Source organism: Homarus americanus, unplaced genomic scaffold (genome assembly GCF_018991925.1).
Source record: "Homarus americanus isolate GMGI-L3 unplaced genomic scaffold, GMGI_Hamer_2.0 scaffold16022, whole genome shotgun sequence".
NCBI lineage: Eukaryota > Metazoa > Arthropoda > Malacostraca > Decapoda > Nephropidae > Homarus > Homarus americanus.
The window spans coordinates 342,501-597,500 of NW_024752245.1; the positions used below are offsets into that span (position 1 = coordinate 342,501).

At 40.6% G+C, this 255,000-nt stretch overlaps 10 protein-coding genes and 1 non-coding gene across 20 annotated transcripts; 6 read left to right on the top strand and 5 right to left on the bottom strand.

Annotated features, from left to right (window-relative positions):
• Positions 1-6,322: 6,322 nt before the first annotated feature.
• On the top strand, positions 6,323-11,411 carry LOC121855006 (gastrula zinc finger protein XlCGF57.1-like). Of its 2 annotated transcripts, none has more exons than XM_042349837.1 (2): positions 6,323-6,501; positions 7,961-11,411. In XM_042349837.1, exon 2 carries the CDS (start codon positions 8,392-8,394, stop codon positions 9,334-9,336), a length of 945 nt encoding a protein of 314 aa, XP_042205771.1. In that variant the 5' UTR covers positions 6,323-6,501; positions 7,961-8,391; the 3' UTR covers positions 9,337-11,411. The 2 variants fall into 2 exon arrangements, with proteins under 2 accessions (XP_042205771.1, XP_042205770.1); XM_042349836.1 differs by having other exon boundaries at positions 6,323-6,439.
• Positions 11,412-19,472: 8,061 nt separating this feature from the next.
• LOC121855015 (RIB43A-like with coiled-coils protein 2) lies at positions 19,473-35,208 on the bottom strand. Its single transcript, XM_042349851.1, has 10 exons — positions 35,170-35,208; positions 32,444-32,608; positions 28,475-28,615; positions 25,957-26,078; positions 23,618-23,743; positions 22,314-22,428; positions 21,859-22,013; positions 21,224-21,296; positions 20,155-20,261; positions 19,473-19,775 (listed from the first exon to the last, which is right to left on the bottom strand). The coding sequence occupies exons 2-10, from the start codon at positions 32,600-32,602 to the stop codon at positions 19,634-19,636; spliced, it is 1,140 nt and encodes a 379-aa protein (XP_042205785.1). The 5' UTR covers positions 32,603-32,608; positions 35,170-35,208; the 3' UTR covers positions 19,473-19,633.
• A 9,317-nt stretch (positions 35,209-44,525) lies between these two features.
• Positions 44,526-76,761, top strand: LOC121855014 (melanopsin-like). The gene is made up of 9 exons (XM_042349850.1): positions 44,526-45,108; positions 53,411-53,643; positions 57,329-57,511; positions 60,713-60,820; positions 62,019-62,177; positions 63,524-63,699; positions 66,752-66,933; positions 71,965-72,074; positions 75,116-76,761. The coding sequence occupies exons 2-9, from the start codon at positions 53,418-53,420 to the stop codon at positions 76,321-76,323; spliced, it is 2,352 nt and encodes a 783-aa protein (XP_042205784.1). The 5' UTR covers positions 44,526-45,108; positions 53,411-53,417; the 3' UTR covers positions 76,324-76,761.
• An 8,908-nt stretch (positions 76,762-85,669) lies between these two features.
• On the bottom strand, positions 85,670-98,898 carry LOC121855004. The gene is made up of 16 exons (XM_042349830.1): positions 98,697-98,898; positions 97,010-97,205; positions 96,671-96,831; positions 96,168-96,387; positions 95,778-95,873; positions 95,374-95,597; positions 94,825-95,050; positions 94,444-94,559; positions 93,127-93,231; positions 92,341-92,514; positions 91,504-91,679; positions 90,084-90,300; positions 89,272-89,433; positions 88,743-88,931; positions 88,461-88,570; positions 85,670-87,808 (listed from the first exon to the last, which is right to left on the bottom strand). The coding sequence occupies exons 2-16, from the start codon at positions 97,125-97,127 to the stop codon at positions 86,629-86,631; spliced, it is 3,474 nt and encodes a 1,157-aa protein (XP_042205764.1). The 5' UTR covers positions 97,128-97,205; positions 98,697-98,898; the 3' UTR covers positions 85,670-86,628.
• Positions 98,899-100,914: 2,016 nt separating this feature from the next.
• LOC121855005 (solute carrier family 46 member 3-like) lies at positions 100,915-122,250 on the top strand. 5 transcript variants are annotated; one of them, XM_042349833.1, is made up of 5 exons: positions 100,915-101,067; positions 118,798-118,944; positions 119,319-119,489; positions 119,911-120,987; positions 121,331-122,250. In XM_042349833.1, the coding sequence occupies exons 2-5, from the start codon at positions 118,843-118,845 to the stop codon at positions 121,544-121,546; spliced, it is 1,566 nt and encodes a 521-aa protein (XP_042205767.1). In that variant the 5' UTR covers positions 100,915-101,067; positions 118,798-118,842; the 3' UTR covers positions 121,547-122,250. The 5 variants fall into 5 exon arrangements, with proteins under 5 accessions (XP_042205767.1, XP_042205766.1, XP_042205768.1 ...); XM_042349832.1 differs by lacking the exon at positions 100,915-101,067 and adding an exon at positions 104,562-104,744; XM_042349834.1 differs by lacking the exon at positions 100,915-101,067 and adding an exon at positions 115,567-115,599.
• A 7,056-nt stretch (positions 122,251-129,306) lies between these two features.
• On the top strand, positions 129,307-134,123 carry LOC121854999 (putative glutamine-dependent NAD(+) synthetase). Of its 2 annotated transcripts, XR_006086677.1 has the most exons (5): positions 129,307-129,724; positions 130,270-130,453; positions 131,336-131,504; positions 131,890-131,970; positions 133,245-134,123. XR_006086677.1 is itself a non-coding variant. In XM_042349822.1 (4 exons), the coding sequence occupies exons 1-3, from the start codon at positions 129,552-129,554 to the stop codon at positions 131,441-131,443; spliced, it is 465 nt and encodes a 154-aa protein (XP_042205756.1). In that variant the 5' UTR covers positions 129,307-129,551; the 3' UTR covers positions 131,444-131,970; positions 133,245-134,123. The 2 variants fall into 2 exon arrangements, 1 of the variants encoding a protein (XP_042205756.1); XM_042349822.1 differs by having other exon boundaries at positions 131,336-131,970.
• LOC121854998 lies at positions 134,120-154,480 on the bottom strand. The gene is made up of 14 exons (XM_042349821.1): positions 154,396-154,480; positions 153,017-153,175; positions 152,213-152,297; positions 149,547-150,751; positions 148,220-148,752; positions 145,772-145,889; positions 145,060-145,180; positions 143,882-144,010; positions 143,295-143,420; positions 142,056-142,233; positions 139,588-139,719; positions 138,889-139,013; positions 136,727-136,900; positions 134,120-135,520 (listed from the first exon to the last, which is right to left on the bottom strand). The coding sequence occupies exons 2-14, from the start codon at positions 153,172-153,174 to the stop codon at positions 135,410-135,412; spliced, it is 3,195 nt and encodes a 1,064-aa protein (XP_042205755.1). The 5' UTR covers position 153,175; positions 154,396-154,480; the 3' UTR covers positions 134,120-135,409.
• A 4,150-nt stretch (positions 154,481-158,630) lies between these two features.
• Positions 158,631-158,712, bottom strand: Trnas-gcu. The gene has a single exon. It is a non-coding gene; the product is annotated as a tRNA-Ser (tRNA).
• A 2,870-nt stretch (positions 158,713-161,582) lies between these two features.
• On the top strand, positions 161,583-167,893 carry LOC121855000 (UTP--glucose-1-phosphate uridylyltransferase-like). Its single transcript, XM_042349823.1, has 12 exons — positions 161,583-161,924; positions 162,669-162,899; positions 163,747-163,929; positions 164,121-164,225; positions 164,428-164,528; positions 164,835-164,910; positions 165,066-165,212; positions 165,461-165,599; positions 166,009-166,146; positions 166,486-166,658; positions 166,860-166,958; positions 167,454-167,893. The coding sequence occupies exons 1-12, from the start codon at positions 161,871-161,873 to the stop codon at positions 167,559-167,561; spliced, it is 1,554 nt and encodes a 517-aa protein (XP_042205757.1). The 5' UTR covers positions 161,583-161,870; the 3' UTR covers positions 167,562-167,893.
• A 1,584-nt stretch (positions 167,894-169,477) lies between these two features.
• On the top strand, positions 169,478-197,045 carry LOC121855008 (kinesin-like protein KIF3B). 3 transcript variants are annotated; one of them, XM_042349840.1, is made up of 18 exons: positions 169,478-169,603; positions 171,015-171,133; positions 172,422-172,529; positions 173,984-174,108; positions 175,030-175,165; positions 175,893-176,045; positions 176,480-176,642; positions 177,054-177,186; positions 178,146-178,336; positions 181,855-181,860; positions 185,816-185,998; positions 186,178-186,375; positions 186,647-186,870; positions 187,250-187,355; positions 187,996-188,118; positions 188,256-188,461; positions 189,202-189,280; positions 191,840-197,045. In XM_042349840.1, the coding sequence occupies exons 2-18, from the start codon at positions 171,024-171,026 to the stop codon at positions 192,938-192,940; spliced, it is 3,345 nt and encodes a 1,114-aa protein (XP_042205774.1). In that variant the 5' UTR covers positions 169,478-169,603; positions 171,015-171,023; the 3' UTR covers positions 192,941-197,045. The 3 variants fall into 3 exon arrangements, with proteins under 3 accessions (XP_042205774.1, XP_042205775.1, XP_042205776.1); XM_042349841.1 differs by lacking the exon at positions 181,855-181,860; XM_042349842.1 differs by lacking the exon at positions 189,202-189,280 and having other exon boundaries at positions 191,840-192,055.
• Positions 197,046-204,056: 7,011 nt separating this feature from the next.
• Positions 204,057-207,529, bottom strand: LOC121855010 (m-AAA protease-interacting protein 1, mitochondrial-like). 2 transcript variants are annotated; one of them, XM_042349843.1, is made up of 5 exons: positions 207,215-207,529; positions 206,520-206,724; positions 205,705-205,903; positions 205,081-205,237; positions 204,057-204,292 (listed from the first exon to the last, which is right to left on the bottom strand). In XM_042349843.1, exons 1-5 carry the CDS (start codon positions 207,484-207,486, stop codon positions 204,199-204,201), a joined length of 927 nt encoding a protein of 308 aa, XP_042205777.1. In that variant the 5' UTR covers positions 207,487-207,529; the 3' UTR covers positions 204,057-204,198. The 2 variants fall into 2 exon arrangements, with proteins under 2 accessions (XP_042205777.1, XP_042205778.1); XM_042349844.1 differs by having other exon boundaries at positions 207,475-207,524.
• Positions 207,530-255,000: the final 47,471 nt, after the last annotated feature.

The following is a 255,000-nucleotide window of genomic DNA, read 5'->3' on the forward strand; positions in this document are numbered from 1 at the left end:
GGGAGGAACTTTGTCAGGTATTACGGTAGGGAGGGAGAGCGGAGAGAGAGGGAGGGACGGTAGGGAGGGAGGGAGGGATGGCTACGAAGGGGGAAGGGACCCAGGCCACCTCCCTACCCTCAGGCCACGCCACCAAAGGGTTTCACCTGCCCGGGTTTATGAAGGTGAGTTGAGCCGAGACACCGAGGTTCCTTGCCCCTTCAGGTCACATTGTTGACAAATTATTATTAGTAAGTTGTTATATAAACGTTGAGGCCTGGGTGTAGCTCCTGCCTGCACCTGGGGGTAATACTGAATGGATGGATGGATGGATGGATGGATGAGTGGATGGATGGATGAGTGGATGGATGGATGAGTGGATGGATGGATGGATGGATGGATGGATGAGTGGATGGATGGATGGATGACGAGAAAGAAATCTCCATTAGAGTTTGTCAAGATACACATCAACTAAGATACACTGAACCCTGACGTACTCAAGAAGTTAAGTCATCGTACTCAGGGGGTTAAGTCATCGTACTCAAGGGCTTAAGTCATCGTACTCAAGGGCTTACGTCATCGTACTCAAGGGCTTACGTCATCATACTCAAGGGGTTAAGTCATCGTACTCAAGGGCTTGCCATCTTACTCAAGGGGTTAAGAGAAATTGCAAATACCATTGTTGAACAGTATACCAGATCTGAGCGAGCGGGTGGGGTCTCGGGGCCGTGGTTCAGTGTTTACATTCCCGCAACACCAGTGAGCTACCCTCCCCACCCGAGCCCTTCTTCCTTGTTTAGTTTGAGTCGAAGCAATGGGCACCCAGGCAGTCGTGTCATTGGACTACTAAAGCGTGTGGGGAGAGGAGGGGCGTAGTACTGTATGATCTACGTCCATCTCCTCAGTTGGTGCAGAAATGTCGTGAGTTTGTGTTGTGTTACCTCCGACCTTACTAACTCCTTTCTATACTGTACTGGGTGGTGCAGTACATCACCTGCCTCGCTCACCTGCCAGAGACACTCATTAACCTTCTCATTAAGGCCTCAGTGTTGGGTATCTATGTGTCATACCTGTGGTTTAAGGTAATGTTCACCACACTCACTTTAGGAACAGGTGGACTTATCACTACTATATATGTCAACTTTCCCACACACGGTCACACACACACACACACACACACGGTCACACACACACACACACACACACACACACACACACCCTTTAACTTAACTTAACTTAACAATACATTTAACTTACGGATGCTGTATAGATTGTCAATTATTACTGTTATCATCACTACCACAGCCACACACACCAGTTTGTCTACAACTCTTACTCATTTCGTATCAGTGTAAGTTAAAGAAAATATCCTTAAACATAATTATTCATTTATTATCAATACATATTTTCATTCAGAATTAATTTAAGTATTTTTAATTGGATTATTAATACATTTATCTCCTTATAATTCAAATAGTTTTTCATATATTAAGTATTTTTATTTGTAGTTTTTTCTTTAAATTGATGTTGTTTTGTTTGTTTGTGTCACTATTTACATCCTCCGCCTCTACACACACACTCGTCTGGTCGGCCCGGACAAGAAGGATGAGCCTCCTTAGTGTAGTGGATTACACTCACCTCTGGGGATTACCCTGCCAGGCGGAGCTGCACCTGGTAATGTTGACAGATAACACCTGTTGGTACACCTGTCATCTAGTTCACTGTCCTTGACCCTCACACACACACACACACACACACACACACACACACACGAGTACACTTGCCAACATTATTTAGCTTTGCTTTTGTTTTTGCTCCATTAGGTTAGGTTAGGTTAGCTTAGGTTAGGTTAGGTTAGCTTAGGTTAGGTTAGGTTAGCTTAGGTTAGGTTAGGTTAGGTTAGGTTAGGATTAGGTTAGGTTAGGATTAGGTTAGGTTAGGTTGTTTAATCATCAGGTATAATAAGCTGGGGTGGTTAATCTTCATGTGATATAACAATACCTCTATCTAACCACGACTGTGTGAATGTTTGGGTGTGGCTGAAGGTGAGATAAAGTAGAGATCCTTGAGAGATATTACCTCCCATTAACACCCTCTCAGGGAGATAAGGGAGATACCTGAGAGACAACCAGTTTGACGCTCCCTTCCTCCCCCCTCCCTTTCCTCTCACCTTCCTCTTGAGAGACAATGAATACCACCTGAGAGATAAAATTCCTCACAGAGATACTCCAAACCTCCAAACTCCTACCGGCGAGAGATAGACAGGAGAGAGATAGACAGGAGAGAGATAGACAGGAGAGATAGACAGGAGAGTGATAGACAGGAGAGATAGACAGGAGAGAGATAGACAGGAGAGAGATAGACAGGAGAGAGATAGACAGAGTGACAGAGTGACAGATAGTTCAGCATCACAACACTCCCCAGACCACCAATCCCCCTCCACCCCTCAGATCACCCCAGCCACCACCCTCTACCCCATCCCTCAGACCCAAACCCCTCCCTCCCTCCCTCCTCCCTCCCTCACCCCCCCATCACCTCGAGGAAGACAGGACTGAAAGAAACAATGTTGGTGTGGATGGCGACAGATTAAATTTGCATAAGTGATCCATCTTGAGGAAGGCGTCTTGGATGGAGTCATTTCCCCACCGCTGGGTTCCCTCGCCTCTTGAATTGTCTGTAGTAACTCTGGCGCAACTTTCACCCCCCCCCCCCACACACACACCCTCCCCACCACAACAACCTTTACTCTATGTCTGTGTGTGTGTGGGGGAGGGGGGAGGTGGGGAGGCATAACAGTTACAGTTAATATCAATACACAGTTATGTTAATCATTTTACTCGTCATTCAGTTCATCTTCCATTTTCCAGTAAGCTAACTAAACACTGGATGAATTAAACATCACTGGAGAGGATATAAACATTGCCCCGCGAACTATTACCATGGCGGGGGGGGGGAAGCCTTGAAATATTGACATTGTGAGAATACTTGCCGTCACACACACACACACTAGCCTAGAGATATAGTCAGGGTAATATGCACCAAAATAAAGTGTATCTGACTGAACCATAAAAAATCGTATCTCTACTATTTTAGATATTACAAGAATCCCCATGTTTTATTATTTATATTTTTTCATTATTAACGTCCATGACAGAGGTGTACCAAGTCCCTCTTATCATTTATATGTTCTTAAGCAGTTATTGCTGAGAAGTATAGAGGCAATGATGATCAGAGAAAACATTACTAACACAATGGTCGCTTCTCTTACCATGAATTTTAACTATTTCTCTCAGCTGACATGTTATTAGTGTCACTCAAACCTGTCAACACACTGCTGGTACCTGTCATCAACCTTGGCTCCCGTGTATACTGTAAGAAGTTGAATGACGGTGGGTTTTGTGATATAAACTAAATGACTCGATATTTTACAAAGATGAGTACCCCACATCACGGATCCTCTTCAGAAACATCTTACAGGAGTTCCAAGGTTATACACACACACACACACACACAGACAGACAGACACACACACACACACACACACACACACGGTTGGGTTAAAGAATGGAATCTGAATATAGTTTTTATGTTGTGGTGGGTGTCAGATGTCGCCTTCAGTGCCATCACCTTCTCCCACATACGCTAGTCGTCGACCCCCCACCCACCACCCCTCACCCCCCACCCCCCCCCTAACCGCCCCTCCTGGAAAAAAATGGAAAAAGAAATCTTGCCAACCTTCCTTTTACCTCACAGTGTAACTTGGTTCACTAGGTCCAATTTATTTCTTCTTGCCCTTATGAAGTCAGCGGTTTCATTTTCCCCGCTGTCAAGAATTTCTTTAGCCGGGGTTTCAACTTGGCATTGTGAGGACAGGTGAGCGCCGCGGGCAGACCCAACTAAGAGACCCACAACTTTTTCCTCTCGTCTATTGCTATCACATTCTTTTTCCTCCCGTCCTTTTCCTCTAAAAATGAAACCTGTGAATAGTCACTTTTCGTAAGATTCATGTGTGTGTGTTTGTGTGTGTGTGTGTGTGTGTGTGTGTGTGTGTGTGTGTGTGTGTGTGTGTGTGTGTGTGTGTGTGTGTGTGTGTGTGTCTGTCTCTGTCTGTCTGTGTGAAGAGTAGCGAACTTGCCCTCCAATATATATAGACATTTGGGCCCTGTAAAGCATCATACTTGAGACAGACCAAAACACCTGTGTCTATATATGAAGTGCTAACAGAGGTGACGTGGTAGTGTTAGTAGAGTACCCAGAGACTCACTGTGACATAGGTGGATCTTGTCTTTATACTCCTCTCTACCAACTTTTGAAACGCCATTGGAGTCACCTCAAAGTGGGTAACACACACACACACACACACACACACACACACACACACACACACACACTCAGAGTAAAGGTGTAAACATAACCCCCATGTATTTAATAAGTATATATTAAGTATACATTATGCAGAAACCTCATTTATACATAGAAATTAAATAAATTTTAACACTTAAATAACAACAACAACAAGACAACCTTTACAAACTATTTACTTAAAAGTTTTATTCTCTGAGAGAGGAGGAAGAAATACTCCAGATTCTCCACCAACGTAAATTACAAATGAATGACCTCAAGCAAAGCTGTGTGTGTGTGTGTGTGTGTGTGTGTGTGTGTGTGTGTGTGTGTGTGTTTGTGTGTGTATGTGTGTGTGTTATTGGGTGAATCACTGTGTTTGTAAATTGACGGCAGTGTATTTTTGAAATGTATTTATGTATGTATATGTAAACATGTTAATTATCTCATCCAAGGTATATGCTAATTAGTTAATGGGACAGTTTAATCGTTGGCATCAGTGATACAAAGCAGCTCTCACTTAACGAGTACCCAAGAGTCGATACCCGCTGTTGAGTGGAGGACTGGGAGTAGTCTTTACTGTAGTATTTCCTCCGTTGATCATACAGGGTGATATAAAAGTCCCCAAGTACCTGTTCGGAGACTTTTTTCATCACCCTCTATAAGATTATAACAACATAGAGTTAACCAACCAATCACAGTCATTCTGAGGTATAACGTCACGATGGCTGGCTCCGACCTGTGAATAACGTATTGGACGATAGTGGTAATATGGTTGAGTAAGAGGACAAGGAGGGATTAAGAGGAGGAAGAGGGAGGAGGAAGAGGGTGTAAATCGAAAGAGGGAAGAGGGGGAGGAGGATTGTAGCATTAACAGTAAGAGGGAAGAGGAGGAGGAGGAGGAGGGCATTATTAGAGAGAGGAAGAAGAAGAGAGACTGAGAAGGGAAGGAAGGAGTACGGGGAGAAAAATGGGAGGAGGAAGAAAGTGGAAAGGTGAAATTAATATGGAAGCAGAAGTATGGAAGGAGATGAGAGAGCAAAGAGGAGGAGAGAGAGAGAGAGAGGGGAAAGAAATCATTTAATACACTAGTGTGCCATAGATTAACAATGGATTCATTTTCTGTCAGGTATCATAAAAAAAGGAAGTTATTATGATGGGAAACTATTATACTCAACATCACAAATTTTACTCGAACTCTGTCTGCCTTTTAATATTTGGTAATTTTTTCATATCAATACTGTTCCTTGTTATATATGAATAAATTTTATGTATAAATAAGAATTATATGCAATTCTAATAGCAAGGGACTTGTGGGGTATGAGATTGTTTGGTTCACACTCAGGATGGGATGGAGAAAGGAAACTCACAATGTGCTCTCTGTATACATGTTGTATTGAATGTACAATGCAGCTTGGTGCTGGGAAGACAGCATGGTTACAAGCGTGATGTAGAGAGAGCTGGTTGGTGAGGACGCTCAGAGAAGGACAGCTTGTGGGTCGCCATGCTCGCCGGCGGGAGCGAGGGCCGCCAGGCAGGCGGAGGAGGAGGTGTTGCTGGCTGCGGCTGTAGGTAGAGAGACAGATCACCACGAGGTCAGGTCTTAAATAGCGGGGGTAGGCGTGGCTTAGCAGTTGACCCCCGCTCCGTGGTGTCTGGCGGCGCTGGTTGACCTAGACCACGAGGCATACACTGGGGAATTGGTGGGGTCGGCTAGGCAGCGACAAACAGCGTTTGTAGGGGAGAATTCCACTACAGACTGACAGGGGAACGTGCTAAACTGATCTAGATACGTTGTTAACCAACTAACTCACTTAAAATAGAACCACTTATATAATATGACAAATATATAGACATACAGCAGTAAAACCTTTGTAAAAAAATAGATATCATAATTAATTTGCAAAAGGAATGTTTATTTTTTAGATAATCCGGATCTGCCTCTTATCCCGGATACGCTCACGAACGCCACTCCACGAACGCCTCCCTGAGTTTGTTTTGATCTTGGGGGAAAACAAATGGCGTCATGGGAGGAATATAAACAACTCACATATTCCTTTTATTTATCAACAACAACCCATGATATAAAACAGAGAGCCTTAACGATGTTGGTTAAAAGGTAATTGATAGTTGTTGGTGTCCTCAGTGGCGTAGAGAGCTGGTGATCACATGGTATTTGACGTAAGTAATTGATAGTTAGGTGTAATGGTCATTAGAATAGTCTTATAAGTTCATGTAATTGATTTTATAACTAAGATATTGTAGGTATTAAAGTTATGGTAATTTTCTAAAGTAAGGTGATTGAGGTAACTACTAGATCGAGATAGTTAATGGTGGTTTATCCTTACGTCGTTTACACCAGTGATTTTTGTTTAATTTTTTCCCTTTATTTTTATTCAGAAAATGTCACTTGTTCCTGGGAGATTACTAGACCAATTACTATTAGTTAATGATAATTGAGTTATGAGCTGATGATATACGAGTGATTCCCATAAGCTAACCTAACCTAACAATATACTTAAGGTAATATTTAACAACAAGAGTCTTAAGTTATCAAGCTACAGAACGAAAAAAAAAAATATACAGAAAAAAAAAAACTTATTTCATATATTAAGACTAAAATAAATCTGGTGGAGGAATAACAATTTTAATGAAGACGCTGCCACCCGCCCATTTGACGATGTATAAATAATAATACTAACTGTAATATACTTCCATCTTAGTATAGGTATAGCAAAGTATCTCTAAGTGGGGTCAGTCTAAGCGAGGTATTACTGTAATCTGAGTTACCACGGTGGGTTCTCATTGGAAGTATTATGTTATGCCAGTCCTTCTTTTATTTATTTTTTAACAGTTACACAGAATAGATTTATTTCCTCCCTACAGACAGTGCAGGGGTTCTGTCTATAGAGGGATGCCCTTATGCTCATAATCTAAATTTGTTCATCCTTCTTAGACATTTCATCTATTTCCTGTGGTGTTGACAGAGGGAGATGATACAAGGCAAGGGGCTTCTCTTGAGGGATGTCAGGGAGTTGGATGCTGTTATTACATATTTAATACAATTTTTATATTTTTTACCAAGTTTAAAATCTATCTTACACACAGAAATTGGCTCTAGAGAGAATATAAATACTTAAAAAAAATTTAGTTTGTTTGATACATTATTAAGGAGAATACTACTTACTTACTATTTGTTAACAAAGTAGAGGGGTCCCCGGGTCACGAATGGGTTCCGTTCCTGAGAATGTTCTTAAGTCAGATTTGTACAAAAATCGGAACACTTGCTGTGTGCATACCGTACTTACAGAACAATGTTTAAAATCCCACTATATCATAGTCTAAATCCTTATATTCATCTAAAATCATTTAATTTAAGATAAAAGAAGAAATAGAATGACAAAATACAGTAATCTCGAGAAATTACTCTCACTATATACAGTAATATAAATGTGGATCAGTACAGTACAGGGTATTAGCAATACTGTAAAATCAACATAATGAGGACCCAGTACAGTACCATACAACAGTGAGTCAGAAATTTTACCAGCTTCTGCTAGTGTTGTCTTTATTTTGTAATAAATAATAAAAAAGAAAACCTTTACAACTATTTCATTAACAATGGTGTTTCTTTTCACAGATATAAAATGAGATACAGTACCATCAACATACATAGTGATATAGAAGAAGATGGCCACAACATTGGGTAGAAGTATACAGTACAGTACAGTACTGTTTTGCATATGAAAATTTTTAAGGAAACCCTGTGAATATTTATAAACATACAAGTTCAGTGAATGAAGACTTTCTCCTGAATTTAAAGTCAATTTATTTAAGTTAACCAGTTATTATTTATTGCCACATGCAACAGTAACATTAAGTACAGTTACAATACCCTCCATCAGCACCATGTGTAGTGTCTACCTCGTGTTCATCATTGATATTAAATAATCTTGTCTCTCCATTTCACTTCTAATAGATTAGTGTGAATAGTAAATAATTTCCTGTGTCTCTTAAGAACAGTTGGAGAGGATCATCTTGTTCCACATCACATACGCCTCTGCACACAGAATGGAAGGTGACTCTGAGGAGCAGTCTCTTCATTGTTCAGTCTGTCCTAAAAAGTTTTCTGAAAAATCTGATCTAGAAAAACATATTAAAATTCATACAGGAGAAAAACAGTCACAGTGTTTAGAATGTGTTAAAGGCTTCGAACACCATTATCAACTTGTAGCACATATGAAGGTCCATACAGGAGAGAAACCGTATCATTGTTCGGAATGTCCTAAAAAATTTACACAAAATTCCTCGCTAGTATTACACATGAGATCTCATGCACCAAAGAAATTATTTCAGTGCTCAGAATGTCTTAAAAACTTTACACGAAAAACATCTTTAACATTACACATGAGAATTCATACAGGAGAAACACCATTTCAGTGTTCAGTGTGCCAAAGAGACTTTAAACAAAAACATTATCTCGTAGAACATATGAAAGTTCACACCGGGGAGAAACCATTTCAGTGTCCGGTTTGTCTTAAAAACTTTTCACAAAGATCTTATCTAATAACACATAAGAGGGTTCATACGGGGGAGAAACCATATCAATGTTTGGTGTGTCATAAAAACTTTTCACTGAAATCTTCTCTAGTAAAACACACAAGACTTCATACAGGAGAGAAACCATTTCAGTGCCCAGAGTGTCTGAAAACCTTTACACAGAAATCTTGTTTGGATGACCACATGAGGGGTCATACGGGAGAGAAGCCGTTTCACTGTACGGTTTGTTTTAAAGACTTTTCACGAAAATCTAATCTAACAGAACACATGAGAGTTCACACGGGGGAGAAACCATTTCAGTGTTCCGAGTGTCATAAATCGTTTCGATATAAATCTCATCTGGTAGAACATAAGAGAGTCCATACAGGAGAGAAACCATTTCAATGTTCAGTGTGTCTTAAAAACTTTTCACGAAAATTTATTCTAGTCAAACATATGGAAGGGCATACAGGTTAGAAGCCATTTTTATATATAGAGCACTTTTTCATACAAATCTTAACCATTAACACATAAAGGCTCCTATAGCTGAGAAACTGCCAGTGTACAGTTGGTATAAAAACCTTTCATGAAACAAAGTCTAGTAGAACTCATGAGGGTTTATACAGAGGGTAATCATGACAGTGTTTGGAGTGTCTTAAGGATTATTTTACAATCTGGTTTTGTAAAACATGAAAGTTCGTACTAATCCTGTCAGTTTTCAGTGTCTTAAAATCTGGGAAGCTATGATTTCTCTTTCTAAACAAAAGGTTGTAATGAGTGCCATGTATGTGTGTGTATTTTTTTCTGAAGTCTTAAATCTCATTCTACCTGTTAAATAACCTTGTTTGTTTAGCAGACAAATTCAGTGGCATCATATCAGGTGAAGCAGCTGGTGGGCCAGTCACACAGTACAACTAATGGCTTATGATATACGGTACTGTACTGTATTCAGTTCCGAAAATTATTTAGATTGTGAAGCTTTCAGTGATGTTTGGTGGTGGTTTTGACAGCAAAAGTAGAGAAATACTACACCAGTCATGGGCAGAACTAGTATACTGTATAATTCCCTTTCTGTATTGGTTTAAGGAACATTATTTATCATCTCAAAGAACAAGCTGTGGTAAAGCTGAAAAAAAAAATAAATGGAATTGCCGTGACTGTCCAAATATTTCTAAAAAATTTTTTTTAATTAACGTATGATTACTGTACACAGAAAGATAAAGGTCACCCACAAGAGAAAAGAAGATAGGAGACAGTAGTTTATGTTTTAAAATATTTTGTCATTAGTTTTGAGCTGATGTAGTATAATAAGGGATTCAGATAAGTGTTTTGTATGTGTGAGTCTGTTGTTGGGTGAAAAAATATGTTTTCATATCTTTTGTAAATGTGTACAATGTATTGATGAGGTGATGTGACTGTCTAGTAGCTGTGGGTATGCATGAAGTTTGTTACCTACAGGACAGAAGCTCTTAGAAATACTGGATAAATTGAAATATCCAAACTGTGGACTGGATTTATCAGATGAGGAAACACTGAAGGACTTTTATCAAATATAATAATAATACATTTTACACGTTGACAGCTTATGCAGATGTAATGGTGGAAATTATGATCAGATAAATCATGAAAACAATAGAAAACTCACTATTCTCTTGAGAGGTTGATTTAAGAATAAAATAGGCTGTCCTTAATGGAGCACCTATGCCATGGATATTTATCACTTGGTTCCATAAGATCCAAAATTAGAACTGGATGGTTACAAACAGTACTAATTAATTTGACCATTTTGAAGTGGCTAGGTACAGTTCACATGTTAGAATACCTGGTAAGTTGGTATTTTGCCATTACAACACAGCTCCACCCCACTCCCAAGTGTACAGTGCATTTATTGATACCTTCTCATCCAGCCCTGCAAGGTCTCTGTTCTCATGGTGGCATATTGGCTTGAAATGAACTTTGTTTAGCCTCGGTCATTGAGTGATGCGGTGGCTCTCGTGTTGTTAATGCCATCTAAGAGTTATGAAGAATTACTGTTTTACTATCTTGTTGAATTAGCATTTATTATATGTAATAGTTTGTGTGATATAAACATGATTGGTGTATATTTGTATATCAAGGAGGTTTTATGAGTTCTGACGTATGACAAACTGTATTTTTCAGAGACATAGTATTTGAGTAGACAACAATAGAGTCAGGTTAATTTTAGCTAAGGAAAATAAACATCAGAATACTGTACGGGTTTTGTGATGTTTTATTTAGAATATAATACAAAGATATGTGTAATTTATTTAGATAATGCAAGTGTCTAATAAATCACAGTACAGTAGCTAGTAATAAGATATACATTTTATATAGCGTGTATTGAGAGGTCCTTTTTGAATAAGGACTTTTTAACTTTCCAGGTTTTTCATGGCATTAATAGTGAATACTGTATGTTAGATAATGAACACCATTATTGTTTACTACATATTGACTTGTATCACCATTCATAATATGTGGGTCTGTATTGTAATGTGAGTATTTGTATCAAGAAATAGATTTTATGAAGAAAGTTTCTCCCTATAATTCTTTTCCTCTATATTCTGGATAGATTGAGTGTATAAGGTTAATTAAACCTCTCATCAACATACAGAGAGTGTAACAGTTAGAGGTCTTTATTAATGAGATGTTATATATGTCCTTCCTCCACCTACCTGCCTAACAAGGTGTATCTTTTATATATTTCCAAATTCCTACAGAAGCCCATCGGAAAATTAATTTTTTTTTTGTTTTCATCTTGAGCCTCTCAGCACCTAAAATGTGAGGATGTAACTGTACTGGACTATATTCCATTGTACAAGTTATGTATACATAAAGTAATTTTGAGATTTAAGACCCAGTTGATAGTATCTACAGTAGTTTTGTCACAGTATCACACAAGAACTGGGTTGGGTTGCTAGCCAATGTCTCACTTAATTTAAACTTTCACAATTGACTCAGACTTTCTTACCAGTAAATCATAAAGGTATCTGCAATAAATAAGATCATTGTTATTAAGTTATAACACACATGTACAGTCAAGACACAAGATCTAAAAAAATATATATATTTTTTAACTCTTTCCCTTAATGAAAAACTGCCATTTAATGCTAATTATTTAATTTGTCTTTGAAATGACGACAGTACAGTGAAACCTCCATCTAACGGACTTCTCTCTCCACCTACAGTGATATAATTGGAACAGAGCCCCTCTGGGGATGAGAGATTTCTGGGTAACTAGACGGCTCTTTCAAACCCACATTCCCGTAATTTTTCCGGGTGTTGTGAAAACTTTCAGAATTTTCCCGAAATTATGCATTATTTCATCCTCGGGTTTTCCTTCCAAACCCAGAAAAAGGGAGTGTGTTTCCAGAATTTTCTCAGGGTTTCCAGGATTATGCATTATTTCGTTCTCGGGGTTGTTCGTAGAGTTGGAAAAAAAATTGGGAGAGTTTCTGGAGGTTTTCTCGGAAAATGCACCTTCGTCGCCCATTAATGATATTGTTGTCATTTCTGTGGCACTCTGTCTTTCACACAACAAATATATCATTCTCGTATCTGTCTGTCTACATTAAAGATGTATTTTGTCGTTCCTGGAGCTCTCTTTCATAACAAGTAGTCATCGTCGCGGTCGTTCCTGTGGACCTGGGTGTTTGTTGTATCATCGAGGAACACAGCCAGCTCGGGTGTCAACGGCAGCTCTATGAACTCGAAGATACGACGAATTCAGTGGCCAAGTCCTCGAACCTTACCACCAGGAACCTGTGAGGGAGCTTCTTGCTGGAGGAGGAGAGGAAGAGGGTGTAGAACTGGAGGAGGAATGACAGAGTGTATGGAGGGGTAGGTGAAGGAAAAGCTGTTGAGGTGGACAGATTGAAGAGGGAAAATATAGAAGAAATTATTAAAATACGAGAATAGAAACTCAGTCTGTTTCCTAACTATCCAACTACAGTAATATGTCTATCCTTATTATATACAGTACAGTATATATAATTAGTAATCTAATACAGTTTAGTATGTGACTATCTTTCTAATAGTTTTAATAAGCCTTCTGGTATATAATTGTCCTTCTAATGTAATATGACTTTATAAGCCTCATGATTGGCTGATTACCTGTACTCCTGGGCCTTATATGCTTCATGATTGGCTGATTACCTGTACTCCTGGGCCTTATATGCTTCATGATTGGCTTGATTACCTGTACTCCTAAGCCTTATAAGCTGCATGGTTGGCTGATTACCTATACTCCTAGGCCTAATAAGCTTTATGATTGGCTAATTACATGTACTCTTGGACTTAGTAGGCGCCTGATTTGCTAAGTGGCAGACCATGACAAGAGTGGCACCTAACCAAGGTCAAGCTCTGAGTCCTGTGGGAGATGAGAGATGGCAGGAAATGACGCTGAAATAATGAATTATGGAAAAAATGATTCGAGATGACGAGAGATGGCAGAAATAGATGGAAATAACGGCAGAGATGACTATAAAATTCAAGGTCGTAGATGTTGGTGGTAGAATTAGATAGGAAGACAGCCTCATAAGAGGTTGTCTTCCTAACAACTTGCTGTAGGCTGGTTTGATCAGGTGACCTCCACCAGTACATGACAACTTGAAGATGTAGCAGCCTGGGTGTTCCTTAACTGTTACACTCAGCACTCCTATCGTACTTCTGGTTGTAGACAGTGGTGCCTGGAGGTCGACAACAGTACCTGGTTGAGGGCCGCTAGCCTTAACACTGACAGTTTTGTCCAGGTTCAGAGGGTGGAGTGGTCACTATCCCGGGGCCCAGACATATGCCCTTCCCGTTCTTGCAGAGAGGCACCAGACGGGTGTTCTTCTGCAGCAGGAACCTGTACCTGCAGGAGAGAACGAGGATCAGTCTTGATAAGGCTAAGATAGTTCAGATTAACCTTTCAGGTCTAGTTGCATCACATAGCCTACTGTAGGAATGCCAGGTTGAAATTTTGTTTTATACCTATATTGTCTATATATACTTGCGGGATAAATGTATGAAGGTTTAATTAAATGTCTATCTCTCTAGCAAACTAACTACATTTGATCACTCATAGTTGAACACCTTATATCGTAAATTAATATGAAGTGCGTATTCCTCATAAACTCTCTAGCATTCGCATAATGTAAGAAAGCAGTTATCTTCTAAAGTGCATTATCGTATTCCAGTATAATAAAAAAAAATTGTATCCAATATAATCGTCATACAAGTGAATTTATTTTGGCACAATTCAGCTATTAAAAAGTAAATAAGTAAATAAAAATACATTTATTAGTACCCCGTATATTTAAGTTTTCTTTAGTGTACAGAAAAGGTTTTTATGGGAAACTAAATTAAATTAGATTTCTTACAACTAGAATGTATTTATTTTAATTTTTTTGAGAAATTACAAATTTCTTACTTTTGTTTTTCAGATATTTTCGTGGTGAAGACGTGAACCAGCCACCTCAATGTGTTGGAACTCAGTGATGTTTACAAACGAACTTCTGAGGTAAGGTTGAGTTTGATCTTTGTACTCCATTTCTCCTTCCTCTCTCTACCTTTCCCCCCTTCCCTCCCACAGCAGAAAAAGTTAACCTACCTATCGACTGAATATGATCTTTATACACTTCCAGTATCCTCTTTCCTTCCTCCCTCACTTTCCCCTTTTCTCTTCTTTTCATATTTCTCCTTCTCTTTCACCCTTCTTCACTTACCTGTCGGAGGTGATGTACTGCAGGTAGGGTTGGGTCCGTTCCTCGTAGCGACAAGTCAGTAGCGTCTTCAGGAGTCCAGTGACTAAATGCTCCACCTTCTTCGGGATAGCTTCGTGTCCTCTGAGAGATCGATATTGGTGAATCATCAGCGTTAGAATCATAAATAGTCATCTTCATCATCATCCTCATCATCAGTCATCAGGTCGTATGTACGTGAGGTGGTGGCCAGGTGTTGAGGTGGTCACCTAGGAAAGTTGATCCCGACATTCAGGTGAAGGCTTAACGACCCGACTCACCTGAAGAGGCTCCAATACCGACCCTATCTTGAGATGTGTGGGAGGATTAGAACATAAGAATGGAGGAAACTGCAGCGGGCCTATTGGCCCATACTGGGCAGTCCCGTTTACACCCAACCCCTATTGCTCATACAAGCATCCAATCTATGTTTGAAGCTATTCAACGTATTCGAGTTAATGATGATATTTAGTAACTTGTTCCATTCAGCCACTACTCTGTTTCCAAACCAGTGTTTACCTATTTCGCGCCTAAATCTAAATTTGTCTACGAGTTACGAGTTCGCTCCTGGTTGGATAGTTTGAGTGCCTTTGTAATGTCCCCTTTGTTTAGCCCTGACTTCCATTTATACACCTCTATCAGGTCGCCCCTCGCTCTACGTCTCTCGAGGGAGTGCAAATTAAGATGCTTTAACCTATCTCTATACTCAAGGTTCCTAATGCCCGGGATTAATTGTCTTTACTTTTACTTTTATCCTCTTTTCGCCACTGATCGGCTTGTTAGCCGCTTGGGCGATCGGTCAGACTCTTTTCCTTATATTCTTCACCAAAGGTCGGCTTCATAGCTGCCCAAGGATTGGCTGGGCTGCCCTTCTTGGTTGCCGCACTGTTGGCAAATACTGGGGCATGCACCGGCTCCTGAATGTACCTGAAACCTGCCCAGTGTTTAGCCCAAGTCTTCTTGAAAGTACCACACCTGGTGCCGTCACAACACTTTCTGGTAGATTGTTCCAAGAGTTTACAACCTCACCTGAAAAAGTTTGCCCTCACGGTTTTCCGGACTTGCGGCTTCTTCAATCTTGAGCTGTGACCCCTTGTGGGGCGAGCGTCCGCCAGCTCCAAGTAAGGACACTCAACTGAGTAGTGCCCCCTGAGATGCTTATAAACCTCAACTAGGTCCCCCTTGCCCGTCTGTAGTATAAGCTAGGCAAGTTCAGGCGCTCCAATCTCGCAGGGTAGCTGAGATGCCGAAGTGCAGGCACCAGCTTGGTGGCCCTCCTTTGAACATTTTCAACCAACTGACAGTCCCCAGCATATCTCGGGGACCAGATGGGGTGACAGTACTCCAGATGGGGAAGCACTTCACTCCTGAAGATCGTCACGAGGGACGGACCGTCTAGATATCTGAACGACCTTCTTATAAGACCCAATAATTTATTTGCCTGATTTACCTTCTTCTCACAATGGCCTGAGAACTTTAGCCAGCTGTCAACATAACACCTAGGTCCTTCTCACACACAGCCTCAACTAGCACATTTTCTTCATCTCCTCTGGAATTCTTCCAAGGATTCTATATCCATTCTGTAATACGGTGACCAGAACTGAACTGTGTAATCCAGGTGTGGTCTCACAAGAGCAAGATACAGTTTTAGGATGACCTCGCTAGTCTTGTAACTAACACTCCTTTGTATGAACCCAAGTACTTTATTAGCCTTGTTACGAGCAAAAACACATTGTTTACTTGGCTTAAGGTTCCAACTTATCATTACTCCTAAATCTCTCTCGCAGTCGGATTTCTCTATGGCATCGTTGTTCATCTGGTATCTGGTTTCCCTGTTTACATCTCCTATTCTGAGTACTTTACATTTGTCCACGTTGAATTTCATCTGCCATTTTTCAGACCATTCGAAAAATTTGTTTAGATCTTCCTGTAGTTTTGCGGAGTCCTCGTCAGATTTAATAACACGTCCTATTTTAGTGTCATCAGCAAATTTACTTATGTTGCTGTCTATGCCTATATCTATGTCGTTTATGTATATAATAAATAATAATGGTCCAAGTACTGAGCCTTGGGGAACTCCACTAGTGACGTTGCTCCAATGGGACTTAGTGCCGTTAATGCTCACTCGCTGTTTCCTGTCCTGTAACCACGCCCTAATCCATTTAAGGATATTACCTTTGATGCCATGTGCTTCTACCTTTCCAATTTGTCTTTCGTGGGGGACTCTGTCGAAGGCTTTGCTAAAGTCGAGATATACCACATCATAATTGTGCCCCTCGCCCACCGATTCGAAAACTGATGAAAAGAATGTTAATAGATTAGTTAGACATGAGCGTCCGCTTGTGAAGCCATGTTGGGAATCATTGATCAACTTGTGCTTCTCCAGGTGGTTTCGAATAGAGTTTGAAATGATTGATTCTAGTAATTTGCCTACTATTGATGTTAGGCTGATTGGGCGGTAGTTAGAGGATTGTGATCTATCCCCCTTCTTGAAAATCGGTATTACATTCGCTATCCTCCAGGATTCTGGTACTACACCTGTTTTTAAGGACATGTTAAACAACTTTTCTAAGGGCATACTAAGCTCCTCCTTACATTCCTTTAATACTCTGGCAAATATCTCATCGGGACCAGGTGACTTATTAGGCTTTAGTTTGTCTATTTGCTTACTAACATCGCTACTAGTCACTACTATCTCACTTAATTTGCTTTCTTCACTATCCCTGAATAGAGTCGGTGCCTCGGGAGGGGGAATAGAATAGAGGGTGAGAGAAAAGTAAAGGAGACGAAGTGAGAGTTGGATAAAGGTAGAAAAGATAGCCAGCACACACACACACACACACCTGACTAATCAAGCTACTATGATAAACACACCTGACATATATACCTGTATTTCCTGCCACCATGTTTCCCTCTTGTCCCTCACCTGGATATCGAACACCTGGCTTTGTGACTTCCCCTATAACGTCACTGTAACTTCCTCTGAAGACTCTCATTTAATTATGGAATTACCAGATATTTAAAAAAAAACGTCTGGTTTAGTTCACTTCTCTGAGATGGGTGGACGGATACAAGCAGTTATATGTACAGATATATATTTATACTTGTAGCTACAGAGAGGCTGGCCACTTGATCTGGGACTGAGGACTGTGAGCTTGAGAACAGTGTTAGAGATACTATTTAGATCTGCTAGGACTGAAGGGGTCTCTCAGGCTACTGTTCAGTGATAGATCAGTAATGTGTGGTGTCCAGCTAAAGACTGACTAGCTATACCAGGGCGGACCTACCACGGCTAACTGACAATGACGTCACGAGGGATGATGCATGGGTCCAAGCAACTAGAAGCGTTACTGAAACAGCTGTCTGGAAATGATCTCGTTAGAGCCGTGAATCATCCTTAATTGACGTTGCAAATATCTAACTAATCTGACTAATAATTTATATTAAATGCTTGGAAGTCTATTAGTGATAATCAAAGTACCTAGTTATCAAGTAAGAGCCACTAATTGAATAAGTAATGAGCTTCAAAGGGGATATCGTCATATTGAGACATCTCTGGTGGACACACTGTCGCCAGACCGTGTACGTGACTAAAGCAGCTGCGTCTGGCCAGGTCAATGTAAAATGCATGATGAAAACTTATTCATCCATCGTGTATAATACTCTGGTTGCTGTACTGGTTACAGACTAAACAAGGCTAAACTGCTTACAGCTTCACACCTGTAAAATTCTCTCCCTCTAACACATGGGTACAGGTGTGTGTGTGTGACAGGTGTCCAGCTCAGCTAATTAACGTTGTGTGGTGAATAATTGAAGCTACTGATTGGTAGAGTTACGACAAGGGTGTGTGTGTGTACCATCAAGTGTGGTCAGCTGGTCTGGTCTTGGGTGTACACGTTAACGTCAGCAGCAGCCAGCCTCAACACCTACTACACTATACCGCCTTGCTGAACCTGACGAAGTACTCAAGCAAATGGACGGACAGTAACAAGCCTCTCTCTCTCTCTCTCTCTCTCTCTCTCTCTCTCTCTCTCTCTCTCTCTCTCTTGCATTCACTACACATCTCTACCGATTTTTCTGTTAACATAATAAAGATGTAAATGATTATCACTATCGATTTAATCCGCATTAATATATCGATCAGGTCAGAGGTCATTATCAACACCTATCAACCTGGAACTGGGAAAATGACTTCCCTTTCCCCCTGTATAATGTTCATACGACAGGTGCACCATTCATTATGTTCCTCGTAAGGGTTATTTTTATACATTCCCTAATTTTGTGGCTCTACTGGTGAATACACACACACACACACTCTAGACAGGTAGAGAACAATGTGAGGTGTTTATATGCGGTGAGTTTAATTAATTGTTTTTGTTTCTGTGGTCTCAAACACACCTGTTGGCCTCGCTGTGTATAGGTATAAAAGTTCCTTCCAGACTTCACCTCAGTTGACGCTCCTAAACCCACCAGTTCTCTTTACTTGTTAATGACCCTCTGGACGCGTGTATTAATGATTCATCCTATTATCGGCCTCTCGAGCCACCTAACAGCTCGTCAACGAAGGTGAAATAAATGAATATTCATATCATTCTGTTACCGCTGGATGATTGTCAGGTGATGTTTATATCATGGCAGCTCCCTCTGTGGTGCGTGTTATGAACAATGCCTCCCCCTGCCCCCTGCTGAGTACACACACACACACACAGGAGTCGGCTATGCCATACACAATAATATACCAAAAGGAAAACATTTAACGAATCACTTTGAACCTTTGCTTATCAAATGTTCATTATTTTTTTAAAGAAATGAAAGTAATTGTAAAACGAAATAACTATTTTATATAATATTTATTGAGTAATTTGTCTTATATGATAGTGTATGACAAAAAACCAAGAGAATGTACTTTTGGTTAGGTTAGGTTAGGTTAGTTCTTCGGTGTGCTGTATCCATACCGCCCCTATATCATGATGAGAATTGACCAATCAGTGCTGGTCATTCCTGCATTAGTGTGGTTTTTGCCGGGTGGGTCACTAGCGAGGGTAGACACCGAACTGGCTGTAGTATTCCTGAGTGGGGACGTTGGTGGTCATCAGAGTGTCGAGTCGTAGACGCTCCTGCCGCTGTTCCTCCGCCAGGCGGGTGTTGGTCGCCGTCAGCGTCGCCTCCCGGTTCCTGTGTAACGTTAGAGGACCTCAGTGAATATTTGTAATTGCTTTTCCACCCAACATCCACCTTACCTGACCTAACTGATAGATGAATATGTTTTATGTATTCTTATTATTACTGTAGGCTTCCGGGGAGGTCAAGGTCACACATACAGGTTGTTGACAATACTGGGTCGTCCTGCAGCACTGAAATTGATTGTTACTGAGCTCAGAGGGAGGTCACATATACTCGGGTTGGCCTCTCTCTCTCTCTCTCTCTCTCTCTCTCTCTCCTTTATATTTTAGTCACGACAACTAATACAAACCTGGAGTAGCATCGTGGGTTAGGTTAGGTTATCTATCACCATGAGTCTTATCACTGAAGGGTCACCATGGCCTTATCTTACCTAGTATGAAGGTCTTCGTGGTGGGCCAGCAGAAGGGCAGCTCGATCTGCCCGAGTTGCCAAGTCTTCCCACGACCGAGCCTCCCGCTGCTCCTTCTCCTCCCGACGCTGTCAACACAAGGGCGCTTCACTTTAATAATAATAATAATAATAATCAACTTAGACCATAGTCAACTTATACACCTTAACTACCTACCACCTCACCTCTTGTAGTTCACTGTGTAAACAAATGAGAAATGATAAACAAATGCAAAATCAGGGCGGTGGGGAGGTGATGGGATATTAACATGATAAAATATAAAGTAACAATTAATAGAATGAGTCAGGTTAAAAAAAACACTCCTTGGAAAACGATAATCAGTTTGTCAGTAAGGGGTGGTAGAAGTGTTACCTACTCGTGATAACAAGAAAAACAAAATTGCCTCCAGGTAAAATATTAAATTTTAATGAACTCTGTAAAAACTAGGAATAACGGCTATATGTATTTGTGCTTTCAAGTGTAAATGAAGGTGAAAGGATTTTTTAATTAATGCTACGCGTGTCAGGTAAGTCCTTATTAACCTGACGAATTCAACCCCTTGTACATGATGACTTAATCTTTTGAGTATGATAACTTTACACCAGGAGTATGATGACTTAATCTCTTGAGTATAATAACTTAACACCTGGGGTATAATGACCTATCCCCTTGAGTATGATGACATAACCTCTTGAACCTGTCATATATATTAGTCAGGCAAATATTTCATCGTATTCAAAGAGTTCATTCATCATACTCCAGGTGTTAACTTATCATACTCCAGGTGTTAACTTATCATCCTCCAGGTGTTAAGTTATCATACTCCAGGTGTTAAGTTATCATACTCCAGGTGTTAAGTTATCATACTCCAGGTGTTAAGTTATCATACTCCAGGTGTTAAGTTATCATACTCAAGGGGTTAAGTCATCATACATCCATATATTATACTCAAGAGATTACGTATAATATACCTGTACCTGTATTTTTACCTGTAATATTCTTAATCAATGACAGAAATAAAACTAATAATAATAACAACAATAATTCTAACCTTCCTCTCAGCTACTTGTTGAACACGCGTCTCCTCTATCTCTCGCCTTTGCTCCGGGGTCATACCTTTCCACCTGTAATAAAAATCCATACGAATCATCCAAACCAATTTAAGTCTTTTTCTTACGTTGTGAAGTCAATTTAGATATCTCATAATCAACTAAACTTTGGCTGTATGTAAATTTAATAAACTTTTATATTATATTTTTTTGACAAGTTGATGACTCAGTCTAATTCGTCAAATTATTCAAATCGGTGTTAAATTCTTTATAAAACTCTTGTTACATTAGGCAGTTGAGTTAGAGAGAGAAGCAAAAAGATAGACAGACAGACGGACAGACAGACAGGGAGAGGAGACGGACAGACAGACAGGGAGAGGAGACGGACAGACAGACAGGGAGAGGAGAGAGATGTTGGTAGATTGCAGGAAAGCTTATCCAGAATTTGGGCGGTGGGTGATCTAGGGGTGGCGTGGGGTGGGGTGGGGTTTGAGAGGTGGGGGTGGCTTGGCAGATGAGGGGGGTGGCTTGGCAGATGAGAGGGTGGCTTGGGAGAGGGGTGGCCTAGGGAGAGGTAGATCTGAAGGAGACGTGACCTACCTGTGGGGGAGGCAGAAGGTGTGTGGGGTGATCCTACCTGTCGGTGATCACTCGGTGGGGGCCGAGGGCGCTGCGGGCCATCCTTGGGTCCTCCGTCAGGAAGGTGCCAAGGATGGCATTCCTCAGCTCCTGCTCCTCGGCCTTCAGGTCCGCCTGGCGTTCGGCAGCCTTGGCACTTTCACGCTCTCGAGTCTGTTCCCACGCAGGCGGTAGAAGATTAACGTGACACTGTACTGTACTGGTGAGTTTATTGAAGACTGCAGAGACAAGTTTTAATATGTCCCAGTACTAATGTTTACGTTAGGTTAGGTTAGACTAGGTTAGTTTAGCTTCGGTTGGACTAAGTTTAGGTGAGACAGGTTAGGATAGGTTAGGTTAATTTGAGATAGACGCTGTTAAATTCGGCTAGACTTAGTCAGGATAGGTTAGTTTAGGTTAGGTTAGGTTAGGTTAGGTTAGGTTAGGTTATGACAGAGAGCCGAGAGTACCTACCAGAGTCTGGTTGTATTGGTCGATGGCCAGCTGCTCGGCCCGTCGGCACAGCTCTTCGGCCTCGGTCAGTTTCCTCGCCCTCTCGTCCACCTCCGCCACCTCCAGCTGCTCCATCCTGGCCGACCAAGGGGGGGGGGGGGCATTCATTAACAGGAAGAACCAATAAGTAATGGGAAGAACCACTAACCTAACCTATTGTGTTTTAACCTAATCTAACCTAACCTGACCTAAGCTAACCCCTTCTCCATTCCCCAGGTAACGGAAGGATGTTTAATTAGTTTAATTACGAGATGAACTAATCAACACCTGGAGGAGTTAATCTCCAGGTAAAACTAAATAAGGGTCCGGGAGATTGAGATTGGTGATAACAGTGTTCCTCTCCTTCTCCAGGTAGGTCCTCGCCATCTTCAGGTAGGTCCTCTCCTTCTTCAGGTAGGTCCTCTCCTTCTCCAGGTAGGTCCTCTCCTTCTTCAGGTAGATACTATCTTAAGGCTTCTGTTTCTCTGGCAGGTCAAGTACTACTTCACTTATACATCAGCTCAAGTCTGTCTGCCTGTCTCAAGAGTAAAGATGGTTCGTTTAGTCACGCTACAGTACCGTCTATACATGGAGAGAGAGAGAGAGAGAGAGAGAGAGAGAGAGATATGAATAACTGACTGGTTGTTCTATAGATGATAAAACTCGACATTATTAACTGGTATGTACATATATAAATAACTGGTTCTAACACTCCCTATATGACCTTTGACCTCATTATAGGAAGATACGTATCGATCAATGACTCAATTCCCACTATATCAGCTGACGACTATAGGTGGATTATATAACAACTCCCAATGATGTGACAAGCCCAATCTTTCCTGAGCCAGGTGCTTGGATTGGATCTGGCTCGCTGAGGGGGGGAGATTGCATGATACTTGAGAGAGAAAGTTGTTATTATGGAGAAGAAGATTACCCTCGATAATAATATCTTGGTCCTTCTGGGGTGAGCTTTTATATCCATCACCGACGAGGGTTTACGACACACACACACACACACACACACCAGACATACACCAGACACACACACACACACACACCAGACATACATACATACACGCCGCCTATACACCTGTGGATGATGGTGGTTATGGTATGATAGGTTAACAGGTGTCTTTACAGTTCTGTCATATAATAAAGGCACTTCTCGCTCTCTCTCTCTCTCTCTCTCTCTCTCTCAAATCTTGGCCAGGTAGTACCTCTGTCTGACTGTCTATCTCTCTGTCTCTCACACACACACCTTGGCCAGTAACACAAACACCTACCTCTCCCTCTCTTTCTCCTGCAGAAGACGTTGGCGTTGGTCCTCCTGCTGCTGCCAGAGCCACGCCTTCGTCTGTTCCTGCTGCTGTTTCACACGTTCACCAAAACCCAAGTCCTCCCCGTCAAACCTGCCGGAGGTCATTTGGGCTAGGTTAGAGTTTGGTTAGGTTAGGTTAGGTTAGGTAAGGTTAGGTAAGGTTAGTTTAGGTTAGCTTAGGTTAGGGCGTTAAACGTTTCTACCTTGGAAAAATTTAATATACAGTGAAACTTCTTAACGGACTTTGATTCACCGGACTAATCTCTTACATATAGTCCGTCAGATTTCATATTTAACGGACTTCAATCTAACGGACTAACTTCTCGTATATTGTCCGGTACAGAGAGGGTTTACTGTAGAGACAAATTTTATATCGATTGGGTTAAAAATATAAATCGGTGACACAACTAAAATCGGCCAAAAAATCTGCTATTAGGGGTAAATGATTTATATATGTAAATTACTATTAAACCAACACCAATATATCAAATGTATTATATTTATACATGGGATTTATACAAGCTGAATTAATTTGTTAAAGCGAATGTAAAAAAAAATTATGCCTCATCCAATAATTTGTTTATATTAACTAAAATAAAAGGCATTTACTTATGGTGATTTTTGTCGTAATTTTAAAAACAAACAAATTTTTCTTGTATTTTTTAGTCACACGATCTACATAGGTTTTTTTTTTGCAATTTTTACTTTTAATTTTTCTCACTGAACCTAACCTAACCTAGCCTGTAACATGAGTTCATTTTCTGGTCGTCTAGCTGGTTACAATTAACAGGATACACTCACCTCAGCTGGTACAATTAACAGGATACACTCACCTCAGCTGGTACAATTAACAGGATACACTCACCTCAGCTGGTACAATTAACAGGATACACTCACCTCAGCTGGTACACCACAGGATACACCTACCCCAGCTGGTACAATTAACAGGATACACACTCATCTCAGCTAAGTACACCAACAGGATACACTCCACCTCAGCTGGTTACAATTAACAGGATACACCTCACTCCCAGCTGGTACACCAATATGTGACACACTCCATCTCAGCTGGGTACACCACAGGACACCACCTCAGCTGGTTACAATTAACAGGATACACTCACCTCAGCTGGTACACCACAGGATACACACTCACCTCAGCTGGCAAGCAATTAACAGGATACACTCACCTTCAGCTGGCACAATTAACAGGATACACTCACCTCAGCTGGCAGCAATTAACATGACACACCCCACCCCAGCTGGTTACAATTAACAGGACACACTCACCCCAGCTGGCACAATTAACAGGATACACTCACCTCAGCTAAGTACAATTAACAGGATACACTCACCTCAGCTGGCAGCTTTCAATTAAACAGGATACACTCACTCAGCTGGTACACTAATAGATACACTCACCTCAGCTGGTACAATTAACAGGATACACTCACCTCAGCTGGTACAATTAACAGGATACACTCACCTCAGCTGGTTACAATTAACAGGATACACTCACCTCAGCTGGTACAATTAACAGGACACACTCATCTCAGCTGGTACAATTAACAGGATATACTCACCTCAGCTGGGTTACACTAGTCAGGACACACCCACCAGCTGGTACAATTAACAGGACACTCACCTCAGTTGGTGCTAATTTACATGATACACTCACTCAGCTGTTGCTACAATTAACAGGATACACTCTACCTCAGCTGGCACAATTAACAGGATACACTCACCTCAGCTGGTACACTAACAGGATACACTCACCCCAGCTGGTACACTAACAGGATACACTCACCTCAGGCTGGTACACTACAGGATACACTTCACTCAGCTGGCAATTAATGAGATACACTATCTCAGCTGGCACAATTAACAGGATACACTCTACCTCAGCTGGTTGCACTAACAGGATACACTCACCAGCTGGCACAATTGGCTCAGGATACACTCACTCTCAGCTGGTTACACTAACAGGATACACTCACTGAAGGTACACACAGGATACACTCACACTTTGGGGCTGGTTACAATTACCACATACACTCACCTCAGCTGTCATAATTAATGTGACACACTTCCACCTCAGCTGCTAAGTTAATTAACAGGATACAATTAACAGGATACACTCACCTCAGCTGGTTACAATTAACAGGATACACTCACCTCAGCTGGCACAATTAACAGGATACACTCACCTCAGCTGGTTACAATTAACAGGATACACTCACCTCAGCTGGTACAATTAACAGGATACACTCACCTCAGCTGGCACAATTAACAGGATACACTCACCTCAGCTGGTACAGGGTGGAGGTGAGGTGGTCGTGAGAGTTAAGGTCGTACTCCCTGCGTCTCTCTGGTCGTTGCTCTTCACGCCAGTACTGCACTAGCTCTTGCCGACGACCCTCACGAGCCTGGCGAACACAAATTCTTCGTCTGGCGTTAAACTGGATATCAGACTCATATCGTTATTAAGTGGTTGATGTTCACGTTCGTCTGGCGATAACTAAGTCTGGGTGGTCCTTTACACCTCACCCCTTTACACCTCACCTTTACACCTCACCCTTACACTTCACCCTTACACCTCGCCCCTTACACCTCATCCTTACACCTCACCCTTACACCTCGCCCCTTACACCTCCTCACCCTTACACCTCGCCCCTTTACACCTCCACACCCCACACCCCACCCCACCTCACCCCACACCTCACCCCACACCCTCACCCACACCCCACCCCACACCTCACCCCACACCTCACCCTTCACACCTCACCCCACACCCCACCCTTACACCCCCACCTTACACCTCCCACCCCACACCTCACCCCACACCCCATCCCACACCCCACCCCACACCTCACCCTTACACCTCACCCTTGCCTCACCCCACACCTCACCCTTACACCTCACCCCACACCTCACCCTTACACCTCACCCATACACCTCACCACACCTCACCCCACACCTCACCCTCACACTTCCATCCCACACCCTCACCCCACACCTCACCCATACACCCACCCTGCACCTCACCCCACACCTCGCCCCTTACACCTCACCCCACACCTCACCCCACACCTCACCCCACACCACCCACACCCCACCCCACACCTCACCCCACACCCCGCCCCACACCCCACCCCACCTCACCCCACACCCCACCCCACACCCCACCCTACACCTCACCCCTTCACACTTCATCCCACCTCATCACCCTTACACCTCACCCTTCACACCTCACCCTTACACTTCACCCTTACACTTCATCCTTACACCTCACCCTTACACTTCACCCTTACACCTCACCCTTACACTTCACCCTTACACCTCACCCTTACACCTCACCCTTACACCTCACCCTTCACACCTCACCCTTACACCTCACCCTTACACCTCACCCTTCACACCTTACACTCAAACATAAAAAAAATAACGATGTCGACATTTTTTTATTATTAATTCCTTGTAAAGTAAATTATATATCAATGTAAATCAAGCTAGTTCTCTCTCTCTCAATAACAAAGTGTGCGGCCAGACATATTGCCTCACACTGCTGTACGCCACGTAGTTACGAATAAGCTACCTTCTATGTAAAGAACTAAACTATGAATGTATATGAAAGTCTTTGTAACATTCAATGCCATAACATCCTGACCACTGGGGTTAGTTATACTGACCCTTTGTGAACTCTACTCTGTAATCCTTTTGCGCTACCGCTCACAGGATGAGTATGGGGTGCACAATAAACTACCCACTGTAAATGGCAGCATTAAAATTAATTAATAATCCATTACGCTGCCTTCCCTCCATCATCCTCACTTCCCTCCATCATCCTCCCTTCCCTCCATCACCCTCCCTTCCCTCCATCACCCTCCCTTCCCTCCATCACCCTCCCTTCCCTCCCTTCCTCCATCATCCTCCCTTCCTCCTCCATCATCCTCCTTTTCCCTCCATCATCCTCCCTTCCCTCCATCACCCTCCCTTCCCTCCATCACCCTCCCTTCCCTCCATCACCCTCCCTTCCCTCCATCACCCTCCCTTCCCTCCATCATCACCCTCCCTTCCCTCCATCACCCTCCCTTCCCTCCCTTCCCTAGATGGAGGTACTAGGTGGGAGGTACTAGGTGGGAGTCTTTTATGTAGGGAGTGGATTAGAGCAGTTACCATGACAACCTGCATCCTGGGAGATAAGGGAGAGTAGGGGGAGAAGATTAGGGGGAGTGGGAACGAAAAAGAATAAGGGGGTGGAAAGGAGAGAAGTTGGGGGAGTGAGAGGAAGAAGAATAGAGGGATGAGTGAAAGAGTTGATGAAGAGGGTTGGAACGTCAGTAGCTGGTAGAGCTCTGAGACGCTGATAGTCATTGGGATAGTAGAGCCGGAAAGGTTGTTGTCCTGGCTTGGCTATCTCTTGTTTGACTTTGTGTACTAATATGGCACCAGACACTAGAAGACTTCACCAGCAGCTAAGTCGTGGCACAGGATGTTACTGGTGGATTTGACTGTTTTTTTGACACTGGTTGTCTTGAGAAACTGTAAGCGATGTTATTCCATGATGAAGCTGTTATACGTTTTGGTGACTGTTTTAAGGGTTGGGACCTAACTCATACAACCTGGAGCGTGGAGCAAATTTACACAATTATATAGACACTGAGGAAATAAAGTCTGTTGACTACCTGAAGTTTGTAGCTTTGATGACCACAACAACACTCCTGTGCCGGGCGTTATTGTGTCCTGAGATACAATAACAGACAGAAAGAAAGGAACCAGTAGAGTGTAGACAGCGCTAATTAAACAAAAAAAAACTACCAACCTTGTTTTCCTGGTGCTGTAGGAGAAGTGCGGCTCTGTCCTGCGTGGCTGCCAGACGTTCAAACTCTTGCTGGGTGCGCCTGGCGTCCTCCTCCTGACGCCGGCGTTCTTCCACCTGTTGCGACAATGATGCCACGTCCACCTGCAACACAACTCATTGTTTACATCTGCCACGGTGTTGCTACGTCACCCTGCAACACACACACACACAATGTAGAGGTGTGAATGATGCACTTCTCTGATCATGTCACACCTGGTAAGCCAATCAGCATATATCACGTATCGATGCGTAACACTAATTCACTCAAGTTACGACGCAATGGTGAATTCTGAAATGTTCGTATCTTGAATATCTCACTCAAGACACAAACTACGATTCATGGTATTTCTTGTCACCAAACTTTCCACATAATCTTGAAGATGTAAGACGAGACACAACCTGATGTACTGTTTGTTGAAGCAAGAGAGAAAAATCCTTAACCTGATGTCGTCAATATTAGAGAAAGATTCGAACTTACTTCGTTAACGTCCCTGTAATCCACCAGCGAGGGGGAAGAACCTTACCATATAATATTTAGTAGGGAGGGGAGAGCAGAAGGAGGTCAAGAGGGAGAGGAAAGGAAGGGGAACAAGAGAGAGAGAACAGGGGATTGGGCAAGAGGAAGAGGAAAGGAGGGGGCAAGAGAGAGAGAACAGGGTATTGATAAAAGGGAGAGAAGAGAAAAAGAACAGGAAAAAGGGCAAGATGAAGAGAACAGGAGATAGGAGTTAGACCATAGACAAACATAACCAATGACACTGTCTTAGAATATCATCTGAAGGACCTAACCTAACCTAACCTAACCTATGTACATATGTATTTAACCCAAAGATCAGAATCCTTCCTCCCACCTCTGAAATTGCGTGTGTGTATGTGTGTGTGTGTGTGTGTGTGTGTTATGGTGGCAGATCTGTAGCATTAATAGTATCTAGTCCTACATTAGGCCTCTACCAACACTTATATACCTTCCCTCCTCTTATAAACATTTTGGAATCCCTCTCCCTCCCTATCCCCTCTACCTCTCCCCTCTCTCCCCTCTCACGTTACTTCGTCTTACACAACAAACAATAATAAAAATAATACAAACAAACTCATAATTAAACTTAATATCACGTCAGGATATATTTCTTATACCTCGCCTCTCCCTTGAGTAGAGGTTGATATTGTCTGTCTTTGTCTTAATGGTATACTAGACGCCTCAGTGAATTATTTATTTTACCCAGGCCCTGTGAGTGGTTGTCGTTGTTTTGTTGTTGTTGTTGTTGTTTTGTTGTTGTTGTGATGTTGTTTTCGTCATAATTGGCTTAGCTGTTGTTGTTTTTGTTGTTTTCTTGTTGTTGTTGTTTTGGTCTCCTATGCTTTGTTTTGATTCGATTTCTCTCTCTCTCTCTCTCTCTTACGTTTTAGAACCTCGAATAAATGAACCAATGAACCAGTCTCTTACCTAGAACCAATGAACCAGTCTCTTACCTAGAACCAATGAACCAGTCTCTTACCTAGAACCAATGAACCAGTCTCTTACCTAGAACCAATGAACCAGTCTCCTACCTAGAACCAATGAACCAGCCTCCTACCTAGAACCAATGAACCAGTCTCTTATCTAGAACCAATGAACCAGTCTCTTACCTAGAACCAATGAACCAGTCTCTTACCTAGAACCAATGAACCAGTCTCTTACCTAGAACCAATGAACCAGTCTCTTACCTAGAACCAATGAACCAGTCTCTTACCTAGAACCAATGAACCAGTCTCTTACCTAGAACCAATGAACCAGTCTCTTACCTAGAACCAATGAACCAGTCTCTTACCTAGAACCAATGAATCAGTCTCCTACCTAGAACCAATGAACCAGTCTCTTACCTAGAACCAATGAACCAGTCTCTTACCTAGAACCAATGAACCAGTCTCTTACCTAGAACCTACTCACCAGTCTCTCCAGAAACAGACAACCACTCGTATCCTGAAGCATGTATTTTTTTTTAATATCACTCGACTTATAATATGAGTTCTGTTATGTAATATTATACCCCCTTCCCACCCCCTTCCCACCCTTCCCCCTTACACTCCCCCCCCTCCCCCTCCACCCTTCCCCTCTATATAAAACGTCTAATGAGATACTTGAGCCATAATTATTTTTCTTCGAGTCTCGTTTTTTTCTATTCAATATAACTAAAGAGTATTATTGTAATTCTTGTGTTCCTTTCTTTTCTTATGGTGCCTCGTAATAAAGTCAGGTTGGTTGGTGCAGAGATACACTTGTAGGGTGGAGTATTAACTTGTGGTTGAGTATGGTTGTCGAGTGTTCTTGGTGGTGAAGTTCTTCCAGTGTTGATAGTAATGTGGCAGTGAGTGTGTGTGTGTGTGTTAAAGGAGTGTAACTAGTTAAAACCCCAAAGGTGATTTTTTGCCTCCTGACTGCTATTAAAGGAGCCGTGTACTTTGTTAACTCAGATAGATAGATAGATAGTGATTATATTGTACATCCTAGGAAAAAACCAGACTCCCCCCCCTCCCCCCACTCATTAAAACTTCAGAAGGAACATCGCGAGGGTTTTGTCTCTCCTGGGAAAAGAACAACCTGACTGGATCTACGAAAATAATAACCACTCGTTCAGATCTCCTACAGGTGTAAAGGAAGGAAGTAATTATACTATATCCCATACATCATAACATTGGGACTTTGCTGTGTACATATATAAGATTTGTTGTTGTCTTTTAGAGAAAATTACATAGAAGAATGTTCACCAAAAGCTACTGAATTATTATTTTTTAATTTGTTTTTTGTTGATATGATATATAGAGTGAATTATTTTTCTCTGTGGTTTTTGATGGTTTAATCCACTAAGTATGGTGACTTAACCCTTGAAGACGATGTTTTAATCCTCTCATCCTCAAAGAGTTTAAATAACTGGTTTAAATCTTACAAAACCAGACCAACGTACCAGTGCTTACAAATATTCCTGAGAGTAAATATTATTAAAAAAATAAAAATAAAAATATAAATAATAAACGACAACAACAACAGCAACAACAACAACAACAACAACAGGTATGCACGGTGAAAATAATCGAGCGTGAATTACCAGGTTAATTAGGTCTGATATTAACACAAATGAGCCTTGACGGGAGGGAAGCAATATACGTTGATTGATCCTTACCTGGCAACCTTCCGAGGAGAGATACGAGGTCGTGTTTATTATCCGCCTTTGGTATGTAATAAATCCGACAGCTGAGGCTATTGTGTTTATAGATTATCTTAGTGCTTGTTTATACGGGGTCCCTTGCTTATACGAGTTCCTTTGTTTACACGGGGTCCCTTGATGTTTGTGTTTACAGAGTCCTTGTGTTTAAATTCCCAGAATATTTATATCAGCACGAACTTCAAAACTCAATCAAGGGTTATTGTAAACACGAACATCAAGGGGCTCTGTATAACACACACACACACACACACACACACACACAAAGTGATATTACAAACACAAACAGCGTACATTGTAAACACACACCGAGGGAAACTGTAAACATAAACGTTCTAGGACATTGTATAAACATTTTCTACAGTCAAGTAACATTTACTGACCTAGTACTGTTATGATTACTGTTGATGTGACTTGAAGGAAGATGATCATATGAAGCATTCAAGTTAGGTCAGGTCAGGTCGGGTCAGATCAGGTCAGGTCAGGTCGGGTCAGGTCAGGACAGGTCGTGTTCGTAATTCGGTACTTTACAATCCTTCAGACTTTTTCACCCTTAATACATGAGTCATAAAGGGAAGCATGAACTCCGCATGCTTCCCAGATGGGCGCTGTAAACGCTTCTGCGCTACACCTTACACAGGATGTAAGGGGGTGCCCAATAAACTAGCCCCCTCGTGGGCAATCTAAAATAAAAATCTAAAAATCTACCAACACCGAACAGCTGACTCACCGCTATGGAGGTGATCCTGGGCTGGTGAATCCTGACGGCCCTTTCCTCTAGCAGGCGGCGACGGTGGGCGATCCTGGCGGCCTCCTTCTCCTCCAACACCCAGGAGGGCAGGGCAGGACCAGCTGCTGAGATGGTGAGGCTGCTGGTGGTGGCCGACATCTTGATCTGATGTTGATATTAAAAGTTAGTATTGGTGATAGTTATCTCTATCCATCTATCTACCTATCTTTCTATCTATCTATCCAGTTATCTCTCCATAGCTCGCTTCTCTGCCGAATGAATCCGTGCGTCAGAACTAATACAATCATGGGTTTGGAAAGTTAACAGAGACGGCGTTTGATCCCCCCCATCTCCCGGTTGCTACAGCGATGTGCCCTATCAGGATGTTGTTGGAATATCATGTGAAGTCCAAATCATTCTGTGGGGCCATTGTCGAACCGTGGCCTCATTCTCGTCTCACACACATACACATTGACGTAGCCCAGAGCGAGGAAGTTGTCAAAGGCCCTTGTTAGCTCACCAGATATCCTTTCATCCTCATTTAATAGAGACAAACAGACAGACATAGAGAAAGATGTATAGACAGACAATAAGCCAAACAGATAGGGAGATAGACAGACCCCATCCAGAATAAAAGACATATCCTGAAAATAAGACTAAATCGGGACAAGTTACCCCTGGATAATACTGGACAAAATTTCCCTGGACAAAAAATAAGTGTATTTAAAGTAGGTTGGATAGATTAGGTTAGGCTAGGCTAAACAAGGTTAGGTTAGGTTAGGTTTTCTAGGCAATTATCCTTATTTATTATCCAGCTAACTCTAATACATAACTAAAACTGTTCTGAATTTCATTACATCGGATTTGGCTAGGATAAGTTTGGCTCCTCAATAAACTAAATAAATAAATATAATAAATAAATAAATAAATAGCTCTCCCAAAATCCTGTCCGTGGTATTTCTCCAACACTGGCTGTCTCAGAAGGTAAACAAAGTGTGGCTGAGGCGTTCTTGAGCCCCCCTTGTTAAGTAAGCCGCATTATATCCTCACGTTCCTGGGATTAGGAAACGAAATCCTTTAGGGCGGGCGGTCATCCCTCCTCCCCTACCCCCTACCGACCTCCAGATGACTGAGTGAACGTAAGTCTGTAGTTGTTTCATATCTGTGAACCGAATACCGTGTGTGTGTGTGTGGCGACCTGCGGTGTAATGGTCAGCATGCTCGCCTCGCAATCGAGCGGACCCGGGTTCGATCCCCGGGCAAGATGAAACTATGAGCAAGTTTCTTGACGCCATTTGCCTCTGTCTACCCAGCAGTAATTGGGGACCTGGAAGTTAATCGATTTGCGGATCGTATTCCAGGGTAATGGGTAGCCACTGCAGTTGGAGAGTTGTCCGGTCTTCTCGGACTATTCCTTGACATTGGGTCATGCACCTTGTTAACTCAGGGTGTGGTTGTTGTGTTGGCGACAGCTTCTACACCTCAAACAAATTCACGCCTAGGTGGCCCTTGGGCCGGCCATCCTCGTTATACGAGGGTCAACCGCTATCGTTATTATATGGGGGGGGGGTGACTGTACTGGGAAAAAACAATTCCTATAAACGCCACAAGAACCACACAGTGCGTCACAGAACCACACAGTCCGTCACAGAACCACACAGTCCGTCACAGAACCACACAGTCCGTCACAGAACCACACAGTCCGTCACTGAACCACACAGTCCGTCACTGAACCACACAGTGCGTCACAGAACCACACAGTGCGTCACAGAACCACACAGTCCGTCACAGAACCACACAGTGCGTCACAGAACCACACAGTCCGTCACAGAACCACACAGTGCGTCACAGAACCACACAGTCCGTCACAGAACCACACAGTCCGTCACAGAACCACACAGTCCGTCACTGAACCACACAGTGCGTCACACTCGCCAGGGGAGGAGGCTGCTGGTGACCCACTGATGAATTTCTCAATATTTCATTAAGCTAATTAACGAGTGAAGCATTAAAGGTGCCGCGGCGGTAACAAACAGTGAAGGCTTTTGTTACAGCTCAGGACTTTATCTATCTACTACAGTCACCAAGATACAGCAGCCATAACACTACAGTCACCACACACGTTGTAACAGTACAGAAATACATTATCATTATGTGAGAATAATTTTCAAAAACTACATTACAAAAATTACTGTAATAATCTCACTCACTGTAATGGTAGTAATTACATATTTTCTTTGTAATAACGTCACGTCTGTCTGAATGTGACATAAAACGTAGTAATTAATGGAGTATCTGATTGATAATTACGATGTGAATGGCTTATTAGTGAGAACTATTGCAATAAGACCACCAACTAACACTTATTAATAACACATAGGTTGTAATAATGCCACTCTTAATTACGTACATAACACAGACGTACAGACACATAAACACACACACACACACACACACACACACACACACACATATATACACACACACACACACACACTGCTGCAATATCTTATACCTATTCTGGTAATATCACTTAAGTAGTATTTGTATTAACACAGTAACACAGTATGGTCGTAACACAGTATTAACACGGTATGGTCGTAACACAGTATTAACACGGTATGGTCGTAACACAGTATTAACACGGTATGGTCGTAACACAGTACAAGTATTAACACGGTATGGTCGTAACACAGTACGATAGTAACACAGCACGGTCGTAACACCTGGGCTGGTCTTCACTGCCTCCCTGGACACACATCTACTTACTACTGCCGGCATTGACCGTCCCCCAGGCTACCTCCCCCCCTCATTTACCCCCATCTCCCCCCTTTCTTCTCTCCCTTTCCTCCCTCCCCCTTCCCTTTACCCTCCGGAGCTTCCCCCTCCCCCTTTGCTTCCAGCCCTTCCATCTCTCTCTCTCTCTCTCTCTCTCTCTCTCTCTCTCTCTCTCTCTCTCTCTCTCTCTCTCCTGTTGTCATGTTTCAGGAAGATTAGCGTTGAAGGGAGCAGTTTGACAGGGTATTTTAAGGCGTGTTTTCAAGAGGTGTGTGTGTGTGTGTGTGGAGACCCTATGAACCCACAACCAATTTTATTGTCTCATTATAAGTCAACACAAACCAATCGTGTTCTGGGTATAGTACATTCCTGTGTTCCCTTATCGAACATGTCAGGCTGTCTTCCTCACTGTCTCCCTCACTGTCTCCTTCACTGTCTTTCTTATTGTCTCCCTCACTGTCTCCTTCACTGTCTCCTTCACTGTCTTTCTTATTGTCTCCCTCACTGTCTCCTTCACTGTCTACCTCACTCCCCTGTCCTCCGGGGGATTGCCTCATTGAACGTGTATAGAGACATGATAGTCCTAAATAATAGAACGATTCTCCTGCCTCACTCTGCCCAACCTCACCACACTCGTCTCCTGCTCCACCTCATCACACTCGTCTCCTGCTTCACCTCATCACACTCGTCTCCTGCTCCACCTCATCACACTCGTCTCCTGCTTCACCTCATCACACTCGTCTCCTGCTCCACCTCATCCCACCCTACCCCACTCTGCCCCACCTCACCTCGCCTGTCTGCCATTATCATAAAAGCGTTTAAGTGAAAAGCCAACAGCAGCAGCAAGAGTCAGTGTGTTGGTCATATCGAGCGACCAGACGATGAGTGAGTCAACCAGAACACCCCTCCCTCCTTCCCTCCCTCTCCCCCCCCCCTTCCTTCCTTCCTCCATCCCTCACCTACCCCCACCTACCTCCATCCCTCACCTACCTCCATCCCTCACCTCACCTCCTTCCTCCACGCAAAGGTACCGAATACCGAGCAACAATCACGAGGACGTCACGCGAGCTGCCCTGCCTCTACCTACCTGGGGGACCTCACCTGGGGGGGGGGCGGAGGTAATCCTGGGTGTGAGTTTTAACCAAGCCAGACACATGTGAGCATACGGACAGACGTACATGGGGGGAAGGGGGAGTCATGCTCACTGTTATATAGTACAAGGGAGCATTTTGGATTACCTTGAAAGCCACTGTTGGAAAGACCTGTAATCCGTACTTAACATCTTGAGTACATTGACAGCTTGAGTACATTAATAACTTGAGTACATTAACATCTTGAGTGCATTTACATTTTAAGTACATTGACGTCTTGAGTACATTATCATCTTGAGTACATTGTCATCTTGAGTACGATATTTCAACTTCCTGTGTACGATGAGAGCAAGCAGAAAGTTTCAGTCTCTCATAATTCTTATATATTGTTGGAATAATATAATTACGAACCTTATTACACGCTTGATGACCTTACTTGTTGGAGCGCATTAATAACATTATAACACCATTAGCGACTTAGCATCTTGAGTATAATTACTTAACTCGTTTACTAAAATGACATCGTACCCTAAGAAATGTCATCGTATGAAAAGGTTGTAGACAAGGAATTTAAAAGATTACGTCATCGTACTCAGGGTTTAAGCTGTACTCAAGGGGTTACGTTTGTTATCCTGAAAATCAATTCGTGGGGGTCGATCCTTGCCACGGCCAGACCCTCACACACACACACACACACACTAATAATAATAATAATAATAATAATAATAATAATAATAATAATAATAATAATAATAATAATAATAATAATAATAATAATAATAATAATAATAATAATAATAATGGTTGCGCATCGTGTAACGAGGATGGCCGGCCCAAGGGCCACCTAGGCGTGAATTTGTTTAAGGTGTAGAAGCTGTCGCCAACACAACAACCACACCCTACGTTAACGAGCTATATGACCCAGTGTCAAGGAATAGTCCAAGAATACCGGACAACTCGCCAACTCCACTTGCTAACGATTAACATCCAGGTCCTCAGTTATTGCTGGGTAGACAGGGAAATGGCGTAAAGAAACTTACCCATAGTTTCACCCTCCCCGGGGATCGAACCCGGGTCCGCTCGATTGCAAGGCGAGCATGCTGACCATTACACAGGTCGCCTTCACACACAGAGTCTAGATAGAATGGCGTGGCGTGTGTGTGTGTGTGTGTGTGTGTGGTCTAGGCGTGGCAAGGATCGACTCCCACGAATTGATTTTCAGGACAATAAAAACGTTAGTAACTCTTCCTCGTATAGTGACGTAATGATGTTTGTCAGCACCAGTCCACCCTCCAGCATTATAGGAAGTGGGTCCTAACTGAGGGTTCCTAAGACCAATCCCCCGCCCCCAGAAAAAAATGGTTTCCCAGGAGTTACATCACTGGCTACGTATGGTGGGAAGAAGATTCAATTCCCTCTTTTTCTCTCTTTGGTAATATTACAACGAAAAGTACCTCAGTTAATATAGTTCACTTTCCATTTTTATTAATACAAATCTGACTTTGAATATTTTGTGTGTGTGTGTGTGTGTGTGTGTGTGTGTGTGTGTGTGTGTGTGTGTGTGTGTGTTTGTGTGTGTGTGTGTGTGTTTTAGGGACCTCTTGTATAAGTTCAATGAGAAAAATACATCAAAAATATTAAACTACAAAAGACACACAAGACTTTATTGAGATTTTGGAAGAGAATTACAAACGGTGATTGAAAAATGATGAGACATTCCAGTTGTTGTTGTTGTTGTTGTTGTTGTTGTTGTTGTTCAGTGATGGTGGACAGTGTCGTGTTAGTCCTCAGGTTGATAAATAAAACATAAGGGCCTGTCCTAATGAGAACACTCAGCTAGTAAAGACACTGTCCTCAGCTAGTAAAGACACTGTCCTTCTCAGCTAGTAAAGACACTGTCCTCAACTGGCAAAGACACTGTCCACATTCCAGACCAATATCTAAGTAATACAATGATTCGTTCCATTAGTTAAGCCACGAGACCCAACACCACACCTCCTCACCTCGGTACACACGCGTTAATGTTAGTCTTACGAGAGAGGCAGCTGTGGGCGGTAAGCTTCTTGCTGTTGGCACTCTGAGCACTATAGTAACAGTAGATTAAACGCCGAATTAATTTAAGTTTCATAACCAACAAGCTGTCTTTAAGCTTCTCAACCAACAAGCTGTCTTTAAGCTTCTCAACCAACAAGCTGTCTTTAAGCTTCTCAACCAACAAGCTGTCTTTAAGCTTCTCAACCAACAAGCTGTCTTTAAGCTTCTCAACCAACAAGCTGTCTTTGAACTTCACCAACAAACTCTGTAACAAAACTCTGATCTAGGCTTGAATTAATCGTGAGTATAAGGTGAGTCTTACCTTTCACCTGCTTAATTAATATTTTTAAAAATGAAATACCATAATGAGTTTTAGTTTTAGAATTCTTGTGAAATTCTATTAAGTGAAATATGACTAAACCTGTAATCCAGAAAACTTTTTAGGGACTGACGTATATAAACTAATTAGTACACCTGGTTCACCTGAGTTTTAGAATACATCATCGAATTAAGTTACATTTGAATAAAGGCATAATCCCTCTTATCTGGCTATCTTGAATAAATTACCACATCTAACGAACTATATATATAAAAGTCCATTATATCGAGGGTTCTATAAGATATGAAATTCCCCTATTTAACGGATTATATGGAAACAGAAGTCCGCTATATGGAGGTTTCGCTGTGTGTGTGTGTGTGTGTGTGTGTGTGTGTGTGTGTGTGTGTGTGTGTGTGTGTGTGTGTGTGTGTGTGTGTGTGTGTGTGTGTGTGTGTGTGTGTGTGTGTGTATTGGTCCTACAGAAGCTATTATTAAGATCTTGTAAATTATATAATGTTAAGAGTTAGGTTTTTCATGTGCAGGTGAATTGTTCATATTTTGTTTAAGAAGAGAGAGTTAATACACCAGGCTTTCATCTGTCCGGGTTAGAATGGGACTGTGCAGTAAGGATGAGGCTGACTTTTATGTATCCGTGGACATCAAAATGCTCTCTCTCTCTCTCTCTCTCTCTCTCTCTCTCTCTCTCTCTCTCTCTCTCTCTCTCTCTAACACCATCTCGTGTCCTTTAAACAATAGATCAATAGATGAGAAGAGAGATAACTAAATAGAGACTAAACTAATGAATAAATAGAATATATAAATAAATCGATAAATCCAACTACGATGTTAGAGAAAATAAGAATAATCTACCTTTACCTTTTTTTTTTAATAAGCTTTTGTTATCTTGGTTACCTGTGAGGCGATAAGCACTTACCTGTCGTAATTTCTATCTGCCTAGTAATTATCGTTTTACCTGTGATATGACAAGGATGTACCTCTTATAAGCTGGTTATATTTAATTAATTAAGGATTTAATTGTAGTAAGCTGTTTGTGTTTAGTTAATTAAATATTTACCTGTAATTAACTGATTATATTTAGTTAATTATGATTTTTTGGTGAATGAACAGGTGTTTTGAGAGCCTAAGTGTAGGTTACAACACGAGAGAGAATTAATTGGTGCAATACTAGCCTAACCTAACCTAACCTAACCTAACCTAACCTAACCTAACATAACATAACATAACATAATTTTCTTTTAATACGAACATAACAAATTTCTTTACTCATAAAATATTAATCGTAGGTGTTTAAGCTTTATGCAAATCCCGTTAACAAAGGTATGCCTCCCCCCCCACCTTTACACACAACTGAACTACCTAATTAACATATACAACGAGAATGTTAGTTTGTAAATATTAACATTATTGAAAGATATACTCGGTCCTTACAACGTCGACAACATACTGTATATATAGTAAATTGTATAAGCATGTGGAGGAAAGTATTATGTATTTTGTATGTAACTTATAAAATACAGTATGTAACCCTAGTTTGACCTGAGCTTAAGAGGGATGTGGTTTGTTTACAAGGTATGAACGAGAGACAGAGTGGGCAGAGAAAGTGAGAGGAAGTAGAAGAGATAAAATGAGAGATGGTTAGAGAGACAGAGTGGGGAGAGATAGTGAGAGGAAGTAGAGGAGATAAAATGAGAGATGGTTAGAGAGACAGAGTGGGGAGAGATAGTGAGAGGGAGTAGAGGAGATAAAATGAGAGATGTTTAGAGAGACAGAGTGGGGAGAGATAGTGAGAGGAAGTAGAGGAGATAAAATGAGAGATGGTTAGAGAGACAGAGTGGGGAGAGAAAGTGAGAGGAAGTAGAGGAGATAAAATGAGAGATAGTTAGAGAGACAGAGTGGGGAGAGATAGTGAGAGGAAGTAGATGAGATAAAATGAGAGATGGTTAGAGAGACAGAGTGGGGAGAGATAGTGAGAGGAAGTAGAGGAGATAAAATGAGAGATAGTTAGAGAGACAGAGTGGGGAGAGATAGTGAGAGGAAGTAGAGGAGAGACTGACAGACAAACAGACAGAGAGAGAGAGAGAGAAGGAGGGTCATCCAGCCCTTTAAGAATGCGTAACATCCAGGTGTATTGGGTCACTAATTACTAGGTATGGTGGGGAGATCACTCAGGTAGCTGGAGGAAGCTGATTCAGATTCCAGACTGATTGCCGAAGGTCCTCAGGGATTAGGGTGAGGTTAGGTTAGGTTAGGTCAGGTCAGGTCACTGTCTGTGTTGATTTAGGTACTATTGTGATGCATTAAAGTAGTACATAACAGATGGCACTTTCTTATTGTATGAAGAAAGTGACGAAGTAAAATCAAATTAATCTGGGTTCCATTGGCTTGACTGCTTGAAGGGGGTAGTGAGGGTGAACAGTATACATTAGACACCATTCCACAAGCTGGCTGGGCTTGCGGTATATGGGAAGTATTTGCGTGAGGCGGGAAGTACCGAGAAAGTAACCTATGGGAGGAGGGAAGAATCTTTACAAGACTTAAAGTTCTTGAAAATGGTCGCTAGCAGAACAGAAGTGCCTGGAAAATACTTGTGAGGATACGGGAAGTGTCTTGAAACTACTCATGGGAACGGGAAGTGTCTTGAAACTACTCATGGGAACGGGAAGTGTCTTGAAACTACTCATGGGAACGGGAAGTGTCTTGAAACTACTCATGGGAACGGGAAGTGTCTTGAAACTACTCATGGGAACGGGAAGTGTCTTGAAACTACTCATGGGAACGGGAAGTGTCTTGAAAGTACTTGTTGGTGATGTAAAGTACCTATAAAACAAGGGTCTTAATTGGACAGGTAGGCCAGAGCACCATCACAGGTAATTAGCGCTGACACTTGATCTTTGATGTTGTTAGAAGTGCCCTCAGCGGTAGTCTCATTAGTGGTGTCAGCCTCTGTTAGGATAATACTGCGTTCACCATCATTAATAAAAGTGTTGTCATCAGAAGTGGTATAAGTTGTCAGCATCATATAGTGTCAGTATATTTCTGCTGTTAAGACCCGTAAGTAGCTTTTGGCGTCAGCAGCTTAGGGTGTCAGCATCATTGCGGCACCTTTAACTTCAGTACCCGGTATCATTCACTTCAGTACCCGGTATCATTCACTTCAGTACCCGGTATCATTCACTTCAGTACCCGGTATCATTCACTTCAGTACCCGGTATCATTCACTTCAGTACCCGGTATCATTCACTTCAGTACCCGGTATCATTCACTTCAGTACCCGGTATCATTCACTTCAGTACCCGGTATATTTGTTAGGTTTTCAGGTCGTTTCAGCAGTTTTAACCTAACTTGATCAACTTAACCTAACCTTTCAACCTAACTTAGTCTAACGTAACCTTACTTAACCTAAATTAACCTTACTCAACCAAATCTATTTTAACTTAACCTACCTCTCTCTATTTAACCTAAAAATACTTTACCTTATTTAACATTAATCTAACCCTTTAACTAAACATGAAAACTTCTTTAATTTAACCTAACACTTGATGTCTTCACTCCTCCCTTTCCTTTACCATGTAGGAGTTCAAAGGTGTTTTAGATTCGGCGACACATCACTTGGTCCAGACGATCTTCCATAGGTGATGATCCACCATATTTCTGATGATACTCAAGAGCTCGTTTCCTTAATCAGTGAACTAATCTCTGAGGAGCTGAATTATTGTTCCATAGGTTTAACTTCATCCTGTGTAAGCTGCTCGATAATAGAGGTCACGGTAGGGGTGGTTTAGTGCATGGAGCTTGTGGGATGCATTCAAACACTGGTACACTAGAGTCGTCGAGTTGTTCGGACTTTGCCTCCAAACGGCACAATGTAACCAGGTTTTTTTCCGAGTTTAAGAAGGCGTATGATACCGTGAGGAGGCGAGGCATCCTAAGATTCTCCACGAGTCTGCGTTACGTGGCAGGATGACTCATTCAATAAAAATTGGTTTTTGGTGAGCGCGATTTTCACTGTAGGATGGGGAACATTTTATCTGGTCTGAAATGTTAGGCTGGGGTGCCACAGGGTAGTATGCGCATCGTTACCTTAGTTGACATTGTGAAGTTGGCAGAGGCATGTTTCCGTTTTACTCCCATTTACTCGGTTTTCATCCAGACTCTGATTTATTTCTATACAGATAAATGATCCCGTGTGTGGACGATACACAATAACCTGGGTTGATCTATGAAAAGAAACTACCTTGAGATTCTCACTTTGGTCTCTCAAGCCTCTATATACCCTTAAGTCTCCTCTGCGTTAGGTGAGTCAAAGATCTATTACCCCAAAACGACTGAGACAAAATCTGACGACCAGGAATAAGTGCCGCGTCTGGTGGTTTTAGAGTCTGCACCTAGTATGTGGACTCACTTCTTATCTGTACCAATGACTCCAAGACTGACTCTGGTGATGGACTGGTGTAGATCTTTACCCAGAGCGGCTGCCTTACATACTGCTTTATCAATTCTCCTGGACTTGAAGGTAATTATAACCTCCAATAAAATGATTTGACCATTTCTAGAGACCGAAGAAGCGTCCGTTAATTCTACAGTCTTATGCCACTCCACCCTCTGGCTCCTGAGATAGTGGAACTGCTCAACTCTACCAGCTGATGTGGCCGTCAGATCTGTTACTTCTGGGTACCAACACACGTAGTTATGTCAGGCAATGAGAAAACAGACAAGGTGACTATAGTAATGTTTTGTCCTATCCAGCGTCTGTACTTCAACCATTCGATTTTCCGAGATACACAATACGTCCTGAGGTTAGGTTAGGTTAGGTGTTTGTGGTAGAAGCGGGGGAATGATTCACATGGGTGGACTTGGCCTGTCTATCGGAACCAGCAGAGAGAAAGTGACAGTCGCCTGGGAGAACACGAGTAAAGGTAATTTATTGTTGATCTCTCTCTCTCTCTCTCTCTCTCTCTCTCTCTCTCTCTCTCTCTCTCTCTCTCTCTCTCTCTCTCTCTCTCTCCCGTTCACCTGTCACCTGCACCAGGGGGCATCTCACATCGGCCTGATAACCACTTTACACTCGCTGAGGTGTTCCCATAGTGTGGAATATTGGTCCAGTATTATAACCTTGTGTTGTGGCTGACGGACCTCCCCTCTCTCTCTCCCTCTCTCTCTCTCCCTCTCTCTCTCTCTCCCTCTCTCTCTCTCTCTCTCTCTGGTTGAGTGTGTTTTTGTTATATATTAGATTATTGTATTTGTATCTCCCATAATGATGATAATAATAGTGATGATCTTAATGGTTAATTATACTAATGTTAGACTACAACTACTAATTATAATAACGAGCATAATAACAGTAACATCATCGTTGACCTTAATGATAATATAAGAGATGAGAAAAATAGTAGACACCAATAATAATAATAATAATAATAATAATAATAATAATAATAATAATAATAATTCCTCTTATAATTCCCACATTGGAAGCTCATAGTTGATAACATTCTTGCTGTTTAAACTTGGAAAATATGACCTTAGAGTTTATTATTATTATTATTATTATTATTATTATTATTATTATTATTATTATTATTATTAATAAATATTTTGTTCTCAGTTTATTTTATTTAATTCATACATATAACATATGGAAGGAGAGAGAGAGAGGAGGAAGAAGGCTAGGTAAGAGGTAGCCTGTGTGAGAGAGAGAAAAAGAGAGAGAGGAAGTGGGAGGCTAGGTAAGAGGTGGCCTGTGTGTCTGAGAGAGAGAGAGTTGGGTGGTCGAGCGCGCGTGTGAGTGAGGGAAGCAGCCAGCCTAGACCCTCTCTTACCTACAGTCGAAGCTTGTCTCCCCTCGTAACAACACTGACGGTGGAAACAGCTATAACACAACCCCCACATCAACTAACCCACTACACACACACTCACACACACACACACCTCACCCCCCACAGGTACACTCACTCGCTACTTACCTCCCTTGTAAATAATAATAATAATAATAGAAAAAAATACCAATAAATTAAATTCAAAGTGATATTTTAAATGAGGAAAAGTAATTTAGTTAATATATTTTTTGGGGGGATAATGTTGATGGTTATTTATAAGGAGTGTAAAATTGTTTGGTTAGGGTAGGTATATCCCCGTCTCTCCCTCCCGTCTCTCCCTCCCGTCTCTCCCTCCCGTCTCTCCCTCCCGTGTGTTGTTTGTGTATTGATGTTCTCGTGAAGTTTATGTAGAAAGACACCACTCACCGCTCCAACATCTGACGGAGTGGGTGAAGGAGGGAAGAATAACAGCTGCGTCCCATACCTTCTCACCACCACCACAGGCGCCCTCCTATAAGCTGTACCAACTACCCCACGGCCACAAACTTAACACTTTAGTGAAGAAAGATTGACTTACGTACATCTCACCTGCCAAACTTCAAACAGGTAAGAGAATTCACCTTTTATACTAATCACGGTCATCACCAGTAGGTAAACACAGGTATGATATAAATGTATTCTATATGTTCATTGATTCCTTGTGATGTTACCCTAATGAGCTCACCTGAGAGGATGCTGGTGAAGGTCACAACTTGATTTTTAGTGGTTAGGTTAGGTTAGGTTAGGTTAGGTTAGGTTAGGTTAGGTTAGGTTAGGTTAGGTATATATTATTATCATTTAGTGCATGTTTCATATCCTAAATAGTAATGCAAATAGTGAAATAGAATTGGTGTATGTATGTATGTATGTATGTATGTATGTATGTATGTACAGTATGTATGTGTGACTGTGTGTGTGTATATGTAGTTGCAAAAAGACAAACAAACACTTACTTAAAATAACATAAATTCTCACATATTTTTTTTTTCCAGGTCACGAAGCTAAAATAAATAATTAAATAGTGTAAATAAACATCGACTCAGAAGATAATACCACTGACTTATGCTGTAAAAATAAAACTCAAAGTTATCGTCTTCAATTACCAGTTTCTTCCCTATTGTTTTTTTTTTCGTTTTAACCTACGCGATACAGTGGAACCTCAATATAGTGGATTTCTCTCTTCATATAATCCGTTTGAGAGGAGGTTTGTATATAACTGACGCCTAGATATGATGGACTTTCAATTCTATTCAGAGAGAGAGAGAGAGAGAGAGAGAGAGAGAGAGAGAGAGAGAGAGAGTGAGCAGAAACCCAGATTAATAATGCCATTACGAGAGACAGACACATGACCCCTTGTAAATGGTAAAGCTCTATACTGTGACAAATGAGGAGAGGATAATCTCTCTCTCTCTCTCTCTCTCTCGCACTCTTGACACTCACTCGGTACACACCACGGATGTATGTGTGTGTGTGTGTGTGTGTGTGTGTGTGTGTGTGTGTGTGTGTGTGTGTGTGTGTGTGTGTGTGTGTGTGTGTGTGTGTGTGTATGTGTGTGTGTGTGTGTGTGTGTGTGTGTGTGTGTGTAAGGACATGTTAACAGTATGCATTAGTGTGTATAGATGACGCTAACAGTGTGTATATATTACAATACACCTGTAACAGTAAATAATACACACACACACAATACAATTATTTATGTATAAACACAAATCCTCCCAAACATACACAAATACACAGAAATATACACACATTCATACACCATGTTTAACTCACAAAATACACATGGGTACACGACCATCACCATCCTCACACACACACACACACACACACACACACACACACACACACACACACACACACACACACACACACACACACACACACACACACACACACACACACACACACTACAAGCTTCTGTACCAAAACTTTGTAATATAAGCGTAAAACCAAAGTGGATTCTGTAGTTTTTATGATACGCTTGGAGCAGTGTAGATAACAACCCAGATTATACAGTAGAGTAACTAAGCCTTCAGTATACAAGGAGGGTGTGTGTGTGGCTTGAACCATACCTGGTGGCTTGAACTACATCTGTGTGAAAGCAGACCATACCTGATTAAGCTTGAACTACATCTGGGTGGCAGACCATTTCCTGATTGGCAGACTACATCTTGGGTGGCTTGAACCATATGATTGGCTTGAACTACATCTGGGTGAAAGCGGAACCATACCTGATTGGCTTGAACTACATCTGGGTGGCAGACCATACCTGATTGGCTTGAACTACATCTGGGTGGCTTGAACCATACCTGATTGGCTTGAACTACATCTGTGTGGCTTGAACCATACCTGATTGGCTTGAACTACATCTGGGTGGCTTGAACCATACCTGATTGGCTTGAACTACATCTGGGTGGCTTGAACCATACCTGATTGGCTTGAACTACATCTGGGTGGCTTGAACCATTCCTGATTGGCTTGAACTACATCTGGGTGGCTTGAACCATACCTGATTGGCTTGAACTACATCTGGGTGGCTTGAACCATACCTGATTGCTCCATTTCAAGGCTGGGTTGTGTAAGAGGCCTCAGGGATCGAACACAGATAACTTAAAAGCAGGAAATAAACCTGTGTCCACTTCCTAATGTGGAGGTTAACATATTACAAATGTAATGTATTTTGTACTCCAGATGTACTTACTACATTACAAGATGGGATGTACACCAGGGTTCCAGAGAGACAGAGAAGAGGGGATAAACAGTCAGACAGGCAGACAGGCAGACAGGCAGATAAACAGACAGGAATAAAAAGGAGAGTTATATATATGAATCATAAAATTAAATTATTTATAAGACAGATTATTATTATTATTATTATTATTAGTAGTAGTAGTAGTAGTAGTAGTTCAAATTGATTTAGTCTTTTATATAAGATGATTATTTATATTGTTTTGACATTTTCTATTTTTTAGTTGATAATAATTTTTAACATTAGAAATTATTAACTTTTCGAACACACACACACACACACACACACACACACACACACACACACACACACACACACACACACACACACACACACACACACACTGGGTGAACACTTTCTACTCTCTCTCTCTACACAGGAAAAAAATAATCTTGAAACACAAAAAAGATAAAACCGCAAGACTAAACCTTTTACTCTCGAGAGCAAGGGAGGAAAAAAATGGTCTTACGTTCCCTTAAGTATCGGAACCCAGGGAGAGTAGCTTAAAGGAAGACGACACAAGGGAGAGACACAGTGCTCCCTTTGATGTGAGGTGAGGCGGGGGGAAGGGGGTGACAAATGTGAAAGGGGTAACAGCACCGTGACTGAAGAGGGTGGAGGGGGGGTGACGGAGAAATGGTAGTCGTCGTGAGGGGGGAGGGAGGTAGGAAAGGGAGTAGTTGAGGAAGGGTGGAGTTGAGGGAGAGGGGTGAGGTGAGGGAAGGGAGGATCAGGTAGAGAAAGAGGAGAGAGAGGGGTTTTGGGGGAAGGAGAGATATATAAGGAAAGGGGAAAGAGGGAGGGGAGTAAGTGAGGTGAAGGAAGCGGAAGTTGGGGGAAGAAATAAGGATCAGGGAAGAGGGACAGAGGTAAGGAGGAAGGGTTGAGAGGGAGAGGGAGGAGAGGGAGGGAGGGAAAAGAGGAGATGATCTGTTATATCAGAGTCACGTAACTGAAGCAACAGGTGGTAGGCAGCTTCTCCTCCCTCCTCTCCCTCTTAACCCCACTCCTCCCTCCTCCTCCCTCTCTCCCTCTTAACCCTCCTCCTCCCTCCCTCCCTCCCCTCCCTCTCCCTTAGCTTCCCTCCACCCTCCCCTCCCTCCGTCTCCCTCCCTCCCAACCTAACCTAACTTAACCTAACCACCCGTCACGGCTCATATACAAGAGATCCTACTGACCGCCACGGATTCACTAGGACTCACAAACTTCTTTATCGCGACCACAACTTCTGGCAGAGGACCTTTTCATCATCAGTGGGCCCAGGCTATGGTGCTGCCGTGCTGTGCTGTGGTGGTGTGGTGTGGTGTGGTGTGGTGCCTTTAGTGTGGTGATAAGATAGTGTGGTAGTATAGTGCTGTGGTTGTATAGTGCCATGGTAGTGTGGTGCTGTGACTCAAGAATAACAGTGAATTTAAACTCCACAACCAAAACGAAAAAAAAAATACCGGCAGAACAGAAAAGTGGAGTTGGAAAAAGTGGAGTTTGGGGGTCAGCTGGTCTCTATTTCACTTAATCCCATATGTTATGTTGTTCACTTTACTTTACGCGGGCCTCCGTGGGTTCAATTGACCGTGTAAAGTGAGGGTTCACTATATATTTATATACTCCTTCAAAGTCAAATCTCATTAAGGAATTAAAAGAAAACAGGAATTAATTTTATGGAACTCGGAACAAGGATAATAATAAGACTTACAGCTATTTAAAAACAAAAACCCATGTTGTTTTTTTTCCCCCTGAGGTTCGACGTCCCCCACGGGCTCTTGTTATTTCCCATCCACTAAGAAGGCTTTGTTGTCATTGTGGCGACGAAGGATGGCCTGGCTGGCTTAATATAGTTCCTTCATTATAAATTGCGATTAAAAAAAATACATTGTGGTCGTCTTTCCGATATTGTAACGTTATTGTTCTTATTATGGTTAAAAACTAAATTAAATGTGAAGTAGACGGCAAACACCAGAAGCCGTTGTTCGATATTTTTTTAACTGTTCGACTGAGATCTTAAAAAGTAATTGATATATTTGTTTTTGTTTGTATTTATCTTGTTTATAACCTTGCTGGATATTTTATATTTTTTTTTTCCTTAATCGGTTTACTATTAGACTATGACTAACCATTATTTACATTAAGTTAGGTTAGGTTAGGTTAAGTTTGTTTATGTTAATAGTAATTTAAGGTTAGGTTAAATTAGGTTAGGTTAAGATTAGGTTAAAGTTAGGTTAAAGCAAGAGGAAGTTAACCCTTTAGCCTGAGAGTGAACATACCTTAAATTTCATCCTCATCCGAATTATATAAAAAAAATCCAATATTCTCTTCACTTGAATCTCTAATTAAGGGTAATTATATCATCCCTTGAAGGCCTTACCTCCCCCTGAGCCTCCTTACCTCCCCTGAACTCCCTTCCTTCCTCCTGAACCCCTTTCCCTTCCCCTGATTCCCCCTTATCATCACAGCCTCAAACTAAACCCTTCCTTAATGGCATTTAATAACGCTGTCTGCTCTTGTCTGCTTTTGTTCCGAAGGTTTTACTTGATAGCTCCAAAATTAATATATCGGGTAATGAAACCTCACAGCGATGCCTCTGGTTTATGTATCATTCAAGGTTTATGTATCAGTCAAGGTTTATGTATCAGTCAAGGTTTTAAGCATTACTAATGGGGTCAGGGCCGTGGGTGTCAGGGGCCGTGGGTGTCAGGGGCCGTGGGTGTCAGGGCGTGTGTGGGTGTCTTCCTCTCCACCTCTCTCATAGGATCCCCCCCCCTATCCCCCATGAGACCATCCCCCCTCTTTTTCCCCCCTCCTCCCCCTAGTGAGACAATTCTGGACAATAGAGCACCTCCCCTTTAGCTTCCCTCTGGTTGCTGACTGTTCCTCTTTCCTTTATCAAGAAATAAGAAGAGGAGCTAAGTGTCTCTATATATCTCATCATTTTTAATTGTTTGGTGGATCAGGGTAGTTATTGGTCATATCTAGTTTCACAGATAAATGACCTCAGTTGTTGAAGTGAAGTAATTTACTAGATTTCGCCATAGTTAGCGAGCTCTTAGTTGAAGATACTATAACGAGGTTAATTATTACGGCTATGGTACATCTCTCTCTCTCTCTCTCTCTCTCTCTCTCTCTCTCTCTCTCTCTCTCTCTCTCTCTTTCTCTCCTCTCTTCTCTCTCTCTCTCTCTCTCTCTCTCTCTCTCTCTCTCTCTCTCTCTCTCTCTCTCTCTCTCTCTCTCATCCTCCATCCTCCCTACCCCCCCTCCTCCCCGCTCCGCCCCCCCCCTTATAAAATTTTCCTGAAAGACCTATCATATTACATAATTCCTGTAACCCGGATGCTGAGAAATTAACTTAACTCCAGGTTAGATTAGGTTAGGTTAATTAAGTTAAGATTCGACTAATTTACAATCCTGGGATCCTATTAACACGAATTGGCTGTGACGTATAGAATGATGACGAAACCCTTTAGACGATAAAGATCAGAGAGAGAGAGGGGGAGAGATCGAAAAGCAGAAATAGAGAGAAGTAGAGATAGAAAGGGAGAGGGAGAGAGGAAGGAAAAAGAGGAAGATAAAGACAAATAGAAAGAAGGGGAGGGAGAAAGGGAGAGAGGGGGGAGGACTTTGATCTTAATTTCGAGAGAATGGATGGGAGAGAAAGGAGGAGGGGAAGAAGGGGAAAGATAAAGGGAAGAGAAAGAGGGGAAAAGGAGGGGAACGATTATCATGGATTAGAATGAGTGAAAGAGTTAAGTAATGGAGAAAAGAGGGTTTGAAGGAAGGGAGAGAAGGAAGGAGGTGAACAGAGAGAGAGATAAAAAAAAGGGAATTAGGATAGAGAGAGGGAAAGAAGAAGGGTTGTTTAGTGATCTTTGACTTTGATGAAACTAAAATGAATAGAAAGAACACACTTCACTTTAATGACTACGCTATACTTTCATGTTAGCACTCTTCTGGCGGAGAGTGAGGGGTAGAGTGGAAAAGAGAGAGAGAGACTAGGTGAAAATCTACCAAATCCAAGTTGGTCGACACTTTGTCATAGAACTTACTTACAAACAAGAACGCAATGTCACTATTAATATCACATGGTATTATTAACACTCGACTCATGATACTTGAAGATGGAAATATACCTCAGTCGGGTCATGGAAATTAATGTATGTGTTTGTTTTTTCTTCAGACCTTATGGTAAATATTAATCTCGTCTGGCTCACACACACAGACACACACACACACACACACACACACACACACACACACACACACACACACCTCACAGTAAACAACCCACAACAAACAGAATGTATTTATAAGCTCAGTGTTTGTAACTTTCAGCCACCCCCCCCCCCTCCCCCACCTCAACGTGCTAGCCAGTCAGGGGTAGGAGACGTCACAGGGGAAGGCGTGGGGGGCGTCACAGGGGAAGGTGTGGGAGTAGTCACAAGGCCAGGCGTGGGAGGCGTCACAAGGCCAGGCGTAGGAAGACGTTGCGCTAAGACTCTCCACTTTCTGACCAACAGGCAAACAGCGCTGAGACTTTACCACGAATAAAAAAAATCTTGTCAACCGCACCGAGAGAGAGGGAATTAGAGTCAATATTGTATGAGTATAAAAAAAAAATCCTAAGGACAAGACGATGATGCTTAAAATGGCGGCGGAAGGACGTTGAGACTACACAAACGAATCCCATTTTCTTGTATCATCTTTATCAATTTAAGGTCCTCAACCGTGTGAGTATATGAGTGAGCTGTAAGGTTTAAAATAGTGTCAAATATTATACTGAGACTCAACTATGTTTACCTACACTGTATCATAATAAAGGTATCAGCAGTATAGCGCTATACACTGCCTCGAGCATCACCTACCTCTTACCACCTTATTATCTGCCCACGTATACAGGTAGGTCACAGGTTCAAAGGCTAATTAATCCTCTTATTACCTGTCCAAGTATACAGGTAGGTCACAGGTTCAAAGGCTAATTAATCCTCTTATTACCTGTCCACGTATACAGGTAGGTCACAGGTCTAAAGGCTAATTATCCCTCTTCTTACCTGTCCAAGTATACAGGTAGGTCACAGGTCTAAAGGCTAATTATCCCTCTTCTTACCTGTCCAAGTATACAGGTAGGTCACAGGTTTAAAGGCTAATTATCCCTCTTGTTACCTGTCCACGTATACAGGTAGGTCACAGGTCTAAAGGCTAATTATCCCTCCACCTACAAGAATAACACAACACACTCATCGGTTTTATTTATCTTTCCCGTTAAGATCTGGTTGTCTCTTTAACTTCGTCTCCAAGTATCCTAACCTAACCTAACCTAACCTACCAACCCAACCTAGTGTAACTTAACTCGAATTAGTGCTGACCCAAACTAATGCTAACCCAAACTAACCTAACCTAACCTAACCTAACCTAACCTAACCTAACCTATCCTAACCTAACCTTACGCTAACCTAACCTACCCATAACGCCCCTAGGTAACGTTATGGTGGTTAATGTTCAGGTGAAAAAATCTGGGGTGTGTCTAATCTTCAGATAATTTCATATTTATACAGATATATCAAAATATTATCACCTTTTACACCCACAGCTTTTAGTTGTATAAATAAAATGGGAAAATAATATACAAACTTCCAGGAATAACTGCAAAGCCCGGCAGCGCTACTTGGCCGAGAATGAAACCCACTAACATAAGCTGGTATTATAACTCAGGATGGTGGATGAAAATTATGAGCCTTTTAGTACAATTAATTTGACTTTATAATACTCAAAGGTCATTTATTTATTTATTTATTTTTATTATACTTCATATCGTATTTGTATTTAAAGTAGAGATTAAGAGAATTTGTAGATTTAAGTAAAGTAAGATTAGTTAATTTAGCTAATGGCAACAAACACTGACTTCCTCATACACACTATTCCACTGTTATAATTTCCTCTCTCCTTTCCCTCCTCCTGTTCAACAATTATTTCCTCATCATAACACAGTCTGGCTCTATGTTCATATTCTATTGTGTACTTTATTTGGTTTGGTTAGGTTAGGTTAGGTTAGGTTAGGTTAGATTAGGTCAGGTCAGGTCAGGTCAAGTAAAAACGCCACAGCTACACTTAACCATCTTCTTACCTTTACAGAGACCCAATGGTGGTGGTCAGTGGTATCGCCTCTTTCAACAGTAAGATGGGGGGTCAGAGTGTGGCAGCTGCTGTACACACCAGCCTCACACCTACCACCAACCCTCCACTGCCTGCTTTCGTATCTGCCGCCGCCAACGTGACCGCCACTGCAACAGCCTACGTCGACAAATTTGATTCTCGCCTTGAGTGGTATGAGGACGTCATTGTGGGAATCTTCCTTATACTAGTTGGTGAGTGGAGGGAAGGAGAGGAGGGAGGGAGGGTAATGGGGAGGGAAGGAGAGGAGGGAGGGTAATAGGGAGGGAAGGGATGGGAGTGCAGCGAGTGTTTGGGGTGGGGGGTGTTGGTAAGGGGAGGGAAGGAGAGGAGGGAGGGAGTGAAGACGGGGGAGGGGGGAGAGGTAGGTGAGTGAGGGAAAGAGGGAGGAAGAGAGTCAATAAGCGATTGTTCCTATGTTATGTGCAGTTCTCTCTCTCTCTCTCTCTCTCTGTCACTTAAGGGTTCCCAGCACTCCCCTGTATGTAGGTGTGACGAAGTGGTGTTCCCAAAAGCTCTTGTGGGGTCCTTACCTGTTGTCAAGCGTTGTAAGGTAAATTAGTTTCGGTGTGACAGGAAGAGTGGAGTGGAGGATGAAGGAGACCACGAGTGAGTCTAGGACGAAGAGTAAAAATAGAAAAGATGATTAAAGGTTATAACATAAGACGAGAGAGTAACATAGCATTTACTTAACGTTGGTACTTTGTTGTGAGAGTAATACAGGGAGATACATAAGTAATAATAATAATAATAATAATAATAATAATAATAATAATAATAATAATAATGAGGAGACCTATAAGACTAACGTAAGAAGAGAGAGAGAGAGAGAGAGAGAGGGGGGGGGAGGAAGTCACATTTATGTAACTCTGGGTTTAATCACATAGAGCTCCCTCATTTTCGTAAGTGTGTGTGTGTGTGTGTGTGTGTGTGTGTGTGTGTGTGTGTGTGTGTGTGTGTGTGTGTGTGTGTGTGTGTGTGTGTGTGTGTGCGTGCGCGTGTGTGTGTGTTGTCATACATTAGAATTTGACGAACAAGTGAAGATTTGTGTGAATAAATATGAAGTCAGTAATACTTGATTGGCGCTTGAGCTGATTATTCTAACTTTGAGTGGCAGATCAAAGACCCCTGGCAGAGATCCACCCTTCCACTCCCTGTCGTAAATACAAAACTCTTGGCATAGTCCAGCCATTAAGGTGAGGTAGTCAGATATAGCCACACTCCACACTATGGCTGAACAGGTGAGCCAAGCAGGAGGGGGGAAATGAACGCTGATTGGTTACATTTTGGTGTAATGAGAAGAAGAGGAAGAGGGAGAGGAGATAAATCAAGCATAAGGTAGATAAGGCTAAAGGGGGAAGAGAAATATATGAAAAGAGAATGAGATAGAAGAGAATAGCATGTGAAAGAGAATTGCAATAAGAGTGTGGCTTAGGGCAGTGTATGTGAGCTATAGGGCAGGTCACAGGAGGGTAAGAAAGAGGCGAAGAACAATAACAAGAACAAGAAGAGAAAATTGAAAGTTTCCAATAAATCGGAGAGTAGAGTGAGGTGTGTGTGTGTGTGTGTGTGTGTGTGTGTGTGTGTGTGTGTGTGTGTGTGTGTGTGTGTGTGTGTGTGTGTGCGTGTGTGTGTGTGTGTGTGTGTGTGTGTGTGTGTGTGTGTGTGTGTGTGTGTGTGTGTGTGTGTGTGTGTGTGTGTGTGTGTGTGTGTGTGTGTGTGGAATGACAAGCGAGGGTAAATGAAAGAGAAGAAGAGGAAGGAAAGAGAAAAGGGATGATGATGAAAGGGGAGATAGAAGCATAAAAGAAAGAAAATAATGAAAGGAAACAGAAGAAGAAGAAAATAATTGCCTGGCTCTCAAAGGTTCAACCAATCAGAGCAACCATCCTCACTCTAAAATGTTCTCGGGCTGTTTTTACCAGTTTACCAGTTTTTAATTTAATTCATCTAACTCAGTCTCTGTGTTCCCCTTGACCCTCCTACCCTTAACTTTGACCATTAATAGTTCTCTTATTACCCCTCATCCCTAATTATATGACCACAGTATTTTTTTTTTTTTTTTACATTTCAAGTATTATTATTTTTTTGCTAATTTTAGTCTCTCTTCATTTGTTTTCCCGTCAGTGTAGTTTATTCTTAACATTCACCTATAGCACCACAAGTCAAAGGCCTCCACAACCTCTTTCTAGTGTCCATGTTTCTGGCCCCTACATCAGTCCTTGCCATATAAGGTCTTTCAGCAGCCTTTTTCTCAGGTTGAAATTAATGTAGCTTTTCATTAGAGGCGATAATAGCGTCCAAACAGCACCGAGATATCAATTGTGACTGTCATTCTTACGGTGTGGATAAAATAAGCAATATACAGTTAAACCTCCATATAACGAACTATAAAGATGAAAGTCCGTTATATCAAGGGTCCGTTAGAAATGAAACCCTCCACCTCACGGATTATATATAGAGAGAAGTCCGTTATATGGAGGTTTAACTGTATATACCTTCACACTTCACCCATAACACGATAATGTAAACAAGAACATTCGAGAAGCTATTCCTCTGACGTAGCGAAAGTTAGAGTGAATTCCCTATACACACTTACACATGAGTTGTATTTGACTTGACGAATTTTAAGAATCGATCTCTCTAACCTGAGGTTGTGTCTTGGGGCGCCGCCGCACTTGGGAGGGCCCCTGGAGGCGCCGCTGCACTTGGAAGGGCTCCCGGGGGTGTCACCCCCCCCCACCGGCAGGGCCCATGGGGACACCGTCATCCCTAAGAAAAGTCCTGGGAGGCGCCACCGATTTTGTGAGGGCCCCTAGTGGTGCCTCCGTATCTGGGAGGCCCCCTGGGAGCGCAACCGCCCCTTGAAGGGCCCCTGGGGGGCCGCCACCTCTATGGAGGGCCCCTTGGGGGCGCCGCCGGCCTTATGAAGGCCCTCTTGGGACGCCGCCTTCCCTATGAGGGCTCATGGGGCGCGACGCCCTTGAGAGCGCCGCTGGGGGAGCCCCTGCGGCCCCGCCACCGCCCCTAATCTACCCCCCAATCGAATCGTGGGCCATATATTCGAAGTCACCATGCTCATGAGTACCTATAATGTGATTTTCAACAAAATCTAATTTTGTGCCCAAACTATCGAAAATGTAAGTCTTACACCTTAGTAATTTTTCGACCCAAATATACTTTTCTCTCAGAATTAAAATTTAAGGGGTTTAACTAATTAAGTACTTAAAGAATAACACATTAACACCAAAATCGCACTTACGAAACCCATAATTGGCGAGAAATTAGCATTGAAAACGGTCATTAAATTTTTCCAACGTCATTACAACCACTAATTACCCCGCAGTCGAATCGAGGACCTTATATTAAAAGCCAAGGGCCCGTGGGGGCGCCGCTGACCCTAGAAAGGCCCCTGGGAAATAAGTCTTTGAGGATTAATACCAGAACACGATATTGATTTCTCTCAGTTTCCTCCAGTCAGTAGGGACGGTCTCTACCTCCTGGCTGAAGTGTATTATTGTTAGCTATTAATTGTTTTTAAGTGGCCCTCACACACAGGTGGCCAGGAAGGACATGGCCAAGTAGAAGATGGCCAGAAAGGTGAAGAAGTATGTTTTTAGTATCCCTCAAGTGAATATGGCCAGGAAGGTTATGGCCAAGTAAAAGATGGCCAGAAAGGAGAAAACAAAGAAAATATATAGTGATGAGTTTCTACCATAGACAAAAGGGGGAGGAGTGGTCGTCTAGTGGCTCTTTTTCCACCAATGCACTCGCCAATGTTCTCCATCAATCTTCTCCATCATTCTTCTCCACCAATGTTCTCCATCATTCTTCTCCACCATTGTTCTACCTCTCTCCTCTCCCTCTCTCCTCCTACAGGTATCATGTCGCTGCTGGGTAATGGGTCAAGTATTATTATGTTCCACCGGCGCCTCCGTCACCTGACCCCAGCAGAAGTGTTACTCATGAATCTGGCTGTGATGCATTTGTTCATAGCACTCTTTAGCTATCCGGCCCCAATGATCTCTAGTTTCTCCCATCGTTGGATCTTCGGGGATATAGGTGAGTGTGTTGGGGGGGGGTGTGAGTGTGTTGGGGGGGTGTTGGAGGGGGGGATGACTTGTGTATCTGGGGGAGGGTGGGAGTTGTGTGTGTGTGTGTGTGTGTGTGTGTGTGTGTGTGTGTGTGTGTGTGTGTGAGGGTAATAACAGCTGGATGTAATAAAATGTGGAAGCTGGAAAGACAACATCTATTAATTTTCTCTTCTTCATTAATTTGTTTGTTTGTCAGGCCTCCGGTGACAAGAATTTAAAAGAGTGAATTTCTCGTCCTATTTTTGCTAGATTTTATGCATTATTATTATTTATTTTTTCCAAAGAGATATAAAACTTGACCTGAGGGTGAAACTGTATATTGTAAAGATATTCCTAGTGAGGAATTTTACAGGCAATGTGTATAGATGGTGACAGTCAATGTTGAATGGATCTTTCTTTCCTCTATCTGTTATTCCTCTCTTTCTCTGTCACTCTCTCTTTTTCTCATCCCTGCTCACTACCAGTACAAGCCCAACTCTCCACACACCATATTAGATTATTCACGGGGTTAAACAATTACTGTAGTGCTCACGGAACCGAATTTCACATTGTCCTCCGTTTAGATAATCTGCCGCCCAATGTTGTTCCAGTCTAGGTGATAAATTGTTTGTTTCGACGATAAGTTGACTGTTTAAGTGACTCTCTTTTCTTCTGTAGTAACACATTCTGATTAATTTGATTTGGGAGATGACATTGAGTGATCGTAAATAAATGAGCGAGAGAGAGAGAGAGAGAGAGAGAGAGAGAGAGAGAGAGAGAGAGAGAGAGAGAGACATCAGTATCCCGTTTGCTCGTTGTTTTACGGACGCAAACACTCCAGTACTTAATGAATCCTGTGTTTCTGGTCCGTGAAAATACGAAAGACCTTGTGTAATGGTGATTGTTAATGGTGACGCTTACTGGTACGGGTGAATACTAAGGACGTGTGTTATAACGAACCGTCAACCACCACCACAGCTGCGTCATCTCCGTCCTGCTCAAGGTGAAAACGTGATGTTTAGTGGCAGCAAGAGTGAGAATCAGTTCCATCATAAAATAGCTATTTATATTTAAATTCACTAGCATCAATGGCCTATGGTCATGATAAAAAAAACGAAGCTAGGAAGACGCCGCGGCCTCACGCCCCCAAAGGTGTTCCCCTTCTGCAGCAGCAACACCATCGCGGATTATCACAGTAACACCCGCATGTCACTCACCGTCACCACACCTTGACTGCCAGGTTACTACACCTTTCCTATACCTCCCTCGGTACTATACACACCGTCACCAGGTCAGCTACACCCTCCCTACCTCCCTCGGTACTACACACACCGTCACTAGGTCAGCTACACCCTCCCTACCTCCCTCGGTACTACACCCACCGTCACCAGGTCAGCTACACCCTCCCTACCTCCCTCAGTACTACACCCACCGTCACCAGGTCAGCTACACCTCCTACCTCCCTCGGTACTACACACACCGTCACTAGGTCAGCTACACCCTACCTCCCTCGGTACTACACACACCGTCACTAGGTCAGCTACACCCTACCTCCCTCGGTACTACACACACCGTCACTAGGACAGCTACACCGTACCTCCCTCGGTACTACACACACCGTCACTAGGTCAGCTACACCCTACCTCCCTCGGTACTACACACACCGTCACTAGGTCAGCTACACCCTACCTCCCTCGGTCACCACAAATAACCCGTCATTGTCATAAACTAAAAATATCCCCCCGGATATCCACTCTATAATGTACTTACCGGGAAGGATGACGCCTCAGTTTCTCACCCGGATAATTTATGTACCAAGAGCCGATGTAGTGTGTCTAGACCGGAGTGTTATGTACTTCTCTTTCTGTAGAAATGAACATTAAAGATTGAACACGAACGAACATACGTCTGGCGTAGCATAGGTCCCTCTTTCTCGATAGTTACGAACACTAATGGCGACTCGCGAATGAAATTAGGTTGGTGTAGTGTGTTAAGAACCATAACATGATACTATACTGTAATGGAGGTCAGGTAAAGATTCTACCTGTAAATGGCCCTTAGAATACGACCCCTGGACCCTAAACCCTGCAGCCCTGGAACTAACAAAGAATTTGAGGAATTTTCAAAGTAGACAAGTGCAAAATTATCAAAAGAACAGTAGAGTCAACGCACCAACACTCCATGAGGCAGTGGGAGTTCTACAGGTGCAGCCAACACAACTAGTGGAATTGGACCTTGTGAAGATCAACGTGTCTCCTTTACATTCAGTGACACACAGGCATGTTATTTCTGTACCTCAAGGCGGAGGCTACCTTGAGATTACCTGATTAATACCTAGCTTTTATCCTCTCTCTCTCTCTCTCTCAGACAAGGAACTTTGAGTGAAGTAGCGTAATTATGTAACACATCTATGAGTGCAGTAACGTAACTCAGCGAGGTAACACAATCTGGGAAAGGAAAGTAATTTCGAATCTTTACAAGTAACGTAATTATATTCAAAGCAACGATACGAAAAGCGAAGTAGCGTTTGTTTTCCGGCTTATCTGGGGGATATTTCGAAAACCTTTTGAGTTAAGAAGGTGAAATTTGAAGTCAGTAGTAACCAAGTGTTTTTGTTTTTGTTTTTTTATTCATGATATGGATGGAGGCGGTAAACATTGAATAAACCAATACTTATTTGTCTTATTTTTCGTCGTACGTTTGACAGCATAGTTGATGTAAAGTCGGGATAGCCGCCCTATGCCTGTCAGTCACCCAGCAGAGGCACACAGACCCAGGGAGGTTATCTAAAGGATAATAGCTAAGACTCCCTTCAGTTGCCACACACAATTCCCTGGAGTCTCTCTGAGGCTGTTCACTCCCGCATGGCTGATATTAAATTATGCTAATATAACTTCAGTCAACTTTCTTTTCTTGTGGTGGAGTGTAGCGAGGTTGTCCCCTTCTCCTTCGCCGCTCTGAATGACGCTGTCTGGTACTCGTGTTATAACCCTGATGAAGGTCACTTGTTGTCATCACAGCGACTATCTTTTCTTAGGCCGCTTTTACATCAGCTCATCTTTTTCCTTACCCGACCTGACTGATGGAAGGAGCTTAGCACAGATGATGCATGTGTGTGTCAGGTTAGGTTTGGTTAGGTTAGGTTAGTTCAGGCACTTGTACATACTAACGCCAGGCATGTCTTCGCCAGGGTGTAAGCTGTACGGATGCGTGTGTTACCTGCTGGGAGTGGCCACCATCACCTCCATGATGGCTCTGGCAGTGGTGCGTTACCTCAAGACCTGCAGCCACACCTACAGTAAGTGAGAGTGTGGGAGAGGGAGCGAGAGGGAGGGAGAGGGAGCGAGAGTGTGGGAGAGGGAGGAAGACTGTGGGAGAAGGAAAGAGAGTGTGGGAGAGAAGGAGGAAGAGTATGGGAGAGTGTGGGAGAAGGAGTGACAGACCTTCACCTACACCAACAGTTAGTGAGTGTGGTAGACTGAGAAAGAGTGAATGACGAGTAAGAAAATGAGAATGAGAGAGAGAGAGAGAGAGAGAGAGAGGGAGAGAGAGAGAGAGAGAGAGAGAGAGAGAGAGAGAGAGAGAGAGAGAGAGAGAGAGAGAGAGAGAGAGAGAGAGAGAGAGTAAAAAAAAATGTCAAAGTGGAACCAATAAGCCATAAGACTATATGAGCAGTTTGGATTCAGGACATCGAATACTAAACAGTGTGGCGGACATTGAACTCGATCATTTTTACTTCCCCATCGGTACAGTCAGGTTTATTTGGTAAGCTTCTTGGGTGATCTAGCGATGTAATTATGATAACAAAAAAGATCTCACTAATATATAATGTATATTGTTGTTGGTATTCATGTACTACTGAGGGTGTACTACTGATGGTGTACTACTGGTGGTGTACTACTGATGGTGTACTACTGATGGTGTACTACTGATGGTGTACTACTGATGGTGTACGACTGAGGTGTACTACTGATGGTGTACTACTGATGGTGTACTACTGGTGGTGTACTACTGATGGTGTACTACTGGTGGTGTACTACTGATGGTGTACTACTGATGGTGTACTACTGATGGTGTACTACTGATGGTGTACTACTGATGGTGTACTACTGATGGTGTACTACTGATGGTGTACTACTGATGGTGTACTACTGATGGTGTACTACTGATGGTGTACTACTGATGGTGTACTACTGATGGTGTACTACTGATGGTGTACTACTGATGGTGTACTACTGGTGGTGTACTACTGATGGTGTACTACTGATGGTGTACTACTGGTGGTGTACTACTGGTGGTGTACTACTGGTGGTGTACTACTGATGGTGTACTACTGGTGGTGTACTACTGATGGTGTACTACTGATGGTGTACTACTGGTGGTGTACTACTGATGGTGTACTACTGATGGTGTACTACTGGTGGTGTACTACTGATGGTGTACTACTGATGGTGTACTACTGATGGTGTACGTGTAGAGATGTTGTTCTCCTACAGGCAGGACGCTAACAGTACAGCACATGAAGGTGGTGCTGGTTGGTGTGTACATGTACTCACTGTTCTGGGCGGTGCTGCCACTCTTTACCTTCATCAGTGACTACGAAGTGGAGCCGTTTGGTACATCCTGCACTCTCAACTGGTCAAACCCCGCTAACAGTGAGTCTCTCTCTATATTCAATTATTTCTAATAGGGGAAATTATTTATTATTATCAAAATAAAGAAATCTGCAGGACCTTCTCATTGTATATTATTTGTATACACGAGATGTGAGGGACACTTGAGTCTGAATGACACACACACACACACACACACACGTACACACACACACACACACACACACACACGTACAATAATAATAATAATATCAATAATAATAATAATATTGGCAGAACCAGTTAATCTTCCATTGTATGATTGACAGTATAGAAAGTTAATCTTCCATTGTATGATTGACAGTATAGAAAGAGCTCGACGACTCTCAAATACGTACACAGTAATGAAAGTTTAAAGAGCATACGTACACAAGATAAGCCACTGTCACAAGATCTAGAACCCGTCTGTACATATTGACACAAGAGCCGGTACACACAGGGGTAGTGGCAGCAGTAAAAGAAAATGGGTCTAGTTGATCCTGGATGAGGGAGACTTTACTAGTCTGACTTGGAAATGGATCTGTCAGTTTGGCTCGACATCCTCTTGAGTTATTGAAGGGTCCAAATGGGACTATTTGGAGTTATTGAAGGTTCTAAATTCCTTAAACAAAACTTGACAGTGAATTGGTTATCAAGAGAGGTCAAGAAGTCACTGTCAAATTAGATCACCTCTGACTATGTAATATAAATCCCTCTCCCTCCCTCCCCTCTCTATACACATTCAGTTTACAACCAAGACCTATGTGGGACTAAACAAACATTTGTCCTTCCTGAGGCTTACTGTTTACCCCACCCCTCCCCATGACCACCCCCCCATGACCAACCCCCCCATGACCACCCCCCATGACCACCCCCTGACCCCCCATGACCACCTCCCCATGACCAACCCCCCATGACCACCCCCATGACCACCCCATGACCCCCCCCATGACCCCTCACTGACCACCCCCCAACAGCTTCGTTAATTAGATTCAGTCTTCTTCCTTCTCTTCTTCTTCCTTCTTTGTCTCCTCCTCCTCCCCCTTTCTCCAACTCCTTCTTTCCCTCTCACTTCTCCTCCCAGATTTCCTTATACCTGCCCCATATTTATTCACCTTGCCTGTATTCACTCATCCTCTTCGTATTTACTCACCCCTCCCATATTTAATAATAATAAATAATAATAATAAACGGTTTATTGAAAGAGCATAGCAGCCAAAAGGTTAAAAATATACAGTTACATAATTGGTGAATGAGTCTCTTGATTGACAAATAATATACAAGTAACATAAGTGATACAAATGTGATATATTATAACGAGGTGGGGAGAAGGTCATACTACAGGGCATTTCAACATAGTTTACTCATAGCCGCCCGTGTGTACGTGATGATGGCGGTGGCGTTGGTGGTGGTAGTACCGTCAATCGTCATGTTCTGGTGTTACGCCAGGATCCTGCTGCTCGTCCGTCGTAATCATCGCAAGAAATTCCTGATGACCAAGAGGAATTCTGCCTCCCAGGGCCGGTCAGAGCTCCAGATTACGTTGGTGAGTAACCCATATACCTGCTGTGTATGTGTGTGTGTGTGTGTGTGTGTGTGTGTGTGTGTGTGTGTGTGTGTGTGTGTGTGTGTGTGTGTGTGTGTGTGTGTGTGTGTGTGTGTGTGTGTGTGTGTGTGTGTGTGTGTGTGTTGTGAGGAGTTTGTGTACGCTACGTCAGAGACCGACAGAGAGAGAGAGAGAGAGAGAGAGTAAGGAAAAGTAATTAAAGTAATCAAAAGTTTCGAGTTAGTTTTATCAGCAGATGGTCTGCAGTAATTGCTTGTGAGGGAAATTCCTGAAACGTTCCTACACGTCTCATGAATATAATAACAAACTGAAGATTCTCAAAGATCCTTAAAATAAAAGATATTCCTCATTAGTGAAACAAAAGACAAGACCAAGATGATATTGAAATTATTAAACGGACACTTTACCTGATCTATGTCCTTCAGCTGTGTGTGAACGAGATGCGGGAAACATGTACCGAGAGAGAGAGAGAGAGAGAGAGAGAGAGAGAGAGAGAGAGAGAGAGAGAGAGAGAGAGAGAGAGAGAGAGCGCGCGAGAGAATAACCAATAATAAACTTAAATTAATAAATACATATAATACCAAGTACTTATATAATTTTCAATGCATAATCATACACCATAGAACAGTAGGGGGAAGAACTTACTTTACTGAAGTGATAATTCGCACTATATGGCGTCAACAAGCAAGCGGTGTGTAGCCTGGATGATTATAGGAGCGTTTCGTTAGCCTCAATCACACACCTGACAGCGGGGATCGGGACTCTGACTTTCATGCACGAGAATATTGACGTTGTTAAATGACATCTAGATATTTTTCCTCAATAAGTAGTTTCCAAAATCTTCCCTCTGAGATCCTGGATTTGATTTGAATGGAGATAATAAAAATCGTTTCTTTCTGTAATAAAAGACTGGTCATGCGCTTGGCAGTAGTGTCGTGTTGTGCCTTCTGTAGGACCTTTATTGATGGACGACTCCGCTACAATACCCATCCCTCGATCTACCAGAAATTGATAAAATAGTATTACTGTGTGTTGGAGTTGTGAGTATAGGGCGTCACCAAGATACGATTGTGTCCTTATCAAAGATTTCTAAGAGATGCTCCTCGTTACTTATCAATCCATCAATCTGAGGGTTGGCGACCACAGTCCTCCACTCAAAACGTAACATTAGGAACATAAACACAGGCAAAAGTCAATGATTGATTTGAAACTTTTGGTAAGGAAACCGGGATTCTGTGTGTGTGTGTGTGTGTGTGTGTGTGTGTGTGTGTGAGTGTGTGTGTGTGTGTGTGTGTGTGTGTGTGTGTGTGTGTGTGTGTGTGTGTGTATGTGTGTGTGTGTGTGTGTGTGTGTGTGTGTGTGTGTGTGTGGAGGGAACAGTGAGTTGATTTGAATGTGAGGTAAGATTTTTTAACAAAGAACTGTGTCTCCCTCCTGCTCACTCTCCTCCCCCACTCTCCTCCTTCCCTCCTCCCTCCCTCACTCCCTCCCTTTACTCTCCTCACCCCTCCCCTTTACTCTCACTCGCCCTCCTCCCTTTTACAACACATTGATGCATAATTTACACCTGGCCTCTACACCTGTCAATTTGCATTAAGGTGTATCTGTTTGGCTGGTGTGTGTGTGTGTGTGTGTGTGTGTGTGTGTGTGCGCTCTGATTACATAAAGTACATTCGATCATTATAGTCAACATTTCTGAAGAACTACAAACATTCGCAGGAAAATAAACGAACCAACAGAATAATGGAACACTGAAAAATCATTACATCATAAACCTGAATTAAAAAAAGGGGGCGAAAAGGCTCCCCTAAACAGTTAATCACGACGGCCTATTCACAGCGGGAACCTCAAAGTGAAGCAGAATGAAATAAAAATTAATTACGAATCCTTCTGTATAATAAATCAGTCTTGATTCACTAAACGTCGTACGATAACTATTTCTCACTGATTAAAGTACTTACCTACCCCCCCCAAGTACATTAGAAATATACACTTTACACTTAACCATCTCTAGATACACTTAACACCATACAAAACTAATGAACAATAAGTGAAAATAATAAAATATCAGGGAGGGAGGGGATGGGGGGGATTTTCTCGTAATTTTATACCACTAGGAACTTGATTACGTCTTTTCGCTACGAGTTTTATTTATTGTACGAAAGTTTGTGAATTCTGAGTGAAGATTACTACATACGAGACGTTGGAGGAGGCGGTGAAGTAGGGGAAGGAGGAGGAGAGGTGGTTGAATAAGACTAGGTTTAGGTTTTGTCTCCACACACAGTTATATATGAGAGGAACTACCTGACGAAGGGGGGTTTAATCTTAGTCTTGTTTTGTTTTTTATTATGATTTTATCCTATTTCTCAATGAGGTGTTTTTTTTTTACATTGAGGGTTACTATTACTATCATTAATATATCAGTTTAAGTAACACAACAGTTCAAGCAACACAACAACACAGTAACACAACACCTCAGTAACACAGCAGCTCAGTAACACAGCAGCTCAGTAACACAGCAGCTCAGTAACACAACACCTCAGTAACACAACACCTCAGTAACACAACACCTCAGTAACACAACACCTCGGTAACACAGGTGGTCAAAGTAGTAAGCGATAATATTTTCTCCAAAGCCAGAGACAGTAAGATCCGTCAACTAAGAGAGAGAGACGGAGGGGGGGGGGGACACAGAGAAAGATAACGAGATTTAGAGGATAAAGACAATAAAAGAAAAGCATAAAAATAAGAGAAGAAAGAGAGAGAGAAATAAATAATATTACAAATTCAGGAAGAGAAAGAACGACAAAGAAAAACTCGAAAACAAAAGATCAGAGACTGAAAAAAAAAACAAAGCAACGAGAATTCAGAACAGATCAAAGAAAACGAATTTAGTTGGCTGCCGGCGTAACTATTTTATACTTTAATGTGCCCCTTCCCCCTCCTCCCCCCCCCTAGGAATTATGCTAATTAAACCGGATTTAACGTGATAGTTGCATGATCTTTACTTATAATAGAGTATCCCATACAGATATCATGGCTGGTGTGTGTCGGCTTCCTGGTTGCATGGTTACCTTACTCAATCGTGTCAGTTATGTACGGGTTGACTGGACGAGAGGCACCCGTTTACGCAAGTCTGGCTCCCGTTCTCCTGGCGAAATCCTCTTGTGCTTATAACCCAGTCATCTATATCTTCATCAACGCCAGATACAGGTGAGTCAACGCTGAATATAGGTGACAGATAAACCTCTCCAATTAAGAAACAATCTCTTTGGGATTTTATATACAGAATTTTGTTTTGCAACTAAAACTCAATTTTCTCCCCTAACTAGCTCCAAATGAAGGTCACTAGTTAAGATAGAGTCCCAGTGTAGATTTAAGACAATTTTGTGACTATTTTTACACTATTTTTAGACGTGTTCTTATGTATCACTCTCCACTACACAATTCTTCGACATCACAAGTCAATAGTATGTTAAAGAACTCCTTAATCCTTACATTCCAAGAAAAGAATGTTCCAAAAGTCTGCACCAACCATGGGAATTCCTCAAAAGTCGAAGAGAAGAACCGAAAATTGGAGCTTTGTGAAGAATATCCCGTCAACAGAAGGTCTCTCGTTTCATCTCAGACGCACGGGAGTCTTCAAAGGGAGTGGGACCCTTCTAAGACCTGATATATGGGACCCTCTCAATATAGACCTGAAGTAAAGGACTCTCTCAATATAGACCTGAAGTAAAGGACTCTCTCAATATAGACCTGAAGTAAAGGACTCTCTCAATATAGACCTGAAGTAAAGGGCCCTCTATAGACCTGAAGTAAAGGACCCTCTATAGACCTGAAGTAAAGGACCCTCTATAGACCTGAAGTAAAGGGCCCTCTATAGACCTGAAGTAAAGGACCCTCTATAGACCTGAAGTAAAGGACCCTCTATAGACCTGAAGTAAAGGACCCTCTCAATATAGACCTGAAGTAAGGGACCCTCTGTAGACCTGAAGTAAAGGACCCTCTATAGACCTGAAGTAAAGGGCCCTCTATAGACCTGAAGTAAAGGACCCCTCTATAGACCTGAAGTAAAGGAATCTCTCAATATAGACCTGAAGTAAAGGGCCCTCTATAGACCCTGAAGTAAAGGACCTCTATAGACCTGAAGTAAGGACCATAGACCTGAAGTAAAGGACCCTCTATAGACCTGAAGTAAAGGACCCTCTATAGACCTGAAGTAAAGGACCCTCTCAATATAGACCTGAAGTAAGGGACTCTCTATAGACTTGAAGTAAGGGACCCTTCTAAGACCTGAAATATGGGACCCTCTCACGTTAGACCTGAAGTAAGGGACTCTATAGACCTGAAGTAAGGGACCCTCTATAGACCTGAAGTAAAGAACGCTCTCACTATAGACCTGAAGTAAGGGACCCTCTATAGACTTCAAGTAAGGGACCCTTCTAAGACATGAAATATGGGACCCTCTCACGATAGACCTGAAGTAAGGGACCCTCTGTAGACCTCAAGTAAGGGACCCTCTCACTATAGACCTGAAGTAAGGAACCATCTCTAGACCTGAAGTAAGGGACCCTCACTATAGACCTGAAGTAAGGGACCATCTCTAGACCTGAAGTAAGGGACCCTCACTATAGACCTGAAGTAAGGGACGCCTCTCTAGACCTGAGTCTGGGAAGCTCCTTGGGACTGCGCCACAACAAGACGAAAATTATGGGAAAACGATGACAACTTTCTCTTTGTGCTCCAAAAAAGGAAAATTCTTCAGCTAAAATGGTACTTGTTCCACCTGGCCCTCTGAGAGTTAATGTGCTCCACCTGGCACTCTGAGAGTTTATGTGTTCCACCTGGCCACCTGAGAGTTTATGTGTTCCACCTGGCCACCTGAGAGTGCACATGTTCCACCTGGCCACCTGAGAGTGCACATGTTCCACCTGGCCACCTCATAGTGTACGTGTTCCACCTGGCCACCTGAGAGTGTACGTGTTCCACCTGGCCACCTGAGAGTGCACATGTTCCACCTGGCCACCTCATAGTGTACGTGTTCCACCTGGCCACCTGAGAGTGTACGTGTTCCACATGGCCACCTGAGAGTGCACATGTTCCACCTGGCCACCTCATAGTGTACGTGTGGGGGGAAGAGCAGGTAAACGTGATACTTTTCTCTTAGTACTTGTTAACTGTGTCAACTCACCTGGGCCTTGAATGCCTCTCCTAACTCAATATTGACATGTGTGTTATCTCTCCCCGTGTCACCTCACCTGGGCTTTAAATGCCTCTCCTAACTCAATATTGACATGTGTGTTATCTCTCCCCGTGTCAACTCACCTGGGCCTTGAATGCCTCTCCTAACTCAATATTGACATGTGTGTTATCTCTCCCCGTGTCACCTCACCTGGGCCTCCACAACACCCGCCATTTTTAAAAGGCAAAAAAGAATAACAATTGATGCCAGATATTCCTTGAAAACTCAATTCAGTTCTCTAATTATATTTCTGCCTCACTTTAATAATGTTGTATACAAACCCTGCAGACTCGAGAGGGCTTTTTCTTAAGTAAGTTAATTAGAAATATAAATAAATAAGAGGAATACATTGTGTGTGTGTGTGTGTGTGTGTGTGTGTGGTGTGTGTGTGTGTGTGTCACGACCTCACCGGCTGTCTGACAGTAATAAAGGAGGATTAAAACAGGAATAATCTACCTGCTCCTCCTCCGTGGCTGAACACCTGAGGACACACACACACACACACACACACACACACACACACACACACACACACACACACACACCAAAGGTAACTCGATCGTTAAGTCAATATCATAAAGTAAGTCTATTGTCACTAAGTCAATATTATAAGTCAGGACAGTGACGTAGTAATGGTGGCCAAAGGCTTGAGGGGAGAGTTGCCGTTAATCACAGGTGAAACACACACACACACACACACACACACACACACACACACACACACACACACACACACGCACGCACACACAGCATAGAGAATACGTTTAATGAGAGACAGACTGATAGACAGGCAGACAACGACAGGGAATTCGGATATACTGACGGACAGATATACACACACAGCGAAACGGTAAAATACTATACCTTACAAAACACACATCTTTAATCGCCAGTCTTTCAAACATCTTTATTCGCCAGTCTCCAAACATCTTTTACTCGCCAGTCTCCAAACATCATTTACTCGCCAGTCTCCAAACATCTTTTACTCGCCAGTCTCCAAACATCATTTACTCGCCAGTCTCCAAACATCTTTTACTCGCCAGTCTCCAAACATCTTTTACTCGCCAGTCTCCAAACATCTTTTACTCGCCAGTCTCCAAACATCATTTACTCGCCAGTCTTTCAAACATCTTTATTCGCCAGTCTCCAAACATCTTTTACTCGCCAGTCTCCAAACATCTTTTACTCCAGTCTCCAAACATCATTTACTCGCCAGTCTCCAAACATCTTTTACTCGCCAGTCGCCAGTCTCCAAACATCTTTACTCGCCAGTCTCCAAACATCTTACCGCCAGTCTCCAAACATCATTTACTCGCCAGTCTCCAAACATCTTTTACTCGCCAGTCTCCAAACATCATTTTACTCTGCCAGTCTTTCAAACATCTTTACTCGCCAGTCTCCAAACATCTTTTACTCGCCAGTCTCCAAACATCTTTACTCGCCCGGTTTTAGAAAAACGACAAATGCCACTAAAAACAAAAAAAGCTAAGAGCCTTTGATCTTGTTTTTCGTGTTATCGACTGAGAGGAGAGACCACGGGAACTATTAGGGCTCAAAGCAGCCCACAGTTCCATTAGTCCCCAGTTCCATTAGTCCCCAGTTCCAGTAGTCCCCAGTTCTAGTAGTCCCCAGTTCCAGTAGTCCCCAGTTCCAGTAGTCCCCAGTTCCAGTAGTCCCCAGTTCTAGTTTTTCGTCCCCGCAGTTCCAGCAGTCCCCAGTTCCCAGTAGTCCCCAGTTCCAGTAGTCCCAGTCCAGTCCCCAGTTCCAGCAGTCCCTCAGTTCTAGTTGTCCTCAATCCAGTAGTCCCTGTTCCAGTGAACCCCAGTCTCCAATAGTCCCTCATAGTTCAGTAGTCCCCAGTTCCAGTGCATCCCCAGTTCCAGTAGTCCCCAGTTCCACACAGTCCCCAGTTCTAGTAAGTAGTCCCCAGTTCCAATAGTCCCCAGTTCTATAGTCCCCAGCCCAGTAGTCCCCAGTTCCACAGGGGTCCCCAGTTCCCAGTAGTCCCAGTCCCAGTAATCCCAGTTCCAGTCCCCAGTTCCACAGTCCCCAGTTCTAGTAGTCCCCAGTCCAGTATCCCCAGTTCCAATAGTCCCCAGCTCCCAGTAGTCCCCAGTTCCAGTAATCCCAGTTCCAGTAGTCCCTGTGTTCCAATAGTCCCAGTTCCAGTAGTCCCCAGTTCCAGTAGTCCCCAGTTCCAGTAGTCCTCAGTTCTAGTAGTCCCCAGTTCCAGTAGTCCCCAGTTCCAGTAGTCCCCAGTTCCAGTAGTCCCCAGTTCTAGTAGTCCCAGTTCCAGTAGTCCCCAGTTCTGTAGTCCCCAGTTCCAGTAGTCCCCATTTCTAGTAATCAACACACCCATTAAAGGGAGATAAATAGGGTTAAATTGGGTCAGGCTAAAACACACACACACACAGGTACTGGATAATCCCACCTGCTCTCCAACTTATCTCACCCACTCCTGTTCAACCCTTCCCTCTCTCCTCCCTCTCTACTCCCTTCCTTATCTACTCCTTACACCCTCCCATCCCTCCACCCTTCTCATACTCCCTCCCATTTCTCTCTCTCTCAAACACCATTTGGCTATACAAACACACATCATTTACCTATATAATTACCAATTAACCTTACACACACACACACACCTTATATAATTCCCGCTTCCCTATACACCTAAGCCCTTAACACCTACTATAAACGTGTGTACGGCGCCTAAGACACAAACCCTATTCGACTAAATTCACTGTCATGTTTTTCTTATATCTTCCCGGCAGGAGTGAGATGTTGCGTATCCTGCAGGGGTACACCATTTGGCTATACAAACACACATCATTTACCTATATAATTACCAATTAACCTTACACACACACACACACCTTATATAATTCCCGCTTCCCTATACACCTAAGCCCTTAACACCTACTATAAACGTGTGTACGGCGCCTAAGACACAAACCCTATTCGACTAAATTCACTGTCATGTTTTTCTTATATCTTCCCGGCAGGAGTGAGATGTTGCGTATCCTGCAGGGGTATCTGAGGCCCCTCGTGTGTTTTCCTGGAGGTGAGGAAGAACGCCACCACAAAGACGGCGACTTAGACGACGCTGCAGAAGGTGAGAAGTCTTACTGGCTGGCTGGGTGGGTGGCTCTCATCTCCAGTCCTCTTATGCTGTACATTAGTAAGGTTACCTGTACAGTATCTACCTTACGTGGTCCAACATACCATGGTACTCTTACCTACCGTCTGTAACATTCAACATTCTCAACCAACACACACTACCATTCTTAACATTGTTTGTAATGAAAAGAACCAGTTGTGTTGTAGTGGTAGAGTTGTTTGTATGTTGTAATGGAGATGTAGGAATTGTTTATCTGTATGGTGTAAGGGTTGTTTGTGTGTAGTAGTAGTAGTAGTTGTAGTAGTAGTAGTAGTAGTTGTAGTAGTTGTATTAGTAGTAGAGTAATAGGACATAGGACTTCAAACACATCTAACGAAGCTCGAGGATTCTGGACGCGGGGACAGGGAGCCTTCTTCGACATCAGGATTTTTGATCCCATGGCCGCATGTCACCGTAACTTAGCTCTCGATGCTGCACACAGGAGGAACGAGAACGACAAGATAAGGGCATATGGGGAGAGAATTAAAAACGTTGATCATGGCAGCTTCACTCCTCTAGTGTTCACAACCTCTGGTGGGATGGGACCAAGTGCAAGATCTCAGAGGGAGGCTGTTAAAAAAAAAGTAGTAGTAGTAGTTTTTTTTTTAACGTGGCCTCCAGCCTCCCCCAATAGCCACACCTTCGCCACCATTTAATTACCTTAATATTAAATATCCTAATACATATGTTGCTATCCTATCTGTGTTGAGTTAGTTGGGCCGCAGATCTATGCGGCATTCAGTGACAGTAGCCTCATAGTCAATATCTGCAGCAGTTGTCGGAATTGGGGCAGAAGCTCTCGTTCCCCTGAGGCAGAGCAAAGCCGACCGAAGGAGAGAGAAAGACAGTCGACATCTCATCCAGGCTGTAACATAACTTCTGGGCTGCTGCTTCTGTTCGGAGATCACCTCCGCGAGTCTGGCGTAGAAGTAGTAGTAGTAGTAGTAGTAGTAGTAGTAGTAGTAGTCGAGAAGTCAGTAATGGGATACACACCTGTTCTCCTGTGTTGTCGGTCACAGGCGGAAGTTTCCAGGTATAACTTGATCAAAGGATATTGTCTCTCTCTCTCTCTCTCAGCTTGGATGGTTGAGTAGGCTGCTGCTGCTGCTGCTAACGAATGCAGAGATCAAACGCCGTAAACTTAAAGAACAATCTCACACTAACACGTCCAGGGGAAATGTGTAGCTTATTATAATTTACTTCAAAGTCTGTGTGAATCTACTATGTTTCATCTCTGTTTATGAAGCCTAAGAGTTCCTGATAGATGTCGTTTGTGGTCGTGTCCTAACTTAACCTAACCTAACCCGACTTAACTCCCCTCACAGCTCTCCTCAATACTACCCCCTCACAGCCTCCTGATCCTCCCTCACAGCTCCCCTTTAGCAGCTGGGTTTCATAAGCGTTACTTTCAACCTCTTTAAATTCCTTTTCACATTTCCCTCCAGTTTTTGCCTCACAGTTTCTTTTTAATAAATCGTAAATCGTTCCCAGAATTCTATATCAATATTACTGTAATAAATACTTACTTCTTCCTCTCAGTATCCCTTTAAGCTGAGCCATCTTCCTCCAGCCACATCGAATCTTTTCCTCCGACGAGCCTAAAACTTTTATACTCGATCGAAATCTTCTTGATCGTTACTTTCAAGATTGTTATTTTTTCATTTGGCGAATATTTTTTTATCTTTTAGACTCAATAACATCCAGACCACAGTGTAAAAATATACCAGTATTTTCCCCCAATTTCTCTCGGGTGTGTGAAGGTATACCGGTTTTCTCCCAATATCTAAGGGATCCCATAACTTCCTCCCTAGCAGTTCCATAACCTTCCTATAACTACAGAATTTTCCTCACCGGCTCCTCAAATTTATCTTCAACATCCCCGCCAGGTAACCTCAAAGTTTCCCTGCCAGACAACCTCAAAATTTCCCACCATCAGTTTCCCTCTGACCGCAATACTTAACATTTTCTCTTTCGCCTTCAAAGTCTTTTACCAATAACGTCACGAATTGTCAAGTGGATTGTCAATTGCTCATCCAACAACCTCTTGGATTAACATCTTATTGACCCTTTGGTAACGAGTCGCGCTATTTGTTGGTGGTGTTTACGGGACTCTGGAAACTAAATATACACAATACATTATTTTTATTATTCAGTTCGTTATTATGGTCATTTTCTACAGTTAGGCATTGGAAATAGACTGTTGATTTTATCTTTAATATTAGAAATAGATAAAATTTAATTCATCTATAGAATATGAAGATGAAAATGAGGTTAATGATTCTTCTGTTAAAAGGTGAGGCGAAACATGACCTGACGTATTGAGTAACTCATCTCCATGTAATCTTGAGATGAAAGGAAGTGACCAGACCAGCTGTATCAGTTATTACCTCGTGAGATTGGCTGCATCATCACCCTCACGTCTGTTGCTCTGGTAATATCATGTCAAGACAAAACTCGTCATAAGTTCAAAGATGTTTTCTCATTGGTTGTTTTGTTTTGTATGTATTTATAGGTTTCAATAACCGAGAGCCTTTGATTATGTATAGACGGCAGCACCACTTCCAGCCTACCTGGCCCAGACTCGATTTACTGAACATTAAGTGGAAGTTGAACAATTGGCACTGATAATCTCACTGATCACAACGACCTCGACGGAACTTGGGTACATAATAGTGCGTCGCTATACAGTGTACTAGAGTTAGGGAGTGTAGCTGGTCTACAGTTCTGGATTACATGCACTGTCGACCACTTGAGTAATCTGGAAGTGCTTTTTTTTGGTGAGTTAGTTATTGTTTCACCATCACCGAGCTTATACATGTATCCAGATCTTAAACAGTTGCGTCATCATCATCATCATCATCATTGGGCATTCCTTATCGTTACACTTAATGAGGGGGTTGTGCCTCATTGTGACTTCAGTTATTTGGTAATAATTTTGCTACTCGGGTACTGGTGTGATTCGCGCCCACACTCCTCACTCCCTTTTTTCTTCTCAGGGTCGTCAATGGACATGGAGATGAAGTCCTCGAGTATGATCAGAATCAACAAGGAATCAATAGTTTTGGAAAATTACCTTCCCATCTCGACGACTGAAAGCACCAACCTGAAACCAGACCTTCATCCTGCCAGCGACAAGCAAATACTCTCGAACTCACTCCGTAACAGCGCACAAGGTGTTTATGATGTCCAGCAATCCATCAGCGACAATGGACAAATTAGTGAACACATTTCCAACGGGGAGCCTAGTGGACCGTGTGATGGACAGCCACCTGCACACTCTACTGGGTCATACTACAGCATTCAGAAGCCGTCTTCAGCTACTTCTTCAGCTAAACATTCTGTTGTGGAACAAAGTCCTGTCCAACATCACCCGGCTGAGGAATATGCTCTCAAGCAATCTTCTGATAGTCAAGCAAATACTTGTTCTACTGGCAATTTCCACCCCTTGTATCACTTTCCAGGCCAGAAGGTTTCACTGCAACTCTCCTGCTCTGATAGTCACGGTCATAAGGCTGCCAAACCCTCCAGTGAAGATGTCAATTGTTATGAGGAAGTTACAGAGAGCACAATAATGAGTAAGACTTCTGTTATTCACCATGAGAAGGAAAGCACCAATTTCTCCTCTCTTAGCGAAAGCAGTAACATGTTAGGTCAACTTCCTTCGTCCCAAAGCAAAACTCACAAAGCTGAGACATCAACAACAGTAGTTTCTAGATCACTTGAGGGTGACGCCGTCATCATAACAGAAGAACATGAAGGACCAAATGTTGAAACTTCCTCTGCAGATTTAAGAACACGTGACCCCTCCCCTGACCAGTTACATAACTCCAGAAAGCATAATACCAAAGATGACCCTCAAGTGGACTCAGACGCCTCCATAGGGGAACCAACAACTCTTTCATCATCAGGCGACCTTTCCCCAACAGACTCCTCAGAGGAGCAGCCCGCGCCAGCAGAGAACACCTCCACGGAAAACCTGGTGCCATCCATAACTGTAGCGACTGAAAAACTTGTCGGGGCGAGACCAAAGAGGGGATCAGTGACGGAGAACTCGACAGCATCCCTCCTACAACATTCACATCACCGGAGTTCATCCTTTACTTCCACACCTCCAGGGGCCACCAAAGACACTTGCTCTCCTACAGAATCCTCAACAGGGAGTTCAGTGGTTCGGCCGACGAGACCAACAGTCCTCCAGCTGTAGTTGTGGCTTCGAGTAGTCCTCTCAGCGCTCACATGGTCCTCTCAGCACTCACATGGTCCTCTCAGCGCTCACATGGTCCTCTCAGCGCACACGTGACAGCACCGGAGTTTGAGAGTTCTCCTGCGTGAGTGAATGTTGACAACCGTTGTGTGAGTTACAAAATTTGCACCTCACTGTTTCCGTATTCCTACACTGACTCGCCGTTTTCATAGGATTCATTAGTGATCCACCACTGACTCATCTGATCCACCACTGACTCATCTGATCCACCACTGACTCAACTGATCCACCACTGACTCATCTGATCCACCACTGACTCATCTGATCCACCACTGACTCATAGGACCAGTGTGTAGCAGCCTAAGTTATTCAATATTACTTGGGGATATTTTTCAGCTAAAGATAATCTCATATTTATGTTAACAAATAATAGGTCTCTCTCTCCATAAAAGGTATTTGCCACTCTTGCCTTTATAAATGTTATGTGTCACGCGGACTACATTTTTGATGGGTGACATTGTAAATAACTTATTGTGACAGAAAAGAAAATGAATTTACTGAGGTGAAAATGTAACTAAAATTATTGTGGCGAATTTGTAAATTTAGGTGATATTGTAAATTATTTTTTTAAAGAATGGTAAATAATTTCAGTGTAGTGAGTTTGTAAATGGTTTACTGTAAAAGAATTTAGTGCGGTTTATTGTGGTAGAACTGTAAAAGATTTTATTGTAACGAAAGTGATAACGAATTCATTGTGGATAAATTGTAAAAGAAATTACTGTTGGAAAAACTGTAAATGACTTTGTGTTGAAAATGTCACTGAATATCAATGTGATAAAGTATATATATATATATATATATATATATATATATATATATATATATATATATATATATATATATATATATATATATATATATATATATATATATATATATATATATATATATATATTTCATGTAAATCCACAATGAAAACGTGGATAAGATAAATCTTGATAAAATCATACACACGTTGTTTCCATTTTCCCGTGTGATTTTATCAAGATATATATATATATATATATATGAACTTATTAGTAGTGAAAGTAATTATTTTTGGAAGGCGAAGTTAACGTTGAGATGTCAATAAGATTTCTGCAGACACAAGGAGAAGGATGATAAGATAGCCTTTTTACCGGTATATTAAGTTAATCATCCTCTATGGAGTGTAAAAGCGTCTCATCGTTGGTCCTTTGGTTACTGGGTAGGAGAGAGACTAAAGCTACGGTCACACTTGAGTTTATCATGCAATTAATTCGCGATAGCATTTCACCCACAGGCAATAAGTCAACGGTACGTTCCGCACACTGGTCTCACTGGCGAAAGGAACTGTTGGCCAGGCGCCCAGCTCTCGCGGCTAGTTTGAGCTCAGTTGGAGAGCAGGATGGCTTTATTGTGTTTTTCTATGGCACCATTAACCGCTTCAGTGAGATGTGTGGTCCTGTTAAAGAAGACTAAGACGAAAAAGAAAAGTAGTAATAAAAAATAAGAACGGTGTAAATTTTATAGCAAATTTCAACCCTTCGTACCATGGATTTTCAAACGCTCCGTATCATCCCACTTCCGACAACAAATAACTTGTAGCTGTAGATAACTTGAAGAGTTCGTTGAAAAATCAACGCTACGGGGGTTTTATTCTGGGTAGAAACTCTAGTGTGACAGCAGCTTTAATGAACCAAACACTATCTTGGAGGGACCTATGGCCTTGGTGGGGTGGCGGAGGGAGGCGTAGGAGTAGGGAAGGGGAAGGGAAAAAGGGTTGTGGGGGGGGGGGCGTTCGTATGATAACTCTCCACACGTCATATCAATCACTGCGAGCTACCAGTCACAAGTCAGTTCACTAACTGCTATACATTCAGAAATCCCAGTCTACTTAACATTAATATTTAATTTTCACAATGTTTATCATCTTTGATTCGGAAATATTTCAAACTTCTCATATCTCAGGAATATTCTAAGGAATATTTCAGTTATTCCTAGAATAATTTCAGTGTTTTACGATAATATTCCTGGCAAATAATGTCTTTCTTTGTACGTTCCAGTAACTGTAAAGCTGCTGTGATATTTCAGTACTATTCTAATACTTTACTTAGCGTGTTTAGTATATTTAGTTATATTTTATTGTATTATTCTCGTAATTGAAGAGAAGGAGAAAGAAAGGATTGAAAGAAAACGTTTGGAAGTGAAAGTAAGAAAAGGGGATGAGGACAAAGGAAGAAAAGGAGAAGATTGAGGTGGAAGGGAGAAGAAGAGGAAGGGCGTGACGCGGGAGGAAAAAAAGGAGATATGAGCTGAAGGAAAAAAGGAAGAAGGCAGCGATAGAAGAGAGAATATTAAATTCCCTGACACCCACACACTCTACCACCATCCACACACTCTACCACTACCCACACACTCTACCACCACCCACACACTCTACCACCACCCACACACTCTACCACCACCCACACATTCTACCACCATCCACACACTCTACCACCACCCACACATTCTACCACCACCCACACACTTTACCACCATCCACACACTCTACCACCACCCACACATTCTACCACCACCCACACACTCTCCACACACCACCACCACCCACACATTCTACCACCACCCACACACTCTACCACCACCCACACATACCACCACCCACACACTCTACCACCACCCACACACTCTACCACCATCCACACACACTCTACCACCACCCACACACACTATCAACACCCACACACTCTACCAACACCCACATACTCTACCACCACCCACACACTCTACCACCATCCACACACACTCTACCACCACCCACACACACCACCAACACCCACACACTCTACCAACACCCACACACTCTACCACCATCCACACACACACCCCACCACCACCCACACACCAACACCCACACACTCTCTACCACCATCCACACACACACCACCCACACACTCTACCAACACCACACACTCTACCACTACACACACTCTACCAACACCCACACACTCTACCACCATCCACACACACACTCTACCACCACCCACACACTCTACCAACACCCACACACCTACCAACACCCACACACCACCACCCACACACTCTACCAACACCCACACACTCTACCAACACCCACACACTCTGTCACCACCCACACAGTCTACCAACACCCACACACTCTACCACTACCTACACACTCTACCAACACCCACACACTCTACCAACACCCACACACTCTACCAACACCCACACACTCTACCACCATCCACACACACCCTAACACCACCCACACACTCTACCAACACCCACACACTCTATCACCACCCACACAGTCTACCAACACCCACACACTCTACCACTACCTACACACTCTACCAACACCCACACTCTGACAGCAATCGACGCGCCGTGATATTTTTCATAGGCCTCTCATATTAATTCAGATGTCTAAACTTGTCAGCCTAAGTGTGTGTGTGTGACTTACCTATCAGTATTTAAAACAGTGAAGTTCTATTTACATAAAACATGAAACCTCTGAATCATATTAGAACGAAAAGATATAGAACCAGAAAATATGTCACCAAAGTAAAATATATTTCACCTGAATTCCTACAAAAATATCTTCCTTTTTTTTTACTCCCGATGGGAACTGGAGGTTGAAAGCCATCACGAGGAGGATTAGCTACAAGGAGAAAAGTTGGTCTATTGTGTTGTGGTGGGCCAGGTGTTCTCCGTCATATCCAACTGACGTCAGCTAAAAGCCCGCCCACTTTTCCTGTAATCTTAGCAATCGTGGTATCTATTAGAAGGTGATTCCAGTTGTTATGGACGCTAACAGGAGGAGAATTTAAGTCTCCGGGCTAAAATCCTAAAATACAGGCCACAAAAATAATAAAGCTTGTGTATGTATGTATGTCCTTCAGAGCTGACAATGATTATAGCGGCAACGTTCGTCTCGCTCGTACTGTACTGTTGGAGGTAACCATGCGTTGGGAAATCATCAGGAAGTATGGTAACAAGCCTACCCTTGTGTCGGTGTGGGAGGTGTGATGGTCAGGTAAGATGAGACGAGTCCCTCACACCTGTCTGTTGTTGTTGGTGTGTGAACTCGTAACCTGAGCTATGAGGTGTAAAGATTATCTAGGAACATTAGGAATGAAGAAGTACTGGAGATAACTAGAGGGTGGTGTGTGTGTGCCTCACTAGATAGGGATACGCGTTAGTTAAGCTTCAAAATACTAATTACGTGTGTGTCAAACAGGGATCATGTTTTTTTTATTACTACAACTTAATGGAAATTCATTTCTATATATTGTATATGACAAATTTGATCTATTTCACTCAAGACCTTGTATACTATCATAAGACACCCAGAAAATACCTAAAGTATTTTATTTTAGGTTCAATTTTCTTTTATAAACTATTCCTTTCGATATATTATGAACATCTGTTTAATCGTCCTTGGCCAGGCAGAGGTTTAATAAAAAAAATATAGAATTCGTCGTTAATAGGCAATTATCTCTACTTAGTACAGGTATAATACAGGTATTTATGTTTGGGAATTCAAAGTTAGATTGATAATGATTTTTCAGCACACACTCCAAAAAATAGTTATGTACCAAATATGAATTCACAAACCGAATCCTCAAAGAGATTTATAAACATATATTGATAGATATAAGGAAAATCTGTTGTGTTAATGCATATTCTATTGTTGGAAAATACATAGACGTGTGTATGTACATATTGAAATATATAACCTGTGGTGTAATGGTCAGCATGCTCACCTCGCAAACGAGCGGACACAGGTTCGGTCCCCGGGCAGAGTGAAACTATGGGCAAGTTTCTTTATGCCATTTGCCTCTGTATACCCAGCAGTAATTGGGAACCTGGATGTTAATCGATTTGCGGATCGTATTCCGGGGTAATGGTTAGCCAGTGCAGTTGGCGAGTTGTCCGGTCTTCTCGGACTATTCTTTGACATTGTGTCATGCAGCTCGTTAACTCAGGGTGTGGTTGTTGTGTTAGCGACAGCGTATACACCTTAAACAAATTCACGCCTAGGTGGCCCTTGGGCCGGCCATCCTCGTTACACGAGGGGCAACCATTATATATATATATATATATATATATATATATATATATATATATATATATATATATATATATATATATATATATATATATATATATATATATATATATATATATGAACAATAAACTGATTTCTGGAGAGTTTAGCTCTTTTAGTAACACCTAAGTTATCGCGTCCGTGCACACAGCCGAGTACAAAATAAGTTAACCTCACCAAGTTGTATGAGTGTATTGTACTGTAATGAGTGTGATGGGTAACAGTAATGGTCCTAGCACATCCTGTCCTCACTAATATAACAATAAGGTGTTATATTGACAATATATTCATTTCATTCCCTCTTGGCCAACACTCACAACATCCATACTGTCACAAGTCACTGTTCACTGGCTCAAAACGTGTCGTTCGTTCAGTGTTTCATAAGAACAGTGGTATATTCTTCAAGAGATGAGAGGGAGAGAGAAAGAAGGTCCTGGTCTGTTTTAATTATTATTAAAGTATAATTTAGTACAATGTAGCAGACACTAAGAGCCCCCCACACACACACACTTCTGAGAACTTTTTCTTAGTGCTGTGCAAAACAGCCTTACCTCAAAACTAGCTCTATTATTTGCACCCAGTCTCCTGCAAATCGACATCTGTGTTAGGTTAGGATTCAGAAACATTCACCCCGTATCCTCCAAGACGACAAGAAAAAACCACTGTTGATAAGGGTTGTAGTTGCTAACTCTCCCTATGCTCTGCCTACTCGCACCACCCTCGCTCGCTGATTGGCCAACTGCCGTCCTCCCCATCAGCCAATCAGCGCCGCCTCTCATACCGCAGCCTGTGTCCTTGAGTAGGGAGGGTTTTTTTTTTTTTTTTTTTTTTTATTGGGCACTCCCCTACATCCTTGTGTAAGGTGAAGTGCAGAAGCGTTTACAGCGCCCAACAGGGAAGCATGCTAAGTTCATGCTTGCCTTTATGTCTCATGAGTTAAGGGCGTAGAAGCCTGAAGAGTCAAGGGCGTAGAAGCTTGAAGAGTCAGTGGTTTATGTCATCAAGTTATTGGAAGCTCCAACAACTTGTCCCTGAATACGAATTCGCAACTTTCGATTTACACCAGGTACCTACTTTATTGCTAGGTGAACAGGGACTAATGGGGGCTGGGAAGTATGTCCAAACAACTTCCACCGGCCCGGGAATCGAACCCGCGACGTCTCGCTTGCAGGCAAGAACGGTACCGCTTCTACCACCGGTCCCCGTAGGGAAGTTGTTTAAATAACCCCCCTGCCTCGGGCTCCTGTACAATAAGTATAGGGCCCGCAGTGGTCTTCAACTGGTCCTCAATACTATAATACAGTCCTCAATACTATAATACAGTCCTCAATACTATAATACGGTCCTCAATACTATAATACAATCCTCAATACTATAATACAATCCTCAATACTATAATACAGTCCTCAATACTATAATACAGTCTTCAATACTATAATACAGTCCTGAATACTGTAAAAGGATCCTGAATACAATAATACAGTCGTGAATAGTATAATACAGTCCTGAACACTATAATACAGTCTTGAACACTATATTACAGTCCTGAATAGTATAATACAGTCCTGAACACTATAATACAGACTTGAACACTATAATACAGTCCTCAATACTATAATACAGTCCTCAATACTATATTACAGTCCTCAATACTATAATAGAGTCATAAATAGTGTAATACAGTCCTCAATACTATAATACAGTCCTCAATACAATAATGCAGTCCTGAATACTGTAAAAGGATCCTGAATACAATAATACAGTCGTGAATAGTATAATACAGTCCTGAACACTATAATACAGTCTTGAACACTATATTACAGTCCTGAATAGTATAATACAGTCCTGAATAGTATAATACAGTCCTGAACACTATAATACAGTCTTGAACACTATAATACAGTCCTCAATACTGTAATACAGTCCTCAATAATATAATACAGTCTTTGCATAGTATATTATTATAGTCCTAAATACCCCTGTATTGTAATACAGTCTTGAATAGAAGAATACAGTCTTGAATACTGTAATACAGTCCTGGATACAAGAATACAGTTCTGAATAGTGTAATACAGTACTGAATACTGTAAAAGGATCCTGAATACAAGAATACAGTCCTGAATAGTGTAATACAGTCTTGAATACTATAATACAGTCCTGAATAGTATAATATAGTCCTGAATACTGTAATACAGTGCTGAATAGTGTAATAGGATCCTCAATACAATATTACAGTCATTAATACAATAATACAGTCCCAAATAGTATAATATAGTCCTGAATACTATAATACAGTCCCAAATACTATAATACAGTCCTCAATACTATAATACAGTCCTCAATATTATATTACAGTCCTGCATAGTATATTACAGTCCTGCATCGTATATTACAGTCCTGCATCGTATATTAAAGTCCTAAATACTGTAATACAGTCTTGAATACAAGAATACAGTCCTGAATAGTATAATACGTTCTTGAATCATTTATTACAGTTAACAAGACACTAATATGCATTTTAGTACAATAGTATAGTTTTTATTCAAGAATATAGTTCATTTGAGACACAGTTTACGAGCTACAGTACTGTACTATTATTTTAAACAGTTTAGTACAGTCAAACAGTTTAGTAGTGTCATGGTCACGTTAACTGCTAGTCTGTTTTAACTACTGATTCTTATTATACCCCACGAACGCAAAACATGAGTGGGTTAGTTATTCCGAAGAAGAGACGTGTTTTTCCCCATCGACGTTTATACTCATGATCCCTCCCAGTAAGTCCCGCCTTCGAACACAGTTGTCAATACGTTTTTTATACTTCTGCTGGCAAGCTCAATCTTGAATTAGTCTGTGTAAATCAACTTTAGTAATTCGCCAGACCTTTGTCAACTGAGGGTCATCTTTGAATGAGTAACAGTCGAGTTGTTTGTAATTTCTGGCATTGCGTGAGTAGCGATCGCTGGCAACTCAGGGGTATATATACCATGGGTGGGCAGAGATAGCGTCCCGTGACGCCTTCTCTCCCGTTTGTTCCCAGGTATGTAGCAGTGTTTTATAGCCATTCAGTTTGATTCAGTCAATTGTAGTGAATATCAGTGTTCATGCTTTAACAGTGGAATTGTCATTCACCCAGTGTAAGAAGTAATATAAAGTAAATGTCGTCTGACGTTGCCAGACGAGAGATTTGTTATGATGGTGTTGTCATCATGCCTCCCAGTGCCGTGACATCTTCTCTCCCGTTTGTTCCCAGATTCCAGGGTGGGCATATTTGAACACCCCATCGGCTGCTGAGCCGGTGGGTAACCAGCAGGGATCAATATATGCATTAATGTCGGTAATTCAACATGATTGAGACGGCAGGCCCGCCTCGTGAGCTAGACCCCAGACTCGCCATGTGTCTGGCTACCACCGATCACAGCACACAGCAACGGTCGTGAGCCCCAGTGTCCTACCCTGGGCTGCTCCCTGGAAGTTATGGCCCACAGTGTTTGATGTATATGCTTGGGGATAATTAATTAGAGATAATTATCCCATGTTGGGTAGTGGACCCATGTATTTGCTGGTTTCAGTATTAACATGCATGTTGTGAGTGCATCTCATATGCATTACCAACAGTCTGTGAAGTATCATATGCCAGTTGTCTTATAACTGGATGTAATGGGAAGCACCTAGTAATGTGTGAGAAGTAAGGTTGTCCACTTGGGACTTTGAGTAAAGCCTTGTAATTATACTGTAATGCCACGTACCACCAGTAGGTGTGAGAAGTAAAGAAATCTGCAAGGAGTTGTCATGTAACTATGTGTAGTGAGTAGGGCCAAGGAACTGGTCCTGCTATGTAATGTAATGTAACACCAGTAAGGTTGTGTGCAGTAAGAGTAATATCTGAGTAAATTGCTGTTGAGTAAAAATAAGAAAATACTGAGTTTGCAGTTGTGTAAGTGAGGAGTTGCACCTTGAAGTTATATGTTAATAATATCTCTTTTTCCCTTTGATTTCATATTAATAAACCTGTTCTTAGAGTATTTTAGGAGTATTCATTTTCCCCACAGTATTTCACCGTTATTTCCGTCCAAGTGACCCTGATATCAGAATTACAATACCCATGTGCCTTAGACCCTCGACATGCTACCAGAAAGAACTAAGGTTATGCAGTAACCATTGAAGTAAGTAGAAAGAACAATTGAATTAAAGAACTAAGACAAGAGAAGTAAGAGTAAAAGATAAGGCAGAGTATGAGTAGAGAGAGAAACAGCCCGCCGTTACAGTAGAATCAATAAACAGTTTAGTAAAGTTGATTTCATATGTAGTTGAATAGAACTAATACAGTTTACCAAATTCAATAAGCAGTTTATTACAGTTACTTCAGTAGATAGTTTAGTCAATTAAATTTTGTAAACAGTCAAGTACACTTAGTTAATAACCAGTTTAGTGAAGTTAAAGTTAACTGGTAAATATTTTAACTGTAATATCATAAACAATTTTGTACGGTTAACAAGGTAAACAGCTTTGTACACATAATAAAAAGCTCAATGGTCAGCACAACAATCAGTTTAGCATATAATATATATTCAAACACTTTAATACAATTAATTACAGTTAACTAAACGATTTGGACAGAAAATTACACCATAATTAGTGATTACATACTTCAGGCAGTATTGTTAAATGATTCAAACATTTAGGTTACAGCTATCATTCTGTTTCAGTGCTTCAGTCCCTATGTGATCTAATATGATGCTTCACTCACTATCTGATCCAGTGCTTCAGTTACTAATTGATCCAGTGCTTCAGTCACTAGTTATATAGAATTCACTGCCTTGTCTATTTGCTATGTGATTCAAAGCTTCAAGTAATCCTTATGTAATTCAATGTTTCAATCCCTGTGTGAGTCAGTGTTTCGGTGAGAAAATTAGGAGAAAATGAGAGAGGAAGAAGAACAATTGGACAAGAACAGGGAGAGACATAATTAGACAAGGAGAAAAGGAGAGGGATAAGGAGAGAATGGAGACATATAGAGTGAAACACTAAGAGAGTGAAGTAGAAGAAGATACAGTGAGATGAGAGAAAGAGGGACATAACATCAATAAGAGTAAGGCATAACTACAAGGAGACATTACAGGAATTTTGAGTGACAATTTCCTCTTAATCACTCACTACTTTATGTCCCCGTCTTCATTGTCCCAGGGCAAGATGCTGTTCATGTTGCCCACATTCTCAGTCGCACGTTTTTTCATTTTCTGACTTGCTACCGAGGTCTTTGGTCGTTCTTTATCCTTTGCCTTCACTTCCTCACGGGTAGAATCTGTTCCCGAATGAAGACCGATGCTCATGTCGTCTTGTGTTTGAGCCTCGACGCCAATCACACACTCCTCTGAGCTATTCGAAGGTCCTACTTTATTCTTATGGCGTCTGGGCTTCTTCTCGGCCCATTTGTCCCCGCTGTCACCATCTTCCTCCTGGACGTCCATTGTGGAGGTTGTGGCTTCTTCCTCACTCTTCTTTCCTTTCTTCTTGTCGTCTTTTTTCTTGGTCTCTTCTTCAGCTCTCTCAGTGACGCTGACAGCGCCTGCCGTGTCTTCAGGTTTGACTACCTTTTTCTGGACCTCTTTCCCCACTGGGTCATACTTCTCTGTGAAGGTCATGGCAAAACGTGCTGGAGTCTTCCGAGCAGAACCGATGCGTCTCATCTTGGCGGATGGCAAGCGTTGCCTGGGGATGATGACAGGGACGTTAGTGGCGGCAGTCTGGACTGCTGCCTTTGGATCCTTTGCAGCGACAGCAGTTCCCGGGGTTTTTCCAGCTGTGGTTGCTGTGGGTTTCGTTGACGTGGTGGTAGTGGTGCTGACAGTGGCCACTTCTGTCTCAGCCCGGATAATGATCCTTGGTTTTGCAAGACGGCGGGACTCCAGCATGTCTGTGTCAGAGCCATCTGACTCTCCGCCATCTAGGGCAGAAGCCAGCAACAGCTCCTCATCGTCTATGAATGCCGGGTTGTCGTAGCCATCACTGGAGTTGCGCCGCTTCTTTTTCTTCTTCTTCGGCTCAGCGGGGACCTGGAGAGTGGTCGAATATACTGGAGGTTTCTGGTCATGTCCCAAGTTTGGCTTCAAGGGATCATCGTCGATGCCATCGCCAGAGAAGTCGAGGTCATTGGTGAAGGCAAGTTGGTCTATAGCGCCGGTGAGGGCCCCGAAACCGTCCATCTCATCGTTGGGGTCAATGATTTCCCCACCAGCGAAAATGGACTGGTTGAGAGCGTCACCCATAATGTCGCTAGTAGCAGGTCCCGTCTCGATACCAAGTAAACCACCATAGCCTTTCTTCTTGGCCGGCCTGTAATACAGTGGTCTTGTTAATGCAAGAATTAGGCTGTAAATAACATGCTGTGAACTGGTAAGCCAATTCAGACAGAGTATTTTGTCGCTATGTTCTTTAATTACAAAGTGAACCAACCAAACCTTAAGTAACCAACCCATGATAATCTAACCTAAACAAACCAACCTCATCAAACTTAACCGAATGATCTTCGAATATATTTCAGCCCAGTTACTTTAGACAGATTATGTTTGGCTGGTTTGTTTTGCTTAAAAAGATAAATTTGCAGGAAAACAATGCTTGTGTATTGGTAATCGTCATACAGAATGATCCATGACAAAAACTACTGGTTCATGCTGCTACATCCGTCATAACTTTAAACAAAACACACACACACAAAACTCATCCCATTTCCCTCAATACAAAGTTAAAATAATACCTGGAGGCATAAATGTTATGGTACGGATGTGGAGATAAAGTACAGGTGTTGGTGACAGGTGTAGATAGAGGTATGATGCTACAGGTGTACAGGCACAAATGTGAAGGTAGTTTATAGGTTGTGGAGATACAATTATGACGGTACAGGTGTTAAAAACTGGTGTGTTGGTAAAAATGTGGAGGACGCCTACAGGTACTATGGTGAGAGAACAGGTAAGGAGGCTTATCATACCCTTTGACAGGTGTGGAAGCAGCTGTCTGGAGGCCCCACATCTCCCGACGAAGGAACTCTCCCGACACACCCCGACGCTGTAGGGCGTCGATGGTGACTCGTCCAACACGCTGTAGAAGGTGAATACGTCGAGAGAGAGAGAGGATGGAATGGGGTATGACATCAGTTTTATTACACATTTACACTACAGAATTCGATCTACTATAGTCACAAGGACAAGTACAATTCCAAACATTAAATCACTACCAACAGAGCTTTAAGTAAGAGGCGCAAGGACCCCACCTTCCAGTTACTAAGGGCGCCCTTCCTCTGCTTGGCCTTCGTCTTGTCCTTACTCTTAATGACCATGACACCAAGGCTCTCCTCTACTCCGTCACCGCCTCCTCCGAGTGGTAAGCTGTACATGTAGAGGTAGTCCTTGGCCTTTTCCTGCGATATGGCTCGTTCGAGGGCGATGACGATTTTGGCCCACTGTTTCAAGGATGAGGTAGTTAATATGAGTATAGATCAGTATAAAATCTTATCTCTAATGTGGCATCAACAGCACACTCCCTCATCAACACACGGAGTCATCAATACCAATCCTTCACCAAAGTCACCACCACAACACATCACCATTATATTACACTCTCACCACCATTACTGCACCACAACCCTCACCATGTCATACCATTACCACACAACCATACCCTTACCATTACCACACAACCACACCCTCTCACACCATTCATTACCACACAACCACACCCCTACATAACCACACCCTAACCATCACAACACACATACACCATAACATCAATACAGTACTCACAGCTTTAACCCACTCCTTCTCCGACATAGAGATGACAGTGCTATAGGTGTTACCCATCATGGCGATCAACATGTTCAGCAACATGATAGGTAACATGATGGTGAATACGAGGAACACAAACTTGCTCATTGAACTGTAGATGTTCTGGTTCATCCCTGCATACTGTCGAGAGAAGAACAGTTTAGTACAGCACAATAAAAACCTCCATTAAACGGTCTACACCCTATATGGAGAGGAAAGTTCGGTATATTGAGGGTCCGTTAGATGTGAAACCCCCTTATAATGGACTATATAGAAATAAAAATCCGTTATATCAAGGGTCCACTAGATGTAAAACCCTCCATATAGCGGGTTAAAGGGAGATAAAAGTCCATTATATAGAGGTTTCACTGTAAAGGTGTTCCACTACTGTAGTGTTATATTGTCGTTAAGTAATGTTATTGTGTTAGTAATTATGGTATAGTTGAATTGGCGTTATTAATTATGTTATTTTGGGCATTTATTTACTGAGGTTATTAACAACATTTACTTACTGTAGTGATTTAAACTAAAGTTATATAAAAGGGTAAAAAAAAAAAAAAACACACACACACACACACACACACACACACACACACACACACACACACACACACACACACACACAGTAAGACAAAAACAGACAGAGACAAACACACAGAGACAACACACAAACACATAGACAGATACCCAGATAGACAGAAAAACAGACCCAGAAACAGAGAGAGACAGAAGCAGGCTCAGAGACAGAACGACACACACACACACACTGACAAACAAACATCAAGACTCACATCATAATCTCCCAGAGTCATATGAAACAGCGCCATCCAGGTGGTCCCATAGGTCGCGTACTTGCTGTCCTTGTCGTGTTTGGGACTCTTGTAGAGGAAGAAAAACGCCTCAGAGAACCCCAGCAACATGATGAAATAGATGATACTGAAGGTGAACATATCCCCAGTTATCATCTTGTAGATCATCACCACGAACGGTCCTGTTAGCTTTAGGGCGCTGTGAGGGAGAGGAGAGGTTAGTGAGGGAGAAGAGGAGAGGAGAGGTTAATGAGGGAGATGAGGAGAGGATGAGGGAGAGGAGAGGTTAGTGAGGGAGATGAGGAGAGGAGAGGTTAATGAGGGAGATGAGGAGAGGGAGAGGAGAGGTTAGTGAGGGAGATGAGGAGAGAAGAGGTTAATGAGGGAGATGAGGAGAGGATGAGGGAGAGGAGAGGTTAGTGAGGGAGATGAGGGAGAGGAGAGGTTAATGAGGGAGATGAGGGAGGATGAGGGAGAGGAGAGGTTAGTGAGGAGAAGAGGGAGAGGAGAGGTTAATGAGATGAGGGAGAGGAGAGGAGAGGAGAGGGAGAGGTTAATGAGGGAGATGAGGAGAGGAGAGGGAGAGGTTAGTGAGGGAGATGAGGAGAGAAGAGGTTAATGAGGGAGATGAGGAGAGGATGAGGGAGATAAGGGGAGTGGGGGAGAAGGAGGGGAGAGGTGAGGGACAGGTTAGAGAGAGAGAAACAGAGAGTGTGTGCCTATTAGAACTGGATCCCATTACAACTAGAGTCTATTAGAACTGGTGCCTACTAGAACTGAAATTTTATATTCTTAGTTAAACTGTCAGGCACATCACCACATTAGCACATAACAATCGTCTAACATCCATTTATTAGCAAAACTCAAGCACTACATTCTTCTACCTCACGACACTTAAACCCATCTCACTACTGAATGAAAACACATACACAAAAACATAAAAGATAAAGCGATGCATGAGATAAATGACGATAAAAATGAGAATTACTAAATGTGAGGAGTAGGGAATCGTGAGAGACTGATAGCCAATGGGATAGAGGTATTTCACGTTCCCTAATGCTCGTGTCTCACTTGCCATCACGGTACACTGTGTTGATGTATATAGTGAGGGATTACAAGGATGAATATGATGACTCAATATAATGGCGTAGTGAGAGAGGCAGATTCGGTGAAGGAAAAACCAAGATTAATGGATGGAATAGCGACAGATGGAGGGAGGTGGGTGGGTGGGTGGGTGGGTGGGTGGGTGTGATCATTACCTCAACGAGTATTGGATCCGACACGAGAAGAGGAAAAGGCAATGAATACAATTAATCCACAATAATGAGGAAGAGAAACAGTGATGGAGAGAGAGAAAGAGAGAGAACATAACTGACTCACCCACCGTAGAACATTGACTCACCCGGCAAAGAACATAAGCATAAACCAGGAGCCAGCCACAGCATATGCCATCAGTTCGTCTTCAATATCACGCAGGAAATACATCTTTGGCTTGAAGAAGTAAACCACTCGACACGGGACACACAGCATGATGAGGAGGTTTGACAACAAGAAGATGGCCTTGGGAGCATTGCCAGACTGAAAGAGAACCAAAAACATTATTTCTCTATTGCAGACCAGAGAACACGATGCAGTCCAGACAGAAAATTTAACGTGAGTTCTCTAATGAATCCAGAGAACGTGTGATGCAACCAGATAATGCCTCTGGACCATCCTACGAGCCTCTGAACTATTCTACTAGCCTCTGGACTATTCTACTAGCCTCTGGACTATTCTACTAACCCCTGGACCGCCCTACGAGCCTCTGGACTGTTCTACTAGGCCCTGGACGTTCCTACTAGCCCTTGGACTATCCTTCTAGCCCTGGACTGCCCTACTCGTCTCTGGACTATCACACTAGCCCCTGAAGTATCCTAACAGGGCCTGGACTATCCTACTACCCCCTGGACTGCCCTACTAGCCTCTGGACTGCCCTACTAGCCTCTGGACTATTCTACTAGCTCCTGGACTGTCCTACTAGCCCCTGGACTATCCTATTAGCCCCTGGACTAACCTACTAGCTTCTGGACTATCCCAATAGCCCCAGGTCTATATTACTAGCCTCTAGACTATCTTACTAGCCCCTAGATTATCCTACTAGCCCCTGGACTGTCCTACTAGCCTCTGGATTACCCCCATTAACCCCATGACTGTCCTAATAGCCCCATGGACTAGCCTACTAGCCCCCTAGACTACTCACCAAGCCCCGCATGAAGGAGGAGAGGCCCTGGTTCATAATCTCCTCACCCTGTTGGAACACCACATAGGAGATCACGCCGGCCAACGTCCCCGTCTCGAAGCAGTACCGCGCAATGCTCATGAAGTCTGCGTCGTAGAAGTTGTCATATAGCAACACACTGTACTCCGTCGAGTTCTGTGGGTGGACGGAAGACCTGTTTTTAGTCCTTCTGTGTTGTCTGGAGGTAACGTGGAAGGTTAATGAGTCCTTGGCATCTGTCTATATCATAATTAACATTTCACAGTTTAAAGGTAATTACTTCTGAAGGTTTTCATATCAGGAGTTAATTACTGTCATCATAATTAAACGTTACCTATAAGATAAAAAGTCATGATACCTTTGTAAAAAAATTAAGAGTCATTAACATATCATCACAGGAATGTATGTCTCCTCGATATTACCATTAACATTGATATTAACTTTTATATTGATTTTTTTTTCTCAACTTTATTTATTTTGAAAAATATTCCCGGGAGAAAGAATCCATCAGAAAGTCAGTCAGGAAAGATAGTAAATGAAATAGAATAAAAAGAAAGATAGAGGTAGATAGAGAAAGACAGGTAGAAAGACAGAGGTAGACAGGTAAAGAGACAGAGGTAGACAGGCAGAAAGACAGAGGTAGACAGGCAAAGAGACAGAAGTAGACTGGTGTAGTGACAGAAGCAAACAGGTATAGAAACATAAGTAAACAGGTAAATAGACAGAAGTAGAGACAGAGAGGCAGGTAGAGAGACAGGTAACACTCGCCTTCCACATATTCTTGGGGCAGCAGTAACAAGGGCGGAGATACACTGCCCCGCTCAGAAGCACGAGTTGAAGCAACATGATAGCTAACCGCTTCAAGAATTGGTTCTGTGGGAGAGAAGAAGAGTGGTTTAAGGGTTCTGTGGGAGAGAAGAAGAGTGGTTTAAGGGTTCTGTGGGAGAAGAAGAGTGGTTTAAGGGTTCTGTGGGAGAGAAGAACAGTGGTTTAAGGGTTCTGTGGGAGAGAAGAACAGTGGTTTAAGGGTTCTGTGGGAGAAGAAGAGTGGTTTAAGGGTTCTGTGGGAGAGAAGAACAGTGGTTTAAGGGTTCTGTGGGAGAGAAGAAGAGTGGTTTAAGGGTTCTGTGGGAGAAGAAGAGTGGTTAAGGGTTCTGTGGGAGAGAAGAACAGTGGTTTAAGGGTTCTGTGGGAGAAGAAGAGTGGTTTAAGGGTTCTGTGGGAGAGAAGAACAGTGGTTTAAGGGTTCTGTGGGAGAGAAGAAGAGTGGTTTAAGGGTTCTGTGGGAGAAGAAGAGTGGTTTAAGGGTTCTGTGGGAGAGAAGAACAGTGGTTTAAGGGTTATGTGGGAGAAGAAGAGTGGTTTAAGGGTTCTGTGGGAGAGAAGAACAGTGGTTTAAGGGTTATGTGGGAGAGAAGAAGAGTGGTTTAAGGGTTCTGTGGGAGAAGAAGAGTGGTTTAAGGGTTCTGTGGGAGAGAAGAACAGTGGTTTAAGGGTTCTGTGGGAGAAGAAGAGTGGTTTAAGGGTTCTGTGGGAGAGAAGAACAGTGGTTTAAGGGTTCTGTGGGAGAGAAGAACAGTGGTTTAAGGGTTCTGTGGGAGAGAAGAACAGTGGTTTAAGGGTTCTGTGGTTTAGGTTAGGTTAATGTTAGGTTAGGTTTGGCTTGGTTAGGTGGGAAAACTTTAACCAGCAATTTCACTTTAATTATTATCAAGCAATTTAATTCTATAGCAATTAACTTGCCTAAATTAAGTGTTCTTTCCCTAATTATCTCAGGTCCTCTATATAATCAGTGTGTGAGTGTGTGGGTAAGTGTATGGGTGAGTGGGTGCGTGAGTGTGTGGTAAATGTATGGGTAAGTGAGTGTGTGAGTTTGTGGGTGGATAAGTGCATGGGTGAGTGTGTGAGTAGATTAGTGTGTGGGTAAGTGTATGGGTGAGTGTGTGGGTGGAGAAGTGCATGGCTGAGTGTGTAAGTAGATAAGTGTGTGGATAAGTGTGTGGGTGAGTGTATATTTTGTGTGACTTTGTAGGTGTAACAATTTAAGACTTAACAGAGAGGCAGCAATCTCTCTCTCTCTCTCACCCTGGCGAATGTCTTCCATTTCTCCTCCAGAAGGCGTTGAATGATGCCGCCCTCCAACATGTCAAGGTGTTCACTCTTGGTCCCGTTGAGAATGATCATCAAAGCCGAGTTCCAATCTGACGGAGATAAGGCGCCATTTTAATCACAAATCTCATACCTAATCTCACTAATTCTTCAACGTCACTTATCTCATTTCAAAAATCATTAGTCTTGTCACTAAAGATATTCATCTCATCTACAACGTCCTTAATCTCACTAATATCATACCTAAACTCAGTAATTGCATCTAAAAGGTCACTGAACTCATCCCTAAACTCAATAATCTCGTCTCTAAGTCACTCATCTCACTCTTAAACTCACTCATCTCATCCCCTAACTCACTTGTCTCGCCGCTGGGCCTGATAGTATCCAGTGCATTAAGAGGGTAGGCACTACAGGTGATGTTTGAGTATCTCCAAAACTCAATGCAAGTCAGTTCCAACATTTCCTTGAAGATGGTCGAGCGAGCCAGTTTACACGCCAGGGTGAGGGGAGTCAGTCCAGCCAGGTTCATGATGCCGTCTTGAGCAGGCAGTCGGGGATGTCGTAAGGCATAGGAGAACATACCCTGTGGGAGACCATGGAGAAATGGTTATGGTAGTCTGAGATGGTGGGAGGACATAGGGAGAGAGTATGGTAGTGTGTGATGGTAGAAAATGGAGAGAGGGTCATGGTAGTGTGAGACAGGTAAGGTTAGGTCAAGTTAGGTAAGAATATGTCCAGGTAGGTAAAGTTAATTAGATTAGTTTAGCAGAGGTAATACTTGGTTATGGGAGCCTTCGTCAGTCTATGGTATATTATGTAAGGGTAGGGTAGGGTAGGGTAGAGTAGGGTAGGGTAGGGTAAATACAAGTTAATGTGACAGGGGGGGGGGGAGCGTGCATCACTCACCAGCTGGTTGCACACGACTACCATGTGCAGGATCATGTTGCCGAAGGAATCCTGTAGGTTAGGGTCTGCGCCAAGGTCTAGTAACTTGTTGTAGACAGTCTCGTTGCCCAGACAGGCTGACCAGGCGAGCGGGTATTCCCCTAGATAAGCCAATCCTTCGTAGTCCGTGTACTCAGGGCCAGGAGGCTGCGTCACCTGCTGGTCCCTCGGCAGGAAGAAACTCCCTGCAAGCATGAAGAAACCGTTCAGTGCCTGCGGCTGGGTAGTACAGGATACAGTGGTTACAGGTACAAATATTACAGGCGGGAGGTGAGAACAAGTGCAGGACAAGATAGAAACCATGGTCGACTGAGTCAGTTCAGTCAGCCAGTCAATGAACGAAGGAAAGAAGGACTAAGACACACCTATGGCCCGCTGGGTGAAGGAGACGCCACAGGCCATGAGGATGGTGACCAACTCGTTGTTGGAGTACGCGATAGCCAGGTGAAGAGCCCCCGCACCTGTAACACACCAATTAAGGTATATACACTAAAGTAAAGTAACTATTCCACACTCGAGCATATACTCACAGGTACTAACAAAGGTACTAACCCAGGTACAACCCACACACAGGTACTAACCCAGGTACAACCCACACACAGGTACTAACCCAGGTACAACCCACACACAGGTACTAACCCAGGTACAACCCACACACAGGTACTAACCCAGGTACAACCCACACACAGGTACTAACCCAGGTACAACCCACACACAGGTACTAACCCAGGTACAACCCACACACAGGTACTAACCCAGGTACTCCTCTCCCTCCACAACATCAATGCCCAGCTTGGGGAAACACCTGAGCAGAATCTTAGCGACGCGAGTGTGGGCCTTTGTGTCACACATTATGAGGACATGTAGCAGTGTCTCCCCTAAGGAACCTCGGAACTGCATCTGCCAGCAAGCTTCATGGTCGCTCCACTTATGTAGAGGGTCGAAAGGGCTCTTCGTCTCCATTTGTACGACCATCTGTAGGAGAAAACGCAGATGGTGAACTTTTAATACCATCTGTTGACACACACACACACACACACACACACACACACACACACACACACACACACACACACACACACACACACACACACACACACACACACACACACACACACACACACACACACACACACACACACACACACACACACACTTTTTAGAGACAATATTTTCAACTGGTTCCTTAAGACACTTTCCTACCTAGTGGACCATGAGGCACTTTCCTACCTGGAGGACCTTATAGACACTTTCCTACCTGATCCTTGGGCACTTTCCGGTACTTCCACTTGAGGTACTCGGTGCGGGTGATCTCCTTGCCCCGCCCGTGGTTATACATGAAGATGCCAAACTCCTCCAGGATCAGCCTCTCCACCTCCTTCCCTCCGCCTCTGTTGTACTCCTCGATCAGCCGACCACCTGAGGGAGAGACAACACCTGGGTCACTCCTTCACCTGAGGGAGGGAGGACATGACCTGAGTTCAGAATGTGTTTGACCTGATACAACACAAGACCTGCCCTGTGCCTCTGATCTACTCAATCGTAAGAATTTCACCCGATCTGATTACAACCCAACCTGATCGCCGCATGACCTGACCTTTCTTGTAATCAGCGAGGCGATAGAGGACACAGTCATCGCTGGAGGCCTGGGAGATGACCTTATCAAGGGCTGACCCCGGGTTGATGGCCTGCTTCTTGGTGGCACACGCACCCATCTCCGTGTTCTCCTCGTTAAGTCTCCGTCTAAATAGGTCTCCTCATCCTCGTCAGGTAGTTCTCCTTAGGGTCTCCTCCTTGAAGGGAATAAGTCAGATCAATATGGACAGTTTCATCCAGTATTTACATAACTCAAATGATAATTAAATAACATTTGGACGAATTCAAATCCTACCCGAGAACAGTTACCGAGGCTGGGTACTCTGGCAACACTATCCTCTATCCTCCTTCACCCTCCTACCCCTCTACCCCTCCCCCACGGCCTCAATCCTTCACCGACTTTCAATAACAAGAAAAAGTTTACATGTATAAAAACTTAAACCAGTCATCCCAACAAGCGTCGTTTCGTCCTAGACTTATAATGTGTAGCTTAAAACAATATATAGAAAAAAAAAGAGCTTTGAAAATTTATCCATACAAAAGAGTGGAGAATCGGCGTCTATTTTCTGAGAATAGATTTCTACGATACGGTTTTTTTTTTCGTGGAACATAACCATCACTACCACCTACCACAATCATCAACGCTATTATCATCACCATCACCACCACTACAACTAGCATCACCACCACAACCAGCATCACCACCACTACCTCCATCACCATCGCTACCATAATCATCAATACTACTTCCATCACCACCACCACTACCACCATCATCATCACCATTAACCGTTCACCTAAGCAATTAATGGTGTGTACAGACAAACACTTATCATTAAAATAAACACAAGCTGAGTGCTGATCAATATATACTGTACACAAGGGCCATGAACCCGTAATAATAAAGAAGTATGGTAATAAGAACAATTATTTTACTTCTTTACCCATAACCTAATCTAATCTAACCAACCTAACCTAACCTAACCTAACCTATTACCCTATCATAAGCGAACGAAATCAAACCTAACCTAACTTAATCTAACCTACGTCATTCTAACCGAGCCTAACATATCCTAACCTAAGCTAACCTAACCTGATCTATCCTACACCAAACCTATCCCATCCTATCCTTCATCCAATATTTAACCCAGTGTAGTTTTGTGGTAAAATCATCAAGTACAAATCTGTAATGTCTTATTATTTACAGGTTGCAGTATGACTATTAATATATCTATACTCTATGATCAGTTAACCTCCTAAGATGTCCCCACACACAACGCTTCCGTGACGCCTGCTGGACCACCACTCCACGACCCCCTGACGGAGACACGATGATCCTCCCCATACTGACCAGATATTATGTAAATAATATTGATTATGTGTTAAAGGAATATCCTCTATCAAGGAATAAACAATTGAAATTGAATTGAATTGATCAGTTAACCCACACACAATTGTCTTATTTACGTGTGTGTGTGTGTGTGTGTCAGTTTATTTATCTAATATACGTGTAACTTATAACATTACGTCCAGGTGACCTTTATAGAAGTCACTCACTTTCATCCACTCTCTTTTTCCTTTTCCTTGTCTCACTCTCTCTCCTTAGGCCTATACGCCGCCCACCCACACGAATAACTCATAACCCGACGCTCACATACACTTCTGATATTATTGTGGTCAATACTTACAGCTTTGTTTCTTCCTGTTGTCGTAATTGACACATCTGCCACCGCCTGGGAGACTGTAGAGCGTGGCGCGTTGGCTGGTTGCTAGGCGACGGACGCCACGCATGCGCAGAGTGATGGCTTCCTTTAGCGATGTGATATTCATATTGAGGTGTTTTTGTGCCTAATGGTGCTAAAAACAGCCTTCCTGACGATGTAGCTGTAGGAGATAGTAGAGCCCGGCTGGAGGTGAATCCCTAGCGAGAGAACACATGGAGCACTGTCAACTCTCGGTTAATAAAGTGCCTCGGGGGGGGGGTGAGGTCGGGTTAGGATAAGTTAAGTTTGTATGTTGTGTTGTCAATAGTAAGAGAAACAATTGAGACCCTGCAATTGTGTGTAAATGAGGAAGAAATTCAGATCATCAACCTGGGACTTGGTCACAATATTTGTGATGCCATATGGATTAGATGCAAACCAAAAAAAATATATATATAACAAAAATATTAACCCCTTGAGTATAATGACTTAACCCCTTGAGTATGATGACTTAACCCCTTAATTATAATGACTTACCCCCTTAGTATGATGATTTCACCCCTTGAGTATGACTTAACCCCTTGAGTATCACGACAACCCCTTGAGTATGATAACTTAAAACACCTCGAGTATAATGAATTACCCCCACGCGTCATCATACTCAAAGAGTTGGTCAAATGATAAAGGCATAATATGTGACCTTAATAACACAAACACTTCACTAGTTCTAATTTAACATTGTTGCTTCTTGATGTGTATATGTTATTACAGAATGTCATCAACTGTGTCGGATGTCCCATGAATTGTCTGGAAGTTTGAGTTAAGTTATATGTTTCTCGTAATATTAAAGTCTTAATTGTACTTAAATTAACTACAACGAAAATTAACATCAAATAAGACTGAGATTCGTGGCTTAACTATATAATTTAATACCAGTTAGAAGATAAAATGATATCTGAAATTCTACTTTAATTAGATGCGGTTCACGTTCATTTAGTACCAGTTAGGAGATAAATTAATATAAGCTAACTTTGTTCAATATATTCGGTACGTTAATTTAGTGATTTTAAACGTAAGTCAACGAATTATTTAGTAGTATTGGTGAAGTACTGCACCTCTCTCTCTCTCTCTCTCTCTCTCTCTCTCTCTCTCTCTCTCTCTCTCTCACACACACACCTATAACTCTGCTGTGTGTGTGTGTGTTGTTGTTTTATTAAGCCCAGTTCTGTTTTCGATACCACAGCTTGGACTGATTACCATTGGTCTAGGTAATCAGTAAAGCAATTTGACCAATGATAACCGACAACACCATCTGATGTTTATTTCCATTGGAGTCCTTTGAGTTGCACCATGGGACGAGAGGAGCTAGTTTATTGAGTACCCCCTTATATGTTGTGTAAAGAGAAGCGCTAAAACAATGACCACAAGACCCAACAGGGAAGCTTGTAGTGTTTTGCTTGTGAATCTAGAGCAGCGCGGGGGAGAGGGAGAGGGGTATGGGAGAGGGAAAGGGGGATGAGGGAGGAGAGGAAGAGGGAGAGAGGGTAGGAGAGAGGGAGGGGAGGAGGGAGGAGGAGGAACAATGCTGCACTAGAATGAAAAGCAAGAGGGCAAGAGGGGTGGGTGTGTGTGTGTGTGTGTGTGTGTGTGTGGGTGTGTGTGTGTGTGTGTGTGTGTGTGTGTGTGTGTGTGTCCTAACAACTCACCACACTTCAAACACGATAGCCAAATCTTATCAATTGATTCTGTATACACACCAATTATTAGTCTAGCTTCAGTACCGCCGCATATCTTAGCATAATTCGTGTGTCTCATAAAGTCCTTTGATGTCTTAACTCTTTAACGTTATACTGTATAATCGTCGTTAAACAGATGATCAACGAAGGACCTTGAAAATTTACACTCGTTAGACATGACAACACGATCAGGAGAAGTGGATAATAATTATGTCAGCTCACAGTCATGAAGCAGGACGAGACTGTGCATACCACTAGCAAGTGATTGTTATGTTCCTCCCTCCCTCTCTCCCACCTCCCTCCTCTTTACCTGGCTACCCTCCCTCTCTCCCACCTCCCTCCTTCCTCACCTGGCAACACTTTTACCTCCTCCTCCTCACCACCTATCCTCCCCTTACCCCCCCTCATCTAACCACCTCTCCCCCCTCATCTCCTCATCCAGGCGCCCCTCCCCACCCTCACTCCTGCCAGTACAGTATTAACACGCTGTGTACAGAAGTTGTGTGAGGTTGACTGCTGGAGTGGTGACGCGCCTCTCAACACAGTTCCCGGAGGTGTTTACTCCATCAGTAGCTTGTTGCCCTCTGTGGGACGTGTGACTTCGTGGCCTCACCTCTCAGGTAGGTACACTCGTCGTCCCACCATCCATCTGATAAGGGCACCACCTCCTTGTGTACTGTTTATCAAGTGTAATGCTACTTTTAATCGTCACTACCACTACCATATATACCACCACTACACCCCACCATCACCACTAACCTCTCAACTACCACCACGACCACTACCCCCCCAACTACTGCCACTTTTATTATCATCATTGTTATTATTATTAGTTTTAAGACTCGTTCCAACAGTTAAATCACAAATGTGTAAAGGGACACACACACACACACACACACACACTACAATATGCATCTCGTAGTAGCGTCACAAACCCAGAGTACAGTACATGTAGAAGCACCGATTATATTAAGGGTTGGTTTAAAGCTTAGTGACCACAGCTTCAACTATCAACCTCAAAGAGAGGAATTTACTGAAAGAATGAGAAGCGAAAGATAAACAAAGATGTGTACAAGTTGGAAGTAAGTAGACAGGAAAGACCAAGAAGGAGATAGGAATATAGAGAGAGAGACGCGGCCAGAAGTGAGAGGGTGGGGTGGGTCTCTCTCTCTCTCTCTCTCTCTCTCTCTCTCTCTGTAAGGTATTGATGCTACAGTAAATATAAGACTGAAATCAATCTTCATTCTACATAATACGACTAAGAACTCTTATCACGGTAACGCTATTAATATTCCTGTTAATTAAGGTTCATAGTGATGGTTTGGTGGTCTGTTTAGCAATTTTTCGAGTTTCAGATGCTTTGTTTGTGTGTGTGTGTGTGTGTGTGTGTGTGTGTGTGTGTGTGTTAAAGAAAACCTGGCAGTAGTGGAGGGAGAACTATAGTAATTTGTATCGTGTTTTATTTAAAAATTTTCGCCACTTACCAGCATACTAGCGGTTCGGGTGGGGTACAGTGAGTGTTAGTAAAGGAGGAAACTGGAAGACCGGGAAACCTGTGGTATTTGGTAGTGAGGGTAACACTGGATAACACCCTTCTCACGTGTGTCCTGGGCGAGGCTCGAACCCTTGACATATTGGTGAGAGATACGCGTGTTACCACTGTAGATCTGATATGGACCAGGTCTTAAAAGGTCCCACCCTAACCTAACAAAATGTAACCAAACCTAACCTAATCTAACCAAGCCTAATCTAACCCAACCAAACCTAACCCAACCAAACTAAACCAAACCTAACCCAACCAAACTAAACCAAACCTAACCCAACCAAACTAAACCAAACCTAACCCAACCAAACTAAACCAAACCTAACCCAACCAAACTAAACCAAACCAAACCCAACCAAACTAAACCAAACCTAACCCAACCAAACTAAACCAAACCTAACCCAACCAAACTAAACCAAACCTAACCCAACCAAACTACCAAACAATTTTAACACAAGAGATACAATGGCAGAAAAAAAAAACATTACACGTATACTGTACAATATAGTTCTGTAATAAATTTAAAGATTACCAAAAACAATAAATAAATAAATAAACTATTTTCAGCGGCAAAACATTTTCAAGGGGGTAAATATCACACACACACTTGAGATTAACTTTTAAACACTAATAAAATACTCCTCCTCAAGACAACCGAATTAAATCAAAAGTAAACGATCAATAAATCTTCCTCACCGATATCCGTAAAATAAAACCGAATAATTAGAGGAATGAGTGAGATGCCGTCTACTAATACTGTGTTTTCTTTACGCCTCGGCTGCCGCTGATAAAAAGAGACTGATTGATCGCGGGATAAAAATATGAGACTATCTCACTATCCCTAGCGATTCCTGCCTCATGTAACAGTCTCTTTCATCAGTGCAGACAAGGCCCGACCGTCTATGTACGATAGTTTAGGGAGGAAAATACGACACCCGATAGTCTTTGTACGATAGTTTAGGGAGGAAAATACGACACCATATACATGACCTACGATCTTTTTTTTCCTCACTATCTCGAAGGTCAACACCACAATATTCACACAACTCTTTCCACATTCTATATTTTCACTGCAAAACCCTATAACACGGTGTGGGAGTGGTGTAAGTGTGGTGTGGGAGTGGTGTAAGTGTGGTGTGGGAGTGGTGTGGGAGTGGTGTAAGTGTGGTGTGGGAGTGGTGTAAGTGTGGTGTGGGAGTGGTGTAAGTGTGGTGTGGGAGTGGTGTAAGTGTGGTGTAAGTGTGGTGTGGGAGTGGTGTAAGTGTGGTCCAAGTGTGGTGTAAGTGTGGTGTGGGAGTGGTGTAAGTGTGGTCCAAGTGTGGTGTGGGAGTGGTGTAAGTGTGGTCCAAGTGAGGTGCAAGTTGAAAATGTTCACTCAATTATTCAGTAAGGGGCGGTGGATTGAGTTAAGAGTCTAACTTGAACGGAATTCGTGCATTTTGAATCTTCAGTGGTGGTGGTAGTGTGGTGGTGGTGGTGGTGGTGGTAGTGTGGTGTGATAGTGGTGTGGCAATGTGGCAGTGGTGGCAATGTGGCAGTGGTGTGGCAATGTGTAGTGGTGTGGCAGTGGTGTGACAATGTGGTAGTGGTGTGAATGTGGTAGTGGTGTGGTGTGGCAGTGGTGTGGCGCGGTGTGACAATGTGGTAGTGATGTGGCAATGTGGTAGTGATGTGGCAATGTGGTAGTGGTGTGGTAGTGATGTGGCAAAGTGGTAGTGGTGTGGCAATGTGTGGTGAGTGGTGCAATGTGGTAGTGATGTGACAATGTGGTAGTGGTGCAATTGTAATATAAGCAACTCGAAAGCTGGACCAGGACGATAACCTAACCTAACCTAACCCAACTCATTTCATAGATATTTAGGTGGACATTATAGTAAAAATCCAACATATTTTGAACAGTGTATGAACATTGTGGAGAGAAATCGAATGAGTTCCGAAGACGCATGACAAGGCAGAAGAGTGGCGGGCGTGTTCACTATAACCCCCACGTGTTCACTGTCTTTAGTATGGCTCTCGCTGAAGGCCGCAGGCCAAGGTTAACATTAAAAAATGTTGTTAATGGTTGCATGGGAGACTTACGTAGATGATGTCCCAGTATATTTTTCTTTTGTAAAAATCATATAATAATTAATAAACAAATAATAATAAAAATAATAAAAATATGTATAATAATAATAATAATAATAATAATAATAATAATAATAATAATAATAATAATAATAATAATAATAATAATAATAATAATAAACGTTAAACTTAAGGGAAATTAGAAGAGTTCCCATATACACATATACTGTACATATATACTTACATACATGAATATAGATAGATAGATAGATAGACGTATCTGGAACCGTGCCTTTACCTGTAATTCTTCTTGGGTGTTCCTACACGATCGATCGACCACTTAACGACAACTTGAAAACGTTTAAAGTGACTTATTTTACAAGATTACACCATGTGCCATGAAGACCGAACACACACACACACAGGTCTGGTTCGCGGAGGCCATGCACACGTTTGGTACGCGTAAGGCTCGGTCTTTTCTTATATAAGCAACGGACGGTCAATAGCACCTTCAGTACAGTGCTCGTCGGCTCCTAGCTTCTAACGCTGATAACGCTGCACCAGAGGAAGCAAGAACTCATTCACCCTCCCAGTCCTAGTTTACCTGTTAATTAGCTTAGTACAGGCGTGTGAAAGGTCACAATGGGTCAACACACCTTTGAAGTACAGGATACATCCATGGCTAATGTGAGTATTGTATTAGATTCAGTTCTCTTAGTTTATGTAGCCCTTGTCACCACACCTTGATTGACACTACCTACACCCCAACCACGACCTACACCTACCACGACCTACACCCCTACCACGACCTACACCCCTACCACGACCTACACCCCCACGACCTACACCGCCATAAACCTACACCCCCACGACCTACACCCCCACCACGATCTAACAACCCCACGACCTACACCGCCATAAACCCACACCACCACGACCTACACCACCACGACCTACACCACCATGACCTACACCACCATTGACCTACACCACCATTGACCTACACCATTGACCTACACCACCACGACTACACCACCATGACCTACACCACCAACACCTACACCACCATGACCTACACCATTGACCCCACACCACCATTGACCCACACCACCATTGACCTACACCACCATGACCTACACCACCATTGACCCACACCACCATGAGACTCACACCACCATTGACCTACACCACCACAGACCCTACACCACCATTGACCCACACCACCATTGACCCACACCACCATTGACCTACACCACCATTGACCCACACCACCATTGACCTACACCACCATTGACCCACACCACCATTGACCTACACCACCATTGACCCACACCACCATTGACCCACACCACCATGACCCACACCACCATTGACCTACACCACCATTGACCTACACCACATGACCTACACCACCACTGACCCACACCACCATTGACCACACACCACCATGACCTACACCACCAAGACCTACACCACCACGACCTACACCACCACGACCCACACCACCAGGACTTATACTACCACGACCTACACTACCACGACCTACACCACCACGACCTACACCACCATGACCTATACTACCACGACCTACACCACCATTGACCTACACCACCATTGACCTACACCACCACTGACCTACACCACCATTGACCCACACCACCATGACCTACACCACCAAGACCTACACCACCACGACCACACAACCACGACCTACACCACCAGGACTTATACTACCACGACCTACACTACCACGACCTACACCACCACGACCTATACTACCACGACCTACACCACCATGACCTACACCACTAGGACTTATACTACCATGACCACACCACCACGACCCACACCACTAGGACTACTACCATGACCTACACCAATGACCTACACCACTAGGATTATACTACCACGACCTACACCACCACGACCTACACCACTAGCACTTCACCACCATGACCCACACCACCACGACCTATACCAAACGACCTACACCACCATGAACCACCAGGACTTATACTACCACGACCTACACCACCACGAGACCACACCACCACGACCTACACCACCATGACCTACACCACCATGACCCACACCACTAGGACTTATACTACCATGACCTACACTAACCACGACCCACACCACCATGAACTACAACCACCATGACCCACACCATCATGAACTACACCACCATGACCTACACCACCATTGACCTACACCACCACGAGACCACACCACTAGGACTTATCCCACCATGACCTACACCACCACGACCTATACTACCATGACCTACACCACCACGACCCACACCACCACATGACCTACACCACCATGACCTACACCACTAGGACTTATACTACCATGACCTACACCACCACGACTCCACACCACTAGGACTTACACCACCACGACCTACACCACCACGACCCACACCACTAGACTTATGCTACCATGACCCACACCACCACGACCTACAACAGGACTTACACCACCATGACCTACACCACCATGACCTACACCACTAGGACTTATACTACCATGACCTACACCACCCATGACCTACACCACAAGGACTTACACCATGACCCACACCACCACGACCTACACCACTAGGATTATACTACCATGACCTACACCACCATGACCCACACCACCATGACTCACACCACCAGGACTTACACCACCATGACCTACACCACCATGACCTACACCACCAGACCCACACCACAAGGACTTACACCACCATGACTTACACCACCACGACCTACACCACCACGACCTACACCACCACGACCTACACCACTAGACTTACACCACCATTGACTACACCACCACGACTACACCACCATGACCCACACCACCAACACCTACACCACCATGACCCACACCACCATGACCTACACCACCATTGACCCACACCACCATTGACCTACACCACCATTGACCTACACCACCATTGACCTACACCACCATTGACCCACACCACCATTGACCCACACCACCATTGACCTACACCACCATTGACCCACACCACCATTGACCACACCACCATTGACCTACACCACCATGACCTACACCACCATTGACCTACACCACCATTGACCCACACCACCATTGACCTACACCACCACTGACCTACACCACCATTGACCCACCATGACCCACACCACCAAGACCTACACCACCACGACCCACACCACACCTACACCACCAGGACTTATACTACCACGACCTACACTACCACGACCCACACCACCACGACTATACTACCAGACCACACCACCATGACCACACCATAGGACTTATACCACCATGACCACACCACACCAACCAGGACTTATACCACCATGACCTACACCACCATGACCTACACCACTAGGACTTACACCACCATGACCTACACCACCACGACCTACACCACCATGACCTACACCACAGGACTTACACCACCATGACTACCACGACCTACACCACCACGACCTACACCACCACGACCTACACCACGACTAACCATTGACCTACACCACCACGACTACACCACCACACCCACCTACACCACCACCACCTACACCACCATGACCTACACCCATTGACCTACACCACCATTGACTACCACCATGACCTACACCACCATGACCTACCACCATTGACCTACCACCATGACCTACACCATGACCTACACCACCATGACCTACACCACCATGACCTACACCACCATGACCTCACCACCATGACCTACACCACCATTGACCTACACCACCATGACCTACACCACCATGACCTACACCACGCACACCACCATGACCCACACCACCATGACCTACACCACCAAGACCACCACCACACACCACCACTACACCACCAGACTTATACTACCACGACCTACACTACCACGACCTACACCACCACGACCTATACTACCACGACCTACACCACCATGACCTACACCACTAGGACTTATACTACCATGACCTACCACCACGACCTACACCACTAGGTATACTACCATACCACCACCACAGCCTACACCACTAGGACTTATACTACCACGACACCACCACACGACCTACACCACCAGCACTTACACCACCATGACCTACACACCACCGACCTATACTACAACGACCTACACCACCATGAACTACACCACCAGGACTTTATACTACCGACCTACACCACCACGACACACCACCACGACCTACACCACCATGACCTAACACCACCATGACCTACACTAGGACTTACTACATGACACCCACACTAACCACGACCTACACCACCATGAACTACACCACCACGACCTACACCATCATGAACTACACCACCATGACCTACACCACCATTGACCTACACCACCACGACCTACACCACTAGGACTTATCCTACCATGACCTACACCACCACGACCTATACTACCATGACCACACCACCACGACCTACACCACCATGACCTACACCACCACTGACCTACACCACTAGGACTTATACCATGACCTACACCACGACCTCACACCACTAGGACTTCACACCACCCATGACCTACACCACCATGACCTACACCACTAGGACTTATGCTACCAGCCTACACCACCACGACCTACACCACTGGGACTTACACCACCATGACCTACACCACCATGACCTACACCACTAGGACTTACTACCACGACCTACCACCATGACCTACACCACAAGGACTTACACCACCATGACCTACACCACCACGACCTACACCACTGGGACTTATACTACCGACCTACACCACCATGACCTACACCACCACGACCTCACACCACTGGGACTTACACCACCATGACCTACACCACCATGACCTACACCACCATGACCTACACCACAGGGACTTACACCACCATGACTTACACCACCACGACCACCACCACCGACCTACACCTCTGGACACACCACCATGACCTACACCACCGACCTACACCACTAGGACTTACACCACCATGACCTACACCACCTACACCACTGGGACTTACACCACTGACTTACCACCCGACCACCACCCACACCACCCACACAGACTTACACCACCCGACTTACACCACCACTGACTTACACCACCATGACCACCACGACCCCTACACCACCACGACCTACACCACTGGGACTTACACCACCCACTACACCCGACCTACACCTGGGACTTCACCACCATGACCTACACCACCGACCTACACCACTAGGACTTACACCACCGACCTACACCACCACGACCTACACCACTGGGACTTACACCACCACGACCTACACCACGACCTACACCCACCAGGACTTACACCACCATGACTTACACCACCGACCCTACACCACCACTGGACTTACACCACCATGACCTACACCCATGACCTACACCACTAGGGACTTACACCACCATGACTTCACCACCACGACCTACACTGGGACTTACACCACCACGACCTACACCATGACCTACACCACTGGGACTTACACCACCATGACACACCACTGCATTACCACTAGGACTTACACCACCATGACCCACACCACCGACCTACACCACTGGGACTTACACCACCATGACCTACACCACTAGGACTTACCACCACGACCTACCACTAGGACTTACACCAGACCTGCCACCACGACCTACACACCACGACCTACCCACCAGGACTTATACCACCACGACCTACACCACTGGGACTTACACCACCATGACCTACACCACCGACCTACACCACTAGGACTTACACCACCATGACCCCCACCACCGCAGCCTACACCACTAGGACTTACACCACCATGACCTACACCACTGGTTCCACCACCGACCTACACCACTGGGACTTACCACCATGACCTACACCACCACGACCTACACCACTAGGACTTACACCACCATGACCTACACCACCATGACCTACACAACAGGACACACCACATGACCTACACCACCACGACCTACACCACTAGGACTTACACCATGACCTACACCACCCGACCACCACCACTGAGACTTACACCACCATGACCCAGCCTACACCACTAGGACTTACACCACCATGACCTACACCACCACGACCTACACCACTAGGACTTACACCACCATGACCTACACCACCATGACCTACACACCACTAGGACTTACACCACCATGACCTACACCACCACGACCTACACCACTAGGACTTACACCACCATGACCTACACCACCATGACCCACACCACTAGGACTTACACCACCATGACTTACACCACCATGACCTACACCACTAGGACTTACACCACCATGACCTACACCACCACGACCTACACCACTAGACTTACACCACCATGAACCTACACCACCATGACCTACACCACTAGGACTTACACCACCATGACTCACACCACCACGACCTACACCACAGGACTTCTAACCACCATGACCTACACCACCATGACCTACACCACTAGGACTTACAACCACCACACCTACACCAATGACCTACATCACTAGGACTTACACCACCATGACCTACACCACTAGACTTACACCACCACGACCTACACCACTAGGACTTACACCATCATGACCTACACCACCATGACCTACACCACTAGGACTTACACCACCATGACCTACACCACCACGACCTACACCACTAGGACTTACACCACCATGACCTACACCACCATGACCTACACCACTAGGACTTACACCACCATGACCTACACCACCATGACCTACACCACTAGGACTTACACCACCATGACCTACACCACTAGGACTTACACCACCACGACCTACACCACTAGGACTTCACACCACCATGACCTACACCACCGACCTACACCACTAGGACTTACACCACCAGAATTCCACCACCATGACCTACACCACTAGGACTTATACCACCATGACCCACACCACCACGACCTACACCACTAGGACTTATACTCACCATGACTTACACCACCATGACTTACACCACCATGACCTACACCACCACGACCTACACCACTAGGACTTATACTACCATGACTTACACCACCATGACCTACACCACCACGACCCACACCACCATGACTCACACCACCACGACCTACACCACTAGGACTTACACCACCATGACTTACACCACCATGACCTACACCACTAGGACTTACACCACCATGACTTACACACCACCACGACCTACACCACTAGGACTTACACCACCATGACTCTACACCACCACGACCTACACCACTAGGACTTACACCACCATGACTTACACCACCATGACCTACACCACTAGGACTTACACCACCATGACCCACACCACCACGACCTACACCACTAGGACTTACACCACCATGACTTACACCACCACGACCTACACCACTAGGACTTACACCACCATGACTTACACCACCACGACCTACACCACTAGGACTTACACCACCACGACCTACACCACCACGACCCACACCACTAGGACTTACACCACCATGACCTACACCACCACGACCCACACCACTAGACTTACACCACCACGACCTACACCACCACGACCTACACCACTAGGACTTACACCACCATGACCTACACCACCATGACCTACACCACCACGACCTACACCACTAGGACTTACACCACCATGACCTACACCACCACGACCTACACCACTAGGACTTACACCACCACGACCTACACCACCACGACCCACACCACTAGGACTTACACCACCATGACCTACACCACCACGACCCACACCACTAGGACACACCACCATGACCTACACCACCACGACCCACGCCACCACCACCACCACAAACCCACACCACACCACCCACACCACACCACCACAACCCACACCACACCACCACAACCCACACCACACCACCACCACCCACACCACACCACAAACCCACACCACACCACCACAAACCCACACCACCCACCACCACCCACACCACCACCACCACCCACACCACACCACCACCACCCACACCACACCACCAACACCACACCACCACCACCACCCACACCACACCACCACAACCCACACCACACCACCACAACCCACACCACACCACCACCACCCACACCACCACCACCACCCACACCACACCACCACCACCCACACCACACCACCACCACCCACTCCACACCACCACAACCCACACCACACCACCACAACCCACACCACACCACAACCTACACCACACCACCACCACCTGCACCACACCACCACCACCCCACACCACAACCACACCACCACCATCACCTACACTACACCACCACCATCACCTACACTACACCACCACCGTCACCTACACTACACCACCACCACCTACACCACACCACCACAAAACCTACACCACCACCTACACCACACCACCACCACCTACACCACACTTACCCAACACAAACATTTCAGTTCCCAGAATTATCTCCCAGACGCCTGTGACTGAAGTAGGACGAATGTGGACTTCAGTTTCACCACGACTCTGAAAACAGATAACGTAACCTGCTTGCAAGAAGGTGCCGAGGGTCAATATCAGGTTCATTCCAATCTGTTTAAAACGTGTCCCGAACAGAACCATTTTTTGACCTTTTACATCACGGATAATAACGGGTCAAACCTATATGTTCCTGTACTAAACCTACACCTATTTAAACCTATCTTATAGCACCTTAACCCAATCAATCTTAACCTAACCTAATGCATCTTAAACTAACCTATTGTAACTTAACCGATTTTAACTTAATCTCAACCCAATTTAACTAACTTATCTTTCCCAAATCTAACCGATCCTGTCTAAACCTAATCCAATCATAGCTAATCTAAACTAACGACGAAATTTAACCTAAACAGTGCTAGTTTAACCTGATTTAATCTAATCTAACATTATAACCTAACCTTTCCTAATCTAACCAAGACTAATCTAACCTAACCGAACCCAAACTAACATAACCATCCGATATTAGATTTGATTATATCTCGGGTTATGTAGCTTCAACCTAATTATAGACTGGATGTAGGCTGGCCAGACGTCCTGCTTTTGAACACTCTGTCCTCCGTCCTGCGCCACCTCAAGCAGGACGTTAATTTGTCCTTCTCTTTTGGGCCTGTCTAAAAAGAATTATTTAAATTACCTTACGTATACTAAAACAGTGGGAACTGAAGGCCACATTGGTAAGCAGGCTACTTCCTTTAGTTTGTGAAGTAAGTTAATTTGGTTAGTATGTTGTTCCAGCAGGAGTAAATTTAATATTTATTTCTTTCAGTTCTTTATTTATACTGTGTGAATGCATGTATCATGTATGTAACATATACAGTGCGTTTAAACAAAATTAAATTTTAGAAAAACCACAAAATAGCCTTCATTACATTATAGTGATATTTGACAAATCAACACTTCTAAGAATATTTTGTATGTTTTTTCTTTTTATATTTCAACTCATCATTAAACACGTTTAATTTAGGTTAAAATTAAGTCGTAAAAATTTAAAAAATGTCCTCCTTTTTGGAAATGGCCACCCTATCTGGATGGGAGTGCTAAGGAAATCAGGGGGGACACGTTTCAGCTAGCGTGTCAGTTTAGCCAAGTTATTCCTAGCGAGAATTACGTTTTCTCTGAATCGTCACCTACATTTAGGCCGTAGACTCACCCAAATTCACATTGTCGTATGTTCCCATCGCTGTAACTCGGTATATATTTGGTAAATGTTTACGAAACTGTTATCATTAGAAGTTGTTTGTTGAGTTTTTTTATTTTTGCTTTACTTATTGTTGTGATGATTTTAAGTATATTAAAAGAAACAACTTTCTATTATAATTTTTTGTATCCTCTTTGTCACTGATCGGCCGAGTTGTTAGTTACTTGGCAGGGTAGTCGGTTGTGGCTCTGTTACGCACTGTTGGCAAGTACTGAACCTGCGTTAATGTTAATAAATTTATTGGTCAATTAACCAGTCATCAGCTTGTCTGGTTTTATGTTATGTCCCTCCAAACTGGTGTTGGTTAAGGTCCACACTTTGTATTTTATTTTAGTGATTAAGTTCGGGTGAACCAATTGTGTACGTCCCTATGTCTTATGATTGTACATAGTAGCAACCAGGATACATAGCGCAGTCACCCTCGCAAAAGTTTTTTCGCCTCTTCAAATGAACCGAGAGATTCAGACTCGTGATTCCGAAGCATTTATGGATAGAATAAATGCATCTACTGCTTCGGGTTCACGAGTCTGAATCTTTGGGTTTCGTGGAACAGCAGAGGCGACTGTTACCAACAGGATTTTTGTGGATGACTGTGCATATGAACTAGTTAAGGTTGCACGAAACCACCCAAGCTAATTAAACACTCCTTGGGCATTGTTGTTGTATTGTAGTGGATTTCTCCCCTACAAACGCTGTTTGTCGCTTGGTAGCCGATCCCGCGAATTCCCCAGAGTATGCCTCGTGGTCTAGGTCAACCAGCGCCGCCTTACATGACGGAGGTCAACTACTAAGCCACGCCTACCTCCGCTATTTAAGACCTGACCTCGTGGTGACCACTTTCTTTCTACCTACACCAACCAGCTACCAACAACACCTCCTCCTCCGCCTGCCTGGCGGTCCTCGCTCCCGCCGGCGAGCAAGGCGACCCACAAGCTGGTCCTCCTCTGAGCATCCTCACCAACCAGCTCTCTCTACATCACGCTTGTAACCATGCTGCCTTCCCAGCACCAAGCTGCATTGTACATCCAATACAACATGTATACAGAGAGCACATTGTGAGTTTCCTTTCTCCATCCCATCCTGAGTGTGAACCAAACAATCTCATACCCCACAGTATAACCAGGGGAAAAACAATAATTTCGTTTATTTTTTTTCTTTGATAGTTGTAACAGCTGACTTTGTGAACATACTTAAAAGACCTAATCTATCGATACTCATATAATACATGAAATCAACAATATTTTTTTTCGTTATATACAGTAGACACATAACCAAGGGGGGGGGGGGTGAGGGGGTCTTGATCGGACCCCCATAAATAAAATACTCTCCCTATCAATACTAATTAACTCATTATCTCAATAAAAATCGTAAACTGGAAAAATATAATCAGAGTTTGTTCAATTAATAGACAACTTATCACTCACTCATACCATTATACTGTTCATTGTAGCTGTCCCGTGGTGTCCTGGTGTAATAGTGCCAGTGAGTGACTTACTGGGGGGTCCGACCAATTACCCAAATGTGGCTGGAATGAAGTCAAATAATGGTCCTAGATGAATAAATCGGACTGCCAATCACTTCTCGACTAGTATTTGGTGTCACAAAGTCACAAAAAATTGGTAAACTTAATTTAATCTGAGTTAATAGATCGAGTGCATGTACCTAACCTAACCTAACCTAACACAACACAACTCAGATTAAATTAAGTTTACCAAATTTTTTTTTACTTTATGACACCAAATAATAATCGAGAAGTGATTCACAGCCCGAATTACGCTTGTACGACCATCATTTGACTTCATTGCGGCTACATTTGGGTAATTCCTCGCTCCCTCGGTACATGCACGCGATCTATTAACTAAGATTAAAGTAAGTTTTCCAATTTTTTGTGACTTTGTGACACCAAATACTAGTCGAGAAGTGATTGGCAGTCCGATTTATTCATCTAGGACCATTATTTGACTTCATTCCGGCTATATTTGGCTACATTTGGGTAATTAGTCGGACCGCTTACTACTGGGACCATAAATCATCTTCCCGCACTTTGGCACGACCATGTGTGTGTTTGCTGGCTGTGATAACCTTACAATAATTTATTCATGTTATGTAGTGTGAGAGAGAACGGTCTGTCAGGCCTGGCCATTCTCCATGTTCAATATGATTGCCATAATCTAGATCAGATAGTTGATTTACTATCTTTACTAAATATCTCTGGGACAAGTTATCAGCGACTACATAATTTGCTTTACAGGACACATGGTGATATAAGATATTTTTGACAAGGAATTACAACAATCTTTTCTAAGTCTACTTTACATATTTCTAGCCTTTGAGGAATTAGTTTTGTTTGGCCATCAACCCACATGACTCTGACATATATATACTGTTAATGAATATGATCTATTCCTTTGTGTATGAACCTCTGTCCTGCGTGGCAGTGAGAAGTGATACCACCCTCAGTGTCAAGACCTGACTGAATTACTCAGAATAGACAAACTGTACTCCAAGCTTTGTAACTAAATTTGTTAAACTAAAAAAAAAATCATAAAATTCGAGCCACACCCCCAGAAAAAGTTGACTACCGACGGGCCTACACGCACGCACACTTACTCACATACGCCTCACGCGACCAGAACACGTCAACCTGTTGGCTTATTGCTTGCTATCACTCTCCTCCCCAGCTGTTGTGTGAGTTGCTGGCAAGATTCTCTTTCTCTCAGTGGCACTAAAATCCTCCCTCTTATTCCCGTTATATTCGCCTCACCCACCTGTGCTAGATTGACTGTATATCGTAGGCACTGTGTTTCGTTCTAATACTTCAGTGTATAGCGTGTTTATGGCCAGAAAGAAGCAAATTCGCCTTTAAAAATGATTAGACTGTTCCCATATTGTCACCATACTGTCATTTACATCTGGCCCGTTAGGTTTTTAATCACTTGAATCTTTATGATATTTCATGTTGTCTTAAATTTCATATAATTTGAAGGTGTTTGTTAGTTAGACAAAGAAGTTATTAAGAATAATTTTAAAAAGTAGCCTACGGTGGGAGGAGGGCTAGGACACTGATACCCGTGAAAGTTCAGTTTGCATTTCCTGCTTGCCAGGCGTTGCTCTTCTGTGTGTTCTGATTTCGAAAATAATGGAGCTCCGTTCGTTGTTATCAACCAAGAATTATATATATATTTGAAATAAAGTGTTTATGATTAATTGCACACCGAATAATAGGTTAACAGAGCGAGGATCATCCGTCAGTGGACACGTCAACGAAAAATGTTGTTTGCTGAAAGTAAAGAGTGAAGGTGGCGCGGGAAATTTAAATTGTTGTATTTGTTTAATTATCGACGCCAGGAACGTTACACATCACGGGCTCAGAGCTGTCACCATACTCTTACTATGTTTGTAAAGAAAATTTTAATAATATGTCTCTGGAACTAAAATTCAGTGTCATGTTATCTATCGATTTTTATCACACACGCACACACAGACTCGGTAGCATTCATAAGTAACAAGGCGTCACTAACCTTCACAAATACTAATATAGTGTTATGAAGAACAAGATGAGACGCAAAACAATGGATAGTTACAATGAGGTAAAACTTGAACTTTGTTTTATTTCTTTTATGTTTATTTGACAAAATTTCCTGGACAATGTTGACATTATGTGGCTTTACATATAGGAAAAGGGATTGTGATGTAAATATTTAAATTATCAGATTTTTTCTTTATATTGTGTTTTTATGTAGTTATCCTGACAAAATCTTACGTATATAGTATGTAGGTAGTAAGCAGCTACCAAACAGGGAGGTACTACCGCCTGGGAAGATATTGGAAGCATAATGTAATGGTAGACCCTGCTGCCATATGTGACCAAGTCCCAGGTTGCTGATCTGACTTTCTGCCTCATTTACACAAAATTGCAGGGTCTCAATTGTTTCTCTTACCATTGACAACACAACATAAATGTATTATTTCTCACTTTTTTTAGTTTTTGTATTCTTTATGGTTCTTTATTATTATTATTATTATTATTATTATTATTATTATTATTAGTTATTATTATTATTATTAGTTATTATTATTATTATTAGTGTTATTATTATTTTATTTTAATTTTTATTTTTTTTATTTCAAAATTTATTTACCATGAATTACTATTATTATTTTTATATTTTCGCTCCCCAGGCCCCGATGTGGGTCAGTGACCTGTGCCCGGGTGGGCACAGGTCACTGACCTGTGGAACGGGTTGTGTTAACTGTGTAAGTGGAGGCATCATATGTAGGGAACTTAAAAAAAAGCTGAGTATTGGTGAAGTGAAGAGTAGATGAGGTATTAGAACACATAATGAGTAAGATATGGCCAAGGTAATGGTATAATTCTTGTTGGTACCATATTTAGAAAACTTTACTTTAGAGTAACGAATTCGGGCTATAGAGTAAGGAATTCGGACGAAGAACAACGTCAAATTGAGGTAATAAAAAAAGAGCATCGAATTTGATTAGAAAGGATCCAATAAAGTGTCAAATTCTTGTTCTAAAAATAAAGGTCATTGATTTGGGATAAGAGAAAATGAAAAATGATTGAATTTTGATAAAAACAACAAAATTCAAACACTGAAAACCACTGAGCACGAGATTATAGATTTAGACATTGGCTGTGTGGTGTAGGATCTTGTCATTGCTATAATTACGAGCTTCTTGTGGGTTGAATAAGTTCCCTGATTAAGAGATATGTTAACTGATAGTACAATTCCTGCAGACCAGCCAAGCTAAGACACCAACAGAGCTCAGATAAAGGTGCCATCATACAGGTTATTAAAGAGAGAACATAGTGTATAGTTTATTAATTAGCCTACGTGTGAATTATATAAATATACTATACATGTACTGTAGGTATAATTGTACAAAGAGCCCCAATATGGCAACTGCTATGCATATGTATTTTGAATATTAATTTATACCGTATTGAATTTTAATTTCCCTGTAGGTTCTTTATTAACTTTTGTCCCATAATGCTGGTGACGGGGGAAAAAATGACCTTCGGTAGTTTAATATTAATGGTACTTGCAGACCTCACCGCTATTGGGTGACAACGACGCCCAATCAAAGGAGACGATGGGTGCCCGTCAACAGGAGGAGGGGCGAGTACCCCCACAAGTAGACCCCCCATACCACTACACCTCGCCATTCAACCCCGTTACAAGGATGATCAAACAGGTATAGTAATTAAACTCGGTGGAGATAATGATTATTTTTTTTTGCCTTTAATTACAGTTTATATCCCTTCTCTGTCAGTAGGCTTTGCTTATCCCTAAATATTCTACACCAATGACAACTTCTTTGTCTTTTCGGATTTCTCTACCCCATAAATAAATACAGTACAGTGAATGTTTCAAAATCATACTTGTAAAAATCCTTTGTTCTGATTAAATCCATCCTCAGTTAAAGTGGAACGTACAGTAGGACAAAAAAAAACCATTTTATATATAAATTTTTCTCGGGGTTAGGTTACAATTTTATCAGTGATTTTGTCCTGCACTCTTTATACACATCCCTCCTTCTGCATTAACCGGAGTTTTTAATGTTCGCAGGCAGCCAAGAACGTGACCTTGGAGCCTATGTTGTTTTTGAAGATGTTAGCTGAGGGCAACTATGGTGTAGTGGCCGACACTCTCGAGATAGATCGCGTGTGTCGGGTCAACCTTAACTTCACAGAGGAGGAGTGTGCTCATATGGACAGTGGCAACTACACCCATGTTCAGGTGAGTCGAACGAACACTTCCTAGCACTCAAGACTCGGGTACAAACATATCCTAACACTCAAGACTACTCGGGTCGAACATTTCCTAGCACTCAAGACTGACTCAAGTACAAACACTTCCTAGCATTCAAGACTGACTCAAGTACAAACACTTCCTAGCACTCAAGACTGACTCGGGTACAAACACATTTCGGATTTCCGTATAGGATATGTATTTTATTATAGTTTAAAATGGGTAGAGAGGTAAGATATGCTCACTTGCATTAACCTTTTTGACGTTGCATAAGAGTTAAAATAAAATAAAAATTAAAAGGAAAACTGCATTTATAGCATTTTCTTACTTATCTACAGTAAAAGAACCAGAAACGTAATCGGTTGCCTTAAAACTCTAGCTTTCTAACCTTAAGTGTTTATGTTTCCAGGTTGCTGTACAGAGATTCCAGAACACCTTCAACTATAACCAGAGTCTGATGGACAGTTTGATTCCCCTGGCTGTTGTGTTGTTCATGGGTTCCCTCAGTGACCACCACGGGCGTAAACCTCCAATGTTAGCAGTCTTGGCTGGCTTCGTGGCTGTGTCTTGTGGCTATCTCTTGGTGTCTCTAAAACCTACCTGGCCTGTTCAAGTGTTGTATGGTGCCACTCTGGCTATAGATATCACAGGCTCGTGGGTGGTGTTCAACATGGCGGTGTACAGCTATGTGGCTGACATCACGACCCCTGAAAATCGTACTAAGAGGCTTGGAGTGTTGGACGCCTGCTGGTACCTGGGTGGTCCCATAGGCCGCTTGATTGGGGGATGGTTGTTTCGAGCTGCTGGATACCCTGTAGTGTTTCTTCTATCAGCTGTTTTGTGGATCATCTGTTTCATGTATGTGTTGCTGTGGGTATCTGAGAGTGTTGACAGAACTACCCAAAGAAGTAGCCCTCAAGAGGTTCAAGATGCTCGCTTTGGACCACTGCGACATGTGGTGGCTCTCCTGAGGACAGCGTTCAAATCCAGACCTGGTCGTGGTCGCTTTCATCTTGTGGTGTTATTGATCCTTAAACTTATGGTGTTTCTGGTACAAGGTCACCAAATGTATCTTTGGGCCAGGCGTGTCCTTAAATGGGGACCGGCAGAGTTTTCTACCTGGACCAGCTTGGATTCAGTGATACACCAGGCAGGCATGGTAACCTGGGTGTGGCTGGCATCTAGACTTGGATTACATGACACCTCAGTGGCTGTGGGAGGGTTGGTATCCCTGGGGTTATGGTCAGCAGTGTTGGCATGTATTATGGGTCCTGGGATGTGGTGGCTGGTTGTGGTGGCATCAGTGGTAGGCATGTTAGAACCCTGCATAGAACCTGCCCTGCGGACCATGCTGACCACAGTGGTGGGAGTGGCCGAGGCTGGCAAAGTTCTGGCGCTCACTGGCCTCCTGGAAGCTGCCTGGCTCTCTGTGGACCGAACTATATTCACCTTCCTCTATAACACCTTCGTAAAATCATTCCCTCAGGTAAGTTGTTTCTTCTCACTATAGAACAAGTTTTTAGATTATGTATAAACTGTACATTATAAAATATATGAATGTAGAATTTACAATAATATTTTTAGCGTTTTCAAGATTTCTTTAGAGCAATTTTATTCTTCATTTTCCATAATGATTTTAAGTGATATGCAATAAATTACTTGTATTACCTAAACTGATTTTGTATACCGGTACAGGAATTATTATTGTAATCATCCTCTTCGCCACTTGCGAATTGACATCTTCACAAATTCATAAACAGTGCAGACATTTTAGTATAAGCTATAGCAGTAGTTATGAAGTTAAAAGCATATACACTTTCTTGTCACAGATAAACTTCGTGGTGCAGAGCTGCCTGTGTGTCGTGATCATCCTCATATGTCTGTTACTGCGGCTGGATATGGGTCGTCAGCCCTCTGCCACCCACACCCCCGGCCAACCACCCGTCCAGGCCACAGTGTACAGCGTGCAGTACCCAGAGAGCTCACCAAAACAAAATATCTCCCACAGCCCACCAAGAGACACCCCCCACGCTCACTACATATAGTATTTGTGCTCAGGAATTCTAGGAGCAAGTGCAGTTGGGAACTTGGGACTTGTGCTTAGATAACTCAAGAATATAAGCAGCAAATTATTTTTAAATACAGTATTTATAATTAATTGGCCACAGTTTGTCAGTCCATACTGAGCATTTTTACTGATCTGATTGGTGGATGATTTTACCCTGTGAGAGCTCACATTGTGTCCACTATAACCAAGTTTACTTAAAATAAAGGAACTAGAAATAAGTACAGTACAGTACTCCGAAAACATGACTTTTCTGAAGTTTTTTAGATAGATAAATATAAGTAACAAAAGGTTAAGTGAATAATATGTCCTTTAGAGAAAAAATCAATAACATTCAAGATAAAGCTTGTATAGTATACAGTAAATATGTTGAGCACAAAACAATTGGCACAATTTCTAGTGTCTGGTAATTCCTGTACAGTTTACTCCACTCTTTATTGTTAGTATATCTATCTGTTAAAGTAGTACAGTATTAGTATTATTTTACCATATTTACCCACTACAGATGGCCATGCCGAGCAATATACAGTATACAGAGTATATATAAAGAGTAAATTGAATGAGAGCATATATATATTTTGTTTGTGTGTGATTTGGTGATTAAGTCTATTTTTGTATACCGCACAGTACTTATAAATACGTGGTATGTAATATAAGTGCCGTATTAAATACGACACTGAAATTTTTATTGAAATTATTATCCACAGTACTGTCTAACTGAAAATCTCTATACTTATATACAGTACATTTTAAAGTGTTGTACACTATGTTTTTATTACAACCACATTATTGCTTTAATAAGATGAAACAAAATAGAAAATGGTAAAAACTGAGTAACTTCTAGCTACATCATTATCTTGCACCACACATTCACTCACCAAACTAACACAACATTGTCCCTATCATTATTTGTAAATTTTTGTAGTTGGTTAATAATAATCAGTGTCTTTGCAATGTCTTTACATCAAATGATGTCAACAAAAGTATTAGTGTCACGACTATCTTGAACACATCGTCTGACACCAAGACCAATTGTGTCCGCCATTCCTCCTGTTGACATTAATTAAGAGGATTTACAACAAAAATGAAGTTATTATCCTTTAAACCTACTTTAAACTGTTGGCTTAGTGGCAGCTTAGTGCACCTTAAACTAACCCATTTGAAACTAGCTTCTTAGGACTGGATCTAAGTATCCCATGGTAATATATCAGGCCACTGGAGATCATAATGATACTAAAAGAGTATGTGGCCACGCTTAGAACATATTCCTTTACAGTACTGTAGGTGGACAAGTCTGTAAATCCCTCCGAATGCCCGCCCTACTAAAAGTCACACCTTAACGTTCAAGAATCCACAAATTCAGTAAATTGTCAGGGCAAACTGTTCTGGGGTAAAGGATGTGAGCTCTTGGAACAATCTGCCAGAGAGCTTTGTGACGGCACTGAGTGTGAGCTCATTCAAGACTAGACATGACCAACTCTGGCGTGGATACAAATACATTCTTTAGACAGGATATGCCCAGTACCTGCTAACAGTGCATAACAGAGACGTGACCGACCGCCCACGTAGCTAGCAAGCCGGTCAGTGGCGAAGAGGATACAGTATGCCAATTACATCAGACTACAGGAGAGCCAAGTCGTGCATTACACAACTTTCCCAATTATTTCACCTTTTGTTTATATATCCCTTGATCCACTCTACACAACGGTGGAAGAGGAGTAAAGATAACAAAAAGAGAGATAAATAAGCATATAGATAGGTAGATCGATAAAGACGGATAGATAGCTAAACACAGAGAAAGAAAGTAGATGATGCAGAATACAGTATTTGAAGTTGAGAGGCGAGGCTGAGTTTGACTCATCATTGTTGTCATGGTGGCAGTAGACAAGCGGCCAGTGTTCCCGTTAGCTGGGTAGTGCTAGATGTCAAATTTCTAAAGTGGACAACAGAAATGAACTTAACGTAAAATGTGTCCAAACCAACACTAATTCACTCTAGAGTCCTCGAGTCTTTGGTTAAGTGTGGTTGATTTATGTTGTCAGCTGTTACGTTGAGACACCTTGTAAGACTCCATGATCTACCAAGGTTTTAAGCACGTAGTCTAGTTTGGTAGACAGTACAGTAGTCATCAATAATAAAATAAAAAAGACTATACATATCTCTTGCTGCTGATAGGTAGTAGGTAGTAATCAGCTACCAAGCAGGGAAGTACTACAGCCTGGGAAGATATTGGAAGCATAATATGTTATCTTGGAAGCGCTGGTGGTAGAGCGGTACCGCTCTTGCCTAACAAGCGAGATGTCACGGGTTCGACTCCCGGGCCAGTGGAAAGTTGTTTGGACACCTTTCCTAGCCCCCATGGTCCCTGTTCACCTAGCAGTAAAGTAGGTACCTGTTGTAAATCGAAAAGTTGCGAATTCGTATTCAGGGAAAGTTGTTGGAGCTTCCAATAACTTGCTGACAAAAAAAAAACCTATGACTCTTCAGGCTTTTACGCCCTTGCCAAAAAACCTATAACCATTCAGGCTTCTACGCCCTTAACTTATGAGACATAAAGGCAAGCATGAACTTAGCATGTTCCCCAGATGAGCGCAGTAAGCGCTTCAGCACTTCACCTTGCACAGGATGTAGAGGGGTGCCCAATAAACTAAAAAAATAAAAAAATGTGTTGTCTAATGGTGACCAAGTCCCAGGTTGTTGAGCTGACTTCTGCCTCATTTACACACAATTGGAGGGTCTCAATTGGTTCTCTTACTTTGACAACGCAACATACTGTACATATATTGTTTCTCACTTTAGATTTTTTTTTCATTTTTGTATTTCTTTATGGTTCTTTATTATTATCATTATCATTACTACATTTTCGCCCCTCAGGCCCCAATGTGGGTCAGCGACCTGTGCCCGGGTGGGCTAATCCCTGTAAAAAAAAAAAGCGGCCTCTGGCAGCGAGATTCATGTAGCACTCGAGAAACCCGCTGGCAGTGTTGTCAATATAGCAAAAAATTGGCTAAACCTAGCTGAATTCAGTGTCTTTAACAGCTTAAGGGTTGATTTTATTGAATGTTACCATTTTTATGGGTATTATTGAATTTAAGGGAATTTGGGGTTTATTTTTATCAATCCTACCGTTTTGGGGTAATATTACTTAAGTTCAGAAAGTTTTATCATTAATTTAAGTTAGAGTTTTGGTGTACCAGACGTTACTCTTCACTTTACCCAAAGTACCCAGCCACACTGCCAATGACATGACAGCAGATTTAGTGGCTCGGCCGCTGCCTTTAGAAGTGGTGGCTGTTGTTATCAGAGGTAAGATCATTGATTATATTACCAAAAAATAGTTTTTATACGCAAATTGTAGTAAGATTACACCTGTGTGTGCGTGTGTTTTAAGGTATATATTTTTTCCTTACCTACAATATACGACAATTATACTCGTATAATTAAAGTAGACTTTATCAATAATTGGTTTTGCTAGTAACCAGTGAGAACACTGGGTATTATCTCCCAACACATATTTAAGTTATTGATGGCAAGACTGAAATTTATAGCCCAGTCATCATTATCATACGCTCAACCCGATAGGACCCTTGAATAGACCGTTGCTATTTGTACGGAGACAAAGGATATGTTCGGTATGTATAACTAGCCTTCCACTGATTTTAAAGAGTTGAGAAAGCTGCAGTTAAAGTTTGCCAATGTTGAAAATCCCATAACTTATGAACAAGCCAAATAACCATGGTATCTATCTCATTTTTGTTTTAAATAGGCATCTGAACATGTGTAGACTAATGCAGTATAAGTAAAAAAAATATATGTGAATGAATTTACGTGGTGAAATGAAATGATATGCGTGACTATTATACTCACGACTTTTGCAAAATGAACAAAACCATATTTCAAAAGTTATGGTTATTAACAAAATTATCAAACAATAAATGCCTTCCTCATGTTTAATACACGGAACGATACCCCAATGTTTTAATAAAAATAAAAAATGCAACAGTCATAATGCGTCCACAAAACACGTAAAATCATACAATGCCACTTCAATGAGGGTGCTTACAATGGTACCATATCAAAGTAAACGCTATCTGATGAGGGGTCCGGGAGGGAAGTAACGTATGGTTAGGTGGGTTTGTGTGGGTCAGGTGGATTGGGTCAGTTTATGTGCATTGCGTTTTCATTTTCTTGTTTAGTATCATGTAAATAACATCTCCATAAATTTTGGTGTAATTCCATAAATAATTTCAACCAGTAACCGTCACCTCGACCATACCCAAAAAGGTAGTTAACACTCACCATTCTGGCGTCAGTCATTTACAGCAGTGACCTCCATAAACAATCTTGTTTTCTCGCCTTCGTTCGCCAAACAACCGCCAATGTAAGGTGGTTATAAAACATGAGCCGAGTTTTTTGCTTGTTTCCATCACGTCTGTTAGCGGGACTGGCTCTTGAATGTAACTGTACCTGCGCCAGTGTTGGTAAAGTCTGGTCTTGAAAATGCCCACTCTGACAGTTCAGTTTTCCATTCTTTTCTTCTCTTAAGAAGAGCCAGACATGCCATAATCACTAGTGTCACTCGTGTAGAAGATAGAAAAAATTCACAAGACGTGATTAAAGCTTCTTTGAAAACACTGTCAGCGTTAAGCAAACATTACCGTGTGGTTGGAGGAGCATCGTGATTGTTGAAAGACGCGTCGTGAGTCCGGTAGGCCAAGAAACTCAGACCGTGACGTAGCGTATGGAACCATAACGCCCCTCACTCGTGTCATCTATTGGACAAGCCACACTTCATAGAAAATGGTCGTTGGGGCGCTAGAGATTTTGTTTTACGGTAACTATAATACTTTCTGTTGATTTTACTTTCTTTGCATTCGGTAGTTATGAATAGTGATAGATACACACCTTACTACCAATACCCACGTTGTATTATTTAAGAATATATTGCTAATTATTTATAATTATTTTAATAAATAATAATGACTGCACAGTATTATCTCAGGAGTGAAGATCGTGTTGAGGTGAGGATGGGTCGTGTTGCAGTACTTTCAACATGCGCCCTCAGTCAGTGGGCCATGGACCTACAAGGTAACATGGACCGCATCATACAGTCGGTACAGCAAGCAAAAGCAGTGGGCGCCAGGTACAGGTGTGAACCAGAGTTGGATATCACGTAAGTTACTACAAGTTCTCTTTCTGGTTGTGTTGCTCAGCATAGTGCCCACCTTTTCTGACAACACTGATGGATGTTTTATCAATTGAGGGATCCTACAGCCATTAATTGATTCCTGCACACCCTTGTTCTTTATTGCAAACTCATTATATATATATATATATTATATATATATATATATATATATATATATATATATATATATATATATATATATATATATATATATATATATATATATATATATATATATATATATATATATATATATATATACTTTTTATTAAGAATTAGTTTTAGTTACATTAAATCATTGCTGGTCATATATGTATGGCAACATATGTAATGAGACTCAATATTTACTTTTACTTTTTTACTTTTATCCTCTTCGCCACTGATCGGCTTGTTAGCCGCTTGGGCGATCGGTCACGTCTCTTTTCATTTATATTCTTCACCAAAAGATCGGCTCGCTAGCCGCCCGGGCGATCGGTCACGTCTCTGTCACGCACTGTTGGCAAATACTGGGCATGCACCGGCTCCTGAATGTACCTGAACCCGCTCCAGTGTTGGTCAAGTCTTCTCTTGAAAGAGCTCACACTCGGTGCCGTCACAACACTCTCTGGTAGATTGTTCCAAGAGTTTACAACCCTCACTCCGAAAAAGTTTGCCCTCACGGTTTTCTGGACTTGCGGCTTCTTCAATCTTGAGCTGTGACCCCTTGTGGGGCGAGCGTCCGCCAGCTCCAAGTAAGGACACTCAACTGAGTAGTGCCTCCTGAGATGCTTATACACCTCAACTAGGTCCCCCCTTGCCCGTCTGTAGTATAAGCTAGGCAAGTTCAGGCGCTCCAATCTCTCAGGGTAGCTGAGGTGCCGAAGTGCAGGCACCAGTTTGGTGGCCCTCCTTTGAACATTTTCAACCAACTGACAGTCCCTAGCATATCTCGGGGACCAGATGGGGTGACAGTACTCCAGATGGGGAAGCACTTCACTCCTGAAGAGCGTCACGAGGGACGGACCGTCTAGATATCTGAACGACCTTCTTATAAGACCCAATAATTTATTTGCCTGATTTACCTTCTTCTCACAATGGCCCGAGAACTTCAGCTCATTGTCAACATACACACCTAGGTCCTTCTCACACACAGTCTCAACTAGTGCATTTTCTTCATCCCGTTGGGACATATGATACGCCTCCTTACCGTTGGTACGCCCCAGGTGCATCCTCTTACACTTCGTGACATTGAATCTCAGCAGCCATTTCTTCGACCATTCCTGGAGCCTACAGAGGTCCTTCTGCAGCTCTTCACAGTCCGCTTGGTTCTTAATTTCCCGAAATAACTTGCCATCATCGGCAAACATTTGTATGGAGGAGTGTACAACGTCAGGCATGTCATTTATGAAACAAACAAACAACAGCGGGCCCAATACACTGCCCTGTGGTACCCCACTTGTTACAGGTACAGATGACGATTTCGTGCCATTAATCACCTACCTCAATTAATTCCCTCTATTCATTTTTGTTCATTTGCCATTCATATTTCAATAGAATTTGCTTTAAAACATTAACCACTTCAGTAAATAAATATGAACCAGCACAGACACCGTGAATAAAAAATGGAAAAGTCAAAGCACATACTATGTCATCACAAAAATTGTGACCAAGTCCCAGGTTGCTCATCTGAATTTCAACCTCATTTACACACAATTGCAGGGTCTCAATTGCTTCTCTTACTATTGACAACACAACATACATATATTGTTTCTCACTCTTGATTTTTTTTTTCATTTTTGCATTAATTTATGGTTCTTTATTACTATTACTGTATTATTATTATTATTATTATTATCATGATCATTATTAATATTATTACATTATCGCCCCCCAGGCCCCGATGTGGGTAAGTGACCTGTGCCCGGGTTGGCTAATCCCTTTAAAAAAAATAAAAAAAATTTTTTTTTTAGGAGTTCGGGATTGACGGCTAATCCGAAAGTCGGTTAATTGAGGGTCGGTTAATCGAGGTTTTACTGTAATACGTACCAGTAACTACTAAGGAATGCTTTTAATTGCCTAGTTTATACTGTGGGAGGGTAAGGGGTAAATTATAGAAATTTATAAGCACCTAAAAGGACATAACTCAGTCAAGTGTTTATACTTGGAGCTAGCCAATGGCCAACCCACTTAAGGCCAAAGTCTCAAGTAAAAGAAGACTTAAGTACAGTAAACTATTAAAGCTAAACTCTTTGGAGTAAGAGCTGTGAACCTCATAATAGCCTGCACTGGGCATAACCTCATTTATTACCAAGACTTGACTAACATTGGCACACGTTCAGGTAGTTTCAAGAACCTGTATATGATCGGTACTTGCCAACAGTATGTAACGGAGAAATGACTGACTGCCCAATCAGCTAATGAGCTGACCAGTTACTTTTAGTATTTTAATTTTATTTCTATCTCAAAAGGGAGTTAGCAAGTTGAATGCATTTTTGACCACTGTTGACTTGCTGTGTGTGAGCTACAATTAGGATTAGCTCCACGGTCTGTACTGATGATGGGTGTGGTCCAGATGTAGGCCACAGTCTGCCTTTTGAGGACCCCATATTAGTCTGAATAAATTATTCAAGACTTAGAACAGTGTCTCATAAAAGAGGAACACAATACGACAGTGGCACATCTTAAATATGTAGACCTTGACCTGGTTTTAACTAGAGATAACCTTGAGGACATGTAATCTTTTTGTTCTTCGTGTCCTAAACCTGGAGATCTGACTTATCCATTTGTACTAAGGTATTTAACCATGTAACAGGTGGGAATGTGGTCAAGGGGTCGAAAGGGAGAGATGATAGTGTTGGCTTCCACCAATAAGGACACTATACTAGCGGGTTCCTGGGCCAAGTATGGAGACTCATCGGCTGATGTCAACCTCATAGGACACTTCCCAAAGAAGGAAATTGAGAAGGCTCTCCTACTTCATGCTAAGGATAAGTACGAGGATAAAAACACTTCTTTCTCATCAATATTTAACATCTGACTTGACTTTAATTTTATGAATTGTTTCTTGTGTTTAAGCCTTACTGCATAATTATACCTCTCCTCTTTAACCTTGTCAGCATTCCATTCAGTCATTTCTCTAATTTTTATTGTTGATAGGTACTGGATATGTACAGGTCCTTAAATATGGAGATAAATATGAATTTTGGATTAATGCTCTACATAATGGTTCTATGACCAAAAACTTTCCTAAGTACACTCTCATGCCATAATGACAATGATTTTCTTAAGCCTACATGATGATACGACACACGATAAAGATTCTTCAGCACTATGAGGTTAGATAAGCTGGTATCTTAACTAACCTATTTCCAGATATACAACACTGGACTACCTGTACACATATATACAGTTCCATGCACAGTTAACAACTAAATGGGCACATTAATTACTAAAATAGTATAAGTACAGTACTCTAATAAACATTAAAAACTGTGATACCTGACAGAACAGGAATTTACTGTGTCCCATTTCTTCAGGCTGAATCTCCAAATTCTGCAGGATATTGTACCTTCCACAGCCAAGGAAGATGAGGCAAAGTCACTGACAGAAGATGAGGAGTCAATTGTAATGACAAACTTACAAACAACCGAGTACTGTGGTCCTTACTCAATGTTTGGCAGACTGATTTACCTCTGGAGGAACAGGTGCTCCCCAAAGGAGGTAATTCACTCATTCTTGTCTCAAGTAAGATCAGTTATAATATTAAGGTTTATGTTAATACAGAACATTCAACTTTAAGAAGTTATCATCTAAATATTGCAGTACGTACTTATGGCTACCACACTACCGGTAATAAAATTGGGGCATTAACTTCAAGATAATTTTTCTTGTTTATTTCAGACAAATATCTTGATGTTATATATTTCAAGATAATTGTGGAAAAATATTGTTTATTGGAGACTTGCCACCAACATGTCTCTGACAGATTTAAGCTAGTTAAGAATTGGTCATCTTAGAGCCTGTGCTGTCAGTAAAAATAACACAGGTGTTTGTTCCTGATGTTATTGTTGATAAAGGAACTTCTGATGCACAACTAGTAACCCTTTAAACTTATAGCCAGTAGGACATATCTTACACTCTTGCTGGCTGATGACCCCAGGCTGTGTCAATTAAAATTAGATTTGGAAACTTTGGTTTAATAAGGTTGCAGTATCCAGATGCCTTTCCACAAATAATAATTGATTTGGCACCTTAAAGAGTGTACAGCTCTGAGGGAAAAGGGAAAGCATAGAAAGAGATAGCAGATGAAGGCTGTAATAAAATTGAGGGAGTTGGACATCTGTAAGCATGTGAATGATAGAACTTGGCAATGGGTAATTTATGAAGATGTCACAGCAGTTAGAATGAATGATAGGAGAACAGAGCATGGAATGGTTTAGAGTACAGTACAGTTACAATGAAGGCAAGTGAAAGGGGAACCCATTTTTGTGATTAACTTCAGCCATCCTGCAACATGATGGACATGGGCTAAAAATAAATGACTCATTTGTATTGTACTTATTAACTGTTCATATAAATTTCTAATTTTATGTTCCTCCTCAGGTGGGAGAAAAAGTGAAGTCATTTTTCCAGCAATACAGCTTCCAGAGACCCAGGAGGACAGTGGTGACGACGTCCTACTACATCTCGGGGAACTGGCCCACTGTATAGTCGCCTACCTTTGTTGTACCCCTTGACCTGGTCCTAGCAATTCGCAGCCATCGACAAGGCGGTGAGACAAGGGAGTTTAGTACAGTAACAACTGACTTTGTTTAGCTAACATACACCCAGTTATAATGTTGACCACACCCTCTATTGTCAACCACACCCTGTTGCCAACCACACCCTCTGTTGCCAATCACGCCCTCCATTGTCACCCACACCCTGAATTATCGACTACACCCTCTATTGCCAACCATACCCTCTATTTCTACACTCATTTAGCACCACTCTTTCCAATCATTTCTTTGAGAGTTCTGTAGCTTGTGATACAACCTACACAAGAGTGACAGATGTGTATAGATGATACATAAATCAAAGTAATTTTTTATCAATACAGACAAAAGTAGTTCCAGTGTATTCATCACCTGTAAATCAACCTCTATTTCTTTTAACAGGTGCAGGAATATGAACAGATGGGGACAAAGAACCAAAATTAATCAACACCTACCGTACATGGAATAATCTCCCAGCAGAAGGTGTGATAGCATTAAGTGTGAAATTATGTTCAAATTAGATAAACGTGGCATCATTCCAGGTATATAATCTAGGCCAGTACACGATTATTATCTTCTGTTGGTGAGTTTGAGAACTAAGCTATCATCTAAATGTCTAGTAAGCAGAAAAGTGAAGAAGATAATTAGTGAGACATCAATTGGAAGCTCTTGTCAAACTCTTCCATTAAACAAGTCAGTCAAGATTCCTACTGGATGACAGATTTCATATCGTCATCCTTCCTTCCAATCAAGTGTAGAGGAATATAAAAGGGTTCTGAGGGCCCTGTCAGTAGTCCTCCTTTGTTTATCCACTAACTAACTTCAAGACATGCAATTAGAACATTAATTAAACCAACTGCAAGTATATTTGACAGAGTTATTGTCCTTAACTTTGGAAAATTGGTGAGACTAGTTTACCTATGATGACTGGCATTTCCTATGATGTTTAAGGGGATGAATTGTGCAGCTGTGTTAACTGTTCTTTCATCTTATAATTTTACCACATTAAAAATACTTATGTCCATTGTCATACAACTTGCAGTAGCTACAGACTAATATAACATTATACTGTACTTTTATTTTAGGAAGAAAATCATTATTTTAATACAATGTAATACTGTATTAAGTTTAGAAGTACTGTACAGTAATTTCAATTTATACGAGAATAATATACAAATCTCAAATACTTTCATATCCTGCATTTTAATCACAGCTTTTCATTATGCAGTACAGTATGCAAAATATATTTCTTAATATAAAAACAAATTATAATGTAGTTTGTATATTACTCTTGCATATTGTATCGTAGACAGCAACATTATGGGAAAGGATCAATTGCCCATTGTGTGTTTGTATGTGTGGAATATAGCTACTGTGCACAACACTTAATTAACTGATATTACATAGCAATAGCATAAATATTTTGTCCGGGGCTTTGACATGTCAACTGTATTTTTATATATGAACCTCTTAATTATGCATAATGTGCATCTCCATCACAAAAACAGGTTGCTGAATATATACAGTATCTGATTTTCAAAGTTTAATCTCCAAGTTAGTAAGTGGTGAAACTTGAGACAGCTCACAGATGTAAACTAAAAATTATATTTATAAATCTGCAGCCAGAGGACATCATGTTATAATAAGTACAGTATGCTTAATTTTGCTTTGCTAATAAAATGTTTACTTATTGATAATAAATAAATTATGAAATGCTTAACCCTTAAATTATGTTATGTTATGTTATCATTTTACAGCTCGTAACACTTTAGGAATCACACCGTGTTCTATCAATCTGAGATATGGCAGATTAAGATGGTTGTGCCTAACAAAGAAAAGACCGATAATACAGACAGTGAGTGTGATGAACCAGTAGGCCAAGTGAGGAAGACACTGCAGCCAGAGAAAAATTCATAAGTTCGTGGATCAGTGATTAGCGATTACTATTCCCAGGAAGAAGTTAGGAGTGAGTTTCAATACAAAGACAATTAAATCAAGGGAAACCAACCAGATGAAGCATGTAACTCTTCAGAAGCTATTAAGAAGAGCTACTACACACTCTTCTCAGACAATACTCCAAATCTAACTACATCACCTGCAAATAATGTTAAGCCAAAGCTGCGTGAAATTCTCTATGCACACCATCACCAACTCCTATAATGGGTGAATTGATAGATCCATCTCAGTTACCTCAACCTCAGCTGTGTCCAATACCAATCCTACCACTTCATCTTTGTAGTTACCATCCTCTACCTTGGGTAACTAATCACAGTTTTTTTTACTCTTTTTTCATTAAAAAAATCCCTAAAAGCTTTAAGTAAGTCTCAACATTTAACAGAATTTTTGACATTTTCTTATTTTTTCAGGCAGTTCTTCGTCAAAAAATTCTCAAAAGCTTCATTCAAAATATATCTTGACAATTAATATAATTTAATTGTTTACTTACATTTATATGCTTCATTCATTCATTTGTACAACTGTTTTGGTTGTGTAACTGTAAACATTAGCTGTGTGTGTGAGTGTTGTCTTGGTGTGGACTGGGGGTGTGTGTGGTGTGGTGGTACGTTAAGGCCGTCATATTGGTAACATGCACATACCCCATACTTGTACCTATAATAAAACTTATTACCAAAATATTTCATACTGTATTTTATTAATCTATGCTTACATTTATTTGTGTATTTTTATACAGGCAGACACCAATTTATGAAAGGGTTCATACATTGAAGTACATTATCTCATAGACTTTCATTACAAAAGCTGATATACAAGTGCATTCCTTTGGTAAGAGAAAGATTGAGTGATTGATTGACTGTGAATACAGTAATTACATCTCTGGCGACGTAACAGCTTAGGTCATAGGTCGCAGAATTAAAATAAAAGCTTAGAAGACTAAAATCAAATAATGCGAGGTAAAAAACATATGAATAGCATAAACCTTTGATAAAAATCATTTAAACGTTAATAGATAAAACTCAAATCTTCTGTAAGCCCGCTTCCTCCACGAAGGAGAGGACGTCCCCTCCCACGCTACCCATTCCCTCCCTCAGGACCAAAGAGAGATGGTAAGATCCGTCTCTTCCTCGGTTCTGGGAGAGGTGTTTACGACGAAGATCTCTGAGCCTGGGGCACTCCACCAGGAGGCGTCAAACAGTCAATAGGACCGGGCAGTCATCACAATGGGGAGGGGGCGCCCTCTCCATTAAAAAACCATGAGTCAGTCATGTGTGGAACGATGTGGAGGTAGGACAAAGCAGTCTCCCAGCAGTGCGACAGTCCCTGATATCCCTAGGCACCCAAAGCTGGATGGAGATCGCGGAGCTTGTTTGCTCCGAATGCATCCCGCCTGCACTGCCAACTCAAGTGGGTGGCAGCTCTTATTACTGGCTTCATATCAGAGGCAAGTAGAGGGATAATGATGTGCCACAGGGTGAGAACCAGCTGCTTTCACCACAAACATTCCCCTTCTCCCCCACATGGGCCAGAACCCAGCAAAAACTGACTTTCTGGCCCCAATGTTGGTTGAGAAACAACCACTGTAAAATAGCTATAACCAAGAGATGGGGTGAGGAGACACAAGCTAAGGCCTGGAGAGCACTACGAGAATCACTAAAAATTTTAAAATCGTTCTGAGGTTGGGTAGAAATAATCTTGAGGGCAAGTAAAATACCTAAAATCTCTGCCGTAAAAATCTCTGCCATAATGAGGAGACTACCGTTCAAACAGAAGTTTGGGGGAAAAATCCCGAAAACATAATAAATTAACCCTAAACATGTTTTTCATAACTTTTTTTTAATCAACAATGATTAGTATATTGGAATACGCTATATGGCATAAAAGTCTACGGGAAAATATATTTCACGTAACAGTACCAGTACTTTCATGGAGCACATCTCCAGTATGTTAAGTGGGGTATACCTGATCAACAATAATGAACCAGACCTCCATAGTAGGCAGTGAGAGCTTTCTTCTTTCTTCCCATGTGGTTGTACTCTATGTCGACAGCACCATTAGGGCCAGCAAGTTCAATTATCTGGTTAAAGAAAAATTAATTTATGTAAATGAATTGTGTATACAAGCCATTTACTTAGATCTGCAACTTTATAAAAACTATGCAAAATTATTATGATTAATTTCAGTAAAATTAGAACACTGTCTTTTGTTTTACCCTTCAATAAACCCTTTTGATGTGATTACCACACTTTATAATTTTATTCTTGCTACCACCAGATAATTTTATTCAACTTCAGGAAACCTAACATAGCCAAAGGGTTAAAAACCTTTTGATTCTCCCTTGTAGATGCATGCAGACAAAAAGACTTGTCCAAGATTCTTAAAATTACATCTATTACAGTACAGTAGTCCCTCACCAACTGCTGGGGTTTGGTTCCTGACAAAACCTGTGGTTGTCAAATCCGCAGTTGACAAGAGTAAAGGCGTAGAGAAATAGGGGTTAGGTTCCATGGCCGCGGATAACACTCGTCAGAGCCTAACTAAATTACCTGTTCCTTAACTAAAAATGCCTGTATTGTTCATTTAATCAAATTCGAGTCAAACATATTTAAAACAGCTTTATATACTTTAATAGTTATATAGATTTACAGTACATTTCCATGGAGATGGCAAGTTGCTATAAAATGAGAAAAATGAAGAACATGAGTGTGTATGTGTGTAAAGTGAACATATGTGTGTGGACTTGGCATGCCACCAAGTTAGACTGTCCCTGTAGCTACATTCCCCTAGCTCTCCCCCTACCAAGCCAAGCTGTATTATTGTCATTTTTCAACTCATCTTTTTGGGTAGATGTACATCGTTTTATTTTATTCACACAGTACGTTAAAAAAAAAAGAAAAAAAAAATATCACAAGGTAAAAAAACGCAGAATAAACATTCTGCACATCTGCGGGAGATAGCGTGTAATCGTGGGAGGGGGCGCGCACTCCTGTCTACCATGTCCTTAATGAAACAATTACCAAATGGCAATGCAGTAGTTTTTCTTTTAATTACAGTATTAGTATTACTGTAGTATTTTTATTTATTCCTCACATTTACTGAGGAATGTATAAGACTGCAGAGGGATAAAGATGCCATGCTAATCTGCAGATACATACAACTGCCGTAAATGCTGTAGTTGGTGAAATGGTATACAGAGTGAAAACCACGGATACATGGAATCTGAGGTTGGCGAGGGTGTACAGTACTGTAATAAAAAAATGAATTTGAATATGAGAAAACAAACCTGATACAAGTTACTCGTCCTTGGGAGATAGAGAGCCACATTGGTAGTGATGGCACGAGCAGCAGTCATCAGTTCTTCACAGCTCAGCACCCCACCCAAGCTTTTAACATCATATATGCCAGCACGAAGGTACTTTATTCCTCCCCACGGAGGACTGAGGTACACAACATCAGCCTAAACAAAGGTATGAGAATATCTTACATTAGTAATTACTGCACAGATGTGTTACATTATAAAATTAGTTAAAAAATTTGAATTGTTACCAAAGGTACCGTATATACTTGTCTATAATCCCCCCTCGTTTATAGGTCGACCCTGATTTTTTGACCAAGAAATCGTTAATTTATGATATTCCTTGTTTATAGGTCGACCCAAGTTTTTGAGGGTATTGGAACAACAAAACCTTCAGTAAAAACACTCTACGTCCCATAAACTGAGGCTCACCGTGCCTGAAACACAGAGTGCCGAAGGCAAATTGTTTACCATTTATTATTACGACACTACACTGAAACGCGGGTAGTTTCAACAAAAATATTGTATACGTATTTCCATTCAAGTATTTATTCAAGTCAATTAGGAGGGAATATTATTGTAATACAACAGTTTTTTAACTGAAAACCATTCGAAAAGTGATTACGGTAACATCTTTTGAACGAAAGAAAGCAAAAGTCATTGTTTTTGTCACGATTTTATCCCACTTTCCACTGTAATACGTACGTCATTTCATCAAAAATATTACATTTCCGTGAATGCATTATATCAAGCACAGTATGAATAGAATATCATTGTAATATAACAGTATTTTAACCGAAAACTATTAAAAAAAAAAAACGAGTAACTTCTCTTGAACATCAGAAGGTAAGGTAAAATCTTTTGTTTTCATCATGTATTTTATCCTATTTTACATTAAAATACATCACGTTTCAGCAAAACTACTATTTATTTCCGAGAATATATTTATTCAGGCACAGTTAAGGTAAAATATACATGTGATGTAACAGTTTTTTAACTGAAAACGATTCGAAAAACACGTGTACCATCTAGCTGTTACGCAACAGCTGGTGGTGCGTCATGCATCGTTGTAAACAATAGGAGGTTGAAGTGGATTACCGGTTATTATATAAAGTGTGAAATATCGAAAAAGTTTTTATTACCAGTATTTTTTGTAGATCAATGAGTACTGTGATGCCGTATATGATATGATAAGTTAGCCTGTGCTAAGAACTTCAATATAGACTACTGAAAGCACGTTGTAAGGTAATTTAGCCTATTGTAAGTTGGTGAGCTTCATCTGCTGAAGGAACTGCACAACTTTTCATTACTAATTGGTACATATTTTACCTTTCCATTGTTTACTGGCAGTAAATGGTAAATATTTTTCATGTCTGAAGCTAAAAGTTGCTCCTCGCCCTTCCCATCATGCACGGGTTCAACCTAACAAAACTATTAAACACATAGAGGTCGACCCGCAATTTTGGCCTAAAAATTTGGTCTTAAAAGCTCGAACTACACACGAGTATATACGGTATATCCCATTTCCAAACCAGTTTTATACAGTACACTGTACTGTACTCTCTAAAAACAATTTCTAAATATTCATTGATACTGTACTGTACATGTACTACATGCCCTCACAAGAAGAGAGATTCATTTCCAACACATAAATTTAATCATAATAATCAGAAAATATTTTTAACTTATACAATACACTATACTAAACACCTATAAAAAGCTATGACTACACATGCAAGTTGATGTGAATACTGTATTGAAATAATAAGAAAGGTTCAAAGGAAGCTATAGAAAAGAGAAAAACTTCCCAGTTCTTTTATACATACATACAGCTCAAGAACTTCGGATAGCTAATAAAGTGAAAACCTGACCTGTCAAACAACGGATAGAATAACTGATTCTTGATGACGAGAGAAATCACTCCTGTGGTCTAGACGAATGCATTATCCTGTCTAGATGCTTTACATCTTAGGTCCATTCATTTTTTGCAATACATACTGGCAAGCTATTACAGGTACAGTACTGTATTATCAAATGTCAGCCAACAAATCAAGAAAGCTTTGTAACTCATTATTGGAACTGAATTCTGTATGCTTCTTTAAATTCATGTTATTTTCACAAACTTCTCACAAAAAACATACTTTACTGACCTTTAGCTTGGGAACAAGGTGAAAGAAGTCTCCAATGATGAATTCAATGCGATCTGCCACCCCATACACTTGTGCATTGTGACGGGCAAGATCAATTTTTGCAGGATCTATGTCAATGGCTATCACTAGAGGAAGAAAAAATATGACTCTCCTTAATGTTTTTCATATATTTTATGTACTTGTAAGGTATCACTGTCTTCAATCTTTGTCACATATCTTTAATAAATAAATACTATGTTCACAATACATAAGTGTATTTCTTCAAATGAACAGAGGGCAATCATTCTCTCTCTCCTCACCCTCCTTAGAGCACAATGTAATGTGTTGGCTATTCCTAACTGTTGATATCACAGCCTGAAGTTAACCATAATTAATTGAATATCTCATCTAGCCAGTCATTTCCTTCAACAGGTTGTTCTTATCTATAATGCCTCACTTCTTCAGTAAGCTCCCTCTGAGGTTATGGACCATGACAGAAGATCCTCCAGATTTCTCATCATTACATAATAATTTATCTCCTTTGGCTTATTTTTTCTCCTCATCTCCTCTCCATAATGTATTGTTCCATCTTTTCCATGATGTATAAGTTCTCCCAATGCACCCACTGCTAAACTTGCCACACTACACTCTCTCTAAACTGCCCTCCAACTTTCTTCCCACATGTCCATACCATCTCAGCAGGCTGTCACCATCACTCACCATGATTGCAGGTCTTGGCTAGCTGTATAGCATTGCCACCTGCTCCACAGAAGGCATCCACCACCACATCACAGCTGCACCTATATGCTTGATGGGCTGCAATCATCTCTGGAGTCACAGAGTACCACGATTCTGAATTAAAAAATAAATTAAAATAACAATGTTAATTCATAATGACATTAGCAAAAAAAAGTGTAACATTACATTAATTATGCAAGGAATATTAAATTTTTACATCACAGTAATCCCTTGCCAACTGTAGGAGTTACATCCAAGATTTCTCCTGTAGTTAGCAAAGACTCTGTCTGATGGAGATATAAGGGATTATGAAAAATGACCCCTGAGACACATACTACCTAAAGTCCTATATTGTACAGCTCAATGTTAAAAATGATTACAGGTTGTATGCTACACTTAAAATAACATATAATATACTGCATAAAAATATTATACAATACACTTTGTATGCATTAAAAAATAAAAATAAAATAAATAAATACACAAAATTTAATTGCATTGCATCGTTCTATGTACTGGGGTATTTCAATGGGAAATACAGGGTATAGGACCACAACTCCAAAACATACACCAAAAAATTCCTTGTGACACCACCTTTTCTCATTTCAAAACTACTGTAATTCCATTATTTCAAAACACACTTTAAAAAATTATAACTCACCTTAAGTCTGAACAACTGCATACTGGATTGCATTTGTTCAGACTCAAGATGATTGACGACGCACACCAACTCGGGGTGTATGGAATCATTCAAGATCTGCTAAGCAGATGCTGCTACCCATTCAGGTTTTCATCAGCTAATCGACTGATTGTCTTCATTTCATATTAAACCTTTAAAAATATATCTAAATAAATCCAAAGTACAGTAAAATGTCAGGGCTAATTTTTCTTTGAAGAAAGATTTGTGAAATCTTGAAATAACCAGGGAGAAAATATTTGGACAGTACTGAACATGAGCTCCTTTAAGACCAGACCTGACCAACACTGACATGTTTTGGTACATTCTGAAGCAGGGGTGTCAAACTCATTTGCTATGGTAGGACATGTTTGGTGTAAATAATGAATCATGTTATATTGGGTATGGACCTGCAACTTCAAAAATTATATAAGAAATAAAATAAAATCCTTTAAGGCATTTATTTCACCAAACCACCTTGATGCCGGGCCAACACCACACCCTGCCACACTATGCAGTTTATTCACAAACCTTAAATAATGACAAACAGCTCTGAATATCGCTGGAGCCCTAAGCTCAACATAATTTATGAAACTCATATTTTTTGTCAATTCTTTTTCACTAAACAATCTCAAAAAGCTTTGTTCAAAATGAATGACACTTTCCTATTTTTTTTATTTGATTGTTTATCTTTTTATGACTGAACTCTGGGCTTACACCATGCAAAGTCAATCTTGATCACCCTAAACTGAAAAAATGGGGGTAATTAAAGGGTGCCATGTTGCATTGCAATTATTGCATCGATTCATATTAAATTGGGTGTCTACTGTAAAAAGGAGCAGTCCTCCCGGCACCATGAACCTGGCTTTGGCCTCTCTCTACCAACACAAATACATGTACTATGAAATTTTTAAACCCTTAGGTTTTGACCTGTACCGTAAGTGTGTGTGTATGAACTACATACTGCCTTTCCAAAAATTAAGTCTTTTTAAAACAATATAATAAGCAGAAGGGCAGAGAACATACACGTAGGTTTGTAACTGCTTTGTATATCTGACAAAGTAAGTACATTCGTGGCTATACCACGTGTATTTGTTTTTAATTCCCATTTTCAGTTTCATTTTGTTATACAGTATTAGACTAATTTATTATCATACTTTAATTATAATTACACGTTACAGTACCTGTATGTACTATAAAAAAAAAGGAATTATGGCCCAGAAAAATGTAAAATATTCAAAACCTAGAACACAGGGTGGCCCCTAGGTTCTTCCAAAGTGACGTTCATAAAGTAGTGCCCAATAGGATTCTGAATGATTACTAAAATAATGTTATTCTCCCTCTATGTATGACGGAACATATGAATCCAGTTTTTGTGAAGACAGTACAGCTCCTCCCCGACTTACGACGGGGTTAGGGACCCAAATCCATGTTTTAAGTCGAAATGGTCGTATGTCGAAAATGCTTAAATAATACATAGAAACTGTAAAATGGGTGTCTCTTTTTCTTCTCAGCACCACAAAACACCCACCTTTAAGCTTGCCAGCCATTTTAAAGTAAATTACAAACGAAAATTTTGTCTGTGTACTGACTTTGGGACTTGAAAATACGTAATTTGACCAAATTTTGGTACGACTGAGGCAGGTCGTAAGTGCGAGTGGTCGTAAGTCGAGTAGGTCGTAAGTCGGGGAGGAGCTGTATAAACAAGAACAACCTGTTAAGAAAATGAATGTCATACAGTCTTGAAATATTGATAAAAAACAGGACTCCTCACCTTGGTCCAGCATGATGCCCTCATCATATTTGATAAACAAACGATGCCTCTGGGCCCAGTACTTTTTCACATCTTCGGGGACATCAGGTGGTGGACACTCCTTTTTCTTTCCATAATTGACCAACTGGTGCCCTGAAATGATCTCCTTCCACACTGACCGCTCTTTTCTCTCCGGGTTCTAAAGCAGAGGGAAACAAGGGTCAGCAACTTGCCACACTGTCAGTCATACAAAGAGTAAAACAACTATTATATTGTAGATAATATAACTCACCATAATTACTCTACTGGCATTATACTTCTCTTATAATAACTAAACAGACTAATATTGACATAAAAACTGTAATTTAACATCACATTTTCTTATGTACTTAAACCTTTTTCAATCTTAAGGCCATTTCCTTCTACACTGTAGGTAGGGTGGCTGAAATCAAGTGCAAACACAGACTCTGTTCACTGTCATTCATTCTATCTTACTGTTGTAACGTGTTCTGCTGTGGAGTTCCCTTTCCACCATAAGGCCTCAAGACAAGCTTCACACAACCTATTTATTATCATTCATCCTACACATCCATCCCCAAAGTAAAAAAAAAAATATGAACCAAAGAAATACTACAGAAAATAATCATATTGCCGAGTACTTTACAACGGGGCCTAGGGGGCGAAAAAATAAGAGTATAAAGAAATAAATACTAATAGAAAAGAAAAAGATTATACTAATCTACACCACTCCAGCACAGCGACACTTACAACAGTCTTAACTCTTATAAAAAACAATTTACAATCTCTACAACTTCTACAATCCACCTGTAGCTGCACTCCAAGTTATCTCCATTAACACTCAATTTCTTAAGAATTCAACACCGACACTTTAATTTTCCAATACATCTTCAACACTAACTCGTCACATTCACATTATTCCAGAACTAGTCACTCACTAATACAGTATAACTTCACCTACATATATAAAAATTTAAGATGCAATAATTCAACTCAAGAAACATACTCTATAATGTTGAGAGCAATGTGTTCAGTATCTACACGAGTGAAGATGGACTCACGAACAAGCCTCGGGAACCTAAGTCATTCATATGAAGAAGAGCACCTGTACAATTTATTAAAAGGAGTAGCATTAATTTCAGCCACTCTTTACCTTTACGATGATTTATTCGGAAGCATCCTAGCTAAATCAACACTTCCTCTGTACAAAATGGTAGAAAATGAATAAGTTAAGTAACTCACTTCTTTTGCCATTGAAAACCTCATAAATTTTGCCACAGAGACTGGATTTCCCTCTTCATCATAAGTAATATGGGTTCTTGTCCAGTCTTCCCTTTTCTCTTCATTGGTAAGATAAGTATCATCAACCTGTAAAAACAATTCTATTCATCTCTGCTATATAGTGTTTTTGCTATTTTTTGCATTTACCACAAGCTGACACAAGCAAAATATATTCCAAACATTTAGGCCACCATCCAAATACAGTACTGTACTGTACTGTACTCTAGGACCTTGATACACCAAACTAGTTGAGAATTCAAAAAAATCTCGGAATAATTGACATTGTTTTTACACTATGTCACTGGAAAACCTTGCTGGGTGGCACAGAGCATATATAGTACAGTAGTTTACAAAATCCAGGCAAAAACATAAATAAAAGTTACAAGAAAATGTTATCCTTCAACCCACTTCGTTTTTTTTTTTTTAAGTTAGGAAAAAAGTGATTTTCCGTAAAGATTTTTCATTAGGTTACTGAATCAATATTACTATTTTATGATAATTCACAGCAGGTGAGTGTCTCACCCTAGTGTCACCTGTACTCGTATTACCTGGGTGCTGTTATCATCATCTAGGTCCAAGAGCCTCACATCTAGTCGTGCTCTATCACCTTCCGTCACAGTCTTCTCTACTGAATGATAAACACTTTGAACTCCTCGTTTATCTGACTGTATACGCACCTGAAAGATAATTTCTAGAAACAGTGAACAATGACAAAAATACAATATCTTATCAATTAAAAATAGAGAAATTGAGAGAAGGAATAAAAATAATAAAAAATAAGAGATTTTGTTCGAATTTCACACCTACTGTAGTTACTCCTTAATGTGCTCCTTAAGGATCTAGCTTAAAAAATAAAATCTGAATAATTAGTGTTAGTTAATGAAACTTGAAATAATTAAATACTTTTGGAATACGGTAAAGTAATTTAAACATCAATTATGCTGAGCCAGTAAGTTTTTTATGACCTTTATATACTTTTTCTCAGTGATATAGTCTAACTTTTTCCTGTAAACAGCATAACTGATGTTTTAAATATTCTAAATGTATTTTAATACTTCAAGGCTCTTTAATTAACACTAACTACATAAATTTTAAAATTATGAACACAAATCCTTAATCACTCAACGGAGAACATTTATATGAAATTTGATCAAAATCTATTATTTTGTCATGTATGAAAACATAAGAGCATGGCAATGAGTGGTTTATGGAGATGGGCAGGCTGGTGATGGGTAATAAAGGCAGCCTTGGTTGACCATAAGTTTCATTCCTCAACACCCCTCATACTGTATATTGTCCATACACACATTTGTATCTGAAAAAACTTTAAGGGTATAAAAACTTTGCAAGTATATTTTCATTGCTGAGGAGTGTTGAGGCCAGGCATGTGGCATCAGGGTGGATTGCTCCATTACATGTCTGTTGTTGTTCTTTTCAACACTTGCAAAGTGAGCTAACTAAATTTTATACAGTATAATAAACTTTTTTTATAAGTATTCAATACCATACATGTACTTATTTCCATCCTTGAGCTGTTCATTATAGGACATTGGGTACCACATTGGGTACCTACTCAAGGATCACCTCCCCTAACTCCCATTAGACCCAACCCTTGCCAAGGACTACTGTACTGTATTTAGGCAGATGAGCTGACCTTAGCACCCAAGGAGGCACTGCCACAGAGGTGATAACAAAGTAACACATCCAGATATTATTTCTTACTTACCTCATTCAATGTAACACCATCTGCAATGTTTACAGTTGAGGCAAATGAGAGACCATCTGTAGATACTAGGGGCTGCAGCCATTTGTATAACTTAATGTGATTTTTATCACAACGGAAATCACTGAAAATAGAAGACATTGAGTCAGTAAAACCTGTACTTCTGTCCTAATCATATCACTGCTTATGGTAGACTCCTGCAACAGATCCTCCAAGGACTCTTCCAACTCTCCCTCAAGAAGTTACCCAATAGCTTAGTCTCCTCTCCTCACAGTACATTACCATGATACTCATCCTTAATCTGTGTACTGTACCACTTTATTAAGTAATAACCAGCTTTCCATTTCACTCGACTATCAACAGGAATCCCATAACCTTTCCTCAAGCAACCATCATCTCTTACATAATGTCAAACCTCTCACTCCAGTCACCAACTCTAGCACAAGGTGGCCTATCTTAAGACAGAAAATTGTGTTTGGTTTAAAGAAACCTCAAGGAGCCAAAGGGTTGATAAAGACAATGAAAAGTGTTTATGCAACACATCTACTGATTGCCCGACTTAAATCATAAACTAAAGAGTATAAACCTATTACTCTTTTCATTACAGGGTTCAACATTTGCCCAAAACTGTTCATTTCATTCAATCATAAACTTTAATCTGTTCTCTTAAGTGTTCATTACAGTACTATGTTCTGTCAATATCCTCACAACTAACCGTTTTTCTTTGACACGCTCTACACATCTGCTGGGAGGAAGAGATTGTTGCTTAGACGGGGGAGGTGTACAGGAGGATACTGCAGATGTGACCTCATTCAGCTGCTGACGAATTCCTTCTGGAAGTTAACAACATATGAAGTAAAACAATATTAAATAAAGAGAAGTACAATCTGGCAACGAGAGAATGTCACAGGTTTCGGTATGATTCGTTCAAACAGCGGTATCTGGCAACATAGCAGGAGCCCAGACAGTGACTAACCACTTACCAGTGGCCTGGACGCCATTGGAGAAAGATGGTACAGGTATAATAACAAACTCCTGAACCAAATTTCTCACTACCTAACTTTTTTCTGACATTCCCTCATATTTTTGCAGGCAAAAGGGCTTCAAGATGAGTACTAAAAGAGCTATATCCCAATCCTGTGCTTGAGAGATGAAGAAGATGCTTGGAAAAAAGAAAAGAAAAAAAGCCAGCCAATGATGATAGAGAAACACAAGCTACTGATAATACTTGTGCGTTATGCAGAAGACCCGACAGCCGCACCCTTATCCACTACCTCCTAAGATGTCCCCACACACAACGCTTCCGTGACGCCTGCTGGACCACCACTCCACGACCCCCTGACGGAGACACGATGATCCTCCCAATACTCGCCAGATATTTTGTAAATAATATTAATTATGTGTTAAAGGAACATCCTTCCTTCCTTAGGCTTTAGTAAGCCCCTTTATAATATTTATACTGTATATACTTTTCACACTTGCCAGATGATTCTGGTGTCATTGTACAGGGGTACCTAGTGACAGCACTAGGATCCCGCTTCCTCTTTCAAGGAATAAACAATTGAAATTGAATTGAATACTTACCTATGTACTTCTAGGTGTAGAATATTCTGCATAGTTGCTTTATTTTTAGAACAATATGAAAGACATTTGTTACTCTAAAATAATTATTAGTTGAATAAGATTTCATAAAAGTTAGCAATGTAACCAAGTTTTACTTTTTTCATCTTTAACAAATGACAATTGAATGAGCATCTTTAATATTTATATTTTATTCTTGGGTGCTAAAAAATACAATACTGTACCTTCAAAGTATAAATGACAATTAATTTTATCATACAGTAATCACTTTGAAAAACATACCAAGAAACGTTTATATAAGCATTTAGTTTATTGAAAGCTAAAAATTTTGTTCTGTGTATGTTTCCCGCCTTACGTCATCGTCCGTCGAGGTGGTGAATATGAAAAATGCAGTATTTGTTTACATATTCACTGAAGACATGGTATAAATGCATAAACGTGGAGTGATTATTATTTCAATTAATATTTTTTATTTGATATTCATTTCAGCTCAACACAATGTACACCTTTTCATTTTGACATCCAATTATAACTCCATAAATTATTCCTGAATGTCCCCGAGCGATAAATTTGTATGTCATTTATTTTGTTTCAAAATATACTCAAATTTTAACTACATAATTTGTTCTTACACTATTCTTATTTAAAACTTATTATTAAAGTTATTATTTTAAAAAATTTTACTCCACCTCGAAAAAATAAAAGCAAAAATAAAACGAGTCTGACAGTTGCCACATCCAGCCTTTTGATTGAGAGTTTCTGGAAATCATGACATCATTCATTTGGATGATTGTACACTGCCAAACAAGACCCTCCAGTTGTCCAAACACTGAACTTATTCTCATTAATTGAGAATACTGATGAGTGAAATTTTGGAGATGTATCCAGGTGTACTGTTAATGTAACCTTGTAATATGGCTGCAAAAAAAAAATAACATAAAGCCACCACATGATGCACACACAAATATTTCACAACATTCCCGTGTGGAAAAAACTGCTGCAGCTATCTGTTGAAAGTATTTTGGGTAAGTTCTGGTTCACTACTCTTAGGATTTCAGAGTCTTAGCAGCATCCTTGGCATGGAAATTGGTAAACCAGCACTTTAGTCTAAATTTAGTAACAGTCTTAACAATCACTAATATGACTACCAGTAATTCCATCAAAGTATCTTACATTCTCTAACCACCCCAAAAAGGTAAATAAATTAGGAATAAGTCTCCCAACCGTATCATAGCTACTGAACAAAAAGGTAAGTTTGACCAAAATAAGAGTCGAGACAGCAGCATTACTGATGAGTATGAATGGCACACTGGGTTTGTGAGCTGTTAACTATGGCCAAGGTCGTTGAGGGCATTATTCACCTAACTTTCAGCTTCAGGTCCAATTATGCACCAACAATCAATGTAGTGAATTCAAACAAGGAGTTTGAAGGAGCCATCTCGCAGATACAGTTCTAAATGTCTTAAATGTTTTGATTCATTTCTACAGAGATCACAGATCTTTACAGCTAAGCATTAAACTTCTTAGTGAAGATTCATATACAGTACTGTATACAGTAAATCAACTTTACCACTATACATACCTGAGAACAGAGGGAAGAAGCGACTTAAAAAATGGAATGCACTTTCTTTCAGTAAAAATTTACCGGTTGCTAGTATGCTTAATATTGTACTCCACAACGTCTTTTGATTATCACCACCATCTTTAGTACTTGCTATGTGTAAATACATATCACTTTCCTTTTCACGGTCAGTAACAGCACACTTTACAACATACTGTGAGACTTTTGTAGGCAGAGCAGCTTCATTTTCTTTTTCATTGTCAGTAACAGCACAATCACCAACATCTTGCGTGACTAATATTTCAGCTTTATCAACATTATATTCATCCATAAGTGGTTTGTTAGTACCACAAATACTTGGTTCACATGGAGTTTTGTTAACAGGTGGATCAAGATGCTCTGAAACTAATGCTGAAGTTTTACCCCCTGCATTATCTGATGAGTCACAAGTAGGCCCAGATGCAGTTTCTAAGGAATGACCTGCATCAGCGTGTTGTACTTTAACATCCTGCGACTGAATATACTTTAAAGCCCAACTCAGACCTGAAGAATTACTGAAAGTAAAAGTATATAATCAGTAAACTGTGCATGACATACAATGATCAGTTCACTAATTTCACAATATACCAGAACAAATCTATTACAGCACCAGGGAATGAATGGGAGAGTACTGTTACACTTGATTCCAGCCACCAAATATGGTAATAGCAGATAGAGGCTTTTTAGAATTGAAGAAAATAAAAGTTACCTCCACAATGCCTACAAATTCATCAACATCCACCTTGAACTAAATATTTCACACTATTCCTCCCCCCATATTACCCTCAGCCATCCCTAGCATCTGCCAACACTTATCTCTGTTAAATGGTCTCTCCATTGTATGTCTAATATATCATATATTCCAAGCATTCTTTTAACATGCTTCATTAAGCCCTTTATCTTTAATATAGCATCTCCTGACCTCCTCTACATGTCTATCCACACAGATTGAAGAGCATAAGGTATGTAGATATTTCCTGGTCGAAATAAGAGTAAAAAATAACATGCTGTATAGTATTATATAACAGCTTTGGAATTCCACAGAGGCATTGCTATCCTGACTGGGCATTATCTACTTCACAAAATACACCCCCTTCCGTTCTTACTCTCATAATCTTTTCATGAATTTCTAAGCCTAATATAATATTCTAAACAGATGTATGGAGATGCATAAATACAAAAAACATAGCTTTCAAATTCACTTTTAAACAATGGCTATAATCAGTGAAAGTAGCTACTAGCACATTAAGAAAATTTGAAAGAAAAGAAAATTTGATACGTTTAATTAAACAAAAAATTATAATCTAACCGTGAATTTCCGGCTTTCTTCCTTTTCTTTGTTTTTGCAACTTTCTTTGTGTCAGATGTAGTCAGAAGAGTGCTGTTATGTTTTTTTGCCTCTTCATCAGTATCACTGATGACTGAGCTTACATGTGAGACATCATCACAGGTAAGCTGATTCTCAGCAGGTACTTGAGTAGTTAACTCCATGTCATTAAATTGTCTTGTAACAAAACACTGAGAAGTGTCACAGTCACTCTTGGTCTCATCTTGTGCTGCTCCATCAAGTTGTTTTGTAACATAAACAATTCTGCTTTCATCTTGAATACCTTTAATATTGATCAAATTACTTGTAGTGTTTTCTTTATGTTCTAACAAAATCAATTCAGTGCTATTTTCCCTTGACAACTTACTATGACAATGTTCTTTTACATCCTCTCCATTTGAATCTTCAAGTTGACACATTTCTGGAAGCTCACTTAGTTGTTCATCATCTAATTTTTGTATAGCGTCATGGCTCATGTCATCTGATACAGTTTTTGATTCTTGAGAAGGCTGGACCTTTTTTGGCTCATCAGTTTCTTGATTCTGTTCTTCAGTTTTTATAACATTAATCTCTTGGTCATGTTCTTGCCAACATTGTCCATGAATATATTCCACATTCATTTCCTCATTATTTTCCAGGCTTTCGTCATCATTATTATTAATAATTCCTTGGTCATCTTCAACTTGATTATCTATTTCTCGTTCATTCATATAATTAATAATTATGTTTGCATCAACTTGATTTTCCATTCCTTGTTCATTAATAGTGTTACATATTCTGTCTTCATCATAATGTATACCAGCTTGCCGAGTAAAGAATTCCTCAAGATCACCGTTATCTTCAACACCGTAACTGCACAAATAATTACGGAGGTGAACCCAATACCTCTTTTGAGAATGTTTATCATACAGAACATCTAACTCCTCTTTCTTCACATTGGTAGATACTGAGTTACGACTTGCATCCTCTAATCTAATATCACTGTGTCCTAACTCATCAGTAATATGGGGAATTATCCAGGGATACTCTTCTAAGTAGGAGTCATGCCACTCTATATACTCTGAGGTGCAGTGCTCTCTGTATTTATGTACCCATGATAAAGGAATGTAAACTTCTTTCCAGGCCTCCCAATGCTCCACCCAGGAACTCCTTACCCCAGGTTGTACTCCTGGAGGACACTCATACACCTGAAAAAAGAAGTTCCTTGTAAAAATGTATTAATCTCATACTGGTTGTCAGAACAGTATACAACACAGTAGCCCAATAGGATAATGTGCTCACTTAAAAAGGACTTCACAACTGATAGAGATAAGTGAGGCATCACAAATAAATATACAGGCCTATAATTTATACTTAAAAATTCGAGGGCAAACGTACTGTAGTTCAAGCAATTTAAAACCTTTCTAAGGAAGTGTTATAGGAAGGGCCTGTAAGGTCAGGCCACCCAATATCCTGTGTACAAACTTCCGTCCATGTGAGCTGGTCTTCCTCAATAAGCCAAACAATCCTCACATTTGTTATACCTTGATCTCCGCTCCCCTGCTGGTATTTGGCCCTATATAAAGAGAACTGACTCGTTTAATCGGGAATCTCCACCAGAATCTCACATCGCACAGAGGCCAAATGGTTGGAGCACTTACAGGGGTCGCTTGTGAGTATTAATCAAGATCTCTACAAAACTTTTAATATTCAACAGTGTTGGGAATCATCATTTTTAGTCTGGTATCACTCTAATTATGTTGGGTGTTACTCCTATGTGGTGTTGTGTTTAACGTCATGTTTGGCCCCAGTTTTATGTCGGATGTTATACCTGTGTCCCTGTCTCGCTTATTTACCAAGTTAAGATGCTAATTTCATAACCATTCTTGGGTTACAGTTTGTTAGTTCACACATCATTGTTTGTTAAGACAGGTACAGTACTGTAATAAGTTCTTTTAAATTGATCTTCTTTCTTGATTTGCCCTCTCAGTGTTATGATAACTTACTCTGGTGCTGCCATAATAATCTGAACTAATCTGACTCAGCAGCCAACTAGATGAGTTGATCAATCCTTTACTCCTTAAGTGTAATGCTGAACTGAAACCAATTTCGGAGCAAGTCAACAGAACTTGTTTGGTTTTATATGCCATGACTTGGGGTATTTGATCATCTTTTTAATTAAATAAATTGTTAGACAAATCAGGCTTCAAAGTAACTTCACAAATGACTAAAGACCATAACAATAACTGTACACCATTTATAACAGAATATGCATATTATAAAGAGCTGTAATACAACAATAATAATAAATACAGTCCTGTAGTAAGAAGACAAAGTGAATTAAAACATGTAGTCAGACTCATATCAAGACAAGTCACATAAAGGGAAGTAGAAGCTTCTTCAATATGAGATATCATTAGGTAGAATATTAATTAACTACTATCAAGTAAGGAATATAGCTAATAAAAAGTGTATTATATACAATTCCAGAATGAAGTTTGTAAGAAGATTAATAGATTATCAATACAGTACTGTAATAATAATATGGTACAAGTTAGCTGTATTTTCTAGGTGGGTAAGTCCTATACTGGATTCAACACAGTCTCAGTACTGTACTTGACCACATCTATGTTATCACCACCCCAAATAAATCAATACATCCACCTTACCTCTGCCTTAATATCTTCGGTACAATGTTGAGACTCATCATCATCATACCCCCCAGCATCAGTTGAGGGCTGCCTTTCATATTCACTGTCGGTTGAAAGATAAACTTTTACAATACAGCACTCATTCTTGCACACAAGTGTTCACATGGTAGTTCTTGTTACAGAAATCAGAGTACAGTATACGGTACAGAATACTGTTCTCTATTAATATTGTAACAAGATACCGAATGTTATACATGAAATCCCACCGTCACACTCACTTCTCAAAATATAGTCAACAGCTGCAAACTATTTCTACTGATGTACAGTACAACCAAAAAGAAATATTTTTATAAAGTTAAAGAATTAAAACTAAAAATCCAAGATCCAAGAATCCGCTTCACTATTAAAGAATATGTGATGGTGATGTGTGCTGTAGACATCCTGCAGAGAGATGAGAGAGAGAGGACTCTTCAAAAGAATGATATACCAAAAGAAAAACTAGATTAGGAAGGTTGTCCACACCTTCATAAGCAGTGTGTGTCCTGTATGGTACTACTGTTTTAAATACTGGGGTACCATGTAAATTTTGGAGGCCCTGAATAAAACACATACTGTAATATGATAAATGTTGCTGTATGTTAAAATTTCTTACTGTAGTAATATGAGAACCAATGGTATGTTCTTTCAATGCATTCATGAGAGATAATCTGATTAAAAATGGAAATCTACAAGATGTCTGCATTTAGGTGAGGTTTCTGAGTCTACATTGGGTCCTGAAAATTTGATAATTTTTGATAAATTTACACCAAAAAATTATCTTACCTAATATAAAGCGATGACACATAGCACTCAATCTTGCCCGCCCATTTAGTTTGTTGATCACGAGAGAAATCAGTTTTATCTCTTTTACTGCAGAATCTTAGTACAGCTTTGCCTTGCCCACTCCATTCTGTTTTTATATATCTTGGTGGTCCCATCATCCTGTTAAGAAGAAATGAAGTATGATATCTTCAGAAGAACACTCCACTTACCCAAACCTAACCAGAACCACCGGGAAGCCTGTGATGTTTGGTAGTGAGGGTCACACTGGATAACACCCTTCTCACGTGTGTCTGGGCCAAGCAGGACTCAAACCCTTGACATATTGGTGAGAGACAGGTGTGTTACTGCTTCTTTATTACCTCTAGGTTATAAAAAATTAAAATAAAATGGACATATCTGCAACACCATTATCAACTGTCAATGTGAGATCCAAAAGACAACCATTTCTCAGACATTAACACTTCCATCCCATACACACAGAAAAATAAGCAATAATAATAATAATAATAATAATAATAATAATAATAATAATAATAATAATAATGAAAAAATGCATTACTGTATTAATTCAGCAATTTTGCCCAGAACAACATTTCATCAGTGAGCAATGATTTACTGTAGATAAGAACCTAGGATGGAAGTTAATTATTTTAGCTTAGGTTAGGTTAAAAGAGGTGTGTCATGGCTGCATCAATGGTCTGAGAAAGCACCTGAAAGATTGTGCTCAGGAAATAAAAAAATCGTGAAAATTTTATGTCAATTTCAAAAGGTAAAAAGCATTTATAATCTACAGTACACTAACCTATAGTGAGTAATTAAAATGCTCTGCTAATCTCAAATTTTATTATGGTCTTAGGCAGTATCATTAATTTTGGTATTATATTACTTTTAGATAACACAAGAATTCTAAGGTACTTTTCTTCTATGATGTTTCCCAAGCAAATGACTTATATATGCCGGTTAAGGGGTTAGGAGATTTCTAACTATACAGTACTCCAAAAAAAAAGTAAAACAATGCCAATCAATACATAATATATTTTTAAATTGAAAATAAGGTAAAATTTTGGTTTAGATCATCTCTGTATTTACTTTTATCCTCTTCACCACTAATTGGCTCGTTAACCTAGTCACAGAACCCAGTAACTATATCAATGGTGGTTAAATTCCTAAGATTCCCTAGATAACCTAAACTAAAATAATACCCAAAATAAACTAGTAGTGATTCTGAATTAGTGAAAAATACAAGACAGTTGACATGTGAAGAATATAATGTCTTAAATTATCAATAAATAAAAAATAAGACTCACAATATTCACAAGGCAGTTAATAAAGTCTTAAGTGGTGGTGATTTTAATTCATGACTGAAGGATATTACTTACCTGTATTAAAAGATATGAGGCTATACAGTACTCATCAGCCTCCAGTCAGTACACACGAGTCTTCTTCCTGAAATTCGAAAACAAACTTAAAAAAATTAAACCAAAATCTGTATATGTAATTTTAAAATCTGTGGTATTTATATTTTCTATCATTAGATATTAAAAATGATGAAAGTAATACTGTATATAGTATATGAATAGTATGTTGAATATGGTTTTTAATCTTGATTTTATATTTATGGAGATAAGAAACTCTATTAAGAAACTTCATATTATATAAACAAGAAAGAAATGCATCATTAAAACAGATTTTTATGTAATGTCCATTTGTTTTAACTTGTTTACTGTGCATTTCATCAATTTATATCTATTTATCTAGTATATTTTTCTTTTATATTTATTTTGCCGTTTTGAGTTATGTCATTTGAGGTATAAACTTCTATTAAATCACCCCTTGCCGTGATAGTGGGCATCCCACGTGTGAATAACTATACTAGAAAAAAACTAACAAAATATCTTATTTACTTATATCCTCTTCGTCACAGATCGGCTCGTTAGTGAAATAGTGACTCGTTAGCCGCTTGGGTGGTCGCATGGTTGGTCACGTCTCTGCTGTTGGCAAGTACTGGGCATGCACTAGCTCCTGAATGTATCTAAACCTGCTCCAGTGTTGGTCAAGTCTGGTTTTGAAAGAGCTCACACTTGATGCCGTCACAACACTCTCTGACAGATTGTACCAAGAGTTCACAATAAGTTGGCCCTCACAGTTTTCTGGACTTGAGACTTCTTCAACCTTCCCTTGTGGGGCAGGCCGCCGCGGGCGTCCGCCAGCTCCAGGTATGTACACTCGACTGAGTAATGCCCTCTGAGATGTCTATACACTTCAATTAGTCACCCCTTTCCCGTATGTAGTATGCTAGGCAGTTGCAGGCGTTCTATCTCTGGGTAGCTGAGGTGCCGTAGTGCAGGCACCAGTCTGGTGGCTCTCCTTTGGACATTTTTTAATCAACTGACAGTCACTAGCTAATCTCGGGGACCAGACAGGGTAACAGTACTCCAGACGGGGAAGCACCTCACTCTTGAAGAGCGCAACGATGGACGGTTTGTCCTTGGAACAACCCGCCAGTGTTGTGACGACACCGAGTGTGAGCTCTCTGTTTTTTTTTTGTTTTTTTTTTTAAATATATATCTGAATGACCTTCTTAAAGACCTCCTAGTTTAGGTACTTGACTCGCCTTCTCTCAGTGGCCCCATCGCTTCAGTTCAGTGTCAACATACACACCCAGGTTCTTTTCACATTCGGTATTTATTAATGCATGTGATGTGATACGCCTCCTTACTGTTGGTATGACCCTGGTGCATCATCTTACAATTCGTGACATTGAATCTTAGCAGCCATTTCTTCGACCATTCTTGGAGCTCACAGTGATCTTTCTGTAAACACTTCACAGTCTGTTTGGTTCTAATATCCCTGAATAACTTGGCATCGTCCGCAAACATTTGTATGGAGGAGTGAACAGCTTCTGGCATGTAATTTATGAAACAAACAAACAAGAACGGGCCCAATGCACTGCCCTGTGGTACCCTGCTTGTCACAGGTACACATGACGGTTTTCTGCCATTAATTACCACACACTGCTTGCGGTCATGCAGAAAGTCTCCGATCCACGCTAGGACGTTTCCCTGAACCCCGTATCCTTCGAGTTTAATTGTCAGACTTTCATGAGGTACGCTGTCGAAAATCTTGGCAAAATCTAGGAATATGTTGTTGATATTACCATCCTGTTCTAGAATGTGAGACCAAACATCCATTACCTTGATTAATTGTGTTAAGCACTAAGCAGGAGCGTCCCGGCATAAAACCGTGTTGGCAATCCTTTGTACAAGGTTGTTTTGTAGTAGATGCTCCACCATGGCATCTCTTATAATGCTCTCAAGTACTTTACATACTATGCTGGTCAGGATAACTTGTCGATAATTATTCGTGGAGTGATGATCGGCCTTCTTGAATATAGGACTCACATAGGCCATTTTCCAGTCACTGAGGACCTTTCGCTTACCCAGGAATTTACAGAATAAGATCTTCAGGGGCTCAGCAAGCTCGTTGCACAACTCTCTTAGCACTTTGGGATGCAACATGTCTGGGCCGGGACTCTTGTAAACCTTTAGCTTTGACAATTTATTTCGTATACCCTCTTCCGAGAACACATTGTGGGTTAGCGCAATATCAAATCATCTCGCCTCAAATGCAGGGAGGTCGTTGTCATCCACTCTTTTGAGCACCGAGGAAAAAAGAATTTGTTCAGCGCCTTCTCATTGCTTCTTGGTCAGATGCTGCGTAACTACCATCTTCAAGCCTTAGATCCGATACACCTACAGTACTCGCTATTAAAAGAAAAATTAAATTATGATAAGTCTACTATAATATGTATTTACGAACACAATATAACATGTGTTTTTTTATCTAGACGATAGTAAATGTTTTATGTCAATTTGAACGAGATAATTGTGCAGTATTTGCCACCAAGAGTACCCAGTCAGCAGTGTGTGTTGTGGTAGTTGTACAGTGCGCGTCTTTCTATGGCAAAATAAATTTTCATTCATATCCCTTGTTGACCTTGTTTCTCTGCATGAAGCAACACCTAAGAATCCAGCTGACCTCAGCACTCATGGTTGACTTGTGGATGATTTCATTAGTAATATCACGAAATAATATATGATTAGTATTTGTCCAAGGACAGTTAAAATTGATTGAAGCGTGAACGGTATTAAATGCCACATCCCTTTTATGAAATAACTATGAAAAAAATATATAAAGGCCTTTAACTAATGAATTATTTAATTACAGTATACGACTTTATGCAACTTTTTTTTTCAAAAGATTTATTACTTTAGACAAAAACTTCTATATTCTATTATTTAAGGCATACCTGATTTTTGTGTAATACTGCCCTCGAATGTAAGGAAAAAATAGTATAATATTATTACATTTAGTTGTTCGATACTTCAGAAACTATACCCTGAAATATAACCTACTGCGCCGTCTGCGTGTAGTTCTTTCAGGGTGAACTAAACCATTAAGTGAGGCCACAGTGTCGGCCAAGAAAGTTACAACTAAACAAATTATGGTCAGTGGCATCAAAGGTTTATTTTTCAAACTTACAAACCAGATTCATACTCCGGAACAATAGCGCCGGTTAACCAGCAACTTGGGTAATTATTTGCAAAGAAGATAACTTATTTCTTACCCCAAGAACATCCAAAATATGAGTTACAGTGTACTGGAGGTCGAGTATGCTAATGGTTCCACTAGTATCTCACTTTCCTTACTTATTTCTTCTCAGCGCCTCCAACGCTGTGACAGACACAAAGGGGCTCCACCAAATTTCCCCAACCATCTCTGTCTTGGGTCTCTTCACTGTCTTAGGCAGGTAGGACGCGGTCTGCCCATTTTCCTGGCTCCCTGTGGTTCTCATCTTACAGCCTCCTTGACAGTTATTTCATTTTCCATACGAAGCACATAACCCACCCATCTTCACCATGCCCTCATTAAGGTTCCATCTTTGTAGGTACACCCACCAAAAAAGTATCGTGACCCTTGCTGTACTTTACATTCTGGAACATAGAATGAAGTATTTTGCTATACACCCTGGGTAATGAACCGTATGATGATAGCTTTGTTTTCAAATAAATGGAACCATCTCAATAATATGACTGGCTCAATGTGTCTTCCATAAACGAGTCCTGGTTTAACTCGGAGCCGTACACGATCGAAATTTCGTGTGTATGATAGACTATGAGACTTACATACTCGAATTAGCATATCCATAGTTTGGTTTGCTTTCTGTAGTCTCTTTGGGAATTCTATATCTAACCCTGCCCAGGTTTCGGCCCCCAGGTTTCGGTTGGGGCCCCCAGGTTTCGGTTGGGGCCCCCGGTTTCGGTTGGGGTCCTCAGGTTTCGGTTGGGGTCCTCAGGTTTCGGTTGGGGTCCTCAGGTTTCCGCTGGAGTCCCCAGGTTTTGGTTGGAGCCCCCAGATTGCGGTTTGGGCCCACAATAATTGTTCCAAGATATTTAAAACTTATAAGTATCCTTGATCCTTTATTTGGCCGATCGGTTTATTTGGCATTACCTCAGCCATCTGTATGATTATATATATTTCTCTCTGCCTACCATTTGCCTCGTGTCATACTTAAGATATACATTCTCAGGCTAATGAAAACACTAAACACTACCGACGAGGATGGGATTCGAACCCACGCAGGGAGACCCTATTGGATTAGCAGTCCAACGCCTTAACCACTCGGCCACCTCGTCTTATTTTCTTAAATTACAGTATTTGATAAAAATACATTTTTTAACTTTATATAAATTTGTATATATTTTTCTAGGGTATATAACATATGTGAATGAAGACTTTTGAAAATTAGGTTTTGTTTGTATCCCCTCTCAGAGTTGATCACACACACAGTTGTCTAAGGTGTTCCAGTGTTTCCCCTTTCCTCTGTGGTTTTATCGAGATTTATCTTATCTACGTTTCCATTGTGGATCTACATGAAATATATATATATATATATATATATATATATATATATATATATATATATATATATATATATATATATATATATATATATATATATATATATATATATATACTGTTAATGAATATGATGCATTTCTTTGTGTATGAATCTCTGTCCTGCATGGCAGTGAAAAGTGATACTGTAATGGATTTCTCCCCTACAAACGCTGTTTGTCGCTGAGTAGCCGATCCCGCAAATTCCCCAGTGTATGCCTCGTGGTCTAGGTCAACCAGCGCCGCCATACATCACGGAGGTCAACTATTAAGCCACACCTACCTCCGCTATATAAGACCTGACCTCGTGGTGACCTCTCTCTCTCTCTCTTCTTGTGGCTACAGCCGCAGCAACCAACACCACCTCCTCCGCCGCTGCCTGGCGGCCCTCGTTCCCGCCGGCGAGCATGGCGACCCACAAGCTGTCCTCCTCTGAGCCTCCTCACCAACCAGCTCTCTCTACATCACGCTTGTAACCACGCTGCCACTTCCCAGCACCAAGCTGCATTGTACATCCAATACAACATGTATACAGAGAGCACATTGTGAGTTTCCTTTCTCCATCCCATCCTGAGTGTGAACCAAATACCACGCACTCCACAAATGGTGACCCCCGGAGATTCGCACTCACACAGGATGGAGGAGAAACCGATCACTCTCCCAGTCTTCAAGCAACATGGAAGACTGGCTTATCCACACAGAGGCAGCTCTCATTGGCTCTACAGCTACTGTCTCTACACCGCAGGTTAGACACCCTAGAGCAGCTCTGCGACTCTAAGCAGACAGCCGCTCCTCTTCCTGCCCCAAGCACCACGTCCTACCGACCCCAGCACACCCGTCCTGCCTCAGACGCCGGCCCAGCAGTACCCCCTGCCGCTCCTCCTGATGCAGCCCCTGCTCCCGACACGGCCCATGTGCCTGAGTGCGGACCCACACACCCCTCTTTTCTCCCTCAGGTACTCCCTGCTGCTGTCGTGGACCCAGCTGCTGTCACGAGCCCTCATCCGCTTCTGCTGACGCAGCCCCTGCTCCTGATCCAGGCCCACACACCTCAGCAGGCGCATCTGACGACTCTGTACCTGCCGTGAGGAAAGCACAACATTCATCGCCTCCACACACCCCTTTTCTCCCTCTCTACTCCCACAGATATTGTGTATCTAGACAGTTGTCTCCTCTAGCGGCCGACTCATCTACGCCATCGCCGTCGTTTCACATGAGGCATGCACCGCCCGTTCTACCTCACATGTGCCATGCAACCCTGCAGGCAACAAGTTTCCTACACTGCCTGGAGGGAAGGAGGGAGTATTGTAGTGGATTTCTCCCCTACAAACGCTGTTTGTCGCTGAGTAGCCGATCCCGCGAATTCCCCAGTGTATGCCTCGTGGTCTAGGTCAACCAGCGCCGCCTTACATGACGGACGTCAACTACTAAGCCACGCCTACCTCCGCTATATAAGACTTGACCTCGTGGTGACCAGTCTCTCTCCTCTTTCTACCTACACCAACCAGCCAGCAACACCTCCTCCTCCTCCGCCTCCCTGGCGGTCCTCGCTCCCGCCGGCGAGCATGGCGACCCACAAGCTGGTCCTCCTCTGAGCATCCTCACCAACCAGCTCTCTCTACATCACGCTTGTAACCATGCTGTCTTCCCAGCACCAAGCTGCATTGTACATCCAATACAACATGTATACAGAGAGCACATTGTGAGTTTCCTTTCTCCATCCCATCCTGAGTGGGAACCCAAACAAACTTTACCCCACAATACCACCCTCAGTGACAAGACCTGACTGAATTACTCAGAATAGGCCAACTGTACTCCAAGCTTTGTCAATAAATTTGTTAACCCCCAAAAAGTGGTCACAAACAGGCTATAAACACAACTCTTACAACACAGACACATACTGTACAGATAACACACATACACACACACACACACCAGTGACACCAAAATATATATACACACCCGAGACTTTCAGTTTGTTATCAACATAAACATCCAAGTCCTTTTTTTATTTGGAGTTTAATTAATTGTGCTTCCTCATCCCGCTGGGATAGGTGATATGCCTCTTTGCTATTGGCACTATCTAGATGCATCCTCTTGCATTTCGTAATGTTGAATCTCAGCAGCCATTCCTTTGACTAATCCTCAAGGCGATAAAGCCCACTAATATCTGTGGTGAAGCGTAATAATTCCCCAGTACCCAAACTACCCATAGTTAGTTAGTAACACTAGAGGCCCAGCACAGTCTTGAAGCTAATGTATGTTTTGCCACTGTCTTGTGTGTCGATGTTCAAGTGAATCTTTTAGAGTTAGATTCTTGTTTATTTACTCAGTCAGGGAGAAACTTTAGATCCGGAACTTTGTGACCGGTTAGGGCGAACGGTGTTAGAAACTAAATAGCGACACATCTATTGTTAAAGAAATTGAGTTCGATACATAATTATAAACGGGGTAATTTTTTTTACTACTACTACTACTTTTACTAATAATAATAATAGAATAATAATAAGAAGAATTGTAAAAGAGAGAGAGAGAGAGAGAGAGAGAGAGAGAGATTATGTACAGAAATTCCAAAGACCACGATAAGATAACAACCAGCAGGGTACTGTACACATTGACCTAGCACAGCTGCCAGTATCCCTCAGCTCTCCCTCCTGTTACGTTTTATTTCTGCCGTTCCTGCTTCATCGCCACCTGCTTTAGTTTGTGTTCCTGCTACACCACAACCTGCTGTAATCTGTGTTTCTGCTACATCACCACCTGCTGTACTCTGTGTTCCTGCTACATCACCACCTGCTGCAATCTGTGTTCCTGCTTCATCGTCACTTGCTGTAGTCTGTGTTCCTGCTTCTTCACCACCTTCTGTAGTCACTAATCCTCCTTCACCATCGTCAATATGAGTGTGGCGCCACCTTCCACTCTGCCTCGGAACTATGATCGCTATAACGAAGTAAGTTTTGAACTGTGCTTTGACGGTTAGGCCCAAAGACACATTATAAACATCTTCCTTACACATACACACACGAAACCACTTCAACCATCCATATCTCAACATGTGTGTACAGTATTTAAGTGGCTATCCATACTGCGTTGACTTCATCCGACCTTACTATATAACCATAACAATTTCCTTTTTAAGTTCGTTAATTAAAATACCAAATCCTGTTATATTTTTTTTTCTCGATTAAATCATGTTTTTTTCAATATATTTCACTTTATTTTTGTATTTTTGTTTTGTTGTGATTTTGATTTTTTTTTATTCGAATTATACCTATAAGCCCTGGTAGTGGTATCGACTGTCCTTCCAACACAGGTAGCATCTCATCTGATAACTCCAAGATAGCGTATCAGGAAGTGAATGATACATCGTTCTGGCTTTGGCGTTGTCAATGCATATAAAGTTACCATGGCAACACAGTATAGACAGACAGGCATACATAAAGGAGTGTAAACAACAATGCCCCATCCCAAAGTATTGATAGATAGATAGATCGATGGATATACATAGCTCGGGGGTGACATCTACTGAGAGGCTGTTACTGAGTCCTCTACTTACAATTTACTTATGGTGGTAACTGTACTTATAACCTGGAGGTAGTTTGTACACTTTAGTTCTGTTTAAGTAGATAACATTCTGGTACTTAATGAGAGGAAGTGTCTGTTTGTAAACTGTTATACCTGTAAACTCCGGCAGGTATTCGGTCACAACAGAAGACCTTCCGTAGAGTTCAAGAACCTGACGAAGAGGGACGCCAAGGTACAACTAGCGCAAGAGCTGCAGAAATTGTTACACACCTGCCCGCAGTACCTGAGGGAGGCCACGCAGAAGGAGATGGAAAGTTTTGAGAAGCTTTTTGGTCGGTTCATCAACGAGGCTGGACCATCCGTTGAGTGGGACAAGATAGAGAAACTGGAGGAAGGAGCTGTAAGTAATGGTGTTAGTGATCCAATGTTGGTTAGGTTAAGGTTGGGTGAGGCTATGTTGGATTAGGTTAGGTTAGGTTAGCTTAGTGTTAGGTTAGTAAACGACGTCTCAAATTAAACATAATATATTTTACAATATATATATACTGAAAAAAAATTGTTTCCATTAAATTGTAGTAATAAAATGAAAATGATATCCCTGCTTAGCAAAAATATCAGTTGCTTAACCCCGAGGATAATGCATTAACCCCTTGAGAACGATAACTTTAACCTCTTGAGGACGATAACTTTTACTCCTTGAGGACGATAACTTTAACCCCTTGAGGACGATAACTTTAACCCCTTGAGGACGATAACTTTAACCCCTTGAGGACGATAACTTTAACCTCTTGAGGACGATAACTTTAACCCTTGAGGACGATAACTTTAACCCCTTGAGGACGATAACTTTAACCCCTTGAGGACGATAACAACCTCTTGAGGACGATAACTTTAACCCCTTGAGGACGATAACTTTAACCCCTTGAGGACGATAACTTTAACCCCTTGAGGACGATAACTTTAACCTCTTGAGGACGATAACGATAACCCCTTGAGGACGATAACTTTAACCCCTTGAGGACGATAACTTTAACCCCTTGAGGACGATAACTTTAACCCCTTGAGGACGATAACTTTAACCCCTTGAGGACGATAACTTTAACCCATTGAGGACGACGGCTTAATCCTTCAAGAGGCTACAGGGGGTGTTTGAAGAATGGATTAAGTTATCGTTTAATCAGTGTCACTTAAGCTGTCGTCGTCAAGATAGAAGGAAAGGTGAATTAATATCCTTCTGATTTGGTCAGGTTCGCAGCTACAGTGAGCTCGAGAGCCCCAAAGTGAGCTCCGTGAAGTCGATGCTGGATAAGCTGGTGGTGGTCAAGCTCAACGGTGGTCTAGGCACATCAATGGGCTGTCAGGGTCCCAAGTCCATCATTCCTGTTCGCTCAGATCTGACTTTCCTTGACCTGACCGTCCAGCAGATTGAGGTAAAGGCAACTGGCTAGCGGATGGTTTTTGGTTTACACTTAACTAAGATTTTGGTCAGTAAAAAGTTCAAAATAAATATTATCACATAAATGAATATTTTTCCTATGAGATACTGAATTTTTCCACTGTATCCTCTTATTACTGTACCATCTTACCACTGTACCATTGTAACACTGTACTACGGCCACAGCACCTGAACAAGACCTACGACTGCAATGTACCTCTCGTCCTAATGAACTCCTTCAACACTGATGAAGACACCCAAAAGGTCGTCCGCAAGTATCAGGGCTTCCAGGTCAGTTCAGGTCAAACCAGGTCAGTGTTTTATGACATATTAGATAAGTTAAGGTCAAACGAGGTCATAGATACACGTACAACTTATTTTTTGACCCCCCACATCACCCTCAGGAAAATGACCTTATGTGGCTTTAAGAGACTCGACCTCCCCAGTAAAAGTGACCTGATTTTTACCTTATTTCTCCTCCTCATCCCAACAGGTGAAGATCTACACCTTCAATCAATCAAGGTATCCCCGCATCAACAAACAGTCCCTCATGCCTATAGCCAAGACCTGTGCCAGTGACGACAGCTTTGAGGGGTATGTCTCTCTCTCTCTCGCTTTCTTTCTTTTTTTTTCTCTCGACCTGAACCAATGATTACAACCTAGAAGTCTCCCCTCCTCTCTCTCTCCCTCTCTCTCTCTCTCTCTCTCTCTCTCTCTCTCTCTCTCTCTCTCTACTAAATCCTTCACTAGCATAAAACCTAAACCACCATTTTAACTCCTAATCGGTGTTAAGTGAAAGCATATAATCAACCTAGAGTTTTAGTACACATTTTTAAGCCATGTAGTTAAGGTAGAGTCTCAGTGCACATCTGACGCCATCTTTTTTGGACATGACCTCAGGTGGTACCCGCCGGGCCACGGAGATTACTATCAATCCTTCAGTAATTCCGGTTTATTGGACAACTTCATTAATGAGGTGAGTTTCTCTCTCTCTCTCTTATGTGACTACTGGCGTATATATTGTAGACAGACAGAGAGCGTCCAATATACCCATAATGTATTAATTCACGTCAATACAACACTGTCAACAAACCACAAACACTGTCAACTAACCACAAACACTGTCAACAGGGAAAGGAGTATGTTTTTGTGAGTAACATTGACAACCTCGGGGCCACCGTTGACCTAAACATCCTGAACTTTCTACTAGGAGGTCACCACCCTGCCCAATGTCAGTTCCTAATGGAGGTCACTAACAAGACCAGAGCTGATGTCAAGGTATGGTCATGTTGGTTTCATTTCTGGTCATCTGATGTCAAGAGCAAGTAAACGTTTCACTTTTATTTTGAGATTTAAATGAAGTCAATAATATGATCTCAGGTGTGTCTATGTGTATGACAGATATCTTAGTTTCTTCTATGTACACGAAAGATATCCTAAGTTTCGTCAAAGTACACAACAGACATCTTCAAGTGTACTCGCTGTTCTATAGACCCAACATTCTCAGGGCGACCATTTGTTGTCAGGGAGGGACGTTGATAAAGTACGAGGATAAGTTGAGACTGTTGGAGATAGCCCAGGTCCCCAAAGATCACGTAGATGACTTCAAATCCGTCAAAACCTTCAAGATCTTCAACACCAACAACCTATGGATTAAATTGACAGGTGAGTGAGGTGCTTTCAGAGACAGTAGACCGATGTAAACAAGAGATAGAGAATGATAGAGACAGGAACAAAAACAAACACAGATAAACAGAAAGATAAAAAAAGACTTTGAAAAATATGAAGACAAAGGCACAGATAGACAGAGTGACAGGGAGACATATATAGAGCCACCTACATATGAATGAGGTGAGACACAAACACATATTAACTACCGTATATACTCAAGGAATTAGGACATCATACTGGAGAGGTTAAGTCATCGCACTGAAGCGGTTCATTATCATTCAGTAATTTATTTAATTTCGCTGTGATTTCCACCTGTTTAGAAGAAGTGAAAAAAAACAACATATTATATACATATTTCCCTTAATTTACCTGTTCACTTACCTGTGTATACTTATGTTAACAGCGATGAGGGAGGTGCTGGCGGAGGGGACGGTCGACATGGAGGTAATCATTAACAACAAGACACTCGACAACGGCCTTAACATCATCCAACTCGAGCAGGCCGTCGGTGCTGCCATCAAGAGCTTCTCAGGTGCCCTAGGTAAGGTGTAGGACTCGTACCTTGGGTTAAAGCCTTCTCTATGAGTGAAAATAAAGGGGATAGATATTCTGTTTTACACACTTGGGAGCTATTCTGTTGTGTGAGAAGATTCATTGTCTCCTTTTAGTGTCAACTTTGTGTCTGTCGCCTTATTTAGCTTATCTCACCTATACCTTGGGGCTTCTTATACCTAAATTTATATATATTATTTACAATTACACATTGTTAGGATAAGATAAATAAACAATTGTTCCTACACTGTACATGTCACTAGTCTAAACAACACCATTTCCTGTACTAAATCATTATCACCAATCCGACTGCACCCTCCAACTCTAGGAATCAACGTGCCACGCTCAAGGTTCCTGCCCGTGAAGAAGACAGACGACCTCCTCTTGGTGATGAGCAACTTGTACCGCCTACAGCAGGGTGCCCTCACCATGTCACCTCTCCGTATGTTCGACACCACGCCCTTAATAAAGCTGGGGTCCTCACAGTTTGGTAAAGTCAAGGTAAGGATAAGCAATTGTTGTCCTCACCTGTTCACCAAGACACTCGTAAATAAACATTGCTTTAAACCCTCTCCAAGACAATACAAGAAACATAGCACTAGTCTTCTTTTCACCAAGATATCTCATTAATAAATAACGCCTTAACGTTAATCCTTCACCAAGACAACACAGGAAGTATAGCACTGTCTTTACTCCTTACAGGATTTCATCAAGAGATTTTCGTCCATCCCAGATATGTTGGAACTCGACCATCTGGCTGTGTCTGGTGACGTGACTTTCGGCCGAGGAGTTGTACTGAAGGTGGGGAAGAGGGGGGGGGGTGTTACTCATTGTGGAGATTGTACTTGAGATGGTAGAATGAATGGGTACAGATATGAACTGTACAATAGTAATAATACTGTACCGTGTATTTTTCAGAATAGAATGTTTGAAGACGTTAGGAGATGTTATGTTATGATGCATTCTTAATATCAAAATATGTGCAGATGCTGAAGTTCTGTCAATAGTTATCTTGATCCGATGTTCTCTAGTACTTTTGACTGTACACGACAACGTACTATAAAATGTGAGAGGATGTCATGCACTCTGTGGAGCTTCAAAATTACCTCTAAACAAAGCAAAGAAATATTGTTTTGTTAGGGACGTATATACAGTATTTCTCCTGTACGCACATAATTACAATATTAACGTCTGCATATACTTATCCCCAGAAATAGTATTGCGCCATCTTTGAATCCTTGATAAAACCCATGAATGTTACTGAAAATAATCAAACTCTCTTTTTTCTTCCTCCAGGGTACAGTTATCATCATCGCCAATCATGGAGAACGTATCGACATCCCCGCAGGCGCCATCCTGGAAAACAAAATCGTTTCAGGCAACCTCCGGATACTGGATCACTAAACCACACTAACGGCTAGAGAGCGCCCGTCATCCAAGTTGTGATTGGTTGGTGGTACTTGATGTCATATTTTTGAGAGACTAAACGAATCTAAACCTAACCTTCATGTCCAGTGGAAGGTTTGGTTGGATTCATATTGCCTGTACTGTATACTGTCACCTTGAGAGGCTTTTTAAGAACTGCTGATCTATATATCCTTGAGGAAAAATATTCGAGGAGTTGCAACTAATCATTGCCTGAGTCTCTTTAGCAGCAAGTATAAACTGCGATATGAGCAGCTTAAAATGTATCTATATATTTTTTCCTGATAAATAAACTGTTGGTATTTTCCTTATTGCTTATTTTCATTTTACACCCCCAATCGAAAATGCCTTGATAGATGGGGTTATGGTGATGTCTGTCTGTAGGCCCGCGCACGTGTAAAAAAGGTGCCCACAAAATACCGTGTGTTGGTTTTATCTAAATCACAGGTAGAAAACTAGTGAATAAAAAAGATTATAAAAAAATTGGCTATTGGCTGCATGATAACGTACTGAAAAACAATAATAATAATTATAGAAATAAGATTATTATTATTATGAAAGAAGGCGTGCAAGGAAGAACAGAAGAAATGTTAACAGGGCCGGATTAAGCTTAATAGGGGCCTGAGGCACAGGGCCCCCCTACCCTCAAGGTATATATAAATAACAAGAACAAAATATACCCAAATTTATCAATGATTTCATCAATATTAAGCTTCTGCAAAATAACACATTTAATGTTCATAAGGGACAAAAGTGAGACGTTGCTAGGACATCGTTGAACGAAGTTCATGTTTTATATGCTTCAACTTCGAGAATGTTTGGATTTGGGGGCCAGTGCCTCAAGTGCCTCATGGTTAATCCGGCACTGAATGTTAACTATAATGCATTTTCAATTTTATTAAATTTGATATGATTGAGCCAAAATTCATACATACATACATACATATAGAGCATAAGCATTAACCGGAACTAACACACGTGACCTCGTCCACCTTTGGCCTCTAAAACCACAGCAGTTGTAAGGATTCTCTTGGACAATATACGTATTATAGCAACTCTCATTTTCCAGAGGTATATTACCAAAGATATTATTGTAGTATCTTTGGTATTGTTAACATACACAGTTAGATAAATAATAATTAGTCAGATCCATACAAAAAATGGGACCGACTTATTCACGCGACAGTGGTAGAATGACACACACATTCTCAAAGGTTCCTGAATTATATTTTTCCTTTAATTGTGGATGCTGAAGCTATATTACTAGCTATAACCCTTATAGACCATAATATAAACTAAAGTGAAGTAAAATAAAGTAAAGTAAAGTAAAATAAAGTAAAGTAAGAGAGACTCAAAACTCAAATGACAAAGATAATTAAATAAGTAGCTATATCCGTTCTGTTATCCCCAGTCACAAGGATGCATTTTTTACAGCACAAACCCTTACCAGGACAACCTATATTAGTGCATGGCTCCCTTGTCTTACATATTTGGTCTGGTTATAATAATCTTGCTAAATTTTGCTTGCTGATTAAGTTCAAGGAAAAATATGTATATGTTATTGGTATATAGTTCATAATGATATTTAGATAATGAAATATAACTATCAATACCACCCGTTATTTTAAGATATAAAATAAATAATATTGAACATAATTTTATCATTGTTTATAATAAAGAACCAAATGAGCTGGGCTGGGTTCAGTATTACCATTCTTGTATAAATGAATAAACTTTAAAATAAGAAATATTTTTAATTAATATATAAAATTGAAGAATTATAAGAGTAAAAGTTTAAAATTTAGTTATATTAGGGTTATTATTTATAAAGAAATGAGATAAATTAATGTTAGTTTAAAGTATATGACACAGAGGTACAGTTGGCAGCCCTGGGTGGTGTCTGTCGTCTGCTAATGGATCGACAACAAACATTCCAGACCTCCAGTAGTGTGTCATGGAGCTAAGGGCCATCACGTAGCCCTTTACTTCGATATGATTCCTTTTTCCTGAACATTTTTAAGGTAATAGATCTCTGGGCCTTATTTCTGTTGTATTTACTCCGATGATCACGGTAAGAAATGTATTAAAAGAATTGTAATCAAGGTAACTTTTTCTTTTTTCATCATGACTCCCAAGAGTGATGAATGAAAGTAAATTATTAATGGCTTTTCTTGTGCTTTATTTGGCTTTATTTGGTGTTTTATTTATCAGTTTATATGTCTATTATTGTATACGTGTATAGTGAACCTCTGTGGATTTATGTGACGACTTTTAATTGCATAATTATTAATCGGTCTGGGAGGTGAGTCACGGGAAGACACAGTCACATAACAGTCTAGTTCAGTCACCAGTTTGATTTTGGCTCATGACTGTATTGATTACACTGACACATGAACAGTACCCCTGGAAGGTGAATAAAGAAAAAAATATTAACTTTACATAGGAAACAACGAGTACAGTTAGTGTATACTTACACATTTGACACTAGGGAATAAAAATGTATACTGTTATTTAATATTATCTGGAAGGAAAGATTAATAAAACAATCGTTGATGGATATTTATAAGTGGACAGGCAGCTCTTATCCAGACATTGTGGACTTCTTATTAGGCCTATATAGTATTCAAAGAGTGCCTGTATGTTAAATAGAATCCTACAAAAGATTAGAGTCCTATAACTAATTCATACATAGAGGTATTCATGATATAACTCTGCATCATCATTGGTATCTGTGTATGTACAGTTACATTAAGTAGGATACCATTTTTATATTTTAGGATCCACCCACAATTATACAATACAGTACTGCCTCAGAATCATACACACCTTAGGATTGAACAGTGTGTGAAACTCTGATTTTTGCTTTATATCTGTGGGATGAAATACAGTGCGAAGTTTAGCTCCTCCACTGTATTTCTTGATAATTTTTTTGACAAGTTCTACATTGATGAGTTTGTTTAGAACTTAGAAATCAGATGTGGTAACTGAGTAAAGAGAAACCATGCCTTATATGGAGTAGAGTTTATACACCAGCTAAATCTAACATAAATTTACCCATGACTGTTAGGTCTGCTTGATAAATGGTCTTCACATTCATTGGCTTTCCCACAAAACATGCATTCTATACATAAGTAACAAATTAATAAAGATCCCATCAAACATGAAAATAAAGTGGTGAAACTAAATTAAACATTTCCAAAATTAAAGAAGTAGTTTACCATCACATTAGAACAATAACAAAACTCACATACTGATTAAACATGGATTTTTTATTCCCTGGACATATTGGGAAATTGTCATCATTCATGCTGTCTTTGGGAGTGTTAACTAGAAACTGTGGCTGGCATTGACATTTTCGATGGTTCTATAATTATTTGAAGGATGAAAGAGCTTTACAGGGTCTTAATTCCTGAAATGTGGTTTACCCTCCAGGCACAAGGGATGGTTCAAGGTGCCGAGGCCAAGATGAAGGGCAGTGCGGCGGAGACGGTGAAGGTGGTGGTGCGGTGCCGACCCATGAATGAACAGGAGACCGCCAATGGCCATAAAAGGTGAAGAGCTGTTTAAGTGGAGACTTTAGTGTGATTGTGGGTAGAGTTAGGTGTTTGATTGTGTTAGAAAAGCAATGTATTATTTCAACTTTGGATGCTGTATTGTGATTGTTGTTTTGTGAAATTACATAACTTTTCATATACAGAGTACAGTACAGTACTATACCTGTAATGCTACACACAGTTATGATTATAACTTTTCAGTATGGTCTTGTAGCATTTCTTCCTTGTTTATTAATTCAGTTAAACTTAATTAGTACAAGAAAATGATCCCTTATCAGCTGTCACCATATCTGGAAGGACCCCAAAATAAGTTACTCTAGGAATTTCAGAGTTTCTTGTCAGTAGTACAGTGATGAGAGGTAAAGGAGCTCCCACCAACACCATAACTTTTTTTCACTGTACTGTACAGTACCTGCATACTTATTTATTATTCATGCTTCACTAAGATTAAATATTTAACTTTTTACAATTTTAATAATGTTAAATAAATGATTATCAGACTATTAAGAGATGGTAGGAACCCAGGTAAGAAGTCAGATAAAGTTAGGTGATTTGTACTGTATATACTGTACCAATACCCCTGTACTGTACTATACTGTCCAGGAGTTGCGGTGGAGTGTTCTAGAATGTATGTCAGTCGTACTGCGTCTGCTTAATGCTATTAGTTGGGGTTACTTTACTTGGGGTAATCTAATACAGTATGAATATTCTTCACATAAATAATACTTTACTTCACTTAAAATATATAATACTCTAATTTTGGTTGTCCTGACCCTGGTTTTTTTGGACTTTGGTTAATCCAAACTAGTCAGCTGGCCTGGTGACCTCATGGTGTTTATCTGCCATGGGGTGAGGAGCTATGAGCAAGCATCCACAAACAGTTTCCTTATTAATAACTTTTAACCTCTGTAAAATGTTAAAAATTGCTACCAAGAAATAAATGAGTGATTGAAAAAGAAAACATTTGTATTACTGTTGCAGATAAGTTCAATATACTGTACTGTAATAGCAAAGCAATGTAATGTACTAACCTTTGTACGTATAGTCCTCAAAAGCAGGCACTCCCACCACAATGTTCTTCTCCTTCTCCTCCATCTCTTTTTTCTTGAAGATGGTAAGTTTTGTAAAAAAAAAATAGTTCTCCCTGAAGAGGATTTTTGTAGATACAGTGCTTTGTTAGAATAAGATTTTTCTGTGTTTAATTTCCAATATTTTGTGAGGGGTGAATTGTACTTTATAAATAGAACAAATTACAATGGGAGAATGTTTAATGTGTCATTACCAGGGTGGTTGACATGGATGTGGACCGAGGCGTGGTGGAGCTCCGCAACATCAAGTCAGCGGAGACTGATCCTCCGAAGACCTTCACTTTTGATGCTGTTTATGACTGGAAGTGAGTAGATAATAATAGTCTACATGACTTTCATTGTGGGTTTATGACTGGTAGTGAATATTGTTGACTTGTTTGGGGATATCTGAAGTCAATTCCAACAACCACTTGAAAACAGGATAAGAAAATGGTAATTAGTTTGTGTTATCCCTTACTTAATAAACTTATAAAAGACTTTGATTGATGGATTATATTTAAAAGTAGGATTTTTCTTTTCAAATGAATAAATAATTTAGAAATGTCCAAGAGTTTTAGCTTTTGTTTCTCTTGCATGTTTGTTTTTGATTAATAATCTTATCGTAGTTGGTCTTATCTTATCTTATCTTCTTATTTGCGATGCCTCACTCCTTTAGGAAGCTTCCCTCTGAGGGCCAATAGGATCATATCTGCCAATACATAATGGAAGTCACTAGGGAAATTTGCTTTGATTTGCAAATTCATGGTTTATAAAAAGCTTTTTAAGAACAAAACCCGAACATAAATTGGAGTGCATGTACACTCCCGGACAAAAGTTTGGATTCTGTGGTGAAACTGAGTCACGGGAATGAGTCTCTGAACTTACTTAGCCTGACAGCATGTCATCTGGTGTTGGTGTGTTGTTTTATCTGATTTGGGGTCGATACTGCTTCATTTTGGGAGGGAGCGAACTTTTAACCCCGACTATACGGTACAATGATACAGATTTAAGGACTTACAAGTCTTGTGTCATTATGGTAATGGTGTGGCATTTAAACATTACTGTATTTGAAAATGGTAGGAATTTCAGTATGATTGAAACAAGTCAGAAGTTGTAGTTAGTACAGTACTATACTGGGAAAGATCAGTTTATGTGTGGTGTTACTGTATCAGGAGTCAAGGAAATATATTTATTACATTTACATGTTGCATATCAGCTTACTCAAGACACATCAACCTGATATAGTAGGTGTTGTAGAACTGTTGTACAAGAGCAGGAGAATTGACTCGGAGGAATCTGAGTTCGATGTAGATGGATGCGACTCATTTACGAGGATAAAAGTAAAAGTAAAGTAATATGGTACCATTCTTACATAGAGGACAGTACAGTACTGTACTGTACTGTACTCTGAAGCAGCTTTCAAACAAAATGAAAGATATTCGGTTTAGATTTGATAGGTTTGGGAATTTGTTAGTTAACAAAGAAGAAATTTTACAAATTTGACTTGAAGATATGGTAAGTGCCATTGCATTCCATGTATAGTCTTGAACAGAAGTCCTGCGGCTCCATGAGCTCTGAGATTCAGACTCATGAACCCGAAGCAGTGGCTGTGCATTTTTCTGTCCATAAATGGTTCAGATTCATGAATCTAAATCTCAGGGTTCGTGAAGCAGCAGAAGAGGCAACAGGACTTTTCTTCACAGCTACTGTATAAACTAATAACTCTAATTTCAGTTGTGTTACTGATTCTAAAACATTGTTTTATTTCTCCCTTCACCAGTTCCAAGCAACAAGAACTCTACGATGAAACATTCCGACCTCTTATTGACTCTGTTCTAAGTGGGTTTAATGGTACAATCTTTGCCTATGGTCAAACTGGCACTGGCAAGACCTACACGATGGAAGGTGAGGCTGACTGTTTGTTATTACTGAGTGTGATAAATATTCTGTTGGCTGGATTGTCAGTAAAATATTGGGCTGTACAGCACTGTCTCTCTCTCTCTTTCTTTTTTGCTGAGTAGTAACACTATTCCTTTATTCTTTGTTAAATATTTACCATAAGAAATTCTATGAGACAAATGTAACCCCCTTAGGAAACTGGATCAAACACGAGTTACTCGCATCTATCTTGGTGATTATTACTCGTGGAGGACAAGTACAGAGCAAGCGTTTGCCAATATCCTTATTTAATATGTTTTTTCTTTTCTTTCTTCCGTAATTAGTTTGTACTGATTTTTTAGAGGAAATAGTTTTTTTTTCAAGAGAGTAAATGTTTAAATATGGTTTAATAATTTTAATTGTTATATAAAACAAACCCAAATCTCAAGGTTGCTGGATTATGGACTTTGTTATTTATTTTATTGTGGGGTCATTTGGGTATCTGTATGTAGTGTCTTCATATGTGAATATGCTTTATAATAAGTAGTCCATGTAGCTAGCCAAAAGGGTAAGTGGCTCAGGAGACAGATACAAAAAGGGTACATGTCATGAACAACATAAGTGCAGGTAGACCCAACATAAACGAGGTGATGGTATAAATCAAGTGATGACATATCTGTGAAAGGACATAAATTGGAATATTACTGTAGTAGAGATATTATCGAGTAAAATAGAGGGTAGGAGGGCCAGGGGAAGCAGAGACTTGTATAGACGAATGAAATTAAAAGGAGTGTTTCCCAGTATGATACTTTATGTGGGAAGACTGGAAAAGACAGGCCTAAGATATTTGGAGGAGTGAGTCATTATTGTCAAGTTTGATACCTTGATTGACTGGTAATGATGAAAAAGCTCGTAAAGGTATATCATTTCATGCTCTTTTTCTTCCAGGTATACGTGATGACCCTGAACAACGAGGTGTTATTCCAAATTCATTCGAACACATATTTAATCACATCGCTCGCAGCAGTAACCAGCAGTATCTTATTCGTGCCTCCTATCTGGAAATTTACCAAGAGGAAATTAGGTACGTTTAGCTCCCCATTTGCATTTCACGTAGTACCTATCTTGTAGTTGTTTTTTGAACCTTTTGTCTGTCATCTATTACCCACAAGGAAAAGCCCAGTATATCTTAGGTTAGAGCAATATGTTGGATGAAGAGAATGCAGAGAATTGGAAAAACAGAAACTAGGAGATTTATGGAGGTAAAAGTGACAAGAAGACAACTGGCCAAGATCTGGTGAGTGATAAAATGAGTGTCTAATTCAGTTAGTTTGTAGGAGGGAAAGGAGAAAACCAAGGAGGAGATGAAAGGATGGGGAGAAGCAGGCATTAGAAATGAGGAGGAGGAACATGTAGGAAACAGGGAAAGTGTGTGGTAATGATAGGCAAGCATGGGGTTGAATGGTTTATAGGATGATAAATCAATAGGAGTGAGTGGATGACAGTAGATAAAGAGAGAGTCTTGTGATTGCTCTTGATTCTGGTCACCCAACACATGAGTAGAAAAGTCTTGTAAGAGTGAAAGAATGTAGCAAAGAATTGGAATAGGAAGGTGGTTCTGTGTAATGAATGTATTAGCTTGTGAAATTATTTTTCTTTGTACTTTGGAGTTGCAAGGAAGGAACAAAATTTTCAGATTACAGAATATTTTTTTTCAGTTGTAACACCAAACATCACTGATAGTAAAATGTTGAAAAAAAACTTAAACGCCTAAAAAATAAAGAATTATTGTATTAATGTATTTGTTACAGAGACTTACTTGGGAAAGACCAGAAGAGACGATTAGAGCTGAAGGAGCGGCCAGACACTGGGGTGTTCGTCAAGGACCTCCAGCAGTTTGTGTGTAAAAGTGTCAATGAAATCCAGCATGTGATGACTGTAGGGAACCAGAACAGAGCTGTTGGGTAAGGATTACTGTATTCTCTTTCAGTTATCCTTGACACTTTTTCCCATCTATGTATACATTCATAAGTGGATGAACAGTGTAACTTAGAGGAAAGTGTGAGTGTGTGCAGCTTTCACTTGCAGGCACATGATAATATTGCAAAATATACTCGGTAAGTGCACCAACTTGGTACACGTAATTGATATCATCAGATGAAGAACTTATATTCAGATTTAGGTTTACCTATCTTCTTCAGAGTACAGTAGTTGTTCCATTCATATAAGACACTTTTCTTAGAGATTTCAGAATTTTAGAGCATTATTAGATGAGTTGATGCACTTGTCAAGCTTAGGATATTTCAGAGCTATGAGCAGTCACAAAATCTTATATATTTCTGATAACTGTACTGTTTATATACAGTACTGTAATTTAAAATTAATTTTACTTTTTCAGGTCAACTAACATGAACCTTCACAGCTCTCGGTCTCATGCAATCTTCATCATCACCATTGAATGTAGTGATGTGGACGAAAAGGGTAAAAGTCGTATCAGAGTTGGGAAGCTAAACCTTGTTGATTTGGCAGGGTCTGAACGACAGTCTAAAACTGGCACTGTGGTAAGTGGTAGAAGACTTGTGTAGCTTGTTTATGCAGTGCTCTATATATACTGTGTATGTTCCTCATCCTCTTAAATTTTAGCTGAATGTAATTACTGTACACACAACAATTTGTTAAATGTAAGATATTGGTGTTATGTAAACTGTAAATGCAGGTGATTGCACAGCATTTACAAAGTTCTTTCACTAATTAATAAGATTTTACCAATTGGTTTAATGAAAGTTTAATATTTGGTGGTGGTGTGGAGATATCATGATAGCTGAAAACAATGTAGGGGTAGATTTTGAGGTGATGTTATATTTAGGTCAAACAAAACTAGGCTGGATAGGAATTAACACTATGCCAATTCCCCATGAAGTGAAAAGCATTAACCTAGCCTAAGGTATTGACTGTTACTGATGCCTTTTCAGGGTGACAGATTAAAAGAGGCTACCAAGATTAATCTGTCACTATCAGCTTTAGGAAATGTCATATCTGCGCTGGTAGATGGCAAGAGTACTCACATTCCTTATAGAGATTCCAAGCTCACACGCCTCTTGCAAGGTATGTATCTATGCACTACTGTATTTTATGAACAATAGGGAGATATATACTGGCATTGGTAATCAGTTAGCAGTTCGTTGAGAGTGTCAGGAAAACTTATTATGCACCTTCACCATTATAAGTAGAAGCAGGCCCAAGACAGACCTGATGAACCCCGTTCTTTCACCGCAAATTCCTCTCATTCCTCACCATTTACTCTCAGAGGTTTGTGAACTCTCATATAGTGCCATAACCACTCTAACAAGACACCCCTTGACTCCTCGCCTACTCATTGGCCACTTTACTGTTTCAATTGGTACCCTAACAAATGTTTTCTCTAAGTTACCTGAAAAGCGTTCCCATCCATAAAACCAAACACGTTTACTGAGCGCATGTCAGTTCTCTTATAATGCGGTACAGGGTACCCTGAAAAACACCGTGTCATAGAAAAATCGTGTTGTAGTAACCATTGATTCAGTGGGAATTAAGGGGTTAGGGGGTAATAAGTTCGAGAACACCAACATGACTGACATGGGACCCAACATGTTATAGCTTTTCTTTATTTTACTTTACTTCACTTCCACTACCACCACTACCAGAATGCTTTACACTCTTGCCATGCATTGTTATTAAAAGCAGTAAAGCTGATACTGTACAGTACTTGTACTATGACTACGGGGGTGGCACTTACCGCCTTGTATGATGCTACGCCGAGGCGATTGCATAATTGCTTCTTCCTACTCGAATGACATAGTTCCATTTATTCAATTGTTATATGCAAATCACATCCGCTGCATCCACATTATAGAAAAAATGTGTTCCCTAATACATTCATCTCATTATAACCAAATTGCACTATGAAAACGCATGTTATAGAAGAACTTACTGTACAGCACTTTAGTGTATGCTTGTTCACTGATAGTTAGATAGATAGTTTGATTGCATACTTCTTGATGTATTGTTCATGCACATTAACTCAGATTCGCTGGGAGGAAACTCAAAGACCATCATGGTTGCCAACATTGGGCCAGCGAGCTACAACTACGATGAGACAATAACGACTCTCCGTTATGCCAACCGTGCCAAGAACATTAAGAACAAGCCAAAGATTAATGAGGACCCTAAAGATGCCATCCTCAGAGAGTATCAACAGGAACTTGCTCGCCTCAAGGTAAAGTGTCTCCCAATTCTCGACTCGCAGATGTCCAAGCGTGGTCATGTACATAATCTTTTCAGTGTGTTATTGTTTGCCAGCATATATCCTGGTCTTATGGTGTGCCAATATCAGTTGTCTTTTGGTCTGTTACTTCTGGTTTTCATATAGTTACTTGAGTTCCTTGCCCACTGTTCTCTAGATTTTTGAGAATGTTGCTCTTAGGATGATACTGGTCACGAGCACCTCATGACTGTTCTAGCTCTTTGATTGGCACAGTTATGACCCTTAACTTTAAATTCTTTTCAGCCATTTGTGGGTATTTTATGATAACAGACAGAGTCCATTTTTATTTGTCGTTAGTTTTAAGTTTGAACTATTTTATATAATATATTCTGTAGTTAATGAATTTTCTATTATCGTCTTTTACTGAAATTTTATCTTTTAAGGATATTTACTTAATTTTCGAAAGTGTTAATAAGTAAAACACCTGTTACAGACACCTAAGACTCAGAATGGAGGCATTTTTTAACACAATGAAATTAGGTAGTACAGTACATGGCACTGTCAACCTCATTTATCCCACCCATGTGACTGTCTTTGTACATTGTCATTATGGTAATAAGCTTCTCTTTTTCATCAGTGTTTATCAGTTCCCATGGCTGGTGTTCTTGCTGACAAGTGCCTTTCATATACCTTCATTATTTTTGTTTTCAGTACAGACAATAATTGTACACAGGTTTAGAGGAGGAAGTTGGCAATTACAGTACAGTAGTAAGTTGAAGGATTCCATCACTTGTCAGTATACTGTACCAGGCTTTCCCAGTCTGCCACGGCCAGAACTCTGCTTAGATTGGTTCACTGTTCTTGTGTTGCACCATAAATCGGTGTTTCTACTCTTCCTCAAGTTTTTATAAGGTCTGTGGTGGCAGTCTTTGATGCTTAGGAAGAGAACTTTAGTTTTGAAAGTGAAGATATAATAAATGGTCATGTTTATGATATTGCTCTGAATAAGATATAAATTGCTGCTGCTATAGTTTATAACCTTAATTTTAAATACTGTATAACTAATGGTATTTCTAATAGTCAGGAGGGTAACTTCGTCCCTAATGTGAGTCTGGTCCGTCTTGGCTCCAGTAATCGGCTCTGGTTGTTTTTTGTTTTTGTTTTGTTTTGTTTTTTGACTTTATCTAATCCCCAGCCGTTGTCAACATGGCTCTACTTTTTTTTTTTAATTTCTTTCCTTCCTGTAATAGTCAACGGTGACATATCTGTGAGGCTGTTGTGTTGGGTGAGTCCCTCTCCCCTTTATTATATGCCAGTACTGTATAGTTAGCTCTTAGCCTCATTTTCCATTGTCGTAACACAACTCTGTCTTAAACGGTGCCTCTCAGTTTTGTTGATCTTGAGAACCAGGATCTTAGGGACTGTGCATGCATGATCTGATTATGATTATTATTATTATTATTATTCAACAGTGGTAGAGATCAGGATTTGTTAGTTTTTTTATACCATTGGTTTGGGCCATATTGTTAAGGATCCTTATCACCAAATGTAAAATAAATTCTTTCTCAGACTTCACAAGATTATGGAGAAGAAATTGAGACTATGGAGAAAATATAGGTTGAATCTGACATAGTCTAATTAAGGAAAAAACAGTTAAACACATTCACCCGTCCAAGTTAAGTTTAAAAATAATTATGGCGAAAATTATGTTTGGCTGAGAAACTCCTAGTACAGTATTTGTGAAGGGTAAATTACCACAAAATTTAGGATACTTCATAATGGTGGCTGGAAACACAAACATATCTCTACTCCTGAAAAAATATTAGTAATGCAAACTTTATTTTCAAAAGCATGAATCTCTCTGTACTTGATATATATGTTAGCTGGTGTTCCTTAGTTGCTTTATATTCAAGTTGAGTAAAAAGAAGGAGCAAAGAGTCAGCCTTATCATATGTGCAACACCTGATTCCCATGGGAGCTGCCCTTTTAGCAAGCAGCCTCAACATAAGTGTCTCCGGGTTACCCTATCACAATATATATATATATATTTTTTTTTCATCTCTCGTCACCTCCTCCTCCCTCCCCCCATGTTTGCTCCTTAATGTATTGTTCCTCCCTTCTCTCCCAAGATGTTGGTTGCCTTCCCATGCCCAATGCACCTACTGGTGGTTTGAGCAGCCAATTATTTAACAATTCAGGTTGATGTTCCCTAAAACTTTCCTTGGGATATAGTATTACTCGATCAATAACACTTTTAAGAAACTGTATATGAAAAATTGTTGTTCTGTGTCTGAGTTGGTGGTTTTTAAGATTTAAACTATTGTACATGAGATGATGGAGAAATATTTACACGACTGTACTTTATTGAGTGGTTTAGGCGAGTCAGATTTGGCGCATTTTTAGTCTGGAATATATCTTGTCAGTAATGCTCATGCACATGCACTGGCTCTCTTGACCTTGTACGCCTAAAGTGACTTTTAAATGCACCATTTTTCTTGGCTGCAGACATTTACTTTTCAGTATTTTATCAGCTTTTTTCTAGCTTGAACTAAATACAGTATTTTGATCTTCCAAGCATCAGGCTCTCTTTAGCAAGACAGTAAGACCTCAAAGAAAACAAATTAAAGATGAGTGTCTTGCAACATGACTGGAAATGATTAGGTTGGGTATTGTACAGTACAGTACAGTATTAGCTTGTAAGTAGGGCATTTGTTGAGTATAGCAGTGTCTGCTTGATATAACTACTAAAAAAAGACTATTGTTTCACTGATGATTAAAGTTTAACTTTTCATTTAGTTATATCAAAAATACTTGATAAACTGGAGCAATGGTTTTTGTAAAAATAATTTTGCTTGCATTTTTATTTATTTATTTATTTATTTTAAATATCTTTATTAAGCAGGCATTGCTATACTGAATAGACATATTAAATAGTGTAATTATCTTTTTAAACTGTTATACAATGAAGGAAGATATTTTACATTAGTGTATTTAATGCGCCTCTAGTGATGTAATGGCCATATACAGTAAACAATTTGCGTTGAGTGCACGAGGGCTATCACAACCACGGTGCTTCAGCTTTGCAGTACATTATATGCAGTAAATTTCCCCAATATTCTTCATAATATGCTTAGTTATTATAACCACAATCCCAACCATTTAAATTTTTAATATTTTTTCTTTATCCTTCAATGGTCTGCTAAGCAAAATTTACTCTTGACTGTATTGGGTTGGAAAAATTTGGAAAGGTCTGTCTGCTTTGTTTGTGCAGGATCTTTGATAAGATGTTCTTTTAAGATTCAGTATACAGTATAAGTATTTTAAGGCAGATGTTCTTTTAAGATATATAAGTCCTGTATTTTAAGGCCTTTTACATATTTGGTGAAGTATGTAAATGGACAAAATGAAGTTATCTTATTTCACTACATATGTGGTGAATTTTATAGTATAGTATTCAGTATTGTGGCCCTTGATAATAATAAAACATGATGTCTCTCTTGCTGAATTTTGATTGGATGATATCACCATAGCTGCGGGTGTGTATCCTTCTCTTACGTTGTATTTCCTTGGCTTCACGGAGCTTGAGTTAAGAGTGTTGAGCTTGTTATGTTTAAGTCCTCAAGGCTGCTCAGCTGAAGAGAGAAGATTGTGGTGTAATGTTGGTCTTGGGTTGTACTAAAATGAATATTAAGTAGAGAGAGTTTTGCATGGTGCACCAGACTTCTGAGTTCACGAAAAGGAAGGTTTTGAGGACAGAGAAGTGTATTGTATGTAATTGTTCATAATTCATACTGCAGCGAAAGGTATCTGGAGAAACTCTTTCAATACCTAAATTTTAAGTGGAAGAAAAAGATTCATTAGAATTTAGAAATAGATATTTTATCATGTAATAGCTAAGGTGGTCTTAGTTGTCAGTGAAGTAGCTCCAGCAAAGGAGTGTAGAATTTTTCACTTTGTCTTATCTGCGGCACTTCACTCCTGTAGGGAGCTCCTCACTAAGGGAGTGGCCACATGAGAAGACCCTCCAGGCTGTCCTATAACTCAATACCTGTACTTCCTTTCCCCTTTATCTCCTACCCTGTGCTCGTCTTAATGTATTGTTCCATTCTTCCTTACCATGGTAAAGTCTGTTTCTCTGTCCTGTGTTTGCCTTTCATTCTTGTTCCAAAAGAATAATGAATAAATCATCCTTAGGCCATTCACATATTCTTTTTGTGAAACAGGTACCTTGTCACAATTCATAAGGAGATAAATTTGAGGAACGATATAATCTACATGACTTCCTTTATTCATTTATGGTTCTATTCCTCAAACTACTGTACAGCCATCTTGAATTCTCCTTGAATGGTCATTAAAGTAGTATTCTTTAGATGAAGGGTTTATGTCATTGATTTGAAGCAGGTGTGATAATATTTTTTTAACCTTTGTCTGCATTTTTATAAAGATGATGTTAGTTTTGTTGTTGTGGGCTAAAAAATCAAGTGTTCTCATGCTAACATTAAACCCCTGAATGTTTGTACAGGGTTTCAGAGTTAGCTTGACATTGATTTTGAGGTCCCACAGCATACTATAAATGTCAACTTTATCCACATAGGACACACAGGCTCCAAAAATAGTATTGTGCCATCTTTGAAATCCTGATATGACCTGATATCCAATTTCTCTATCATTGTTACTTCTCTTTTCTTCATCTGTTCTCACTCTGATGTTTGTGTTGTCTGCTATTTTTCTGTTTCTGCAAAATATTTTTGTGTTAGGATGAGTTTGTTGTGTAATGTGGTAGCGAGACTGCACGGACCACCTGGGAGAGATAGAGGTAACCTGTGATCACTGTTAGGGAACGGTGGGGTGGTGTAGTGAAATGGTAAGCACCCCCTCTAAGTAAATCAGGTCCTGGGTTTGATTCTTGGGTGGTTTGAATTACATGGGAGTCAAACCTGGGAGAATTCTTCATGGATAGTGTGCTTAATAGAGTATAATTTGGTTTACCTCTCTTCTGAGCATGTTGTATGGTCTCCCTCCCATACTACAGTCATTCTTAATGATTGTATAATGTCTAGGATGGTATAGTGTTTTGGGTGATGAGTGTGCACATGTTTGTTGCCGCATATGCCAGCTGTATGGATAGGAATTTTTATAGGGCGACTCACTTATTATGGAAACCTTTTCCTCAGCACACACACTGATGAGTGTTTAGTAGTAGAATGTTTAAAGTAAGTAGGAATTAAAGCTTTTTATTAGTCTTCTAACTTACTGCAGGGAGGCTAGAAACAAGATCACATACACAGACTTTTTCCTAAAATTCATTGTCATTCATTCATTCATTCTTATTGTTGTAAAGTGTTTAAGAGAAAATGCTTTATTTAACACCCTTTCATTTTGATTGTAGAAAATAGCTTAATATTTGATTGATGAGAGAACATGCTGCCAAGTGGTTAATGGGGTGGATGTACTGCAGATGGATGATACAGTACTAGGTTGTGTGGAGTGACAAGGGTAAACCAGATGTATATTTGTGGCCGTGTGGAATGGGAAGACAATAGTTGGGCACATCTGTTTTAGAAGTAAGAATGAGTGAATGGAAACAAATTAAGGAAGAATCCGTATTTGACTTTGATTCTGGCCAATTGTGTAATATGAGGAGAATACCTGAAAAAAAGTGAAGAAATACAAATGAACAGAACTAACTTCCCAGGCTTAGATACTGCATGGACTTATTGAATTGGTAGGGTTTGTAGTTAGAAATTATTGTTGCATGGTTTGACAGGTTGATAAGATCATATTAATAATAATAGTAGATAATTAGTAATGTAAAGTATGTGGACAAATTTAGAAACTACGTGTGTGTTTGTGTGCTACTTGGTGTTTGTAATATAGTGGTTAGTTATGTTAGTAATCTTTGTACAAATTTTATGTAAAAAATGATCTTGTGTATGGGAAAAGAAGCCATCGTGCCGTGTAATCTCCCCATTGTGATTGACGAGTTTCTTGATGTAGCTACGTGACTGACATACATTTTAAAACACTCCATCTCAACTCCTGGATAGTACTGGTATATACAACTCAACTTAATTTTATCTGATTTTTTACCTGCATTCCTGCCATCTCTAAATATTTTGAAAATTTCCTTTTTGTAATCTAGTTCTCTTGAGGCTCAGCCAGTGTTGAAGCTTGTCTACGTCTACCTGTATATAATGCAATAGATAAACTGAGCTTGGTCCTTCTTTTGGAACACCTGCTTGTGACGAGTAGTGGTGTAAGGAGCTCCCGCAGGCCCGTGTCCTGGTTAAAACTATAGGAACCAATCACAGTTTGACACGTATCTCTTTTCTTATTTATTAGTTTATAGTTCGCATGGACAACTCAGTGTTATTTCATAAAATTAATAGTTACAGTGCAGTTGTAATGTAATCTTAGTTTATTTATATAAACTAATTCACCGGGATTAAAGTGATTTACGAGAAAGAGTCAACTCGTCACAACCAGGTGAAATCATCTGATGGCCATTTACGCTCATCAGGCAAATTATTCATAATACTGTAGAGAGAAATCCATGACACCCCTGACAGCAACGATGAATGAGTGCAGAAGCTAACCATCCAAACATACGAAAGTTCTATAATGCTCCCAGTGCCGGCTGTTGCAAGGCTTTATTTACAGATCACTAATTTTCCATGGAAATATATGAAATAATTTCCACAATAACACAAGTTTTTTAGGACAACAGACCCAACAAATAACAATGACTTTGCCCAAAATATCAAATTACAAATACAGTGTCAAATTAGTGAAGCTTGAGGGTATTAGTCATTGTTCCTCCATTCTCGACTGCTCCCTTTTATATGGCGCTGTAACAAGCCGTTTAAGCAATACAACGATAAATAAAATCCCTTAATGCAGTTGGCCAATTCTTGCGTGTGAACTGACATTAACTAATTAAGTGGTACAGTATAGTTAGTTGAATACCCTTACAGTACTAGTCTGGAGGAAAGTGTTGGTAAAATTGTTGTATCTTCACCTGATGGTCCAGAGAGGTTATGAATAGATGACTTGTACAAGATAGTCCAGAGAGAGAGAGAGGTTGAGTAGATGACCTGTAAAAGATAACATGAAGACCTTTGAGTGTGGTGTATAGAAGTAAACAACAAAACCTCCAACTTCTTAACTCATGTAAAATATTGTACAGCAGACTATTACCAAAACCTATATTAGTATTTATTCCATATGTCATGTCAGTCTGAGATTTGATGGAGACGCACATGTTCATAGCACCACTGCAGGGAGGTTGTGGCTTATGGTTTCTCCCTGTTTCCCGTAGTGCTCCAGTGGACAGGAGACACATCTTTCCCTCTTCTTTTGCTGTTTAATTGCACAGTAATCCTTTGCTCATAATGCATGGCAGCACCATAAAATGCCTGTTTGTTTTTGTGTAGTATTATGAGAAAATTAGTTATTTGTTCATTGATTGTAATGCATTGTTGTGTTCCATAGGCTCAACTTACGCAACGTGGAGGGAAGAAGAAAAAGAAAAAGAAACACGAGGAAGGGGATGTGGATGAAGAGGAAGAGGAGGATGAAGAAGGTGGTGTTGATGAAGAAAGTATACTCCAGCAGCAGGAGGAGCTGGATGAAGAGAGGAACCGCATCCTCAATGATCAACACATGATTGGAGAGGTCGGGGAAACTCTCATTGTTGTTGGTGGTCATTCTCGATACTTATAATATTCTCTCATGGTGTAAATGTCTGTCCCTAAACTATTACTTCTAAGCTAATTGGTGATAACTCAAAATAATTTTCACCATGACAGTGTCTCTGAGAATGTCCTGCTTATCTCTCTACGTTTCTATTTCAGGAAAAGCAGCGGTTCTTAACGGAACTGAAAAACAAGGAGGCTGAGTTGACTGCCACTAAAGAGGTCCAAGAAAAGCTCATGAGCCGTATCCAGACCATGGAGTCAAAGCTTCTGTCTGGCGGGAAAAACATTATCGACCACACCAATGAGCAGCAGAGAGCGTTACAACAGAGAACACAGGAGCTCATGGAACAGAAGGTGCGTGTGTGTAACATGTACCTGTTTCTCACATTGCAGGGAGCAGCATTATATAGTATAAGATATTCAATTTTTTCAACATAAGGAAAAATTTCAGTTAAATGCATTGGCTAAATCTAAAATGTTATATGTATGCTATAGTATTTTATTGTTTCATTTATTCACTGCTTCTTGATTATGTTCCTATGTGAGAAAGTTTCAGTAATATGGATTGTGACATTTCCGATGATGATCTTATCTAAACTTGGTATTCTTACTTCCATTCATACAGAAACGAGAACGGGAAATGTTACAGTTATTAGAGAAGGAAGAAGATTCATCCTGTGAGATTGCATCTACCTTTTCGTCATTACAAGCAGAAGTTGAGGCTAAAACTCGCAAACTGAAAAAATTGTTTGCCAAGTTACAGTCTGTGAAGCAGGAGATGGGTGACCTCCACGAAGAGTTCTGCAGAGATCGTGTGGACCTCCAACACACCCAGGATGTGCTCACAAGGTTCTCAGAAGTTTGAATGTTCTAGATTACTTGCTGAAATGCTTATAATTACAGAAAACTATGTTAATGTATCAGGATGTGTTTCCAGTTTGTTTCATATGAGGTGTGACAGAAAGGGCCATTCATTGTAATTATTTAGCTTATTATGAGAATCCAGTGAAGTATTCAACCTTTAAATAAAATAGTGTACTGAGGGATATGCCACATGTTTCATGAACACACACCTACACTACACATAATTAATGTCTAAGCAATGTGTAATTTTGCTTTCAAAGTGTTAAGATTGAAGTCCCATATAAATGAATGCATTATTTAGGGATGTATTCTAAATTAATTTCTAACCACAGAAATCTTATCAAACCTTATTTATTGCTTTCAGAGAATTAAAACTGAAGGCCCTCATAATTGAGAACTTCATTTCCCCGGAGGAAAAACGAAAAATTCTCTCCCGGGCATTTTTCGATGATGATGAGGACATCTGGAAGGTGAGCTAAGATGGGTCTGTGTTTCTCCCTCAGAAAATGAACTAAATCACTGACTATGGACAGGAGTTTGGAAGATGGGATAGAAGAGTCAAGATGGAGTTAGGGAGATGTAGTAGAGGGAGTCATAGAGGGCTTTGATTTACAATAATGTACTGCATATCTTATAATTTTCTCCTTTCATCATGTTTATCTTGTTGTAAAGTTAGCTGAACTTCTTTTTCTTATTACAGTATTGTCCTAAATGTTCAGTATTCATAAAGTTATCATGTGTCAACAGTCCTGACCATACCTTTTGTAGTATATCTTGTCATTTTAGCTTCATTGCCTCACTCCTCAAGGTTAGCTTCCTCCAAGGGTCCCTTAACAGAAGAGCCTTCAGGCTTCCCTATCACTACATATCTCCTTTATTATCTCTCTTCATCATATCATCTGTCTGAATACACATTAATCAGAACCTTCTTTAGATATTTACCTTTGTAGTGGAAAGACATATTCTAGTTTTAAGAGCATAAGGCACTGTAGATAAAGAATCACTGTTTTAAAGTTTTACTCTTTTCAACATACAGTTGATGCCCTCTATCTCCAGTAATCTTTTTCAAGCAACTTGATGTTGTATTCATATAATAACAATCTGTTTTAGCTCCGGCCAGTGGTTCGTCAAACAGGCGGTACCTTGAAGAGACCGGTGTCGTCGGCTTCCCGGAGACCGACCTCCGAGTATGCCAAGATGCAGGCATCTGTTGATCACAACCCAAGATACAAGGTACTACAAACCTCAACCATATATTCCTCACCTTACACTTATGGCTTCAGTTTTATATCGATATCAACAATTATTATTGTATTTAAGATTTTGTGATTTAGTAGTTAATAGTACATTAAATTTACAACGTTATTCAGGGTGAAAACATTATGGTTGTCGAGTTGGATCCTGCCGTGCGTACGACAAGAGACTGGGAAGGCCCCTTAGTGGCACCACTAGTCGCTGCCGCACTGGAGGCCGCTCTCATGCCTCTCGACGAAGACCTCAGCATTGATGCTTCCCTCGCTACGTTAAATCGCTCTCAGGCAGTCAGGTCAACCCGGAAGGAGAAGACCAAAGGAAAGTAAGTTGTGAATGTTGATAATGTGGGTATGAAGTTTGTCGTTCCACAAAATGTTCATTGTATACAAAACCTTCTTGTAAGTGGATGGATATAAATTTACTTCTTAGTCTTCTCTAATTCTTCTTTATATTTTTTCCCCATTCCATGTATGTCTGCATCATTTCTTATGCACCTTTTATAAATGCACGAATAAATGATAACATTATCTTAAGCACAAAGATTTATTGCATTTGATGATGTTGATGTTTCTTATATTTTGTTGATCACAGATGTCTTGCTTATTACATGTGTATGAATTTGAGACACTTATGGCACACTTCACAAAACTGATCATTGTCTTCTAACCTAATGCTAATACTTTATTTTTTTATTGATTAATGTTTTTATTTTTTTTTATAGTTGTATTCATTTGCTTATTATTGATGTCAGTTTGGAATACAATCCTTCCTGTTTTCCCTCATACAATTATTAAATCGATGGCTGTTCTTTTTCTTGCAAAACTTTTCTTCAAACATTTATTTTTTTTCCCCAACAGTAAAAAAGACAAAACTGCATTAACTCAAATGTTTGGAGAAAAGATTTTTTGTTCTCTCTGTGTAGTTCTCATCAGCTAATGTTACCCCCTAAAGAAAAGTATTGAGTTCAAAGCCCCATGTTTAGTACAGCGGGTTGTTATGAGAAGCATTGTGGCATTCAAAATTGGTTAAGGATTAAGCTGATAATTTTTCCAACATTTTCAGGTTGCCCCCATGTGCTAATGATGAGATTGGTGCTGTAATAAAAAATTACAAACAAACCATGAGTACAATCATTCCTGAGGTATTGCAAATTCTAAGTCTTTTGTCCTAACCAAACTGGGAATTGGAAATGTACAGTTTCACACAGCCTTTGGAGCTAACCTGGTTACCTGATTTATCTCCTCTGTAATCTGGAAATGTGACCTGACCTTGCTTCATAATGTGAATGTTTGACCTGATCTTAGCTATCCCTTGGCATAACATGGACTGTTGTCTGTCTTGTCGTAGCTTCCTAACTTACCTCAACGTATTCGTGTTGGTAGCTTTGTGCAGTGGCCTGTTGCAAGCACCATAAAGTAGCAGATGCACAATACCAGTCTTTGATACAGTTTTGCAAGGATTGAAATGAATAATTTTTCCCTTTCAATTGCCATGATCCATATGAAATAGATAATGAAATATTTGAGAAATACTTTTAACTGTTATGCCTTTTCTTCTTTACATGTTGTGTTGATACACTTTCTCTCTCATCTTTCCATTCATTGGCTTGTGTTAGGTGACCCTGCATGGATGGGGAGAATCTTTAAACTCCATTTGTCCTTCATTATCGGAGATGATGGCATGGGTGACTAAGAAAAGATTAATAATTTTACAGTTCAATTTCAGTGGTTCAGTGAGCTTTGCTATGAGGTGTGTCATCTTGTAAGTCATCCAGTAAAGCCAGAACATTTATGATGAAAATTTCAGGACATTATCTGTGAAAACTTCAGGACATTTTCAGTGGGAACTTCAGCATCTCTTCTCTCTTGGTTTTTATTTCCTCTTAAATGAGAATGTGGCTGATGGAGAGGATGCTTTGTTAAATGTTCCTTCTGTTCTTCCCTGTGACTCTCCCACACAGCTGCCAGTATATGTATTTATTAATCCACAGCACTTGATCAATATTACTAACAACAAAAGGCTTTCTTTAATAACAGCATTGTATATAAATCGTTACAAATATATCTTTAAGTTATTACCTGTTTTATCTTTTAAGTGAGTTCATTGTATATCATTTTAAAGTTTTTACAAAGGGCCATGGCTATTTACATACATATACATGTTTATATATGAAGTGGTATTAAGCCACTGTTTTTCATATAATATTTTCATGAATCTCTATATAGAAATTTTATTAACTCTGAATTGGATCACAAGTCACAGCCATCATTATGAAAGAGATGCTTACCATGTTGTAGCATCACAGTATGAAGCACAATACATGCTCTCAGAAAAGTATCATAACTAAGTATTGTTTTATGTTTCTCATACTTTTTTGATAGTGCAATTCTAGTCAAGTCTTGTGAGATCCTTTGTAGTCTCTGTGTACATTAAGAGGTGACTACTAGAAGTCTGGGTTATAGATGAGCATATGTTTGGCCACGTTAACTGAATGGTGATAATACCTATGATGGATAGCTCTTTAGGTTTTAGTTAAAGTCAACTGGTCTTCTGGAGGTCCAATGAGGGCCATTCCCTATGAGTGTTAGCACAGGGAAACCCAAATACCCAGACGAAACCTGTGATGTTTGGTAGGATCACATTGGACAATATCTTTCTCACTTTCAACCCAAGTGGGAATTGAACCCAGACTCCAGTGGTGTAAGGTAACTAGACAACTGTACCTCTACACCACTGACCTCCCTAAAAGTGAGCCTTAGTAGATACGGTACATGGTTAAATTGTAACTATTCTGTGGTGTTCCTGTGTTCAGTATTTCAAGAAAGAAAAAATTTAAGCAGAAGTAGAAGAGTCATTTCTGAGATTGTCTGAATTACTTGTATATTTTCATCTCATTTTACACCTTGCTGAGTGTTTTTGAGATTGTTTAAGGTGGTTGGTGTTGTTTCAAGTACAGTGCACAATACAACTTATAAAACATTATCATCACTGTGATTGTTGAACCAGCCTCTAGAAGTCTTTACTTACACATTGAGTACAAGAATTTCTGTTGTTTTTTGGTAACATCCTTGAATACAGTGACCATATTCCATGGGCACAATATCTTAACTCTTTTATTACAATGACTTACTCTCTTTAGTATTTTGACATTGTAATTGGGGTTAACTCATTATACACAAAGGTTTATAGCAATAATTGAAGTATACTTTCTGAACTTCAGCTATTTTACAACAAAAGGACTAATTGCACATTGCCACTACCACCTAATTTCTTAAATAAGTATGTAGGGGAAGGATCTGGATTTCCTCATGTGGTAAACAGAAATAAATTACATATAAGTATTGGTTAGGAAGTCCCTTGTGGTTACAAATGTCAGGTGATGTCAGAATTTTACCACTTACTTCAGTTGCTTAATGAGCAGGTGAATAATAAAGATAATTCTGACCCCTGTGTTAATTTGCAGGTACAGTATATTGGGTAGTCGTCTGTGTGTGTAGTGCTCCAGATACTGCAGTTGTCTCCTTTTATACTGTCTGTTATTGTATAAGACAGTAAAATAGGATGTGAAGCATTGTATTTTTTTCTATACGGATAATGAAGACGTCTACACATTATGTAAATAGAAGTAGGCATTGTCACTTATGTAGGTGGTAAATGAGATGCAGTTTTTCCCAGGTTCACCTATAATCTCCTTTTGCAGATTCAAGAGTGGGTTGCGCCCCCCATCGCAGGTGCCGGACAGTTCCATGTACCCAAAGTCCCGCGGTCTGGTTCCCAAATAACCAGATCTGTGTGGACTCCACGAAGCTCTACAGTGTTCGAAGATGATTATGACGAGGATCCCAGATTTTTTGGAAGTGGCATTGGAGAAACCGTAGGAAGTGACGTTGGTAAAATGCTACCAAAGAGACAAGTGGCTAAGAAAGTAAATGATAGTCATACTGAGAGTGATGATGCAACTAGAAATTCACAAGTTGTGGAAAGTTGCATAAAAAAAGGTTACAGTTGTATTCAAGATGAAGTATCGACTCCAGAGAAGTCGAGGAGTGGTTCGGTAGCACAACTAGTAAGTATTGAAGAATCACTGCACTTGAGCATGGACAAGGGATCCTGTCTCATTCTCGGGCCTTTTGGAGCTCGACGCACCTGCTATCACTATAGGCCTCAAGTCAAGCGCTGTGTGACATCCTTATTTAGAACTCCTCTAAGAAAGGTGCTATCCAGCACTTTCTGTTGTGTTAATAAACAACAGGCTTCCTGCCCTAATTCTTCCTCTACAAATCTTGTATGCCAAAAAACCCAACCAGATTATAAGAGATGGTGCCTCAGAAAGAGTTCTTCAAGTAAAAGGTATTGTTTAGGCAGAACCTGTCATAGCCACACCTCCATGAAATCTCATTCAAAGATGCTTGAAAGAAATGTTCCATACAGATTTAGCTGCCTCCTGCGCAAGAAAAATATTCAGTGGAAGGCCTCCATGCACCCGTGCACGTACGAGAGAATATTATGGCGCCTACCGTCCTCCCTCTGGAAGCAGCTCGAGCTATGCCTGATTCATTTCGAGGATGATAATGCCTTACAGTTCCTCACCCCAGTTATGTACTCGTTAAGACGATTCAGTGGTTTCCCAGGATCCCGCATGGTGTACTCTTTAAGCCGGGACAGTTATGGTGTCTCGGAGAGAGCTTGGGAAGACCTGGTGATGGCGCTGTGTTTGTGCTGTGTATTGGCGTTTATCTGTCGTGTGTATGCGGGAGTATGTGGCTGTGTAACAGAAACGCTGGATTGGATCTCTTGGTAGACTTGCATGATGAGGTAAATCAACTTTTATTTCCTTTAGCTCAAGAGTGTGCTACATCTGGAGAATTTGTTCTTTTTTTAATAAATAGCATTGCATTTTGCATTTTATGAACAGTTTTTCTCAAAATTTCTAATGCAAAACATAATTGGTGCATGTAATTTTGATTTGGCATGTGGCTTAAGGAACAAGTTTTGAACAATCTGTCCCAATAATGTTTAAGAGATGCTGCGTGATGAACCATTTTCCGTAATGGTGTGAATAAGTGCAGAGGAATATTCAGTGATAAAATCAAAAGGTATAATTGTACATGTGTGAGTCCAAAATAATATCCAGTCTTCATTATGCTTGAAAGCAAAGAAAATTTATTCTTGGAAAGCTTTTGATCAGATGCAGGTATAACTTCATGAATTTAATTTAAATCTATTTATAAACCTAAATTACTCGCTGCTTTCCTTCAGCATTCACCATGATCACTTCACCAGAAAATGTTTAATTTTATTTATAATTCAGTATCAGATATTTATTTACATACAGCACAAGCCTGGCAATGTATTGGTGTGTCTGCTTTGGCTTACATCTCAGGATTTAGGATCTCAAAGTTTGTACGATAAATATTCTCCGTAACTGAGAATGTAAAAACACATCCCAGTGGTTGATTTAAGCTAAAGCACAAAAATGGCATAAGAATTACACTTAGATTATCTTAACTACTTATGTTAACCTATCACCACTTTAAGGACTATTTTGTCATCTAATTGCTGAAAAATATATAGTTGGTAGAATCATTGATGCTGTTTGTGTTTGTTACTTTTGTACTTCAATTTATATAGTATTCTTACATCTTCATTTACAAGGGATAATCATTGTACAAACCTTTAAGAATCAAAACCCAGGTCTGTAGGTTAAGAAAATTAATTGGTGTGGTTTGTAAAACATCAGTAAAGGTAGAAAGAAGTTAATGATGACGATCTTGGATGTTTTGTGAAAGAAATTATGTTCAGTAGGAAAAAATTTCAGTAAAGTTCTGATTTTCAAAAAAATTCCAACTAATTTGCACATGGGAACTATTGTGTAAACAAATACAGAATAATACAAATTATATATTGATAGCATTGGTAGTAACTTAATTAACCAAGCCCAACATAATGTGGATAAGGTTAGGTTAAGTTAAGGTTGTAAAGGATGTTTCTTAATGAAATGGGATTTTGTTTACCATGTGCTGTATGTAGTAGTATTCTTGAAGTTAACCCAATTTGGTAGCATTTTGATTAACCAGTCAGTTATCCCTAAAATATTTGACATATTCAAATCAAAAGGAAATTATTTTATAGTTTGTCTTTAGTTCTAGATTCATAAGCCATTTAAGAGCACCTACAGGATAGATGTTGTGTGCAAGAATAAATATTTTAGATTTACCAGATCAGTGTTAAATCGGTAGCAGATTGACTTTACTGTATCAGTGTTTTGAAACCACACTGTAATTGTTTTTTGGTGTTTGTTGTTTGCATTGTACACAGCAAGTTTTTTGTGTTTCCTCATTATTTCTGCTGGCATAAAGTGTTGCTCTTCTGGTGTAAATAAGTGTTTATCATTGTTTTTATTGATAATTGATTTCTTGGTGTAGACACTGTAATAAGTGCATATATGATTGTGTTGGAAAAACCTTCATTTATAATTTTGTAAAGGCCAGAAAACTCACTGATGCTCAAAAGTGAGCCAGAATATGTCCTGATATGTCCAAGTTGTGATCTTGACACACTCTTAGATCAGAATTATATGTGATTGAAATACTAAGGAAATTCATTCTTCAAAGAGAATAAAAACACTTGTGTTTTTCAACATGTAATGTGTGATATTACAGAAAGTGTGACATGATAGAAAGACTCAATTGTGTTGAACTCAATACACACTTGAGAAGGTGGTTTATATCGGCATTTTGAGAGTCCCATCTGTTTAATCAAGTACATTTTGGCATTTGCATGAAAGCCTCATCATTTCTGCATTGGGATAAATGCTAAATTTTAACAAGCACAGCTTTAAACAGAAGTACACTTTATAGGTAATGCAAAGGCATGTGATATACTCCTTTGCCCTCTAAATTGGTGGATTGGTTATGTAATTAAAGCTTTTCTCCCTTCATAAGATCCTTGTCTTGCTGGCTCTGTTATAAGTGTAGGGTTGAACAAGATGACAGTGTGCTACCATAGGTGTTCAGGATCCAGCAAACTTAACTAGCTTTGCATATTAACACAATCCAATCAATAAAGAGAATACTTAACTTGTTTTTAATAGGAAAAGTATTTTTAACCAGTAAACCTTATAAGAATTGAATTGATTGCATCAGTCAAATTGCAAAATACCCTGTATAGTTTTATTTTTGTATTTCATTTGTCAGTTCTGAATTTTTTAAATAATAATTAGTGGAGATTAGTATCAAGTCGGTGATGCTTCCTTACTGTAAAACTGTGTTTAAACATGGCTGATGGCAACTTGGTCACCCGAGCCGTGCCCATCCCCTGGTCTCTTGCATTCTCACTTAGATAGCATGCCAATACCTGGATTTCCATTGGTGATCTGGGGGCCCATTCTGGTCTAATCAGGTAATTGCAGCTAACTCACACAGGCATGGAAATTGGGCATAAAGCATTGATGATGATGATACCCTGGTAGTTGAAGCATTTAAAACAAGAACAATAATTGAGTAGTGTTCCATAAATGTGTATATTTTGGTGCAGATCTGATGAAGGCAATAGTTTTTATGCTAAAGTGTATGGAGAGTTGCTACTTAAGATTGCTAAATAAACTTTCTTTTTACACAGATAGAGGAAAAGAAAAATCCAGCAAAAATATGTAAATTTATGTATCACAATGTCATTACTCACTACAGCCTCTCGATGGTGGTCTGGTCAGGCGAGATATCCATCAAGCCTGGCTGGTCCCATAGTCGAGTCTGTGTCTGGTAAAAGGGGTTGACCGTGGGCTCCTGGTGGTCTCCTAGTCAAACCCGCGACAAGACTGATTACATGATAGAATGGGGGAGAGAGATGCTTGTGCTATGGGGGAGGGTGTGATGCCTTGCTTTGTATTATTGTTATTTCAACAAGTGGTGATGCTTATGTGCTTCTTTGCCTTGGTTGGTAATTGTCAGTGTGTTCTTTGAAAGATCTGAAAATTTTATTTATATATGATAACCTCATTAACGAAGGTACCTTATTCTTGCTCGTCTCAGTTTTGTGTAAATTAATTTATTTTATATTTTTAGGGAGGGTTTGGGAATGCTTGCAGAATAGACTGGTCTTGATTTGACTTTACAAGAGAACTTTAGGTTTGTTTATACATGTGAATACAATTAATTGGCATAAAGGGTTATTAATTTGATTTGAAGACTGGGGTGAGGGAGGGAGATGTATTTAATGAATCTGTTAATGCAGGATAAAAGGAAGAAATCTTGAATCTGGTATTTATAGGGATACAGTATGATCTGGTGTGTGATGAGAAAAGAAGAATATTTGGTACAGTACAGTGCTGACATGTGTTATATATGACTGAAGGGGATCAATATCCGGCTAAGCAGGTGGTCATCCTAAGAAAAAAGAAAAAATGGGCTGTTGTGTTGAATGAAAAAATCCTGACAACTATAGTTATGTGTTGCCATTGAATAGGACCCAATTAAGATTACACTCGCTAGTGAAATTTACTAGTCACAACATAACATTGACCCCTTATGTGTCTTATACCGTGTGATGGTTAACCCAGTGACTGATGTGATGGGTGGTGATGACTGATCCAAGTAATGATACAATGGGACAGTTTTTGGCACTGGTAATGATTCTTGTCTTTGTACAAGGCAGAATCTTTGCTTGATCTCTACTATGCTTCTTGATATTCAATGTCTCTTGTTTTCTTATGTATTTCTTCCTTGCACCAAAGAAATTTTGTGTATTTTTTTTTTTAACATGCTTGAATTTATTTGCCAGTTTATTGCAAGTTGCATATCTGTGATATTTGGACTTGAGCTCTAATAGTGATGGGAGCTGCCCGGCCTGCCTGATAAAAGAAAAACAAAAGAAAAAAAAAGAAAAAAAAAGAAAAAAAGGTAGGGTAGTAATGCATTACCAATAACCATGTTTGAAGACTGCCTGTCTTTTAGTTTATTGAAGTCTTACATGCTCTTCAATGCAAAAAAAAATATTACCCATATATATATATATATATATATATATATATATATATATATATATATATATATATATATATATATATATATATATATATATATATATATATATATATATATATATATATATATATATATATATATATATATATATATATATATATATATATATATATATATATATATATATATACATACATGCAATCATTAAGGCTGCCTTGACCATCAACTGATATAACAGCAGCTAAGCCATTTTTTACTGAAAGAAAACCTGGCCAGGTACTACAATAATGTCTACATGATGATATTAACCTACATAGAAAAACTGGATTATGTTTAGACTACTGCAGAGTATTGCTGTTAGGTCTGCAGATCTTGACGATAACCAACTTTATTTTTCAGAATCTCTTTGTTTTCATAATTTTTTTTTTTTAGTCTGGCAGACAGTATTTGTAATACTTATATATTAAGGGATTCATTCAACTTCATATGGTAAAATAAGTTATGAGAACTTGTCAAATGTAAAATGTTATCCAGTGATGTACTGTAGAGTAGGGTTCCATATGTAGTGTATTTCATCATTTACTTTGACAACATTTTGGTCAAATTTACCAAACATTTATGTATATTACTCATGATTGCCAAATTTAAACATTTGGTTTTGTACATAATAATCTTGCTTGCTTTACTAAGATGTAATCTACTAGCCAGTACTCTACAGGACTGCTATCATGTGCTGCTGTGTTTATATATAGTAGTATACTGTATATATATTGACACAGGTATATAAGTTGGCACCTTATATCATGGGGCATCAGTTAGACTCTCATGTTACTCCTCTTTTTGTAGCTCTAGGTCTCTGTCATACATCCCTCCTAACCTGTACTCTGACTAGCTCTTGACATGTGTAAATTGTTAACAGTTATATGTATATGTACTTGTCAACAACCCTCCAAGTAATCAACCAGCCATTGTGGTCCTAGTTCACAATATATTGAGGAATGTTTCATTGTAACCAGGTGATGGGAATTTATTAATAACTGCAAAAATTACAGAAAAGGACATTTGTGAAATAATTAACATCCCAATCCATTTAGTACTATTTTTAAAGCTAATTATTATGGTCTGTATTTAATTGCATAAAACACTACATTTTTGTGTTGCTGGGATGAAGTATTTGCCAGTGTTGCCTGTGTTGATATGGTTATAGATACAGCATCCATTGTTTTACTTAAAGTATACTATACTTAAATAATAGTAACATTATTGTACTAATGGATCTCTCCCATCCTTGTAGCAGCTTTTGGAGAAAACATTTATTTAATCAGTTTTGTGGTAACTCGGGTTATTGTTAATGATTTGAAATAGGTCGGTGTGAACAGTCATGGTCACAACTCATGTCTCCAACTGTTGTTGCAGAACATTTATTCATCACTGTTAAGATATAATGTGCATGCAATGAGATGTTAGTGACTCAATGATTTAGGAATTTTGATGGAAATATAACCTGTGGCATGCAACCTGTGGTTGATCCCCTCTGAAACTCTCTGAACCAAAGGTTAAGTATACTATATACTAATAGATTATCATTCATCATTGTGAAGCAAAGTGTTATTCATTTTGGCTGGACCTATTGACAAAAATATTCACCTGGTTTTACACTTTAAGTGACAAGCAGTCTGAAAATATATTTTAGGTTTTGTAACTAATATTGTACTTTATAGTCTCTTCATTTTGCATGTAGCAGTGATATGCATCTGTGGAAGATCTGCAACACATTGGAATTTTGTTGTACAGTTACAAGTACAGAATATTTTTGTTTGAAAGTGAGGTAATTCAGAATCATTTGTCATTTGCATAAAACATGTTAAGCAATATTGTTGGTGACTTTTTAATTACTAAAATGATCTTGAATTTATATTTGCTTACATTTTCATGCAATATGCATTTTGATAGACATGTCAACATTTGAAATTAATGCTTGTCAGAAATTATCTAAAACTTATACATTAGCATCATATAATATTCATCTAAAATATTTCTTAAAAGATTCGTTCTGAAATTCATCAACAGCTTCTTTCACATGGTGCAGATAATGAAAGAGGAGTTGAGTCTTGGGTTCTGTGGAAACAGCTCGTTTGTCTCCAATATATTTTGTATACAGTACTCATTAGTTCAGTTCAAGAGATGATGTTTGAGAGGTTAAAGTTTGGGCTGCTTGTTTATTTGATGAAAAATGTATCACTGTGTACTAGAAGGAACTTTTTGGTGTAGCTTCAGTGCTCATTCACACCTGGTTGCTGCCATTTACAATATGTTTTGCATAGTTTTCTATTCAAAAATAATTGTTACAGATTTATCCGTTTTTACTGACTTATTATTTTTTGGATATGCCTTTCTATAGCAATGTTTCATGGTGACTCAAATTTAGAAAATAAAACTGAAGGACGTTTGTAATTACTATCAGTGTGCCATGTTTAGTGGAAAGGGAATTGGCTTAAGAGAGGGAGTTGTATTTGACTTTGAATCCACCACATGGTCAGTTGTAATAGTCTCTGCCTTATTGCACTAATTCAGGTAGTGCTTATGTTCAAAACGGGTTGTAAGCTGTTTTAGTTTTGTTCTGAGTGGCTCGGCATAACAAGTTAAAGGCCAAGACTAAGCTAATTCTTGCCTGAGGGTCACCCACATAGATGATTGTGGGAGACAACATATAACACTGTACAGTAATGGGATTGGTTGGTCTGTTAGTTATTCTTATTACTTGTATCCCTCACAGTTTTACTACAGGCTGGTAAAGGAGTAGATATTTGCCTCGGTCATGAGTGCTGCTTTTACACTATACGGTAATTATAAGTTAGTAGTCTCCAGAGGATTAGTACAGCTAAAAACTGTTAGCAGGTAACTGTGCTAGATTTTAGAGTATATTTTTTATTTACAACATAGATTTTAATGATACAAAACTTACACAAACTTGTTTGTATAAATTAAATTTTCTCTGAAGTATAGGTTGAATGGACAAATGTTTTGTTTGAGAAATTAGTTACTGTAGATTTTATTACAAAATACTGTGTGTAAATACGATCTACTTTACAGTAAGTCATTGTGGTTTACTTGGCTTAATCATTTCTAAAATACTAAAATGTGCAAAGTACTTTTAATGATTCTGATGGAGTTACTTTTAATGTGGTTCCTTAAACTTATCACCACTTGTTGAAGTGGAGATGTACCCAGGCTTGCATGGCAGTGTAAGTCACAAAGATAAGTTGAGAGTTGGTCATTACATGCAGTCTGTGAACCAAGTGGCATCAAGCCCAAATAAAAGATTTTATTTTTACTTGATGGGAAACAATAGTGATACAGTATATCAAGGTGTCCTGGATGGTAGGGGGATGTGTGACAATTTATGACCAACTTGTGGCATGAAGCACACTATTGATGAAGGCGTATAATGTTACAGTTACCATGAGTATATGAGCAAGACCAACATGATTACAGTGGGTCACATTATTTGCCAGGGAGAACATCACGTTCACCCCCTCCCCCCCTCATTTTTTAAGTTGGCTTATCCCTAGGAACCTGTGTAATCAAAATGGAGGTAAATTGAAGTCATGGACCGAATATAAAGTACTGTATATCAGCATATAGTATAAAATTCAATGAGATTTCCTGTTGTTTTGTTAAAGAAATGTTTGTTCATAACCTGAAGGATTTACTTTGATATGAAAATACAGTACCGGGTAGTTGTGACAATATTCAGATTATAATAGTCAAAGATGTTTGATTACAGTTTATTTAATTAAACAGATTACTCAAGTTAGATTTGTGTGCTTCAGTGATGGTGTTAGTCATCATGAACTGTTGTGAAGCTAATGACTTGCATGGCCACTATCTTGTATTGGAATAAGTGTACTTATATTACTAGAACCCAAAATGTGTAATGTTGACCATGGTAAGATATATACATACTGTAGGTTTTCTTCTAAGAAGGAAAAAAAAGATCTGAAACAATTTTTAGGTAATTGGTCTTGAGCATATCTTAAAGCATCCAAAAGTGCATTTGTAATTTGTTAGCTATAATTTTCATACATTATTTACTTCATGACTTGTGTTGTCATAGATAACTTGATGTGTATTTGTATGCAAATACCTGTATATCATTGTCTAATGAATGTTATAGTACCTCTGTGGTTACACCATCCAAGGAGTTACTGAACGTTTTTTGTGCGTTCACCTCTTGTACTCTAATAATATGTTTGATATTTTTACAGTTCACAGTGTAACATAATCTTGAATTGTTCATTTCTCAACAAACGTGTATGTTGGCATCCTCCCGACAAACAGTCAACATTGTTTCAGTTAAATTGACGTTGAAACAATTTTAGTGCGATATTTTAATGTCCGCTGGGCTCGTGTCTGCAGATACTCATTTTATCTTAACGTATTTGTCTGCCAGATCTTCATAACTGGGTATATATGTGTCACAAGGAGGATGATCATTGTCTTTGACAAACTAAGTTAGTTTAGTGAGAATATAGTAACAGTGACAGCCAGGTATTAAACATTGAAGAAATAAAAAGTTTCCTTTGACATGTTGAGAAGACAGTGCAGCTTGTCAGTTTATATAGTATAGCCAACCAAGGAAAATAGTTGCATTGAATTTCTAGTTCATCTCACTCATTCTAGTCGAACGGCAGCTTGTGTATGGCTTGAGAAGTACTGTAACTTATACTCAAGTGTTGCTAAGTACAGTATGTGAACAATGCAGTAAATACATGAGTGTTGCTAATTATTTGAGGAATATAAAGTGGTGTTGCTGAATATGTAAACAAATTGTAAATCAGTTAAAGACAATATCACTGATGTAGAGGTGCATTTCTCCTTGGAAATGTATGTGATAAAGTAATGAAAAAGGACAACACTTGTATACATAAAGTAGAGATGGTCAGAACTGAATATAGACACAGTTGCAGTTATATTTTCTTATTGTGAAATTAATTCATAATTTTTTACAGGTACATTATTTATTTACTCTCTTCAGTTGGCTGTAAACATTATAAGCTCTTTCAGAACTGTTGGTGTTTATGGCACAAATCTATTCTCTATATTCCTAATACTTCACATTGTATATTTATTGGTGCATTATACTCTTCAGGAACTTTGTATTGTTTTATTTGTAGCCCTCACTCAAGCTTGCTTACTTGATCATCACAACCTCAATTGAATTAAACCTTTGAAACAATTTTCTTGGCTAAGTGTAGCTGAACAGGGCCCAGCCAAGCATGCAGTAATGGGGGTGGAACAATGAAGTGGACAGGCAATAAAGGACAAAAGATGATCAAATAAGGCCTGGAAGATGGGTGTTGACAAGGAGGAGTACCTGGAGGCCAAGCAGAGATTTACCATGCTAAGGAGTGTGAACAGAATGCAATCTCTGATACTGTAGATTGAATAGTATGGCTGCAAGAGGTGAGGAATACAGGACATCAAGGTGTGTCTTGATCTGATGGAATCATTGGCCTGTTTAAAAGCCACAAGTTGTGTAAGATTTTATGCTTCCATCTTAACAACGAGTGACAAGAAGGATATGCAAAGACCAGTCAAGAAAGCATGAAGACTACTGAGAAGATCTTAGTAAAGGTTCAATTTAGTGGATCCTCGTCTCCCTCAACTTGTTTTCCGCCTCCATCTTCCTTGGTCTCCTCTGGGTTGTCTTGGTGAACATTTCAACCAAAGATAATTACTTTGAATGATCCAAGTCAATTAATTCCCCCAAATCTTTTAAAAGAACGTTTGTAATCTTCAAGCAGACCATGCAGTATGAATTGGGGTTTTGCTAAATTTCATTGTCGGAACTTAGTTTCATAAATAAAATTCTTTCTATTTTTCTCTATACGGAAAAACATTCATAAAAAGGGAAAACTGTATCTGTTAATACTGAACAGGTAGTGCTGTATAAATAAATTTCTATATAGTAACTACAAATTATTAAAGCAAAAAATACTAAAGTATTTATTAATGGATTTTATTAATATATCTTTTTACATAAAATTTATTTGTACCATTAATATTTTGAATAATAGCACTTCCCTGAAGTCTGATCACGACACTGAATGAAACTGTCACTTATGATTATATATGTTGTACTGTACATAAAATTACTTCAAACATTACCTTCTATATGCTCTCCCCATATTTACTGAAAAGGTAATTAATAGTTTGAATAAGCAACAAAAAATTCTGTGACATTTTACACACAATTTTTGGGATCTTCCATGAAATTATTACTAAATAATCATGATAAATATATCTATACAGATGTATTGACTTGGCTATTTCTGGTTAACATTTTGCTTTTAATAGAAATTATAGTTCACTCAAAATTAAACACATGACTAGTAACTCAGGCAGTTTTTTGAGCAACACAATTACTAAAGTTACCCAAACAAAAGCCTATTGAAACTACTAATTTTATTTTCTGTAATATCTAAGCTTTAGAGTTTCCAACCATTTCTAATAACTTTATACAACCAGCATACCATAATTATTACATATCCAGTCCACTTAAAAATTTTCAGCAATTTTTCTGAGTTACTGTACACCCTTTACTGAAATAACAGTTCATATTGTGGCAATACAATGTTTAATATAAAATCTCCTGAGGACAATTTTAGGGGCAGATCCAGGAATATCAAAAGGGGGGGAACATGGCGAGCACAGTGAGCCCACCCAGTTGTAGGGTTTTGGGGGAGGGCTTACAGGCCCCCGCCCCAAAAACTTTTTTGAGGCCATTTTGAAGTTGTGTGTACTTGATATTATGAGATATTCTGAAGTCAAGAGTAAATACTTTTATGATACAAAAATGCTCAAGTACAATACTGTATTAAGGAAAAATTATTTGAATTTTCTGGTGAAAAAAAGGGGGGTCCAGAACCCCAGGACGCCCCCCTGGATCTGCCCTTGACAATATGCCCTGAGTTTCAAAACCAAAAGACAGAACTTTTTAATTAAGAACTTTTCTATTTAGGATTGCAGATTTGTTCAAGTCAGGGGAGTGTACCTCTACATGTTGCAAGTTGTTTCACCGTTGTTGGATCAACTCTCCGGGCTTGAAGTGATTGGCAAGAGTGACAGTCCACTGGTCTTTAACACCTTGAGTAAATTCACGAATGAACCTGTAAAGACAAAAGTAATGTTGAGCTGATTTTTGCAGGCATTTTTCTAATTTGTCACAGAAATACCACTACTGTATATTAAAACAGGAAGTTCTATATTCAATTGTGAAAGACATTTCATTTAGACCATAACAATTAAACTGTACAGTCACTAGCAATAGTCGTGCGACATTCCACATATTCACTTTGAAAATGACCATGTAAACTACAATATGTGGGGAGGTGCATTCATTGTATTAATTACTCCTAAAATTGGTTGATGTGCATGGTGAAGGCAAGGTTCCACCTCACACCAGCAAAGGAACTACAATATGCGGGAAGTGTGTGTTGCAAGACCATTGCTTGTGACTGTACAAGTATATTTATGATGTGTATATTTTGAGAAACCATGAAAACGTGAAGAAACTCACTATCCAAACAAGTTTAAAAATCAAAATCAATCATAATTTCTCCTGCCAGTTAAGGATAGCCAATCATGAATGTACAATGGTATGGCAGTGTAAACTCTCGGCTTCAGTAACGGACTCTTTCTATTCTTAATTTATAGGGGCTGCAGTTGACTGGGAAAGAAACTATCTGATTTTCCTGTTTTACTGCAATTCTTGGATGCAGCCATGTCACATAAGAAAATAGAGGGCAACTGGGAACCCTAAGTATCGACTATCAGGTTAGGTGGCACAGTACGGATTTTAGATTTCTTTTAAAGTTTTTGAAGTTTCAGATAAAGGATCCTCGACCTGTTGACTACCACATTTCATTTTGAGGCTTTAAACCTTTTTTGCTTGTACCTGTAATTTGCAATGGAGATGCGATCATAATTATCATAAACGCCTCGTAGACCTCCAGATGATTCTCCTGCAGCTGCACTATTTATATGGTCTTGGAATCCCCTGAACACATGGTAACACATTGTAATCTCCACAAAAATGCGTTCATTTGCAGTTCCTGAAATTGCAACATGTGGTTCTTAGTTAGAAATTCAAAATACAATGAAACATGAGTACATAGTGTAGAAGTAAATAATGTAAAACTCTTCATAACAATTCAACAGTCTGAGATATTGATAAGGATGGGCAGGACTAGAGGGCAGATGTGTAATAATGACACTACTTTTACTGTATCACATCTTGGCATCTGTGAATTTCACCTTTGATGCAAGGTAGCTAATTTATGGTACACATTGTTTAGTGAGAGAATATATCTGCATAAAGTTGGGTTAAATGATTTTCATAGATTCAAAAGTTAAAGAGATATCTTAAAAAGTTAATGGACTGATGGATAATGTTCCCACAATGCATATCTCATCTATATAGGCACAATTAATTCAGGATTGAGGCATGAATGATTTATGTTCATTATTTCAAAACTGATGACAATCCTGAATTTGTGCTTGTCTATTCTCTTTAACTAACCTTCATTGGTGAAGATTATTCCAATCTGGTAGGGAAATGAAAAAAATACGTCCTCTGCAACCACAGCTAGGTCTAGGCGTTGCTTCAGAGAGAGTCTGGCAAAATTTGTTCGTATTTCATCTAGAGTAGGTTTAGTACATAGGTCAACAAGAGCCTCAAAGTTTCCCTTTGATAATTCCTGCGACACATGCACCACAGCCTGTGAATAAAAATGGGAACACATCCTGAAATCCTTTATTCCAGCTAAGTCCACAGAGAGAGCTCCTATTAATACACAAGCTGTTTTAGAGGTCTAGGACAGTATCCCAAGCTGGGAGCTAACCTTATAGTTACTATTGCAACTAAATTCCTTAAAAGGGTGGATTGGAAGCAAAGGTTGCCCTTGGCAGGCAGGAGGTATAATAGACAGCTGTATCTACCTAACCAGTACATGTTGTTCTAGCTACAGTTGCTTATCTTGTTGGCATATCTTATGCTGTATAAATGAGTAGCTTGGCACTCAATTGCCCCTTTTCAATAAAATGCATCTTTTTAAGACAAAGAGCCCAAAGGGCCCCTAGTCCAAGTGGGCCCTGAACTGAATGACATATCAACATGACTCAATTTTCATTTCCAATAGTTCATTATTTCAATACCATTTCTTTAATGCAGTAGATAACAATTTGGCCACAAATTTCTGTGAAATAATTTGTAGATCTGCAACAAACATAAAATTAAGAGATGGTTATCATTTAGTACTTAGCTTTGATTGACAGTGCATAAAATTCAATAGATCAAAAGAATGACCAAGTCATTCTATAAAACATTAGACTCACCTGAATCGCTCCGGCCTTAAAGGATGATACGGAAAATTCTTGATCTAAGTAGCGGTGAATAATGAGGTTAGCAAAAATCCAGTTACGGATGGTATGCCAGAGGTTAGGCCATATCACCCAGGGGAAGTCCATGAGCTGTGGAGTGATCCCCTGACGCTGTGGTTTGTCATCTTGATTTTCTATATTCCGACTATTTCTCCCTGATCTAGAAAAAATAAATATTGCTGAGAATCACAGTTATAAGAAATTGACATAAAAGTACTGTACTGCATTCATTAAATATATTTTTCTATAGAATCACTCAATTAAACTATCAAAATCAATCAATCAAATCATTAAACCAAATCAGACTATACAGTGAGTATTGCAGTAGTGTAGTTCTTGAATACTGTACTATATATATTCTGCAACTTACTCTATAGTCATTTCCTCCTAAGCAAAATCAAAGGCTTTTCATAATTCCCTTACCAAATTTGGGATTGAGACTGTGCAATATTCCCCCTAAAGTGAGCAATATGTATATAATCACATCTGCAGAGTTATTTAAGGGATATATTTACTACATGAGGAAATAAGGTGGTTTCTGTTATCATCATATCTACCTGTCACTATCTATTTCTATTTAGTAAGTTACTGGTTAATAAGTAATACCGTTTCAGATTCTTTATGGGTTATAAGGCATAAATGACGCTCACCTATAATATCTATATTGATGAGAATTCACCAATGACCCTGAAAAAGAACTTTGATCTCGTAGTGAATACTGTGAAGAACTCCCAGGAACATGACTGATGCCACAAGACACTCCAACACCAGTAGTTTGTGTCCCTCTTATTGACTTCATAATATGGCAACTTAATCCTAACTCTTCTGTATTTGTAAACCATCTTGATCCATCCTTTAAAACCTGTCTGATGGATGATCCTCTGGTTAAGTGAAATAATGGAGCTCTTACAACTGAAAACATGCTCACGCGGCCTTGATTTAGGGAGAGTTTGTTAACAATGTTTTGTTTTCTATAGCTTGACGGGGTAGCAAATATGTAACAGCTGTAAATATATGTGAAAAATATGTATAACACAAGGACCCTTACCAAGACAAATAGCAATAAGCTTATGGGAGACAAATATCCCTGTTTAATTATTGTTTATATCATGTTATTTAGTAATATTCAATGTGTGACTGCCTCCCTGCTGACTAAAAAAGCTTATTGGTAAATTGGTCAAGGTTCAAAGGTATCAAACCAAGCAAAGATAGGTTAAAAAAAATAATAATTACAACGTTAGATGACCCTTTACTCTACTGGCACCCATAGGAAACAACCAACAACTGTTATGCTAACTGCCCGAACGTTTGGGAAGCCGGATGGTGCTGGCTGACGGCTGCTGACGCTACTGGGTATTGCTGGCTGGATGATGCTGTTACCACTGGGTACTCCTGCTGACGTAAACTGCTGGATGACAGGTAAAATTTTACTCAAGATTTATTAATGTTGATGGGGGAGGGGGGGGGGGTACTACTGGGATGACCACCCCCCCTAAATTTTAACAATATAATACATGTATTTCTATTCAGTAACGAACTCATAATTGTGTTATGAATTTTTCGTAAGTAGATATATATGTTTAAATGATAACGCTAATGTACAAATATAATCTTAACCTTAGTTTTTTGATGACTATTTTTTAAACTTATTAAATGCCTGTATGTTTTTGTAACTATTATGCATAAATGTAGTAAATAGTTTTTCTTAAGTAGATAATATAAATAAATATATAATGCTAAGTGAATTTGTCTACTGCGTCAGTGTTCGGTGCAACTAATAACCGATTAATTGAAACTACTTGTTAGGGGTCGTTAGGCAGTTTGTCAGCTGGTGAAGGCCTGTGATTGGTTGGTAGATAGATGAGGGGCGGGGAATATTATTGTTACAGGCGGACCATGGGAGGTGACTCACTCATCTTCTGGTCGCCAATTAGTGAACACCTGTCCCAAACCAGGTGAGTGATGTGGTTCATAGCTGGCGCGTGAGGGTGGCATACTCACGTTTCCATGGTAACCAGCGGAGTGAGCTTGTGTTTCACGTTGCTGTATATCATTGATCATATAGAATTTACTGTTTGAAATTGTATGTGTGTGTATCAGTGCGTATGTGTGTGTGTGTGTGTGTACACATTAAGAACGTCAAGGCAAAGACGTCAAGGTAATATTACCTTGACGTTCTTAACGTGTACACATGCACACACACACACACATATACATACTGACATACACACATACAATTTCACACAGTAAATTCTATATGATCAATGATATATAGCAACGTGAAACACAAGCTCAGGGTGATCTGTTTTTGCACGTGTGCACACGGGTGATGGTGACGCCCACTCATGGTTAAATGTCCCGGTCTTCCTGTAAGCCAGGGGTCCGCAACCTTTCTATACTAGTCGTCCACTTCAGCTGGCAAATAATCAGTTATCGGCCGCAGCTGTTCTCAGACAACAAAAGTCAACAACGCATTCCACAGGATTGAATGAGCAAGCAGAAATGCAGGACTCTATTTTACTTTTAAGAAGAATTCTTACAAACAACGATATAAAGGCATTCACATTTAAAATACAAAAAGAAAACAGAACAGAAAAGTTCTTAACGATATATTGTAGAGCAAAAGAAAAAGCCTTGATATTTTTAGAATAAAAATGTCTTTCAGCTGTTACTATAAGGCTGGCTTTTTGCAATGCAAAATGACTCGCATGCCAAATGCAGATACACAGAGCAATACTAAAACTAATGTGAGGGTTGAGTCTGGATATGATTTGCAATTTCAGCAAAATTTGATTTAAGTTTGGTGACAGCAGCCTTCACAAGTTCAGTGGTGTGAATGTTGGTGAGCTTTGAACGGTACTTGTTTTCACAAAGGTAACCAAATACAGTTCTAATTATTTTTCAATAACAAGGAATTCCTCTTCCCAAAGAGGGTTAAATTTGCGATTTCTTCTGCAATTTTTCGTTTCTTTGTTGCTGGAGGCGGCATGTTTCCTTTCAGGTCTGAAACGTAATACCTATATTACAGAACCTTTCACTGTCACTTGACTTGAGTCACCCATATTTCAAGAAGTATTGATTGTAGCAATTAATTATAGATACAGTAATAGGCAAAAGCTAAATATGTTGTAGGTTATTCATAAAATGTAAACAAAATGCAACGCAAAATTAGCCTAGCCTTGCCTTTCATTCTGCTGGCCCGAGCAGACGAAGCTTCTCAGCAAGCAACTTGTCCCGACACACAAATCCCCTCGTGTTTTTTATAAAAAATGTATATGACCATTGTAATTCCAGTGCAGTTATCTGAAATATCTACAGTAGTGAGCGTAGCCTAGTAGCTATCAATTGATGCAGTTTTGAGGTAGCAACAGACGAGTTGCGACAACACGCGCTCTTTTCTTCTACATTACGACTAAACAATTCATTGTTATGTAAACTACCTTGTTCTACATATTTCACTTACCAATAATTGGGGCTGTGCAAAGAAAACTAGGGAGCACTCAGCGTGGATGAAGCCCGGGAATTATGACGTCATGGTATGGAGTGGAGCGGCAGCTGTCAACGTCCATCAGCAAGTCGCACGAATCCCATGCTCGCGGTTAAAACTTCCGGCCGCCTAGTCCGAATTTTGAACGTCGTTCAGCCGGCCGCACGTATAACAATTCCCGGCCACATGCGGCCGGAAAAAGGAAGTTTGCGGACCCCTGACAGACGACATACAGACGATCCGCTACTTGCACATTAACGCCATCTGTTGATCCCGCGGCCAACTATATGCTATGTGGCTTACGCGGTTATCGCCTTGCTTTCCTGTCTTTCTTATTATAGTCTTTGGATTGAACCTGATCCACATACACAGTGAAGTTTTTCATCAAACTTGACTCTGTAAGTTTAAAGAATAATCGGACCATAATGAACTTGACAGGATTTGATAGCTTGTGGTTATTTTATTTTCAATGGACATTTTCCATTATTACTCATAACAGAAACCAAGGAAGACTTTTCCAACAATATTGACACGAGGCTACAGGTTGATAAGTTAATTTTCAATAAATTTCTGAGTTCGTGAATTACAACTGTAGTTTACATGACTTATTATTAAAATGTATAAACTTTCCAGAACTTGGAGCCTTACCTTGGTGCAGAAGAGGAGCACCCTTATCATGTTATTACTACGCTTCAACAACTCGGGCCTTTCAGCAGACAAGGTTAGTCTGGAATGTGTTCTTATTTAGTTTTCCCAGAGAGCGACATTTCCTCGTGTACGGCCATAAATAGCTTTAGGGAAAGATATCTTGCGTCGGTATGGCAAAAAAGGCTCGTGCAATGTAGAGGTTGATTTTAGAGGTTGTCAGGTGCTATGAGACGACTCTAGCCGTGTGTGTGGGGAAGAGGGTGGAGGTCGGGAGCTTCAAGACACCCCTGGGCAGCCGTGTGGGATGAGAGGCTCTTGCTAATGAAGAAAAGTCGGGAGCCGGACGCCTTTGAATGAAGATGGATACGTTTAATTTTAGGCCATTAGGAAGTTAGGGGCTTATCGAGGTCCGGGATACAGAGGAATGATGATGCTATGTTACCGATTAGTGGTACCAGGGGATGAGAGGCGGCTGGGGGTGTGTGAGGGGGTATGTATGTATGTATGTATGTATGTATGTATGTATGTATGTATGTATGTATGTATGTATGTATGTATGTATGTATGTATGTATGTATGTATGTATGTATGTATGTATGTATGTATGTATGTATGTATGTATGTATGTATGTATGTATGTATGTATGTCTGTGTGTGTGTGTGTGTGTGTGTGTGTGTGTGTGTGTGTGTGTGTGTGTGTGCGCATGGAATAATTATGTACATTACTTGTTTGATTGCGCTCGCACACACATATGGCAGCGATGCACAAAGAATCTTATTACATTCAGTTCCACCACGCACACATATACTTACATGAGCATTGATATATGTGTAATTCACGTTTACTCTACATTTGAGTACACACATACACACACACACACACACACACACACACACACACACACACACATGCACTCCCACTGCAGAAACGGTCACTCACGATATACAGTAAGCATTTCTGTGCAAACACACACACACACATACACATACACACACACACACACACACACACACATACACACATACACACACCATAAATACGAGTTCACTCAGATCCTCGCTAAATTTATGCACTAGGCACACGCATCCCTTCCCTCACCCCCACACACACACAGGGATAGTTCGCTCCCCTTCGCTGTGCATACATCCTGTACATTGTATGTAAATTGCATTTTTGGCACAATGGCATATTGATATTGATGCCGTCAGGGAGAACTTATGTATGTGCATAGTTTTAGAGAGAGAGAGAGAGAGAGAGAGAGAGAGAGAGAGAGAGAGAGAGTTGCAAAATAAAGATAATATTATTTTGTTTATTCGTTTTAGTTTTTGACTGACCATAGATGATAATATACAGTAGGTAATAATAATACTGTACATATATAAGTGAGTCACTATATACGTAACCTAACCTAAGCAAATCTAACCTCATCAAACGTAACGTAACCTTACCTTACCTTACCTTACCTTACCTTACCTTACCTTACCTTACCTTTCCTTACCTGCTTTATAGATAATTTGGCTCTCTTCTGATGGTACACTTTATAAAAATCCAACTCCATCCTAAAAAAATAAAAAATAAACACTCAACAGAAAAAAAAATAATAATTGTTTTTTCAGACACTAAAATTAATACAAGGCATCAAAAGAATCTAACGTTTTTATTCTCATTTTAATACATAACCACCTGCCAATTACCATACAGCTTTGCCATGATAATTACTACACAGTCAAAAAAAAAAAATTATGTACCTGAAAAGTTGGATTCATCAGAAAATGTTGTCGAAAAAGCTTAACAGGTAAATTTTGTTTGACACCTGGATGATCAAGTCTTTTGGTGATACAGGTAATTCAATTTTGTTCTCTGTGCACATTTTAACCATTGTCGGCAGCAGGCAGTGAGTGTTAGGAGGGTGTGCAGTAAATATTGAGGGCAGTCAGACTGTATGTTCTGTTTTTCTTTCTTTTAGTTTCTGTCTGAACTATCTGTCTGTCTCTTTGCCTGTCTTTAACTGTCTAGCTCACTGACTGTCTTTAACTGTATGTCTCTGTCTGTCTTTAACTGTCTCAAACTTTCTATCTTTCTGTATGTATTTAACTTCCTCTCTGTCTTTTACTCTGTGTGTGTGTGTGTGTGTGTGTGTGTGTGTGTGTGTGTGTGTGTGTGTGTGTGTGTGTGTGTGTGTGTGTGTGTGTGATCGGTTAAAGTTTATGTAATAACTCTTGTTTTATTTCCATTTAACTGCACATGTCTTAATACAAACACAAACCTATTGACATATAGTAACACAGGTCAGGTCAATGAGAGGTCAATATACGATAGCTAAATTATACCTTAAGTACGCTAGGTAAAGTTAGTTTAGGTTGTGTATATACAGTCTATATATTATCACTTCTCGAGTAAGGAAAAACTAATTTGAATCGTTGTATTTTTTTTTTTAATTCCGAGTTTAAATGGCAATAACAAGGTTGAATGACGTGATCAACCAAACAAATTCACTTGTCTCACTGTTGAAACAATTATCAGTACAATCTACATCACAAATACTGACGCCTGGATCACAACACGCAGAGGGACTATTTGTGTTTTACAGTCACATTTGATACAACATGACACTACGGGTGGTTGTACATATATCTGCCTGTATATATACCTGCCTGTACATATTATCTGCCTCTACACACGCATATGTCTGTATACACCTGCCTGTTTGCATATCTGCTCGTACACATACCTGCCTGTACACATCTGCCTGTATATATATCTGCCTGTACACATATCTGCCTGTACACACACCTGATCGTACACACTTGCTTGTACACACTTGCTTGTACACACACACACTTGCCTGTACACACACCTGCCTGTATAAACTCTCGTGTACTAACAGTGAAGAGTGTATGAGTAACCAGTCAGTGAATGTGAAGAATGAGTAACGAGTCAGTGAGTGTGAAGAGTGTATGAGTAACCAGTCAGTGAGTGTGAAGAATGAGTAACCAGTCAGTGAGTGTGAAGAATGAGTAACGAGTCAGTGAGTGTGAAGAGTGTATGAGTAACCAGTCAGTGAGTGTGAAGAATGAGTAACCAGTCAGTGAGTGTGAAGAATGAGTAACGAGTCAGTGAGTGTGAAGAGTGTATGAGTAACCAGTCAGTGAGTGGTGAGAGACAAAGTGAGGGACAAGAGTTACTGATACAGGTGTAATTAGGTTTAGTTGATTGCTGTTCACTTAAGCTTGAGAAGTGGATGTTCCGCCGCTCCAGTTAAGAGACCAAATCACGTATATAAAGTTACTGGTGCAGCTGAAAATCCAACATAAAAGTAGTTAAAATAAAATACAAAAGAGATCCTATTCACACCTCTCTTTTATGGTAGGTGGGCGGTGTGGCAGACGAGGGGGGGTGGGGGCGACGATTTTTTGGGTGTTGAGTTTGCAAAAAAGGTTCAGGATTATGGAGGAGGAGATGAGTACTGAGTTGGGGGTATGATGCGGCAGATGCGGAAGTTTGCGGGACATGCGTAAGCGCTGCGGGAGGAGTTAATGGGGAGGTGGGTGAGGCTGGTGAAGGCAGGCCCGGGCCAAGCGAGAGGAGTCAGTGCGCGGGTGAGCGAGGACCCGCGTGGGAGTGTGTGCCAGGGACACCACACCAGCCCCCGCCACCCACCACCCTCTCAAGGTGTGTGTGTGTGTCGCCGACCTCACAACACACCTGTCTATCGCTACCTCCCACTACCCGAAGGTGTGTGTGTGTGTCGCTCTCCTTGCCACACACGTACCCCTAAGACGCCACCTTCCGCTCACCTACCTGTTGCCCTTGAGCTGTACTCACGGGACAAAACGAGAAAGGTGTGTAATTATTCGAGGGCGAGACAGGTGGTCCCCGGTGATCATGGCAACAGGTGTAGTGAAGATTAAAGGCGAGACAGGTGTGAGTGTTAAAGACATTAAGACAAGTGTACTGAAGAGCCAAGTCGTATCTTGTGTACTGGATGGTCAAGACCTAACAGGTGTCTTACGAGAGATCAAGACAAATGAAACCGGGGCACCTGTTGACGTACAAGTGCGTTAGGGATTGATGGCCGTGGGAGTGTACCGGGGGATGAAGACAAGGCAGGTGTCAGGGGCGCATTTCTCAGGTACGCTGTGTAGAGTAGGAGCGGGGCAGAGAGAGGAACACTGGGTGGGTCAATGCTGGGTGTGTGAGTTAAACATTTGGGGGAAGTTTAATAAAGAAGTTTGTTATGCGTCAGTAGGAAATCCCGAACAGTAGTTTACACTTGAGTTAATTATGTTATTTATCATTTTAAGAAAGATGTATTTTCCGTTTATCAGTAATAGTAAGAAAGGAAATATATAATAGTTTATATTGATCCATTCTTAAGGAAGGACAAAATTCATTATTCTATTTTTATACTTTAAGCGAACAAAGCTTTAGAGTAGAGGAAATACATAGAGTTTTGGGTTCACTCGCCACCTTCCACAACAACTACAGAATCTGTAAAAAAAAAGTCACATGAAATGAACAGCGACCGAGACCAGTGGGAGGCAGTGAAGAAATAATAAACTGCACTAAACCCGACACGTGTGCCTCAAGACCTGTTCCTCCTGACAAAGGCACAATAACACCTGGGACTCCGGGAAAAGGAAACGGATGGTTCTGGTTGAATTGTTTGATCAAGCAGTTAAAAGGGGCGAATGAAATTAATTTAGACGATATTACCTGAGTTTGGACAAGGGAGGGAGCGAGTCTTCAGGAAGGAGTTTGACCCCGACGATCTCCTGCAGGTATTGTGTTTGTCTACTCGTCTTCTGTTTATATCGAATTTCCTTTCCTTATTTTAACGTGGGTATTTTAAAGGTGATGTACTCTCTACGTTTATCGTGTGTACTTTCATAGTTTGAGCTTCCCTTCCCCATAATTCACCCATCGCTTCCCTCATCATGCCCTCTATTGTAACATTGTTTCCTTCATGTCTGACCCACCCCACCCCACCCCACCCTACCCCATCCCACCCCCACCCCACCCCACCCCACCCCACCCCACCCTACCCCACCCCATCCCACCCCACCCCACCCCCACCCAAACCCACCCAATCCCTGCAGGTACACAGGAGTATAGTGATAATGTACACAAATCAATTTATACGACGCGGATGGAAAGTGTATACTATATATATATTTTTTTTGGTGATCGCACATAACGAGGTGTAATGAATGGGTCTTTGATAAACCTAACAGCGAAAGAGGGAGTTCATTTCATTCCCAGCAACAGTGCGTCTAGTTTATTGCTATTTTAATTTATTTTATGCATTTATTACCCAAGTGATTGATCTTTTTATGTGTATTTTAATGCAATTTTTACCAGAGTTAATGCCATGTGTTGTGGAATTTGATGTACAGTATGTATGTTTAAATTATATAGCCTGTTGATTTAACTAACGCCTTCGTTATAGGGACGTTGGCGATTTTAATACGTTATTTAGGTAATGTCATGTGGTTTTATTCAGCTCAGAGGGGACCCCATACACAAGGGGTTAGTAGATTATCTCCACTAATACGTCCTTTCTGTCGAGTTCGTCACCTTTGTTCTTCTCGGCTGTGTTTCATCCCATACCAATCGTAAAACTGTTATTCTTCTTCTTTTCTGTACCTCCTTCTCGATATTATCATTTATTTATCATTCTCGTCTCGCCTCGCCTCGCCTCGTCTCGTCTCGCCTCGCCTCGCCTCGTCTCCTCGACGTAAACAACATTCTTCGGTATCTTTCTCTACTTATGTTATTTTCTTCTTCTCTCCATAAGTTCTCTCTTCTTTTTTCCCCTCATTACTCACCCATCACGAGAGAGAGAGAGAGAGAGAGAGAGAGAGAGAGAGAGAGTTTTTCTTGAGTTAAGTCGAGACTGAAGAAATAAAATTCTTTCGTGTGTTTAAACTAGACAGAAGTTGGATGTCTCGGGTTAACAGAGAGTGACAGTGTGAGAAGGTGTTGGCAACTTGTCTCACAGCAGGAACCTAACCTAACCTAACCTAACCTAACCTAACATCTATTTTTTCTTCAATATTCTTAATGATATTACTTAAGAATTGTTCAAGAGTTATGAAAGTCAAATTAACTGCTACACCGCCTCCGTCATCCATCACGCTCCGGGGGTAGAGTTGAACGGTGTGGTGGTAGGGCTTGATAGACTCATTAACTGTGTGGCTATTAATCAAACTGGCCATCCCAGGAATAGACTGCAGTAAATTATCATCACCAAATGTCCTTAAAACAGCTGTAATATTTATATCTGGTTTAAGTTGGGGTTAGTTTGCGCTTGTTCCTCATAGTTGGTTTTATTTTAAGTTGGGTTTAGTTTTCCTTTCGTTCGTTTGTCCGCCAACACCAATGAGAATCCCTAATTGAAGTTTATCCCACGAGAAAGATCCTTACAGAATATTTTGGTTTTGTTAAATAAAAAAAATAATTTACGTATCGTTTTAAGTTTCGAATTAACTGACGTTTAACAGTTTTTGGTGTCTGAAATACGGAGAGAAAAGGCTCACAATTTTCTAGAGTGTTACGTTGGTGGTGGGCGGCGGAGCGGGTACTGCTGGTTATATTGTGGTGTAATGGTTTAGTTAGCCAGTGCAGTTGCCGAGTTGTCCGGTCTTCTCAGACAATTCCTTGACAATGAGTCATGCAGCTCGTTAACGTAGGATGTGGTTGTTGTGTTGGCGATAGCTTCTACGCACTAAACAAATTCACGCCTAGGTGGCCCTTGGGCCGGCCATCCTCGCTACACGAGGGGCAACCATTATTAAATTATATTGTTATTGTGTTTGTCTGTCTATCGTATATTATTATAATTTTCACTTGATATTTAGAGATTAGACTAGATTATCAATTTAAACAAGCATAAAACACACACACTTATACATACACGCGCACACACCAAAAACAAACACACATAGATACAGACACATAAAACACACACAGACACCGAAAAAAAGTGTTAAGAGTCGCTACTTCTGCCAGGGAAAACTGTTCTAGACAAGAACCTTTGGGTCAACAAGTAAGCAAAAGTAATTTGAGTTGGAATTTGTTGCTCCGAAAAGTAAACCAACTATTTCATGAAAGTGAGTTTGTGAAATTACTGGCTAGAACTCTCAGAAGAATATTATTAATTCTCTGAGAGGCAGACGCGAGCCACAATGTACCTCGTCTCAGCTCTCAGACATACATTCTCAGCAGCAGATCCACCTGGAGCTGTGACACTCAGACATCAGGGAGTGAAGTCATCTCCATCATGATACAATAATGAAGTCACATATATGTATAAATACCAATAACTAATGAAGGTTGTATTAAATAGTTTATACGTGAGTTATTCAAAATGGCGCTACACCCCTAACCCTTATACACTGAAATTCATTTACATATTATTATAGTAATGGTGGCCACACGGTACAGCGCGGACCTCAGCTTGTCCACTGTATGTTTGACTATTATTATTATTATTATTATTATTATTATTATTATTATTATTATTATTATTATTATTATTATTATTATTATTATTATTATTATTATTATTGTTGTTGTTGTTCTTGCTGTTGTTCTTGTTATTATTATTGTTTTTGTTATTATTATGGTTAGGTTAGGTTATTATTATAGATTTTAACGCAAATTGATTATCCACTTTGAGGAAAATACAATTGCACTTTATTATTATAGTGAGTGGTATTTCATGAACACCTGTAACAAACACCTGTAACAAACACCTGTAATGAACACCTATAATAAACACCTATAATAAACACCTGTAATGGGGAAAGTCACTTAGAAGCTTTCCCATCCAGGTAGAGGAAAAGACGACCTCGAATGACAGCTCAATTACCTACCTGTTGCACCTGTTGGCTTCACCCTCGATCAGTACTCCCGTGGGTCGACCTATACCCCGACAATCATCACTGGGAAATAGATTGTCTTGATGACCGTCTATTTCAACTCCTGAGAATATATCATCATTTTTAACCCTTGATAATGTGCCACTCTGCCATTACTGAGATGTGGTCACACCTTAGAGAGATTTGTACCAGTGTAGATAAACGACCTATTAAAATATGTTTCATTATTCATTTTCACTCGTTTAGAATTTATGATTGGAATTGGGTCAACCCTTTAGGGGGGGGGTGAGCACCCAAAACCATTAACCAGTTAGAAGATGAATCACTCTATTAAGACTTCGCTCCAGGATAGATTGACTCTTTAAAAAAGCAATAATAATCAGTTGGAAAGTTGGAGGACCTCCGTCTTTTAAAGTTACCTTCTTGAGTAGGAGGGTTAAGAAGACAGCTCTAAAATCTAAAGAGGTGTGTGAGAGAGGGGGGGTGTGAGGCGAGAGAGAGGGGGTGTGAGGCAGAGAGGTGTGAGAGAGAGGGGGGTGTGTGAGAGAGAGAGGGGTGTAGAGAGGGGGGGTGTGAGAAAAGAGAGAGAGATGTACTAGTTGCATCATAGGGTAGAAAAAATGTCCCGTATATAAGCGTCTAGAAATGGTGGTTCATTATCAGATAAAACTCCCTTAGTTCTCGCTTTCACTTTTTTCTAAAATTCTTTCTTGTGTTCGTATATTTTCTCCTCCTGCCACTTTCCCTCTCCCTCCTCCCCAGGCCCTTTCTCTGCCTCTCTCTCTCTCTCTCTCTTTCTCCCCTCTCTTTTTCTTTCATCCTCCCTCTCTCTCTCTTTCTCTCTCTCTCTCTCTCTCTCTCTCTCTCTCTCTCTCTCTCTCTCTCTCTCTCTCTCTCTCTCTCTCTCTCTCTCTTTCATTCTATATTTTTCACTGGAATAAATTTAATTATCCATCCTATTGACACCAACCCTAACTAACCTAAACTAACCAAACCCTAACCTAACCTAACCCAACCAAACCTAACCTAACTTAACCAAGAAAACGTAACCGAAAGTACAAAAGGATTTCGGCATGTAAAAATAAAAAAAAATGACGGGCAGTGAACAGAATTCGTGTTGGCCCATTCTTGTCAAGAAAGAAAAAAAAAAATGATGAAAAAAAATCGATTTCTGAGTCTAACTTCAAAACGCAGCAGACTGGAGCATTGATCAGCCGTATCGACAGCTCCGGATAAAAGTTAATGAGACTGAAGGAAAAAATTAGAATCTCTCTCTCTCTCTCTCTCTCTCTCTCTCTCTCTCTCTCTCTCTCTCTCTCTCTCTTCCATCGAGCCCATGAAACAGGGTTATGTGGAAGAGGACGGTAGAGTTTGTGAGCCTGAGGAAGATAGTTTACCCAGTTACGTGTGTATGAGAATAATTGAAAAGTAAAACCCCAAATATCCGGAACACCTTAGAGTTTTGGCCAAGTAAACAACCGTATCTTACATAACCCGTAAATAAAACAAAACAAAACAAGTATATCCGATAGACAGTCTCTCTAACTCTATCCCATTACCAGATTGAACCCTCCCCCTCCCTCCCCTCCCCCTCCCCTCCCTCCCCTCCCCCTCCCCTCCCCTCCTCATCCAGTTAAGGCCCTCCGCAAACAATGGAAAAATCACCAATGTTTACCTTGACGTATGCATGAACGCGAATGACTCAATGGAAATAAAACCGAAATATTCATGAGGGGACAAAACATCAATATACTGAATGTTTTGTTTCAGTCAACATATCGAAGTAAAAAGGAAAAAAAATCAAAATTGTCAAGATAATTATACAACGGAAAGGAAACACAGGACGCGATGGAAGTAAAAATATTCAACATAGCTTCTCACTCACTAATAAGATGAGATATATATTTTTTTGGGGGGGGCAGAGGAGCAGGAGAGCGAGAGAAGGGCATTAATCTGTCTGTGGTGTTGATTTTGACTTCCTGGTTAAATGTTCTTTATTTTTGAGGACTTTATAGCTCGTTTATTGTTGTTTTTAGTGGTGTGTGTGTGTGTGTGTGTGTGTGTGTGTGTGTGTGTGTGTGTGTGTGTGTGTGAGGGAACCAGAGAAACCCAGCTGTGAGTATACTGACAAAAGTAAAAATAATAAATAAATAAATAAATAAAAAACCTTTAGAGTTCGTCATCATGGTGAAAAGTTAATATTTTTTCATCGTATCGCCAAGGTGAAAAAAAAAAAATTTCCGTATTGAATATTTTCCTGTTTCCCGGCACAAGGAGAGAGAGAGAGAGGGAGAGAGAGAGAGAGAGGGAGAGAGAGAGAGAGAGAGAGCTAGAGAGATAGGGGGTATTTTTGTTGTCAGGTCTTCTAAAGGTTAATTAATCACAGGCTGCCTTCTGTGTGTCAATAACATTCCTTGAAACACACAACTTTTTTCTTGGTTTTGTTTATATAATACATACATACATACATACATACATACATACATACATACCAATACTAACACACACACAGTTATTTTATTATTATTTCCGATTCAATTGTAATTATTATTTTTTAGTAATTAATAAAAAAAAAGATAATTCGATAAAGACAACAGGTGGGTGAAGATCTTTAATTAACTCTCCAGGTGAACCAGCCAGCCAGGGGTTAAGATGTTCAATGACTGGATATAATGAAAGAAAGTTGTATGTATGTATGTATGTATGTATGTATGTATGTATGTATGTATGTATGTATGTATGTATGTATAAGGCTATAATATGTCTCTGTTTTATATAATATTATCATACTCTTATAAATTTTCTTTCCATTGAATATATTAAAACTATTTTGTATTTATTTTCGTCATGATAAAACTTCAATTCACTTTATACTCTTATGACTTCAGTGTTATTATTGAAACACATCGCGATACACTGACTTATTCATAGCATCAAAAATATAATATGAATTAGCGATCAAATCCCCATCATCATGACGATATATCTAAGCGTTATCTTCACCGTGAGACAAAACAAAATAGACCTGTGAATTTAATCCTATTTTCACCCCAAGAGAAACACGTAAAATGGTTGTATGATTTTGTTATTAAGATGAGTGTTTGGTTATTCAGTTTATAGCCATCACGATATATTTTTTGTCATTGTGTTTGGTAAATATATCGTTACTGTTGTATTTTGTGTTTTGCTGTTTTGTATAGGAACTTAATGTAGTGATGTGTGGTTTAAGGATCTTCGATGTTGAAGTACTTTTATATGGAGATAATTCTCGTGTTGATTTCGTCAGGAGAATGAAAAATGGTGTGTGTGTGTGTGTGTGTGTGTGTGTGTGTTGAGGATAAACCAAAGGCATTCTCATTATAAGAGTCATTAAGGATAGAAAAATAAAAGGCGTGTGTCATCAGGATATAAGAGGGAGTGAGTGAGTACAAGTTGTTTATAGTATGAGCGGCTAGGTGGAGGAGTAGGTCAGAGGAGGAGGAGTAGGACGTCAGAGGAGGAGGAGTAGGAGGAAGAGGAGGAGGAGTAGGAGGTCAGAGGAGGAGGAGTAGGAGGTCAGGAGGAGGAGGTAGGGAGGTCAGAGGAGGAGGTAGGAGGAGGAGGAGGAGTAGGAGGAAGGGACGTCAGAGGAGGAGGAGGACGTCAGAGGAGGAAGAGGGAGGGAAGAGGAGGAGTAATGGGAGAAGAGGAGGAGGAGGGAGGGAGGAGGAGTAGGACGTCAGAGGAGGAGGAGTAGGAGGAAGAGGGAGGAGGAGTAGGAGGAAGAGGAGGAGCAATGGAGGAGAAGAGGTCAGAGGGAGGAGGAGAGGAGGAAGAGGAGGTCAGAGGAGGAGGAGTAGGAGGAAGGTCAGAGGAGGAGGAAGAGGGGGTCAGAGGAGGTGGTCAGGAGAGGTAGTCAGAGGAGGAGGTGGTCAGGGGAGGAGGAGGCGGTCAGATGAGAAGGAGGTCAGAGGAGGAGGAGGCGGTCACGTGAGGAGGAGGTCAGAGCCAGTGTGGGACAGTAAGCCTCTTTCCTCTCCTCCTATTGTCTCTCCTGATCCCCTGACACCTGCCAAGGAGACCTAACACCGCCACACCTTTACTGACTTGAGGTTTAATTTAGTTTAACCTGAAAGACTTACATATTCTCCCCACCCCTTCCCCCCTTCCCCTCCCTCTCCTCTTCCCTCCTCTTCTCCCCCTAACCCCCTCCTTCCCCCTCCCCTCCCCTCTGAGTGTCTTAACTACTACAAAATAAAGTTAAACGTCAAAGAATATAACACTTGTATCAGTCACACCTTGGCTGAGTGTTTATTGGTGTTTATTAACGTAGTGTCTTTCCATAACTTAAGATGATACTAAAGATTATTTCGTAAACCTGTAACTTTCTTTGCGTTCGAGTTACTTAAGGTAAATCGAGTTTGACTTTTAATTGAATACGTTGATGGGAATTCCTCTACAGTGTGTGTGTATGGTGTGTGTGTGGTGTGTGTGTGGTGTGTGTGTGGTGTGTGTGTGGTGTGTGTGTGGTGTGTGTATGTGTGTGTGTGTGTGTCCGAATTAACCCAAAAATTAATTACACTCCATTATTCTGGCTTCGTTTAGGATCCGATTACTGAAAAAAATGTAGATTATCGATTACCCGTATTTATCACTGTGAAAATTTTAGATTCCTTTGTTGTTGTCTGTTCAGCTGTTGTTGTCATTACGGAAGATTCAGTTTACAGTAGTTCTTCTCCACTCGATCGCTAATACTTCTTGCTATGGAAGATTCAGGTAATTGATTTGCCGTCTGTGTGTTGGTCGCTTAATTAAGTGTGAGAAAGTACGTCTATAACAAACAACAACAACAACAACAAAATCTGAAGTGCGCCCACAACACCCAACACTGCGCCCACAACAAAAACAACATCCAACACTACGCCCACAACACCCACCTCACACTGCGCCCACAACAAAAACAACATCCAACACTACGCCCACAACACCCACCTCACACTGCGCCCACAACAAAAACAACACCCAACACTACGCCCACAACACCCACCTCACGCTGCGCCCACAACACACCATCTCCCCAACCATTCAGAGAGAGATCGAAAGACAAGGCAGAATAATTTATGAATAGACTCTCCTGGTGATGAATACTCCATGGAGTGTTTTGACCAAACTCCACGGCTAAACAGTTCATACTTTTCAACTTAACAACTGCACTATTTTTTTAATATACTTTTTTACTTTTTTTTTTTTGCTCCGGTGGACAAAATATTCGGTGTAAATCAACAGAAATTCCTCTTGTTTACAACCGCACTAATTGGGGAGCTTTGCCGGGAATCAGTTAAATGTTATTTTTTGAATGAAGAGGGAAACACTAGACCCAAGGGGGGAAAATGGAAAAAAAAAAGTTAATGAATTTTTGAGCAGAGAGGTAAACACACACACACACACACACACACACACACACACACACACACACACACACACACACACTGCTAATGGTTGGATTTCTGTTCCTCTTAATTCAATAGACGAATGAATTTGTTGATTGCGTTCTTTGTGATTTATTTCAATTAAGTTTTTATTTTTATTTATTTACGATGGGATATATATTTTTTTTCACATACGGTATTGAAAAATAATCGATATTTTTTCTAGTGATGTAAAGGTATATAAAATGTAAAGGTGTGTTAATTAGCGAAATTATATAATGTGTTTTACTTGTTTATAAATAGATAATTCTTTATTTTAACACAAAGGTAAATAATCCGTTCCTTAAAATATATCTTTAATACATACAAGAATATACGTTAATATTTCTTACAATTAACAAATTATACTAATTATATTTTATTATATTATCCAAACTATATAATCCGTATATATGTAAATAATTCTTGTACAATACGCACTTTCAGGGATTCACAGAGCGTAAATTAATTCGCATTTAACACCTCCGCGAATCACATCAAAGGCACACTTCAACTCAAACTAATTTCACACCACAATTGTTATACGGAAACATTTCATAATACACTTGAACACTAATGCAACTGTACCATATGTTTCATTCTGTAAAATATGCTGTATCATCTTACCATAACCACTGTTGTTGTTTTTTTAGCGTTCACAATTACATACATTAAAAATAATAATAATAGTAATAAAAAAAATATATTTCATTCATATGGTGTAAAAATTATGGGTTCATTGTTTTCATTCATGTTGCTATCTGGTGAAAATTGTTGTGAGTATTTTTATCTGAATTACCAGTTAATTATTGTTGTTGGGGGGGTTCGTTTTTTGGGGGGTTCGTTTTTTGGGGGGTTCGTTTTTGGGTTCGTTGTTTAGAGTTAGTTTTTTTTAGGGGCTCGTGTTTCAGGAATCGATTTTAAGGTTCGTTTTTGCGGTTCGGTTTGGGGTTCGTTTCCGGGGGTCTGTTTTTCAGGGTTTGTTTTGACCTTGGTTGAGTTAGAAGAATTGTTTTTTGCGCTAATTATAGTTCACACACACACACACACACACACACACACACTATCTAGAGTTCCAATCACCTTAAGCCAGCTAACGTTTATTTACACTTGATTAACACATTTTTACTCCATTTCCTTACTACAGGTGTCACAGTACAAAGAGTCTGGTAGATTACAGTAGATAACAATACAAAATAACTACACAATTCAAACGAAATTAACTAGAATTACAAATAACATTACAGTAAATAACATGTCATATTTTTTTTTGTCCAGGGATACGATTGTCATTAGTATATTTTGGTATTGTCCTGTTCATGTAAGTTACCAGCAGTGTTTAGGTCTAGCACAGGTAGAATATTGAGGAGGTTTTGTCATTCTACACCACAACACCATCTGCCTGTATAACACATTGTCGACTAAGTGACCATCATCTGGAACACCTCGATAGGGAGAGAGATAACAACTACAGGTAACTTGACACGATAGAGAGTTAAGTTGTGGTCGCTTCATGATCAGACATACTAAGAGGGGATACATATATGGTTGATAAGGAGACAGAGTAAAACTTCATTGATTCCATGTGGTTTATACAGGTGGAAGTTGGTTGGTGATATTGTTGTAATACGATGCTGAAGCCTCTGTGTTATACGGTCGAGGTGTTCTATAGAGATACCATTAGTTAGTTCTTCCTTGTCGTAGAAGTTGAACAAGAAGGACAAACATATCATTCCCAGAATTCCTCAACATTATATCACACCATCTAGTGACATCTTCTTCCTCAGACTCTATATAATCCCCCTTGAGGACGCTTGCAGATTTAGTTCATGAATAATATGTTTGGTGCTGTACGCTTCATATCAACATCATCAGCATCCCCTTCATCTCCCAGTCTCAGCAGATGAGATGCTTTAGTAAGGAGCATCAGACACGTGGCAATACTCTCTCTCTCTCTTCCCTCCCGCCCTCCTTCCAGACAGCACAAGCAGGTTATCTCAAGTGTCAAGGTGTCAGGGCGTCAACCTTTACCTTGCATCTTATGGTATATAGAGCTTGTGGACCTCTACTGAACTCCAGTCACGTAACTTGTCCTTAAAGATATGATCAGTGTCCTTATCCTTCCCCCAGGGTTGGTGAGGTGAGCTATTTGTTTTACTGTTGTCTTGCAGGTCTTAATACTTTCAAAGTCTTTTTCATAACAATCAATATAGTTTGTGGTCATCTGTATCGACACTCACTCACTCCTCTACGAATATTAACACACACACACACACACACACACACACACACACACACACACACACACACTGACTCATCAGTTCTGCATAGTGTGACTCTCATTCATTGCTCCTCAGGGTTATGACGCCCACAGCACAAAGTTAACACAACAATACTCTTTGACGTCAGAACTACACTAGCGACTGCTTTTCTTTCATTAGGTATGGCTCTTACCTGTGTTACAACTACTCTGTTATTTTTGGAAGTTAGAAATCCTGTATGATATTCTGACGTGTTTTAATTAAGCATTAGGATGTATCCACCTAACTGAACAAACAATGTCACGTTACTTTACTGTTTGATTTGACAATTTCTATTCTAACTGGATTAGCTGTTAGACGTTGTTGATGGTTATAGCTGCAGTTGAAGAAATCTATTACTGGTGAGAAAGTCTTGACCCGAGAGGGAGGGAGGGGGCGGGGGATGGAGAAGCAAGTTATAGACGATATCGACATAAAAATAACCTTTGAAAAGCCTAGGAGCGGCGGAGTCCATTAGGTAACTGCCCTGTAGGTAGACAAATGAGTTTCAGTGACCACCCTCCAGTGCCTCCCTCCATCTCTCACTCCCTTCCTCCCTCCCTCTAACATTCTTCCCTCCATCCCTCACTCACTCCCTCCCTCTCTCCCTTTAACTCCTCTCCTGCACCTCTCATTCTCTCTCGCCCTCATCCTCCTCCCTTCCCTCCCTCCCTCCCTCCCTCCCTCCCTCCCTCCCTCCTCCCTCCCTCACCTTCCTCAGTCACCTGCCTCAGGGTTAACGTGTGAAATGGCGAAAGTAGAAGGAGGAGGAGAGGAAGAAAGAAAGATCTGAAATATAGTTAAGTGTGTGTGTGTGTGTGTGTGTGTGTGTGTGTGTGTGTGTGTGTGTGTGTGTGTGTGTGAGTGAGTGTGTGTGTGTAAGGAGGAAAACTCATCACTGTGGAATATAAAGGTGATCGATGCGAGGCTCTCACTAATGACCAGGTGTGCTGCCTCCCTCACTACCTGACTCCCTACTCTCTCCCTCCCTCCCGTCTTACATTCACGCTCTTCCTTCCTCTCTCCCCTCCCATCCTCCTGTCCTCCTCCCTCTTTCCCCCTCGCCACCCCTCCCTCTCCCCCCCTCTCTCTCTCACACACCCTCCCTCCCTTCTTCCCTCCCTTCCTCTCCTATCCTCTCACCCTCCCTCCCTTCCTCTCACCTGTTGCCCGCCTCTAGTCTCAACACCACATGATATATGAGCCTTCCAGAAAACTGTATTTGTGTTTAAATTAACACCTGTGAGGCTCAGAGAACACACATTATGGTTTTACGTTAACATTACGTAGAGAGTTTAATAAAGAACACCTGTAACACGTACCTCGATTATGCGGTTCAGTTCTGGTGCCCCTATTATAGAATGGATATAAATTCACTAGGGTCGGTGCAGCGAAGAATGACAAAAATGATTCCGGGACTTAGAAACCTTCCATATCAGGATAGGTTAAAGAAACTTAACTTGCATTCCCTAGAAAGACGAAGAGTGCGGGGAGATATGATAGAAGTATTTAAGTGGGTGAAAGGAATCAATAAAGGGGATATAGATAAAGTTCTTATAATATCCGAGCAGGATAGGACTCGGACACGGATTCAAGTTGGATAAGTTTAGGTTTAGGAGGGAGATAGGAAGAAACTGATTCACAAATAGTGTGGTGGACGAGTGGAACAAGCTTAGCAACTTTGTAGTAAGTGCGGGAACTCTGGAAAGTTTCAAAAGGAGGCTAGATAGATTCATGGATGATAGAGAGTGGTAGTAACTCTCGACAGGAGCTGCCATGCACAGGCCAACCTGCCTATTGCAGACTCCTTATTTACTTATGTTCTTATGTTTATATAACATTAATTCGTAGCATTTAATCAGTCTCTCTCTCTCTCTCTCTCTCTCTCTCTCATTCAAAATCTTTCTCACAATTCATCAGTATATTCGTCTCTCCACCCTATCCCCTCCACCACCCCTATCCCCCATCCCCCAACCACCCTACCCCCTCCCCTCCACCTAAATTCAAGTATCTGGTAATAAATCTCAACCAAGGAGGAAGATAAATGCCACCAAATCCTTAGAGATTAATCTGAGCTCAAGGTTCCAACTGAGATGCGTCGTGTGTGTGAAAAATGTAATGGTGTTTGTAGTCGTGTCGTCAATGGTGCCAAGAGTGACTCAGACAGACCTGTTGACTATAATGGCCTATTGGGTGGTTATGGGGTGGTTAATGGTTGGAGTTGTAGAGAAAGAGGGGTTGGGGAGGTTGTTGTGAGGTAACTAGAGGTTGTAGTTATAGATGAGGAGAGGAGAGGGAAAAGTTGTTATTAGGTTGTGGAAATTTAGTTTTTTCATCTTTGGATTCTTATTTATTTATTTATTTATTATTATTATTATTATTATTATTATTATTATTATTATTATTATTATTATTATTATTATTATTATTATTATTATTATTATTATTATTATTATTATTATTATCGTTATCATCATCATCATCATCTTTATTATTATTTTTATTATTATTTTATAATTATTTTTTATTATTATTTTATTATTATTTTTATTATAATTATTTTTATTATTATTTTTATTATTATTATTATTGTGTATTTTTATCACCACCGCCGCCGCCGCCTGCCACCGCCACCACCACCACCACCACCACCACCGCCACCACCACCACCACCACCACCCACCACCACCATTTTTTTTACCCAGGATCATGAGTGAGGCGTCTTGGTACCTCTGCCTGCCGGTGCTCAGGTGTATCTCACCTCCCCAATTACTGAGATTGAGAGTCTTAGTCACCCCCACCACTCTCTCTCTCTCACACATTCACTCCCTCCCTTTTCACTCTTCTTTACTCATTCCTCTTCTCCCTCACTCCTCCCTCTCTCATTCCTCCACCTCACTCTAGATATCCCGGTCTTGTTGTTGTTCCTACTGTTCTTATCCTTCTTGTTCTTTTTTCTATCTTCTATCTTCTTTCTTCTATCTTCTTCTCTTCTCTTCTTCTTTCTTCTTCTTTCTTCCTGTCATCACCGCAGTTGTTGTCCTCTTCCACTCTTAATTTACCTTTATCTAGTGTATAAACTTCTCATTCTTTCTCATGTATCTTGGATGAGGCATCTTGAGACATCCAGGGATAATTCTTTGCGCCACCCATCGCCACCCAGTCACCACCACCCAGCCGCCACTACCATCACCCAGTCATTACCCACCCAGTCAGTCACCATCCACCCAGCCAGTCACCCAGCTAGCCACTACTACCACACAGCCAGTCACCCACCCAACCACCCAACCACCCAGCCACCCAGCCACCCACTACTACCACCTGACGCAGCCCTTTGACATCATACCATCAACAAGACATTCATTATCAGTTCTCGCTTACGTAACACACACACACACACACACACACACACACACACACACACACACACACACACACACACACACACACACACACACACACACACACACACACACACTAATAATCTCTATAAGTAACTTGTAAAATTATCTTTTTAACCCACTGTGTGTTATAACAATACATATACTAATAATTTTAATTAATCACCAAACACATTTTTTGTTAATTTATTATTTATTTTCTTCTCCTTGTCTTCCTCTTTGTCTTCGTCTTTGTCTTCCTCTTTGTCTTGGGTGGAATTCAACAGACACTTCTTTAAACCTTCACGTTATAACACCTGAACCATAACACGAAAAGATATCTTGTTATCTTTTCGTGTTATGGTTCAGGTGTGATAACGTGATATATATAGAAGTAAGGAAGGAGGATGTAAGATAAGGCTGACGAAGGCGGTGTAGGTGGGGTGTTATAGGAGAGGTTGTAGGGGGTCTGCCTGCTGGGGTACACGTAGCACTTGATCCTTCACAGCCAGTAGGAGAGGTGGTCAGGGAGGGAGGTCGTGGTGGTGATGGTGAGGGACGGAGGGTGATGGTGATGGTGAGGGAGAGAAAGTGGTGATGAGGGAGGGTGGTGGTGGTGGCGAGGGACGTTTTACCGATCTGTGAAAATATTTAATAATTTACAATTTTAATGTCAAGTTAAGTGAAGTGCCGGAGGCTTCGAGAGAGAGAGAGAGAGAGAGAGAGAGAGAGAGAGAGAGGTAGATATGGCCTCAACTACTGAAAAAAAAAATCGCTCATGCGACAACACGGTCAAACAATATGGACCAAATATGGACCAGCGAACCAGATCAACAGTCAACACTATTATTTACGTATGAGAGACAACCTTAAGGGATCACTATTAACCCTCCTCACTGATGAAGCGAACTGCCCTCCATCTTAGTTACCTCACCATAAGAGTTACCTCACCATAAGAGTTACCTCACCATAAGAGTTACCTCACCATAAGAGTTACCTCACCATAAGAGTTACCTCCTATAGAGTTACCTAAGAGTTATCTCACCATAAGAGTTATCTCACCATAAGAGTTACCTCACCATAAGAGTTACCTCACCATAAGAGTTACCTCACCATAAGAGTTACCTCACCATAAGAGTTACCTCACCATAAGAGTTACCTCACCATAAGAGTTACCTCACCTTAGTTACCTCACTGACGGAGAGAACCCCCCTTCCTCCCCCCTCCCCCTAAATTCCTCTTATTTATTCCCATTTATTCATTCATTTATTATTTATTGATTTATTTTCTTATTTTTATTTTTACTTGACGATCATAGAGAATATTTTGGTCTTGTTAACGTGTGTTGACCTCAAGGGGGGAATTTGATTTAAGATGAGGGAAGTTATCCAAGATTTTTTTAGATAGATAAACAGGAAAAATGAGAGGATGAATGTTGTGGATGTGAAGGAGAGATGAGGAAGAAATGAGAGGATGAATGTTGTGGATGTGAAGGAGAGATGAGGAAGAAATGAGAGGATGAATGTTGTGGATGTGAAGGAGAGATGAGGAAGAAATGAGAGGATGAATGTTGTGGATGTGAAGGAGAGATGAAGAACAAATGAGAGGATGAATGTTGTGGATGTGAAGGAGAGATGAGGAACAAATGAGAGGATGAATGTTGTGGATGTGAAGAGAGATGAGGAAGAAATGAGGATGAATGTTGTGGATGTGAAGGAGATGAGGAAGAAATGAGAGGATGAATGTTGTGGATGTGAAGGAGAGATGAGGAACAAATGAGAGGATGAATGTTGTGGATGTGAAGGAGAGAGAGGAAGAAATAAGAGGATGAATGTTGTGGATGTGGAAGAGAATGAAGAAAGAAATGAGAGGATGAATGTTGTGGATGTGAAGAAAAGTAGGAAGAAATGAGAGGAATAAGAGAATATTTATGGATGTTGAACTAAAAGTGGAGGACAATTTACACACGAGGAAAGATTTCGAACATCAGGAGAAGAGGTGAGGAGGAAAATGTGTTGTGAGGGAGGTGGGGGGGAGGGGTGATGAAGCAGGGCAAAGGTGGCGAGTTGTTTGTGTGTTGTGCACGGTGAGGGTGGTTTTCTCTAGGTTGGGGACAGGTTGAGGACAGGTGGGAGGTGGGGACAGGTAGGTGAGGAGGACGGGTAGGAGGTGGGGAGGGACGGGTAGGAGGTGAGGAGGACAGGTAGGAGGTGGGAGGACAGGTAGGAGTGAGGGAGGACAGGTGGGGGTGAGGGAGGACAGGTAGGAGGTGAGGAGGACAGGTAGGAGGTGAGGACAGGTGAGGTGAGGACAGGTAGGGGTGAGGGAGGACAGGTAGGAGGTGAGGAGGACAGGTAGGAGGTGAGGAGGACAGGTAGGTGGGAGGACAGGTAGGGGTGGGGAGGGACAGATGGGGGTGAGGAGAGCATGCATACATTGCACTTTATCTCTACGTCATACTTCTCCCTCCTTCTCCTCCTCCTCCGTCCCCCCTCCCCCTTCCCCTCCTTCCCATCCTTCCCCCTCCTTCCCCCCTCCTCCTCCTATGACGTCACCTGTATGGAAGGCGGATTGACCCAGAAACAACGGCGCCCCAAGAACGACCACTTGTCAACTAGGGTCACGATCACAGCTCCCGGCGCGCTCTCTCTCACACACACTGGGAGGTCATCTGTAGAATTTACGTCTTCTGTTATTTTTGTTGGGTGATGTTTATGTCTGTGTGGCGAGATATATGATGTTTCTTTCTTTCTTTCTTTCTTTCTTTCTTTCTTTCTTTCTTTCTTTCTTTCTTTCTCTTTTTTTCTTTTTTCTTTTTTCTTTCCTTGTTCGTTTGTTTGTTTTTTGTTCTTGTTCTTCTCTTATTTTCTCTCTGTCTAATTTTGTCTCTTTTCTTTGTTTTCTCTTTCTCTCCACCTGTCTGTCTGTCTCCCCTTCTAATTTTCTCTCTTTGTCTCCTGTCTCTCTCTTCTCTCACTGTCTTCCCCCCTCCCCGTCTGTATGTCTGTCATCACATGAATACATTATCGTAACTTAGTAATAATTACCGTGTTGTAAAAAAATCTGAACTTCTTATACAAAACAATTTAATATTTTTCGTCCACTAAATTCATCGCATCAACTGAGGTAAATTTTATATATATTCAAGTAACAAAATATAATCGATTTGTCACTCTTGAAGCCTGTCAGTGCGGCCCTACCATGGACCCTGTCTGCGGTCGCCACGCTAAGGCTTAACATTCAATATATTGGCCTGCATGATCACCTCTACAACCTGTAAAGTGTGACGCCTCATTAATGGTGTGAAGAAACAATACCCGGCAGTTATGATATATTACATATGTAACAATTATGTTGTAATACTACAGCAATTTTGAAAGGAGTAAGATCAGTGTAATAAATGGTATCAAGATTCAGCGATCACACTGTTATGTCCAGTGACTCGAGTTGCCAGTCTTTATTTTAAGGACCTGTTTGTCCTATATTTTTGTTAAATAAAAAGGACAGTCTGAAACTGTCCTTTTCTGTCTTTATCTAAACTTCATTTGATTTTAAAGAAAACCTTATTGAATCTATTTCCTAGTCATTGCTGACTGAGTGTTTCTGACGAGCGGTCGCTGCACTACTAAACACGTCTTGTATACTCGTCCCCCATGTTGTGTTTAAGCCACAGAGTGAACAGGTCCTGCACACGTCCACCTAGCTGCCTTGCCCCTCTGCAGTGACTCCAGTTCACGCTCGTCAGTTGTCTCCCGGGTCAGGCTGTGTACTGGGTGTTACACAATATTAGCTGTCTGTCTGTCTGTCTGTCTGTCTGTCTGTCTGTCTGTCTGTGTTTATTTATATTTTTTTGAGGGGGGAGGGGGTTTCTTTCTCTCCCTTTTCTGTCTTTTTCTTTCCTCCTCTCCTTTCTTTGTCTCTCTTCCTCTCTTTTCATCTCTCATTCTACTCAGTCATCTCTATTTCACCCTCTATCCTCCCTTTCTCTCTTATCTCCAGTCTCCTCTTCTCTTCCTCTATTGTTCCATCTCTCCCTTTCCTTCCTTTTTCCCTTCCCTTTCTATCTATATCTCTCTCTGTTCCTCTCCGTTCTGTCTCCCTCTTCCTTCCCCTTCCTCACCCCCCCTCTCACTCCCCCTCTCTATACCTTTTATTACACACTCAGACTCCGACACTCGTGAGCGGTAGGAGCTAGGCGGTGTTGTGAAGGTAAACAGAACGCCGAGAGAATCTTGTGGGGGTGTGGGGTGTGGGGGCTGGTAGTGGGGGGTTGTGGTGGTGGTGGTGGTGGTGGGGTTGGCTATGGAACAACACAAGCCGAGTGTTTGAGCTGACAGGAGGGAGAGAGAGAGAGAGTTGTGGTGTTGTAGGTAGGTAGATATAGCAAAGGTAAAGGTATCTGATGATGGTTCGGTAGAGGTAGATTGGTTTTCCAGGTAAGGTAAATAGGTGAGGTAAGGAGGGGTAAGGTAAGGGAAGGAGGGGTAAGGTAAGGGAAGGAGGGGTAAGGTAAGGGAAGGAGGGGTAAGGTAAGGGAAGGAGGGGTAAGGTAAGGTAAGGTAAGGTAAGGTAACAGAGGGATGAGGCCGGATATATTAATGGATTTTCTAGATAAGATAAATAAGTTCTGGCAGGTAAGGTAATGGGTAAGGGGAATATTGAAATGGTAAAGGGAAATGGTTAAGGGAAATGGGTAACATATTAGTTAAGAAGGTTTAATAGAGGTCTGGGAAATATCAACTGAGTTTCCATGGATAACTAATTTCTCTCCCTTTCTCTCTCTCTGTCTCCCTCTTCCTCCCTTTATCTCTCTTTCTCTTCCTTTCTCTCTTTTTTCTCTTCGTCCCCCTCTCTTTCTCTGCCTCCTCCTCTCCTTCTCTTCCTCCCCCTTCACTCTCTCCTTCTCCCTCTTCCTCAGTTCGTAAATAACACCAATTAGGTTATCACAGGTAAGATGATTAATGTTAAAGGTAGGGAGAGTTTGGATCTCTCTCTCTCTCTCTCTCTCTCTCTCTCTCTCGCTCTCTCATCATATCAAAAACTGAGATTTACTGTAATATACTAAACTTAAAAAAAAAATAATAATAACTATCCCATAACCATTTTGTTTCACTGACGTAACGATAACATTATCAAACTTAACGATATTAGATATTCTGTTATCATCGTATATAATAAAAAAAAAAAAAATAGGCACCTCGATCGCGTTGGAATTTTCACTTCATTATATCATCGTTATAAATTTCTTCAGTTTTGTTCTTATATGTCAATTTATTTTCGTTATCTTATATCCATCCATCTGTAGTAAAGAAATATTAGATAAGAGTGGAATATTAGTGGGAGGGGAAAGAGATTAAATAAGTTTGTTTGGGTGATGAGGTTCGCTTAGTGCTTTACGGGCGATAGATGGCAGCAGATAAAAAGATACGAGATATTATTGTTTCTATTTTATATCATATACTGATAACAGGACGTGAGAGATGGTGGGGGGGGGTAGACAGGCAGAGAGACATATACACGAAGACTGAAAGAGAGACTGCGACATACAGACAAAGAGAGATAGAGAAAGAGAGAAAGATATAGAAAGAGAGAAGGGATAGATAGACAGATAGACATATAAATAGAGAGAGAAAAAAGAAAGATAGAAAGAAAACAATTTAATGAAGAGAGAAGCAGAAGTTCATCTAGTTTATAGACCTCCGCCGCTTATTGCTAATGGGAGTATTTTTCTGTGTCTCTCTGGATAGTCTTCCTCCCTCCCTCTCACCCCTCCCTCTCGCCCCTTCCTCCTATCTTTTTCCCCTCCCTCTCACCCCTCCTTCCTTCCTTCCTTCCCTCCCTCCTTCTCCTACCTCCCTCCTTCTCCCCTTCCTCTCGCCCCTCTCTCCCTTCTTTCCCTCCTCCCTCCCTCCCTCTCGCCCCTCTTTCCTTCCCTCCCTCCTTCTCTCTACCTCCCTCTAACCTCTCTCTCCATTCCCCCTTCTGCCTCCCTCTCGCCCCTCCTTCCTTCTCTCCCTCTATCCCCTCTCCCCACCCCTCTTCTTACCTTCCCCCCCCTCCTCTCCTTCCTCCTTCCCCCTCTTCCTTCCTCCCTCCTTCCTCTATTCCTTCCTTCCTTCCTCATTCTTCTTCCGTCTCCCCTCTCTCTCTCTCTCTCGTGCTGTGTTTGGTATTAGTCGGGGATATAATCAAGGCTCCGGTAATACATTAAGTTTAATACCTCTTTCGTTTTTCTCTTTCGTCTTAAAACACCAAAAATAATGCCTAGAAAATATTCTTTAATTCGGTCATAAACAACAACAACAATACTCTGACCTCACCTTTACCTGACTCATGTCTCATTCACCTCTCCTCTCTCCCTGTGTCTCACCTCTCCCTGTGTCTCACCTCTCCCTGTGTCTCACCTCTCCCTGTGTCTCACCTCTCCCTGTATCTCACCTCTCCCTGTGTCTCACCTCTCCCTGTGTCTCACCTCTCCCTGTATCTCACCTCTCCCTGTATCAATTACCCTGATTATATAGCACAGAATTCTGAATTTAATTAGAATATTCTGAATAATTAATTTTTTTTAACCTGTGTCTAGAAAATGTCAATGAAATGTATAAAGATTCTAATTATTTATTTCACAAGACTGGTCATGGCAGGAATGTCAGTTACTCTCTGTAAAGTAATCGAGGAAATTTATTTTAATTATCGTAAAGGAAAATTGTAAAAAAAATAAACTGGGGAGTCTGGGGTCGAATAATTATCATAGAGACGATACTTTGCTTTAACAATTTAATTACCACCTGTGTGTGTGTGTGTGTGTGTGTGTGTGTGTGTGTGTGTGTGTGTTAACAGGACCAGTGACACTAACAACAACGACGACATTAATAAGCACTTTGTTGATGGCGTAACAATATCAACGACACTCACACACACACACACACACACACACACACACGCACACACACACACACACACGTGACAAAACTCCTATGTTTATCTAAGCAAACAAAAATATATATATGTTGGTTAGTAAAACACGGGCGAGAATATATTGCCTCGTTTATCTGTGTGTGTGTGTGTGTGTGTGTGTGTGTGTGTGTGTGTGTGTGTGTGTGTGTGTGTGTGTGTGTGTGTGTGTGTGTGTGTGTGTGTGTGTGTGTGTGTGTGTGTGTGTGTTGGGAAGAGCGAGGAAAAAATAATAAATAGATAATAATGACAAGATTGGGGAAATAGAATTAGGATAATTGAATAAAAGGGAGATGGAAAAGTAAATAAAAATGGAAGAATAATTAAGGGAAAGATAAGATAAAAAAGACGAAGGGAAAAAATGAATGTGATGCAAAGAAAGACGATGATAAGAGAGAGATAAGAAGAGAAACAGAGATTAAATAAAAATAAAGAAGAATTAAGAACTAAAGAAAATAGAAGACGAAAATAAGGAAGAAGGAAAAAAATATTATGATAACATAAAGAAAAGATGGTTAGGTTAGGTTAGGTTAGGTTAGGTTAGGTTAGGTTAGGTTAGGTGAGAAATTGATGGCGTGGTTTTTGTGATTATAGAAAATGTATAAACGGTTAGGGCTGCCTCCTCTTCCTCCCTTTCCTCTTCTTCCTCCTCCTTTTTTTCTTCCATCCCTTTTCTTTTTCTTCCTCCTCTTCCTCCTCCTCCTCCTCCAGTTACTCATGAAAGCAATCTCACTACAAGTCTTCTATCTCCTCTTAAACTAACCTTCCCAAAAAAGAACACAATGCTGTCGGGGGCTTACTATACTATACTATACTATACTATACCAGGAATATATGTGAGAGCATGATGAGTTCTGAGACACCGTAAACAAGAAAATTATCGTCAAAATCTTAATATAATTATTTTTTATTTGATCTTTTCGTTGTAATACTTGTCAGGTTAGGTTAGGTTACGTTAGATTAGGTTAGGTTTACTGTATATGCCTATTTGTATGGTTAAGGCCTATAGTGCGGTGTATGCAGGGATTACAAAGGATTTGTCTACACAGTACTTTATCTATACCATACCTGCGGCTCTCAGTTCAGGTGTGTGGGGGATGATTACAGGTGTGTGGAGGTTGATTACAGGTGTGGGGGTTGATTACAGGCGTGTGGGGGTTGATTACAGATGCGTGGGGGATGGTTACAGGTGTGTGGGGGTTGATTACGGGTGTGTGGAGGATGATTACAGGTGTGTGGAGGATGATTACAGGTGTGCAGAGGATAATTACAGGTGTGTGGATGATAATTACGGGTGTGAAAGATGATTTATACTCGAGATAATACCAACATTTGTCAAGGTTTTATTACCCCAAAAAAAAGTTAGTAATGATGACTAACCTCCTTGACTCTGCTCTGGCTCCCACTCGTTTCAGTAACCAGTATTTTTTTGTGTTATTTGTCTGTTAATCTGTCTATCGTGTCTGTCTGTCATTTTCTTCCATCCATCCATCTCTCTCTCTCTCCCTCTCCCTCTCTCTCCCCCCCTCTCTCTCTCTCTCCCTCTCTCTCTCTCTCTCTCTCTCTCTCTCTCTCTCTCTCTCTCGTAACAGGCAGCGGGTGAGGACAAAACACATTATTCACAATTAACTTTGACGTTAATATTGCATCGGCTCATGTTAATGTATAAATGCGTTAAATTATTGCCAGTGAATAATTTCTGGGAACTAGTTGACAGAGACCAAATGTTTAGAGATTATACATTCTAACCTAACCTAACCTAACCTAACCTAACCTGACCTGACCTGACCTAACCTAACCTAACCTGACCTAAAGCCAATCTAACCTAACCTAAGCTACTCAGGTTTAATCATCAAGTTCAACCCTGAAATAAACCTCAGAGGTAAACCAGTAACCAGATGATTATGGTTTATTGATTAACGGCAGCAGTGGGACGAAAAGGAAAAATGGCAACAATCGCCTTCACGTGTGATTAATCAGTCTCACTTAACATCCTTTCGTTGAATTCATTGATAGAAGCAAAGGCATTTTCCCTTAATATGTAAATGAGATTCGAGCTTCAAGAGGCATTCTGATTTCATTAACTTCTCCCCCTCCTATCCACAACCCCACCCCACCCCACCCCACCCCACCCCATTCCACCCCACCCCAGAACCTTCATGAGAGAGATTTATATTCGTGGTGTTTTTTTTTAATGGTGGTGGTGGGGAGTCAATGTGAGGTGTGTGGGGTGGGGTGGACCTTTTTATTTTTCTTCCCCCGATTACAAACAACAAAAATAATACGAGCAAGTTGAATGGTGAGAAGACGGTGAGGTCGACGATGTTATTAAGGTGCGTTATAAAACTCCCAGAAGCAACGACTCTTCATTATCATGTGTGTGTGGAGGGCAGAGGCGAAGATTCTGATTTCTTCTGATTCTGTTTATTTTGTTTACGCACACACTCTCTCTCTCTCTCTCTCTCTCTCTCTCTCTCTCTCTCTCTCTCTCTCTCTCTCTCTCTCTCTAAGTACGTATATTTTCACATTAATGGCACTAAAACACTCTTCAAATGTCACACACAGATGGATGAAATTTAGTTCCATAATTACCAGCGTCAATTACGAGGGCCATCCTAATTATTTTTCACCAAGGTAGACTTTATAAAACCATCGTCTCGGCAAATTACTTTCAGAAATTCCCTACACCTGCCTCCCTCCCACGACACCTGATATGTGATCTATTGAACATCTTGTGTAAAGTGAATCACAATACAGTAAATATTATCCTGTATTTGGAGATAAAAGTTTGTTAACTGAGTTGTTTTTTGACCCATTACCTGTGTGTGTGTGTGTGTGTGTGTGTGTGTGTGTGTGTGTGTGTGTGTGTATGATCAACCACATCACCTGAAAACGAAGTAATTATAATTTTTTTTTAGTAGATACAAAAATAAAGACGAGGCATATCATTATTACAGGTTCATCGCCTCAGGTGTGACGAGATTAATCCAGGTACTTGTGCTGACAATGTTACCTGTACATGAAAGTCCTTGTCACATTACCTTATTTGTCCTCATAACCTATTAATTAATTCCTTCAGGTGCTCAGGGTAGGTACTGCCTTCCCCACACACACACACACACACACTCACTCCACACACACACACACACTCACTCATCTTGTTCTCACTCTTGTGTGTGTATTGATCTCTCTCTCTCTCTCTCTCTCCATCATCATCATCATCATGGTTTCGCCCTTTGAACCCTCTTTTGACGATGGTTCAACCCTTTGATAACGATGGTTTAACCTCCAGGACTCAAAGGGTTAAATCATTTTCAATAACAAACAAATCCCTTAACGATCTCCTCTATATGTCTCTGATACCTGTTGTAAATCGAACCACAGGTCACCAATCCATTAACCTTAGAGTTAAGAAAATTTACGTAAAAATTAACGAGGCGGAAAATCAGATGATAAGCGTACCGGAAATATATCAGGTAAACAATGGTGTAAAGGGAGTGAAAAATACAATTAAACCAAGTGGTCTTCAGTCACAGGTAATACAGGGGTGAATCTTTTACCTTGATGCATATGGTACATCAGTTATCAAAAGAAGAGACTTGATTTGAATTGTTCCTTGAGGTAAAAAATACTTGTAGGTGTCATTAAGTATTGGTTCTTTTTACATTATGATGCATCAATGATTAAATTTCATATCGGGAGAAAGTAGGGGAAGGGGAAATTGGTTCGGTGGGGTGGGGTGGGAGGGTGGGGGTGTGGAGGGGTGTGGGGGGTGGGGGTGTGGGGGTGTGGGGGGGGAATCAAGTGAGATATGAGAGAAAACAGTGTCTATGTATTTTCTTCTCTCTCACACAACAAATCCTAAGTCTCTAGGTTAGAAAACATCCAACTGACTCACCTAATCTATGACACGGAGATGATTGTCCTAAATGGAGTTAAAATTTCAATACGACTGAAACTAAAATGTATTCAAATATCTTCCATTACCTCGCGGATGTTTGAGAAGTCGACGCTGGGACCGGGTGAAGTTTTCCGGTAAGAGGCACACTTCCCAGGTCAAACATTGTCCTGGACGAGTGATTGACCTAGGGTACACAAGATCTTAACCCATTGAGTCTTGGGGGTTTAAATCATCGTCCTCAAAGGGTAGAACCATCATCCCATCATCTATAAAGGGTTAAATCATCGTTCTCAAAGGGTTAAACTATCGTTCTCGAAGGGTTAAACCATCATCCTCAAAGGGTTAAACCATCTTTCTCAAAGGGTTAAATCATCATCCTTAAAGGGTTAAACCATCATTCTCGAAGGGTTTAACCATCGTTATCAAAGGGTTAGACCATCATCCTCGAAGGCTTAAACCATCATCTTCAAAGGGTTAAAACATCGTCCTCATAAGGTTAAAATATCCTCAAAGGGTTAAACCATCGTTCTCAAACGGTGAAACCATCATCCTCGAAGGGTTAAACCATCATCCTCAAAGGGTTAAATCATTGTCCTCATAAGGTTAAAACATCATCAAAGGGTTAAACCATCGTTCTCAAACGGTGAAACCATCATCCTCGAAGGGTTAAACTATAATCCTCAAAGTGTTAGGTTAGGTTAGGTTAGGTTAGGTTAGGTTAGGTTAGGTTAGGTTAAAGACCATCCCTCAATCTTCATCCATCTAGAGGAAACAGAGCCACGGAAACAGAGCCACGGAAACAGAGACTCTATCACAGAGTTGAATTGATCTTCCTGTACAGCTCTGGGAAATAACACACCAGACTGTGAGGAAAGTGGCGATTAATCTAAACATCCGTCTCTCGGTGTTATCTTTGTTATCTCTGACTAGACGTATGTTATCACTAGAGGGGGGGGGAAACATGTGTTATTTGTGATCTATGTTATCTGTGGGTAGACTTGTGTTTTCCTCGAGTGATGAAAAGACGATGTAATAAAGGGAATTGGCTGTAAATTCCACTGTCTTTGGGGTCTGTCTGTCTGTCTGTCTGTCTATCTAGCTCTCTGTCTGTCTGTCTGTCTGTCTGTCTGTCTGTCTTTGTTACGTCGTCTTCTGCTCTTTCTTCCTCTTCCCTCCTCTTTCTCTGTTCTCTCTTAACCTCTTATTGCTGTCACTCGCTTGTAGTATTTTCTCTTCTTTATCCATCTTCCTTAAATGCTTTTCTCGTTTCCTTTATCTTCTTCCTTTCTTGTTTTTTTTCACCTGCTCCTCCTGCTTGTGTCCGTCTCCTTTTCTTCGTCTCTCCTCTTCCATTGTCTTCGTTTCCTCCTCCTTCTCCTCCAGCATTCATTTTCCGCTTCTTTCTGTGCCTCCTTCTCCTCTTCCTCTTCCCTTTGCATTCATTTTCTTCCCTTCCCTTCCATTCCTGATCGTGCTCCTCCTCCTACTCCTACTCCTCCTCCTTCTCCTCCTCCTCTTCTTTCTCTTCCTCCTCCTGCTCTTCCTCCTCCTCCTCCTCCTCCTCCTTCAGATAGCCTTACAAGAAACCAACGTTCATGGAGCCGTCGACAATTCTGAGGCTGGGAGAGGAGGGGAAGAGGGAAGGAAGGGGAGAGGAGGGGAGGGGAGGAGAGGGGAAGGTAGCGGAGAGGAAGGGAAGGGATGGGAGTGCAGTAGAGGGGAGGGGAGAGGAGGGACGAGGGGAGGGGGAATGAGTTCGGTCCATCGCCTCTCTCACACACACATGTCATCCCCGACGGACAAGTCTGACTCTACTGTCTGTCTGTCTGTCTGTCTGTCTGTCTGTCTGTCTTAACATATTATTCTTTGATATAATTACTTTCAACTGCGTGATATAATTCCCCTTTCATTTGCTTCTTCGTCATTCATCAAATTTTCAACCAATTATAAATTTCATAAAGGAAAAAAAAAATCTACTTATTTTTCCTCGTTCGTATTGATAAATTTTCCTGTCACTTGTAATTTTTCTTCGACGTATCTGATATGATTTTTCCTCCCGACGTTAAAGGAAAATTGTCTTATTATTTCTACACTACGTCACTCTTGATTATTTTATCTTGTGGTAATATTTCCTGGAGGTATTGTATGTGTTTATATTATGTGTTAGTTAATCCGGTAAATATGTAGAAGTTACCAACACTTATTTACATATGACAACTTGTAAATATTAACCGTTAATATGTGTATGTATTCTGGTGTTCTGATTAAATGGTTAAGCGAGGAGGACTTTGGGGCATCTTTGTTTAGTACGGCCCAGCACAGTATAGCACATTCCAGCACAGCCCAGCCTAGTTTAACCAAGCCTATCTCAGCACAGTTTAGTCTATCCCAGAATATTCTAGCCCAGCACAGCCTAACACAGCCCAGCACATCCCACTCTAGTCTAACCCAGCTCATCCCAACACAATCTATCCCATCCCAACACAACCCAGCACAGCCCAGTCCACTCTAGTCCAGCACATCCCAGCACAGCTCTTGGATGGCCCCAACTCATCTCCACCATCGTGTTATCTGCCAACACCATCTGCCTCCCACAGCTTTTTTTTCTTAACGCTAATTTTTTTTCCGGAGTCCTCCCTCGTCTGTGTGTGTGTGTGTGTGTGTGTGTGTGTGTGTGTGTGTGTGTCATCCAAAAATTATGGACCAAGTTTAATATATTTCTAAAATGTAGTTAAAAGCGACACCTATATTAATCTAACATATTAAATACTCAAGATAAAAGATTGTAAATTTATATTTAGTAAAGACTGAAAGGTTAATTACCAGGTAGTGTAAATCAACGCCCTAACACAAGACACTTAATACAGAGACTCTTAACCTGAAGTGTATTAACCGATGAGAGCTCAAGTACAAGGTGTATTCGACAAGGTAACGCCCAAAGGTAATTATTCTCCTTGGAACAGGGTTGTTTCCTCTCGTTCGGGATTGATTTACCTGGGAGAATTAGTCGTCATCCAGGCGCCGGCGGGGAAAGTCCTTCAGTTTCCTCCTCCTTCCTGAGATCCTTCCCAAAACACCGGGTGTAGGAGGCGGGCGAATCCTCAAGGGGGAGTCAATTGGATCTGTTTATCTTGTCGGTGTGTGGTGTTTCGGCGAGTCGTCAACGATCAGACGTGTGGGGGAATGGCTCCTGAGTGAGAGAGAGAGAGAGAGAGAGGGGCGAGCGGGAGAGAGAGAGAGAGAGAGAGAGAGAGAGAGAGAGAGAGAGAGAGAGAGAGAGAGAGAGAGAGAGAGAGAGAGAGAGAGAGAGAGAGAGAGAGAGAGAGAGAGAGAGAGAGAGAGAGAGAGAGAGAGAGAGAGAGAGAGAGTTCACGATAGTCATTAGGGCTTTAATCTTGTACATTCGAAAACGTAATACAAATTCGTAGCAAATGGTCGAGGTTGGAGTGGCGGTGGACTCGCCCTGCCTAACTCTGAGTGATCATGATCAATCAGGGGGAAAATTACTTCCTGTGAGGCAGTAATCGCGCCTATGACCGTCTCTACATTTTCAAAACGTGGAAGTAGGAGCGTATGACACAGCTTCGAATCCCTGCCGTATTATTCTCTCCAACTTGGGGTCATTATAACCAATAGTGGAGAAAATTACCCCCTATGAGACACACAGACAGACAGTGAGAGAAGCTGTAGTAACGTTGGCCTACACTGAGGCCCGTACGTCCAGTCCCCTTCACTAGTGCGTTTACAGGGGCCCGTCAGGTTTTGTGCAGTGTGGCAGCGCTGTGTTTGTTTACAATCGACAGAAGGAAACTCGCAATAGTAAACAAATATCTCAGTGTAATGATTTGTGGAATGTTTATATGACGAGCCCCTGTAAACGCACTAGTGAAGGGAACTGTACCTAGGCTATATGACGAGCCCCTGTAAACGCACTAGTGAAGGGGACTGTACCTAGGCTATATGACGAGCCCCTGTAAATGCACTAGTGAAGGGAACTGTACCTAGGCTATATGACGAACCCCTGTAAACGTATTAGTGAAGGGGACTGTACCTAGGCTATATGACTGATGCCTCTGTACCTGGCTATATGACGAACCCTGTAAACGCAATAGTGAAGGAGACTGTACCTAGGCTATATGACGAACCCCTGTAAACGTATTAGTGAAGGGGACTGTACCTAGGCTATATGACGAGCCCCTGTAAACGCACTAGTGAAGGGGACTGTACCTAGGCTATATGACGAGCCCCTGTAAATGCACTAGTGAAGGGAACTGTACCTAGGCTATAAGATGAGCCCCTGTAAACGCACTAGTGAAGGGGACTCTACACCTGACACAACAAGAGGTACACTGTCATGACTACCTGTGGTACATTGTTTAAGATGGTTGTTGTAATATCTTATACAGTTGAGAAAATAGAGAAAATAATTTTTTAAAATATTGTTATTGTGATATAAGTATTTAGTCAGGGGAGAACTCTCAATTAGTGTGTGTGTGTGTGTGTGTGTGTGTGTGTGTGTGTGTGTTCAGGTCCTCTTAACTCTACTGAAAAACTCTTCTTAAATTTGTGTGTGTGAAAGTTTAGGATGTGACGACTGGCAGTACCTGGGGGCCTTAGACTTCACTTGTACCGTATGCTTATCAATACCCCACCCCACCCCACCTCCCACCCCACCCCACCCTCCTAGGCGCACGAGGGAACTTTGAATCTTAATGCCTTAACCTCCTTTGATGTCGATGATTTAACCCTTTGGAGATTATACCCTAAACTATCGTCCTTAAAACCAACGTCTTCTAAGGGTTAAACACAAGTCCCCGTCTTACTGTCTCTCTCCCCCTCCTCCCTTAGTAACCCCCAGGGAGGAACACAACCCAACCAGCTAAGTTGTGTATTTTTTCTTTTCGTTTTAGTTTTATATTAAAAGTGAATTTGTAATTTACTAAAACACTTGTATTTATATGTGTGGTTTTTTCTAGTTTCAGAAAAGAGATAGAGAGAAAAGAGGGAGAGAAAGAGGGGAAAAAATCATCAACTTTCATTCAAGAATTTAGGCCTACTCTCGGGAAAATTATCTTTAGGCCTAGATAAAAAGGTCACATAATTCCTACTACCTCGTGAATGACCTCTCAGTGACCTCTTAGGACGCCATCACGATTTCTCGCTACCAAAACGTAAGCTTTATTTTCTGTTGACCCGTCGGTAATGAAGGTCAGAGGTCAGGTCATCTAAATAAGGGGGTGGGGGGAGGAGGAAGATGTGAGGGAAGTGGGGAGGGTAGGAGGGAGGTGTGAGGGAAGTGGGGAGGGTAGGAGGGAGGGGTGAGGGAGTGGGAGGGTAGGGGGAGGTGTGGAGGAAGTGGGGAGGGTGGAGGGAGGTGAGGGAAGTGGGGAGGGTGGGGAGGGTAGGGGAGGGAGGTGTGAGGAGTGGGGAGGGTGGTGTGAGGGGTGGGAGGGTAGGAGGGAGGTGTGAGGGAAGTTGTGTAGGGTGGTATTTTCAGCATACACCATAAGGAGGCAAAAGTTGGGAAAGCAATTACTTGGGAGTTGTTTTAGTCAAGCTCTCAGAATGCCTAGAGCTGACTACGAGATTATATATAAGCCCGAAGATAAATATTCGTTTATACTGTGTGTGTGTGTGTGTGTGTGTGCGTGTGTGCGCGTGTGTGTGTGTGTGTGTGTGTGTGTGTTTGTTTTGTCTCTACTAAAAACTCTGTCTTTTCGTTGTCTGTCTATCATCTAATTACCTGTCTGTCTTATTGGGTCTGTTTTACTACCTGTCCATCTTTCTACCTGTCTGTCTGTCTGTCTGTCTGTCTGTTACCGATACCCTTGACTATACCTTCAAGACTCACCAAAGACTTAAAAAAAAAATAAAAAAAAAAAAAATAAAATACTAAACCCAGAATTAATTGAGATTGTTCAGTGTGTGTGTTCGTGTTTTTGCCTCCTCACTAACCTCTCCTGTTTCTGTCTCTCTCTCTCCTTTCCAAACACGGCGCTTACACACACACACACACACACACACACACACACACACACACACACACGAGATTGATGTACACATAAACCAAACGAAAAAAAAATATATATTCCTAGTAGACAAAGACGGACAAACGCGCCTGTGGAAATCGATAAGAAATTTGACGAATTGCAACACTAAACTACTTAATGTTTGGAAGAGAGAGAGAGAGAGAGAGAGAGAGAGAGTGAGTTATGGGAAGAGTATGGAGGATTGAAACGGAGAAGAGAGAGAGAAAGAGGAAGAGAGAGAGAGACAGTGACATACAGACAGAGACAGACAGACAGACCTCCAACCACCAATCATTACCTTCATTCAGGCGACGAATTGGAGACACTATGGTATTGTCTCCTCTCTCCTCCTCCTCCCCCTATCTCCAATTTTCTCTATCTCTCTCTAGCTCCTCCTTTTTATCTTTCTTCCTTTTCCTTACGTATTATCTCTTTTTTCTGTCTCTTCATAGTCCTTATTTTATCTCTTCTCCTCCTCCTCTGTTTATTCTTTATCTTGTTCCTGTTCTCTCTGTTTTACTTCTTGTTCTTATTATTTTTGTTCTTTGTGTTATTCTTATTTTTCTTGTTCTTCTAGTTCTATTTTTTCTTAATGTTCTTGTTATTATTATTCTTGTTATTCTTGCTCTTCTTCCTGCCCTTCTTCTTCTCACCTGAACCATCATTCATCAATCTCTTCTAAGTAGTGTAATTATCTCACCTGTGTTATTTATGTCTTTATTCCCCGGAGCTCTCATTAACCTGTGCGTGTGTGATGGTGGTGGTGGTGGTGGTGGTGGTGGTGATAGTGGTGGTTGGTGGTTAGTAGTGGTGTTGTTGGTGGTTAGTGGTTTTAAAGGGCCGGTGGTGTTGGTGTGTGGTGACATCAGGTGGTGGTTGCAGGAGATGGTGTAGGGTGGTATTGATGATATAAGCGACACACACACACACACACACACACACACACACACACACACACACACACACACACACACACACACACACACACACACACGTCGCCTTAGGCCCAAGGGACGACCTAATGGAAGATGAAGTAAAAAAGTCAACAATGTCTTTCTATCACACACCTTTAGTCTCTCCTCCCACTCCCTCTCACTCCCTCTCACTCCCTCTCACTACCACTCAGACTCTCTTTCCCTCTTAGCCCCTCTCACTCCCTCTCTGTCTCTCGCTTTCTCACACCATCTCACTACCACTCTCACTCCTTCTCAGTCCCTCTCACTCCCTCTCACTCCCTCTCACCATCACTCTCATTACCTTCTCTTCTCTTCTCTCACACATTTTTCCCATTTCTCTTCCTTCCTCTCTCTCTATTCCCTCCTACTACATTCCCTCTCACACACACTCTCAGACACACTCACACACACACTCTCAGACACACTCACATACTCTCTCAGACACACCTCACATACTCTCTCAGACACACACTCACACACTCTCTCAGACACTCACACACTCACACACTCACTCAGACACCTCACACACCTCCACACACTCAGACACACTCACACACACTCTAGACACACTCTCTCAGACACACTCACACACTCACACACTCTCTCAGACACACTCACACACACACTCAGACACACTCACACACTCTCTCAGACCACACACACTCACACACTCTCAGACACACTCACACACACCTTGACACACACACACACTCACGCACTCTCAGACACACTCTGCACACCTCCAGACACACTCACACACTCACGCACCCCCTCTCAGACACACCCTCACACACTCACACACTCTCTCAGACACACTCTACACACTTACACACACACTCTCAGACATACTCACACACTTACACACACACTCTCAGACACACTCACACACTCTCAGATACACTCACACACTCACACACCTCTCTCAGACACAATCACACACTCTCTCAGACACACTCACACACTCACACACTACACACACACTTCAGACACACTCACACACTCTCACACACACACTCTCACACACCACACACTCACACACTCTCTCAGATACACACACACACTTACACACACACTCTCAGACACACTCACACACTCTCTCAGACACACTCACACACTCTCTCAGACACACTCACACACTCTCTCAGACACACTCACACACTCTCTCAGACACACTCACACACTCACACACTTACACACACACTCTCAGACACACTCACACACTCTCTCAGACACACTCACACACACTCTTAGACACACTCACACACTCTCTCTTCCCAATAACAGGCCCCCGAGAAGAGCACAGGGAGGATTTAGCCAGCGTGATAACTGGCCCATCGACTCTACAATGTTAGTGCTGAACTATCCGTGTGTGTGTGTGTGTGTGTGTGTGTGTGTGTGTGTGAGTGTGTGTGTGTGTGACGTGTCTTTTGGTCAAACATGATGAGACAGTTCCATTAAAAATCACTCCTGTCAAAATCATATAGTAATATTTACCTGTCAATAGAACCTGCATGTTGTATCTGTCTAAAATCCTAAATCCCTTCTGTCTATCTTTCAAATTATCAGTATTTGGTTATTATTCTATTATTTTTTTCATCTTTTGTTAGATTTCTGTTGATTTTATCCTTGTTCTTTTATGCTTCTCTCATTCATATTCTCTCTCTCTCTCTGTCTCTCTCTCATTCTCTTTACTGTCTATCTCTCTCTCTCTCTGTCTCTCTCTCATTCTCTTTACTGTCTATCTCCTTCGTGGGTCTAAAATTTTACAACCTCTCACTTCGTAGTTGACGGAGTGAGTACTATGTGTGTTTGTGTCGGCAGCTGATAAATACGAAATGTGGTGAGAGAGAGAGAGAGAGAGAGAGAGAGAGAGAGAGAGAGAGAGAGAGAGAGAGAGAGAGAGAGTACAATACAGGTTGATGAAGGGTCAGAGAGAGGAGGATGGGAAGGAAGGATTTGGAGAAGGATGAGAGGAAGGTTATAGGAGTTGAAGATGATGGTGAGAGGGGATGAGAGAGAGGAGGAGGAGGAGGAGAGAGAGAGAGAGAGAGAGAGAGAGAGAGAGAGAGAGAGAGAGAGAGATAAGAAGACTTTACCTCCATTTCAATTTTATCGAAAGAAAAAAAAATACAAATATGAAAATAAAAATAAAAACTCAAATCCCATGAAAAATAAAATGAAAAAAACATCGATAGAAATATAAATTATGATTGATAAGATAGTAATAAACTTTAATTATCATAGTTAGTAAAATACCTTTATTTATATTCATGATACTAAACTCTCTGGTCATCGGTTACATGGTGTTGTGTCTTTAGGAAATGTTGGAACCATGTCGAGATAATTAGAGAATAATTACAAACACTCCAATTCGATTATCGTCTAATTATAACCAGTATTCCCGAACTCCATAAGGATGATAATTGTACTTTGATGGCATCAATATCATCCCTTCAAGAATCATGCATAGTTTCTAGACACCAAGAGCGAATTAATGAAGGTATATCCGAAGTCTTTTTAAAACTGAAATTGATAATTGATGTAACTTTAAAAAAACATGATAATTATGATGTTATTATATCTTGCCGTACTGGTGTTATGGATCTCTGTTTGTCCAACCATATCACTTATTCATTCCTTTGTTTACCCACCTCTTTAAGAAGTCCTAAACCTCCTCGCTATATCCGGAGTCTGCTATTGACACTGTGACTGACTTTATAGAAAACGAACGCCGCTATCGAGCCCTCAACACACAGTAATATCTCCAACACATATTGTAGCTTGCTGACACTGGAAGCGAGTCATTGTGCTGCATGGCTTTGTTGATGAAACGCTTACTAACTCAACATTAAATAACAAATAACATGGTGATTTTTTTTTATTTGTTATATTTATTCTACTGTAAAATCTATGATGATGTTTGAGTTGGAAAAAAAATGTGTACGTGGTAGTGAAACGCGAAGAGTGAATACCGTAGAGTTTTTTCTTGAATGATATGTTACCTACTAGCTCTCAGGGCACTTGGGCTATACCATTTGAATATGAATACGTGTTATGAATCTCTCTCCCCCAAACACTGTGGAAATTTATTACAATATTCATGAGTATAGAGATAAACTGTACCTGACAAACACAATACCTCAACTGTACATGAAGAAGGAGGTGGACTTTAAAAGGTTATTACTTGAGAGGTAAGATAGCTTTTCCTTGTGGGATTAATTATAGTCTAATGGATACCAAGGAGTGTTTGAGGATTTATCTAGTATATGCTTTTAGCCCAACAGATGAATAATGCGTAGTCTGATTAATTATCGAGACACGTACACACACACACACACACACACACACACACACACACACACACACACACACACACACATTACATTCGATACAGCTGGAGTTTCCTCGTTCATTGTGCACCATTCTCATATTTCCCTATTCAAGTTAACTCTCTAAATAGACAAAACAAATACTCAGGTATATTACAATCGCAATAATTCAGCCCTAGAGTCTTTTGTTGTTGTTGTTATTGTTGTTGTTGTTATTGTTGTTGTTGTTGTTGTTTATTTACTCACCAGCTCACACACAAAGTTGTTGATGTGAGCAGGAGGGAAGACTCAAGCTGCTCTCTCCGATACAATCTGTTGATCAAATAAGAAGTGTAGTGTTATTTTATATGAGTGAAAGTTATTAGTTTGTGGATTTGAGATTTGTTTACATGTAGTTATTGTTGTTATCTTATATGTTTGTTTATTTTTTGTTCTCTATTAGTTGGTGTGTTATTCTTGCGTTTGTTTCTTTTCATTTTTCTTTCTGTCTAACACTCTCTCTAGTGTGTGTGTGTGTGTGTGTGTGTGTGTGTGTGTGTGTGTGTGTGTGTGTTTATTTAAGTAAAATATCAAGGTTCAGTGCATCAAGTAGAGTCACAGTGGCGTTAAATTATCCACAAGTGTCCAGTAATTTACCAGAGATAGAGAGTTGAGTGAGGGAGTCGAGACGCCTTCCTCCTTCCTCCTTCATCCTTCCTTCTTCATCCTTCGTCCTTCCTTCTTCATCCTTCGTCCTCGTGGGGGAAGGATTAGGGGCCAGGGATCTCGGTCTCAGCCTCACAACCTCAAACCTCAGTCTCAGCCTCAAGCCTCAGTCTCAGCCTCAAGCCTCAACCTCAAGTCTCAGCCTTAGCCTCAAGCCTCAAGCCTCAAGCTGATAAATTACAGTCTCAGCCTCAAGCCTCAGTCTCAGCCTCAAGCCTCAACCTCAAGTCTCAGCCTTAGCCTCAAGCCTCAAGCCTCAAGCTGATAAATTACAGACTAAAATAGCCATAACCCTTGTCAAAACCCGACTTTCTTTCCTCATTTTTTTTCTTTCTTTGGTTTAGGATTTACGGCCTTCGATGACGACCGAGAAAAGCATTTTTGTTCTCGGTCCATACTCTTCTTGAGAGCTTCGTACGATGACTATTGCTCTTGACGGTTGAAGTGATGTATCTGTCCGGTTGGCTTAAATTAAAATACAAATATAATATTAAAATTACACTGAAACTCTACCTTAACCAGACGCTTTCACTAACTAACAGTCAAAGTTAATGTAGAAATTATTTGGGGATATTATATGTAGCTACTGCAGTTCTTCTACTCCAGTAACTCCGTAATCCGGCACTCAATAATCCGGCAGGTTTCTCGATAGTCCGGCAGCTCGTAATAAAATAATAAGGTACACCATTCATGCTTCACTCCTGCAACACAGCTGAACTATACTCCACAACTCCACGTGGAGTATAAATTCCTGGCCTTCGATTGGCTGATACTCCCCTCACCACTGGCGCTTGGTAATGCTGGCTTGTCATTGGCTGAGACTTTCTGCAAGCTTACCTCTTGCTCACTCCCACTCACACGAGAATTTGGCTTAATCAGAGGTCCTTCGATGTGTGTGTGTGTGTGTGTGTGGGGTGAGAGTCATCACATTAGCCCTGCTCACACACAATAAGGGAGGCCAGGGTCAATAGAATCATTAATATACTCCGCCCCATCAGGGATTTTCTGGCTGGTGTTGAAACTGATGCAAGTCAAGTGTGTAATTCACCCTCTGAGGGCCTGGGGGTACTGGGGGGTGGATTATGATGTAAATTTATAGTAGTTTTTTATGCTTCTCTACTTGTTATTTTTAATATTTCAATGTTTTTATCCTGTTATCATATCTACAAGTTTACTATGATTATTTCCGTCTGTACAACTGTCTATGTGTCTGTCTGTCATCTCATCCCTTTCCCATTCCTTCATCACTCTTACACATTTATATCCTTGAGAAATCCATAAGGCAGAGACGCTACATCACTTGTCTGTGTCACCTACACCCGCCATCACACAAGATGCTGCCAGTCTCCCCCTCCCCCTCTCTCAGCTGTGCTCCTCTGAATTTCAATTTCAATCCATCTGGTTTGAAACTAAAAAAAAACTACTTTACATATAAAAAACATAACAAAATATGATTCTTTCTCCTAAGATAAAAAAATAGTTTGTTCGTAACTTTTTTGTTTATATTCAAAATGTAAAATAGAATGTGAAACTAGTTTTTGAGTAGACTTATATGTATCAATCCACCAAATCATCATCATCATCATCATCATCATCATCATCATTATACTGTAGTCGTGCGTAAAAAGAACATAATATTTCCCAATTCCCCGTCACCTTTACGCCCTCCTGAACGCAGCCTGGATATCTCATGGTGAATTTTCCACAGTGTAAACATAACCTACCCGAGTTTGTACAGCGGTGTTTACAAAAAGTAGTCAGGACGAGAGATGATACTTTTCTACGTACTTTTTCTGACTTCAGTTGACGGTCTAGTTGTTGATGAAGTTAATGAGGTTTGACTGATAAAATGAATAGAACTTAACTGACTGGAAGATAGAAGATAGTGAAAGATGAACGAATGAGAGAAGGAAGAATGAATGAAAGGTAAAAGATAAGTTATTGATGAGTGGAATATAGAGTTAGTGAGTTTATTTATTACAAGGCACTTAATGAAGATCACCTGAGTGTAAATAACGTAGGTGTTTGAGTCAATAGATACTACAGAGTGAAATTAAATGTGTGTGTGTGTTGCGTGTGTGTGTGTGTGTGTGTGTGTGTGTGTGTGTGTGTGTGTGTGTGTGTGTGTGTGTGTGTGTTTTATTATATATGTATGAGGAATATTTTATTTATTGTCAACCATCCATACAAAATAAAACAGTTTTATCTGAACATATATTTCATTGCAAAACGTGTGCAGTACAATATAGAGTGAATCCAGACCTACCAAACCTAGGCAGAGAGAGAAAAAAAAAAGAGAGAGAGAGAGAGAGAGAGAGAGAGACCAAAGCCAGTTTATTTACACACACACACACACACACAGCCGTCATGCATGGGAACAAAGGACTGACAAGGCAATTAAGTTTTATATGAAAGAGTAATTGATAACTATCCCGAGAAAATATATTGGAGATTTTTGTTTCTATAATTGTTAGTTGATATTGAGTGAAATATATTGTGTATTAGTGAGAATCAAAGTTTTAAAAGACCCCAAGTCCGCCCAGCTGAGAATTGGGCCCTACCTCCTTGATTATTATTATTATTATTATTATTATTATTATTATTATTATTATTATTATTATTATTATTATTATTATTATTATTATTATTATTATTATTATTATTATTATTATTATTATTATTATTATTATTATTATTATTATTATTATTATTATTATTATTATTATTACTGTTGTTGTTGTTGTTGTTGGGGGCAACAACTTTCACGTACTTAAGTTCATTTTATGTTATACAAGTTAAATATTCCACAAATACCACACACTACTGAAGGGAAAGAGAAGCAAAACTAAGTAAAGACATTTGCATATTCATAAAACATTGAAAACGAAAGAAACTTGCAATTCCCACCGTGGATATAAAGGAACCGAAAATGGCATTACGTGAATTAAGTTCCAGTCTCATGCAAATGCAGAGTCGACTTTAGTAAGAGCTTATGGGGCTTAAGGAAAGAGGAGGAAGGAGGGGGTGATAAGTAGTGTTTATTAAAGTAACATTATTATTAGTTATATTTATAAATTCATCAGAAAATAAAAATACATAATAATTCACAATAAAAAAATACGTTTGTTTATAGAAATGTTAAATAAGAATTACAATCCAAAGTTAAAAAAGTAGCAATTAACTTTTACAGGAACGAAAGGAATAGGTGTTGGAAATGCAAATGTTATATACTAATTTGCGTAGAATTTGACGTGACGGAAAAGCATTTATGAACCTGACAAATATGAGTTTTCAATCAGTCAAAAAGAATATTTGAACACGAGTCCAAAACTTCACAAGTAAAATTGGTTTAGTGAAAAATGGTGAGGATGCGAGAGATAATTATTGTAATGAAGCAACACTTGAATATATTCTGT

Excerpts from the sequence above, each read along its gene's own strand:
- LOC121855010 (XM_042349843.1), bottom strand. The coding sequence starts at position 207,486 with ATGTTTTCAGTTGTAAGAGCTCCATTATTTCACTTAACCAGAGGATCA. Across the intron at positions 206,725-207,214 it reads CATCAATATAGATATTATAG|ATCAGGGAGAAATAGTCGGA; the intron begins GTGAGCGTCATT and ends TATTTTTTCTAG. Across the intron at positions 205,904-206,519 it reads TTAAGGCCGGAGCGATTCAG|GCTGTGGTGCATGTGTCGCA; the intron begins GTGAGTCTAATG and ends TTTTATTCACAG.
- LOC121854999 (XM_042349822.1), top strand. The coding sequence starts at position 129,552 with ATGTGGTCAAGGGGTCGAAAGGGAGAGATGATAGTGTTGGCTTCCACC. Across the intron at positions 129,725-130,269 it reads CTACTTCATGCTAAGGATAA|GCTGAATCTCCAAATTCTGC; the intron begins GTACGAGGATAA and ends CCATTTCTTCAG. Across the intron at positions 130,454-131,335 it reads ACAGGTGCTCCCCAAAGGAG|GTGGGAGAAAAAGTGAAGTC; the intron begins GTAATTCACTCA and ends GTTCCTCCTCAG.
- LOC121854998 (XM_042349821.1), bottom strand. The coding sequence starts at position 153,174 with ATGATGGGACCACCAAGATATATAAAAACAGAATGGAGTGGGCAAGGC. Across the intron at positions 145,890-148,219 it reads CTTCTTCCCTCTGTTCTCAG|AAGGAATTCGTCAGCAGCTG; the intron begins GTATGTATAGTG and ends GTTAACTTCCAG. Across the intron at positions 145,181-145,771 it reads GAGCGTGTCAAAGAAAAACG|TGATTTCCGTTGTGATAAAA; the intron begins GTTAGTTGTGAG and ends TTCTATTTTCAG.
- LOC121855000 (XM_042349823.1), top strand. The coding sequence starts at position 161,871 with ATGAGTGTGGCGCCACCTTCCACTCTGCCTCGGAACTATGATCGCTAT. Across the intron at positions 162,900-163,746 it reads AGAAACTGGAGGAAGGAGCT|GTTCGCAGCTACAGTGAGCT; the intron begins GTAAGTAATGGT and ends TGATTTGGTCAG. Across the intron at positions 164,529-164,834 it reads AGTGACGACAGCTTTGAGGG|GTGGTACCCGCCGGGCCACG; the intron begins GTATGTCTCTCT and ends ACATGACCTCAG.
- LOC121855014 (XM_042349850.1), top strand. The coding sequence starts at position 53,418 with ATGGTGGTGGTCAGTGGTATCGCCTCTTTCAACAGTAAGATGGGGGGT. Across the intron at positions 60,821-62,018 it reads GACCTGCAGCCACACCTACA|GCAGGACGCTAACAGTACAG; the intron begins GTAAGTGAGAGT and ends GTTCTCCTACAG. Across the intron at positions 72,075-75,115 it reads CTTAGACGACGCTGCAGAAG|GGTCGTCAATGGACATGGAG; the intron begins GTGAGAAGTCTT and ends TTTTCTTCTCAG.
- LOC121855004 (XM_042349830.1), bottom strand. The coding sequence starts at position 97,127 with ATGGGTGCGTGTGCCACCAAGAAGCAGGCCATCAACCCGGGGTCAGCC. Across the intron at positions 91,680-92,340 it reads CCTCCTTCATGCGGGGCTTG|TCTGGCAATGCTCCCAAGGC; the intron begins GTGAGTAGTCTA and ends GTTCTCTTTCAG. Across the intron at positions 88,932-89,271 it reads AGAAGGAGTGGGTTAAAGCT|TGGGCCAAAATCGTCATCGC; the intron begins GTGAGTACTGTA and ends TCCTTGAAACAG.
- LOC121855015 (XM_042349851.1), bottom strand. The coding sequence starts at position 32,602 with ATGTCGGCCACCACCAGCAGCCTCACCATCTCAGCAGCTGGTCCTGCC. Across the intron at positions 28,616-32,443 it reads CCAGGATCACCTCCATAGCG|GTGGACGTGGCATCATTGTC; the intron begins GTGAGTCAGCTG and ends GTTGTGTTGCAG. Across the intron at positions 26,079-28,474 it reads TACAGCACCAGGAAAACAAG|GCTCGTGAGGGTCGTCGGCA; the intron begins GTTGGTAGTTTT and ends TGTGTTCGCCAG.
- LOC121855006 (XM_042349837.1), top strand. The coding sequence starts at position 8,392 with ATGGAAGGTGACTCTGAGGAGCAGTCTCTTCATTGTTCAGTCTGTCCT.
- LOC121855005 (XM_042349832.1), top strand. The coding sequence starts at position 104,700 with ATGGGTCAACACACCTTTGAAGTACAGGATACATCCATGGCTAAT. Across the intron at positions 118,945-119,318 it reads TTACAAGGATGATCAAACAG|GCAGCCAAGAACGTGACCTT; the intron begins GTATAGTAATTA and ends TAATGTTCGCAG. Across the intron at positions 120,988-121,330 it reads TCGTAAAATCATTCCCTCAG|ATAAACTTCGTGGTGCAGAG; the intron begins GTAAGTTGTTTC and ends TTCTTGTCACAG.
- LOC121855008 (XM_042349840.1), top strand. The coding sequence starts at position 171,024 with ATGGTTCAAGGTGCCGAGGCCAAGATGAAGGGCAGTGCGGCGGAGACG. Across the intron at positions 174,109-175,029 it reads CAAGACCTACACGATGGAAG|GTATACGTGATGACCCTGAA; the intron begins GTGAGGCTGACT and ends TTTTTCTTCCAG. Across the intron at positions 176,046-176,479 it reads AACCAGAACAGAGCTGTTGG|GTCAACTAACATGAACCTTC; the intron begins GTAAGGATTACT and ends TTACTTTTTCAG.